The sequence below is a fragment of the Anser cygnoides genome, chromosome 3, assembly GCF_040182565.1.
Source record: "Anser cygnoides isolate HZ-2024a breed goose chromosome 3, Taihu_goose_T2T_genome, whole genome shotgun sequence".
Classification (NCBI taxonomy): Eukaryota; Metazoa; Chordata; class Aves; order Anseriformes; family Anatidae; genus Anser; species Anser cygnoides.
The window spans coordinates 25,464,555-25,697,595 of NC_089875.1; the positions used below are offsets into that span (position 1 = coordinate 25,464,555).

General features: G+C 42.1%; 2 protein-coding genes across 10 annotated transcripts; both read right to left on the reverse strand.

Annotated features, from left to right (window-relative positions):
* Window positions 1–223: 223 nt before the first annotated feature.
* Window positions 224–172,608, reverse strand: HHAT (hedgehog acyltransferase). 4 transcript variants are annotated; one of them, XM_048057603.2, is made up of 12 exons: window positions 172,452–172,608; window positions 172,040–172,188; window positions 170,365–170,432; window positions 167,840–167,953; window positions 167,478–167,672; window positions 163,462–163,674; window positions 155,199–155,370; window positions 143,266–143,416; window positions 126,650–126,685; window positions 86,960–87,161; window positions 70,369–70,513; window positions 224–2,523 (listed from the first exon to the last, which is right to left on the reverse strand). In XM_048057603.2, exons 2-12 carry the CDS (start codon window positions 172,158–172,160, stop codon window positions 2,432–2,434), a joined length of 1,509 nt encoding a protein of 502 aa, XP_047913560.1. In that variant the 5' UTR covers window positions 172,161–172,188; window positions 172,452–172,608; the 3' UTR covers window positions 224–2,431. The 4 variants fall into 4 exon arrangements, with proteins under 4 accessions (XP_047913560.1, XP_066849853.1, XP_066849855.1 ...); XM_066993753.1 differs by lacking the exon at window positions 224–2,523 and adding an exon at window positions 2,530–10,292; XM_066993752.1 differs by lacking the exon at window positions 126,650–126,685.
* Window positions 172,609–217,504: 44,896 nt separating this feature from the next.
* Window positions 217,505–228,460, reverse strand: SERTAD4 (SERTA domain containing 4). 6 transcript variants are annotated; one of them, XM_048057769.2, is made up of 4 exons: window positions 228,442–228,460; window positions 224,036–224,237; window positions 223,606–223,721; window positions 217,505–220,526 (listed from the first exon to the last, which is right to left on the reverse strand). In XM_048057769.2, the coding sequence occupies exons 2-4, from the start codon at window positions 224,220–224,222 to the stop codon at window positions 219,786–219,788; spliced, it is 1,044 nt and encodes a 347-aa protein (XP_047913726.2). In that variant the 5' UTR covers window positions 224,223–224,237; window positions 228,442–228,460; the 3' UTR covers window positions 217,505–219,785. The 6 variants fall into 6 exon arrangements, with proteins under 6 accessions (XP_047913726.2, XP_066849856.1, XP_047913721.2 ...); XM_066993755.1 differs by lacking the exon at window positions 228,442–228,460 and adding an exon at window positions 228,178–228,195; XM_048057764.2 differs by lacking the exon at window positions 228,442–228,460 and adding an exon at window positions 225,024–225,149.
* Window positions 228,461–233,041: the final 4,581 nt, after the last annotated feature.

The window sequence follows — 233,041 nt, forward strand, 5'->3', positions numbered from 1 at the left end:
ACTGAAATGTCACCATAGCTAATATACCCATGGTGTATTTGCTTTTTAAACTCACCCCATCAGGAAATGCACGTTCCATATGTGCACAAGGGGGACAAACACAACCAGTCTGTACTGCGCCCATCCTGCAGGCTTCCAGCGCATTGGAGCGTTTCTAAATGGCAGGGAAGCACTTACTTTTCTTACGCCAAACTGTAGGTTTCTAAGACACAGTTCTCAAACCAACTGTCAGTTTCAGCTTTATTTTTTGAAACAGAAAAGGATACAAAATTAGGGAAGATGTATAAAGCACTGAAAAAATACATATAAAAAACAATTTTGTTTTAGAAAGAAGCATAGTCTAGCTGACCTTCAGGGTCATTGCCATATTAGAGCAGGGCACTTTGCATGCATACAAATTGGAATCCCATCACTCAGTAGCCACTCGTGTCATGCAGTAATGGTAATCGATCAGACTGAGGAACAGACTCATGACTTTTCACTCCAATGCTAATTCCACTTAATTACAAAGTCTGAGTTAAGTTTCAGGAAGTTCTTGCCCTTAGCTCAGTGCTACTCCAAAGCTGAGGCCAATTTCAGACCTTTTTAGAAAATTTGCAGGCTGAGAGCAAAATACTTCTCTGGCTGAGAGGAACCCTGTAATCACCGTAAATCAATCCAGAGGGCCACGTCTCTGGCCGGGCAGCACGCATGGTGCGTCTTATTTTCAACAGTCCATCGTATCTCCTAGAGATAACTTCCAAGGGAAATAACTGCATTTGCACAGTGGAAAAATCCTTCCCTAAAAATAAAGGGCTGGAGGTTCTGCCCTGAAATAGTAAGGGAAAGGCTGGGTCTCTGGATGGGTAGACAGCTGAAGACTCTGCCCTTTTTTCTGCAGCAACAAATGAAGGGGAAAAAGGCGTCAGAGCAGCAGAGACATCAGAAATGCAGGCACTGAGCTGAAGCCTATCTCAGGGACTGAATTTCTTGCTGAAGGGATGATCTCGATCAGACTGTCCAAAGCTGCAGGAGTGATGGACAGCAGGACACTCATCTGTGCCTCCCGACAGGCTGGGATGGCTGCCGGGGGCACGGAACCAGTTTGGAGAGGAGCCCTGCTGCTTCGGGTGCAGGAGCTGCTCTCGGCAGAAGCAGTGCTCTTCTCCAGGGCTGGTGGCCTTTTGCTGTGCCTAAAGAAAAGCCCAGCCACATACACTAAAGGCCTTCAGGCTGATTAACAGGGAACAGACTGGGAGGTGCCCCTTGTACCAGAGGTGGGTAGGGTCTCCCTTCCCCTTGCAAAACGGCGCGTGCCAGCACTCGCAGCCTCAAGGCTCGCAACCAGACAGGCAGAACTTTGCCAGCTCTGGGCAACCCCGTGTTTCAGCAAAGATGCTGCTGTGACAGGTCTGGCTGCGGGCAAAGGACATGGAGCTCTGGCTCATTTGGTGCCACTGTAACAGACAATTTTTATTTTATTTTTTTTTTTAAAGCTCTTATAATGCTGCTCCTAGTCTGTCTCTTTAATATTGCAGGAGCTAATTGCCTGGACAGCAGAGGATGAAGCAGACCTACCATTCAGTCAGCCCTGGCTTATCTCCTTTCATAGAAAAGCACCAGAGGCAGACTAACCAGCTCCCCTGAAGGTGGGATTCACTCCATCACAGAGGTAATATTACACGCTTTAGTGCTAACCCAAGGCAGACAGCACTTAAAGCCCAAGGAGCTGTAAGGTCATATTAGATTTAAAAATAAAAGTTGACTTTTTTTTTTTTTAAGGCCTGCCTTCCTCTTTTTGAATGATCAAACACATACACTCCCAAGAATACCAAAAAAAAAGTGTTTAAATGAGAAATTAAAGAGAAAAAGCAGACTTTGCTACAGTAACTAGAAAGTCCTATAAGGCTGAAAAACTGCAAGCAGTGAGAACACCAAAAATGTTCTACCTTAAATCAGAAAGCAATCAAAATGAACTGATGAGCACCCTGCCTGTCACAAGTAATGTAAGTGCAGGGCACAGCCCTGTGTGCCCCTGGACAGAAGCTGAGAGAGATTGGAGGTTTTTTTTGAATTGTGCAATGTAGGAAAAAAGAATTTTCTTCAGTACGACAAAATAGGCAGCAAAATACTGGAAGAAATAAAAACAGTCTTTATCATATGTGAAATACATATTCTGAGGTGCACACTTTCAGCGTACAGTCACAGACTTGTTGTTTTATAAAAATAACATCATTCAAAATGCTTCATAATTTCTCCCCACCCTTCATATAGCCCATTAGTGTTTCTGCTTAAATTCCTGAATTCACCACCCAGAAGGAACTAAATGAGCTTTTAGTTTTAACACATTGACCAAATACTTGGTCTGGCACATTGTTCTGCGGATAAGACGTCCAGTGTAGAAAACCATCGACGTGTAAGCTGCCATGAAACTCGTCGCTCTGCGTCACCCTTAATTCACAGCGTAAGTGCGTTCCCATTCGATTCCCACATGAGAATAGCAGTACAGGAACCCGAGAACAGTCAGTGTTGCCCATGGCCAGCCTATAAATAGAAAGACAGACAATCCTAGTCAGAATAATTAATGACTGCTTCACACAGAAATACTCCTGGGATGACCAACTTACGATGCTTTTAATTAATTTTATTAGCAATTTGGTATTATAACTAGAGCCAACCCACAAAATTCGAAAGGGGAAACCTGGATTGACTAAAGCTTCAGTCTTTTCCATTTTCAGCGAACTGGTTCAGGGTTACTCCTGCTCCACGTCCCCAAAGGACACTTGCTGAATTATAGAGGTCTGTTTCAATCCTCTCCTTTGTGGCAGGTTTGTCTGTCAAGCAAAATCCCTGAACGCATCCCGATGCTTTACGCTGGCTACAGTGCTTCCTATGCACACAGGCATGCATAACCATAATGCAGGTTATTAAAAATCAGCACAAATCCAGCTACCTGTTCTGCAAAAAGAGTCTGAAGAAATCTCTGACTGAGGCTGGTTTGGATACCCTGCAGCTGGGTGTAAAATTGATGCATGTGCTCTGCAGCCCAGTGACAGCTAATGGGGTCAGAATAGCACCGTGCCAGTGCAGAAGAGACAGCCCCATTTGCCTGATCTGTACTTGTTAGGTTTTTATTTATTTATTTAATAAAAAAGAAATACTCCTCTAGTATATAATACTTTTGCTGGGGAAACGTCACATTTTGTCATTATTTTTAATTCTGTTTAGTGGAAGTCACCCTTTTTCACTGGAGCTTTTAGCAGCTAAGCAAGTGAGCAGCAGGAGGTCACAAGCCAAAAGGACAACCCTTTCCCAGGGCAGTTGCAGATCACTTGAAAAATCTGTATCAGTGGATTTCAGAATCAGATAAATGAAGCTGCCTTTGTTGATACTTTTCCTCCTCTGCTCATTTTCTCCATCCTCATCTTAGAATTTACAGGCTGAAAGCCCCAGCATTAGGCCCTAATGTTTTGTTGAGGGGAGGGGAAAGGGAGGAAGGTATTTGAGGTTTTTTTTTTTGTCTTTTTGTCATTGTCAACACAGGAACTCTGGTTGTGTGTTTGACTGGTTTTCTATATGCCACCCTTGAACCAACAACTGCTGCTTTCAAAAAAAGGGCTTCTGCGCTCCCATTTGGAGAAAATTCTGAGCAGAGGAGCCTGCTGGCAGAAATGAGATTCCTCAGTGGCCTGCAGAAGGGATGGAGAGAAGACATACCCTCTCCACAACAGAATACTCTTTCTGAAGCATGCTCACGAGGTATTTTGCAGGCTGGCTTTGTCCAGGCTTCAAGCCCATGCTAGACTGGGTGCTGCTGAACTGTGCTCCCGTCTTGCTGAGCCTTAACAGCCTGCCCTCAGCAGGGCTGGCTGCCTCGGGCTCTGCCCTGCACTTCTGGGGACTGTGCGTGCTGGGACCCTTCCTGGGCACACAGAGAGCCCAGGCAGTGCAATGTTTGACCCTGCAATAGAGCTAGAAAACGTTATTTTTTTCCCCCTGTGAAGAGCTGTGTGTTTCATGGATCTCTTAATTGTTCTGTCCTTGTTTCATGGTGAAATACAGTCATGGGACCGGAGTGATTTTCACCGAGACATTTACAAATGTTCATCAATTGTCTTCACAACACCCTAAAGCAAAATTATACTTTCTCATTTAATTATTTGTTTCACAAAACAAAACTGCTGAGGTATCTCCAAAGGGATTTTTAGCAACGAACTAGCTTAGTTTCTTCAGTAATATTAGGCCAGTGTAGAGTGGGTTTTACCTTCAATAGCAAGCTAAAGCCTGGATGTACTTTGTCTATGGTAACATTTAGCTTGAAAGCATGTCAACGGATGCAATAAAACCATCCCTTTCCTGGAAGCAATATTCTGGTGTCTGCTCTGTGCAGACAGAGACAGCACGTTAAAAGATGACAGGCTCTAGAGCTGCTTTTTTGGTTTGGGTTTTCAAAAAGGGTACTTTTGGAAACCTTGCCAGATAGACATCAAGCATTTTTTATAATGCTTTAAAGACCTGGCACACAGAAAATGCGCCGGCAGTGGTCCTTATGACTTGGTTGTTATCGCAAGCCAGTACATGTACATTAAATCCTAGTTATAAGAGACCTTGGCAGGATACGTAGGTACACGCTAGAAATCTTTTCTAGATGCCTCAGACTTAAGATAAAATTCCTTCTCAGTGCCCACGACATGGCTTTATGGGGCTCTCATGGCGCTATAATCAGGCCTGTGGTAATCCTCTTGGAAGGCAGGGAGTTTCTCCTGTACAGTAACAGGTGTCAGGGATTGCATCCAGCAGATTATCTCCTCCTGATCTAATTAAGCTGAAAAGGAAGGGGGGAGACAAAGTCACCCGCTATGGGACAGGGAAAAGAACTTTTTTTATTTATTCTTGCTACAGCTGCTCTAGGAGGAGCCACACAGATCCCAAAGCACTTCTTGCTGCAGGGGCAAGAGGCAGCCCTCTCAGAGCTGGGCTGGAGGAGGAGGTACCTCTGCCTTGCAGGCCCATCCTTGCCCTGCAGGAATCACGTGCACTGCTACGAGGTGTGGGGAAATGCGTACGGCACCTCCACTGTCAGTCAGCAAAACAAAGGCATCGTGTTCTGCTTCCACACGATCCTGGATTAACCAATTCACTCAGTGCAGATTTGCACAAGTGCATCCACACCTGAAAAGTGGCCCGAGGACAGCCCGAAGCAAGCAGGGGCTCTTTAAACTCTTTTCACCTCTCTGTTCCATTTCATGACTGGACACAGGATGAACCTGACGAACAGACTGAAGAACTTTGTCTCCAGAAGGTGATGTTGCAGGGAAGGACGCATCGAGCAACACTAACCCAGCAAGGACGCGTCATTTCCAATTCTGTCTGGCGTTTTTTCTGATGCAAACGGCCCACGTGTCATCCTTGTGTGTGACCTCCATAATCAGACAGCAGCACGAGCTGCCCTCTCGCAAGATACACTCACAGGAGCCTTTTCCATGCTTTAACAGTTTCTCTTCATAAACCCAAGCAACCAGAAGTTACTGATGTATTCAGGTCCATAGTTCCAAGGAGATCACACTTTTTGCCCTGGGCCAGCACTGTAATGTATTTTCTTTTCTCACGCCTTTTGCTCTCCCTCATTCTGCTCTTACCCTGACATCACAGTTCAAGGGCTCTCCTTTCTGGTGGCTCCCCAGCTTTACCTTATCACCCTAAATCACTGCATCCTCGTACAGAAAATGTCATCCACCCCATAACGTCCTTCAGACTCCATTCAGAAGTACACATGCCTGCATTCTGCACCAACATTTCTCTGCAAAATCGTATATATAAAATGCACTTCTATAAACAATATTACTAGGGTCATACTAAGTACTAACCTTAGGAAATGACTGAGGTAGGTTTGCCTATTCAAATACAAGCCACACAGCACCTTAAATCTTAAAATTTGTTGACTGTCAGCAGTAATTTGATTTTAGACTTGAAAACCAAGTTTCGTGAGATGACTCAGATTTTCATAATCTTTTTTCATGGAAAGATGAATTAGTATTCACTAACATATGCTATCTGTACATCTAAGAACAAATTCATATGCTATTACCTAATCTAGCAAATTCTGTAAGATTTACATACATATTTTTTATTTTTAGACAGCTGGACTTTTAGCAAAGGGATGCTGGGTGAGAATCATCAGTGGAATCACAACCAAATTCTCGACTTACCCAGGTGAACTGCTTCACAAAACTCCAACAGGCTTTTTTGTGAAGAGGACTGTGAAGCCTGTGTCAAGGTAACAGCAACGCTTTATCTACCATATCACCTCCTCCCAAAAAAGTCTCCAACCCCAAGTGGGCAGGAGACACTGCTCTGTCACACACAGCTTATTCAATAGTCTTGCTGGTTTAAAACTGCATTTTGACATGCTATGTACTCACCTTTCAGTGTAACGAATATGAAACTTGTTTTCATTACGTGCTCAAAAAAGAATTAACACAAACTAACTGCAGCAGGAACAGCTTTTGGAATAGTTCCTTCCCTTGAACTTCCTATCTCCTCTTCCAAAATGCTTCTAGATACTTTGTGAACATCTAGATAAGATCATGTTTCTGGCCCATTCTAGATTTTAAACTGAAGATAGTAGGGTAAAACTAAGCTTTCAATCGAAAAGTAGTTGCTTGGATCACAGCTCTCAAAAGTCTGGTTATGTCCTCATTACCTCACTTCAAATCATCTGAAAAACCATTTAATTATGTATGCATAATGAAATTCATTCACATTTCCTAATCATCTACCGTACTGCAAAAGAATCATGCTAGCAATGTGCTGGGGCCTCTTGAGCTATCACAAAATGTCCAAACGCTAGGAAACGGCGTTTTGTTTCCTCCAGCCTGTGAGAGCTAAGAGAAAGGGGCAGCAGTTGCATCTTACATTTCCCAAAAGTGCCTTACTTGCTGTGGGACCTTCATACTGTTTTTAGATGAGACTTGGCCACACAGTCCTCAAAAGTCATCAAAGCACAAGAGTAGTTATTAAATCAATTAAAAAAAAAAAAAAGGTCTCTTTGAAAAGCTTGACTTCAGGAGCGTACATGTTACTGTGACTTTGATTTGGAAGCACCTAAGTTGCTGCCAAGACTTTGCACTCAGGAAAATCTATCCTTAAACAACTCTTCACATGTGACAGGACACTGAAGCAACCACCCTGTACAGAATTAAGGAGACACGACTGTGGGGATGAGGAGGATGACCAGGCACTGATTTGTCAGGTTGAATAAAAAGCCAAAGCAAACCAGCATTTGAGGCCAAGACCTCTCTTACCTACAAGTGCTAACATCCTTATGAGATCAGTAAAACTGTCACATTTTCAGGAAAAATAACACATTCAAAACTAAAGATTAGTTGGAAGAAACCTATTATCTGGTCCAACATCTGAAATAGAGGGCAAACTCTGAATTTTTAACTTTAATTTCAGGTCTGTCCCTCGCTTCCAGGTGGACCGCTGCTGACCCTCACGGCAGGACATGCCCAACAGGATGCATGACAAGCACTGTGCAGCCTGACACCTCGTTACCACCTTTAGGGGGTTGGAAAAGTAAACCCTACCTATCTTCAGCTACCATTCAGCACACAGATACGGGACTGCTAACTTCAAAGCCCACCAGAGGTGATCCCGCTGGCTTACACAAAATCGCTCCATGGGTTGTGCATCAAATTTTCCAGCTACTGCATCTACAGAGACATGATGCATGCGGCCCTGTGTAATGCTGGGCACTGGGTAACACTGTGTTATAATGTATGCCTACTTCTCTGTTTCTCCCAGAGTTCAGTCCTACTCTGAAGGTACTAAATCAGACTATGAATGAAATGATAATTTTCAAATTTAAAAAGTTATTTCTGAAGGATACTCTGAAGCTTTACAATACGCTGTTCAAAATACAGCATTCAGATGATAAATAGCAAAGTCACCCTTTTCAGAGAGTGTTTCTACAAACCCCTTTACAGTGCCTTTAGATGCTAATTCCTTCCAGTCTGCCTCCCCTTACTCACAACTCATCCAGACAGGAACCTGGGCATTTTCAATTACCGTGCACAGAAAAAGACCCAAGCACAACTTTTGTTTGCTTGCTTAAATTATTTTAATATTCATTAAATAAAGCCAAACACTTCAGAAATACTTGCTGAACTGGAACCCATAATAGTAAACAACTGCACTCCCAGGTGCAAAGAAAAACCAGAAGCAATTATGGAAGCATTAGAACTATTTGGAATTCAGTAAAGCTAGCTTTCATGCTTTTATATATATAAATATATACACTAGAGAAGAGGAGGCTCAGGTGAAGAGGAGGTCCATAAATACCTGAAGGGCAGGTGCAAAGAGGACAGAGCCAGGCTCTTCTCAGTGGTGCCCAGCGCCAGGACAAGAGGCCACAGGCACAAAGCGGAGCACAGGCGGTGCCCTCAGCACCAGGCAGCCCTTCTGTGCTGTGCGGTGATGGGAGCACTGGCACAGGCTGCCCAGAGGCTGTGAAGCCTCCCCTTGGAGATGTTCAACATCCAACTGGACACGGCCCTGGGCAGCCTGCTCTGGGCGTCCCTGCATCAGCCTCCAGAGGTCCCTGCCAGCCTCACCAGTTCCGTGATGCTGTGATATATCCCACTTCTTCAGTTCCTAATCACATTTCGTCATTGCTTCAGATTGCTGGTTTATTAGTGGCTGGCAGCATTGTTTAAGCAGTGCTGTGTTACAGCCTATCCTAAGAACAAAATTTAGAGGTGGAAAGATGCAAGTAGACCTGGTAAGATGCCAGGAAAAGCTCCTGTATTTGTTGAATTATGACCACTCTGCAATAAAGTAAACTGCAGTATCACGTAGCAGGGCCAAAAGCAGAGAATTATCACGTAAGATATTAACTGAAGCAATGCAACTCCCCTGCTGCATGGCTGCAGCATATCCACATTAAGTTTTACTACACTGTTGGTACAGCAGCATAATTAGACTCATGGAAAATTTATTAATGTATCTTAATCACCCAGCTGTACCCTATCCCAATCACTGAGGCATCTCTTAAACCTGCCCAATCTCTGCTGACCTCTGTATGCGCTGCTTGAGCTGACCTGAGCTGGCAATGATCTAAGCCTGATTTAAAGAGTCCCCCCCACCCAGTTTGTCCTCCCATTGATTAGGAATGCAGTTTCTCAACAGCCTGTGTGTTCTTGAGCAGTGCTATTAAAAGACTTTTTCTGTGTGCATCGTGCTGTGGAAACGGCTTTGGTCAGGGAAGCGGTCTTTGCATTATTTGAGTTCTTCCTAATCTCCTGGAGTTGGGGATCAATTTTTTTTATTATTATTATTTTCATAATCCACTTTTGAGGACAGGCCCTTAAAAATACAAGGTTGTGCATAACTACTGGCTATAGCTGTTCCTCTTCAAATCCAGAAGAAATTTTAATCCTTGAAATCTTAGCCTAAGGACTAATTATGGTTCCTGGGTTTAAAATGTAAATTGAACAGTCTAGTAGTTTTTATTGCTCACATTTTTAAATGCGACTGTGGTACTTTTCTAAATTAATGGCCAACTTAAGCGTTACTGTCTGAAAACAGCCTGTATCCTTGTGTAGGAGTTCTTACTAATAAGCATTTTATTTTTGCATACTTACAGTTCAGCTACCTGTACACTCACGTCAGTTGATAATAAACAGGCCTGGAAAAAAGACCTGATGCACAGAATTTCACTTGCATTTCACTGGCTTTATGGCTGTTGTGTGGGAGCACTCAAACCAGGGATATCAAATCACCCCCCGGCACGCATTCAGGGATAACTGCAAGGATGGTGAGGTAAGGTGCAGCACACAGAGGACTGTGAATTAAGTTGAAAAAAATGCATATGGCAAACAAAGCCCTAGCATAAACCATAGCACTGTTATTTTGCTGCTGCTTTCAGCCTTCACGTTGCATGCTTTGCTCCTCCTTGGGCTGGGTGAAGAGGAAGTCTCACCTGTGCCACGATGGAGGAGCGACAACAATTCTGCCAGCACGGGCACAGCCCCAACCCCAGCTGTCCCCCACCCTGTAAAGCAGCGCCCAGATTCGCGGGGTCTCTATATTCAAGGTGCCACCTTGCCCCACTACTAGAGCCCAGCAAAGAGCTCCCACATCTTTCCCCTCCATCCACAGCAGAGCTTGGGAGCAGAGCCAAGCAGCACCAGCATGGGAGACTCCAGGCCAACTTTGCTAATTGTTACGGATTTTCAGGTGTTGATGCTTCAGCTTCAAGTGTGGGTAAGGTCCAGATATTCAGACAAATCACCACTGTACAGCAGGGGGCACTGCAAAGGAAAGCCAGGGAAGCACTGTAAGGATGACTCAGAAGCTGTCCCATACAGAATCCGTGAACAAGGCTGAAAAGCACAAAATGCTCAGCTGCCAGGTCTAGATCTGAACCTCACCTAGGTACGTTGGCAGTAACCACAAAAGCTTCGTCTTCAGCAGACATGAAGTAATTTCCAGCTAAGGACATTAACCAATGTATTACATAGTAGTCTACTTATGTGAATTTTAAATTATACCATCCTGGAGAATGCTTACATCTGTGGCTTTCTGAGGAGTACTTATCGCTGCTGAGAAAAACTGCAAATGGAGAGATAACAGTCAAAGACCATCATCTGCAGTGCAGGATGACTGCAACTCAGGATCAGCACTGCTGAGAGCAGAAAGCTGTAGTCTCTGAGCATTGGCATAACGCAAACAGGTTCCTTTTAGCAGAAACAGGAAAAACAGATACAGATCACAAAAGCTGTAACTTTTCTTTGTTCTTATTGAGAGTGGATCCACACTTCACCAATAGCTAAAATAATTTCGCTTTTATGCTTGATGGCACTAAAGAAAGCTGCCTGCTGACAAGGACTGCCTTAAACAAGAAAGCCATTCAACCTACGTCAGGGATGTAGAAAGAATGTTAAACACACTTATTCCTATCAACTAGATAAGATGCAAATAAACAATTTCATAGGTAGCTCAAAATACCGGGCTATCATTTTACAAAGCACCCCTTGACATGATTCAGTGATGATGCCAAAACCATTTGCATTGCACTAAGCATGCACCTGAAAGAGAAAAACTGCTGTCTTATTTACAAATGCTGCTAAATGCCCCATGGACGTGGGTACCCATACAGGATATGATTGCCTTTGGAGCCAAACCCCACTTACTGATACCTAACCACGATACTAGCAGCTCTCCAGATGCTGTACAATGCAGATCAGAAGCATTATTTCCCTTGTACATAACACATGAAGTGAGCAGGGGGATGCTGGTAACTTCACTCTACATTGTTTGATTTTTTGTGGTATCGCCTGACCATAATTCTGACAAGTAATTTACTTGAAATACTGTATAAAGAACAAAAGAAACACAGCAGTTACGCTTTCTGCCTCATGTTTTAAAATAAGCTTCACACACTAGTAGTTTTTCCAGTACAGCTAGTCAGTGGAAAAAAGTCTGAGATTTTAGGCTGCAATCCTGGTCTCACACGTTGACTCTGGACTAATTCAACTAAAATCAAAAGAACCACATTACTGCAACTGCTGGACCTGAATTTAGAGTAAAAAAAAGACAGCTTAAAACTGCCTGGCAGAGTCTTTCTGCCACAATTGATAATAGGAAAAGAAAAGAAATCCAAACAGCTTTAGTTTCCAGATTAAGAAGGGGTGAATCTATAAGCTAGAAGCAACTTTCCTGCTCCTCCCAGGTCTTTAGTTGGGAACCGCACCAAAATAACGTGAAATCAAAGCAAACAAAATAAGAAATTGTGCCTTTTTTCTTTTTTTTTAAACAACAGAGACAAAAGCTTCAAAAAGCAGCACTGTAAATAAAGATGTATCTTCACCCGGAAGCAAGGCAAAAGAGCTACCTCTTCGAAGTGTCATGCAACAAAAACACTTTAAAGTAATCTACCTGTCTTGCCATACATAATGAGGGCAACGCTATGCTTATCCTTAAATGTCTGCACAGGCATTCCCAGAATAACCTCCTTAAATAGAGTGTGAACAATTACGGAAAGCTAACACTTGCAAAGATTTTATGGTATTTTCTGCTTGTAATTATTTGTTGACAGCATTACGGACACCATTCAAAACATCAGAGCCACGAGAGTCCTTTTGTTACGGCTGCATGATGAAATGTGAGAATACAGAGCTAACTCCCCAGACCAGACACGTCCCAAGGGCAGAGCTGGACTGCTGCTGCCTGGCACAACCCCGAGTCGAGTATCTAGTTATCTGTTGTTACTGAGCAGAGATACCCATGACACACAAAGAAAGACAGGCTGAGCACAAGGACGAGTTAACTTCCCTTTTACTACAGCTTGAATTTCATGAAGATTTCTTTATCAATCTAATTGGGGGTCTCCCTTCTTGGATTTCGGTTTGTGTGTCAGCCTTTTTGCATATTGCTGGGGAGCTCTGGAGAAATCAAGGCTGTATCAAGGCTTTGAAAGGGTGAGAATTTAAACCGCCCATCATCAGCAAGCAAACATCTGGGTAAAATGGTGAAGTACTATAATTTAATTCCCCAACCCAATTTCTGAACAAGGTATCCTGGAATGGTCATGAAAGTAAGATGCTTAAATGATGAAAAAAATAATAAATTTTTAATTGTGAAGTATATTTACGGATCAGTTATTCTCTGTCCTCCTCCTACTTGCAGCAACCTTTAGTCTACAATTTTCTCTTCTCATCCACAAAATCAGTTATGTTCCTAGATCATTTCAGCAATTCTGTGGCATTGCCTTGTCTCTCGTGGTGTTAAGCAGAAGAAAGCAAGCAGTGCAACAAATTTAACAACTACTTACAACCAGCTACACGAGCAATACACAAACTGCAATGTCTTATCACAGAGGCCTTGTACAAGAAATTCTCTGTGTAACAAAAATTATGTTACCTGTTACAGCTCCATGCAGTAAAAGAAGGGCTGAGGACACATCAGTAATTTACAGGAACATGGCATTTGGGATAATTGCTGTATCGGTATAACACTAGTACTACAAGTGAGGACACTGAATCGAGTCCTCACTTAAGAGAAATCCAAACATCTCAAGGGATGGAAGTACATAGATAAGGGAACCAAGCAATCTTGCAATCGCTTATCAAGCCATAACAATCAATTCAGGACTAAGGTGTTTTTAATGCTGCTGCTCTCAGGCTGTATGCAGTTACTTCACTTCCACTTGTGTCTTGTTTCCACAGCATCTCCAAACAGCGAAGAAAAGGTCCAATGGTGCAGTTAACGCACACAGCTGTGGAAGGACAGTGGCACCTGAAGCTGGCAATCAGCCAGTAGAAAACATAGACAGTGAACAACCTCCACCCCACCGGTGACATATCGCATGAAATATAATTATTGCATAAAAGTTATCTGTAGAAAAAGGGCCGTATGTGGTTAACCCCTTTTTGATAGAACAGCTGTTACACTTCTCATGTGTGGAGGCTGACCTGACCCTGCTGTAGCTCATATAATCATAGCAACTAAATACTAAAATTATCATAGAAAGGCTTGGGTTGGAAGGGACCTTAAAGACCATTCAGTTCCAACCCCCTGCCATGGGCAGGGACACCTCCCACTAGATCAGGATGCCCAGCGCCTCACCCAACCTGGCCTTGAGCACCTCCAGGGATGGGGCATCCACAGCTTCTCTGGACAACCTGTCCAGTGCCTCACCACCCCCTGAGGAAAGAATAGTTCAAATACAGATACTTTGTAGGTAAGATTGAGTTCTTTTTGGTTTTTTTTTTTTTTTTTTTTGGAACAAAAGAATGCGTTAATCCACCATCAAGACCATTTGTAAGAGAGAAAAAAAAAACCCAACAACTTAAAATTACTTGAAAGATAACAATATTTAGTTGACTTTAAGGTCAAAATCAGACAATTTACTTGTATATTCTAAGAAAACACGTTCTGGATTTTATGAGTACATCTTGTGAGTTCTCGAGGCCTCATTCCCTGCTTTCTGTGTGAATTAGCAGTGTGACTCTGTGACAGAGCTCAGAGAGTATCTGAAATTACAGATTTACCTCTGTGAGCTGCACAAGCTTGAAGCATATCTGAAGCAAAATCTAGCAATCCCTTCATCACCTGTGTCAGAACACAGGAATTAGGAATACCCAGGAAGCTACCTCAACACGCAGCTTCTGTCAGCACTGCCAGCTGCAGGGAGCTTGTGTCCTGAGCCCCACTCTGCCTTCCTGGGATCTGCTCTCAGACCAGCAGGAGACCACCTGAGGGAAGGAATTTTGATCAGCATGGATCTGAGAAAGTTATGTACCAACTTGGTAACTGCGATCAAAAAGAGTCTGTCAGCCCTAGCCCCTCCATCTGTGCACTGAGGATAACAACACTTCTTTGCCTTTGTACCCTGCTCAGAGGAGCGCATATGAAAACTTCAGATGTTGTTGTTGTTGCTCTCCTTGCTTTCCTGTTTTAAGAAAGCTTCCTAAACAGCTGCTGAATGGGACCATTCACAATGTTGCTTGAACATTAGATGGCTATGCTGGTGGAGCAAAGTATACACAAGAAAAATTTGATTTCTAAAAGAACCCCCAATATGTACTTTTTTCCCAATTATGTCTTTAGCAGGATGTTGCATTTTCCAGAAGGAAAAAAAAAAGCCACAGCCATGAGCTCCTTTACATTGAAATACAACCGAGTAAAGCAGTATTACTGTGTCTTGCTAAAAAGCTGGTGCCAATATTTAAACTATCTTATTTAACAAATCAGATGTGATCTTTCCATGTGCTTTCCTGGCCCACTAGAGTCAGCCAGGATCATTACCTGATACAGGCTGTTATACCTTCTGCTCCTCTCCCACCCTTGCACCTCTACTTAATGTAATAAAAGCAGTGCTGCAAATGTTTAACAAGACTGCTGATAGCTCTAATATACACATCATGCTCAAAACCAACACACGCCTCTCCGAAGGAAACAAGTGACCCATTTATACACATCAGCTCCACGGTGTTCAACTAGCTTCTTGTCTCCTTGTCCAGGAATGCAATGAAGTGACATTTCTGCGACTCATTCGTCTCTGCCACTTCACAGCCTGGATCATGTTTGCTACTGATGCAAAGCAAGAGCAGAGAAGTTGAAATCAGCTGTACAACCCCGAGGGGTGGATCTGCTCGGCTGCCTCACCAGAAGATGTATGGGACCTACATAGATGCCAGGGCCGAGGGGGCACCAGCAGGCTCTCATTGCCCTGACCAAGCTCACCAGGGGCCTCCAGAGAGCCATCATCCTCACAACCGTATGTAACTGTATTATCCCATATTGCATACACCACACACGCTGTGCCTGACCCTGACTTGACGTCCACCTCAGCCCTGCCTTGCCACCCTCGGCCTGGCCCGGCCCCGCTCCCCTCGCCGAGGCCGCTGTGGCCATGCCGTACCATGCCGTGGGACAGGGCCTTGCTGCCCAGCCCCGGCGCAGCAGCCCAATGGCAGGCATTCGTCTTCAGTCCCGCGCGGCAGCGGGATTTCTCCCAGTCCCGATTTCACACCTCATGGGAGAGAAGTATAATGAGAACTGGCTATGAAGCAGTCATTTCCATTTGTAAAGAGGGGAGCACAAAGGAAGTAATGAGAACAAATTTCCATATGTACAGCCCCTTCTAAACAACATTTCTGTAAGCCTCTCCGCACTGTGCACGCTTCCTTTCCTCGCTGGATCAGCCACGCACCCAGAATAATGAATGAATTTAGACAACATCATATCAGCTCGGAGGATCCAGTATAACAGAGCTGGATCTGATTTGTTTTATTTCAAAGATCACGCTTCACACATGATGGTGTGACCACACAGATTAGCCATATTAAATATAATTTGGGGCTAAATAATGAATGCCGCATCTGAGGCGGGCCCAGACTCCCTTCAGACATCGTTGCTTACAATCACTACGTGCCAAAAAAACACCTTATCACATCCCTGATCTGAAACTAAAGCATGAGGTGGGGAATACCTGACGGGAGAGGTGCATGCAGTGGCCACAGAGGGCTGGCAGGGCACGCACGAAGCCCGTGTGGAGGTGGGACAGTCACCGCGTTCACGTGATGGCACACGGCTCCCTGGTGTGAGATGGAGCCCGCCCTGGGAAGAAGACCTGGGGAACAGCTGCACAGCTCAAAGGTCCCACTGGGCTGTTCACCTCACTCCCAACATCTCCGTTAGGATCAATAGATGGCCCAGAGAGGTCTCCTAATGCAGATCATATTTTCAGTGTGGCATAAGAAATAGAAGAATGATGTATCGTAAAACCTGAGGTTAAGAAAATACCTTACTAGATCTGACCCGCTTAGACAGGTGTGGTGAGATGGCAGAAGGAAACCTAGCCTTGGAAAACAAGCTACCAAAAGAGGTACCTGTGATTTTGTAATGGCTGCAGTAAAAATGTGCATGGGCTTAATTTGACTAGGAGTTGCTTCATTTTAGTTAGAATTGCCAAAGCTAGAGGTTGGCAGTCTTTGGTATGCTGGTGAAAGCCTGTTGCCAAATGAAGATGTCAAGGTGTCCATCATTTTGACTGATGAGCTGGAGAAGAACCAAAATATTGCCATTTGCTGTGGGGGGGGGGGACATGGCTCACCGCTCTGCAATAGGCGATTTTTCTTCTGAAGGCAGTATTACTCCTGCTCTTGTCAAGGAGATTGATGCTCATTTCTTTGGCAAAAATTAGGATACCTAATAGAAAGGAAAGATAGTTTCTCTTCTTCCTTTACCTCTTTATTTTCAGTTGGATTTTCTATTGGTACTAAATGAATTATTAGTAAAATTCCTCATACCAAACTACACATTCTGGATGAAGGAAACACTTCTAAAAATGTATACATGCTCACTTAAAACACTTAAGTGGATGTTTAAAGAGAAAAGTATCCTTTTAATTTATTGGTTCTTTAATGTCTAATGCACAATCTGTTTCTCCAGCCTTACTCTTCTTCCCAAAAATCTTTTGAATGGATACTGGCACACCCAATACAAATTTTTGAAAGTTCTGCTTTTTGGATCAAATTTACTGACATGAGTGTCAGCATCCTTCATGTCTACTCACACCGTGTTTATCATATGGAGTAAGGCTGCTCAGGTAATCCACTATTTCCTCTATAGAAAATCATTTTGCATTGGGATTTGGCTCAGGGTTCACTTTAATGCAGTACCCAAAGACAGCTATGGATAAAAGACCTTCCTCTGTCCTTTAGTGTTTCACTGAGTACCACACTCAAGCGAAGAACTCAGCTGCAGTCAAAGTTTGTTGTAACAAAGAAGCCTGATTAAATAAGAGAAATTTATCATTTGGCAGAGTCCTTCAGCCATTCTTAAAAGGAAAAGTCAAACACAATACTTATTACTTTGATCAGAAACTCTGCTTGTGTCTTGGACCTGCATCCCTGATGACCTTTAAATTGCATTTGAATACATTTCGATTACCAAGGCAGGAAAATTACCCTGGCAGATGGATCAAGGTCATTACCAATCTACTATCATATCTATCTTCCCTTTTGCTGAAGTCCCTATATCTTCTATGGCTTTAGAATGATAAATTATTTTTCATTCTTCAGAGAGTAATGGAGCTTAATTTGTTTTAAATCCTAACCCAAACTCTCCAACAGATGTTGTAACTGTTGGGTAGGATACCTGAGAGGCCGTGGCACATCTCCATTTTGATCTGAAGCATCAAAGTAAAATAAATAAAGAGGATGGAAGTAAAAGGGTGACTCATATGCATTGTCATTATTCTAGACAAAGACTGAAAAAATTAAGATAAAAGGGTTAAAGTGATCAAGTGAATCTCTGGAAGGGAGGAAGAAACGTCAAAGGTAGACTCAGAAGTGAACTAGCTAATTGGCAACAGAGAAAAGGTGGTCTAGGAAGCAAGAGTCAAACTCACAAATTTGAACAAATTCTCTTTTCACTACCAAGAAAGCTATCAGTGGCTTGCTCAACTCATCAGTTCTGATCTAACAGTCCAGTTAGGAAATGGGCTGTATACACTACATTTGAGAACAAATGGTCTTAATCAAGTATGTTATGAGACAGTAAAACATTAAAGTTCTCTTGTTAAACATTAATCATTTTTTAGAAAAGGAGAACAGAAAAAAGATTCAATAACAATACTTTTTTCTCCCCCCCCCCCCCCCCCCCCCCCCCCCAAATCTTAGATAGTTATTCTTAGTCTTAAGAGGGAGAACAAACAAAGCCCCCACCGCTCACATATCAACATAAAACTTCCCCTGTTGCTCATGAGCCTGCCTCTGTAGGGATCCTCCTTAGGTAGCTCAGCTTGCCTTGTGGCTTTGACGTGCACATGCATCATCTGTATATGCCGAAAGGATACCAAAGGTCATTTGGCAAAAGACCCCCCTCCAAAATGATCAGCTTATACAGGTGGTTGCTACTAACAAGGATGGACTTTACCTGGTAAAAACAAGGTCCAGTCTTTCTAGCCTTCATTCAGAGCTAATTATACTAATTCTTTTTTTCAGACTACCGTGGAGCTGTAGGCATGGTACAAGTTGACCAGTAGCTTAGCTGTAGCTGCATTTAAGTCTGACTAATGCAGAAAAAGTTTATTACCTTCCCTCTTGGAGATATAACTGGATTTAATCTTACATCTCAATCAAGCTTAACAGAACATTAAATATAAATGCTGTCAGTAGCCAACTTCTTTAATGAAGACAGCAGTACATAAAGCTGAATTGAATTATTAATGAAATTACTCTTGCGGAACTCGTGTGATACAAGAAACTCACTGCAAAAACGTTAAGTAAATTGTAACTTTTTTAACGAAATAATCACTATCTTTGATTAATGGAGATCTAATCAGACTACACATTAATTTTGAATCATCTAAAAATTTTCATGGAAGCAATTTGTGTCATCTTTCAAAACCAGTGCAAATTTGGCAAAGTACCATGCATAATACAAGGTCTTTAAGTAATTAACTTTAGTGACTAAAATGCTCATAAAGTGTGTGTCCTTGGCTATGTATGGCACTGCCGTGGTCTCAGTTTCAAGAGAACTGATGGGTCAGCACTACTATTGTAACTGAAATACAGGAAGGTTACTGTAGGCTGACCTTTACAGTTGTTTTATATGCTATGTGCCTGCACTGAAAAGAAATTATAGGTACTTCACCTAACACTGTAGATAGTGTGAAGATACAGAACGCAAAGTGTAAGCAGGACAAAAAAAATCTTTTCACAATCACAGTCAAGACTCAGCATTTTAATATGTGACGTGTATGTACAATTAGTTTTCTTCTTTCATTTTTTTTTAAAATTTGTTAGAGGCCAGTAACAATGTCTGAGCCATGCCCACAGTAGTGCCTGCCCACCATATTGTAGCAGCAGCCTCTATTGCACTTGTTGGGGCAGTAATTATATTGGACCAGATTTCTAAATAGAAACATTTATGGCCCTGGGGAATCTCTGCTGGCATTTGCCCTGGAGCTGGTCCCTGGTGCTCGGCTCAGCAAACCACCACAGATTTTCTGTATATTTGTGGCTTGTGCACTTCCCTCCTTGCTTCACACACCAGATTTTGTTTCTATCCAGTAACTACTAGAAGTAAAACAGACTTTTCAGGACAGGACAGCTTTTTCCATCTGGCAGAAACTAAACCAAATGCATCTTGCAGATGCTTCCAGCTTGTCCTTAATGTTCTCTAGGAGGCATCTAGAGCTCAGGCAGGGCTGAGGACATCCCACTACTCCATTTTACCTGGGCAGCAGGCAGTAAAGCTGAGGGCAGATTTTCAGATGAAGAAAAAAAAGCAAAGAAAGCAAGCCTAGAGCATCATAAAGCACCCTAACCTGTGCATGACAGATACGTACATTAAGACAGACAATGCTGGAGGAGAAAAGGGGGATGGGGCAGAGTGATCTCCTCTTATGTGATATATTTTGCCATTTCCTCTAGACTGTGGAAGCAGGTAAAAGCTAGCTGTCCCTCTTAGTTTCTCCTGTTATCATCTCACAGCCTTTCATCAGCAATAATGTTACTTAAAAAGATAAAGCTCGTGTCTTTGACTGTGATGCAGGAGCCAGCTTTACTGAGAGACAGCTCAGAAATGCTTACTGCAACATAAAGAAGGCACCGCTGTGTTAGTGAGCCATCATGACTTTTTAAACAAGGACTTGACCTTTCCAAACTCGGCATAGGTCGAACAAATTAAGATGTGCCTAATTCATGGAAACTCCTTTTATTTACAAGGCAGTTACTGCTGTCACTGAAGACTTTGCTGTCAGCTCAAGCAGCACAGAAACCAACTCACTGAAAGGATCTTCTGACACTGCTGGTTCTTCCTTCTGTGCGACCGAGCTCTGTTCATGAATCCCCAGAGAACTCGGCGTTTAAGCAGGACTGTGAAGAAGCACATCTTAAGGAGGAATGAATGCTGAAAAACAGACTGACAGCAGTCACGAAAGCCAAGATCTGTTCCCCGCTCTGCTACTGACTTGCCACTTCTCTTTGTGCCTTTGTTTCTCTTTGTTATTTGTTAAGTGACTGGAATCACAAAATTCTTCAAATCTTTGGGTCAATATCGGACTACAAAAGGATACATCAGTCTATTGCCATATTTTACACAGGCTGCTCAGAAGCTTTGCAACCTACTGCAACCTTAAAGTTGGCCAAAGGATGAAATGACATCAGAAGAAACCATTCGCTCTGTCTCTCCTCAGGAGTGGCAATTAGAAACAAGGCAGGTTTATAAGGAAGGGTGTTCTGGGGCATTTTTGAGCAACTCTGCCAGTGTGACGCAAGTTTTACTGCAATAAAGACAGCTGCTATTTTAGTGTTTTTCAAATAAATGGCATCATGATGTAAAATCTGCATCTTATCAAACAGGTTAGCTCATACAGCAATAAACGCAGAGCTCCATGACAGCATCACCATCAGTCAGCAGCAGGCTCTGTGGAAAGGATGCCTTGGAAACATCCGAATGATCTTGCTGCTGCTAGGAAAGGCCTTTAACCCTGGCTGCTGAGACAGGGTCTGGGACTTTGTTGTTCAGCAACAAAACTGTATCAAAATCTCTAGCAAAGCTGCATGTCCTGTACAACTAAACTGCACACATCAGTTTGAACTATAACAAGGTTCAATCCTTGCTCTACATAGTTTTGCTGGTAGAAGTTACAAGAGTGTTCCTGCAATTCCATGTCATTTCAATCCAGGGAAGAGTGTTACTGAACCAGTAAAAAGCATGGATTTATGTGAGATGTCCTGGTGGTACAGCCTGTCGGTATTCCTGCACCTGCAAAGGTGCCCTGAGCCTATGAATTGGGAATACAGAACCAAGCATCAGCCAGACAGAGTTCCCTTCACGTTTTTTCCCCACTTTGAAATGTGGTCCTCCAAAGAAATCCCAGACTAACTCCAGACATTTGTTAGTCCTTGAGAAATGAGGCATCTTCAATTTATCCTGCATCCCTCAGGGCTAACCTCCCCTCTGTGTGGAGGCCAGAGCTTAATTATGATGTTTCTCTAACTACAGATACCCTCTGTCCCTTATACCAAGAGGGAGCCATTAGCAATTTTCCCCCAGGGAAGCACAGCTCATTATAAGCTATTGTCAGGTATAAAATAGCTTTTGGCTCATTTAGATTTTTTGTTTTGCAGCATGATAAAGAATAAAAGGCAATGTGCATTGAGCTGTCTATGTGATAAAGGCACTAGTGCCACTACACAAGTTGAAGCAGCTCAATAGCTGAAAACAGATGCTTCCTGCAGTGAATTGATGTGACAAAACTTGAACTCATTTTTTGGAGTCAGGCAATAGATCTTCAGCCTAGTACAGAGCAGCAAGTGTACCGAATGCAGGCTGTGTAAAATTCAGCATGCAGCTAGCCTCCAACTAGCTTACTGTGAGGTGGCCTTGGAGAAGATCACAGAATCATAAAGGTTGGAAGAGACTTCCAAGATCATCTGGTCCAACCACCCCCCTACCACCAATGTCACCCACTAAACCATGTCCCTAAGCACCACGTCCAACCTTTCCCCAAACACCCCCAGGGACGGTGACTCCACCACCTCCCTGGGCAATGTCCCAGTGCCTGACTGCTCTTTCTGAGAAGAAATGTCTCCTCATTTCCAACCTGAACCTCCCCTGGTGCAACTTGAGGCCATTCCCTCTAGTCCTATCACTAGTTATCTGTGAGAAGAGGCCGACCCCCAGCTCCTCACAGCTTCCTTTCCAGTAGTTGTAGAGAGCAATAAGGCCTCCCCTGAGCCTCCTCTTCTCCAGACATGCCTTTCTTGAAGAAGATTTCTTAAGAACAACACACCTTGATGGTGTTTTCTAAGGCTGTGAAGGTGCAAGTGAAAGAAACAAAGATGGACTGCAGTAAATAAAAGTTTCAACATAGCTGGAATAAGCTCCTACTAATATTTTCATATGACATAATAAAGCTCAGATTTAAGTACTGTGGCCTTCACAGGTAATTGGTTTACCTGAGAAAAGATGATCCAGACATTTAAAACTGGCACTGATAAAATCAGTGGTGATTTTGCCATCAGCCTTAATGGAAATAGGACCAAGTTCCTGGGGCACAATGCTATCAGTTGCGTGGTGACCTCCACTCCCAGCAACTCAGGCAGAATTTAAAAGCACTCAGTAATTTGGGGAAATTGCTTGGAAAGCAGCTGAAATATCAGTGCCTACCACACCTTGGAAATATGCCATTTGCTTGTGACATTTGTTGGAGAATTTCACATCTATGAATAATGAAGAGCAGAAATGACTACCTAATGCACAATGATCTGGTTGGAGGACAGGACCTTCTCTGACATTCCCCTCCCAAACTCTCAAACATATTCCCCACACCTTCCAATCTAAAAAACAAACAAACAAAAACGTGCATTAAATATTTCATTAAGTAGCAATACTCGTGTATTGAATGCATCTCTAATAAAATAGTTGAAATAGAGGAAAGGAAAATAAACAGATCTTTTCCATCTGCTTCAATGAAAAAAGTAGATACTATCTGGTATAGACAAATCAGAATACTTCTGGAAAATGAAACCTGTTTAACAAATAACTGCCATACTCCTGTAAGGTTTTAGATCTTCTACTCTAACTTTCATGCAAAACATTTAGAAAACTGAAGGTGACACTTGTTTCTACTCTGAATGTGTAAATTTCCCTTCAACAAACTCTGCTACAATGCCTCCATCTATCAACTTCTTCACTGCAGCATTTGGTTACCTCTCAGCTGCCAGCTTATTTACCTACATGATCATTCTGTGCATGGAAACTGTCCTACCCGTTCATCATCCCTGTTGCTCTTCTCCAAAACCTGCCAACCTCTGATACATGCTTTCTCATATGCAGGAAGGCTGCAAAGCTCGACAGCTCCTGTGTATAAATACCAGCAGGTTTAATCACTGCCTGTGAACGTTGCAGAGTCTAACACAAGTCCCATCCAGGACTGACAAACACGGCAGGAGGAAGCCCAAAGTAACAGGCTGTAAAAGGGCCAAAATGAGGTGGGGATAGGAAACAAATGCAGGTGGAATGGTACATAGAGCAGGTATCACAAGAGGAACAACTGTCTCAAGAGCAGGACGACAGAGATAGTGAAGCCATCACGTTGAAACCAGTAACGGGATGTCCAAAAAACCACAACATTGGAGTGGGGAAAGCAGAAAGGTGAATGGCACTTTCTGTGTTGTGCAGACGAAAGTCTGCCATGCTGGCTCAGGACTATGTAAAAAAACCATGTATGCTTGAGCCATACACTTATACAACTGACAATGCTTGTGTGTGATGCCTTTATGAACTTGCGTATGGGAGGCTCAAGTACCAGAGAAACCCAACCAGAACCGGCATGTGTCAATGGTAAGGCTCTGTCCTGCAGTCCCCACACAAACTGTTTTAGCTCAGACTCCAGCCTGATTTACACCAGTGATAAGTCTCCCAATAACCTTTGTGCACCAAAAAAATATGAAGCACAACTGCCCTTGTTAACTGGAGTATGGATTTCCGAGTAGGAAAAGAGCGGTTTCTTGCTTCCTGAAAAACAAAAGGCCAAATTCCAACAGATACAGCTGTTCCTCACCTCTGGGGCACAAAGCTAAGTCCTCCCCATAATTCTCTTCCCCTTCTCCTCCACTCCTACCTAATGCCAAGTCTTGCCTCCAGCCTTTCGCAGAAAACTGCCAGTCTGGCTGTATGTGCTTCAGCCCCACATTTGGAAATGCCTGAAGTGTTTTGGCTGAGTCTTTTCTTCTAGGAATTGGCCTGAGAGACAGCAGAAGTAAAACCTCCAAAAAAACAAGAAAAACAAAAAATCAAGTACAAATTAAACATTTTTGTAGTGAGAAACCTGAGGTGCTCGTAACCTTATTTATAATACATGAATTCAATCTCTTTCAGGATTAGTATGATACAGAAACGCTAAAATTAGTCTTCAGTCTTCTAATTTCATTGTAAGAAAAAAGAGAAAAAAGCAAAAAGTCTTATTTTAGCAAGAATAAGTGCTCAGGGTGCAGATATATAGAAATATTTAGGTAGATACTAGCTCACATTCGTTCAAAATTATTTTGCCTGTCAGTTCTTGTTCAGTACCTCTTTAACCAGTTGGCAGGAAAACTGCTTATAGTTATCTTGCAGCTCATCCCATTGGAGTACATTTGAAAGCCACAGAGTTTCTAAAAGGCCCGGAAACTTTTTCAGATGGTAGAAGGGAAGGCTGTCACAGGATGCCTCATGAGAACCCACGGAGCCAGTGAGATGCGTTATGAGTGCTGGTCAGGTAGGTACCAGCTACTCTGTATGTGGGGTTTTACCTCAGTGAATGTGTTTCAGGCATCTGGGGTACTTTGAGTTAGAAAAAAAAGGAATAATTCTCTAAGAATCAAAACCTGCAGCCTGTCTGGGAGGCTTTAAAGCCTGTATAACATTATAGTCTGTATAGTCACTGATCAGGAAACAGCAGCAGAGAAGGCTGGCCAGCCTTGAAAAACACACCTATATGCAAATACAAACTATTCTGAACCCAGATTTGCCTTCAGTGTGCACACAAAACACACAACTCAGCTAAAAACAACAGAGTGACACAGATTTACTTCTCTGCCATGCTCTCAGAATTTCCATTAAGACTCTTTTTTTCCCTGATATTTCCAATCTTCTTTTCACATTAAAAGATCTCTGGAGTTGGCAGGAACAATCTCCCTTAGACTCTCCTAAATGAGCAGCTCCAGGCTTTGTAGGCGTTTGCTGAACACTGAAACGCACCAGCACAAACCAGCCCTGAACACTGACAGGACCAAGAGACAGCTCTTCAGCAAAGGAAAAGGGGGTTTTCAGGAAATAACACAGCCTACGAAATAATCACTACCCAAGATCGTTTTTAATACTTAACATTGGAATACTGCCATAGAAGTAAAAACGGAGCCTATATTTTCTTTCCCTGAGAAAAAGAGGTAACTTCTCTTAGATTTATGATTTCGGGTATGCATTGGTTCAGTCACTAGTGCTCTGGGACAGGCTTTGCAGCCTAGCACATGGCATTAGTGTGCAACGCAAGGAAGAAGAGTTCTTCCAGCTCCGTGCTGGGAGGATTTTTCCTCCAAGTGACTTCACATGGTAAATCCAGATTGTTCATCAGCCACCCATGGCTGACAGTCACCTTTCAAAAACCTCTTAAATAGTTAACTTTGCATTTTGTAATTTTAAGCCAAGTCCCTGCAGCAGGAGACCATGTGTGATGAAGATGAAATGGGAAGTTTATCAACAAACAGCCTCCCAACCTCCGTGAGATCTGTTAACCTGGAAGACTCTAAACAGCAACGCCTGGCACTTCAATACAGCTCCAACATCAAAGCACTTTGCAAGCCCCACATACGCTGCAATAAAAGACTTGGAGAACATAAAACGCTCCTCTGTCAGGATGACCGTGTCACTAATTGCAGTTTAACTACGCCATGTCAGAAGCCTTCCACCAGCTTCCCTGGGGGCTTACTCCTAATCTCATGTATTTCACTGTCCAAGTCTTTCAGACTCTGCAGTTAATTGAGCAATTGCTGTGAGTAAAACTTAGGGCCATACACAGATCGAGACTGAGCATCCAATAATGGGCATATACACCATGTACACCTGGTGGCAGAAAGCAGCCACGGGCTCTCGTTGAAGTTTGCTTCCATAGCAGAAAGAGGAAGAGCGACGTAGGCACCAGGTGCAATGCACCACGAGACTTAAATACAGCAGTGGAAGGCGACACAAAGGACCAGCAGTTCAGACTGAAGACATGGATGGAGCAAAAGCTGTGGAAATCAGCACGTGCTGGTGCAAATGGTGCAGAGCTAGACTCAGGAGCTGAGGCACAACTGGTAAGAGCAAAGACACAGTCCAACACTCTAAGAGTGTTACTCTTACTAGCTGTGTTCAGGATTGGATGGAGATTAAGGAATTTATTTCAAATGATTTTTTTAGCATGTAAATTAGATTTTAATGCATTTTACTTTTTAAACAAGTTTAAAATTTAATAAGAAACAATGATGATTTTCTTGAATATCTGGTTTTTTTTTGTAATCTACTGAAATAATTTATATAAGAAATATTGCATTACTGAGTCATTCTATGAAGTTTCATAAGTTAAAGCGTGATGATTTTATTTGACTAGGAATGGAATAAATAAGAGCTGTAGCTACGGATGTCAATTCAAGCTTTATAAATAATGCAGCAAATAATACCACGACAGAAATATCTGTCTGAGAGAACTCCTGCTCTATTTTAAATACTTTTCTACTATAAATGCAAGTGTTTTTGAATCCAAGCATGAAAATGAGCAAGTTTTGTCCTAAATTATTTTCAGTTGCAGTTTGCTTAGGAGATGCAGGGTGATGTTTTCTTTGAAGTAGCTAAAAGTCAGACAGTGATTCTAGACCCAGCATTCTTTGCTTTCCTCTCCTAACCAACAAAGAAAAACTGACAGAGTATATAAAAGCCACTGCTAAAAAAAAAAAATCAAGTATATGGGCCAGACTTTCTAAATGTCTTAGATATCCAAAGGTGCCAATGAGTTCTTGAGTGCTATTGAAAATCCCCCTAAACACAAAAGTTGGTTACTGTTGTTACATACTGCTGCCCATGGAGTATCTGCATCTTCAGAGACTAAAGCACATGCTTTTGATTATCAGTGGTAAGTTTTCCTCATCAGGATTAGTTTTCAACCTGCCTACTCACAAGATGGGTTAAAAAAAATCCCTTAAGAAATCATTTAATATGAAGCGCACTTTTCAAGACCTACTTTTTGTGTGTCCAAAGTATTTCAGGCAGCCTCATTTAGCTACTAAGCTACTAAAATACACCTAAACTGTAGTACTTTTAGTTCGGTTTTCCACTTAAAGCTTGGTATTCCTGTTCTCGTTAAAACCCACAAAAAGTTCACTACCCTCACACCTAGCAGCACTCCAGCAACATTCACATTATTCCAGCAGGGATCTCTCTCCAAACCTCCTACCCTTACCCACCCCTTCCGACACCCACTGCCCCCCCGCTGAGGTCTTCTCCTCCCCGCCTTCACCCAGCACCTGCCAGTCGCTCAGACCAAGACTGCTGCCGGGATGTGGCATTTCCTAAGGCTTTGTAGATGTTGCCCAAAGGGAGCCCCTGCTGCATCTTGCCCACATTACAGCCAACAGGCCAAATCACCACTGCTCTGGCAATGCAGAGCAACACCTAGATCCCTTTAAAAATGCAGCCTTTAGGTACCTATTCACCCCATCTTTTTTTTTTTTTTTTTTTAATGGGACCTCAGTGCTGTCCTTGCTTGGTGCTAAGGATCTTCTTCAACTTCTGTATCTTCTTGATCTTCTCGATCTCCTCTATCAAGAAGAACATAAATACACATAAACTTGCAATCTCTTTGCTTTTATCACTGTTCCTGTCCCCTGCTCTTCCACTAAATCCATTCATGATAACATGATGTACTACTCTTTCTGCTATATTTCATTAAAAAGGTAATGCAACGCAACCACTGAAAACCAAAGTCAGTATCTATGTCCACAGAAAGACAACACGTGTTTGTATTTATCCTGAGGAGCAGTGGCTGGAAAGGATTAAAGTCTCAGGAGGTGATGTGTAGAGAATATGCATGAACTACACCATCAGGAAGAAAGCTGTACACTTCGAAATTGAGAAGCTCTATGCAGCCTGCCAGCATCAGCAGCAAATTTTGCTATTGTCCTACAGCGCATTTGAAAGCAGTAACTCAATTTTACAATGTGACAGTATTCATGTTTACAGAGTTTTAAAATATTAGCTTTTCATAGAACTAACCCATACTTCCAAAACTTTCTTTTGCCAAGGATAAAACCCATAAATAAAAATATGAATTCCCTCCTGCTCCTTCCTATATTTTGAAAAGCACTTATATCAAGAATTTCCTACGTTTTGAATGTATATTTTTCCTTTCTGATTTCAAGAAAACCTCTGAGTGTTGACTCTAAGTAAAACCTTTGCGTCCCACAATATCTCATGACTTGCACAGGTGAAGTAATCTTCCTATATTCAGATCAGGAGCAATGTCCAAACATTGTTTTAACCTTGAACCTATGAAAAATCAAAAAGCTCATATCCTCTTTCCAGAGGTATGAAGCAACCCTCCTACTCCTATCAGGTTACAAGATGTTAAACAATAAAAAACACACTATTTTTACCATCTGACTTTCCATTTATCCCTACGTTAGAACTACAAGATGACTTTAACAGGTAAAGAAAATGGTCTCAAAATCCTAAAGATAAGCATACCCCCCTTTCGCGGTACAGACCTCTGGCATGAAGAGATGGTGACATTAAACTGATACAAGCAGTGTAATGAAAGAGATTAAAGTTTGTAAGAATATATATGGTGTTCAGACTTCACATTTTCCTAAGCACTACAATAATAACATAAAATGATAAAAGCTTGTGTTGATTATTAGAAAAAAATATCTCACTTTAGGGTTCTTTTCCTGCTTTTTTAGTGCAATTGCTCACATTTTCTTACAAAACAGCTGAAGCTTTTTGAGAAAATCATTCCAAATAGAAGTTTTGTTTCAGCAAGGAGGTAGCAACATGACACAAAATAATCTGCTTATTCAGCTTTTAGAAGATGTTAGATGGTGATACGTAGTACTTGTCATTTTAGTTGAGGATGAGAACTGTACTATTTAAATAACTACTGATAATTAGATAAAAACTAATAATTAGATAAACAGCCCAAGAACTGAAATGTTGCACTCAGACACTCATCATTACTTTTCAGAGCACTGCTTTTTAACATTTTTAACCAAACTTCGTAAAGCCTGTTTTCCTCAATACTGAGTGCATGTTCATTGGCGACGTTTGTTGGACCAAATTCATATAATTTAATGCAGTCTCTGCACAAAACGCTTGAAAGTAGTTTGTCAGAAGAACCCAGCTAGAAAGCTGAACCTCAGCATTTCATTTGTGAAAGCCTGAGCTCCTGTGTCAGACAGAAGGTCCTCGCTACAAGCAGATCTGGAGAATCCTGTTTATAATAAACAGAGGCAACCGATAAATATTACTGCAACTAGTCAATTGTGTGACTGGAATGTCAAACTTTATACAATACTGGTAGTTAAATTGCTTCACTGAGCAGAAATTATGTGGATTTGAAAGGATTATAAAAGGATAAATTATCCCAGCTGTTCTCATTCTTTTAAGTCACTTGTATTAAAATATTTGCTGCAGGCAGTATTCTTCTGCTTAATTTTCACAGCCACTTTACAGCCCCGTAGAACAGCAGAGCTCTTATTGACCGGATAATGTTTATGTGTGGCAGACAGACAACCAATACGATCTTTTTTTTTTCTTTTTTTTCCAGAAATCAAATCAAAGGGTTACCATTCTTAGCAAAGTTGGTTTCTTTTATATGTTGTTGAATAGGCATACAATTAATTTCTGTCCAGTTTGAAGAGCAGCATACTGTACTGACTGCTAGTTATTATGCACTTGCAATGTTAAATTTATTATCTTAGCTCATCTATTTCAACTGACAGTTTCATTGACAATTTCATTGAAATGAACTAACAAAAATGTCAGGAACAGAAGTGAGAGAGGTGACCATGTCCTGAGCTTCAATATTAGCACACACAGAAGGAAAGAAGGCAACACTTTGTGACACTGCATACACTTGTATTTCCTTCCTGACATCACTCTCTAGAAATAATTGTGCTCTGGATTTCCATCTGGTGGAACAACAGAAAAAGAAGAAGCTGGATCAAGAACTTTTTTTATTCCTCCTTCCCTTCCTTCCTTCTATGAGCTTAGGTGAAAGCTCATTACCATCTACCAACCTTTTTCACATTAAATAAGGTAGTGATGCTTTCCAGTCCTTGAAGGAAAAGCCCATCTGCTATTACTTGGTATCACTTGGGATGGGATCTCACCACAAGTAACAGCTAAAAGAACAACAACAAAAAAAGCTGCTTTCTCATTAGTAGAGGAAGCCTCTGCCAGCTAAGTTTAAAACAGGTGAGCATGTGCAAGTCTGTGCTGTTCTACATCTTGGGATGACGACCAGCTTTTCCATCTCCAAATCAGATGCGGCACTTAATTTTCCATAACACCAAATTCATTCAAGTATGCATGCATGTGTGTGCATGTGGCGGTCTCCTTTTAAGCCAGGACAGCTTGATACAGTGTGTTATATGACAGCATTTAACCATGTTTACTGATTTTACAACACGACAGCAATCCTGAGGAGTAAAACAGTCTTGTTTTTCCTTCTCTGAAAAGGTAAGACACTATATTTTAAAGTGAGACCCATGAAAACACATTTTCTGTGTTCACTATATGGTATGGTACACATCAAGAAATATATGCTCAAACATACAACAAGGTGAATTGGTAGAGGGGGAGAAGACAGGATAAAAAAACCCTCTCCTTCTGGGTTCAGATCTTTTGCTATATTAACCACATTCATTACATATTCAAGGAGATTTTAACGGATGCCAGACCAAAAGAAATAACTTCAATTACTTTAATTAGTTTTCCTTCATAACCACATATAAAAGTGACAAATAGGAATGATGAAACTGTTTTCCATATACTTGCTTCTTAGTCACCAAGGAGTCTGGATTTCTCTCTTCCCCTTCTCTGTTTCTTTTATATAATTTTAAAGCATATTTATTAAATCTACAGCATGAAACAGATTGTCCCACAAAGAACTATCACCTTTCTATGTCACTGTCAGGATATTGTATTCTGGTAAAACCAACAGATTAATTAGAGAACTGGCAATTCATTCTCCAGCTATGGATCTTTTTCACCTCCTGGGAAGTTAATGAATCAGTACACATACATTTATCAGGGAACACCTGCTTTTAACTGAGACACTTATTATGATCAAAAAACCCAGGATCAAACCAGGAAGACAATGCTGAAGGCTTTTTTTTTTTTCAAAGTTTTCCTCCCCGCAGCAGTATATTTTCAGTCTTTTCTGTGATAATTATGCTGATCTTTTTCATGTGTAAATACACTGAGTTTTGATTTCAACTCAGAGCCATGGATGTCATTATTAAATAAAAATACACCATGTGTTTTTTAAATGCCCTACTTCTAAATATCCTGTCTGGGTGCCTGGGGGAGGAACGGGTCAAGGAAGCTATTCAACATCCTTTGCCTAGACATTTAATGAGAGAGGCAGCAGTCAATGCAATGCTGTCACCTGAACACACCAGAACTGCATCAAAAAATCAGAAGTTTTCAGCCACAGTTTTCAGTGCAGTGCTTTCTGGTAAAGAAAAACTGAACTGATGTCAGTTAGCACCATGGAGCTGATGGGTTCATCGAATGGCTTGGGGGGGCAACTGTGAGCTGAAGAGAGCCAGAAGTTTGATTTTGCCCCCTGAAACACCGGTGTGAGTGATCACAGCCCCTTTGTTTAGGGGTGAAGCCTGGCCAGCTTCTCAGCAGCTCCACGCTCTGCGCTTCTTTAAAAGCCTGACTTTTGCACAAATACTTTGCTCTCCAGCAGGAACAGCTCTAGCTGCCACTGCGGGATCCTGAGCAGGCTGCAGCCGGACACGCTGCCAGCATGGGCTTACTGACCTGGTCACTGCACGGCTTCGGGCATTTTGAAGTCATTGTTAAATGGGGTTGGGAGGCAGGGACAACAGCTGCCTCTGATTGAGAAGCATTACAACTTCCTATTTTAATCAAATATTTTTATGAGGACAGCAACAAAAGAACACATCTGTCTGCCAGAAAATTAGCAAAGTGCAGATAACAGGGTATAAAAATCAGAGAAAATGCAGTGAGCTTCAGATTTGCTGAAGTCCTTCTCTATCGAAGGATCATTTAATGCCTTACGCAGGTAAGAAATCAGCCAGACACTTGAGCTGGAGCTGAAGGCACACAATAGAAACACTCACCAGCCGTATATGCAGCGTTGCAGAGTATGTCATAGTAAGAAACCAATTGCAGACAGATAAATCTATACTGCACTGTATGTCTGAAACTAGACTGATGTCTCATCTCCTGTCTTCTACAGAGCTACCAGAAATTGGCACCTTTTCATACAGATTGATTATGACCAGCTGTAAAACACTGTATTGGTTGTCAATGGTTAGAGGCAAAGATTGTTGAAGGACTTCATTTAACCTAGGACTACAAGTGACCTACTGTTTTCGTAGCCTACTTTCTCCATCCAGGACTTCTCATACTTTGTAGTCCTGCTTGAACTTCTCTCACTTTGAAGAATCTGATGCTGAAATTGCAGAAAGAAACACTCAAACTTACCATGCACAAGTATGGCACAGTAGGAGCACACTGAAACGTGCTGGATTCAACACAATGTATTTAGGTACTAGTGGCTGACTGAGAGCTTTTCTGACCTCAAACATACTGACACACTGAATCTGCAGCTCTAGGCAGGCAGAGCCTAATTTACATTAACGTGGTGCTTAGCTTCTCATAAGTAAACTGTCATGAAACAGACCCTCTTACCATTTCTTATACAAGGAAAAATATACAACCCCTGCCCCCATAATCTTGTTTTGAAATACAATCTAAGATTTTATTTTTCAATAGGAAAAAAAAAATCTAAATGAAATTTAAACCTAAGACAAACACATCTCCCTGGGCCCTATCCGACAGGTCAGCCAAAACAGCTGGTTTTTGACTTTTAATCCCCTATCATGTCCTGAATTTTTTTGGAGAGACAAATACCCCCCCAGGATGGGAAAACAATTTCCCGTCCTGCTCTGGCTTCCAAGAAAGGCTTTCCTGGATTAGGACAACGAGTCTAACAGAAAACTGGCTACGCATTGTCTATTTGAGTTGAAAGAGTGCCCACTGACTATCAGTGGGAGGAAAATTCAGAACTGTTACCTCCAGCCATATGCTATCCAGAAAGTCCAGATAACTGCTATGAAACTGGCTGTCTGTATCCTGGCAGAAAAGAAAGAGAAAAAAAAAGCAAGCAAGCTTTTGCTGTTGCTGTGAAGGTGGCTCCAAGATGCCAAACAGTCAATGCCTGCCAAAGCACAGAGAATAAAGTGTTGCAACTGTCCTACCTGATTGATCGTGCAGCTCTTTCAAAGCTGCTCCTGAGTCACTTCTACATCACAGCCCTAATAGAGAAGCTTTCCGCAGTACCCGCTTCCATCAAGCATATAAATAAACGTGACAAGGTTTTAGAAGCAACCTGTTAGCACAGTCCTTGCATTAGCAGCCTATCATGAAGAAATGGCCCAAAGCTTTTAAAGATGAACTAAGAAGTGCCCCCTTGGAAGGACTAAACTGTTCAAATGCGAGAATTTAATTCCTGCTTAGTGATGTTCACAACACAGCATGTTAAGCATGAATTTAAAATGGCCTTTGGTTTGCAACTACACCACTTCCCCTCTGTCCCCCAGCAAAAGCTGGGGATGAAGGCTTCATCACGAGGGACTGAAAACCTCTGAATTCTTTACATGGCTCTAGCAGCAAAAAGGAAAAAGAAACAAATTAAGAAGCTTAGGTGCCTAGTCTTTCAGCTTTAACAAGTCTTTTATATTTACCAGCCTTTGTGCTCTAACGCCTCATTTCAGCGGGGACAAGACTTGGGAAGACTTGCTCCCACCAGCTGCAGAGCAGTGATGAAAAGCAGAGCCAATGCCGTAACCCCCAGCTTTGCTTCACGCCCGGAAAGGGAGGCTGCCTCGCTGCGGGTGTGATTGACCATGTAGGCAATCACCTGCGTACACTCTGACCGAGCTCTGATGGACAGGGGGGTGCCAGGACGTCAGGGAGCGGCTGATACAGCCCATTATTAGAGTACAGCCCCGTGCTGCCATCCAAAAGCATGCAGGTGTGTGCATGCCACCTTAAGCTGTTTCGATTCCTACCTCGAAGACGCACTTTGATCACCTTAGTAGAAGAGCTGACCTTACAAGAAAACAAGACCAGAAGCTGCTACAAAAGACGGCCACAGGCACACAAAAGCTTCCTGCAAAGCAGCGTTACTCATAGCCGGCTGCTGCTGCTGAGCATCAGCACTCCCATCGGCTCGTGAGTCAGCAGCACCTGCTCCCCATCACCTTCCTGGAGGATGCACAACTCACTGCCACGCTCAGCAGCCCTCCTAAGCATCCAGCCGCCTGCGGTAGGACCTCGCCCACGGGACGTGGACTGCATGCCAGCCAGCAGGCACTGGTAGACAGGAGCACACCTCGTGTTAGTTGCATTCATTTTGCTTACGTGCAGGAGAAACTGAACAGCTATCTTATGAAAGCATTATTTCTAAGCAGAATCAGATTTGAGCAGAATTAGTAAAGAAAACTTTGAGAATACCTTAGGAATTTTTTTTTGGAGGGCTCAATAGGTGATACTTTAATCTCTGTGTAATCCTCAACCACTGTTTCTATTTAAGTATGCCTCTATGAAGGCACGTACACAGAAACCTCATATATACTTGTATTAAACACAGAATTTTCTCTTATTTTGACCGAAAAAAACATGCAATACTATTGTACCTGGTGATCAGTTAAAAAAAAAAAAAGGAAGGAATTTAAGATTCCTATGTAGGATTTCCATACAATAATAAATCATGTGCATACAACAATTCTTAAAGAGTGTTCTATTTAATACAGCAGCAGCTGCAATTTCCATAGATGTGAAAATTCTTGACAGGTAACAGGCTTACAATACTTTGAGTACCTCCAGTGTTAAGTAATTTACCATCCATCCAGTAAAGTTATGATTAGCCTAATGTCCCGTTGCTTATTAATTATCAGCTCTACAAGACATTTAAGCGGGAAAAAAATGCCTAACAGGCTGCTTCCTGCCATCCTGCTTATTTGCTGTAACAAATGCTTGCAGAGTTTGCAACAACACATTTGGAAAACTGGGTGGGATTCCCAAAAGCATTGTTGTTCGAAACACAGAACACATCCTAGCATTTAAGATGGGGATATTTGTTGTGGCAGTGTGAATTCCTCCTTCTCTGCAGGAAGTGGGACGGTCCAAAGAGGTGGCTTTAGGTGACTGAAGGAATCCCTCCTGCCCCCACCAAGGTAAGTCCCAGTCTACACCACACCAACCAAGCCGGAGCCCCCAGCCTCAAACAAAAGTAACTCTGCCTTTTAACATGAACTGACTCCGCTGGGCTTTGATGTATTTCACAGTGGAGATACTGATCTTGAAGTCTTTTAACTGACCTCATAGTTACCTGCTTATTTTGGAGACCGGGGTTTTAGGCAGAGTCCAGACACCACTGAAAACTGTGGGAATCTTTCCCATTCCCATCATATTCAACCTTGTAGTTTTGGGCACAGTTGCACAACGTAGGTATCTACCTCTCTGACCTGCACACAGTCAGATAGCTGTGTATCCAGTTTGACCTAGACTGCACCAACTTTAAAACTTTAAAGCCAACTTTGCGCTCAAGTAAGTACTGCCCTCTTAGCTCTATTTGTTTCAGATCTGCCCTGCACAAAGTACATGCTGCAAAGAAGGAATCCAGCATGGCTCTTGGAGCCAGGCAATCCACATCACCTTTCATCACCAAGGAGCAGAAGCCTTCGCATGCCTCATTGCTTTCTCTTCTGTGAAATTAAAAATAAAAATTATCCATTTCAGTCGATACTGTAAGAATTTCTGCACCAGCTACAAGTTTTGTGTTCTTTATGTAGAGAGTGAATGGAAACGTGACATGTAAACATCATGCTACAGTCAGTCACATACGTGTGGTCCACACACAGATCACTGTTACTGGAAGACCTCCGAAGTTACCTTTGTTCCTGCTAACTCTGACAGCTCGAATTTGATTTTTGTTCTGGATCTCTTTCTAGAGGAGAAAATGGCAATGATCACAATGTTGATAATGTGCACAATAAAAAGCAGACCTCACTATCATCCTCGTTTCGTTGGCAGTATATTGGCATTTTGATGTGCCCTGTTGACAACATCAGTTTGTAGACCAGCCCTGGATGTCTCCTTTTTCATCTAAGAGGTTCAGCATGTGGTGCTAGGCATGCGGTGGCTCCCTCATTGTTCCAGTGGGGGCTTCAAAACTTCTCATTTCTAAGGTTTACAGAACTTATTTCCTGGAGCATGCAGAACCCTTGGACATCAGCAGGAACTAGAGAAGACTAAAACTGTCTCTATGCTTTTCATGTGCCTCATTAAGTGCAGTGGGATTTGAATATTGGGAACCACACACTAAAGACAACAACAGAGATTTTCCTATTATTTAAGAAGCCATTCTTTCACAGATGCAGTCTTTATTTGACAAGCGCTCTGCTGAGCATAAGATCAAGCAAAGCAGACCGAAGTCGACTTTTGATTAAACTTAACAGCTTTTCCTGATTCATGTAGGACTTGACTCCAAGCATAAGACATCTGGCACAAACTTTGGATGCTAGGATGTCATGTTTACTTACTTCTTCCCTTTGAATACACACAGATACATGCATATGGAAGTGGCATGAGATAATTTTGTTAAAACCCCATTTATTTATTTAGTGCACTCACTTCCCGCCATTCATTATTGCTGCCTGAAGTACTTCATCTCACAGAGAACATTATTAGAACCCAACGATACAACATATGGCCACGTTCGCTGTTCTGCATACAGACTGCTTCGACAAAAGAGCAGGATCGTCACAAGATATAAAAAGCACAGGTTCAGAAAAGGACTGCTGGTGTGCAGGTACGATAATTTGTTTTCTTTTTTATATTCACCCTATGGAGAGCCTTTGGTTCAGAATGACTATGTCTACTCAATGTGTTTGCATTCTTTTCTCCTGTTAATTGTCCACTTTATGTCACAGTGGATGCTGATGTGTGTTCTTTCACATGTAGCCAACATCACTCCCATGAGCATTATTTGAGTATACTTCAGGAGTGTTCTTGTGCCATTACTGTATCATACATTTTCTTATAATATGGCTATGCAACAAAAGCCAAGGGATGAATGCAGGGTAGTCTCCATCTTACATAAAAGACAATGAGAAAAAACAACAACACGCAGGCCTAATTTTTCTTGTTCTATATGAGCCTATTTTCTGTCACTGTTGTACATAGTTCCCTATAGCTTAGAGACAGGGTCTCATGAGAGTCAACAGGTTATATGATCAGCAAAAGCTTGTGTTGTGCTATGTATATACCACTTTAACTGTAAAACTCAAAGCAGGGTAAGAGGATGGAGCTTTAGACTAGAATCAGAGAATCTGATTTCCACCTGGAGCTTTGCTACAGCCTTGATAGGCAACACGAGACAAATCAGTTCACCTCTGTGTGAAGTCTGCTGAAAGCCGGACTTCTCTGCAGGAGTGTAGAAAACAGGAAGTTTATGTAAGTAACATCTGCAAAATGCAGAAAGATAATGGGCTAAAGGCTCCCACACTTCCAAATAAACAAAGGTGATGACCAGAGCCCAACTTCATTAAATATTTTCTCTTCTCTTCACATGAAATGACCAGACTGAACACCCTGAAACATTTCTGGCAGAACAAAGCTGTTATAACAAAAAACCAACCAAACAAAAAACTCTTAAAATAGCACTAGAAATCAACTAAAAATGATGTAACTAGGAAAGAGAGAACTTAACATTGGCCCACAGAGAGCTACATTTCCCACGCAGCCTCCGCAAGTCCATCTAAGAGCTCCTCGTATGGTTACTCCCACCTTCAGAGTTCTTTTTTTTTTTTTTCTTTCTTTCTTGAGTTGGAAATCAGCTCCAAGATAGAGATGAAGTGAAATAGTAATGCTGAACTTCTAACTGGAGCTATCAGAATCAAAATTCCTACCTTGTGAAAAGTAGTTTTGTATTTAAAAAAGCTCCAGATCCTGGAGCTACATTAAAAAAATCAGCTTTTCATTCAAGCTATTGTTTGTACTCAGCCTTCATATTCATGGACAGCTACCTGAAACACAATTAGATTTCAGTCAAGAGCCAAGAAAACAAAACTATTTTAGAATATGCAAATGAAATAAAGTTTTAAAATTATTTTTAAGACTTTGTTTATTTAGTTAGTTTTGTGATCAGACTTCTGATATTTTGATATTCGCATTTGGCAATGGTGAGGAGATCCAAGTGAAACCAGTTCACAGTCTACTCTAAATCAAGAGTGTCTTTATCTGTGGCCAAGTTAGTTCTTTTGTGACATTTTCCCTTTACCATTTAATAGTGCATGCTCTCAGACAAAGAAGTGAAGGTAGATGAGGACTCCCTTGGCCCTGGAAATAAGGCCTGCAACTTTTGTCTTTATTTTGAATCACCACCCTGAAAATTCAAGGTAACTAATTTGGAAAACAAAACAACAAAAAAGGAGGGCTGCTCTGCAGGAAAACCAGACTAATACATTTAGCAGGCACAACATTTGTTCAACAACAACAAATGAGGAAGGAGAATATTATCATTTTGTTTTACATCACATCATGTTTCCAGTTGAATTTATAATTAGTTACAATTCATTCAGATTTGGCCTTTACTGGATTTAATAAACTATGATGTTCCCTACTGCCCTTTAACAAAACTGCACAGCAACAAGAAGTAATGGAGGTAGCGAGGGACATCAGGAAAATAGTACTAGACAAGCTGATAAACACATCTGTACATCACGATATGGGTACTTTTTCTCAATGCCTGATTTTGCTCAGTTAGAGAAGAACCGGGAGATGTGCTCAATGTTATTGGAAAGCCATTGCCAAGTATTATAAAAATAAGACAATGAAGTTTTGGCTCACTAATACAATTCACATCCAAAAATCAAATGCTAGCGAAGCGAGGGTTGCAGCGGGGTCGACTGCCACACCTGAGCTGGCGGAGAAGCGCTGGGACAGTGGTGGCTGCTGCCGAAGCTCCAGTCCTGCTAAGTGCTGTGGCCACCTGCCCATAGCTGCCTGCCAAATGTATGCTGCTACTAATTATAACTAGTTCAAATATGAATGAGTAAAGAGAAGCAGGGAGCCCATTATTACAGAGGAACACTACAAAGCACAGCCTTATTTTACCTACATGAAAGACAGATTTTTGTCACTTGATAGCAGCATGAGCAGAATCCTGCTAATTTCCTTGTAGCAAAAGCAGTGATTCTCAGCAACAAAACTCCCGCAGCTCCTGCTCTGTCTCAGAATGGATTTATTAGTTAGGTTCCATACTTGAAGTGTCCTATTCCTTGCTTTTTTATTGTCTGTATAACTTGGGTTCAGTACCACAGATTTGGTGTCCTTGGTCTGTTTTGCCTAGTAACTTGCAGAATTTGGCCATAAACGAGTAACTCTTTGCACCAGGAGTTTTATGGATCCAACTCTTCCCCTTAGGTGCCAGTCACTAAAACACACGTTACTGCTTCCAGGTATTCAATTTCTCCTTGTCTGTAGCTTCTGCGGTTTGAATCTCATTTGAGGATGACAGTGCCAGTCCCTGTCTAACTACAGACAGAGAAGGGAGAGACAAGAGACTCAATGTGCTGTGTGCACATTGTCAGTACATCTCTTTGTTTGCCTTTCTACAAAGAAAGAGCGATTTCTACAAGGCTCATTTCCTCCATCAGACTCAGAACAGCCCTTACAACCCTTGCAATTGTGTCTGGTAGGCAAGACACCAACACAGCAGCTCTCCCAGGAACAAAGGACTTCACAAAGAAACATTCCCGGGACGGCATCACGCACTGCAGTCCTACAATGCCACCGTTTCTCTGCTTGCTCTTGGCACCTGACTTGAGATGGCCATCGTGAGCTGGCACTGCCTGTTGTAACAGGACCTCCACTTAGCTCATTCCCCTCTCTCTTGCAACTTCTTACAGCTACTTCAGCCCCAAGAGCAAATCTACACAAGCCCAGGATGCAAAAACAATGCGTACCGCTTGTTTTCTTGCCCAGAACCCTGTCTGTACAAGCAGCCCCAGGAATACGTGCCAATGCTGATCAATACACATCAATGAAACGACCCATTTCATTAGCAGCAGAGCTCTGGAGGCAGCCTCTCTCACTGCAAGCTGGCTGGGTGCCACGATGAGCTGCTTTCAATCTCATCTTCTGCAACTTGCTGCATAACTGGCAGACAACAGATGAAAATTCAGGTAGACTGTGTTAATTCCATCATTAATTTTACTGAAAGAAAGGCAACTTGGGAAATAAAACACTTCCTCAATTTCTCCTCTTAAACATGTTGAATTCAAGTCAAAAGCTGGAAGGTTTTGTAGTATACAACACCATATAACTCCCAGCAACGATGATGAGAAACACTGACGATAGGGCTCTGGCAACTTGTGATATCACTGTATTGGCTGAACCCTAAAAGCACCAGGCTTTGGACCTGACATTGCTCAGCCCACACCGTGTCTGAGGCTACAACCAGCATAACTAGAAGCCGAGCATACTCTGCTTCTCTGCTTCCATCTGTCTAAGTCCCAGGTGCAGGAGCCAAAGCCGTAACTCATGAGGTTTACCACTGACCTGTCATTTGGATGACTGCTCCAAGCAACGAGTACCAGATAATGAAAAATTGTGGGGAGAAACAGGGATTCATAGAACCAAGTGAACGTGCAAAAACAAGCTCGAGCAATTAAGGTTTAACGAGGCTTTCACTGACCAGAATCAATCAGCAGCAGTCAGAAGAGTGAATTTGTACCAGGCTAATCGGAAGTGACAAAGAAAAGAAACTTGCTTTGGAAAGGACTCCTGGAACAGGTCACCCTTGACAGCCATGAGCAAAAGCCTACAAAGGCACCGCATTTCGCTGCATGCCAATGGCAAGCTCGGAGCTCAGCAACACAAGCCACGCAGATAATTCCTTGCTCAAAACACCTCTCCAGCTCTGCAGCCCTGCAGGACCTGCGCCCAGTTCTGGACTTGCTGCTGCTTCAATGCCAGCCTGGTGTAGGGAGGCCTGAGGTCCGTGTGATGGTTGCTGTTAACAAACAGCCATTTCAGCGAGCCGCTTTCACTCTTCTGCAGAAGCAAAATCACAGCTGTCCATGCTTGAAAACAGAGTAAGGAAGACGCATTATATGCACCACAATAACTAAGGGTACAAATGAAACTGGGCTGCTGCACAGCTAATGCCAAAGCTGGTTATAAAATAGGCAGAGAAAATGTCAGGGTAGCAAAAAAGGAAAACAAAAAAGGAAAGACCTGCAGAATAAGCGGATAAGGAAGTGTCAAAACAGAAATTCTGGGGACAGAGTATGAGAAAATAGCATATGCAAAAGGGAGAGGAAAATGAGCATGGAAGTAGAAAAGGAGACAGAAAATAAAAATGAACTAAAAAACAAAACAGCAAACATTTGGCAAGCACAGAGTGGAACGCTGAACTGTCTGTCAGCATCCTTACACTGTACCTCAGATACCAAGGATTTCAGCCTGGCTGCCTCTGCATCTCGTTTGCAGTGTTCTGTTGCATTTGTTAAGATAAAGCTAATCCTCTCTGTATTGTTCCCATTTGAAACTGGAAGCAACTTTTTAAAATGTTGAACAATACAGTAGAAGAGAGATAAGCTGCTTTATCTGCCATACTCAGCCGCAAGCCTCACCAACAGACAGCTAAACCTACATTTCACTGTTACAGCGGTTCAAGTAAATCTAAAAGCTAAACTGAAATCTGAGAAACCAAAAATCTATCACAGTACCAGCGAGCAGGAAAACAGATGAGGATGAGAAGCAAGTTGGAGATTTTCCAATCTACTGCAGACTGCTGGCTCTTCCAGGCTGTTACACAGAGAGAGGTTCTGCAACAACAGTTTTTTCACCTGTGATTCATTTTAAACAATAGATCTGATCCTGAGTAAGTGTTACTTATCTAGTTCATGCTGGATGTTCCTGACACAGTGCATTAGAGTGAGTTTAAAAAAATATAAAAAATAAAAATCACTTTCAAAAGGAGCAGATTCACTTCTGAAGTGACTCCTCTGATCGGCTCTGCTCACAGCTCTTTGATTTGCGTCACACAGCGATCATGACCTGCCTGAATTGATTCCTGTCAGCTGAAATTAAAACCTTAAAATGCTGCCCAACAAACCCCGTCTGAAGCAACCTCTTCTCTTCATGAAACGCACTTTGCGTAGACGTGTGGGCGTAGGCTGGGACTTCAGACTAATTCAGGTCAGAAGGGACCTCTGGAAGTCATCTGCTCCCATCCCCTGGCTGAAGCAGCACTGACCTAGGTTGCTCAGGGCTTTGTCCAACTGAGCTCTCCAACCTCTCTGGCCAATCTGTTCCAGTTTTTAAATATCCTCATTCTGAAACCTTTTTTTACATAATATTTAATTGGGTTTTCCTTTGTTGCAACTTTTTTGACTCTGGTCCTGTCTTTTTCATACCCTTGAGAAGCTGAAGAGAGCAAAAAGATCCCCTTCACCCTTCCCTGCTTAAAGCAGAAATTTTTAACGTGCACCTAAGCTGCAGTGCCGACTCTGAGAGGCTGTGACGCCAGGCAACATTTTCCTTTTTCTTGTCAAAAGCATTTTGCAATCAGCAGGCCCTCAGCACCGACCGTGCAGCTCTGCTCTGGCTTATGCAGATGCAGCCCGCACCTCGCCGGTCTGCGTGCGGCGAGCACAAGGACAGGCTGCCTGGGAGCACTGCAGCGCGCTCAGACAGGTAATTTTTTGGCTTGGCTACGAGCCATAAGAAGCTTAATTGCATTAGCCCAGATAAGTCATTCAGCAAAACCATTTCAACAGAGATGGCCAACAAGCAGACCCTTGGCTACGAACTCATTCCTTCAGTATTGGATCTGGATTGGAATTAAGGAGAAGAAAAAAGCTGCAGCTCTTACGGACCTCTGTGTGAAGAGGCTGTTGTTTAGGTGGCTGGGGGACTGTGCCACTGTGTCACGGTCCTCCACAACCTCAACACTAACACAAAGCTACCATGATACAGTCCTGACTCATCTCTGCTTTTTTGTATATTTAAAATCTCAGTTGCTCCCAGCAGCAACTAATTATTTATTAATCCTGCCACAGAAGATGCTGTGAGGGATTTACAGTAATTAATATAAGCTAATCTGCTTTCTGCCCTGAACGTGAAATAATGAAGCAGTGACTGACCCCAAGCTCCAGAGCTGCAAACAGAAGGCTGAGGTCTGTGCCACCTTTTCCCTGGTACTCAGGAAACGTACCAGCAATGTGCAGGACAGTACCTTAAAACAGTTGTCTCCTCTATTTTAAACCAATAGAAAGTGGACAATTGCATCCATCACCTGTACATCCGTCACCTTCCTGTCATCTTTCAATTTATTTCTGTCACTCTTTGTGGGAGGAAAGGTATGTCAATGCAGCTCATGATCACGGGCCGGGGTCACTATTTGTATTACAATCCATTCCATTGCTAATACTTTACAATCCCTATTCTGGATTTGTTTGCCTGTGCAATAAAGGTATGAGATTCACAGTGCTGACTGTATTTACAAGGTACTCTGTACTGATGAGCACCATGAGCAGAGGGAGATATGAGAAAAAATACCTGTAAATCAGGTCTGAATCAGTTCAACTTTGCATTTCAGGTATGCAGACAACATGCATCATGCCATTCATCACGTATTCCCTTTCTTAGATGCACTCATGATTAGCAAGACAGGAAACAGTAAAAAGAAACCCTTCTTTCCCTACTTGACCCAACAGACATTCCCTTGCTTAACATACCCTTGTGCTTCTCCACTGACACCAGCCCAGCATTTCCAAAGAGCGAGATGCTACACACATGCTAGGGTACCAAGTGCCCCCTTCCGAATCAGTAACCCGTTTTTCCTACACAATGAAAAGGTAGCTGCAGCAGAGCAGTTAGTCTCATTTTAATGAAGAGCAGCTGGAAATGCTGGCCTGTATAATTAGTAAAAGAATGCAGCAAATATTTAGATAATGAAATCTACAAACAACCTCTGTGATGACAAAGGTAAGAGTGATAAGCAGCCATGATTTAAAACAAACTAATTATTTCAGATAAATCTATTCTCTTTCTGGATAAAGAACATAGGAAATTTACTAAATCTGGTAATGAGTAAAACATAGTGGGATGGAGTGCAGCTGCAGAAATGTCAAACTATCCTCACAAGGTTATCCTTGACATTCCGGGAGAAATGCAAACAACAGAAACTTGGAAGAAGAATTCCTAAGTGTCCTTAAAGAAGTATAATTAGTTATTGCAGGTCAAAACTATACCAAATAGCATGATGGTGATGAGAGCAAAAAGCAAGCTGATTTTGCCTCTTGCACTTTGCCACTAAGTAAAAGAAAGAAATGATAGGCACCCCAAAATTCAGATGCTAATACGGTATTCTAGAGCAATGCTAATGTGGTAATGATTATATTGTTATGCAAAGCTGTACAATTTATTTTTGCTTCTTCTTTTAAACTATAGAATGCAAGCTCATTCTTGAATGTAAATTCTCCTTCATCTCAAATTCAATTTCATTTATGCATTTTAACTTGAATTGCCAGGAAAAAATACAGATTTTTCACATATTAACTTTTTAAAATTATGTAATAATAACCGTTGCCCTCTTTAAAAGCAGAAAACAAAAACAAAACAAAAAACCTGCAACAACAACAAAAAAATCTACAGAACATAATTTTCACTGTGAGTTTTCTGCTTTTTTTTTTTTTCAGACAGAACAGGACTGCAAATTTGAAGACACTGAAAGCACGGCTTCAGTGAATGACTTCCACATATGTGCTCAAGTGTACAGTCATTTGTTTAACATACATTTAGCATGATGACACAAAAAAAAAAAAGCATTTACCCATCTCCTAGCAAGTTTCTTTCTGCTCAACAAGGAAAGAGTACTTGAAGTTGAAACCACAGTGGGGAGTGGTTTCAATGCCTTTAGGTTCTGCTGTTGACCATCTGTATGTCTGAGAGATATTCCATATGGAAACAAAATATTAAAAAGAAAAACAAATAAACCTTTTGTAATTATTTCAATTGGAAACTCATATTCTGAAGAAAACTACTGTATGTTCGCAAGTCCAGGAAGAGAAAAAAAAGTTGCTGCATTGCCATGGACATCTATTTGTGGTATAGCTATAGGGCTTTTTCAATATTGCTCCAAAAGTCAGAAGAGATCTTTATTTTACAAGAAAAATATATTTGCCCTCTGTCCCAAGTCACAAAGGTGACGATATTTCTAATGCAATATTTGAAAATGTGTTTTGTTTAGCAGAAAGAAAACACCCAAGACAAGAGATCCCCCAAATTCAAACTCACCTGCCCCTCAATCACTAATGCCTAATATTTCAGAGCTATTTTCCACTTGCCATAATACAGGTTGTCTAAGACATATCAGTTACTTGTGTTTCTTCACTGTTATGGGAGCATCAGACTGTTAGGATAAAAAGCTCCATACCATGTCTCCAGCAAATTATTTTTCCCTCCTTTTTCAAGGGAAAAATGCCATGTCATTAGAACTAGAATTAAGAAAAAGCCAGACAAGCAGCTTACATTTATGATCTGGATGCCAAACAATATCTGTACTTCACTTGAAAAAATAAAGAATGGCAAGGCTTTCTGCTCAGAAGCACTGACCAGGAGTAGGCCATCCTGTGGTAACTGGCACTTGAAATTCAGTACTCCTTATTTTGGAATTTTGGCATTGCTTTTCTACACAGGCAAGCTGTAAAAACCACTAAAATTAAAAACACTGAAACAAAATGATTATTTTAAGAAACAGAAATCACTAGCAAGACAAATTAAGAGATAAAAGCTAATTACTGTCCTAAAGGGGAAAGATGAAATCCTGGAGCATACCCATAACATTTTACATAAGTTATGTGGAAGCACTGAGAATCACAGCAAATTCTGCCATCAGCCACTACTAATTATGAGATCTGGAGAGCACTGATAAGACAGGAGGTTAGACCTACGAAAAGAAACCAAATACAAAAATTACAAAATGCAAAAACAGTGTTAACACATCAAAGTCAAGACAAGATATTTGTAAGAAGGTTTTCTCACAACATCTCGTAAAAACATTTAGCATATTAACACCCGTTTTCTCTGTTTGAAAACTCAAGCATTAGGAAATTCGTCAGACAATATTCAAGGCAAACTTCTACCTGACTTGAGCAAACAAGTGGTCTCAGACACTTGATCAACTTTTAAAAGCTGCTGTTTATAAATTATTGTGTGATAATTACCTCACAAGTGCTCTTTACTCACTGTGAAAGAACAGTTTCTCTCTGGGTTTCCTCAATTTATGGTTAGTAAAAGGAAAAATGGCAGAGCCATTTCCCTTCAAAATTTATTGTATTTAAAGACACACATATCTATTTGGATTGCAGTTATATCAGCGTTAAAACTCAATGTCTATTTAATACTCTATATTTACCTGCAAAACTGTAACTTAATATTGATTTGATGAAAAGGAATGTTTTCAGCTCATTTTAATTACACAAACACAGTAATGACCACGTGAGCACTCCTACTCTAGGTTATTAAGACTGATGCCAACAGTAGCATAAGAAAATTTGTTTCTAATCTGCTCAGCGTAAGCTGAAATACTCTGTTAGGCACTCTTTGCAATAGCTCAGGGACTGTGATTAAAACTTCTTCAAAACCAAGCACCTGACTACACTCATAAATTACACCTGTTTTACCTGATTACCTGAAATTAGCTGAAGGTAAAATGATGCCAGGCAAGCATTTATCCTTATGCTTTAGTCAACTGGAAGACAGTTGTATTCAAACCAATTCTGTGTGGGTAGACATCCCAATGAATTTACTTGTAATTACTCCAGCATAACAGGAGGCAGACTGTATCTCCGAGGTTTTAATGAAATATAAGCACTGCATTTCCACAGCATCAGTAGGTAATAACCTGAACATGCGGGCACACCTGAAAGCACCCAGTAAGAATGGTAAGAGACCTGGAGGCAGCACAGAAGAAAGACTGATGGAAAGATATGTGGAAAAAATGATGGGGGAGCAGTCAAATCTGTAAAAGACTGCAGGGCTTATTCGAGTACCTGTCTGAAGTTACATAGCCGTAGCACGCACACGCTGCCTGGGGGCTGCAGATAGCAGGAAGTCTGCTTGAAGGCCCTGCCCAGACCTACCTACCACCTCCACCTGTGACGCACAGAGATCACATGCAGTTATAACCACCCTCTCAATGCACATTTTCAATTACATTTTCTGGTACATGATGGAGTGTCAGTATTCAGCTCAGTTCTACTTCTTGCCTGACACGTTCACATATAACAAGGAAAAAAATAACACATGTTCAATCTGAGGAGACACAGACTAATAAATCTTCTATCTGTATCCAGCAAACTAGTGAAATGATCCTATTGCTTCACTGTTTTCCACATGTTTTCAATTATTAGGGGTGCATAGTTTTCATATAGGAAATTTATTGTACCTATTACAACTACAAGACCACGAATGAAAGAAACCCAATTAGCATTCATCATACAGGCTTCCAAAAGTCTTTTAATAAGGTCATTCGCAAAGAAGGAGATGAAGAACACCCAGAAGCCCAACAGAAAAACGAAATATTTTGAAAACAGAAGAACTATCCCGAGACAGAATGCAAAGAGGGAAGATAACTCTGTTCTATAAAAACTAGCAAGCTTGGGTCTTGAAGACTTCCCATTAGTGCTGTTTGCTTTAATAAATCTGAAATTTAAGGAGGGGTGAGATAGACAGTTGCCACAAAGTTATCAGCTTCTTCATGGGACCAGCAAAGGACTCATGATGAAGAGATATTTCTTATGCAGCGGAGGAACCTACTCAAGTTCCCTACAAGAGTATGGGAAACTAATGCAAAGCACTAATGTCATCTTCACCAGATACTGTACCAATCCAGTGCTCAACAGAGTTAAAAATTTGAGTTTGCTGTTTGCAGTTCACATGAAAATCCTTCCTGTTCCTGTAATATCAGTAGACATTCAGTAACACCTTTGTGAATGCAATTTATCATACTGAAATCTCCTTTTGTGCTTCTTAAATCCCATTACTGATTTACTTCCTCCTGAATACATTATCCAAAAACTAATGCTAGTAGTGCCAAATACATCACCTCATTAATCATTTGTATGCTACCCAGTTTCCTCAGGCAGTTGTCTGTTCTTCAATGCCCTCAAACTACTCTTATTCTCCTATATAAGATATGTGCAGGGTGATCTTGGGATTACGGATGGGAAAAAGCAAAAACCCCAAACCATGATATCCTAAATGGTCACCAGTTTGTGACAGTTATTGCAGAGAGCTATTACTGTCAGTCTGTCAGCAGGCAAGAATGATAGGCCACCCATCACACATCCTGTAGCCTGGATTGAATTCTCATGTCTTTCAATGACCACCAGTAATATCTGATGTTATCAAAAGGAATGATCTCACGAAGAATTAACAGAAATAAAAGTAATCACAAAAATAGTCGAGCACTGATTTTTTTCCCTCAAAAAGACTAAGAAAAAAAGGATATAAGAGGATTAAAATATGAACAAAAGAAAAAAATAAAGTCAATGTGCCTGCTCTCATGCTTTGCAAGAACACAAAGCTTCACTAATGTCTTACAGTATTTCAGTGAAATGTTAAGTGTTGATGAAGTCAAATTCATTTATGCTTTTCCGGAGCCAGCTCTAATGATAATAATGATAATAAAGGCTCACCCCATTGTTGGTTTATTGTTTGCTTACTTGTGGTTTTCTGTTTGTTTGTTTTTGAGGGAAACAATGTATGGAAAAGGACATTGCCAGTGCATATTTGTGAAAACTTGAGATAACTGAATATAGTTTGGGTTTTATTCCACATGACACTATGGAAAAAGACATATTTTCAGATCCTTTCTAAGGTTTTATTCTTCATGATGTTTCACGCCAAAATGGTGGAAATACCAGAGAAACAAGTCACCCTATATGTGATACATGAATATTTCTTAAGATATAAAGTAAGAGAACAAACGCTCAGGGGTAGCACAGCCAGAATAGCTGGGCTTTACATCTTTGATAGATCTTAATCAGACTTCATTAAACGATAGCAGAGCCTACTGTATTCTGCAACCTCCAGTCTGCTGACATTTCTTGTAGATTATCAATTTCAGCAAAAACTGGAGAAGCTTTGAGGCTGCTCTAATCCCTACCAGTAATGACAAAGTTGCCTTCATCACTGGAGAGTCCAAAGAGTTGTTTCTCTCCTGTCTTCCCAACATCATTTGAGAGAATCAGCTTTGACATGAAAACACACAATCTATTTCCAGTTGAGAGCTCCGACTGCTGAAACAGCCTTCTCAGGCTGGGTAATTTTCTATAGGTGACATTAACAGTGATGAGAAAAGATCCAGTTCACACTGCAAATAAAAATCAACATGCAGGCAGTTCACAAAATACATTTATCCACTCTGTGCTTTGGCCTGCAAATACAGTACAAACAAGTGCTATAGTCTAACATCAAACCCTCTATTAACCCAAACTAAAGCTCTTACCACAAGAAAGTGGTCTCTTGAATGAAGTCTTCTTGGATATGTATTGGATATGTTAACTGGAATTCATGATTATGTGCATATGTATTGAAAAGGATTAAACTATGAACTGCCATGATGCACTCCCTTAACAGCGGCCCCACAGTCCTGCAGCCTTAGAATGAGCCCTTTCAGGTGACTGTAAATTATCAAGAGACAGCTACCAGCAAAGTCTGCCTCAATAGCCATGACGACTGAACGTTTTGATGGAGAAAACAAAAAGAAAAGAAAAGAAAAAGAAAAAAGAATCCTTTTAAAACTCGGAGAAGGAGAGAGGATGAACAGGAATTCACATGAAGTCAGCACAATACTTCCTTGGATATATTAGGATCCCAGATGGCAGATGCCAGTCAGAGGCTCTGACCTGTTCCCAGTGTTGGAGAAGCTGATTTGTACCTACCCTTTACACAGCATTAAAAACAACAACAACAACAATCATAATAAAAGAGAGGGAAAAATGACCTTACTGTTCATGCTGTGTTACAGTGCTGAGGTCAGCTACCTTGCTCAAGTTGTCCTTGGCAGTTGTGTCAGTGCCAACCATGCAGGCTAAAGCAGCCACCCATGAGATTTGAATCCACACTCTGCTTTATAGATTGAAAGTGTTGGTCCATATTACATTTTTAAATAGGTATAACTTATTCATTCATGGGAATGTACTCTTGCAGTGAGTTGCTGATCCCGTTGGAATCTTGCACTGCATGACACACTGCCTTGTTCTCTGTGCTATGTTGTAGTGGGACTGTCTGCTACATAAACCAGTCCAGTGAAGGAACTAGACAACAGCTTTTCTGCAAGCAAAGAAAGAGTGAGACATTATGGAAAAACAGATGGAATCTCCAAAGACAGAGTAGGATTCAATGCAGGTCTCTCTTCAAGATTTGTTTTGTATGAACTTGCACTGTTAAGAAATGCTCAAGCTAGACTTTTTCCTTTGCTGAATCTACCTTGTTTCTTTCCATTTTTTTCAGTCCTCCCTCATAGCCGTTGTCTTCCTTTCATCTCTGCTGGAGCTTAAGGAGGAGCTGAGCTTGGAAAACTGAGAATACAGCTCCATTTGTTCAAAGCAGCAGTCAAAAGAATATTAATTAGCTTTTGTCTTCTGTTGTTCTCATGCCTTAGCTGTAGTTAAACCAGAATATGACTTTTAACTGGTTTAAGCAGAAGGGTGCAGAGACCAAATACATATTTGTAAGATAAAGAAATAACAACTGCTTCCTCAGTTTCATAAGAGAAATTAAATCCCACTGTTTAAGGGAGGTGTAACATTACATACTGCCCTATGCAATTACACAATACCGCCCAGCAATTATGGACTCCCCTGTGCATGAGGGAATCCACTGCAGCCAGTGACACATCTACCAGCCAGACTTTCAATGAGGCCCAAGTAACTATTGTCCCTGCCAAGAGCTTCTTCAGTTCTGCTAAAAGGCAAGCCGAAGGAGCATGTTTACACAACCTTGCCATGGCCTCTCCTTTTGCTCAGACTAAGGAGTGTATTGGCTCTCACTGTAACAAAAGATTTTGCTGTCCTGCACTCTCCAGACCTGGAGTGTTTCTTTTGCTTTTTTCTCTGAACATCTGGGTGCTAGCTGAGACATGACAGTACTAGCTGAGACATGACAGTACTAGCAGACCTTTGAGTGTGCCAGGAGTGGCCAATGTACTAACACTCAGTCCACATGAATGCCCGTCAAAATGCTGAAGGAATATTTGCACTTTCTTGGCAAACTGAGGTTGGGTCTTTAACCACAGCTTGCTTGTAATTCTTGAATTAGTGCCTGTGGTGGTTTCAGACTGATGGACAGCTCCCTCACTCCCGCTCCTCAAAGAAAGAGTGGGAGAAAAGCCCTTTTACAATGAAAAAGGGCTCACGGTTTGAGATGAGGACAGGAAGATCACTCACCAATTACTGTCACAGGCAAAACAGACTCAGAATAGGAAGATTAATATAATTTATTGCCTATCACTAACAGACTAGAGCAGTGAAAACTAAAAGCAAACTACAAATACCTTTCCCACATCCACCCTCTTCCACCTCCTCCCCATGACTGACGCAAGGGAATGGGGGCTGTGGTCAGTCCCTGACGCTTCATCTTCGCCGCTCCTTCATGGTCACTCTCTGCCCCTGCTCCCCGTGGGGTCCCTCCCATGGGATGCCGTCCTTCCCGAACTGAGCCTGAGGGGGCTGCCCACAGGCAGCAGCTCTTGAAGAACTGCTCCCACATGGCTCCGTACCACGGGGTCCATCCCCCAGGAGCAAACTGCTCCAGCACGGGTCCCCCACGGGCGGCAGCTCCCCCCAGACCCCCTGCTCCTGCGTGGGCTCCTCTCCACGGGCTGCAGCTCCGGCCCGGGGCCTGCTCCTGCGGGGGCTCTCCATGGGCCGCAGCCTCCTCCAGGCCACATCCACCTGCTCCACCGGGGGCTCCTCCACGGGCTGCAGCGTGGAGATCTGCTCCGTGTGGGACCCATGGGCTGCAGGGGGACAGCCTGCTCCACCAGGGGAGGTCTTTTGGCATGTGGACAAAAAATAGAGGTGCTAAACAGAGTAATTTACTCTAGTAGAACTATGAGTCCAATAACATTACAAGACTCTCTATACTGTTCAGGGCTATACTGACGGTTTTCCCTTGAGGGTCTCAATGACCCTCCTTTTGCCTCTATATACCGACTCACAGTGGCACTTTGCCATATGTATCACTCTGATTGCCTGTTATTTCTAAGTGGTGACCAATCTGTCTTGAGGAGATAGATGAGTGGAACTACTTTTGCTACTGGAAGCAACATTCAAAGCTCTATGGAAGTTACTCCTCCTAGCATAGTTGGGGTGGGACAAAAACTGTATCCCTGACTTTTTTGTAGCTTAGCTGCTGTCTTGTATGGCCAGCCTATTGACAAGAGAAGGACGGAGGTTCAGTCTCCAAACTTGTTCCACTGCTAGAGCAGTCTGCAGACTGCTTCATACTGCTGAGTTCCTGCTCAAAACCAGCAACTTTACCCGAACCCTTCTTCTCAGTTTGTATACCAGAGGCAAGGAAAAAACTATCAGGTGGTATAAACTCTATGCTGCTACTGACCTGGAAAAAATTTGAACTTAAGCTAAGGTGAAAGACTGTACATGCCATTAGCAATTCTCTAGAGCTATCCAGTCATTTCATTTTCCACATTTCTAATCAGTCTACAGGTTGACTGGTCTTCAACATTTAAACATGCTATTTGGCCAGGAACAAGCAAGTTGTCTCCCGTCCCAATACTGAAGTAAGAAATAAGATATCCATATGATGGACTTGGTCTATCATGAAGGGTGCCAGTGTCTTGAAGATTATCTTGTTTCACACGCAAGCTTTAATTTCTGATTTGCTACACTAAAAACATAACTGAGACAGTCTTTAGACACAGCAATGAAGGAGTATTAAACAACACTCTCAGTTGCATGCAACAGACATGCTGGAACAAAGACCACCATTTTAAGCATTTAAAATCAAAAGTAATAGCAACTTAAGAACATTAAGATTCTCTGATATGCTGCTTCCCAATCAATTACATGCAGTTTATTTGTTAAACAGAAGATGCCTTCAATATATACATGTTATTAATAGACTGAGAAGTTGGCAAAGAATTATAGTCACAATATTCAAGTTTAAAACATTTTCAATTATTTGCAAGCTATTCTTTACCATATGATGCACATTAACCTGCAGGTAATGGAATAAAACACACATTTTTGTCAATGTTAAGATCTACTAAAGAAGATATTTTTTCCGTCTGAACAATGTAGCTACTTCAATAACTCTCTATTATTTCTAAAGAGATAAACAACCCTCCCACAACAATCCTCCAGACAAGTACCATGATTAGAGCTTTTGTCCAATCCAGATTCAAGACAAATCTTTATTCTGACATAAAAGTCCCACAATGGGGAGATTTTTGTAAGGATAATTTGTATTATAAAACACAAGAGACTCTTCTCTCAGGGACTGCTTCAAAGACTAAGTTAGAATTTGTACAAGGATTATTATATTTGATAGAAGGTTTAGCTGTGGGTCTAATAAAAAAAAATATGTGAAAGAGGGCAGAAGTAATAAAAATCAATAGTCCTGTGTTGTTATATGGTTAGAAGTATGGATGTTAATGATACAAAACCTATCATGTTATCTATTGGGAGACCTGGTTACCCAGGATATGGAGAAGGATGAGGTACTCATCCTCCTCAATGTTTTTTTTTTGCCTCAGTTTTCACAGCCCAAGTCACAGAAGTCAAAGGCAGGGATTGGGAGAATGAAGAACCACCCACTGTAGGAGAAGATCAGGTTTGAGACCAGCTAAGGAACCTAAAGGTGTACAAGTCCATGGGACCTGATGAGATACTTCCACAGATCATGAGAAAAATGGCAGATGAAGTTGCTAAGCCACTGTCCTTCGTATTTTAGAAGTCACGGCAGTCTGGTGAAGTTCCCCCTGACTGGAAGAGGGGAAATGTAACCCCCATCTTTAAAAAGGGGGAAAAGAAAGACCCGGGGAACTGCAGGCCAGATAGTCTCACCTCTCTGACTGGAAAGATCACGGAGCAGATCCTCCTGGAAACTACATTAAGGAAAGTGGAAAATAAGGAGGTGATTGGTGACAGCCGTCATGGCTTCACTAAGGGCAGATCATGCCTGACAAATCTGATGGCCTTCTATGATGGGGTTACAGCACTAGTGGATAGGGGAAGAGCAACTGACATTATCCACCTGGACTTGGGCAAAGCATTTGACACTGTCCCCCGTGATAATCTTGTCTCTAAATTGGAGGGACATGGGCTTGACAAATGGACCACTCAGTGGGTAAAGAATTGGTTGGATGATCAAACTCAAAGAGTTGCAGTCAATGGCTCAATGTTCAAGTGGAGATCAGTAACAAGTGGTGTTCCTCAGGGGTCAGTACTGGGACTGGAGCTGTTTAACATCTTTGTTGGTGACATGGATGGTGAGATTGAGTGTACCCTCAGCAAGTTTGCCGATGACACCAGGCTCGGTGGTGCAGTCGACACACTGGAGGGACGGGATGCCATCCAGAAGGACCTGGGCAGGCTTGAGAGTTGGGGCTGTACGAACCTCATGAGGTTCAACAAGGCCAAGTTCAAGGTCCTGCACCTGGGCTGGGGCAATCCCAAGCACAAATACAGGCTGGGCAGAGAATGGTTTGAGAGCAGCCCTGAGGAGAAAGACTTGGGGGTGTTGGCTGACAAAAGCTCAACATGAGCTAGCAATATGTGCTCACAGCCCAGAAAGCCAACTGTATCATGGGCTGCACCAAAAGAAGCGTGGCCAGCAGGGTGAGGGAGGTGACTCTCCCCCTCTGTCCTGCTCTTCTGAGACTCCACCTGGAGTGCTGCATGCAGCTTTGGGGCCCCCAGCACAAGAAGGACATGGAAGTATTAGAACGAGTCCAGAGGAGGGTCATGAGGATGCTCAGAGGGCTGGAGCACCTCTCCTATGAAGGTAGGCTGAAGGAGTTGGGATTGTTCGGCCTGGAGAAGAGAAGGCACCTGGGAGACCTTATAGCGGCCTTCCAGTACCTAAAGGGGCCTAGAGGAAAGCTGGGGAGGGACTCTTTGTCAGGGGGTGGAGTGATAGGACAAGTCATAATGGCTTTTAACTAAAAATGGGTAGATTTAGATTAGATATAAGTAAGAAATTATTTACTAGGAGGGTGGCTGCCCAAAGAAGCTGTGGAGGTGCTCAAGGCCAGGCTGGATGGGGCTTTGGGCAGCCTGGTCTGGTGGGAGGTGTCCCTGCACATGGCGGGGGAGGTTGGAACCACATGGTCTTTAAGGTCTCTTCCAACCCAAACCATTCTGTGATTCTATGATCTACTGTTTTTCACATGCAAATAATAAAGTACCTTAAAAATAAAAATAACTAAATCATTTATTAACATCAGAGCATATTTTCTGGTTAAGATGCTTAAATACTGCTATGTTAGTCTGTAGCTGCAAATGACTTTGGCCACTTGCCGAGGCGACCGGCTCCGGGGCAGACGCGTGCTGCAGCGGAGCGCGGGATCGGGACAGGCAGGGCTATTTTTCGGGCATCGAGCCTACGTGAGGGAGCCGGCAGGCACCGGCAGCCCTCGTGAGGGAGGCTGACGAGGCGTAGGCGGAGCCAGCAGCGTCAGCGACAGCTCCTCCCCCCGGCCGTTCAAAGGCAGCCCTTAGGGAGCGCGAGCGACCAGGAGCGCGGCGACCAGGGCCGGCAAACAGGGAGTGACGCGGGGGAGAGACGCGGCAGTTAGCGAGGCAGTGAGCGCGGGCAGGAAGGGCGGGGACCCATCGTCGCTCTGTTGCAGCTCCCTCTCCCTTCCGTGCTTGTAACCTGCTTGCGTAGAACCTGACCATGGTATCAACCAGGCAGAAAACAGTGGCCTCCGCATCTCGTGCGGCATCTCCAGCCACGGTCACCACGGTGGCTACTCAGACGGAGGGACCCGGGAAACACGCAGCCGTCCAGGTCCTGGGCTGCAGAGTGTGCCCCAGCCTTCTGTCGGTCTCCGACAGCAGTGGTGGGTATGCCTGTGGGAGGTGTGCCCAGGTTGAAGAACTGCTCAGCCAGGTAGCGGTGCTCCGGGAGGAGGTGAACAGGCTCAGGAGCATCAGGGAATCAGAGATGGAAATTGACTGGTGGAGGTGCACTCTACCCTCTCTGAGGCAGGCTCATGAGCCTGCCACAGCACAGGTGTCTCCTGTTATGCAGAAGACGGAGGTTCCCTCCTCCTGCCAGGCAGCGGGAGGAGACCTAGATCAAGGGGGGGAATGGAGGCAGGTGCCTATTCGGGGTGGTAGGCGAGCCCTCTCTCTGCCCACCTCACCTTCTCATCTACCCTTAAATAATCGATATAAAGGACTAGAACAAGACAATCCGAACGATAAAGTAGATAAAAACCCGTCCCAGCTGGAGGGGGCGCCTAAGACAAGGCGACCTACACACCGCATGGCCACATCATCCTTCAAAAAAGAAAGAAGGGCTATTGTTATGGGGGGCTCCCTTCTGAAAGGGACAGAGGGACCGATATGCCGACCGGACCCAACTCGCAGAGAAGTCTGTTGCCTCCCTGGGGCTCGGGTGAGAGACTTCGCCAAGAAAGTCCAGCGCCTGGTACGGCCCACTGACTACTACCCGCTACTGGTCTTTCAGGCTGGTAGCGATGAAGTAGCAACGAGAAGTCCGAAGGCGATCAAAAGAGACTTTAGGGATTTGGGGCGACTACTTAGAGGATCAGGGGCGCAGGTTGTGTTTGCCTCTGTCCTTCCGATAGGGGGGATTGAAGCTGAAAGGCGTGCTGTTCACATAAACTCGTGGCTTCGAGACTGGTGTGACCGGCAGAACTTTGGGTCCTTTGATCACGGGAAGGTCTATGCTACACAGGGCCTGATGGCACCGGATGGGATGGGCCTCTCTCGGAGAGGGGTAAGGATCTTTGGTCAGGAGTTGGCAGGGCTGATAGATAGGGCTTTAAACTAGAGTCGAAGGGGGAAGGGGCTAAAACCAGGCACGCCGGTGAAGACCTAAGGGAAGGTACGCTAGAATCAGAGGGGCTGGGTGCCAGTGAGGTCCTTCGGGCAGATCCACAAGGTGCTGAGTGTAAGGAGACGCACCTGAAGTGCTTCTACACAAACGCACGCAGTATGAGGAATAAAATGGATGAGCTAGAAGTCCTGGCCCAGTCCTGCAACTACGATATCATCGGCATAAGCGAAACCTGGTGGGATGAGTCCTGTGACTGGGGTGTCGCGATAGATGGTTACAGGCTCTTCAGGAGGGACAGGCAGGGTAGGCGAGGTGGTGGGGTGGCGATGTATGTGAAGCAGGGGCTGGACTGTGTGGAACTTCAGGTCGGCGATGGCAAAGTTGAGAGCCTCTGGGTAAGGATCAAGGGACGAACAAATAAAGGGGATGTCGTTGTGGGAATCTATTACAGACCGCCTGGCCAGGACGATAGCGCCGATAAATTATTCTTTACAGAACTAAGAGAGGCCTCGAGATTAACTCCCCTTGTCCTTATGGGGGACTTCAACTTGCCAGACGTTAACTGGGAGTGCCACACGGCTGACACGAGCAAGTCCAGGAGGTTCATGAAGCACCTAGATGATAACTTCTTGGTGCAGGTGCTAACGGAGCCAACTAGGAAAGGTGCCCTCCTAGACCTGTTGCTAGAAAACAGAGAGGGTCTGGTGGGAGATGTGGTGATTGGTGGCCGCCTTGGTCAAAGAGACCATGAAGTGGTTGAGTTCAAAATTTACGGTGACAGAAAGAAAAGTGCCACCAAAACCTCATCCCTAGATATGGGGAAAGCGGACTTCAGGCTGCTCAGGGAACTAGTCAGCAAGGTCCCCTGGGAAACTGCTCTTGAAGGCCTCGATGTCCACCAGTGCTGGTCATTCTTTAAACGATGCCTCCTAGAAGCACAAGATCAAGCAATTCCTAAATATCGCAAGTCAGGCAGGCGGGGCAGGAGGCCGGCGTGGCTGACCAGGAACATTCTAATGGAGATTAGGCGGAAACAGAGAGTGTTTCGCTACTGGAAGGAGGGCCAGGTGTCATGGAAAGAATACAGGGATACCGTTCGTGTTTGTAGGCAGAAAATTCGTGTGGCCAAAGCACACCTAGAGTTGAAGCTGGCTGTGTCTGTGAGAGAAAATAAAAAGGGCTTTTTCAGATATGTGAATGGAAAAAGGAGAACTAAAGAATACATAGGGCCGCTCCTTGATAGGGAAGGTCTCCTCACAGACAATGACATAGGCAAAGCAGAGACGCTTAACGCCTTCTTCGCCTCTGTCTTCAATGCCGATGATGGGCTTCGGGACCCAGGGTGCCCTGAGCTAGAGGACTGGGACGGTGGGGATGACAAACTCCCAACCGACCCTGAACGTGTGCGGGATTTGCTACTCCACCTGGATCCCTACAAGTCCATGGGTCCTGATGGGATTCATCCCCAGGTGCTGAAAGAGCTGGCGGACGTCATCGCGGAACCTCTCTCAATTATTTTTCAACGTTCCTGGGAATTTGGAGAGGTCCCGGTAGACTGGAAGCTGGCAAATGTTGTGCCGATTTACAAGAAGGGTCAGAAAGAAGACCCTAGCAATTACAGGCCTGTCAGTCTCACGTCAGTGCCTGGTAAAATCATGGAGAAGATGGTTCTCGAACTTATTGAGGCTCACCTGGGGGACAAAGCAGTCATTGGTCCCAGCCAGCATGGGTTTGTGAAGGGCAGGTCCTGCCTAACTAACCTGATTTCCTTTTATGATAAGATCACCCGTATGATGGACCAAGGGAAACCAGCTGATGTGATTTTTTTGGACTTCAGCAAGGCTTTTGACACGGTTTCCCATAGGATCCTACTGGACAAAATATCCACCATACAGCTAAATAAAAACATCATACGATGGGTGAGCAATTGGCTAACGGGCAGGGCCCAAAGGGTTATAGTAAATGGGGCTGCGTCAGGCTGGCGGGCGGTCACCATGGTGTCCCTCAAGGCTCCATTTTAGGGCCGGTACTTTTCAATATTTTTATAAACGATCTGGATGTAGGAATAGAAGGTATTTTGAGCAAGTTTGCTGATGACACCAAACTTGGAGGAGTTGTGGACTCGAATGAGGGTGGAAAGGCCTTGCAGAGGGATCTGGATAGGTTAGAGAGCTGGGCGATCACCAACCGCATGAAGTTCAATAAGAGCAAGTGCCGGGTCCTGCACCTGGGACGGGGAAACCCTGGCTGCACGTACAGACTGGGCGATGAGACGCTAGAGAGCAGCCTAGAAGAGAGGGATCTGGGGGTCGTGGTTGACAGCAAGTTGAATATGAGCCAGCAGTGTGCCCTGGCGGCCAGGAGGGCCAACCGTATCCTGGGGTGCATCAAGCACGGCATCGCTAGTAGGTCAAGGGAGGTGATTGTCCCGCTCTACTCTGCGCTGGTGCGGCCTCACCTCGAGTACTGTGTGCAGTTCTGGGCACCACAGTATAAAAAGGACATGAAACTGTTGGAGAGTGTCCAGAGGAGGGCTACAAAGATGGTGAAAGGCCTGGAGGGGAAGACGTACGAGGGACGGCTGAGGTCACTGGGCCTGTTCAGCCTGGAGAAGAGGAGGCTGAGGGGAGACCTCATCACAGTCTACAACTTCCTCGTAAGGGGGTGTCGAGAGGCAGGAGACCTTTTCTCCATTAACAGCAGTGACAGGACCCGCAGGAACGGGGTTAAGCTGAGGCAGGGGAAATTTAGGCTCGACATCAGGAGGGGGTTCTTCACAGAGAGGGTGGTTGCACACTGGAACAGGCTCCCCAGGGAAGTGGTCACTGCACCGAGCCTGTCTGAATTTAAGAAGAGATTGGACTGTGCACTTAGTCATATGGTCTGAACTTTTGGGTAGACCTGTGCGGTATCAAGAGTTGGACTTGATGATCCTTAAGGGTCCCTTCCAACTCAGGATATTCTATGATTCTATGATTCTATGACTCACTATTTACTGCTAATTAGTAAAACAGGTGAAATTACACTGGTCTGGCAGCTTCACAGGGATTTGTGGAAAAAGACTCAGGTATCTCAACAACTGTCAGAAGTAAAATGCTGGATCTTGTTAAATCATGGAGGGCAAAGACATTTGTATCATGCTTTTAAGTTAATCTATTAACCATGCAAGTTCAACACCTTCAAGATATCCACACTAACACATCACAACTGGGTTTCAGTATATGCTCTCCTTATAACAGGATTTTTTCAAATAAGTGAGAAAAGGGAAAGATAAAATGGAAAAGGAGTTGGACTCGATGATCCATATGGGTCCCTTCCAAATCAGGATATGCTATGATTCTATGAAAACATCTTGTTAAATAAAAACCACCCTAATATCAGAAGTCCATTATTTAGAATAAATGTTTCTGAGGAATTTCACTGCTCTAAAATTCATCATTATTTCACTACAGAATGAACAGCAAGCATTAGATGTAATTTGTGACAATAAGTGGGAGAGCTTATGATGATCTCTGACTTTATAACTGAATTTAATATATTAATATTTATTGCATTTATTATTATTATAGTCTAGTATCTCAGCTACATACTTTTAGTAACATGCACTAACAGAAAAAATGTAGCATTTCTAGGATTGTTAAAGTTAAGTCTAAGAACTTTATCTTATGCTCGGTTCATTCCTGTTGCTTTTCTTTCCTATGGCACAGGTGACCCATCTTTTAGAAGACAACAGCCTCCTCTGTGGCCCGTGTACCTTCACAACACAATTGTTAAGAGCATCTCTGACTTCACTGCTAGAGATGCAAGAGCCAGAATGAACACAGCTTGATTTTCTGATCTCAAGCTGATATGCAGGTCTGGCATTTGGAAAAAAAAAAAGTCTCCATTCAAACTTGTGTGGCAATTTTAATGTTACTTCCAGGGCTGAGAAAATTCGATCTAGCAGGCTCTAAGTGGCAATAATTGTGGAACCCCACAATGCTGTTTTTCACTTTCCAGAAAATAAACAACTTAGAAAGTTGCCATGAAAGTCTCAATGATTGCAAAGCTAAATACAGCTGGTGTTCCAGTTCCTGCTGTTAGATGGTTACTTTCTGTATTTGGGAACTGTTCTCTCAATGAGCATTTGAAAAAAGTGAAAGAGTCAGGACTAGTTAAAATTTGAAGACAGATGAAAAGAACTGACAGAAGGAAGAAATAGGATTCAATGATGAGAAAGAAGTAGCAGCTACAAAGCTCCTGGAAATTTCTGAGCAAGGGGAAGAAAAAGATTGCATCATTCTTTAGAGAAATTTACTCGATGGTTCCAAGACTTAGCTGAAATTATTGCTATTACAGATCAGTTAAATACATGTTACCACATCCATGAGTTCACATACGTACACATTCCTCAATAAACATAGCGACACAGTTAGCATAAAATAGCAGTTCCATGTATTTTATGTAACACTATGTTACTGGGAGACACTGTGAGACTTTTGCTGTGTGCCCATACAGAGGAATCAGAAGGCAAAAACATGAGCATCCTCTGACCTCCTAAATTTCTTGGCTGGGCTAGTTTGCCTTGCAAAAGCTAGCAAGTGCAATGGCAGGGAAGAAAAACAGTCACAGTCTGTGTGGGTCGCTAAACTTCTTCCTCTGCAAGATATGTCCAAAATTAGATCCCTCCCCTCAATACTAACTATGAACAGGGCCCGGAGTGGGAAAGAAAGCTAATGGTCTTCACAAATTAATCTTGCTGATAATGCACAACAAAAACGATCTAGCATAACCACAAGGGAACCACATTCCCATCTTCCACTGTTGCCTCTGGAAGCAACAAGTCTGCTGCTCCCTGTGGCAGTGCTCAGCCCTGTTCCTCAGTGGTTAACCTACCACTCGCTGGGAAACTAAGGAGCACTACTCCCATCTTGTTAACAATTCCCAAAGAACAGTTTCAAGAAAAAATGGTTCCGAGGATATTGCTACATGGCCTGCTGACATGTTTGTTGTACTATCTGATGTGCATAAGGAGCCATCTGAGAACAGCATTTTGGAGGTGTTACAAGATTTTTTAAAAAGCTCTTCCATAAATTTTAAAACCATTCCCACACTCCTACTTCTTCGCTGAGCTCTGCTATAGGAATTATAAGTCATGTGTTGAAGAGCAATCACAAGGACATGGCGATTTTAAGCTTTCTGAGACAAAAACTGGTTTTATTTCTTATGCTCACGCTATGTTTAATACATGAGGATTCCACACATTCAAAGTGCTTCAGTCTCTGAGAGATGTACTAAAATAGCACCTGCTGATCTGCCATACCACCATAACATGCATGTTTGGCTGTATCGTTTATTTTAGCTTCCACACTAAGCACATTGCTACCAGCACAGTTATACCTGTAAGACGGATTTGGCCAACCGAGATACACCAACTGCTCACCATAACATCCTACACCTTTACCGCCATTACCATAATGGTAAGAAAAAGGCTGTACAAAACCTGCCCAAGTAATTGAAAATCTGGGGGCATTTTGCCTGTGATAACAAAGCTCACTAGGTAGCAAACTTGTTCTCTTTCTGTAAAGAGCTACAGACTGCCAAGAACGCAACATGACGTACAAACAACCCCCATTTTCTGTGCACTGCAGTTTATTTACTTCTTTAAGTCATGTACATCATAATTCACAACAATGAACATTACTTCATTGATGTGATTTCAGGATCAGATCCTAAGAGTTTGAAGATAAATGGTAAACTATTGAGATTCGCCAGCAACTGTTAAATTTAAACATGGCAGTCCTCCAATAGTTTTCACCCAGAATGGCAGCTCAAACCAATATGATTCAACACAAAATGGCAGAAGAACATACTTTATTGTTTCAATTCTAAAAACCCTCCAAACATATGAATATCTGCTTTTATAAAGCTCTAATCCTCTGGGAGGTGAAGGAGAAAAAACACTGCCTCCTTATTTTTGCAGACCAAAATTTGGTTTTCTTGGTATTTTGCCAGCTCACTTCCCAATGAACTGCACCCACCAAGCAAGGTCACATAAATGATTGCAAAAACAAGTTTCCTTTGTGCATAAAGAGGAATGAATCATTTGGAAAAATGTGACATCTTTAGTACTATTCCTGCCACTCTGCAATATTTCTCTAAATTATGCAATCCATCAATATAGCATTCACAAATGTATTTTTGGAGAAAAAAAAAAATGACCTTAAGTAAGTTTCTGCATAACAGCAGCAAGTGGGACTTCTGAGTGAAAGTGAAAATCTGGAGGAACTAGAATGCTGGAGGACCAGACGCCAGCTACTCTACAGCAAGAGCTTCCAAACCATAACAAGGGCCACCCAAAAATGCAAGCGCCAACTCTGAACAGTCAGTCATTGTAGCAAACCTCCTTCTTCTTTCAGTTGTAAAGAAATCTGAATGAAGGCTTTGCAACAGCTGCACAGAATAGACAGCAAAGTATCACACAGACACAGGGACAGCTTAGCTGACAGGTTTGGGGGCCTCCTTTCAGGTCTTTTGCTACTTGATTTCATTCTTCCTGTAACTTAAAGCCCCTTCGTGTCTAGATAGTTATGGATATCTGCTACCAGTCTCAGAAGTTATTTAACTGCAATATGGCTCCTAATACTTATGTAGTAACACACATACACATGGCAACACCTCAGAGTTAAGAAGTCCAACAAAACACTTCTATTTAATAACAAATTCTAACTTATTTGTTCCACTTCTTTTTGTTAACTTCCTTCAGCCCTTAAAACGCGTTAAGTCTGTTAACTAAGCTAACTAGCAATATTCAGAAAGCTTCTGAAAGGAGAGATGCTGTTGTGTGAACTGCTGGTCATCCTGAGACATTTTCCCTACACTCATTACTGCAGCAAATGAGGCATATGATCAGCAACATTAGTCAGATATGGGTAGGCATGATCTTACACAAGCCAGACCACAGCATGCAATAACTGACACAGGAACTTTTTTTTTTTTTTTTAAATAGAGAAAGGACCTAATTTTACTGTCTTCAAAATCAAAGGCAAAACTTTTAAAGACAACAGTAGCCCAGGACCATATCTCGAAGGAACCTGATACCCTTTGCAACTCTCAATTCATTCACTAGATGATTTACTTAAAAAGAAACAAATATAAGTTCGGAAAATAATCTTCAATACTGTGATATAATGTAATTAAACAACATCATTTGAGTTTAACATCATAAGATAATGATGTACTATTTTTGCCAAAGCAAGCCAAAAATTCCACATTTATGCATGTTATACCAAACGCGTCACACCAAACTCTTTGGTTCACTCAAACCTTCAAATACCATTTGCCACTATCACGGAAATTCCCACTTTCAAGTCAATGGCTAAGATATCCCATGGAACACAGTATGAGATAGGGTTGCAGAGCTGAGGAGAAGAATTTCAAAGGCTCCCTACCTCCATAAAGTTGGTCAGATAATCATTTGGTAGTGACAAGAAAATCTCATTTTTTCCTATAAATTAATCAAATAATTGAATTCTAATCAACGTAAGATCTGATTTTGCTTAGAAGAAAGCCAAAAGGGAAAACTGGAGGCAAAATAAAGGCCTCCCCATCTTCAGTTAGGGAACAAATACTAGACATTTGGAAACCAGCTTTAGTTTTGTATAGTACAATTTGTTTTAAATGCTCTCAGAAATGTATCTAATGAAATATCCATATATAGCACTACACATTCCATCCTGAATGCTAGAAGAGCAAGTATGAAACAAGAAATATTTCAGACTTCTCCATGAGAGTATTTGTTGGTAGTTTAAAGTTGCACCATCACTTCCACTAAATTGTATCTTGGTCACAGTGCTAAGGGCTTTTTCCACTACCTGATTGCCAAACTTCAAAAAGAAATAGTTAGAATGTTCCTGAAACTGCAATTTTATACATTACCAAAGTCCTTAATTTGCTGAAGAAAAATATAAACCCAAACAAAAATCCTGCGATGCCACACAGAGTTGTCTGTATCACGTAAACAGCTTTATCTGCTGATAAACCACCCACAGAAAATAGGGCTTGGAATGGGTCTGGAGGCCATTTGGAGGTTCCTCCTACACCAAGATGAAATCAATATTTTCTACATTGCTTGAAAGATTTTCATCTACCTGGAGACTGTCCTCCAAAGATGGCAATCCAACAGCTTACCTTGGTAACATGTTTCAGTTATTTACCATGCCTCACATTTTGAAAGTTTCTCCTACCTCAACTAAAGCTTCCTTGCTAAATTGTACAGTTATTTTTTCTTCTCCTGACCTCACTGGAAATCGAGACCAGTTTGTGAACAGAATTCTTTGCAGAATCTTCTATTTACTTATTCCTCCCCACAATACTTTCCTTTCAGAACAAAACAATGCCATTTATTTTAGGGTCATGGCTCCCAGACTTCCCACCATTTTACTGTATTCCACTCTCCCTAATTGTCAGATGATTCTTTTCTTTTTTTTTTTTTAACTGCAGTAACCAAAATTGGACATTATTTTAACTTTAAACTTCAGAACATCAAGTATGAGAGGAGGTTATTTTACGCATTTTACACTGCTGTCAACACATCTTGGCATAAGGTCTATTTTTGTTGGAACTGGTATGACATTTTTGATTCACAAAGTCTGCAGTCTGGTAGAACGGTCAGATACCCTTCACTGCAGAACTTCTGCCTAGCCAGGCATTCTGTACTCCTGCAGTAAATCATTTCTAACTGGGGGTGAAATTCACTCTTTGCTGGATGTCTGCTAAAGGACACCTTCTCAAAGGTTAGATGTCTAATCTGATCTAGACTAGTCCCTACAAAACACCTCTGAACACAGTGAAGAGTGCCAGTGCATCTCATCTCATGCTAAGATGTATGTGGGATGAACTGCCCTCAAGAGAGGCACTCTTCTCCTCACACTTTAGTGAGGTAAATTGGATATTTAAATACTGGTTTATAGTTAAGTTTAACAATAGCTGTCCCATGTCCATGAGTAAAATACACTTCATATGCACTGTGCATTTTCCTCATTGATCTGGACTCTGTTCCTCACCAACCAGGAAAAGAACATGAATCATTTTATACACTTTATGCATTTAACAATACCCAACACACTTGTGTCCCCTCCCAGCTTAATGCCTCTGGCCACGCTTGGTAAGATAATTAAGCCTCTTAACCAAAAGCATTGCACAATGCCAGGACCAGGAGAGAGCCCTTCCAAACAAAACCCCCTAACCCTAAGTTAAGTTTTTAGAAACAAACAGTATGGATGGTCCAAAGAGTCTGAGAACAAATTTAAGAATTTAACACATACAAATAAGAAACACACACATTTGATATCATAATTGACAGTAGTGTTTTTAATGATGCACAGAAATTCATGTTTAAATCAGATAAATTAATTTTCCATAAGAAGAAAGGAGACCTTTAAAAATTGCTGCTACCTGGCATGCTCAAATATAAACTCTCTTTGTCAATGGAATGGGAGCTGCAGAAAACACTGGCAAGGCACTCCAAAACAGTTCAAATGCCAGTCAAACAAGAATTCCAGAAAAAGAAAAGGGATAAATATGGCACGGCAAGGGGTATTACAGCATCCAGAGCTTACCACATATGAAAAATATCCTCATCTAGATCCTGTTCCTTTCTAGGAAGAAAGCAACCCAAACAGTTTTGATCGCAGAGGTACCTCACTTGCATGGTTCTCAGATCTATGTCCTCTCCTCCCCATTCTCAGACAGCTATATAAACTTTTCGTAATACTCAGTCTTTGCAAAAGAACACAGTAGATCCTCTTCAAAGCCTTTTCTCCACATAACCAAACAGCAGAACTACAAGTCATTTTGTACATCTTTACCTTGACCAGAACTTCCATTTAAGAGTTGGCCACTTTAAATCTGCGTCACTGTCACACATATACTAATGAACAAGTATCTCTACTACATGCTCAACACCTATACAGACACTACTCTGTTTTTTGATAAATTCAGTGCACATGGTGGCAGTGATAGGATAGGAATAACTGGATACAGAGTCCTGGAAGTTTGAGAGGGAAGCATCCCTGGATCTTTCCATGTATTTCAGTCTGGTTAGAGAAAATGTCACCTCCTTGGAAGCCTCTCTCTAAGTGCTGTTTTTAGGTATTACACAATATAATTCAATTTCTGACTGTAATACACTGGGCATTTGAGGTTTTAAAATGCTGATGTTCTTGATGCTTGCTTCCTTGCCAGACCTGGCAATTCCATGCACACACAACACCTGAAGTTCCACCTAAAACTGGAGATCTGATTCCTGCTCTGATATGTATTTTATTGTTCAAATTTGGCATACGTGTCCTTGAATAATTTTGCTAGTGATCTACAAATGGCAGTTGTAACTGTGGAATGATTATCTGTTCTCCTTCTGTTTTCTTCCTACTTCTATATATACAAGTCTTTGTACAAATAATTCTGTGGGATTTGAACAAAGGAAGGGAACTGACTATTATTCCTGTGCAGCTGATGTGCATGCAGGTGAACAGCTTTCTTTCCACAGCTTTTCTTTTGGGCTGATCTCTATTCCTTACCTCAAAAGGATTTTATTTCACACTACTGCTGCAGAGTCCCCTGCTTTTTCAGTCAACCAACCTCAATCCCGCTGCCCATGTTGCCGAAAATGCAGAGGTGTCCTGCAAATGCAAATGACTACTCTCTAGATTTGGTTTTACAGTGGTACAAAAGATACTGCTTGGGTTTCCCGAACTAAAATGAATTTCAAACAGATTAAAAGCTTTAAATAGAGCAAGGACATTATTTTTAATATTTTCTACCAGAAATTCACTACATGCATGTTCTTCTTTCAACCCAAAGGTAACAATTAGTCACTCAATCAAATAGATACATGACCAGTATGTCTTACTAATACACTGCATAGCATAATATTGCTGTGTCTACCACATGGGAGGCCACAGGCATGTATATTATGTAGAGAAGTGGCTTGGAGGTCCCTTGCCACTCACCCACTACTACCACTCCTACTTCTCCAAGCAAGTCAAGCATATTTACGTTTAATTTCTCACAAGGTTAATAACAAAAACTCGAAGACAGAAAACTAGATCATCTCACTTGTCCCTGGGCTAAAAGGGATGACCAAACAATTCATATTGAAGTATTTAATTTGAATACAACAAAATCTTGGCTGATTTTCAATTTGTACATGTGAGTTGTAAGGATCAGTAGTAGAATATGTGCATAGTTATCTGTGTGATCTGAGGATACAGGCATATAAATCTTATCACCTAGATTCCTACTAGTAGAGTATAAGCTGCACTAAGGAAAAGCTTCAAAGTTCTAAAATAAAGTTAATTTGATAAATACATCAAGGAAATACATCAAGCATGGTGTCCCTGCTTGATCAGGGTTCTTGGACCAGATGATCAGAGGTCCCTTCCAACCTCTACCAGTCTGTGAAACCCTGTTGCAAATGACCTCATTTGCTCTTCATATCTCAGACACCTGGAACTTCATACTGAGGTAACATGTGCACATACTGAGGTAACATATGCACTCACAGCATATGACGAACAGAAGACCAAAGAATTATAAATAAAATGAAGAAAGAAAAAAACAAAAACTCTAGAAAAACGATTGATAATTGATCTGGTTTAATAAAATACTGCTCAACTTGCTAAAACATTGTCCTTCTTCAATGCAAAAATCAGCATTCTACCAACTGTTAATCCTTCTGATGAGGAAGACATACTTTCTCCACTTATAATATATAGATTGCATTTAGAAAATACTTTGCATTAAATTATAACCATGAAATGGACAATTTCAGTAGATACTTTTTTTAATCCATACAAATTGATGTCTAACTCTACTTCCAAACTTATTCTCTTAGTTTTATTTTTATACTGAAACTATTAGCCAACTGATTGGGAGGAGGGGAACAATTTAACAGAGGTTTTTAAGAAAATAGAGGATGAATCTCTTACATTTTCAGACCAAAAATCCAAACATGAATAAGTATTTCACCCCATCTTCCCTGCCTAGTATTAAAAAAGCTTCAGCTATGTGTTATGATGAAAATTTTACCTTCTCAATGTTTTTTCAACCTTTATCTCTTGAACACAGAAGAAAAATAATTCATTTTATGTACAAAACTTACTTGTTCATTGTTTCATTATTTTAGGATTCTTAAGTAAGACCCCAGAGCTGACCTCTAAACCACCACACGGAACACGTGGAGAAAAGACTGCACAAAGGAGCAACAGATAACGGCGGTCCTCATAGTGGAAATCTTCTAAGCACAGAAGACTACTAGTACTTCTCTGGCTAGGAAGAAATATTTCTCTACAAGATCTTTGTTTGACACAGTAGGGCCCTAGCAGCCATGAAAACCTAAGAAGTGAACTGGTCCCACCTGAACTGAGCTCTAGCAAAAAAAATAAAGTTGGATTTGTTCCCAATACCACCATGAGCTTATACCATCACCCAAGTTCCCGTATACTTAAACTCTAGCTTCAGTATTCAGAAGGTCCCTACCCTGATTGATCCACTGCCAAAAAACTAATTGCTCAATTATGCTGTATTATGCAGATGTTATTCAATAACCTTCTGCAGAATCTATGGGGTTAGCTTTAGCATACCTTCTCTTACTGATGTACATGAAATACAGAGCAGGAAAAAAATCTCATTTGGCTAACCTGTCACATATATATTACCAATATTCAGTGATTTCACTGACAGAGATGCCTGATAACTCCCTTTCTGTACGTTATGAGAGAAATTCAAAGTTACTTTGCAGTCACGCAGCATGCATCATTATTTAGATTTTATCAGACAGATTTTTGTTAGTTTTGAACAGGAACAGAAAAAAAAGTTACTCCCAACTAGTGCACTGAGAGAAGTACCTGGCTCAGCACATCCAAGGTAAATTCTGGAAAGTTCTATTATATAGAAAGCACATAAAAATAAACTTGCCTTCCATAAAGATCCTGTTCCAGTAGATTTTTCCAACATGATTTCCCCCAAGAAATATTAGGTTTGATAAAATCAACATCGAAGTGCAAACAGATGCTAGGACGGCATGAAGTCGACGACGAATTCTTGGCGAGAAGAAATGCTCCTGAGGGCCGAAACAAAAGGTGCAGATGAACTTAACAACCCCTACAATTTTTCAAGCAATGTTAAAAAAAGACATTGTAGTTATGACAAACAACTTTTATACCAAAGTTCAAATCCTTACGGAACAGATCCCAAAGCTTGTAACATATCTAGCAGAACTCCCACCAATGTCATTTAGGTTAGGGCCAGATTTTATGATATAAAGCAGTGTTGAATTGTAGTTCAGGGTGTCAGGGTGGAAGGGACCTCTGGAAGTCACTTAGTCCAACACCCCCGCTCACAGCAGGGTTGTTAGCTAGAACAGGTTGCCCAGAACTGTGCCAAGTTGAGTTTCTTCCCCCACACTATTAGGTACCTATACGCTTTGTAAGACACCCCCAAGCCTTCTCTTTTCCATGTTGAACAGTCCCTGTTCTCGGAGCCTGTCCTCATATGGCAGATGCTCAAGTCCCCTCTTCATCACGTTTGTTGGACTCACACCAGTATATCCATGGCTTTCTGATACCAGGGAGCCCAGAACTAGACACAGTTCTCTACACATTCTGTGTCTTAATTCTTTGCTTCTTAAACGTAGTCTTTGAAGAATTTTTGTTGATGGATGTGAACACTAACAACAAGCTGCTGGGGTGGATAAAACTATGCAATAGATTCCAGTATGGAGTAAAACACATCAGTACAAATGAAGTAGCATAAAATATTTTGGAAGTCAATAATGCTTTGGTTGATTAATAAGACTTCACTGAAAGATTCTAGAGTCAGATCAGAGTGGGTTACTGGAATGAGTCTCTTAATAAACAGATATTTCCTTATAAAAGTGACTTAAATACACATGCAATCCCAATGTTTTTTCATTGCAAGTATTACTGCTCATATTCAAAAAGTACAGATCTGTTGTAAAGCTCTTGGCTCTTAGTACTGTCCTAATGATACAAATAAAGCAAGTCTCCCTCCGTCATATACTAGCGTACCTTTTTCTACATTTGTATTTTGCATTATCACCTGAGGTGCAAGTGCAGCAGGGAAACTGCAGAAAGGCAGTGAAAGAAGAATGAGAAAGTTTTAGCTTCTTACAATTCTCAGTTGTTAAGTCATAAAAATCATTATAGCACAATATGGGGAAATAGTGCCTCATTACAGTACTGCATAAGAAAAAAATATCTTGTTCATCATGTCCCCAGGCTGAAAGCCTCTTTACATAGTGCCTGAATCTGCAAAAGACTGAATGGTTCTTGCAAAGTGATGAGCATTGCCAGTGTATGGGAACTAAGGAAAATATCACAAGGTGCTTAGCCTTCAAGTCATAAATGTTGATGTTGCAGAAAACAAACAGTCTTGTGACTGTAGTATAAAAAAAAAAAAAAACAAACAGTAATAAATCTTTAATAGCTGCAGCCAGACTAGAATTCATGCTCACATACCTGAACAACAGACATAAAAATACATTCCCAGACAATTAAATTGCTAGTTTGATATGCATCAAAACAAATGTTTCAACTTATAGATTATTAAGTCACAAAATTTCAAATAAATGAATTACAAGCATGAAAATATAACTTTAACATATTAGTGCAAAGTACATCTCTGGTATCTAGTGTATGAGTCTATCTCAGTCATCACAACAATGGGGATAGGTAAGCTTCTGTCAACCTGTATGCGCAATACTATAATAGCTGATCTTCCATATAGCACTGGGAAAAATATTCATATATGAACACAGAGATTGAGACTTTCCTCTTAAAACTCTGGATCAAAACTAGGGCATCATAGGGAAAGGGAGGAGAATTTAAGGTATGTATATTAACATTCACAGACACAGGCAGTTAGTGAAACAACTCTTTCGCTTTCTAGTACTTTGCATTCCCAAAAATGCCCATAATGTTCTCCTTCAGTCACAGACAGGTAGAGGATACCTTGTCTCCTTCTGAAATGCAGAGTATGAATGTGTATTCGCATATATAAAAACATAAGCCTTTTCAGAACACATGAATGTACACACACAGATGAAATGTTCCAAATCTTGCTAGTAAATCCATGTTAAAAATTAAGATTAAATAAGGGACAGTTGTGGTCATTTTGTGTTATGACCTTCTGTGTTCCGAGTCACCAAGCTTACCATCTTCTTACACCATGTTGGATAATTCTGACTGAGTTGTAGCTTATTTACATAGTCTACCACCAGATCTATTTTCACTCTCCTTCTCTCTGACAAACTTCTATGTCAACTCCATAGACAAACAGTTTCACTTAGGAAAAAGCGTTAGAGATGGGCAATCCATCAGACAGTTTGTGTTTGACTGCATTTTCCACCAAGGCACTGATTAGACCTGTTAAGTTTGTGAGGTCTGCCTGTTTTGCAACCCAACGCAGTAAGACTAAGACAAACAACATGTCTAGCTATAAAAGCTCTGACACTTTTTTTTTAATAAATGAATACAGTTACTAAAAAAATAAATAAAACTGTCACATATAATGTATCACCCTCTACAAAAGTGCTATATGTTAAACAGTACAAATGAACTGTAGTATGTACCATAAAAGCCTCTGGTCATTTATAAGGTATAAGGGAGCAGTTTAAGACAGGAACAGTTTAGACAAACACCAAGCCATTTCTGGGCTGTACTGTAGCTAATTTCCATTAACTTTGCAAGGCACTGATCCAAAAAGTAGTACAAATTTTCTTGAGGGTCTTTGATTTGATGTCTCTGCAGCTTCTACCCAGCTGCAACAAAGGTTAAAAAAAAAATTAAAAGTTCTTTAAAAATCTCATGTCATCTAGAAAAAGCTAACTATAGAAGTACCTGAGCAGTTATTGTGCTCAAATTATTACACTGGAAGCATTAATTTACGTATGAAAAAGGACTGAGGCTGGTCTTGATAATCCATTGTAATGTTCGTGATTTAAATATCTACTGGCGTGTAGATTTTTTCTCAATCTACAAGTCATTTTCATCAAAGCAGACAAAAAAAAAAAATCACACCCACAATTCTTCATCATCCTATTTAATGCCTTTACCAATACATTCCATTGCCACAACACAAGCAGCTGTTATGGATTTGTGGTGTTTCTCTGGAAAAGAAGAAACTGTCTCCTTGTTTTGCTGTCTCCTTCTCTCCTCTCTCTTCCTGTTAGAAATACTGCCAGGAGAGAAAGTAGTGAAAGAATACCTTGTGTTAAAATGACAATGAAGCTATAGTTGCCTGGATGATACCCTTAGATTTACATCCTTCCTTGATGCTCAGTCTTACTTAGAATCACAGAATATCCTGAGTTGGAAGGGACCCACAAAGATCATCAAGTCCAACTCCTGGGTCTCCAAAGCACCAACCAAAAAATCAGACCCTGTGTCTGAGAGTGTTGTCCAAATGCTTCTTGAGCTCCAGCCGGCTTAGCCCTATAACCACTTCCCTGAGGAGCCTGTCCCAGTGCCCGACCACCCTCTGGGTGCAGAACCTCTCCCTAACACCCAGCCTGACCCTCCCCTGTCCCAGCTCCATGCCGCTCCCTCGGGTCCTGTCGCTGTCCCCAGAGAGCAGAGCTCAGCGCCTGCCCCTCCGCTCCCCTCGTGAGGGAGCTGCAGGCCGCCATGAGGCCTCCCCTCGGCCTGCTCTGCGCTGAACGAACCAAGGGACTTCAGCCGCTCCTCATGCGTCTTCTCCTGACCATTCACCATCTTTGTAGCCTTCCTTTGGACACTCTCTAACAGTTTTATATCTTCCTTTTACTGTTGTGCCCAGAACTGCACACAGTACTTCAGGTAAGGCCGCACAATCGCAGAGCAGAGCAGGACAATCCCTTACCTCAACCGACTAGCAATGCTGTGCTTGATGCACCCCAGGATACAGTTGGCCCTCCTGGCGGCCAAAACACACTGCTGGCTCATATTCAGCTTGCTGTCAACCAAAACCCCCATATCCCTTTCTGCTGGGCTGACCTCCAGTACCTCATCCCCCAGGCTGTATGTACAGCCAGGGTTGTCCCTTCCCAGGTACAGAATTTGGTACTTGTTTTTGTTAAACTTCATATTGTTGGTGATTACCCAGCTCTCCAGCCTGTCTAGACCTCTCTGCAAGGCCTCACCACCCTCGACGGAATCAACAGCTCCACTCAATTTGTTATCGTCCACACACTTGCACAAAAAACCTTCAAGTCCTACAAACAAATACTTTATGAAAACATTGCATTGAAGATGACTGGTCCTAAAATGAATCCCTGGGGAAATCCACTAGTGACAAGTCGTCAGCCTGATGTACCCCATTTACTATAATCCTTTGGGCCCGAACCGTCAGCCAATTGTTCACCCATCTTATTTTACTGTTATCTAACTGTATTCTGGTCATTTTGTCTAGAAGAATACTGTGAGAGACAGTATCAAAAGGTTTATTGAAATCCAGAAAGATTACATCAGTGGCCTTCCTTTGGTCAACTTAGCAGGGTGATCTTGTAGTAAAACAAAATCAAGTTTGTTAAACATGACCTCCCTCTTGTGAATCCATGTTGGCTGTTACCAATGACTATATTGTCCTTCGGGTGTTTTTCAGTAACTCCCAGAATAATCTTCTCCATAATTTTACCAGGCACTGAAGTAAGACTGACAGGCCTGTAATTGACAGGATCTTCTTTCTTGCCCTTCTTGAAAACCGGGACCACATTTGCCAGCTTCCAGTCAACTGGGACCTCTCCAGATTACCATGACCATTGAAAAATAATTGAGAGAGGTCCCACAATGACATCAGGACTGTGTCCAGTCCTGGGCTCCCCGGTACAAAAAAGACAGGGATCTCCTGGAAAGAGTCCAGCGGAGGGCCACAAAGATGATATGGGGCCTGGAGCATCTTCCCTATGAAGAAAGGCTGAGACCTGGGTCTGTTCAGCCTGGAGAAAAGAAGACTGAGAGGGGATCTCATCAATGTGTACAAACACCTGACGTGTGGGAGACAGAGGGATTTGGCCAACCTCTTTTCAGTGGTTTGTGGGGATAGGACAAGGAGTAATGGCCACAAGACAGAGCACAGGAAGTACCGCACCAACATGCGAAAGAACTTCACAATGAGGGTGACGGAGCACTGGAACAAGCTGCCAAGGGAGGTTGTGGAGTCTCCTTCTCTGGAGATGTTCAAGGCCCGTCTGGACGCCTACCTGGGCAGCCTGCTCTAAGGAACCTGCTTTGGCAGGGGGATTGGACCCTGATGACCTTTCAAGGTCCCTTCCAACCCCTTCAATTCTGTGATTCTGCGATCAGCCAGCTCTCTGAGTACTCTGGGATGAATCCCATCAAGCCCCATGGACTTACATGCATCCAAGTGGAGAAGCAAATCCATCACAAGTTCGGGACTGACTGGGAGTTTATGGTTCATCATTCCCGCAGTCATGAACTCATCACTATTTGTGATAGAGTCACTATTTGTAACCTAACATGGACACTTCATAATACTTTACTTCTACTAGACACTTTTTATCTCCTAGTGCAACATAAATGGACTGTAGCCTTTAAAATACACATCGCCAGGATAATCAGTCCAGGGGCAAGCAATATAACACAGGAGGTGACTTTAAAAGGTTAGCTCAGGCCACCTTTCCTGGAACTGAATGGAGTTCAGGTTGGCATTTCAGTCCAGTTCCTGCTGTAAATAAAGATCGGCTGTGGACATCATTTTTGTCTGACGTTGGGAAAGACCTATCTCTGCATGCTGGTGGATCTAGTAAAATTGGCTACCATCAGATCTCTCTCAACTTGGTCCTCTGTTATCTTAAAAAAAATGGTACTATTGTAATGGGGTACCTTGAAAAGTAAATTTCTGTATGTGTTTGAGAGGGGTGAAAGAAGACAGGGCAGAAAGGCTTTGCACTGTCCAAACCCTCCTATTCCTAAATCCATTTCCCGTTATATATGCATCTCATATTTAACCTCTAATTGAAAACTACACCAGAAATAGGAAGTGTGTATAATAGCTGTTTCTTGAGAAAGACAGTTTATGAAAGACAATACACACCAGAACAGATTATTTAGATTAGAATTAAGAGTCAAGTTAAGGTACATGGTGGAAGTTAGAAGTCAGATAAATACTCCTATTTATCTCTTAAAATGCTTTTATTTTGCTTACTTTGCAAGGCAATTATATCACTATCAGTCAAAGTGGTTTCAGGAAGCACAGAATCATTTTAAAGAACTAAGGTGAACTAGAGCTCATCTACAAAAGATTTGCATATTCACTGATGTACATGGTACAGTGATATTACTGAATGGCATGGAGTGAAGAAATTGAGAGTCAAGAAGTGTTTTTCCTCAATATGTTTACGCCTCACAGTTAGTCAACAAAAGAGAAAATACTTTGGAGAACATTGATAAGAATACACATCCATCCTCCCACGTGGAAGTTGAGGGACACCCAAGATGGAATTCTGCACAGCAGTCAAAACCAGGCAGTCCTATACCAAATATCACACTAAAGTCTTCTTTTACTAAAATATATTCCCCAGCATTTTATCAAAGACCCAATCCTACACCTTCCCACAGCAAGCATTCTTATTCTGTACCTTTTTCTAGCAACAATGGTGGCGCCATGGTGATTTGGCATGCTCCAAATGCTCTTTATTCAGAGGGCTGCTGAATTTGTATGCAGGAGCTTGCTGCAGTAGCTTATTCTGGGAGCATGTCACATGCCATGCTGTTTTCAGGAGGGCTCAGGAACTGGGGTGCACCTTTTCCATCACTCTGCAAAATCAGCTTGATGATGGGATAACAAGCAACAAGAAGCCTCCCCTAACAGAAATTACTTGGTAAGTTCTTGGCAAGCACTCAGAAGATGGAAGAGACTTACTCGTGCTGCATTCGCAATGCAACTCATTTATATAGCTGCACTGGGACAGATTAGAGCGAACTTCTACATAAAGTCAGTGATGTTATCAAGCTTGCTCATATTGAGAATATTTAACAACTCCCATGTAAGGGAACTAAACTTGATGAAATTTAAGCAAGCATACATCTTCATGGAGCAAAACAGAGATTCGCAATGTTTATTTAATTCTGGACTACCCTTCCAAGACTTGATATTCAAAGCATAAGACAAAGTAAGATGAGCATGGTAAAACTGGAGAAGCAGTTGAGTATTTCTCATGGGAACATATGCACTGTGGAATAAGACTGTCAGATACTATGGCCAGAGTGACATGAAACATGTGCTTGATACTACAAGCTTCAACAGTACAGATGACATTATTTTATTTTCATCTGCCTTTGGTCTTCAAAGGGTAAAAATACTCTGGTACAATTTTTAGTAGAGTTGTTATTTTTTAAAACAGAATATTTCATTACTATTTGCTCTACAGATTTCATCCTCTCCCACTTAACCCTATCAGTCAACTTATCCATAAAAATTCTAAAATAGGAGAACAAAATGTGCAATATGTTGTGTTGAAGAAACCAAGCAAATCAATTATCATGTATGTAACACCTAGTCCCTCCATTATCCTTTAGTGCCTCTCCCAGTGTATGAGGGGGAAGTGAGCATGCTTCCCAAGGTTACTAAAGATCCACCCCTTCAATTTCCTGAAGGCTTTTTTTTATTCGAGAAGTAACATTCAAAATGTTCATGTGATGTTTCAGTCACTGCAGTACAGAAGGTGCACATGTAGTACCATTATGCATATCAGGAAAATCAATGGAGGAAAACCTCATGTTGCTTATTGGAGTTCCTTTTGCCATTGTAACCTAAGGACCCGAACTTTGGTTTCCATCACCCATTGCATCACAGCTAAAGAGTAAGGCCTGTACTTGCTAGTTCTCCACAGAAGCCAGAGAGAATATCCAAGTGCTTAAAAGCATTTCTAAGTGTTTTCTTTCAGAAAATATCCATAGATAAACACAGGCCAACTCTACTAAGTCCATCCCTGAGCCCTGGTGATCACCCTCATAGACACACGAGCAAATACCTCGATGCACCCCTTGAATCTGGGTCATCCGCAATGCAGCCATTTTCCAAAAATAACAGCAAAGCAGAAAAGCAAGAGCACGGGAGAAAAGCTGAAAGAGAGCGAGGAGCAGATGGGACAGTGGGAAGGGAAGCGATACATCCTGACTAACAGTTATTGGCTATTTTATCTATCTGCAGTTAGGCACACTGAAAATGGAGGGCAGGGTGTGACTGAGCAGCTGGGGGAGCAGATGGGACGGAGGAAAGGCTGAAAATTGTCACAAAGCTCTGCCAAACAGAATGTTGATTTATTTAATTTTTAAAGTGAGCAGTAGAAATGAAGATGGGCTGGGTCCGAGCAGCAGGGCAACTTCTAAAAACACTTGTTAATACAAATTGTCAATGGGTAATAGTGACAAAAGCGCATATGAGAGACTGCAGAAATGAAGGGAGGCAGTACATGTACTCATTAATAAAATGTTGGTAGAAACCAGGCTTGAGGAGCAGCAAGAGCAATGGAAAGGCAGCTGGTGAGAGGCTGACATGTCCTTGTGAGACCTACTTCTGCACTCTGAAGCTCAAGGACAGCTGTTGAATAAGTAATTGTAGAGACTTTACCGCAGAACAGAACAAAAAAAAAGCAACACAAACAAAGAATTTAGGCTGAATACCCAGACAAAACATCAATTTATGAAATAATGCAGAAGAAATTGTGGAATCCCCAGGGCTGTAAGAGTAACAAGATAAAGGAACAGGCCTGCAAGTAGAATGTGAACAAGATGCACTACCAGATCTCTCATCCATCTACGATGGCCACAGCAAATGGAAGGATAAATTTAATTTCCCACCAGCATATATTGTACTCTTCAGTAATCGTGTAATCATTCCTGTTTGCTCCATTCTGCATCTAGCTCTAACCCAGACCCAGCCCTTTACTTTTGTTTGCTTTATTTTTTTGGAATCTTGTTTTGCTTGCGGTTGTTCCCTCCCTTCTCCCCAAGTCTAACTATGGCCTGAAGCTATCTGTGCTTCCAAGGCATGTACTTTCCTTCCAAAGCAAACATAAAGATTAGCTCCTGGAAGGTTCACACAGGAAGGAGGGAACTGACGACACTTTTTCTAAAAGTCAGGATGATGCAAATGACCTGTAATTCCCTACAGACAATACATCACTCCTATAAAAAGAGGACCACACAATTAAAATCAAGCAGCTGACAGTTAAGATCTACGTTCACAAATGTAACTTGTTTCTGAATTTAGAAATAAATGCTATATATAGTATTTGAGAAGATACTCATCTTCTCTATTGATGCCTTACTAAACATTCACTCAACAAAACGTTGTCTTGCACTAGCACCAGTTCATTTTTAGATTTTTCCAAAAGATCTACATTTATAGCATCGCTCAGCAAACAGCCAAACCCCCTTCTGTTTGAAGAAAGCCTCCTACCAGCTCATATGTATGCACCACACTGACAGATGCATGTGTGAAAGTTTGACATACACAGAAGTAAATTTCTGTGCTTGCTCCTACATTTCCTCATCACCCTCAAAGAACCTGCCTAAACATTTTTTTAAAAAGTGGCAGCTTGTGAAAAGTGCAAAATGAACAGCATTGAAACGCACCATCCTCAAGGAATCTAACCAAGTAACGGCAGTGTACATATTTCTATAAATGTGCCTTACCTCTCACCAAGGAAGACAGTTTGCAAGAGTTGCGCACTCTCCTCTGTGTCCAGGCCAACATCCTTATTTTTGTTCTTCTGGTTCCCACTCTGCCTGTTCTGGCTCCCTCAGATCCCTTATCCCATGTTTTCATGTTTTTACCTTTTAAATTCTAACCAAATTGGGACAGGATCTAACTTGTCTAATCATTAGTGCAGAATTTTGCACAAGGTCCTGCTCATAATGGTCTTCCCGCATTGCCACTGTGAAACTGTTAACAAATAAATAACACACAGTAATAATCCCCACAGAGACATCTGATAAACACTCAGCAAATTCAGACCTCATTTTCCACATGGCAAGTTTCTGTAGCTCAGAGTTACGCTGTGCATTAATGCACATGGCTCTGAAAGGCACAGCAGAAAGACAAAAGTGTGCAAGCCGCTCCTTGGTACTTTAACTTGTATTTCTGTAAATGCTAACATCTATTGTCTGGATTAATTTTTAAGGTGAACAAGGCTGTATTGATGTAACAGTAACAATCATCAGCATCACTCTACCTTCTTTTCACCCCATAGCATGATGTACTTGCTTTTAAAGCCACATTATGGCCAAAGTGCCAGAAAACTGCCTGATGTCTCCAAAGCAGAACAGGAAGTAAATAATGCTGGTAGGTGGGAGAAACATTTATTTGTTACAGTAAATGGGTAGCGACAGGAGGGGCTTCCCAGCTCACATTGCTGTCTGAAGGATAGCAGCAATCATCTGGTTAAAAACAGATGGAAAATCACTACAGTTTGTCACTGCTGACATCAAAAATAATCTTTTTTTTTTGCACAGATTTGACAAAAAAGGGAAGTTTGTACTCAAAAGATAGAAACAATAGGATGTTATCTCTGAAATCTTATTGCAGCACTTTGTCATTAAAGTCTGTATCATATTGTATGTTTGTTCCTAATGCAAAACAACACTTACCAGATTTTCTTTGTTACCGAGTCTAGGGCAAGAAGTTCCCTAAGTAAGGAAACTAGAGTCAGAGTGCAAGTGTGTGTGTCTGCCTGCCTGTGTTCCTGCATTTTTACAAGGGCTCTCCAAATGTTCTGGGATCCACTTACATGAAGATAAATGAACCCTTACAATAAGAAGGCAGAGAAAGGAGAAAAAAATCAAGCAAAGCAGAAACATGGCAAGAATTTCTTGACTCAGAACTACTGTTGGCAGAGCTAAAAGTAATTGAAAAAAAATCTAGGATACATCAGCCAGCCCACGTTCACTTTTGATGGTCTTTCAGAAGCTCAGAATGAAACAGCACCTTGATGACTCAGCTTGCTGCTTCTGGGTACCACACATAACGACCAGTTGTCACAAATCTGCCCTGGCTAAGATTTACGTCTAGAGAAAGGAGTTTCCATTGATTTTGAGTCAGACCACTTCCACTTTGGACAGCAGCGATTTCTGGTTAGATGACTGATATGGCTGAATTCAAGGCTCAGAGGGAGGTATCTTCACACCAGGTAGAGAGCATTTGACCATTGGGTCATTCCTCCAGGGATGCAGGATGCCTCCTATTTGCTATTCAGAGCATAACAGCAAGCCCTATTCACTGGTTGGGCTTTTGACATTATAGGTGATACCTATATCTCAAAAAAGATTTCAGCACTACGGACAAACAGACTGATTAAGGGACTTTGTTCAATTACCTTACCTTATGTTATTATAAATTCTCAGACAGTTGAAGAGACAAACCCAGCAGAAATCTACAGCAAGTACATAAGAGGATTATGAAGAAAGGATCATCAGCACTGCCTGCCACTTAACTGAGTTACCATGTTGCAATAAAAATATGCATGAATTACACAAAACTATTAGTAAAGGAGAAAAGGTGAAACAAGCTTCTGAGATTAGTAAACCAGTGTTATAAATACTCTTTCCATCAAACGAAGCAAAATAAAGATCAAAGCCTACTACGTGCTGAAGAACAGCTGAGAAGGGTTTTTATTTATTACAAAGATCTTATTAAAGATCTGATTTTGCAAGGTGGTCTACATACATACTTTCTCCGGATGAGTTTGAAATGTTTGGTCAGATCTTGCCACTGACAGTGGCAGAAGGAAGTTTTACAGCTTTGTCATGGCGATTTTAAGTGAGTTATACTTGCAAAATGAAATTTGTCATTAAATGAGAGTTCTGTTTTCTTAATGTATATAGGATTCAGTTGTGAAATTCACAGTGTCTTTATCTTGGTTTGACTGAGTTTGGGCCCTAATAGGGGGCTAAGCAATTCCTGAAGCAGGACCTAATTGTTTTGTTTGTCCCACTCTATACAGGGAGGCTCAACTTACAACTTACTACTACGTACTGCTCAGGTATGCTTGCAAGGGAGAAATTCCAAGCGGTTAGTAAGCTCCTCCATTCCCACTTACCTTCTTTGACTTGTCTCTCAGTTTGTACTGCTTTGGGTGCTTTTTCAGAGTCCAAACCATGAGACAAATCATCTAACAATAAAATAATCAGAGGAAGTGAAGTTTTCTGCTGGGGTGAAGAGCTAAGTCAGCTCAGCAAAGATTCCAGCAGAAAGGAGTGCAGAGAAGAAAGCAGGAGGACTGCAAAGAAGTGAGGAGAAAGGGAAATTCAGCCCTTTCCCTTTCAATAGCAGTGAGTTGTTAGATCAGCTTAGTACCCTGAAGAACCACAGCACAGAGGCTGGGCTCACCAGGCAGTATCTCTCCATGTTCCACTCCAGCTGTCTGCAGGATCACCGCACCATTTGTTATGAATAACTACAGAATTTTTGATGCTCCGAGCAGAAGAAATACAGCAGACAAATTTAACAGATTAAAAAAAGGACAAAAAAAAAAAGGCAGACCAAAAGAACCCTGACCACATTCAACCTTTTGAAAGACTTCTAAAATCCTGTTCTCTTCAATGCTGAGACTGCCAATTATCATTGACCACGTCTCTAGTACCCAGAACAAAAGTGATATTTTTACTATAGACATAAATACATGGACTTCATTTTATAAGATGAAAAAATCCCCTAATGTTACACACTAACCAAAACCACAGACATTATAGAAAATATTTCCCCTTTTACAAAGAGGGGAAAAGAGGCAGTTATAGTGAACTGAAATGGACTTAGTGGCACCTCATCACAGCTAGAAATAAAAATTTAGATATCGAAGTATTTTATACTTAAAAAAATAAATAAATATAAGGATAGTAAAAAAAAATATTTTAAAATTAAGTTATACTTAAAATTAGCTGGCTTCTCAAATTGAATTACTAATGGTGTATTTAGCTCCTTAATACATAAAGCTAGAAATAAGCTCAAACTAGAAATTCATCATAGCGTGATTTTTAGAAGAGATTTTTACATCTCAATTAAAAAAAAATCTTATGAGACTGAATGACATGTGTTCACTTTACTACAAAAGAACTAAGAAAATAAATGTTACTGTTTCAATTAAGATTAAAACATTAATTTTAACAATCTGCCAACTTCACCCTCTTTGCTATGTCTTCTTCTGAACAATTTCCAAATCCATTAAAGATGTTGTCAGCTATTCTAAGGTTTAAATCATTCTAAATGTATTTTTAAACCAAGATGTCATTTCTTGTATAGATCTCTATCTTGTTTTCCTTAAGGAAAAGGAGGAGGGGGAAAAATGAAATCACTAGAAAAATGATAGCCATTAGCATTTTTGTCCAGAAATCTGATCCATTATTTATTAAAAGTCATTACAAATCTCATCACTGATTTCAAATGAGTTACTATTGGGGTCTCTGTTCATCTGTGGGAAATTAATACAGAATCAGTGAAAGAAAACACTACTTTGCTTCGTATGGTTCTAAATAGCTCATGAAAAAGTGAAAACAAAGGCCTGACAAAAAATCCTATAAAACTCTCCCACATTAATATACAGTTCCCACATACACCTTAGCTCACGATGCACAGCATTTATTGTTTTATATACAATGCTTTAATAAAAAGAATTAAAATGTTACTGGATTCAGCTCTAATTTTTTGATACCTAACAAATAATCTCTATGGAGAAAAAAAGATACACAGTTAACTTCTCAGAACAAAACTCACTGAAACACGAAGTTCAAAGCAGTGTAAATTGAAAACTACATTAAAAGGAGAATAATCTCTTTTAGAGCTGAAATCAGGAAGCTAGGTACTGTTCTGCAACCAGTACAGATTATAAATTTCAGGTCCAAATTTATGGGTTAGAAAATTTACTGTTTTCAGTAAATAATTGTTTATATACTGAATTTAATTCTCATAAATAATGCTTACTATCCCTCGGTTATTCCAGTTCAATACGCCTGAGATGACATTTAAAACCTGTCAGACTCAATTTAAAGCTATAGAAGTGTTTTTTGCCCATTCTGTGCTAGGTTTGATGTGCTGAGATTTAAACTACCATGAAATCTGCATAAATGTAGGGTCCGATTCTTTTTATACGTATTCTTAGTCAGCATAAGGATTCAGTGAAGGACAATAATCAAATGTGCTTTATTTAGATTTCTTTTGCAAGAGAATTGAGGGAATATAGTAGGGAAAAAACAGAAGCAGTTTTGCTTTAATTACTGTTGTTATTTGTGATCACTTTCATTTAAAAAACAAAGCAGAATTAAAGTTCAAGTTTTTTTCAAGGTTTTCTTTTTTTTTTCCCTTTTTTTTTTTTTTTAAAAAGTATTTTACCAAATAAGTACCTCCAGCTCAACTCAATTTTTTAAGTCAACTTTAACAACAATATTGGAGAGGTAAATAGACTGGTTAAAAACCCATAAATCCACACTTTGTGTTTATTTAGAAACTCATCTGCTATTCTGGGGCAGAAATAAACTTTCCTTTTCAAAAATAGCCTTCAAGAGCCAACACAGCAAATGAGTGAAGCACAAAGCTTACAAAGATTTCATCCGATGAACAGATGAAATTTAAGCGAAACACCTTCTCTCAGAAGGAGGTTCTCAAAGTCACTGAGACTAGGCTTGCTGAGACAGGGCTATAGGAACACTTGCAAAAGCCAGAGTGTAAGGAAACAAAGAAATTTATAAAGGACATTAGAGAACATGAAGCTCATTTTTGATGGAAGAGATATTTCTTAGAGAATATCATTCCACCTCTTGATAAGGAAGGGTCAAAGTCCAGCTACTCATCTGCCCTCCAGTCTCAGCATTTGACAAGAAAATGGGAGTTCGTTGGAAGAGTGCAGAGGGAGCAGTGAGGGGCAGTTTACAAAGACTGCAGCTCATGTTGTTGTAGAGAAACTTTCAAGGCACAAGGTAAGGTATGACTTAGCCATAACCAAACGTGGCAAGATGTGCACGATCTACTAACTCCAGGGAACATATTTTTCCTTATGGTGGGCAGTAATTCAGATGCCAAAATGATTCATAGTAAAAATGCTGGTTTCAGCAATATTTCAAGGAAAGAAGAGAAAGTACCTCCTCAGGAACATCTACAGCGATGTTTTCAAGCAGGAATGGAAAACCATGGAGTCATGGAAGACACTGAATAGGCCTTTAAAAACACTGGATGACAATGAAACGGATGAGGGGGAAAAGGCACTTGGGTTCACTGTTCATGATTTAATTATACAAAATTTGCCAGCACTGGTTAGCTATAATTAGAATTACGTGTTAGAGTCAATCCAGCATGTATAACCCAACCTTCACAATGCCATGCCCCTATCATTTTAATGGTACTTAAGCACTTAATTCCTTAAGAGTTCTTTTTAAGAATTCTAACACAATGGCATCAAGTACAAGATGCCCCTACACTTATGTCTTCCTCATATAGCTAGATGCCTGAGAAACTGTTGTTTTCCAGTCCAGAGACAAATGTATGCAGCTGGTCAGATGCTGAAGCTCAGTTTCACCCCAGAGGGCAGATTAATGGATCTGATAAACTCATTCTCTATGAACGAAAAAAGCTGCTTCCATGCTGTCTCCAAATTCACAGTGATGGACACTTGGATTGTATAAGGTAGCACTGGCTACTAAATTACTTAGCTGTATCAGCTGCCACACATGGTATGCCACAGCAGTGAAAACTGAAAACAGGGGGATGGAGAATAAACATAATTACTTGAGCATCAGGGGTTCATCAGACTGGAGACTGAGTCACCGCCATCTCGGTATTATAAAGGAGTATGAATTCTAAGCACTTATCACTACTTAGGAAGTGAGGCATAGGAATTACCCTTACAAACAGTTATTAGAAGATTTGGGATTAAATACTGAGCAAACCTGCAGACTAAAATGACCATCAAAATTAAAATAGTGCTTTTTTTGAGTATGACTGTGCATTAAAGATGGTATGAAGGTGAAAAGTATAAGCAAATGGAAATGAAATGCATAAGAAAAGTCAAAATACCAGAGGTCTTCAAAACAAAATAATACTTTCTTTATGGACTCTTCACAGTGGCATAAGATATCTTAGCATAAGCTTGTTCCCAGATGCAAGCAGCTGCCACATGTACTTTTTTCCAGGAAACACATGGTTAGAAAATTACACTCCTAATTTTAGTGAAGATGAATATTTTAAGGCCATCCTGAGTGAAATCAGAATACAAATACTAAAACTGGCTTCTGTTTAACCTTATACAATGTGACAAGCAGTTGCTTGCACTAGCATTGCAGAGAAAGCTTTTAAGACCATGCATATTTCAGTGTTGGTCTAGCTGTTTTTTGCAAAATTCTAGTTATATGGCTTACGTCAAATGGCAGAGTGGGGAAGGGAATGTTGTTTTATTTATTAACCACCACTTTTACTATAGATTAAATCAAACTAGTAACCGGGAACTTCAGATAAGCATGAAGCTAGGAAACAAGAACACAAAGTGAAGAGAGATTCAACTTACAATTAAGTCTCGAATAAGTGAAACAGAAAGTATCCTCTTGACGCCATTTTCCACAATTACTCCAAGACAATTAAGAGCTCCCCAGTACCACAGATAGCTCTGTCCTCCGTGCCAATAGCTTACAAAGGCAAAAGTGAGGGCTGTGGAAAAAAGCATTCCTGGCAGACTGGACTGAGATCCTCCCATGGGAACATAAATGTACCTGTAGGTGAAGTGATAGATAAGCAGTGTTATTATGGCTTTCACAGAAATCTCAGAAAAACATCCACTGCAGAATAAACTCATTTTGCAGCATTAAAAAAAAAGAATTTTACTAATTTTACTAATTACCTGGCATTCTGTATTTACATTGCCTGTTCCAGTTTTTGCAAAGCTGTAGACCACTTCATGAAATATGTACGCATACCATTTGGCAAAAAGACAGTTTTGTGGTCAAGGAAACTCTGCATTAGGCAAGTGTAGAGGATAAGCTATATTCTCAAAATTGCAAAAGATGTTCAGGTTTTTTAGATTGTGGTAGTAGTAAGCCAACTTGTATACACAAAAATTACAAATAATCTTCGTGAGAATTTAAATTGTAAGACTTAACAATAAAATTAAAAAAAATCTGTAAAGTCATGTATAGTCATAACCCACAAAATGTTTTCCATTTTTCAGAAATGTAGACATATGCAAACATACTCTATTTTTAAAAGCTTCTAATTTCTGCATCTTTAAATCTTTTATTAAAAATTGTATTTACTGAAAAGTATCTTCTATCCAGTTCTTGTGTTACTCGCAAGATCTCATCTGCCTAATGACATTCGCAACACATGTACCGCCGTCCCGTCCCAAAATACCTGTATGAAAAACCCTGCATGCAATTATATTTTGGATTGAAACTGAATCCAGGAGACAGAAGCTCAATCTTTAATTGATGCTTATAAGTGTCAAGAAGGCAGTACTCGTTCAACAGAAGCACCAGCAGCAATGGGACTCTGAAAGCTGACACTGTTTTCTGGGTCACTTCACTTTCCTGCCTGCCTAGAGGGCTACGTCCACTTCTGGCAGTTGCAAAATAAGGCATGGCCACTGCCCAGCCTTTATTTAAAGAGTTGCATATTTCTGTCAACACTTAGGGGAAGCTCATCAGGCAGCAGAGACACCGCTCTGCTCATGAGCACCAGTGAGGGGACGCAGTAGGTGAGAAGTGCCAGGGACAATTCCCTCTAGCTGTCACTCCTTCGACATAGCGCGCCGTAGCCTCGTGTGAGACTATTCCTACTTGGTAAGATAATTAAAGGATATTTTTTCTCCACTGAAAATCTCATCACTGGTTTTCAGTTTTTTACATTCAGAGACAAAGATCAGCTCAAAGATTTTAAAGGGAAATTAATGTAGTGCTTTATTCTTAACCTTGGAAGTAAAATACTGTATCAGGGTAAAATAAAGTGATGAGAGTAATTAAGACGTAAGTGGAAGTCATTCAAAAAAACCCTTTCAAATGCTCCAAATCCTCTCTAAATATAATATCAATACACCTTTATACTTCCACCTGCCACAGGGAACATCTGATTACATTTATAGAGATTTTCAGTGTGTTTTTTTATTAAGCATACAAACATAAAGAGAAATTAAAGTCAATAGTTTTAATGTATGTTGTATTTCTCTTCTCTCTCCCCTTCCTTTTTTTTTTTCTTTTCCCCTCAGGCCTAGCCTTTTCTCATCACACAGATAAGAACACGGTGTGGCAATAATACATACTTGCAGCTGCAATCAGTAGGTCTAACTGCAGAGAAGCATGCCATAGCAGCCTGTAAGCAAACAGATCCCCTTCAGGGCTCTCCCTGGGATCTGACATGCAGGATGATGAGAACAGAGCCCCAGACTGCGGCTGCAGACATTTCATAAATGGCCAGACAAATTCCTTCTACTCCAATGACTACAAAGGCGAAAGACCAAGGAAGCATCACCTCTTAGGACCTCCTTGCACGAAGCCTCCCTTCTCCCTTTTTAAAGGCTGGTTGATGGATTTTCCAGGTAGTAATAACTCAGTTCCTTTCGCAGGCGGTGTTCCTCACAGAACCATGACCTGGGCAGTCTCTCTCACGCCTCCACAGCACGGCACCTCCCGGTTCCAGAAAGGTTCATCCACAGGAGCCAAAACAGGATGCTGCAGATGCTGCCACCCTCAGCAAAGCTCATCATGGTCATACATTCACTGAAATGCCGTGTTTAAAAGTAACCCAGATGCCATCAGAGAGGACATCTCCCTGTGACAGACGCCTTACTCTAAGCCCCAAGGAAATCTTTCTACTGACCTCTAGAGGGCACTGAATTAAATCCACTGTACAAAATGTAGCTTTCACTGCAGAAGCAGCTCTGGGTTCTGTATGGCCCCTTTCCCTGAACTGAATGAAGGACAGAAGCTGTGGTATAGGTACTGGCCGTCTTGTGAGCACACGTAGTCTGTCACTGGCTGTCGCTGGGACTGGCACTGCCAGGAATGGGTGCAGCAGCACCAGCTTATTCATTTGCAATTGTAGTTCATTTTAGATTGGGCTGAATGGCTTTCAGAGCATTGTGCAGAGAAAAATAGGTTATTTTACAATTTTTAGTGTTTAATGACAGCAGTTAGTTAATTGAGCAGCACTAATTCAAATCTTTCTGAATCTTCAAGGTCAATGAAGTTTTAGCTTCTAGCAAGGCCCATGGCAATTGTGCAATTGAAAATTTGCTTCCACTGCCCTTGAAAAGACCTGTTTGCAGAAGAACAGAAGCCAAATGGAGCCATGAAATCTTTGCTAACCTTTCCATCCGCTAGTGTGGGGATTCTGCCTCCTTGCCTGGTGGAAAAATGCAAAGCAGAAAGCAAGGCCTCTCTCCCTCCCCTCCAGCTACCAGAAGAAAACAGAAGCAGGCTGGCAGCCACTTCTTGTCACAAGGCCACTAACTGCCTTCAGATCATGTGTTCATGCCTTTGCTTGGCAGGGCGCCCACTGGCAATTTTCAAGTAGGTATAAGAGGCTGATGGATGTTGAGTCATTTCTCTCAAGCAGTGTGAAGAGCAATTCTGTATGTCCTTATGTTATTTACACAGAAAATTAATTGTGCAAAATCCATTATTACATTACAGAACCAGCTTTGGTTTGACATCAGAGAAAAACAATGTACATGCTACCTCATCGCACACACACCTCATACCCATGTTGCATACCAGCGTTCACAGTCTTAAGTGGACAGGACTGTATACAAGCAAGTATGCAACTCAGACACGGTGCAGCCGGGGCCAAATCCTTACCCCATGCCAGCTGCTTTGTGTTCTCTGTTATAGCCAAAATTGTCTCGCTAAAGAACCACAACAAGAGCCCTCTTCATTACAAAAAACACATTTTGCTTATTTTTGAGCATCATGGTAGTTTAGAATCTAATTTCTCAATACTTCCCCTGTGATTTTGACATAGAAAAGTACTCATCTGATTACAGAAAGCTACATTTATGCTAAAGGTAAGTGTGAGAGATAATAAAACAGTGAATGGCATTATTAAGCCAGAAAATAGAAGAAATGTATTCGTTCTGTATTATCATTTATGACATAATACATGCTTTGTAAATAACAATTATGTCTCCAACAAGGAGAATAGCCCAAACTGTTTAGAAGACACTTTTTCTGCAATGGTTTCAACCTAAGATGCTTCCTGAAATTAAATGGTGTGCCCCTTCAACTCAAGAATAAGGCATTACACATGCTAGTAGCTGAAACACAAACCCCAAAGGGACGGCACAGAACCCACCTCTCCTGATGTTTCAGATGAGATTTCTGGACATGGAAGAAAGCAAGAATCAGGTCCACATTCCCTGTGTCCCTGTGTTAGCACTTCATTAACTCTTTCAGATACAAGAACCCTGCCCTAAGATCAAATTCAGCTGAGGATGCTTTGATATACAAGCATGACACTGGTATGCAATACCTTCTTTTCCCTTTGTGTCTATCCCTTCCTTCTGAAAGAGAGCATGAAGTCTTTACACTCACTGTGGCACCCAGAATCTCCAATAACTGGAGACGGATGAGATTTGAACAAGAGAAGTGGGATGGGGAAGAAAAGGAGTCTCTTACAGTGTGTTAGATAATTGGTCCTCCCGTTCACTACCAAAATCTGTGAAGAGGAAAGGACGTGCAGAGACTGAGAGAGAGAGAGAGAGAGGTCAAGGGGCAGTGGCCACTACACTTTCATGTCTTATATGTCTGTATATAAGATATGTATATAAAATATATATATAAAAGACATGAAAGTGTAGTGAGAGAGAGAGAGATGCTTCCCAGCTTCCCAGCTTTTGCCTTCTTATAAATACTACCCTATACCTTCAGTCTATTCTGTGATCCTTCTGTGATTCGAAACTGAAAGTTTACACATGCAGAGGGGTTACTGCAGAGCATACTGATCTGCTGCACCACACACAGAACAGCATTACATAAATATCTCATTTTAAGCTTCCGTGCAGTTTTTAAGACTATTTCCATCTCTAATCACAGAAAATCCACGGAGAAGCTCAAAACCCACAGTTCAGGGACTCTTAGCACATAAAAGTAATCATGGATCTTCATGTCAGACTAACCCAACTCAAAGGAACACCCTTGTAGCAGAATCTCTTAACAGCTCATAAGCAGATTACACATTTACTGCAGATGTGCAAGGAAGGCAGACTTATCTGAAAAAAACGTGATGCCGACGTGCAACAACTTTATCTTAATTCACATGCACACACAGAAAGAAAACTCAACAGTTATTTGGTGATCAATAAGCCAAAGACAGAAAAAGGAATGAAAGCACCAGAATATTTTGCAAAGACAAACGGGTATTAAAGCAAGTGGATTTGAGGATGGTAGCTTGTCATGTCCCTCCAGGTTATTTTAGTGGGACAGGTAACTGCCCCCCTCTTAAGACCCATGAAAATTACAGGTAGGAAGATTAGACCTGTCATACTTTGGATCAAAAAGATGCAGGCTAGGTGAGCATTAAAAAATAAAATGTCACTTCAGTGGAAAGTTAGTCCCTGCTGAAGCTCCAGAGGTGACATTTGTCAGCCCTATAGCACTTTTCTGTACCACTTTGACTGACTGATTCCAGGTCATCGTGTGCTTGGTGGGGTGTACAGACACAGGGACCCCCAGCTTGCCAACGCATGGCTTCTGCGGCACTGAGCCTGGCCCAGGCACCTCCCTGGCCACAGCATGGTCCTGCTGGGATCAGTGAGGTCGGGCAGACAAGGCCATCCAGGAGAGCCGAGATACTTCCCGCTGAAAGGACTGAGGAGATGTCATGGCAGGTTGTTGAGCAGAAACTCATGAATGCCACGGGCCAGGCCTTGCAGGCCGCTCCCAGGCTGGCTAGACCTTCCCTAATGACAACAGGGTACATCGGAGGGAAGGGAAGGGAGAGCAGAGAAATCAATGTAGATTACATATCTCAAAACATCTGGGGGGCATCTGAGATGCATAAATATTAATAAATACTGAAAGAATGCTATATAGTAAAAATCAGTTGCCTTCCCCCCCCAGGCCTGACACAGCTAAACATACATTCTCAGGCCTCCCCTCCCATGGCAAAGACGCCACTGATCTTCACGTATTTCCACACCCTGTTTTCATTTCAAATTAAAACTTTGTGTGGGTAAATGCCATGCTACTGTCACAAATAAAGCATAACTGTGTGGGGATCTTCTGAATAACCAAGCACCTTACTTTTAGTCCCAGTTAGAGTAGCTTAAATCAGCTTATCTACAGCCAGCAAGCTGTTCCATTTAAACAACTTATCTGAATTTTAACTCATTAAGTGAACATCAGAGAATTGGATAAAATATGTAAATGGTACCATTTAAATCCCTAAAGTAATGCAGGCATAAACACAATAGCTGAGGTATTTAAAAGTGACATTTACTTCAAGAGAGTAACTTTTAAATCCAACAACCATTTTGTTAGCTTTCTTGAAGTGGTAATTAACGGCGCAATCGTAAGAGATTTGACAGTCATTTTCTTAGAAAACACTTATTTTTTCCTCTTTTAATGGTATCTACATGATAAAGTTTTTAAGTTTGATAACTTTAGAAAACCACTAAGAGGAACATTTGCAGCCAGTTCAGAACCAGCCTGAAGGGCTTTATTCCTCAAGGCCTTACGATATCGTTTTTAATTCCATATGCCTGTAACTTCAAACATTTAAGTCTTGAAGTAAGTGCAAGTAAAGCACCTGCTTAAATGTTGTTCTGTCCAGGGCTTTTCTTCTACATGTGTGTAAACTTCCTGAACCAATGCCACATTGCAAGATGCATGCTATCCACGATTTTTCTTCCCCTCTCCTTAAGTCTTGGAATGTTATACCCAGAAAAAGGTATAATAATATACCAGAAAAGATATATACCCAGAAAAGGTATAATGTTATACACAGAAACAGAAGAAATGTAAATAATATTTTTTTTAAAAGTGAATTTGCTTGTAATACCAAACTGCTTGTAAACACAATAATTTTATGAGCCTTTTCTGGTTTACTTCTGGGAATAATGGTACTCAAAATTCCCACGCCTCTGTAAAGTTCAAAGCATTCAAGAGCTTGCCATACTATTCTGAGTTGTACAGTTACATAGCCAATAGAGTCAAAGATAAAAAGCAGTAATAAATTTTTCCATCTTACATCATGACAACAGAAATGGCTTGGAGTTCTGTACAGTGAGAGTGCCCATTTGTAAGCATGTATACAACGTTTTTTCTCCATGCAGCATTATGCCTGGAGAATCTGATCCTTTAAGAAAACAAAAAGATCTTCATCACTAGTTAAGAAATCAATACTCAAGGGAGCCTGAACAATTCTGAAAACAAATTTATATAGCCAAGCTACTGTTCGTTTTGCTTCTAAACATTTCCCAAGGATTGTCACCACAAAAGGGATGTGGATGAAATATAAAGTGTTGCAGGACACAGGGTGAGAAGTAGAGAGCAATTCCTTCTAAAGCTGGGGCTGGGCTTCCTTCATTTATCCATTTATTTTTTCACCCTATGTTTTCTTTTTGCGGCTTTAGACCATTGATTTTAAACTTTGTCTCTACAGTATATAATAAAAAGATTTCAGGCCAGTTCTGCAAATTCTTACTTCTGGGTGAGCTCTTACAATTCCTATGTTGTCAATTCAAGCTGTCACTGACTTTAATGGAGCTACATGGAGTGCATAAGTAAAGCATATCTGTAAGTCTTTGCAAGACTGTGTCCTACATTAATAAACCTGTTTTAAATCACAGAAATATTTCCTGTAAACAAGACTTTGAAGGCCGAGCCCCACATTTCCACCTGAAATCAAAAAATAACAGCATCATTTGGCAAAATTTCCATTAGGATAGGTAAGCCTTGTTCTTACTGTGAAACTCAAATTTTTACATTGTCTAATAATTTTGCTGGACTGTTGGCAAAGCTTCTTAAGCCCTCTAAGATTCTCTCACCTCACCAGCTTAATATGATGTTTAGACAGACCTTGACGAATGCAAACCCTTTAAAATAAGTAAGCTAAGGCTGGCTCCAGGCAAACCTTGCTAAATTACCACAAAAATGTTTAATGAGAAATTAAGTCCATTTAGGCTGTAAAGCATTAATGAGAATATTCATATGCAAGAAGACCCAGCTTTATAATTATGACCTGAATTTTCGTTCACTTTCCAGTTTTTAATGTGTTTCCCAACAAAGACTGAGTGTGCAGTTTCCTATTAAAAAAATGAAAGGTATTTTATGTATTTTTCTTCCCTTGGATTCAACACCAAATATGATTCAAGTCAAGTCCGTATGTCAAAGGGCAGATTACTGTGGAATATTGAATAAATCATTTTGAATTCACTCTTGTAAGGAAGCTCATGCTTTCGAAGAGATCCATTTATTTCAAATGAAATTTTAATCTTAATCATAATACGTCCTTTTAATAGAACGAGTTTCATTGCTGATAGACTGCTGTGTTTAGTTTTCTCTTAACCTCATCTAGGAATAAAAAAAAACCCTGCCTACCACCTGTTTGCAGTCAGACACAAAGCTACCAGACAGCTCTCTTTGATCGCAGTGGAAATGGGATAGGTTCCACATGACCAAAGAGCCAAAAGAGTGTTCAAATCCCCGAAGTCCAAACCAGGGTCCCATCTCCTCTGCAGATGGTAGGAGGCTACTTGTTGCTGCCGAAATCCCAAGCTCAGTGGCTGTGCGGGAGGCAGGAGCAGGCACCTCCTGCCTCATCCCACATAGAGTTTTGCAGAGCTCCCTGAGGATGTTCTGAGCTGCCCTTCCCTCAGGGGCCCAATTCATCCCTGCTGCTCACAATACACCTACCATGTGCTGGTAATATCCCAGCTCAGCACGAAGCTCAGCAATCAGGCTATATTGCTCTGACAACCTGGCTGGAGGAGGGATCTATTAATAGCACTGTCACTCTTTGCTTATAAAACAGCAGAGGTCAGGCTCTTTGCCAAGGAGAACAACAGATCTTGTCTCCCAGAGGAGTGCTCCAGCTGCCTGTTACCAGGCTGCCACCAGGCAGAAAAGAAAATGAGATTCAGAGAGTAAGTATGCAAGAAAAAACAAGTCTGTGGCTAGGGCAGGGCACTACCCTGAGACGTGCAGGGATCCCAGCCCTGGCCTCTGCACTTGCAGTTGCTCCCTGTGCACTAAAGAATCATTAGACAAAACACATAAGCAACCCCGCGAACAAAATTATTTTTTTCTCATTTTCTTTACTTCTGACTATGGCACGGGAGGGCCCACCTCAAAATTCAGATCTCTACAAATATGGACCAGAGGTTGCAGGGGCTTAACTTTCCCATACAAATAAAGCCTTTGCAGCAAGTCTCTTCCCTTGCCATCTCCCTCCTCATCTGAAGTGTGCACTCACAGCAGCATATTTTACAGTAGTTCTCAGTGACAGCTATAGTGACAGAGACAAATTGCAGTGTGTTTTTTCCTCCCATGCATGTCTGCCCATACTAAACTATTTGTGTTCAGTAAGTGAAAAACTGTTAAGTATATGCTATTTGCTGCTTTGACCTTGCCAAAAATAAAGCACTACTACTTTTCCCCTTTCTTAGAAAACCACTTGACTTCCATATATTTAAGTAAAAGCTACTTAGCCATCCTGCTAATCTTAGTGTGCCAGGTACATCAGACAAAGTGTGACATCCGGGGATTCAGACATTTAAAATACACTCATCACTGTGCACTTAAAAGCTACCATTTCCAGTATGCCGTGGCCAAAAATGTGCATGACATGCCGTCAGTATAATAGAAACTGTATTATTTCCCTTATTAAGATATTTCCACTTATAGACAGGGCGAGCAAGTTTAAGAGAACCCTGCAATTTTTTAGGTAACAGAAAAGACTGTTTAATCTTCACAATACCTTTGTGGGGAGCTTGATGGATCTTTTGCATTTAAGGGTCACTGTGTACACATGCATGCCAGTATCCACAGACCACAAGGTAATTTCACCAAACCACACAATACCTTTGCCTTACTGGGCTACATAGACAAGCAGAAGCCAAGGCTTCAGAAGACTTTCACCTGCTACTTCAGAAATACAAATCATTGTGAGACCAGAATAGTGTTTGAGACCCTAAGTCCCAAAGTCAGTGAAATGAACGCTCAGTAAGCTTTCAGACAATAACCTAGTGTCAATAAAATGTACATGAAAGACATCACTAAAAGAAAGAAAAGGCCTGTAATCAACGTAAAGCAGAAATACAGAAGAGATGCTGCTTAAATATTGCAGGAAATATGATGAATACCAATATATCTACTTAAATACCGAGCAGCATTACACATTCCTCTAAGTTACACATGCACAAAGTTCAGAGTTGTGCTTCTGACATTATTCCAAGCCAAATGTTTCACTCTCTGCTCTTGAGTTCACATTTCCTAGAATACACTGTCTACAGTTCTGGGAAATGACTATTTATAAAATACAGCCAAGGCACTGAGATGTCTAGGCAGAGCTGGGATGACTTAAAATTATATAGCACCTTTCACACTAAAGAACTCTTACACTCTTTGCAGCCTGTGTCAGAAACACTTCAAACAGCAGCAGGGTTAAATCCTTTCTGAAGTAAAGTACAATCCTGATTTATCAGTACAAATCAACACTGCCTAATTGTTATATAAATGAGAGTGGACACCAAATTTAATCAAGCAGAGTGAAATGAAATATTTACTTTTCTCAAAGTGGCACCCTTCGGTAACGCTGATCTCATTTTTTCTCATTTGTAAAGAAAGCCTAGTTAGGCTCTCTTCGTACCAGCCTGGAACATGTTTCAACCCTGATACAAACGTAAGGGGGAAATGTCAGTTCCTGTGAAGTCATGAGCTGGCAGGGGACTGGAGCTGAACAAAAAAAGAAAAATTCAACCCACAGCAACAAATTATCTCAATGTAAAGGTAATATACTTCAGTCAGAAACACTGTAGAGCTAGAGCCAGAAATTTAAATGTACTTGTAAGTAAAACCATGCCAAGGAGGGGAAAGAAACAGAAGCAAAAAGATGCATGCTTAAGGAAAAAGGAACAGTAAAAGCCTGCCAGGGAAAAACCATCAGTTAGGGTATCACAGAAAGGTAAGTAAAAAATGTCCTGTAAATCTTACCCTCCTACAACGCTTAGTCGCCTATATGTCCAGTTGTCTGAAGGAAGTCTGCTTGCTATTAAAGAGGGAACAAAGAATGACTGATAAAACTGAAATATTTAATGACTTCTCTGCATTGCTCTCCATGAAAATACCCAAGACAATGAATCAACAAAACTTCAAAACTTGCTTTTGTTTTCTGTTTTTGTTTCTTGTTGGTGATTTTTTTTTTTTTCTGGGAAGTACAGGTGTAGGTCAGAAGACGGAAAAAAACAGGTTACAGACTACTGCAACTTGTCAGCAGCATTGCAGTTGGTGCATCTTCAGGAAATTCTCTGAAAGATACTCAGGGAAGAAACTGGCTCACACACTGGGCCACCAGTAACTTTCTTTCCTGTTTTCTGCTTCTTGAATATTTCAATAGACTGCAAAAGGCAAGCATAAACTCCATTTCTTTCCTCAAAAGTGGGGGGAAGCAAGCAGGAGCAAAAAAAAAAATCCCACAAACATCCAGCTTGGGAACTGCCTAACCTAATTCTCAGGAGTGCTTGGGAGCAAACAATTAGATAGCAGCTTCTTCTCACTCCAGCTTTAGTACTCAGATGGCTTAACTGGCTAACCAGTTAAGAAATAACGCGCAGTTTTAAGGAGTTAAATAGAAACAGTAATATCAAGCTGGTACGCCTTACCTGAAAAACCTCAATCATAACCCAATCTGTCAGTTAAGGTCTGAACAATAACCTAAAGAACCTAATGGAAGGATAGAAGGCAGAAGCTCCGGTGTAGCTTTGAAACTGCTTGAAGTATTCACCAAATGTTCAGGAAAGTATGAAAGCTGATTCAGGATTCAATAGTGGTTTCACTTCCTAGTGCCCAGAAAAATGGAAATTGCATACAGAGTGTACATTACTGGACTAATTTACATCTAAGACCACTAAAATAGCAAACTAAATATAAGCCTGGAAAAATGCAATACGCATTTTTTTTTGTTATGGACCAACTCTCTTGCTTCAATTTTAGCTCATGCCCCTCAGCAACAGAGCTGTAAGCTCCACGCCTGGGAGAGCATCAGCACAAAGTAACTCCCACCCCACTGTAGCTTTGCACAATGCCAGTGAAGGTGACAAAGTAGGGAGCACACGTGAACAGACAGCTTCCCACCACACTGAATGCAACCAGGAGGGTCTGCACTGCACGCCATGGGTGACACGGGATGGTGAAGGAGCGCTCATCCTTGACTCCAGCCTCGACTGGGAGGCAGCAGGCAACCACTGCTCTCAGCCACGGATTTTCCACCATTGCGCTGCGACTGGTGTCTGACTGGGTCATTGCATCTCCCTGTCATGGTCACCACTTGCACAGGTATGACTCAGCTGGGAGAGCTACAAGCAGAACAACATCACCCAAGACTTTCTGCCTCCCAGCTGTGACAGACAGCAGCCTCCAGGAGCAGTTTTCCCTTCCACAGGTTACTTCAGAAGGAAGCAGGGGCACAGCATTTACACAGGCACAAGGTTTCAGCTCCTGGCTGAAACCAAAAGCTAAGACGTAATGAAAAGGAATGTAAATATTTCCTTTTATTGCCAACAAGATTTTTGCCATCCATTTCAGACGGATCAGGATCTGGGCTCTGTGCTCATTCTCTTTGCCAGGTTATTTTGGCACTGAGCCTTCTCTGCTCGACTCCTATAATACACCCAACTGTAATCTTTTCAAAATTTGGGGACAGAAGGATCAGAAAGATTTATTGACCCTCCCAGAGTTAGAGATGATGCTACAACTCACTGTTATTTAAAGAGAAAAAAAAATGAATAATTGTGTGTTTTATCTTTTTTTCTGCATGTATTCACACACATGCTTTGGCTGGATGCATGCATGTTTTGTGGATGCAGGGGTGGGGTTCATTAAACCGAGCATAACTTTAGTAGAGCAGCAAGACAAAAATAAATTCTTTCATCACTAACTTAGTGTGTAGATTGGATTTAGCAGAGTAACTTGACAGATATTTTTCGATTTTGAATAAATGTTATTTCAGTTTGTTCAATTTCCGGAGTGCATGCATTAAAGGATTCCATTTTAATCTAGGAAATAACGTTTCCTACATTCAAAAATCTTTATTATAGAAAAGCTGATACCACATGCAAGATACAATGATTTTCTTATACGCTGGGCAGAATGGCCATATGTAATTATGATCTGGCTGTTCAGTTTTAATCTCTTAAGCACTCCTGTAAGAGAACTCTTACTACGCTTCCATGATCTATTGATATTTTTACTTGCCTATTGATTGAGAAGCAATTATCTCCATAAGGTAGAGAAACCACCATGAAAATACAGTGCAAACTGAACTGCAGTCCATAACATAAAGCAGCAGTTAAATCCTTTTCTGAGTACATGTACAGTCCCACCTCTGCAGCTAAACTGCGAGGTGTCAGCGTTAAGCTCAAATTTTGTTTTCAAAAGGCATGTACAAACATACACTGCTCCTGTTCTCTGCCTCTCAAGCTCTCTTCTTTGCCTTCATGGGATAAGCTAGGCATGTGACAACACCAACAGAGGTAATTTCTCTCAGATAGCCATTCCCTCTCTCCCTCATCACCTCACCTCTGAGCCATAAAACACAAGCTGCTGGGGCTACTCCTGAGATCCCGACAGGTAACAACTTTCTGCTCCTGCCTGGCATGATGCGAAAGCGATAAGGCTGGAAGTTAAAGGATACGATCACAATCTCATTTAAGCGAGCTCCTATGTCCCTTTAAAGCTACAGGGGACAGCATAAAGCCAACTGTAATGGTCAAATGTTAAAACCTTTAAAGCAGCCACTGGTGGCAGAAGGAAGTTGAGGAATTTAGGGAGTACTGCTGCCAATCAGAACACGAGGTGACATCTGCCTCCTTCTGTCCCATGAGCAAAGAGTGGATGAAAGCAAGTGCAGGCAAATTTTAAATTGTAAATTGAGTTTTAGACCTAACTCTAGTTCTAAAATACACATTTCTTAACAATCATAATCCCCGTGATCAGCAGAATCTTGGCACAACATCGGATATTTTTATTTGCTAGCTATATCTGAGCAAGAAAACTTAGCTTCCATACAGCACTTTTTGAACTTGTTAGTAGAGTTCAATATTAAATATCATTACACTCTGCAAAGGAAGAATAGTTGTGATTCCTCTGGCTCTTGTTTTGCTGAAAAGGCTGAATTTAAATCAATAGCAAGGGCATTCTTCCCCACCTCCTACCTTCAGCCACCTTTGCTATGATTTTTCACTTTCTGAAGTAGAATAGCAATAGAAAACCAATCCATGCTGTTCCATTTCAACTCAGAATTTTTGAAAGGTAGGATTATCAAGAAAATGCCTTTACGACCAATCTTTGTGTATTGAATACTTTCTGTATAATTCAAAGACTAAGAAAGTACAGACCCAATCCACTTTTCAAGAAAGAAAGAAAGAAAAGAAAACAAAAGTACCAACCGCGGGTGACTGACAAACTCCAACACTACTTAAGCCATTGCAGGAAGGAGCATGCTTGGTAGTATGACACAAATACATTGCTTCTTTTATATTAGTTTACTGGAAAAGAAACAGAGAAAGCCTTACACCATGCAGGCTTGTTTCCTACTTCTTGGATTTTTTTGCACTGGGCGCAAACAAGATAAAGCAGCCAACTGCATCTCCTGTTTACCTGGGAGGTCTGTTCAAAGCAACCAACCCACGCCAACCCTGTTAGTTTGAACTGAAATACAATACTTACACCAAAATTTCAGCATTATTTCAGTACCACTTCTAGTCTACTAATCAGGATTCCTGCTAGAAAGGAAGCAAACAAAAGCTTTCTCTTTCCAAATTTATTACAATAACAAATAAAGCAGCGAAGCACCTTTTTCTCAATCCATGTATCTCGTACTTCTGTACAAAGATCCTGCAAGGATCAGTGATACCACACAGCCTTGCCAGACCTACGAAGACTGGCTGCAGGTAGCATCCAACACCAGGCAGAAGCCTGTACAGACTGCTTGATTCGTAAGACAGGCCTCCGTTCTTCCAAATTTCCTAGCTGATAATGCTACTAAGATTTAACATTTTGCCAGTTCAGACAAAATCATTATAGTACAAACACTGCTCTGCTGCAGTTACTGGCTCTGGAAGCCATTATGTGAAAGAAGAGTACAAGGCAAATTCTGTTATTATACAGCCATGACATATTTAAAATCTACTGATCCGATGTTAGGCACAGACCTGTTTTGCTTAGTTGGGACGGTATGTACATACTTAAAATCAGGCATGTTTTAAAATAACATGCAGCACCCAAACCTTTTAAAGTGATCCAAAAAGCTTTCAGTTTTTCCTCTTTTTATCCAGTTTCCATCCTCTCTAGTAACTAGCGCTCAGCAGTCCTGCTTTTCACAGACTCCTGCACTGTGCAGACACAGGATTTTTTCCAACGTTCTCCATGTTGCAAATTCATCTCTTAGTTACTGTGCCTGGAGGATTCTCTCAAAAACCAAAACCCCTTAGGATCACCTGTCACAAAATCTAAAGCACATGGACTGATTCAACAGTGCAAAGTATTTGACTACCCCATTTCTGCCCCCCCCCCCCCCAAAAGTCACAAACCAGGACAATACTGTGACTTACACAGGGCAGCTCTTTCATCCTCAGCACAATCCAGCATCTCTGGCTCAGCACTTACCGTATTTCGTGCTCTGGCAGGAAACCAAGAAGCACTGGGCAGGATTTTACATTGCTATCCTGGTCTCTTACCCAAGGAACCCTTACTAGCTCACTGACAGGTAACACCGTACTGGGATCGTTAGAGCACTAATGAGCACAGCAAGCCTCGCACCCCCACAGCTACCATTCAGCTAACTCAAGGTGGATTTTTGCACGTGTGTGAGAGAAAAAGGACAGGGAGGAAAGACAAGAATGTTTTACTGATAGCACCTGGTCAGCCCAAAGGTAGGCATGAATCAGGAGCTCTCATTTATATTTGCTGCTGGCAGGAGATGATCAAGTATACAAAACATTCAAATTCTCAAATTTGACCAAGAGCTGCATTATAATACAAAAATAATTGCTTGGCATCTTCATCTTCATATTCTAGGCTTTCTTAAGTCACCATGACTAAGACAGTAATAACACACAGAATGACCCTGAACAAAAAGAGCCAAAATATTTTACACAGACCCAAAGTTTTAACCCCTGCTGTATTGCCTCAGGGTCGGTTTCATCTAATTGCTAAGTGACTGAGCACACATGCTTCAAAGCAAGAACAGATTAGGATGTATCTAGCTAACTGTGCTGGCACCATTTGCAAGTACCTTACTGCTTGTTTTCACCAGCAGGTTTGCAAAAGTGAAAAAAATATCATTAAGTATATATGGAAGTGAACTGCAGAAGGGAAAGAAATGTGCTTTTTGTTCCTTTTCAGCTTCTTTCTTTTCCTATGCAACTAAAATACAAGACTCAATTTATGAAAATTAAAGCAGAGCTGAAGAAGGAATGAGACAGAAATTAAATGCATCTTAGAAATGACCATTTGACCGATAATGATGGAAATGGACTTACTGCCCAGATGGTAATTATGTTTTTGAATTATATCATAATTATTCAAATGCAAGTGACCTTGCCATGTATAAGTCTTAAAAACTGCTTGTACACTAGCAAGAACAGACTTTCAACTGTTTTCAAGCTGAAGGTTGATTATCCTGAACCAGTGCATGCCGAGCAGTAATGTGTTCTGACTCAGTGAGAACGCACTGACTGCAAGCAAGGTGAGACACAGTAATTACAATTTGTGCAGCATCCTGAAATTATATAGTGATTTAAGTGTGAAGTGCCATTATTATCAATGTACAAATACAAATCTCCTCATGGGTGAAAGAACACATAGGAAGCACATAGCCAGCAGTCATTGTCTAGACCCTTCAGATGACATATGAGTTCTGGACTGACATGTCCATTGATAAACATTATTTTTGATTCCTTATGACTTTTCAGAAAAGGCATTCTTTTCTTCGGCGTACTTGTGAATGGGAGTTACTTTCAAGGTAGAGAAATTACCATACTCTTTAAATGCATAGGAAAATCCCTTTAAAATATGCAATTTGATCTAATGTGGTGTGACCAGTCCACATTCTCTTACCAGGATTCAGTAAAGCTCCCCGTACATTGTCTGAGTGAAATAGATCCATACAAATCCATAATAAGGCAGATAAAAAGGTAAGCAAAAGAAGATCTGTCATAACTGTACACGTTATAAATGCAAATTCCATTCTTTCTACTTCTCTCTCAGACAAGAAAGTTATGTTGAATGTCACCATAACATAGTGCTTACTCACCATATGTCACGTGTGATCCAGGATAGTGTATCTATTCAAAACAATGCTCAAAGGATTTATGTTTATTTTGAAGTTATTTTGGGGCACTGGTGAATGTTCTGTATTTTATTTGAAACAGTCGGTGGTTGTCAAAGCACATTCTTTCTTGTTCCATAAAAACGTTTACTGCATCCCCATCACTGCAGGATCTGAAGGCCTTCTAGCACTCTATTAAAACCACCACCACCAAGACCATACTCTGTGCTTTCTTCACTCACCACAGAAGGGAAAATGTGTGTGCAATACAGCATGGCAGTTCGGCACAGAGGAAGACTGTGTACATTTTTCTGAGCTTTTTCTTTTCTTGTAAGTGAAACAAGCAAGCCTCAAGAACCCTGTTCGTCATAAAGCCTAAAAGGAAGTAACGCTATGGCCCGTGGTCTGGCTTGGTGCTCAATACAAAGCTAGGGGCTACAATGCCAGACAGAATAATGTTCTGAAAAGATCACCTTCCACTTTTAAGCAGAAGGACCCACTGCCTTTGAAGATAAGGGTCACTGACCTTAGTCCACCTTCTAGACCGTTCCAAAGAAAACTTTTGGGTCTCTGAGCCGCCCCTCAGGGCCCAAATCTTGAACTTGATTAGTACTTAACAGAGCAAGAGATAGTGAATACAGATTAGCTTTCATGTGTTAGCAGTAGTCCACAGAAGTGAAAAACTGCATAACAGTATTTAGTGCCAGCCCGACTGTTTGACGTGTATCACAACGTGGCACTCTGTCTAGGAGCAAGATAAGTTTCTCAGCAATGGAAGTCAAAAAAGACAGAGCATTCTGTGAACATGGCAATATTCTTTCAAGGGCATGCTCCGTTGTGCTGTGGAAGATAGCTATGTTAGAGACTGGCACAAATGCAATTGGGAAAAAATATATATACATATATAAAACCAAGCAGAGTTGTTCTAGATTTCAGTTCCAAATTCTGTCCTGCCTTCCCCTGACACTTAATTTGTATGAGCTGGTAGTTGACTGCACTGAAGAAGGAAACTGCTTGTTATATTAGCCATTATACTTCTGTAAATATATATACAAATAGGCACACCATCTATAAATATGAAACTGCATAATGACAGCCGACAAACATGTAAGGTCAACAGGGAAAAAAACAAAGATGATAAGGAGGTTGTAAACAGCCTAACTCAATGTGCTGGAGGGACAGTAAGAACCACCCTCAAAGACACCCTTCCAGGGGTAAAGGCAATTGTTAATAATTTGTAAATGCACCTAAGCCGCTTATCCTGGAGGAGTGGAGAGGGGGAAACAAACACGTGAAGCACCTTCAGATGATGAAACCAGCGTTATGCCACCCAAACAACCCACTGCACTAACGGTGAACATCCCTGTGAACCATATGGAGCCTACTGCACACTTACAGCATTTCCATATGCACTGGATGTGTACATATCGCTCAGCACAGGTATTTTTTGAGAAGCCCTGAAATGTTCATCAAGGCAGAGGAACGCTTCCCATGGACACCATGGAAGCACAGGGATGCAGCAAACGCTTTCAGGGCAACCACAATGCCACCGAGGCTGCCCATCAATACTACATCTCTTCCAGCTACCTACACAGGAATAACAAGACGGACTTCTGGGAAGCAAGAAAACACACTGGGTATGCAGAGCAGGGCTGAGTGACACCATAACTAGCTGGTACTATTCGCCATCCTTCCCACTCTTCATCGTTTATCATCATTATTGAAAATTATTTTGAGTCAGTAGCAAGGTAAGGGCAGCACAACTCTAAGGAGGCTATCTAAAGGGGGAAAAAAAACCACCTATGATTGGCAAAAAGGATAAAAGGCTAGAAAAAATAACAAGCTGACTGAGAATAGGAGAAAGGCTGAGATGACATGAATAGACGTTTAAAAAGACGGAATAAATTCACACATTGCCCCCCAAACTCCAAACCCTTAAATGCACTGAATGGAAAGGTTACTTCGACGAATTCAAATGCAAAAGGCAGAGTGATGAGAGAGACTGGCTAGCAGAAGGAAGAAAGCTACAGAAACAACTTCAAGAGAGATTGCACTGCAACAGAAAAGACTGCTGAGGTAGAGTGATAAAAAAAATGTAGTTTTTATCAATTTTCAGTAATATTCATAATTATTTTTCATTTTTTAACCAAGAGGCCTCAAAACCTGTGAAAAAATCTAAAGCAAAAATTGGGACTGACAGCAAGGAGGCATAAGAGAATAATTTTGGATGTCCAGGATTCTCTATCACATACCATTTAAACACTTTTTTCTTTTTTTCCCCTTACAGTCAAAATTATCACATTTCATTTTCTATAATTCTATTCTGTAGATGTAACCCTGCAAGTAAGATGTTAGAAAACAGTGTTGTACCAGAAAAATATGATTGGACAGCATTTTGTTCAACTAGTGTCAGTGAAAATAGCCTACTTATTTCAATGTTAAGGATTTCAGATTATTTATTTTAGATTGAGATCCTAATGCTAAAAATAACCAAATAATACAGGACCTACCTGTAGAAAAACTCCTAAATCAACTTATGAATCCCATGCAATTCTTTTGGAATTTCTTCCTCTGCATTTTACTTGAAATTATTTTGATCACCAAACGTATTTAAAGAACAAAAAGTCATCCACCAGCAGGTCCTAATCAAGATCTGGGAAATGTTTAAATTTCATTTGGCTTCAGGTCATTACAATTTAGTTCCTAGATCTCCTTCTAGTAATAGGAATCAAAATACGGGTTCTGATCTTTCTCTCTCTCTACCTCCCCCCATTCACGGGTACAGCCTTGAGTTTTCTTCTTAAGACTGCATGAAGCAAGGTAAAAGAACATCAGTCTCCAGAGTCTCAGGCAATGTTTAGCATATAGCTAGGTTCTCCACTTTCTTCCAATTTGGAAGCTAGCCACAGCGCTTCAGAACCTTCAAATGACACATTTGATCAGCTACTCAGCACCCTTCAGATAGATTTTAAAACCAATAAAATAAACCATTTATTTTCTTCTTTTCAGGGCACTTCTGTACAGATCTGTCTGCAGAAGTTGTAAACGAGGCAATACACTTTTTGCCCAAGTATATTTTTCATCTGTTTATTATTCATTGCTTGGGTTGTGTTAGACACATTGCTAAAAAGCATCCTGAAAGCGAGCACGCTCGTGGCACGCAGGTGGCAATCTTGGTCATTTCACATGAGCATTAGGACAGCACCACTGCACAGGTAGCAGACGGGGTATTTCAAATCCTCTTTTGCTCTTGCTAAGCTGAAGGAAAATGGTGACGATAACCGGCTTTCAAGCTGTGAGAATGCAAAGTAAGAGTGCGTGTGCACGCCACCAACCTCTAGAAGAAAAAAGAAATTAGCATCCCCACTGCCACAAAGGCATAATAGGAAGTAATGCAAAGGAAAAAAAAAACAACCCTGTAAGATTCGAACGGACTATACAGCGATGTTTCATACTTGCTAGCAACAGAGATTCAGGAAGGAGCATAAAACCCACTGCGCTGGCACCAACTGCTGGCCTTGTCCCAAACATCCCCCCAGCAGGCAGGAGTAATCACCCAAACAAATGAGGGAACAAGCAGTAGCATTAGGCTGGAATTGGTTTGCCACTGTTGCTCATTCAGCCCTGATGTGATTATTTCCAACTGCTTAAAAAAAATAAAATATAAGGAAAAGGAGTACAAAGTAGCAGAGCAGGTACAGTTCTGGACATTGGTAACTTGGACTTTTGTAAAGCTTTCAAACTCTGTATTTAAAATGTTAAAAGATATTCATTTAAAGATGCATTTCTGATATCACCACTGAGGCTGAACATCTTTGGGAAAGGAATAAAATTGTAAATAGCACAAGTCCCCTGAAGCTGAAGAACCACTAGGAACACATTCTTTCCATTATCTCCTAATACAAATAGGGAAACATTTTATTTGTTAAAAAACCAAAGACTACATAACTCATAAGCACACACTGTGTTTATCAACCATATCTATTTGGGCAGATGGTAATCTTTAAATAAACTGAAAGAGAGCAATGAAAGAAAACTCTCATCTCCTTCGATCTGCCAAACGCACAAAGAGAGACAACAACAGATAGGATGCAGAGGGGAAACCGAGACTGAACAACACAGATCATACTTGGCTGGTTGTGTCACAGATAGGAAATAAGAGCATCAGCAACCTGTGACCAAATCTGGCCACTGTCCTCCTCTCTGGAAAAAAATGATTTAAAAAATAATCATGTGGTTTACTCTGATATTTGCTTGAGTCTACTTTGTGAATGTAGAGAGCAAAGTGTTAAATTGTTGGCTTACGGACTGGCAGACAATGCAAAATCTAGCAAAAAGTTGGGTTCTTCTCAACAAAATACCAGAAAGCAGAGGAATTACCTGATGCATCTACAGTAACTGCATAGCGTTGGGACAAGGAGAATGCACTGGCCTTTTATGTTTTTGTCCAGAAGATAAGAGTTGCTCAGGCAGAACAAACTGTGATTCCAGTGAGAGAACAGTTTGGTAGATGCTTACAGAAATCCCTGATTTCCCCTATTTTCCCCTCTCAAACTGCAGCCTGGGAACATATCCTCCCCTTTGTCTCCACCTTACCTCACGCTGCCATCCTCATTACCTCCTCTCCAGATCGTCTCCCTCCCTTAAACCTTGCTTGCACCTGAATACCTGTGTGATGAGGTCAGGGCAACTATCCAAGTAGAAGCAGTGTCTTGGAGATGCTGGCAAAGGCACTTAGGCCCAAACTCACAGGGGACTAAGCCAGATGGCACAGGACAGGGCTGGAGCTGACCTACATGCATCCAGGACACCTAGAAGACACCTAGAGAATACCTAAAAAGATACTCTCGAGCCACATTAGCTGCCTAAAGATCCATTTTAACACCTAGGGTGAAATAAGCACCAGGAGGATGAAGAGAGGTTTTCTTAGCAGCCAGACTGCTGAAAACCAGCCCCCAGAGCCAAGCGTTCCCAACAGCAAACTGTCCCCTGGCACCTTTCTGAGAGGGGGAGTCACTGCCAAAGACCTGCGTTAGAATCAGACACAAAGTCGTGGCCTTTAGTGTATCGTGTTAGGAAAAAGAAATCTATAATCAATCATCTAAGGAAAGCAGCTGCTGCATCTATAGGCAGCACATTATAAAACACTTTTACCTTCACACATGGACACCTATATTACTATAATATTCGGGAGGCCCATCCGTTTGGATAACAGGTAAATAATGCATCCAGAACAACAGGCTGCTAGCCTGGGCACACGGTGCTATCTGCTCTGTTGTACGAGATAAAAACGGCACATTCCTCTATTAATGCAGAGGCTGGCCAGCACAGCGCTATGATTTACCTGGATTGCAGAATCCAGACGTTAGCAAAATACTGACAGCAGAATATATGAACACCGTTCCCAGGAGCTGGGCTTTTCATCTTTACGGACCGGGAAAATAGATGGCCCTGATAGAAGAGCAAATGGTGCCAACATGCTGGACATCAGCTGAGGAAGATTACTCTTGCCTAAGAAGATTAATGGGAACCTATTTCATCAGCTCTTGAGTAACTTGGAAAAAGATTTTCTGGAGACCTTTTCCAAGGGAGAAGGTTTCCCTTTCCTAGATCAGAAAGACAGAAAGAAAGGAAGATTCATTCATTTCTGCCTTAAATAACTGAGAGACTGTTAAGCAAAGTGGCCATGGCAGTTTCTTGCCAGGGCTGAGAGAGAGGGAGATAAGCCCAGCAGCTAATTACAGCAGCAACTAACCTAAATTCTCTTTGAATCTGTTTCATAGAAATACCGCTTTTCTGTGGAATAATTACCTCGAACATGCCCAATCCTATTCCTAACATGTGTATTTTAACGTTTTGACATTTTAATGCCATCTGTCGCCAAAAAGCCTGGTCTGCTGCACTGTCAGAACCCAGTCCAAGCGCTGACTTCCACTCCCAGTCGTTTCACTGCTGCTCTGAATTCTCTGGAATTGTTTCTCCAGTGCCCAGCATTATGATTTACCATTTGGCAGAGTGGGCAGGAGACACTACCCAAAAGCAAATGATAGTGATTTTTAGCCTATTTGAACATTTTGTGGCTACGGTTTCTGTAAAGTGAAGAGGAATCAAAGCCCGTTGCTCTTGGAAGCACCGACTGCCTTTAAATTACGTCTTCTGAGACATTTGTGTATGTACTAGAAATAACTAAGTCCTGCTTTCTCCTCCTCCTCAAGCCATGCCAATGAAGGAAAAAACGTGAAGTGTCAATTACCTCAAATCAGCGAAGGGGCAGGGAAGAAGCCATTACGAAGTGCCTTCAGTCAGATGGGATTAGTTGAGGCTCTTACCTTCACTTTCCAATATTTTAAACATCAGCAGCATTGCCTTGCATACAAAACAGCACAGAGAAACAAGCACATACACCAGAGAGAGACAAAGTCGTCTCAGACAATTTGCATAGCAGGAAGAATTATCTTTTTTTTTTTTTCCTCCTAGATAGTATGGCTTTACATTTCAGATAAAATTAATAAAGCACTAAGAGCGTTTAGGAAATAGTTACAGTCACTAAATAGTATTTTTCCATATGTTCAGGCATTTTAGCAAGCTGGGATGTGCACTGCACACTAATTGCTTATAGTAAACGTGCAAAACCAAGGAGACTAAAAATAATTCCAGCGTTCCTAACTCTGTGTGGTAATGGTTGATTTTAAAACTGATGGACCCAATCCTGCTTCCAGCTACATCAGTTATGAGATAGGTGTGCTTCTACAAAGGTGAAAAATTACAGATCGTAGAATCATGAAATCGTTTAGGTTGGAAAAGGCCTCTAAGATCATCTCGTCCAACCTTTAACCCAGCACTGCCAAGTCCACCATTAAACCATGTCCCTAAGCACCACATCTATGCGTTTTTGAAGACCTCCAGGGATGCCCCTCCTGGGCAGCCTGTTCCAATGCCTCACAACCCTTTCAGTGAAGAAATTTTTCGTAATATCCAACCTAAATCTCCGCTGGTGCAACTTGAGGCCATTTCCCCCTTGTCTTATCTCTTAGTGCTTGGGAAAAAAAAAAAGACAATCCCCACCTTGCTATAGCCTCCTCTAAGGTAATTGTAGGGCATGATAAGGTCTCCCCTCCTGAGCCTCCTTTTCTCCAGGCTAAATGACCCCAGGTCCCTCAGCCACTCCTCATATCTGCAATTTTTGAAAACTCAGAGGCCTTTTCCAAAACAACTGAATTGCTGGTACTACTTACGAGAAGACAAATAAAACCTTGCCACTTTCCTGCATTCATTCTGTTCTTGCTCCGCCATGCTGTATTCTGTACTTCCTTTTCCAAACCTAGTGACTGCCAACATGGATTATCTACTCCTATCAGGACTTCAACACCATCAGCATTGCTGTGGCACTGCTCCCCTTCTCGTAGGCTGCCACTAATAACAACTTCTCTGGCTTGAGATTTCTCAACGGAGTTGGCAGAATTGGGCACAACTGCATGGTTCCAAATTACCAGGTGTTCATATATATAAGTAGTCGATACCTTTTTGTTTAGCAGCAACAAATAAAAAAGCACAGATGGAATGAAATTAAACTCAGGAATAAATTAATTTCATATATATAGACTGACTACAAACTGTTTAATTAAAGAATACAAATAAACAAGCTCCTTCCCGAGGTCCCTTCCATTCTTCTGTATATATATTAAAAAAAAAAAAGAATAATTAGACATGTTTCCAAAAAAAAATCATGCTGCTCTTTGAAATTACAACTGAGATAAACCAACAGAACAGAGGGAGCCATTTTCATCATCCAATGTACATCTAAATGGAGTCATCTGGGAGCATTCTTCATTAGCATAATTTCCTAAGGTCTAATACTAAATTGATTACACAGAAAAAGAACCCCATGCCCCTTCGATATTAAATATAAATTAAAAACAAATAAAAACATGGGAAATGTAGACATCCAACAAAGATTACTGGCTTAAAGCAAATTTATAATCTGTTATAATTTAAATATATTATAATTTAGCAGTAGGACTACTAAAGTATATCTCTGTATACTTTACAATACATTTTGTTCAAAATACAGCAATAGAGCATGGAATGGTCTTATGGGGAAAGCTCTCAAGCCTGTTCTGGGGACTCAGCACACTCAGGTGCCTCTGAAATGCCTCTGCACTGATACAGGCAGCCTGGAGAGCAGGTGGAGGAGCTAGGAGGCTGCGTGCTGCTACATGACTGGAGTGTGGCGATGGCAGAGAGGGCAGGCTGGGAAGGCATCAACAGTTCTCAGGGCAGCATCAGGACCTAAGGTCATGTAGGGCCCAGAATAGAGATAGTATCACCTGTATTTTCATAAAACACACAGGAACAGATTGAGAAGTCTGTTCATCTCAACAGATGAACGTGAGAATGTCTTTGAAACAAATTGTACCTATTTTTAAGGTGTGAAGCTATAGGGACACAGACAATAAAGCACAAGATACAGATCTAACACCATGACATTAATAGCTTATCTTTTTCATTTAATAATGAGAAAGAAATACCATTATACTCCTGTGGAAAGGGTCCTAGCTCATTTATACACGTATATGCACTGTTTATTCACGTTACTCCACTAAAAAAAATATATATATAAGTTCTTCTTGCTATCAGCTGGCATAAAACGTCAAGTGGACTGCCAATACAAATATTTAATATCTAAATAAGTCATAGCAGTATGTTTCTTACGAGACTTCTGTAGGAGACATGGAGGAGCTAGCATGCTGTGACCACTCTGCGTAGCTTCTGGAGGTCTGTGCTACTGCACTGAAATGATCATCACCCTGTCAAGATGCATGCTGCCTTCAAGAAATGATCATAATCACCATAAAGAGAGTCAGAGAAAGACTTTGTGATTAAATGATTTGTCAGTCTGATCCTAAAAAGGATTTGTGCATCTACAGCTCCAGGGAAAGCACGCAATCCCAACACGTTTCCTTCCACAGCTGAAACATCTTAATGAAAGCAGTCATTATTTTTCTAATTTACTTCTGAACCCTTCAGAGACGCCATCAGCTGAAGCGAGACACTTCTGCCTGAATATTGCTTTCTGAGCCTTTTGTTATAAGCCATGCTTAAGGTGAAAGAAATTTGAGAAAAATACTTTCAGGCTTTCCCCGTCGATTTGGTCCGTGCACTTGACAGCACTTCATAAAAGTTTGTTTCCCTGCTTCTTCCTTGAGGTGGATCACATTTTCATCTTTCCTCAGTTTAATATAAGAAGGGGGAGAAAAATCATTCAAAACATCAAAGTTAGACAAAAATAATCTGATGAGAAACTAGGGGCATGAAGGGTACTGGAAGGTAACTTTCGGAAAGTGGCTTTTGATCAGTATGCCTCTGAGCTGCATGCTGAGCTCCGTTCCTTAAGAGATGTCCAAAAAGCAACAAAATACTTTGTAATACAGATATTTGTCTCCTAGCACAGAAATTTCTTTTAACTTAGTAACATTAAGCAAATCAGACCATGTCTACTGTAAGCAATCTCCATATCGCTATTATTCCACATCTGCAGTTTCGTTGGCACATGCCCCAACTCTTCTCCTCCTACACAGGATTCACAGATTGTGCCAGAAATTCAGCCACAGTCAATTCAATCACTACTTTGCAGTTAGTTATAGCTATGCTAACATTGTCATTACTAATTACTGAGAAGAAAAAAAAAAAAAAACTGGAGAAAGCTTGATATCATATCTGCAGGGGGGTACAAATAACAAGTCTGGTCTGCATGAGCAATTCCTGTTTATTGCATTCAACAATTTGTTCCTATTAAGGATATCGTTTTTGTTTGTTTGTTTGCTTGTTTGTTTTTACAGAAGTGTAACACTGATGGCTTCTATACAATTTCCGTGCTTGAAGCCAGGGCTTTATTCCCACCAGCTAGGACAACTCCTTTAGGCAACTGGAAACTTGCATTAGGCAGCACGCCCTGCAGTACCACAAACCAAAAACTGAGACAAAACCATGAGTAAGAAATATCAAAATGAGTCATTTGAACTTTTGTCCCTTAACCACTGCTGTCAACTCATGCAAAGCTCTGATCAGGCACTTTAAAACATCAACCTTAGTTCTGCGATCAGGAACCAGAGGTGACAGGGACAATCTTGCAAAGATAGGTGTCTCAAAGAACCAACACTGCTGCCCGTAAAAGCAGGTGAGAAACTTCCAAGGAAAGCGATGGAAATCCTGGAATCTTAAATTCTTAACACCAGACTGAGTGCAGCACAATCAGGACTGTAACAAACAACAAAACAACGCTCCAGACCACTAGGAAGTTTTACTCCAACTCTGAATTACCGAAGTCAAGGGACAATAAAAGCTTCCAGGTAATAGATGTCTCATTGCATCTAATCATTGAAGCTAGATTAATCCAGGAAATAAAATTTGGTTTTATATTACTGAAATCGATTGCTTGTTTGACAAAGAAATTAAAGACCACTAACCCTCCCAGCTGAGTTTGAGCTTAATTACTGTCATGCCAACATACACGGAATCATATTAAAATAAGTCTACAATTATAATATGAATCTGAAGCATTATCATCAAACTTTAGTACACTTTGGCATTTCTTAAAGTTTTTTTTAGATTATGTAAGATATTTATTCTTTATTCACATTTTTTTATTATTTTGTGAGGAATTAATTAGAAAGGCAAATAATACTCAATACCTGGTTTCTTTCTTACAGCACTTCTAATGCTGAAGTCTTATGATTTCTGAACATAAAACATAGTCTTTCTTTTTTTTTTTTTTCTTTCAGTTCTGCAGAATCACGGATAATCAGCTCTGAGAAACCTGCTTGTATTTAGGCAACAGGCCACGTAATCCAAAAGGTAAACAACACTCACCCCTTTAAAAACTGCTAAGTGATTATGAGTGCCAATAAAGTGTCTCCTCTACTCTGAGAGTTTAAAAAGAAGGGCGGCATGGATAGCCCCCTCCTCAGAGGGCATTTTGCCTTTACAGCACTAATTCCAATCTAAATCCAGAGTCCAAAGACTAGTTAGTACACACTACAAACCATCACACATGAAGATGCCACTACTGACTCGACACGTTCACAAAACACAAATCACCGAAGGTGTTTCAGTGACGGGGCTTGACTTGACTGTCCGCACCTCCTTCTTGCTAAGTGCTCACTGCTGACTGCTAGCAAAGAGCATCTAACTGCTTGGCCAGGGTGAGCTCTGCTCTGACCCCACATGGCTGCTCTTATAATTGTCACTAACTTCTGCTCTGACCTACCAGGTTCCTCAAAGGAATGTCTCTCAAAGTTTGAAGAACCAAACAAGAGACTTCACGTGACCTTCTTTTCTTCATAGTGGAGGCACCGTCTGCAGTTTGTCTCTGCCCAAAAGAAATGATCATTTTCTCTAATGATGTTTTGATCTTATGCAAGTTAGCACTCATATGTTTGAAGTATCAGTTAAAAATAATTAAAAAAAAAAAAAAGACTGATAACTTGTTTTCCTTATCCAGCTTCTCACAATGAAAAAATGCCAATGCAAATTTGAAGATGCCATTTTTCAGAAATGCAGAAATCTACTTCATCCTGTCACTACCTGCTTTGGGTTACATACGGTTACATACAGTTATTTGGTACCACTTACTTTATTCTTGCAGTGTTACCTGAAATAAAGGGTATGAATGCAAACTCTCTTTTTAAACTGATTATACAAATATTGGTCCATTAGTTGTAAGTAAATAACTTACCACTTATATTTCAGTTTAAAGCTCAAAATATTTTTATGGACTATTTCGTTGGTTCAGTTCAAATCGCAGTGAGGGGAAAAAAATCATAAATATGATCAAAACCCACTTCTACAGATACAGAGAGAGAGAGGACAAAGCAGGTTTCCATGGTTACTTTGTTAACCATCTCCATTTTGCTGTTTTCATAGTTTAAAAAGTACAAGACACTGTAAACATGAAGAAATTAAATATTTATTAAGATCTACATTGCAGAAAGCTTCCACCATATGCCATGTCTGTTTCACCAGCTGACTGTCAAATGAAGCTCTCAGAAATACTAACATCGACCAGTTGCTGGCGCTGTTAACTACATATATAGGACAAACCCTTTCTGAACATGCAACGAGGAAGCCCTTGGTTAAAGTTCATTTAGCATTATTTCATCAATAAAAACAATCCCTTGCCGTGAGACCTGTGATGACATTTTAGATGTCTCACTGAAAAAGCTCTCACTTGGCTGTCAGCTAAAACTTACCGACCACCAAAGGCTGCTCTCAGCTGCCATCCATTTAAGCAGCTGCTGTTTTAATCAGTTACTTCTAAGGCAAAAGAAGTTCTCTTATCTCGAGTCATAATCCTAAAAGAAACTTTAATTCTATAAAACAGCTCTTTTCAGCAAAAAAGTGTCATCCAAATCAGATGATTTTAATTCTGATCTCCTGGAAATAACTTTCCTATTGCTGGGGAGAGGCATGCAGTAGCTGTGTGATACCGCTGGCACAGGGAAAACTCCAGACCCACACTCAGAAGCTCCGTACAGAGTCCCCAGAGAGGGAAAGTCTGGAGGTATTTTGGAGTCCTTCATATTTGGATATAGATTTTGTTCAGTTACGAACAGGAACATGGTCTCCTTAACTTCTAAATGCATCACACAGCAGTGAAGCACAAATAAAGCCAAGGTAGATAACAACAATACTAACAGCAGTCTGATTTTAGTTTAAGGTGATAAGAAGGACAGTACAGTCTATTTAAGTAACATGCAGAGACTGAGACAGACTTTTTTTCTCTAAGTAGCAGCATTTTTGCTGCTGTCTCCTTAACCAAAATGTCTCCTGGAAACTGTTCTGTAGCTACAACGCTGTCAGCCTGTCTACCATCCTACAGACACACTTCTGCTTTTCATTTTTGCTGAGCGTTTGCAAAAATGTCATGAACACATTTATTATTATTTTTCTTAGACACTCTGTGAAGCCTGCAGAGGGTGGCTAATCTCTCCTCCATGGTGTGGTCAACTCTGCCTAGGTCACTATTGAACAGTATTTGCTCCTGAGTTGTGCTACACTCTGAGAGCATTCAAATGAGAAAAGTTACCTGAGCAACTCATGGCTTGCTGTTTTGGCTCACCTTTTCCATCCACCCAGAAAAGATCTTTTTAAGAATATGTATTTGAGTTTGGCAAAACTCAAAGAGAAACACTACTTAAGTTTATATTCCAATGTCAGCTCCCAACCATTGGTCAAAAAATTAAGGTCACTATTTTAAAATACCATGCCCCGCTAGCAGGTTATAAATGTCTATGTTTAATATTTTCAGAGCAATAGTCTAATCCAGATTTGAAAAGCAATTCATTGTACCAAACTACTAGATACATTTTAAAGTAATCTCTAAATCTACCAGAACTAGCACAGGCCAATACCATTATCCTTATAGCTAGATAAGATAATATTTATTATATAATATCCGCACTCACAAAGAACAGTAGAACAATACTTATCCTTATACATCCTTATATTCTTTACATCAGTCCAGGTGGAATTCTGCTTTATTTCATGCTTTTTAAGTTTGGAGTAACATCATCCAACTCAGGCAAGCAAACTCCATTTTGCTGTTCACATAGAACAACACCAGAGGCTGGCTGAAAAGTGCAGAGACTTTTCAATGTCCAGTTATGTTGCTTGCAAGAAAACACTAAACCTTCTTCAAGAGAAAGCAAACACGAACGGCATTACAGCTGATAAAAAGTATTATCCGTTGGTTTCTATGACCTTTGCTCATTCAGGACTGCACAGAGGCACTGCAGTTACATTTTGGGATATACTAGGAGGCCTACAGCATGTTTCTTTACTATTTCAGACAGTAAGATAAGAAAAAGTTTGCAGCTTTTGACCCTTTCCTTAAAAATTATGAGTTCTACCCAATTATTATTTATTCCTGAATAAATACTCACAGATAGAAATCTGCATGAGATTTTGATCCACGTGCTGTAATTTCTTCAGGAGCTTGGGAAGGAGTGTTCCCCATTAAGCTGCATATCTTAAACAATATATATGTGAAAAGAAGGCAACTGAGTTTATAAACTATTTATTGATTTTTCCTTAGTTTCTAAAAAGACTTTTTTTTATTGCAGTTCTCTACTTGCATTTATAATCAGACCAAGTAAAAGCAGTTAAGAGCACATACAGATTGCAAAGAAAAACATTTTTTTTTTTTTTTTACCGTAAATTTATATCTGTGATGGACTGTGATTCCAAATCCAATAGTTACTTCCTGTCCTGTTTTGTCATCTGTTCTTGATGTTATGTAAAGAGCTTACAATAAATAACAACGCTGAGCTCTTATATAGCATTTTTAATCCATAGATCTCAAAGCATTTTACAAAGGATGACCATCATCCTACTTCAGCTATGAAAAGAAAAAGCATAGAGAACTTCAGGGTGAAACTCTGATCTTCCTGAATTCCCACAGTCCGCAATGAAGCTAGGATTTTAGGATTTTACCATACATCACAGCAACGAAGGCCAGCCGGAACTTTTGGGGTCAGCATTTGTGTCCTCAAATAGCCACGTCCCAGAGCCTTCCAAAACACTGGGGGACTATGATCTGCACTCAGCAGCAACTCACACACCATTTAGGAATAAATCCAGAGAGAATATGGCTTTCAACACAGTATCTTATTCTGCTTGGCATTCACTAGAATATTTCCCTGTCCCACACAGGCAACACTTTTAAGCCTTTTACTCCACCTTCTCCTGTGTATCTTGCTTACAGCTCTAAACACACTAACATTGCCATCAGTGTTGTAAAAAACCGCAGTCAAGCCTTCTACCCAGGGTTTACTGCTGAAATCAATACTACTGCAGACAGAAACACAGACATCAGGATCTAATGATGCCACTCAGGTGTCTCAAAATATTTTTTACCTCCATGCTGAAACCCTAAATCCATCAGATCTGTAGGGAAGTAGGTATGAATAATTAAGCCTCCTGCCTTCATCCTTTTTGTTTCTCATGCCCACTCTTTGCATCTCTCCTTACCATAGATGTTTAAGTGCACAGACTTCCTTCGCTCTGGTACCTCTGCTGGAAAATCTGAGAACCCAGAACCAGGTGTACATGCTGGTCGTACTGGACAGACACCAAGCACCAGGGGTACATACACAGCCAGGGGCAAGGACTAAAAGGGGACTGCGTATTAACACTCACTCTGTTACTGGGGTATTGATCTGATCAACACTGCTGCATACTACTGCAGTACCATACAATGAGCAAGCAGTAATAGTATCTACTTCAGCAATACAGCTGACAACGTACTATCCAGATATGAGGATCTAACAAAAATTAGGAATTCAGATTAAAGATAAAGGGTTGTTGTTCTGTCATTCTGCATCACCAGTGGACTCAACAACACACATCTGCAAGGCCACACCTGATCATTATGCCTTAAAAAATCGCCTTAACAGGTGACTGTGTAACTGTGCACCCAGGTGAGCCCTGTGACCCCGAGCACAAGGACCAGCTGCAGAGCCGTGATCTCCAGCAGAGTGCGGAGTACATCTGTCCCCACAGCACTCCACGTGCAAGAGAAACACATGCAAGCTTTGCTGCCCAACAGGGCTGAAGGTGGTCATTGCGTATTTCACTGTTTTAGTGCACGTATGTTGTTCTGAGCAGCTGTTGCTGGAGTCCTGTACGTTACACAAACTAGCTGCTGTCGGAATTGGTACGCTCAGGGAGGGAAGGCAGGTGCACAAAGCGGAGGAGGTCACAAAACAGGCCGCACCTTCCCTGCTGCGCATTTCCTGAAGTGAGCCTGCCCTCCCAAGCCACAACAATACAGCTGAAGCCCCCGGGAAGCACTACAGACCAGCTGCAGCTCGGCTGTGCGGGCCGGCACAGCACCACAGCGGCCTCGCCCCGCTCCCCGCCGGCCGTGACCAGGCGGCTGCGGCCGGCAGCCCCACGCCAGGCCCCGGCCGCCCTCTGGCGGCGCCAGGCCGCACGCCCGGCCGAGAGGTCCGGAGAGACGAAAACGCACATAAACTCCAGCCAAATCCGCGGTTTTCAGTCAAAAACGGGGACAAAAATGTTTCTGTGACGTGACTTTACCGGCACATGCTTTCGCCTCTCACACTGACAAGCATCCTTTGATCTAGCTCCGTGAAGCTACTCGGTGAAACTATTTAAAAGTGGCCTGAACTGAATCCTACAATACTTCACGTTCCACAAACTGCGCATTTCTTGCTTATAGATAGGAACTGAAATGCCCTGCAACAAAAATAACAAACTGTTTTAATTCACAGTTGCAACACATAAACACGACGAGATCTGTACCTTGTTAATCCCGACTTCCCCACTCTAACAGTTTAAGTTAAATGTCACATTTACATAACATTTACATAAAGATTCCGTTTTGTTTATACAAAACCCAGCCTTATTTCTGCAACATGCTCAATGCTAATTTATTATGTAACAACAGATTGTTTTCTCTATTTTAAGAAAAGACTTAATTCTGAGAAGGCGTTTGAGAGACTGCAGTTGTTCTGAAGCAATTTGACGTCATTTTTCATTATTCTCTGATCAATTTTTTTTTTTGTTGTCGTTTTTTTGGGCAACCTTAAGGTTTTTGGACACTGTCCCACTCTAAGCAAAGTGCCTCAGCTGATTTTATACATTGTAGTTGTTTCTACAGTTCATACTTAGGTCTAGTACGCACACAGCAGAACCTCCAAAGAGCCTCCCACTGCAACCCACAGGAGTTTAGCTCTGGATTTTAAGGGCAGTAAGGCTAGAGCTTGTTGTTGAGCACTTTTTAGAAGCTTCCAAGCACTGCTCTTTTCTATTATTATTCTTTTTATTTTTATGTCACTTCAGCATTATCACCAATTTCACCAGCAACACAACTGGACCTTCTGAACTGCAAAACCTCCAGCATGTATGAAAGCAGAGCTCACAGGATTCTGCAATGTGGCTTGATGTAACTGCAGTATTTTACAAAAGAACTACAGCTTTCAGTTCCTCCATGCAGGGGTCTCTGAGGATAAATTGATTGCTGTTCTCTTTTGTGTTTTAGAACTTTCAAATGAGTTTTGCAGAAACCCTAAGGTCACATATCGAACGTAAATTTAAACAAGAAAAAACTCTGAAGCTAATATCACTACCTGTTCACAGTAATAAACACTTAAGCATTAAAACTATTTCTAAATTAGACACAAAGCCCTTCAATTGCATTACTCATTACTAGATAAATTGCTTTTATTATCAACAAGACTATCTTGCTGATTTTTGAATGTGCTAACTTAACTTCACAATTTCAAGCAAGTCTCTTCAAGGGCTTTCTCCAATACATCGTATCTACATCACAGGCTGCACGAATGACAACAAGAATCCCCTTTCATTCTTCTTAGCTCCCTGGCTAAGGACATATTGTTACAAAGGGGCTTCTTGTCCAAAAGGATGTTTTTCCTGTGGAAAACTTGGAAACAGCAGTTTGTGTGTTAGTCTGATCTCCTCTAGAATCTTGTTTCACAGCCAGACACCCTTGACCAAAAATGTTGCTTATGCAACTTCCACTGGCTTTATCTGCACTTCTCCAGAAGAGCACAGTGATTCAAGGCAGACAAAACTGGTGAACAGTTGTGATAACCTCATGCCCTACTAGCCCTCGCTTGGTTTAAAGGCAGAAAGGACACAGAGGAGAATGACAGCACTGCAGTTGCATTTATCTTAGGCACAGTAATCCCACCTGCATATGACAAACTACGTACCAGCATCACTGCATTGTTTCTCAGGAAACTATCAGTAGATGAAGGCAGAGTAATGCAGCATGCCACTTGCATCTTTGGCAGATTTTCCCATGAACATTAGGTTTTGTGCTGCTTTGGTGACTAAAGATTTTGTTTTCTTTCATTCACATATGGTGCTGCTTAATCACTAGAGGACCTTTGTGCCAGTACTGGTCCAAGCGAGAAGAACAAGACAGGGACATACAGGGACATACGCTGGGCAACACACACACACAAAAAAAAAAGAGTACTGCTTATTCAGAGGGCCTGTACAGACACACAGGCTACATATACAAAGCCAAAGGCATCTGCTCCAGCACCCCAGGACTCACAGGCAAAGTGGCACAAATAGATTCAGCAAAACTGGTTAGGATTAGCCTTCTCCTAAACCAGATTGGCCAAATCCAGCCGATGCAGAAATTGCCTTTTAGGGCACCACACTGTACTCTCAAGGGGCATTATAATCTGTTAGTTTTTCCTCAAGGTGTCTGAGTGAAGGTGAGGGCTGTTCTGTGGCCATTTTTAAGGCAAAAGACTAAGGCTACATGCTGACTAAAAGCATGGCCTGAAAAGACAGAAGGGAAGTGCTGATGGTGAAAGCTACTGAGGCAATATTATGGGAGTGGATAGGGATCAAGAAGACAAAGTTGTTGTGATCTTATCCGTACCACCTATTGGTAAGGGTCTGTGGAGTGAACAACCCACAGAGCCAAACTCAAGATTTTGTTCTCAAATACATAGTTTGGTTTGCTCCAGAAGACAGTTTGAGCATACACTGTCATTCACACGGTAAGTATGGCTACATGACCAGGACAGAGTGAACTGAGAAGCCAAACATTTTTGACGAAGCAGATGCACTGAAACAGAAAAGCAGAGGAAGAATGTATCTTTGTGGGACTTTACACCTAATGACTTCAAAGTCAGAGGTAGTTATCCACATGCCTCTATTGATCCTGTTTCAAGACAAGTGGAATCTCTTTAATACTGCGCTGTCTAGCCCAGCTACAGTATATTAGAACATCAATAGCATTTTATAGGCAAACACGTTCAAAGCAGCACCAGAGACTGTATAGCATCAGCATTTGTATTTGGCTCTCAGAAAAGGGCAATCTTTTAGGCTGCACCCCATGTCACACCCCAGCAGAACGTCTGCATCTAGATGATGGAGCCCAGAATCACCATGGAATGGAACTAGGGAAGGGATGCAATACAAAGCAAAAGGGACTGTTGCAATCAGATGTTGACTTTCCAAGACCTGGTTGTGTTAGAAGGGGAAAGTTAAGATTTTTATTTAATTATTATTATTTTATTTTTAAACAGACAAAATACTGACAGCAAGAACTGCCTTTTTTTTTTTTTTCTCTCTCTCTGAACAGTAGGGACACAGCTGTCTTAAGCTTGGGATAGCTTGAATATTGTTGAGGATTTCAGTGACTCTCCATGGAACCACACTACCCTTGCATGCAGGTGTCCTAGTTGAAACTAAAATCTATAGATGTGGCAAAAATTGATTAACATTTGATCCTAGAACCCAAACTATGCCTTGTTTCATCTGAGAAAACTAGGGGATGCGTTTTGAAGTTGTGAATTTGCAAAACATTTGCGGCCAGAAATAAGCAAAACCTATATAACCTGCAACTCTCAAAAAGCTAAAGTTATTGCAAAGCACAGGGGCAGCTGTGAGCACTACTAACAGATGGGCACCTCTGGGTGATGTTATAGGTATGTGGTCCTGCAGCTCTTTTCAAAGACACATCTGTATTACAATGAATGATTCACATTTTTTCAAAGTCTCAGCAGTGCTGAAAGTGGGGAGATTTTTCAAAAGGATCATGCCTCCAGGAACTGTCATTCTTCTCCACTGCCCTCATCAGCCTTGCCCTAAAGGAAGGACTGTTTGGCATTAAGACAGTAAATATTCTCATACATTCAAGATTTTATTTCATCTAATGCCCTAGTCTCAGCACTGGATGAAATGGCTTCAGTGAGGTAACAGAACCATGCAGCCTTTCTTGTTCTTTCCCCTTTAAACTGCTACTCCAAAGGCTACTTCTGTGCATTTCAAACTCTGATAAATCACCCATTGCTCCATAACAAGAATGCCTAGATTTACAAAACATAGGGCTTTGCTTTTTTTTTTTCCCTATACTGATGATGAAAAAAATATTGTCTGTACAGTGATTGTATAACACTGATTAATAATTCTGCTGAACCTAAAAGAAGAGGCAACAATTACTTTTTTTTTTTTATATCACTGTGAGAAAAGAGTATGCAAATGATCTTCGAGTATGGTAGTACAATTTAATGGGTAGTATAAAAACAGTTTTCATCATGAATGTTTTCATCATGAAATTGTTGATCTTTCCCCCGTGAATTTTCAGGATCCCTGTTTCAAACAGTACACAATTCATAGATTTTCAACACTTCTGCAATTCTGCTTTTTGTTATTATTTCACACACAGCAGCCCAAACTGTGAAAAGGACTTCTCATGACAGCTACTATATGAACGCAAGAGAAAATCTGCAAGATCTTGAGAGCAGAGACCAGTTAAATAGACAAAAATAATGAAGGCAATAACTGTCTAAAGGTCACATGGCACAATGGCAGAGATGAAAGTAATACCAAGTCTTCTGTTCCCTATTCCAAAAGTCATCTACTAAACAATGGCTTCCTTTTCTTTTCTAATAAAGGAAAACCAAGCAAAATTCATACTGCTATAACAGAAGGAAACAGTATTTCCTCCTTAGCAGTACAGTTACTGAGGAAAGTGTCTGAGGACTTCCCAGGTTAATAACAGGGGGAGGTAGCAGTCTGAGAATGAAGTATTACTAAAGCTGCCTCTAAGTGAGAGTAACACACTGCACTGGACCTACAGTGGGCTTTGAAAAAAGGACGTATTAGTCAAAAAGACGACATTCAACTCAATCAAATTCAATACTTGCTGTCCAGAGATTATATGAGCATATAACTCCAATACTTCATCTCCAGAGGATATAAAATAACACAGTATGTAAGTATTATCATCTAATATTCTGTGGCAGGAGCATTACCAGTGGCTCAAAGTTAGTACATTGATGCTTACTATGATTCCATTCTTGGTTAAGAAGTTACCTGCTTTCCCAGGAGACCTTGCTGTTCAGTGTATTCCCTGTACAACAGCAGCATACTTCTGAACGTTTCTTATACGACTTAAAAAAAATCTGATCAAAATATAGATGTGACTCTTTTTATAGAATGAATACCAGAACTTAAATACATTGAGTAGTAAAAGCTGTATCTACATACTGAAATGTAGACTTCTTCAGTGATACTGACACTACAGCTTCAGTGAAGAAAGCTGTATGAAATGCTTCTGTGTTATAAGTGAAGAAATATGTAAAATAACTTAACAAAATCTACAGCTCAAAGGTTATGTGATTTTTATTTTTTATTTTTTTTGTATTTCATTTAAACCACAAAAGCATGGTGTTCAATAGGAGACTACCCAGCATTCTTCCCATCAAGGCATGCCCTTTGTATTACTGTTTGAATGGTACCCAGACCTTGTACAGATACAGAATTACTATTTTTTCCCAGATTTTGTCATGGAGCTGATAATCTAAAGGAGAAGCTGAATCTGAAAGGGATATCTTAGATGCCATTAGAAGACTCAGTGGAAAGAACGCTCAGGAGTAATGCTGAACCTAAGGCAGAGAAAAGCTTGTAGGCACTTGTTATTCTGTCTGGAGCTGTATGCTCCTTGTATAAGCTAAAGTCAAGGGCAATTAGCAGGGTACTGAAAACATTAAAAAAAAAAACAAACACACTTTGAGTGTGTGACCAGAAGGGTGAAAAACAACCAGGAGTGACCACCCTCCTTAAGAGCTCCAGGAGTCTGTGGACCAGTGCGGCAAATCCCTGCCTTGACACTGCAAGGTCTCATACCTGTGAAGGCTTTACAGAGAGCATTTATCCAGGAAATACAACACAGGAGCCTAACAGAACGAGCTCAGTAGCAAGGCGAGATCAAGGGAAGCCTAAGTTCACCTGGTCTTTACGGAGGGACTCACAGCATGCTTTGTTTCACTGTATGTCTTACAGTGTTAGACATACAGTGGGTTAGTTCTTCCAAGGTAAAAGCCTTCACAGATGGATATTGCTCAGTTGTGTGAGGGGCAACATTTTAGTGGGATGAAATAACTGACAAAGAGTTCTCCGAGGGCCTTAAGATGATAGCAAACTATTCCATCTTTTACAATACATATTGCATTTCTTTGTAAATATAAGTAGGTAGGGATACGTATGTTATTGAGAATGAATGCAAACACATTTTTAGTGAACACCTGAGACTTTGCTCACACAAAAGAACTCCAAACAGCAAAAACAGTTCCTCAGTGTAGCATTCAAATGCATTAACCTCCCTTTTCTTCTTGAAATGCCCTGCTTTAATCATGATATTCCTCCCAATGTCAGTGAACAAAACACACAACAATTACTGCTTATTCATCTTCAGAGTATAGTCCAGCCCATGCATCCAATCTATCAAGTTTTCTATTGAGGGAAACAAAACTCTCCTCCACGGAGTCACAATTGTCTATAAAATCCAAGGCCTTATCAAAAAGTATGAAGGTGCTTGAGTTTGCGGTGGAAAAAATACTTAGAAAAATGTTTGCTTTTCTCCAGTTCCAAAAAAATAACAAGATGAAGGAAAAATATACTTCCTCAGAATGACTGGAACACCTCTGCTGAAATTTCCTGAATAAAGGATTTCCTAAATGACTCCTAAAGAGGTTCCTTAAGAGTTTTACATTGGGTAAACATCCAAGCCAAATAGTAAAAGTTTATGAAATATAAAAGGCGATCTTGCCACAGAAAGTATCAAGCAATATCAAGTTCAGACGGCTTTCTACACTAATAACAGAAATGCTTTTTGATATGGAATTGCAATTCAAAATAAACATGAGCTTACCTGACCAGAAAGCGATGGAGCCCAACATCAAAACTTCTGTAAGAAAAAAGATTAACCATATTTTAATTAAAGAACACTACTTTGTTGGGTATTATATATTGTATTTCAAAATAATTATTATCCAAAATAAATATAAAATTTTTGCTTCTGTTTTATGAATGACAAAAGCTACGTATGCAGTTTCCTGTATCTAATGACATGGCATTTACTATGTTCACCACATGGAAAGATTTAGATTCATGTTAAAAAGCTCACCAATCCATTGTTTGAGGATTTCTTCAAGAAAGCAGTAACATTCAGAGCAGCATAACATAAAGACAGCATGAATATGAATTACTGAAAAAAAGTTTACAGCGTCCTTATGACCACTGCGTCTGCTTGTTTACTCTGCAACACATACATACTACAAGGGAAAGGTAGATCCTTTCCTTTGGTCTCCTCTGTGCTGCACTAGACGGCAAGGAATTGCTTTGAATTCTCTCCATGACAGAATAATCAGAGCTCCCTTATTTCTCCGTCAGATACACAAAACATATTGAGATGTGGGCCTTGCAAGCACGTTCTCACAGCTCTGGTGAGGAAGGCAGTTCTGAGGACTTTTGTACAAGTTAAATCACCCTGAAGGACAAGAACCATGCCTGAAAACCTGGGGACTCACAACATCTGCAGGCAGTTAATGTCAGCATTTCTTTTCCTTTTCTGTGCTTCCTCCATTGCTCTGCCAGCTCAGGAGGAACGAGCTCCCCAACCACGTACTAGCAAATCCTTGACACTACAGGAATGCTAAACATCTGCTGATTTCTGAAATTTTCCTCATGTCTGAAGTATGTTCCATTTTGATGGGACTATCAATATAATCCCAGATTAACAGTGTGCATAATGGCACAACTGGAAAATGAGTCTTATTTTCAGTGCTGAACTTGCTCTGAAACAGGCTTACATCCCATACACAATCTGAAAACATTTTAGCAAATATTAAGCTGTTGAGCAGCCTGTTGCAAAAAGACAAATCGGTCATCTGAGTTCAATGTGATTTTATTTTAATACTATTGCTTGCAGTGTGCTGCCTTCTACCTGAAGCAGCAAGAGAAATCATCAGATACTGTTCTTAGTGGCATCCTGATAACAGAAGAGAGATAACGAACTGTAGAAATTATAGACGTTAACATGGAGAGAAATTCCACCGAATCAGCAGGGTGGAGAGGAGGGCAATGAATTTCTCTTGTAAAAACTGTCTCAGGATGGAAAAGGCATTCTGCCAGGGACATGAACATGGTCATCATTAAACCTTTATTTTACATTCATTTCTTAAAAGCATTCCCCATCTCATATTATTGTTATATTACTGTGTAGCTAGTTACACTGCACAAAGTGCATCCTCTTATATTTCTGTATTCCTCCTGCTTAGAGGCATGCTGTAATTTGGCTCCTACTCTTCACTAAAATATTCTGTGCTGTACAGGAGAAGTCTTGTGTATCAGAGCCGTCCACAGTCCGTCCATATTCATAACCCTGAAAGCCTTCTGTTCCCAGGACCAAACACTTCAGTATGTTTGTGCTGGGATGGGGAGAAGAGAGCTTGTACAGCTCCAGGGAAGTGTTGCATAATGAATTAACAGCTATCTTAAACATCTTCAGACAAGCTCATCTTTTCAGGTACTGCTGGCTACCTCTGCTGGCAATGACCAAATCTTCTACTGTTTCTGTGACTGAAGTTTCTGAAGGGACAGAATAACTTCTTGAGGGCAGGGATGTGGAGCATGAGAATATCACCACTTTTGACACGGAACTGAAAGTTGAAGGACTTGGCCTAGAATGGCCGTGGAGACGGAATGGTCCACCTAACCTGAGAAGTTCAGAGCTGTAGTAGGTTGGGATGGACAAAGCTGAGACAGAGTGGGTTCAGAGAGGAAAGGAGAAAGCGACAGTTGGCTGTAGACTTATGTGCCATCTTTTCACAACATAATGAACTTCCTTTTAATAAGATTTACAACAGTCCATTATTTCATAATGGCTATCACAATTAAAATATCTCCGCAAAATCTTCTGTAAGTATTAAAAATTAACACGCACAGACCCAATTTATTGCAATAAATGAAAAAGGTAGAAAAAAGATCAGAGCCTCACTTGGTAAAAATCAGTGCAGACAAACAGGCCTTGTTATTCCTCAGGTTGATACTCTACTGATAGACTTCACCTGACTACACAAGACTCTCAATTTTCCACTGTTTAAGTAGTAATTTAAAGTACAACTACGCTACAAACAACAGAGTAACAAGAATATACAGTAGTGTCAGACTGTGTGTCTACATCTTAAAGATACCTCAGGACAATATAATTGATTATTTCCAAAAGCAAAACCAACAATGCTGAACAATCTCAAACTATAAATGGGAGAACTAGTCACGTTACTAGAGATCTGTAAGGCTACGGGCATTGGGTACATACATTTTTAGGCACCTAAGTTAATGAACAGAGACATTCCAAGGCAAAAAGACTGAAAAACTAGGATTCTGGAGGCTGGTTTTGCCAAGACACTACCAACAGACACTTTCAACTGTTCTGCTTATTCATACTTAAATAAATACTGCATTTGAGTCTACAAGAAAGTGACCTGAAAATAAAATGAGACAGCAATGGCAAAAGATCTCATAGATGTAGTTAATCTTTCCACTGTCAGATAGAAAAAAAAAAATCAAACATCAAATAAGCAACTTTAATAAATCAAAAAAAAAAAAGTAGTCAAGTATTAATTATTTCATAATGATCCCTTCAAAACCACCTATCAGACATGCCAGGATGCCCCTCACAAGTAACTCAGAATTAAGTCTGCCACATAAGCATGAATACCATTCTTCTATAAAGTGAACTTACTTGATATTGCAACATAATTTATGATCAGCTTTACTCAGCTTGCTCAATGCTGAAATTCACTGCAAAACACAGGATTTACCTAGTACCACTTGCACTTCTGGATGCCCAGTTACAGAAAAAGTAGCTTCACAAATGCTTTCTGAAGTTCTCTAAGTAGCAAAATTTTCCCCACAAAGAAAAGTTTTAATTAAATTCTAAAAAGACAAAAGGACATCCAAACCAAAATGAGTAAGAAATTATTTTCCACCTAAATTCTGTAAACTGCTCAAACGTCAGTAACATAATACGCTATTTTAATTTTTGGAGATGTAACTGATAAAATCTAGTTTACCAAAGTAATAATGGTGGTCTTTGAACAGAGCATCTTTAGAATCTTGCCTAGTTTCCAGCATAGAAGGGGAAACAAGAGCGTCCAGAGGAGGGCGATGAAGATGGTGAAGGGCCTAGAGGGGAAGACATATGAGGAGCAGCTGAGGTCACTTGGCCTGTTCAGCCTGGAGAAGAGGAGGCTGAGGGGGGACCTCATCGCAGTCTACAACTTCCTCGCGAGGGGGAGTGGAGAGGCAGGTGACCTATTCTCCGCTACCACCAGTGACAGGACCCGCGGGAACGGTGTTAAGCTGAGGCAGGGGAAGTTTAGGCTGGACGTCAGGAAGAGGTTCTTCACCAAACGGGTGGTTGCACACTGGAACAGGCTCCCCAGTGAAGTAGTCACTGCACCAAGCCTGTCTGAATTTAAGAAGTGCACTTAGTCACATGGTCTAAACTTTTGGGCAGACCTGTGCGGTGCCAGGAGTTGGACTTGATGATCCTTATGGGTCCCTTCCAACTCGGGATATTCTACGATTCTATGATTCTAGTTAAAGGGGAGATTATTTCACTTCCATTTCATAATCATGTTACTCACTGCAGGCAATTTGATAGCCATTTTCTTTACAAAAACATCTCTAACTCAGTTCATCTGAAAGTTTGCATTTTGATTCACAGTTCTGTATCTGTATGCAACTTTAATGCTTTTGTTAAGTACAGAAGTTTTAGTTTTTGATACATTTGAGCAGATTACACATGTAATCCTTCACAATCAAATGTATCTTTTCCCAGCATGTTAACTAGAAATCAGTGACTAACAGTGTACGTATGCTAAACCAGCAAGGATCTTTTCCAAAATATAATCTTTGAAATCTGTCTTCAAGCATACATCTTTGCCCTCAAGATATGGTTTTAAAATGATTTCACTGATGTGCAGTTTCTGCTTGGAAAGCTAAAGGCATAGTGCAACAAGCTGCCTCCAAATTTGCATGCAGCACAAAGCTTAGAGGTTAAAAAAAAAGTCTTCTTATAGAGAGAAAAGACAGGAAAAGGCAGAAACATGCTGGTATGAACCACAGTTGGTAGGAAAAGCACATTCACTAAAAATACAATCCTGATGATTCCCAGAAAAAACGTACACAAATCCGCTTTTTGTTCCTGGGATGCAAAAAGCATATATATATATATATATACCTACATATTATTATAAAAATGAAATGGGCTAAACCATGACAAGGTCCTGTTTATAGTGCAATTAGGGTATCAGGTGAATCAGTTGTTTTCCCCTTGTGTCACGGGTATTTTGCACTCGCTCTTAAATTTCCATTTGTCCAATTTCCCTATAGCTTGTCCTTATTTTGGAATTCTGTGCCTGCCACTTAATCTAGAGCTCCCTATTGTAGGCTGGTGCTTTCTGATACAAATCAGGACCAAAGAACAGTTGGGACCTTCACATGGGAGATGGTGCATGCCTTCCTGGCTACCTACGCTAAGTGCAGCACAGGTCAGCAGCTTCGGTAGCTCCCAGCAGAGCCGGGGATTGAATCACAGAATCGCAGAAACATTAAGGTTGGAAAAGACCTCCAAGATCACCTGGTCCAACCACCCCCCTACCACCAGCATCACCCACTAAACCATGTCCCTAAGCACCACGTCCAACCTCTCCTTGAACACCCCCAGGGACGGTGACTCCACCACCTCCCTGGGCAACCTGTCCCAACGCCTGACTGCTCTTTCTGAGAAGAAATGTCTCCTCATTTCCAACCTGAACCTCCCCTGGTGCAACTTGAGGCCATTCCCTCTAGTCCTGTCACTAGTTATCTGTGAGAAGAGGCCGACCCCCAGCTCCCCACACCTTCCTTTCAGGCAGCTGTAGGAGAGCAATGGGGTCTCCCCTGAGCCTCCTCTTCTCCAGACCAAACAACCCCAGCTCCCTCAGCCGCCCCTCACAGGACTTGTGCTCCAGACCCCTCACCAGCTTCGTAGCCCTTCTCTGGGCACGCTCCAGGGCCTCGATGTCCTTCTTGTAGTGAGGGGCCCAAAGCTGCACACAGCACTTGAGGTGCGGCCTCAGCAGAGTGGAGTACAGATCACCTCCCTGTGATAACAGGCTTTTGGTTCCTGAGCACCACCATCCAAACACCTACCCCCTTCTTTATACACACATATATATGTTTTCTGATGGATTATTTATCGTCAAGCTTCCCACAGCACTGGGCCTTTACCTGAGGTCAAAACTCATGTTCCCTCCTAGCAGAGCTGTGTGACCCTTTCATATTCAGCTTTTAAATCCAGTGAAGTTATGCCACCTTAGGTTATTTAAGGATCTGACCCCACACCTACGTAGATTAGCACTGCTGCTCATTAACTGTGTTAGAGAATTGCCCTTCTCTTTGGCTCGCTCACGGACCCCATCTCACAACAAGGTTTGATTGTGAGACCTCATTCCCAACAATTCACATCATAAAAGAAAGTAAATGCCATGCACATGTCAGGATCATATTAATCAATTTAAAGCTACGCTTGTTACTGGAACCCCTTCTGTATAATCTTAATTGCATTATTTGAATTGCCAAACCTTGATCTTGTATATACGTATTTTTAAACCATGTGCTGAAGAGAAGCGAGCACAGCTTTGTTTTCCAGCAGTTCCTCCCTAGGACTGCTGGGCTACATGCTATTCCTGGAAACAAAGCCCAACAACTCATGCATCACGTAGCATAATCTGGGAAGTGTTTGGCTGGACACTCACTTCAGTGAGGATACCTGTTGTAAGCAGGGGGAACGGCTGCTTTCTGAAAAACCTTATCTGCACAGACTTACAATAGGATACCTCAAAGAAAGAAGTGGGAGGTAATTATCTTCTCATTTTCTTCAAGACAAAAAGCATAATGAAATCAAGAGTTACTACCCTGACATCACTTAGACGAGGGACAAGAAAGCAAATCCACATTGTTTAAAGAGTATAAAATAATTAACCTCAAAAAAAAAAAGTAAAAAAAAAAGCCCTAACAGATCTCTTATGTGCACCATCAGGGTACACTGGTCTGAGGCCTAAAGAAAAATCCGTCCATATTTTTCTGTTACTGGATATAACACACTGTGTGAGGAAAAGTAGCAGAAAACACCATTTCTTCCATGTCGGGAATGCAAAATGTAAGATATCAAGAACACAATATATCCATCACTCCTACTGAACAAAAAATAACTGCAAATATTAGCAACAAATACAGATAACAAATATATTTATGATAGGGGAAGGACACAAGGGGAGCTATTATGGCTAAGATGAGGTAAATTCTGCATGTTTTTGAACAAACAAAAATTCATCATACCCACAGGAGAAATCCCTCATAATTCTGGAGATCCTGGACTAGAATCAAGCACGTTACCAAAAATGTCAATAGTTTTATTTAAGAATTGGGGTCATTGGTCTGTCTGTGCCCATTCTGTCAAGGACCACGAAACTATTTTTGCAGCAGCTAATGCACAATTTGACAACAAACCGCCCTGGCAGCATGCACAGGGACAGTGGCACCATTCTACCTTTGGGCCCCACTTTTGGAGGGATGGACCTAGGGGGACTAGTTTGCCATTTGTGAAGTGTACAAAATCAGCAACATAAATGGAGACATGTAAATGAGATACTGTGTGCCCAGGTCTACATTCCCACAAAACTAGGGATTGGACTGCGGACAGAAATATCCCAGAGAGCTTAAAAACAGTCATGCTGCCTCTGGAATAGGACCACAGAAAAGAATGTTCTATGTTCTAAAAGTAGGAATTCAAGCAGCAACACTGTCCCACATTTCACTGGAGCAAGAGCAATACTGTAACTGCACTGAGATCTCTTCAAACCAGCAAGACTAGTTGCCATTTCTGGTGGTGATGAAATCCAACAAGTGGATTACTATTTATTACAGATTCAGTACTCTCTACCCTGAGGGTATTCACCTTCTCTTAGAAGTGTTGTAGTTGTTGCAATGTTTCGACAAAGCTTCACAGCCCTTCCTAGTACAAACATAGCTAAACTTAACATTAGAAAATCTAACTCATTCATATATCCTCAGAGGAACCTGTCCTATTTAACTGCAGAAAAGCATTTAGAAGACCAGCACTTCCATCAGCAGTCTTTGCAAATAAACCTTGCATTCTGCCAGCGAGCTGCTGGCTAAAGTCTCTATACACCAGAACACGTTGCACTGGAGACTGAAAGGTTATTGAATGATAGCTGCTTTCACCGACACGAGGCTCTTAATAGGTTGCTTCACTGTCCCTTGTTACTCAATGTCTTACAGCAGCAATGCCCAAAAGACGGTGTAAACAAGAGAATTCCCCTGATGGACGCCCCACCACTTGGCAGTGCTAAACTACTTTTCCTCCTTTATCTGTTTGAGCTAACTTTTCCTCCGATGTTGCCTGTGGCAACTTCCCTAGCTGGCAATCTCCAAATGATTAAAGTTTCCAAATTACAAGTAATTACAACTCTGTGACATAAGTCTGAAACATGTTTTTAAGTATTGTCCAAAGAAAAAGATTACTATAGGGAAAGCAGATACAAAACCTGCATAAAGACTTTGCTAAGGACTATTATTTAATGTCTTGATTAGAGAACTATAAAACCTTGCTAAAGCAAATCCTAGAGGGGGTATGCCTACCAAGCAGAATAAGTATTTTCTCATTAACGAGTGCTACCAATTGACTCATCACTATCTGCATTATTAAAGACCTCAGAAAGCCATCCATATTTTTTAAAATACACTTTTGTCTGTTTATAGCTTGCATAGATTCAGAGATGCTGTTTTCTGCAAGTTTACTTGAAACCTACACCTTCATAGCAAACAGCTATGTTTCAGTGACAAACAGCACACTGCTTTGTAAATAATGTAACTGTCATCATGCTAGGATATACTATTTAGAAAGCAGATGCAAAACTTAAAACAGAAAAATGACAATTAAATTGTCACAGAAGGTACTTTTCAGTACAAATATAGCAAGCAAACTGAAAACATTTAACTAAAAAGCGAGAGCTGTCTACTGCTTATAGTTCTCAAAATGAAGGTGGGAAAATGCAAGATGAGGCTGATAACACTGAAAAATGAGATCCAATCCAACAACCCTTAGCAACAATTTATCTATTATCCAAATTACAGAATATCATTTTCAACATTGAGCCTTGGAAGCCACACTGCAATGCTTTCTGGGCGCTCATGCTACACACGTTCTTGGAGCTCTCATTTTCAACTTTAGCCATTTAACTAGATAGAGCAAGATACGTGGTAAATTCCACCCATACATGGATTTTACCATTTTCCCCCTGATACGGTGCTAGGATCAGGAACAAAAACATATACACAGCTCTTCAGGCATTCCTTCAACATAAACAGTAGCAAAACCTATCTTTTCCTACTCAAAAAACGAAACATCTCAATCTTTAACATACAACATGCAATGAAACAAATCTTGGCTCAGCCCACTGAGAAAATTTTTGCTCAAGTGAACTCAATGTTCTTTTGAACATCAAGACCTTAAGAACAAGCTTAAGCCCACACCTCAAACTTCAATGGGCTGTCTTGTGTTCACGAGCTGTGATTTTAAGCTTTAACCATCTGCAATGCAGCAAACTAGTAGTAGCAGCTTTCTTTTCAGTGTAAAAAAAGCATTCAACTAAAAAGGTAAAAAAAAAAAAATCAGTGTTATTTGAAAGAAAAAATATGAAGACTGTCAAATGCTTTTACATCGTGCGTTTGACAAGCAATTTCTCGCCATAGTAATAATAAGCAGGACTTGTGTATACATAAAGATATCTTTATCATATTCTCTGACACTTGCTTAAGGACATACAGGAATCTTAACACTTCATTTTTAGATAAAACACTTCCAATTTCTGTTCTGTTTCCTCCTGCAATGATTCAGCAATATCAAGTTGTCTTTTGGTTTCCTACATTATTAGAATAACACCTCACTTCAAAAAAAGAGTACTGTGAATAAGTGGTGTTTCCAAGGCTGAACCCTAAACCTTCTACCTGCAAAGTATCTCCTGCATGGAGTTGCGGGGAGAGGATAGAGCTTCCTCCTATCCATAAGGATGGAGGGAATCCAGAATCAAACTCTGACCCTCTCAAAACCAGTAGCAAAACTCTCATTGATTTCAACAGGAGCAGAAATACCTGGACTGACTCTGGACATTCTATATACTGCAGGGTGCAGCTCAACATTGGTATACTTCCTTACAGAGACATTCACCTCTGAGAAAAAAAACAAACATCAATAAAGAGTATACCAGAGTTTCACCTATGGAGTTAAAGTTACCAGCTGGGAGCTCAGTCTGGAAACATGGATAGCAAAAATGTTTTAAAGCAGGATGGCCCCTATGAACACGAGCCGGCAGTGTGCCCAGGTGGCCCAGAAGGCCAACGGCATCCTGGCTTGTGTCAGGGACAGTGCAGCCAGCAGGAGCAGGGAGGTGATCGTCCCCCTGTACTCGGCTCTGGTGAGGCCGCACCTCGAGTGCTGTGTTCAGCTTTGGGCCCCTCACTACAAGAAGGACATCGAGGCCCTGGAGCGTGTCCAGAGAAGGGCTACGAAGCTGGTGAGGGGCCTGGAGCACAAGTCCTGTGAGGGGCGGCTGAGGGAACTGGGGTTGTTTGGTCTGGAGAAGAGGAGGCTCAGGGGAGACCCCATTGCTCTCTGCAACTGCCTGAAAGGAAGCTGTGGGGAGCTGGGGGTCGGCCTCTTCTCACAGATAACTAGTGACAGGACTGGAGGGAATGGCCTCAAGTTGCACCAGGGGAGGTTCAGGTTGGAAATGAGGAGACATTTCTTCTCACAGAGAGCAGTCAGGCATTGGGACGGGTTGCCCAGGGAGGTGGTGGAGTCACCGTCCCTGGGGGTGTTCAAGGAAAGGTTGGACGTGGTGCTTAGGGACATGGTTTAGTGGGTGACATTGGTGGTAGGGGGATGGTTGGACCAGATGATCTTGGAGGTCTTTTCCAACCTTAATGACCTATGAGAAAGCTCTTTTATGGACTGCATAAAAGATTTTATGAACTGCTAGTGGCCTCCAGCATATAAATTAGATTCCTGATTTAATTTGTTTTGTTGTTTTGTTCCAATTAAAACACTCAACTTGTATTATATCAGAAAGCCTGAGGAAAGCTTTAATGATTCTAGAAAATGACTTTTTTTTTTTAAAACAATCTCCTGTCCAGAGACACAAGCACCACTCCAAGCAGGCATCAGTCATTGCTAGTGTCCATGTAAATTTACACACAGGTCTTGGGTACACAGGAGACTTTAAGAAAGAAATTAGTTCTTGTTCCTCATGTATGCCTCACACTGGATTCGGTTGATACAATTAGGCATACACTTTCTTGAAAAGAGCAAATCTCATTTATATTCTGTTAATCTCTCCTAGAACCCTTCAGAAGAAATATTGCTTTAATTTTCTGCTTTCCACGTTTCTTCAAAAACCTGCGGTATCTCCTGGAGAGTGGATGAAGCTTAATGCCCATTACTGGCAAACTCCCGTAGGGTGAGTTTTCCTTCACTTTTCCTTGAGCAAGTCTTGCCAAGCAGAGCGACTATCCAATTACTATGAGAGTTCCCTATCCTTCCTGCAAATGGAACAATGAAGTTTATTAATAGCTATTACTCATTTTCTGTAGTGGTTGTGAGCAGACAAAGTGCTGTCGGCCAAATGTGAGCAGCAGTAACAGTTTGTATCTATGCTGAGCTCATGTCCAATACTACAAAGAATGTGCTTCGTGGGTGATAAGCAGTAGGTGGGCTTGACTTGTTCATTAAAAAAAGCCCAGGAATTTCAAATTACAGTAACAAAGCAGTCACCACGCAAATAAATTTCCAGTAATTATGCAATTTAGACCGAAGACGGATTAGGGTGCTCTGTTATTGCCTCTTTTTACACTCCAAAGAGACAAATAATAGATTTTCTCTCCACTGAAAAGATTTATAGACCCTTTTAAAGCTTTATTATAACCAGAAAATCGAGCTGTATAGTAGGTAAGAAGTGTAGCATACACTAATTTAGCTGACGTCAAAAGCAGTTAACTCTGTTGTCTCTGTGAAGCAATGACTAAGCAGTCCAGAACTGAAGCATCTTTCATGTACTCAGGTTACATATTTTCTAAAAACAATGTATCACAGATCAATGCCTGACTTTAAACATCATAACAGCTAATGAAAAAATACAACAGGTCAGTAAATCAGGAAAGATGATATTTTTCAACTTAGAAATACGTTATTTCAATACCAAAAAAAGTCTAACAATTCTGGAATTAAATACTCAGCAGCTGGGCAGGCAGCTTAACTATTCTGATATTGGCAAGCAGGTTTACTATTTGAAGGTTATGCTTATATCACACCATACATGCATGATGCAATCCAACAGTGGACATCAGAAAAAAATTGTACAAAAATATTAAGTAACATTCACATAAAGATTTGCATTAAGCTAGTCGGACTGCTAATTTAACTACAGAAACCAAGGTGTGAGCACATAGTTGGTTACAAGAAATTTTTGAGTGCTACTGAAATTTGACCTTCTAAGTAAGCAGTAAAAGTACATGTTAAGGTATAGTATATTATAATTAACAAAATATATTAAATGAACGCATAATATGAATACCATATTATCTGAGAACTTGTCTTGTATTTTCTGTATATAAAATCCTCATAATTAGAATGCTTTCATCATACAACCTGACAAAAATCTAATGTGTTACATTTACTAAAACGTGTTGTATTTGCTACAATACCTGATTCAAAACTGAGTCTTCCCAAATCTAATGATCATTTCAGTCATTTTTTGTTTTCTATTTCACACATAACTGTGGTTAAATGTTATAATGTAACCTCCCACAAATAGCCTTCCTCCCCAGAGCAAGACAGTTAAAAAAAAAAATTGTTTTCACCAATTTCAGCTAGTTAAATAAAAACTGACCACTCCAGCCACATCTAGGCTGTTTATTAAGCTTGTAGTTGAGTGTTATATACACTAATCTTCTTAATTGAACAGCCAGTTACAAATAGCTGTCTCACCACTGAACTACTTTCAGTGACAACTAGGGTATACTTGTGAGAGACCTTTATTTCTTTAGGCCTCAGTTCTTAAAAAAAAAAAAAAAAAAGGTGAAGCAAGTGCTAAGCGTCATTCTTATGAAAGGCCAGCCATCTCAAGCATTTGCTTTACACTTTGCATATTCTTATGTTCCACTGGCACTAGCAGTACTTATGGATTTGCTTAACTCAGCAAGTCCATTTCAGTCCAGTCCCACCAGAGATGTTAAAATGAAACCCTGGCATCACTAAATCCAATCACGGGTTTGACAGTGACTTCAGCAAGGTCAAAATTATACCCAGTATTTTTATCCCATCTCTATGAGGAAATAAACAAGAATGCCGATCAACACTCCACTGTCTACCTTCTTATTCAGGTACAGCTATGAGCACCATACCATCTATTCTCTAATTCCCCAATTCAGCATATGCGTCCAAAGAGGAGAAACAAAACAGATCTAACTGACTTTCTAGGGTTAAAATTGGCAAAAAGAAGGTTTAACATGGCTTACAGTCACTGAGGTATTTCTGCTTCTGCACACTTCGGTGATACCCATTTCTTCTGTTCACAGATTTCAATATAATTTCCCCTTACTCACAAGCACCAGGCCATTTCAACACTGCAGATGTAATTCTATTTAATCTAACTATCCTTTTCAAGTAATCCTCTTCCATATTTAAGAGATCACCTTTGAAAATATGGTGTGGGGAAAAATGCCTGTTGATTTTTAAACAGAAATGGTGTGACATTTACATTTTTTAAAATGAAAACCTGTGAGAAGCTAAATCATTAAGATACATTTTTGTTTTACCTCATAGAGTCTCTGAAACGCACTGGACAACTTCTTTTAAAAATCAAAGGCTGGAAATAGACCAGGAATGACATTCCTAATCTCCACAGAAAAAGGCAGAGATGCACAAGCCTATCTTTACTTTTCTTGCTTCTCAGTGTCAGCTGCTGCTTAAGTCCCATCAGAGGGCATGGAATAGAGAGCTTTCAAATAATAGCTGTCCAGAATTATAGGATAGATACAAAGCAAATCACCTCAAAATACCTGATCCTCTTGCGGCTGACTGCTATATCATTTATAGCATGTATTTTGAGATAAGGCTTTTGGGAATGTGCAAATTTTAAGGTGGACAGGCATGAGAAGAGGAGGAGCTGTGCTTCTACAAACTTCATATCAGTCTCTTACCAGAGATAACAGGATACTTGTGCCATGCTACTTCCATCCCATGGCATGTCAAAACATATCTGATCAACGTGTCCAACGTCTTTGCAGAAAAGCACTCAACACAGTCAGTAACGTAGCATGGAAAAACAAAAATGACAGCTTTTTTTTTCCTTCCTTTTGCTCTTTCTCCCCATGAATGGCATCTGGGCTAAATGCCTAAACTATGAACTGACAAGTTTCTTTGTGTAATACATTGCCAAAGTCATTCATTGATAAGTCAAAATTGACATAGGTTTTAGTTGTATGCTATTATTGCTTCTCTAGTTTCCACACCCTTACTTCTCCACTAGGATATTTTCCATATTGAACTAATTTGCAATTTTCAGCAATGCTCTAACAGTAGCACATCTTTTTTTCTGTTGCACTACACTATTGGCTACCATGGTGAGAAGCTGCATAGCAAACACTGGCCTTGATCAATTCTTCAAAAGCACTTACAAGCTTCCAACAATGGCGGTTCCTCTCATGCCCTCCAATACCTCGCTTTTACCCTTGGTAACGACAAGTTTTAATTCCTCCTGACTTAAACAGGATACAGCAGACACTAAAAACTAAGTTGGTGTGCCACTGAACTGCTGCCCTATCTGGCAATCAGGAGCTCAGAACCTCCTTTTCGCAATTATAGTCGAACTTTTGAATAGTAGTAACTTTATCATGCATTTATTAGCTATGCAACTGCATATTTACCAAGATGATGATATCCTGGTGAAATGAAACCATAGTAACACATTCTACACCTGTATTAGCCATGAGACTAGAAACAAGATTGCTAATTTTTTAATCAAGACAGCCTCCCAAGTCAAAGAAAATGCAGATTAGGCAGAATCTACTATAAAGTAGATAATTTCTTTTTAATTACAGCCTCTATTTATAAGTCTGAATGGACACAATTTGGTTAAGTGTTTAGTATCATAAATGGGGAAGCAGAGTACCCGATTTGTTTTTCTAATACCTGCTTTGCTTTTCAGCTCCAGAGAAATTTTAGACAACGAGCTGCGGTATTTTTCTTACCTTGATTGAAAGCTCTTCCACCTGCTATATTACACAGTGAAACATGTCAGCATGCACTGATTATAAGTTACACTGGTTCAGATTTGTCACATCAAAATCTTTTATTGGTACGCTCAAAGGACACCAGGTGGTGGTGCAAAACTCTTCAGTAGCATATTTGTATTCCTTACATTGTGACATTCACGTTGTCTTTCTCTTCAGGCTGTCTTATCTACTTCATAATGTGCACTGCTAATAACTTTGAGACATTTAAATAGCAATACTGGTTCTTTTGAAAGCCTACCTAGCATAATACCCTGTGTCCGAGGGTAGCCTACAGTAGCTTCTCCACTATGCCAGGTAGAAGGGTAAGAGCAAGCCAAGCAACCACAAGCAGCCACGCAGATGCCAGACGTGTGACACTGCACTCCGTCCTGTAACTTCGGTTGTTCCACTCCACTCCGTTTCCCGATCCTGGTTCTAAGAATCTTAAGGAAGCTTTACTAGGCTATCATTTTATGAAAACAGAATCTGGTACATGCAAATCTTACCATCTTTAAATTATGAATGTTTATAACATTGTGCCTATTTGAACTGCTGTATGATGAAGTTGTTAGAAATATTCATTTAAAAATCCATATATTCAGAAAATTACCAAAAAATATTTAACATTTCAAGGAAAAAACCATCACTGCTCATGAGGCTTCACAACACAAGTTATTTGCTTTCGCCATTTTTTCCTAGCTTGTATGCAAAGCTCATCACTTCAACACTTGCTGGTCTAGGCCAGTCCTGTCCAGTCACACAGTTTGGAGACAAAGGCTATTCCCATTTCTAAAAACTGATGTTCCTATACAGCACAACAAAACACAGAAAGACTGAAAGCCTCTGGGTAGTAGTGATTCATGGGTTTAACTGTAAAGACACAAAAGCATCATAATTCAGGGATTCACGGGACAAGCTATGTGAGATTTCTTAGATAATTGAGAATGCCCCATAATTCACTAGCAGCCATAGGAAATGCTACTATCCACATGGCTTTCAGAGCAAGAAATCAAATCAGCAGTACATGAACCGATTTTTCAACCTACAGAGTAAACAAACAAATCCCATCCGTGAAATCATTTTATTATTTCTGGCATCAATTGTTTGCTACTTATATGAACAAAATATCTGGGCAAGTGGTAAATAGCAGTTCAAGTTTTCTTCCTTCTGTAAAAAGATAATTAAACTTTATCTGTTTAGATACTAGTTTCAATTTTGTTATAAGAAAGTGTTATGAATATTTTGTAAAAGAACACCAGATGGTTTCACTGTTATATACCACACCCATCTTTGCAGGCAAAAATGGGTGTACAGAGTACTTTTTGCATTGCCTGTTACAATTACCTGACACAACAGCATCATTAGAATTTGTGCTAAAGTTCAGATTCATTTGACACCTCCAGAGCAATGTTCAGATTCCCTGGTATAATAACTGGGAGAGAAGGAAAAAAATGGTGCTGTTTGAAGCTCTGCTTGCAAAGGCCAGCAGGCCAAGAGATGCAACTCTCAGGAGACTGCCCAGTAAAAAACAGAGATTTCTAAATTAACTCTGTAGGTCAGAAGTTCAGTTCAAATCCTTTCTGAAAGACAATTTAAACCAAGGGATTTGTAGTAGCTCAAATAATTTTTTTAACAGTTCATCTGTTTTATCCACCCTATTTATGCTGCATTTCTTTGAATACTTGATATCAATAGTTGCAAACTATTACAAACCATAAAGCTTGCCTATTACAACTAGCTTCAAGCAGGAAACAAAATGAAAATCTCATCCAATAAAGCTCTGATAATAACAGGCCCGCTGTTTTTATGACTAAAATTAAAATTTTACTCATATCACAAAGCAGTCAGAGACCAAACAGGGAAAGCCCCATTGTGCTAGGCTCTGTGCTAACACAATGGAAGAGAGAAGCCTCTGTGCTGAAAAGCTGACAAGTCTAAGTTGTTTTAGGTAATGTTTCTAGAAGTCTGGGGTACAGCCTACAAATGGGCAGGCATGTACGTGACTGTGAAAACACACACGTACGTTCTTATACATTTACTGTCATGTATCAATAATAAATTTTCTAAAAAGCAATAATGACTAACCTCCACATTTTAGTGAAACTGTGCATCAGGCTCACACAGCAAGGAAGAGCTGGAGGTTTGAGTCCATCCATTCGAAGGAGGAGGGCAGGAACACCGTACAGAACCAGGTACTTCACATAAAAAAATAATACTTGAGCTAAAGCCAGGCCACCTAAAAAAACAAAACCACCACACCAAATTCATACCTTAAACAACTCTTGAAATACTTTTAAAGTCTGTTGATACTGATTACTTCTCAAAAGAAATTATTCAAAAAACTGAAGCAAGCACTGTTGTTTGATGGGATATACAACACCTGATTTTGTAACAGATATACGACATGGAAGCACATGCAGTTTGACTCTAGGCACACACAAAACAGTACTATTATCCTAATACAAAGGCATAAGTAAGCACCTATATTTCCACTTCCAAGATCTCTTTGGACTGTGGGCACTGACGTCTACAAAAAACAAATACGGACTTAGGCTGTACGAAAAATCAGAACTTACTGATACAAGTGATGAATGCTTACCCCAGCGACAACAAGCTTTCATCTCTGGAAAAAAAAAAAGTCAATACTGGACTTGTACGGCATCCTGACCTGCATTCTTCACTTGCTCCTCCCAAAGAGCTATGAACAACAGTCATCTTTGAAGCTCACCCTGACAGCTTCACACACAGCCTACATGCTATGTAGACTGTACCCCCTGCAACACTCCCAAGGTGATCCCTCCTGATGCAACTGAGGCACAGCAAGACTGGAACTCCATCTGGCATAATACTGAAGGGACATTTCTGTTTTAAACCCACAGGACAAAGACCTCAGCCTAGAGTGCTTTAGTTGCCTGAGTGCCAAAAGAGAAATTTTGGTGGTGTGCTGGCTCACTGCAACCCCAGGATATGGCACAAAACGCAGTAATCTTACACAGGTGAGATGAAAATCAGACTGGCTATTCTTACAGGTTTACCGTGAGTCACAGTCCTAGAGTAGGAAATATAGGATTGGCAGTAACAAATTCAGGCACCCTGAAACTCAGCCTGACAACTACCAGCACTGACAGCTCATAACTTCATGCCGAGTCTCATGATGCTTGGCCTGTTTCCTCAGAAGCATGTAAGGTTTTAACAGTGACAAGAATCACTGACCATCACCAAAAAAAAAAAAAAAGGATAGTAGTAGTAAGTTTCACAATAACGAAAGAAAACTCCCCCCCCCCCTCATTTTTTTTTTTTTAAATATACACAAGCGTACACAGAAAACCCAAAACCCAAATAAAGCCCAGATACGACTCAAGTTTTTGAATACCAGGATTTGGTGGCAGGGTGGAACACACAGGGGAGAAGATGATCTTTTAAACAACTCTGAATGCTCAGACTTGTAAATAAAACAAGATGGTTCATATCAGTATTCTAAATATTATTCTGCCGAGTAAAACAGAATTTGATCAATAACCATCAGAAGCAAAGCTTTATAAAAAGCAGAGGGCAATACCTTCATTGAAACAGACGGGAGCTCACTCCTCCAAGAAGTTGCTCTGCCTTGGGAGAAATTTCCCTCTGATCGTCAGTTGATACTAAAAAACTAGTCCCAAAGGAGGGGAAGTGAAAATTGTGTCATTTGGTAGAGTAAAAAGCTATAAAATGCCATTGTTATGTTTCCTTCCTTTCCACTGTTTTGCTTTTCCTAACTGATACTAACTACCTTGCAATTTGTTTGTGACACTTTAGATATTTAATATAATTTCAAAATCTTCACCACACTTTCCGTAGAGCCTAAATTTTCAATCTGACTCCAGCAATACAAGCCTATGAACACTTAAATCATCTGCCTTCCCCCAGCACCAGCGCCAAAGCATCCCTTTTGCATTCTGCTGACTAATGGGCACATGGCGAATGATGACCTAAAGTTCAACATTAAAAAATTCATCAAATATGTAACAACCTAGGGTAAAATTCTGGCACTAGCAATGTAAATTGCAAAACTCCTGCTGGCTTACACATGGCCAGCATTTCGTTGCTGCAATACACCATTTTTAGTTTTAATATTATCATCCACATGCATGATATGAGAAACAGTTGTGCCATACAAGATAAAAACTGATGGTAGAACAAAATACCTAGACATGAGTCTTACAGTATTTTCCTTCAGGGAAGCAGTCATCTAATATTCAGTAACATTCTTTCCCAGAGGAAAACAAACAATCAAAAGCACAATTTGGATACTAGCCAGTTAGCTACACATTAGATTACTGCTAAATCATTTATACAGCCAACTTTCTGGTTTAATTCCCATCTCATTCAATTTCTCATTTCTTTTATGACAAATTTCTTTGGAGAGCTGAATGCTAACACCCACACAAACTGATTACGAAGATCACAGCTGTCTGTGCATTGGTGAAATTCAAAATCCTTTGGCTGTGCATGATGGATAAAGATTTAGTGACCCAGACTACCACCCTCTTGGGACACAAAACAATCAATATATTTAATTTTTAAATATGACGATTAAGCGTTCAGAGTTTTCAGATATAAAGTTATAACAAACAAGTTGAAAAAAGGGAAAAAAAAGCATTTACACCATCTCTAGTACTTAATGTAAGTCTGAGTTGTTATTGTTAAGTAGCAGACAGTTCAACAGCACTGGTATCTTAAAAAAGCATAGGCAGCACATCACTGACACCACTGCCTGGCACATACTGGGTGCTTTGTGTGTGGCAGTTCTAATGCTCATAAGATCAGTGATGTGAAGGTCCCCATCAATATGTGAATGAAATTCTTGATGGTCTTCAACCCATCCCAGCTGTGCGAGAGGTCTGGGCCACACACGGAAAATCTAAGAGCAAGGTTCACAGCTGCACAACAGTTGGTCTGCACTGGCAACATGCACAGGCTTTAAACCTTTGCATACTTGAAATATTCCAGCTGCTTTGCATTTGCTCCATTATACCACAAAGCAGCCAGAAGTACACTGCTTTATCTGATACAAAACCATGAAATAAAAGAAATTTAAGATCAATGCTAAATTTCTCAAATTCATTATCAGTAACACACTTCGTTCTCTAGAGTTCTATTTAAAGCTTAAAAAGAACTCACACAAGAACATTATCTTAAATTGGAAACAAAGCTGAGAATCTATATCAAGTGTATATTAAAAACACTTAAGGGAAAAAGCATTGCAGCAATGATATCTATTCCCTGGAATAAATGATCTCAAAGGGTTCAGAGTCAAGGTGAAGTTTAAGAACTAAATACATTACGGTTTAAAAATTATTGAGCTAAAGTACCCATACAATGTGAACCCCGTGCACTTCAACAGTCAAGCTGCTTGAAATCCCAGATTAAATTAACTGACTTGTATAGAGATTGATATTTTCAATTTCTTACCTTGCAATCCTTATAAAGCATTCCAGATTTTCGTTGACTTTAAAAACACATTTCTAGACCTTCAGCAAAGTTTTACCTTCTTTAAATTTACTCCAAAACTGCATTTCATAACTTTATTAGCGCTTTGTTTTAAGAATAATTAAAATATTCACAGGGCTGGTTTTGTTTGTATAATAATTTTTGACAGAAATTATCACCTAGATCATCTCTATAAGTTAATGACAGAAAATATTCATATAGGGATTAAAAACCATTTTACCTGTCCATAAAACATCACCAAAACGTATTTATGGTCAAGAATTTTAACTGAGCTTTCAGTTTTACTGGTGATGCATGAGCCTGACAGCACAAATTTCCCTTTTTCACAGCTACACTGACCTGCAACATTAACGATTGTAGATGCTTGTTTCTGTCAATAAACAGGACAGGTACAACTAGAAAACACATATCAGACAAATATGCAGTCATTTTGAAAGGGTTACTGACACACGGCATAGGTCTAATAAGAAACAGACATTTACAATGGCTCAGAACTTGTGGCCATATCATCAAATTCAAAATATTGAGCTTTGGGAGTCATTTACCCTTTCTCATATTTTCTGCATCTCCTCTCTTACAGGAAATATATATATACACACATACATATATACGATGCATGGATTTCCTCACAAATGGATGCATTTACATATATATATATATATATATGATGCATGGATTCCTTGACAAATAAAATTCTCTTTACTCAACCAATAACAGCATGATTATTGGCAAGCTTTGTGTGCTGGGCTACAGCATCTTCTTCCTAGCATCGCTCTCCTCCCTGACAAGATCCCCACGGCAGGACCGACTCTGACCTTCTCGATTTGGTACTGCCCTGTCCCCTGGTCAGGGGAACAGCACCCTCTTGTACAAGCTGCACTAACGTGAATTACCGCACAAGTAACTGCTCAGTACAGTTACTTTGCCCCTATCCACTGCAAAAGAGGACAGTACAAGAAGCACCCTAATTTCATTAACTAACAAACAGAAACCAATGCAATTAATAATTAGGCTTGTATTGCTCAGCAGTGTCTTTCACTGCTGCTTGGCAGTGCTTTGAAAGAGGTGCTGGCTCACAAAATCAAGATGAACGATGGAAAGAAAGAAAATATTACCGGGATTCATGCAGCCTGGCTTCACAGCCCAGCCTTCAAGAGTACACGAGAATAAAAATCCAAAATGTATGGAGCGGTGACAGGAAAGTCCATCCCACAATGTTTGCCCTGAATGTTGCGTACTTCTTTTAAGACAACAAAGTTGAACAGATGCAATGATGCCAAAGTGAAGTTGCTTAAACAAGGCTGAAGGTCTGGCACAGACAGGTCTTCCAGATCACTTAAAAAAGAAAACCAGAAAACTTTTAAAGGACAGACATACCTGAAAGCTACCTACCTACCTTAAATACTCTCAAACACCTACAGTAGGCATTATGTTCTAATATTTGTGGGAAAGAACTCTCTAAATATATCGGCAGTTACCACGTGAGTAACAGACTAACCATAAAATAGGTTAACTACTAATATTATCTGAAATTTTAGTCTGCAGGGGGACTTAACAAAAATCTAGCATTTTCCCTCACTACTTTTTTAAAGTGGGGAACTAACTACCCAATGTTTCAGAGAATAAAATCTTATTAAGATTTCTGAATCATGTTTATACTCCAGTTTCCAAAGCAGACAGAAAGATGCCACATATTTTAATCAGATTTTCCTTAGCAGTATCTTGCAAGATAAAAAAAATCTCAGATTACTCTGTTAGTGGTTCATTACTATTTAGATGGATGCACAGACACCCTAATTTCAATAGCAAAACACTTAGTGCCTCTTAAGAATGAACTCAAACTCATTTCCTATTTATAGGCTTATTAGAAAAAGAACCACACATATCCGAAAGAGCACTCTGCATCTGACTTGCACAGACTGCTCTGTAGGTCTTACTTTCTCAAAGAGAAACCTACATGCACTTCTTTTAACAAATCAAAAATGAAATTCACCAACTACAAATTCAAGCAGGTGGCTCCACCTTTGAGCAGATCCTATCACTTCAGATTGTTTTTATATAAGTGGCATGACGTTCAAAGGCAATTTCCTTTCAAAGCGCTGGAACCTAATTAATAATAAAAATAATGATAGTTAACCAGCACGGTAAGTTGCACATGCTTCACTAGAAAGAACAAACAGCACATGGTTAAGACCAATACAGCAAGGCCAAAGATCACTCATCGCACATGCACGCATCTCTCCATCAAAGAAACACCTCTGACACAAAATACACATACATACAAATTCCTGCTCAAATGTATTTTTAAAAGGACATAATAGGAGATACAGAAGATGACCTGAATTTATTTATATCTAAAGGTACCCCAAAGAGTCATTTGCATATCTAAAAGCACTTCTAACCAAAGCCAGCTCTCACCTCCTCCTCCACGTAGGAGACTAATGTCTCCTTTTAGATGTTATTCTTGCTAACAACCATGAGCCACTGGTAAAACAGAACATGACTGTGAATGCAACAGGAAATTACACTTTCTTCAGACCAGTACAATGCAGATTTTTGCTAATGCATGTGGCATTTGCATTCCAGTATCTGAACTAGCGGCCCGTGTAATGCTGCAGTCAGTCAGATGAAAACATCTCAGCCACTCTGGACATGAGCAGTCAGTCTGAAAGGTGACATCAAAAACAGCAAAATCTATTCTGCTGTTATCTCTGATACCGCTCTCTCCCCATCGTTCTGCTGCACTGAAAATAATCAGAGGCACCTGAGCTCCAACCCTTTTGGTATCAAAAACAGTACCACTGCCAGCATGGCAGCTCATGAGGCCCTCCCATTTCAGAACTGAATTCTTCCTGCATTATGACCAGCCCAAGCTCAATGCTAGATAAGCACAGAAGTTTAAAGCAGCATGTGGGAAACACTAAACAAAATTTACGTGTCAGGAGCAATATGTGGTAGAAGAAATTGTGACATTTATGGGCCACGTGAGTGTTGCAGTACGGAGCAGAGGAGGAGATTGCCTGAAAAGACAAATCCGTAATAGTTTTCTTTGTATTTTTAGCCAATGGCAGAGGTGCATGCAACTTACGGTCAGTTTTTTTTCACATTTTAGCTGGCAGAAATCCAGCTAAAAATAATTTTTCAAAATGGAAAAAATTGAATCATACTATCGATTTTGTATTGCCTGAAGAACTTAAATAATGAATGTTCATTTTCTCTTTCAGTAGAAAATCTCTTCTATGTAATAACAACAACAATATGAAGAATAATTTTACAAAACTGCTGTTCTTCACAGGACCCTCCAACAAGGACTCCAACCATTTTTCATTTAAACTCCCCAAAATCCAGGAACCTTAGTTTAACAAGGCACTTACTTTTCTACTCATTAAAGACTGATGCATAGGGGATGCAACTTGCTCTGTCTCAGTGCAGGTTGTTGACTATGTACTTCCACAGCTCATTGATTCACAAGGCACGAAAGTAAGCTGCCTTTCTGATAAAAGGTATACTCCAGTGACTGCCAGGCACAAATTAGGAAACGTAGGGAAAGATGTAATCCAGGAAAACACAGATGATGGGAAGAAAATTGAAGATTTTACCTTTAGATGAACTACACATACACTGTCTTTAGTCTTCTGCTCACAGTTTCCAGTGTTATTATCACCCACATTAAGACCCAGAAGCTTGTCCACTACAAATACAAACTGCACAAAACAGCCATTGAAGAGAATTCACAAAATATTTCAACTATAGCAATTGTTCCATCTATAGTACAGTAACTACTCAAGTGAAAGGCTTCACCTACCCAATAACTGAGACAACACTTCAGTCCCTGGAAAACTTGTGTAACAAATCCTGTTAGAAGCCATTTATAAACACATCAAGGACAAGAAACTAAATGGGAACAAAGAAAGGGGTTTACCGAGGGAACATGATGCCTCACCAATGTCACTGATTTCAGTATGAAGCAAGGGGTGCTCTCAACACAGAGAAAGGAGCACAGATGTTGTGCACCTTGACTTCAGCGACAACTTTCACACATTCTGCCATAGCTTCCTTATCACCAGAGATGTGAGACATGGTTTGTATAAGTAGATAACGTGTAAGAAAATTTGGCTGGGACTACCAGGCTCAAAGCATAGCAGTGATCAGTGATGCAAAGCACAGCTGTTGGCCACCAGTAACTAGTGGCATCCCCTCAGAGACCACAGCTGAGACCAGCACCACTCACTGTCTTCATTAGCAACCTGGGTGACAAAACGGAGTGAACATTCAGCAAGTTTGCTGGTGACACCAAGCTGAGGGAGCGGGCAATACACCGAAGGGAAGGGTTGCTGTTCGGAGGGACCTGAAGGTGACAGGTCCAGAGAAGTGATCTTTTCCCTCTGTTTGGCGCTTGTGAGGCTGCAGCTGCCGTGTTGTGTCCAGCTGTGGGCTCTGCCCTCACAAGAAAACCACTGACATACTGGAGCAAGTCCAGCAGAGAGAATCACTAAGACAGTTGGGGATAGAGCACATGACATACAAACAGAAGCTGAGAAAAGTGAGTTTGTTTGGGTTTATGTAAATAAGGTTTACAGGAGCCTTATTGCTGCCTAAATCTTGAGCAGAGGTTACAAAGACGGAGCCAGTGCATAGCAATACGACAACAGGTAACAGACAAGTTGGAACATGGGAAATTTCAGTTCACTATTAGTTCACCATGTCTGAAGGACTTTCTGGTTCTGGGCAGTTTTTGTTTACCGTGACACTGGTCAAATACCAGAACAGGTGCCCAGAAAAGTTGGGAAACATCCATTCTGGCAGCTGTTCAAGACCTATCTGGACAAAGCCCTCAGCAAGTTGGCCTAACTAGACCAGCTATGAGCAGGGCACAGGCCTACCTCACCGCTGGAAGACCCTTCCAACTAATGATTTAAAGTATTCTACTGATATACCATTTTTCCATGGTCTAACCTCACTGTTTCACAATGCCATTCAGCACGAATAATTCCACACAAAGACACATTCAAACTCCTCTAAAAAAAATAATACAAAAAACACTCTCCTAACTCATTGCACCAGTCTGCACTTTACTGCACCTCGTCACTACTTCTAACACCATCACTGCCACTACCGAGGACACTACCAGAACTGCTCCAGGGGCTATGACAGACTACTCAGTTATATTTGAACTGCAGTCAAAGTTTGCTATGACACAACACAAACACCTACTATCACTTCCAAACTTTGGGGGAAATTCTTCCGAATTCTTACTATTATATAACACTGACTGCTTTCACCATTAGCCTCCATGCTGTCTTGTGGCAAAGAATTTTACAAGCCCTGTGTACATTGTGTGAATGTATTTCCTGCTTGGTGGGTACTTTTGTTGTCTTTTGCTTCCAGAGACTCTTTATCCTCACGATAAAAAAGAGCAGACAAAGAAACAAGGATGGTCACAGAAGTAAGAGAAGATAGTTTACATCAGAAGTAAAAAGACGGGAGGATATTCAAAAAATCAAGGGTGAAGTAAGGCTACAACAGCCTCTGATCCTTTAAGACACTATGACAATAAGTGTTACAAGAAACACGTAGCCCAGCTGGGTTACTTGGGACAGAAGGTGGTTTCCTCTATGACAGGAGAAACTCTCTGCTGATTTCCACACGTTCACATTCAGAAGAGTAGGAGAACACACAGAACTATGTATTTGCAAATTATTCAGAAAGTACGAGGTAATCTCATCTCTAGGCAAGACTGCTGTTACCATAACGCAGGTACTGACTTGTAAATAGCATGGAGAAAAGAACCTGAACATTTGACATAAGGGGATCTTTGGATTAACTGCAGGTATTAAAAACATACATGCACTCTTTTGTATATTGTTGCTTCCAGAAACTTTTGTCTAATTCCTTCCAAACAAGAGAAAAACATTTCTCTAATTGGACAGTCACACATTGTCCCATGTTTTTATATATATATGTATGTATGTATATATATATATAAATTGTGTATTTGGATGGCAAATAAAACGATGCACTTAGTTATGTTATTTTAGGTAACTTCAGCATTTTTCTTGCCATTTGTAGCCATGTAAGTTTAACAACAGTGAACAGCGAAGTTTTTAAACAAGCAACATAACTCAGTCAGGTTTTATTTCTTTGCTATCTCACTTCACAAGAACACTACATAAAGCGATCCAGAACACCGTGTTGCTTTGTGATTCTCTGAGGTGTATTCTGGCCAGCATCAATGCCCTTAAGATCCCTTGAGCAAAATCTCATAGCACTCTTGTCTTTACCTGAATTGCTGGTGTTTAATGCCTATAATTCAAAGATGTCCCAGAAGAAAAATGGAGGCGCAATTACAATTTCCCTAATTAGGGTTGATTACAAGACAGCCTAACGCCTTTTCCCCAAATTTAGCCTGTTATAAGGGGCAAATATGTATCACCTGATGGAAGTAGATGTTCCATGCCACCTTGAAGCTACTGTGGGTTAAATGGGAAACAAAATGAAAAATAGTAGTTGAGAAGGCTAATATACCATGCAGTTAATCCTCTTGAGTCAACAAGCTTCTTGGTCTCATGACTCCATTATACAACATAACTGGTTTTAATAACACAGAATATAAAGTAACAGAGGGGAATGCTTGGCTCTGTACAAGAACTGGTATAGAAGTATAATTAAGATCTGTAATGACCTAGGTAAGGATCAGTAGAAAAATATCAGATACCCTTATACACATCAGTGATAGAAGACAGCCTGTGTAATTACTGGGATAAAACTTGTAGAGAAAAAATTTTAAAGAGTGATAGATTTCTGCAGATAGATTCTGCCACAAAATCTTATTTGAACTATCATATGTAAGCAACTGCTTTCACTACTAAGACAAAGCTTAATAAGTGTGGGGTTGCACTCTGAACATAGTTCTTCTAAAGCAGGGTCTCCAAAGGGCACTTGCCTCGATTCAAATGATTGTATCTTGATCCAGCAGTTCTACAGTCCAAACTATTTCTACAGTCCAAACTTGCTTCAAAACAGGCTTTCATCACCTGAAATTGCCTTGAAGTACTTTCTAAACATCTGCTCGAAACCAGCTTCAATTCTTAGGATATAACACTCAACTCCATTAAATGAATATACAGCCTACTTTTTTTTTTTTTCCTCTGAAAAGTAACATGTGACTGTGCACCATTGTTTTAATCAACAGTTAGAGGTTTTCTTCAAGGCAGGGAGGAAACTGCCAGTAACACCAAACCTGGAATACCCCGTCCCTAAATCTGTAACCTTGCCTGCCCTGTCAGCTGGTCAGTATTTACCAGGTTCCATATGCTCAACACCACCACAAAGCTTTCTGTCACACATACAGACAATGCTGGGAGCTAGCTGATTCAATTCATCAGTGAATTCATATTTACAACAGAGATGCAAACTCAGAATCTGCTTCCTAAGTGGTGACTGCGTGGGGAGGAGTGAAATGAACCATGGAGACAATCCACTAAGGCTTACTGCTCTGTCTCTTTTTATATACATAGTATATATGTGTATACAAAATTATATATAATGTGTCTACATGCATACATGCAGAGAGAGAGCGCGCACGCATTGCCCTCTACCGGCCAAAGCCTGGCATGCAGAGGTCCTCCTCTTCCACCACATTGCTCTTAAGTGAACTTTAATGAATGCTTGACAGGACCGCACCAGTATGTGATACCAGTTCCTGCTACTCGCTGATATAATAAGAGGCATCCCCTTCAATTCACTAAACTTCAAGGCTTTCTCCAAACCCACTTTTAAGACTTGGCATTTTGCTGCTTCCTCTCCTCCTACGCAGTGATACATGTAGCAGGACAATGGAAAATCATACAAACCATGCACCCAAGTGGCTTACAGGCTAGCCTGTTTCTATCTACATACCCACAAGCAAAGCTTTTACCATATTATGTTACATTCATAAGCGCCCATTTTTGCCCTCACAGTTAACCATTTTAATCAAATTCCAGGCTGCTGGGAGGTGACAGAAGAGGAAGACAAGAAGGAAAAAATGAACTAAGGAGAGGCACAGACAATTACTTTCAGGCCAATTTGTTTCTAATTTCTTCCCCCTACTCTCAGTAAGTATAGTCATTTTATGTTTCAACATGAATATGAACATCAAAGACAGAAGAGATCAATAAAGGGTGTGAGATGTTTTGATTCTTAACATCTCCCTTCCTTCTTCCCTACACTAAACAAATTTTTTTGTTTTAAATGTCCACTTGTATGTTTAAAAAAAAAAAAGTAAGGACTAAAAATGCACACATACGTTAGACAAAAAAAAAGTTCTTGAATTTTGGAAGCAGTTCAATAAGTTCAACAAGTTCAACTGTAAGCTCCTTAAAGAATCTGCATGTTATCTGAATAGTCTGTAATCATCTTCCTGACAGTGAGTGGCCATAATGTACTATTCATAAGTACTAACAGATGGACATAAAAATAAAAGTAAACTAGGGTTCTTGGAAGTGGGGGGAGAAGGATGATTTCTTCGCTGTTTTTTATGTACTCACCTAAGGCCCAGTATGACACAGCTTCCAAAGGTGGAGAACTGCTGCAGATAGCATGGATATACATGAGGTGTATCATTAGCTCAGCCAAGCACCACCAAAAGAAAATACGAATTATGCCCACGATTAAGATGCCAACATTGGTCTTCAAACTGAAGGCTTCTTGTTTCCTCATCTAAATGAAGAAACCCAAAGAGGTTACATGACACACAACTGACTGTTTTACTCGAAGACTCATCTTAAGAACCCCCTCCCTTTTTTCATTTACTATTCATTTCATTTCAAAGGTTTCATTTACTATTCATTACTATCAAGGGGGCATTTGACCATCCCATTTGAGAATTCCAGGCACACCGATGGAGCCTGGTTTCTTCTTTCTCAAACTCACTAAGAAGTAGAAATCAGCAAGTAGAAAATTGAGAGGTAAGCAAAGCCAAGCAAGTTTCCAGTTCAAGACTAGCTGCAGTATTTAAAAATATTCAGTTCCATTCCCATGCAGTGAGATTCTCCCTTCCTCCAGATGACATTTCCATTCTCTCTGCATTGCAGAAACTACTGGTGTAGCTGAACCGTACGGGAATGCAATGGCATCTGCTGGTGTGGTGCAATTTCCACAATAGGCACCCTAATGCAGGGGGATCCAGACTGCTCTTCCCTCACAGTATTCAGGTGCCAAAGGGTCTCTGGATTGCTTTGCTATTATATGCTGCCCAGTGCTTTAAACATATGATCTTTCTACCTGCTTCCATTTTGCATTTATTCCAAATGGACAGTTTAAATGGCCTGATTCCACAGGCATCTCTCTGAATGTACAATGACGCAAAAGATGTCGCTCTCTTGTCCCTACACTGTCACTTCAGAAGTTACATCCCAGTCACCAGCTGCTGCCAAACAAATATACTGCCAGGAGGCCTAAGGTCCATTACCCAGAATGTCATCACTTTCAGGATGGCCTGAGGAAGGGCTGCCTTGGCAACAGCCACTTTATTTCTGGAAGGCTGTCAAACTTCAGAGGAGTTTATTAAAAGCTGACTCTGACCACACGAACAAGTTCCTAAGCATCTAATCCAGACAAAAGTATCTACCCAGGAATAAGCATACATTTATTTGCAGTTTTAAGTATGGAATATACCATAATAAATACATGAAGCACAGGACAATAAAATATGTTCTTTACTTTCTTTTTTTCTGCATGTCTTCTAATGGCACTTGGTATTCTGAGGTCTGTTCACACAGAGACACATAACAGAAGGAAAGGGACATACAAGAGCAAACTAAAAGGCTTGGAAGAAGGTACTTACAAAGAAGTACTTACAAAAAGTAGAAATATCAACCTGCCCACCTAACCTGGACAAAAGGATTAAAAGAAAACATGGAGCTTTCACAGAAGAATCTTACCATGTAACTGTGAATTATTTTTCCTTGCAAGTTTTGTGAAAATTCCCTGACATCATGAGAATTACTAAAAAAACACACGCAAAAAGTCAGTACCCCTGGCTCATTCCTATCATGTTGTTAAATTCTCAGAGAAAGCGCATCCCCTTCAAATTCTTGTAAAAATTTGCTAGAACTAAAACATCTTGAATTGACAATGCTATTCCATTTCCAGAAGTATGTCATCAGTAACAAGTCTCACACAGGAAAAAGCCCTGTCCTTCCTTCTGCAGGCAGGCACAAACATCATGGTATGCAGACACTCTGGGAGCTCAACAAAAACAACAAAAAAAGCAACACCATCTGCTACAGAGTATTAGAAGGACTACTTGGTCAAACTGTCCAAGCAGCCTACAGACCAGGCAGGTCCAATCCCAATGACCAACCATGAAAGTACCCTGCATCAAACAAATGTTTTGGTCCTGAGGTTACATTAATCATTCTCAAGTCTTACAGAACAAATCTGTTGTAGAAACAGCCAAGTGTTATTAATCTTAACAGAATCCAGAAGAGATATGCATTTCTTAATTCCTGTACTTAATATCTGTGGATAATGGAAAAAAAAAGTTTAAAGATACTACATCTGTGAAGAATAATATTTTCTAAGCAGCAATGCTACCAAATACAGAAAAAATAACTGCTTGCTCAAAAGTATCTCAAACTTCTGCCACCTGTATTGGATTGACTACCTGAGAACAGCTCTTCATTCTTCTCCTGTAGCATCACCAAGGTCAGTGAGACCTATGTGACATGCTGAGCAAATGCCAGCTAAGTGCAAGTTAAAAATCAGGTAAGACAAAGTTTTGCAGCTGACACGTTTCTCAGGATACCCCAGAAGATTCTTACCATGCTAACTATAGTAAACAAATTGGTATACTATTACTTTAACTTCTTTCCACAGTAAAAAGTGAATATGATGAAATAGCAGAAAGATAGGATTGCCTCAAAATTATTTTTTTCACCTGTCATTGCATGTATGCCAAGTCACATTCTTCAGTCTTTAAGTGGACACCAACAATGCACATACATAAGCAACCCACCCATCTGCATGGACAAAAACCTCCTCAAAATCCCAATCATCTTAATGCTATTAACGCTTAATGCTATTAAGGTACATTGTGCTACAATATACCTACCTTGCAGTTAGCTCTGTTCACTTGAAAATGAAGCAGCATACTAATTTTATAGATAAATTTGTACTAACTAGATGACATTTCGGAGACTACCATTTAATCACAGGTATTCGCACAATTCAACTTCACATCCATAACAAGAACTGGTATGTTCTGCTTCTACCCAGAAATTAAGTAAGGCCATTGGTGAAATACCATGGCTTTCATTCCTGTCTAGCAGTGGATGCAAATTACCAACATTATTATTAACCTTTTTTATTCATACAACAGTTTCTCTGCTTCCACTTTCAATACCTCTGCTTTCCAGCACACTGAGCAGGAATCCTCTTCTCAGTCTCAGCTTCAGTTAAGTGCTTCTGCAGTTCTCCATCTCCTTTTCTGATAGCAGCAATAAACACATTTTTTGTACTGTGTGCTTTGAACAAACTGCCGAGAGCTGCCATCTTCAAAACTCTTCTCTAACCTCAGCTGTCAAGTTGATGACGTGACTCTTCTAAGAATACTTTTTCATGCATTTTGACATACACCAAGAAACAAATTGTTCAATATTTTGTCTTCTTTATGGCTTTAACAGAACAGGTCTGTGCATATTTAAATGACAACGTAATGCAAATATACGCATCCCATTCTCCATGTTTGTTTTTCCCCTCACTCTGTCTCAAACCAAGAATACAGACAGGCTTCGCCCAGGTCTTTACTGAGCTGTACCAGATGAGCTAAGTTTCATTTCAAGACTCCACACACAGTTTTTGCATACAGCTAGCTCCAAGATGCCCTCTACTCACAGTCTGGATGTTCTGAAACATGACTGTTCTACATGTTCTGAAACACTCCTTGAGAAAAATCATTTCTCTCTGTTTGCAGTACAGGAATATAGGTGGAATTTAACACAATTTAAAAGCTATAAAACAATAAACAGTAAAGAAAAATTTCTGGGTATCCATATAAGTCAGTCTAGCAGAAGAACAATCTTACTCATTTGAAGGCTTTTAGTCCCCATTTCCCCCAGTTGTTGTCTTTGCCTGAAAAGGGCATTAAAGATGCACAGATGATTGGCTTGTTCTCAGTGAAGCCTGGAAGATTGCTTATTACACGCTTCTGTCAGTCTCACAGATGCTTTTGCTTATCTGACTCATCTCCCTTAATGACATCTCACTGGCAGTAAGCACTTGAAGAAACCAACTTTTCTTCAAAGTGGTGAAAGATCACTTGACTCTGCCCCTTTAATTTGTGTAACACTTCCTCCAGTCACAGCTCAGGGAGCATCTTGGCACCTCTGCTTCCTACCTGACAGCATCCAGTCTCCAGGTTCATTTAAGAACTCACGCTGAGATATTCAAACATACAGAGAGGATTTGGACACCTGCCTACTATTAAATGTAATGGAAAATAAGCATGCAAATGCATTAGTCAGCCTCAGAACTTTAGTGTCTATTTAGGGACCTACCTTGCCTCTCCTACTTCATTTGTATGATTCACAAAAGCTTAAGGGCTTTTAGTAAAGGAATCAGACATTTGTTTCCTGCTGCAGCGGAAGGCAAGTGGAGCCGATCCTTCCAGGCTGACTCAGCTACAAGGACACCTTTTCTGGAGCTCTCCCAAAAGCACAGACACGGCGCAAAAGTTCCCACCACTCCTTGGATCGCGGATCACGGTGAATTGCCACTCAATCGCATCAAACGGCTTTGGCCTCATTCAATACACCAGTATCTCCATGGTGCCTTAAGATCCCATGTGCTGCAGCAGTAACAAAAGCTATCTGATTGCTTGCCTTCACCAGCGCGACCACGTCCTTCACAACTTCACCTCTATATTATTTGCATATTAAGCAACCAATGCAAGACCTCACTTTTATCAGTGTTTCTTCACTGGCAGAAAGCAGCAACCTCAATGAACTGGGATTAATCAGACTTTTCTGAAGTGCTGACTACTGGGTATGTCTGATGTAGCAAAGAGGAGCTGCACAAGAGAATCTTTTTTGGTATTAAAGTTATACACCAACTGCCCATGATAACCAGGGTTAAACTAAGATTTGCCATGTTTTTAAAAAGGCAAATATTTTTTTAATGAAAAAAAAAAAATGTGTCGTCAGAGGAGTTCCCCTACCACGCACACAACAAAAAAAACAACACAGGAATGATAATTTGCGTCAAACTTGGGAAACAATACCGTAGCATAAATTTTATGATCAAAGTAGATATCTGACCAAAATCATCCACCTAAATGACAGGAACTCACTAGGTCACAAAAGCATGAAACCAAACATTTACTTAGGCTTCCCGTCAGTCTAGATAAACTGTGACTTCAGATAAGAAAAAAAAGTCCCGCAGACTTTTTCTACGTCTTGTCCAGGGATAACAGAATTTAGCCTTGCATTTTCCAGAGCTATTGAATACAAATGAGTATCAGACCTGCCACTTGTGCTCACTATAATCTCAGTTTTCACTTTCATAAACCCAAGTCTCTATTTGTTACAGTTTCAACAGAAACTTTCCAAAATTAAACAGAAGCAATACACAGACATCTATATACAAACCATAAAACTCCTGGAGAAAATTAGAAAGGCCAAAGCTCATCTGGAGCTCAACCTGGCTACTGCCGTTAAAGACAACAAAAAATCCTTTTACAAATATATCAACGCGAAACGGAGGACTAAGGAGAATCTCCATCCTTTACTGGATGCGAGGGGAAACCTAGTTACTAAGGATGAGGAAAAGGCTGAGGTGCTTAATGCCGCCTTTGCCTCAGTCTTTAGCGGCAATACCGGTTGTTCTCTGGATACCCAGTGCCTTGAGCTGGTGGAAGGGGATGGGGAACAGGACGTGGCCTTCGCTATCCATGAGGAAATGGTTGGCAACCTGCTACGGAGCTTGGATGTGCACAAGTCGATGGGGCCGGATGGGATGCATCCGAGGGTACTGAAAGAACTGGCGGAGGAGCTGGCTGAGCCGCTTTCCATCATTTATCGGCAGTCCTGGCTATCGGGGGAGGTCCCAGTTGACTGCCGGGTAGCCAATGTGACGCCCATCTATAAGAAGGGCCGCAGGGCAGACCCAGGGAACTATAGGCCTGTCAGTTTGACCTCAGTGCCAGGAAAGCTCATGGAGCAGATTATCTTGAGGGTCATCACGCGGCACTTGCAGGGCAAGCAGGCGATCAGGCCCAGTCAGCATGGGTTTATGAAAGGCAGGTCCTGCTTGACAAACCTGATCTCCTTCTGTGACAAAGTGACGCGCTTGGTGGATGAGGGGAAGGCTGTGGATGTGGTTTACCTTGACCTCAGTAAGGCTTTTGATACAGTTCCCCACAACATTCTCCTCAAGAAACTGGCTGCTCGGGGCTTGGACTGGCGTACGCTTCGCTGGGTTAGAAACTGGCTGGATAGCCGGGCCCAGAGAGTTGTGGTGAATGGAGTCAAATCCGGTTGGAGGCCGGTTACTAGTGGTGTCCCTCAGGGCTCGGTACTGGGGCCGGCCCTCTTTAATATCTTTATCGATGATCTGGATGAGGGCGTCCAGTGCACCCTCAGTAAGTTTGCAGATGACACCAAGCTAAGTGCGTGTGTTGATCTGCTCGAGGGCAGGAAGGCTCTGCAGGAGGATCTGGATAGGCTGGAGCGATGGGCTGAGGTCAACTGTATGAAGTTCAACAAGGCCAAGTGCCGGGTCCTGCACCTGGGGCGCAACAACCCCAAGCAGAGCTACAGGCTGGGAGATGGGTGGCTGGAAAGCTGCCTGGCAGAGAAGGACCTGGGAGTATTGGTTGATAGTCGGCTGAATATGAGCCAGCAGTGTGCCCAGGTGGCCAAGAAGGCCAACAGCATCCTGGCCTGTATAAGAAGCAGTGTGGCCAGCAGGTCTAGGGAAGTGATTGTCCCCCTGTACTCGGCTCTGGTGAGGCCGCACCTTGAGTGCTGTGTTCAGTTTTGGGCCCCTCGCTACAGGAAGGACATGGACATGCTCGAGCGAGTCCAGAGAAGGGCGACCAAGCTGGTGAGGGGTCTGGAGAACAAGTCTTACGAGGAGCGGCTGAGGGAGCTGGGCTTGTTCAGCCTGGAGAAGAGGAGGCTCAGGGGCGACCTTATCGCTCTCTACAGTTACCTGAAAGGAGGCTGTAGAGAGGTGGGGGTTGGTCTGTTCTCCCACGTGCCTGGTGACAGGACGAGGGGGAATGGGCGAAAGTTGCGACAGGGGAGTTTTAGGTTGGATGTTAGGAAGTACTTCTTTACCGAAAGGGTTATTAAGCATTGGAATGGGCTGCCCAGGGAGGTGGTGGAGTCACCATCCCTGGAGGTCTTTAAAAGACGTTTAGATGTAGAGCTTAGCGATATGGTTTAGTGGAGTACTTAGTGTTAGGTCGGAGGTTGGACTCGATGATCTTGAGGTCTCTTCCAACCTAGAAATCTGTGATACTGTGATACAGTTTCAACAGAAACTTTCCAAAATTAAACAGAAGCAATACACAGACATCTATATACAAACCATAAAACTCCTGTTTCAGTTTAAACCATCCACTCATCCACTTTACCCAAATGTTAGCTATAAACATCATTGATGGTTATTTCATTGCTTACTTAAGTGTGCAAGAAAACAAGAAAAGCAATAAAGTGTCAGACAAAAAAAAAAATATATCCTAGGGCAGAAGAATTTCAGCTTCTAAACTGGTAGGGAAGGGAGGGCTGTCTTCAAGTTGGCATGCAGGACACTATCACATTCCCAGTGATTCACTCCAAACTGTCCAGTCCTCATGTTCTCATAATATTATTCGATATTATCAAAATTATGAGGAATATTATTTTAGACGGCCAGACTATCCTAATTATCTAAAGACTACACAGAAAGTGAAATCATTTAAATAAGAAGAAAAGTATTATAGAATTAGTTATAGATACATTTTTATGGAAGCTACAACACACATGAAAACATCTTTTCTGTAGGTTTTTTTTTTGAAGTAACTAGTTGAAAGAAAAATATTTATTTCCAAAGGAAAGAGTCTAATAGAGAAGATTACTGTCAGCTTTCAGTAACTATTTCGTTTCTTTCTACCTTCTCCCTAACAGTGGAGTCCAATCAACCTCTCTCCACCCAATCACTAGATATAAAAGCTTATTTTGACATTTTTTCCATCAACCAACCAAATATATTCTCAATGTTAATTATCAGCCTCATACGAATTCACTATTATTTCATGGTTGGCATGTAAACACGAAGACTTAAGATTTGTTTCCATGCACAGCCTTCCCTTTTGCAAGCAGCTTACTTCAACACTCGCCAAGAAAGGGACAAATACATACTAATGTCCCTAATGGGACACCTTCTCTTTCGAAGTCTCATCAACACCCATTTTGTCAAAAATGTAACTAGAAAATAAACTCCGAGTCATCTGCAACCTACCGTTTGAAATACACTACAAAAAAGTATCTCAGGGTATGAAATATCTCTTCATATTATTTCAAGGGTGAAAGAATCGTCATCTACCTAAAATTTTCCTCATGATCATTATTAAAATCTCTCAAAATATGAAAAAAAATATGAAAAAACCCATCACATCTAATCTACTTTTAATAAGCTATAGGTTCTGTGTCTAGACTTGGCAGCTGAAAAGAGATCACCATTTTCTTCAATATTTCTTAGTCAAATTTGACTCAGACATGGATGCACTGGAAGTCTGTAACTGCATGGTCTTAAAAATACTCTTACCTGCTTACTAAATTCATCAAAGTTCATAATGGGTCCGTTGTGGAACAAGGGATAGTAAAACACGTATGCCAGCATCCACAGGAACGAATGTGATGATTTCTGGGCAGGTTCGTGCCAGCAGTATTCCAGGCTGAAACTTGTGTAGAAGAGGCAACGGACAGACACCGTGAAGAGAAGCAGATAATACTCATTTTCAGTGTCGTACCACTTTCTCTGTAAGACAAAACAAAGTCAGCTCATAATGGTGCAATGCTATGGTTTTAAAATTCCAAGACAATGTTACCAACCAAGGCCCTGACTTTTCAGGTCACTAGCAGCAGAAAGCAACTAAAGCTAACAGAGGCCAGAATGAATGTCTGAAGTGAACATCGCTAACATCCGAAGAGTGAGCACTGGCTGTTGAACGAGCTGCTGAGGGCAGAAAATTATAACAGCTTAATTCCAAACTGTAGTACATTTTGAAGAACTGTGAAATTAGGAGAGCTTTTCTCACAGCAGTGCCATTTTTCCCCCCCTCAGGTTTTGTCCAGTAATAGAGTATCCAAAATAGCTGGCAATCGTATTGATAACTAAAGAGCTACTAGGACTGAAGCCAAGTCTGCAATTCAGATCTCAAGAGATTGAAACACTCACTAGGAAGCCCAAGGCTAGGAAGATTTTTCTGACCCTTTGCCATGTTTATGATATTCCCTGTCACACATTTTCAACAAAAAAACCATATATTTTTATATACGTATATTGATACACACCCATCACAAAAAAAAATCAGCAAATTTGTCTGATTATATTTGTATTGCAGTGGGCTTGAGAAGCCCCTTCATCTCTCAGTGAGACAAAAATCTACCTATACCACATGAAAAGACCCTACCAGCTCATCTTCCTTCCCCCTCAAAATTAGAACAAACCTTACAACATATTCCTAGTTTTTTTCTCTTAGTCCAAATAAATGCAAGAATGACATTTCTACACAACTAAGAAGCATTTTTCCTAAAATCTGTATTGCCAAAAGCATTAGTGAAACAGGATAACTGAGTTTGCACCAAACAGTAGCGAGCAAACAACTTTTTGGTATAAATGAAAGTGTCAGAGCAACAGTCTTCATTTCCATGTAGAAGCCTGCAGACACCAGTTAAGATCCTGTTAGTCTTGACTGAGCAACTCCTGGATATGAACCCCAAAAACCAGCACTTTAAATTGGTATGATTATACCTCTAACAAAGGAGAAATATGTTTACTAGAGGACTAGCATGGTATTTATCATGCTCCATCCCCATGGGGTAATCCTTCCACATTAAGGCACATAATTTCATCTCAATGCATTGATCAGCATGACTGAGAGGAACATCCACAACTACCCATAAATTACAATTAAGTATGGTGAGGCCAAACCACATTTCTAGAAGCATCAGAAATCCAGATCTCAAATCCAAACCCCAACACTGGGGCGAAGTGGATTTTTCAAACTGAAATCCTAATGAGCAGACCAACAGGAAGACAGAAAAATATCTGTGGGTTTTCCAAATGATTAATCATGTGGATGTTATGTACAGCACTACTCTCAATGGACAGAACAGAGGATGTGTTGGTGTCTCAGTCTCACAGGCATCTGAGAAATTTAAAGAAGTCTGACAAAAGAAATTAAAGGGACACAAGCTCATCCATAGCAAAATGAAGCAGATCCCACCATACACAAGTAGTTAGCAATAGCACAAACAAAAACAGTCTTATACAAAAAGGGCATGGATCTGAGTAACAGCAATAAAAAGCAAGCAGAAACAGTCGGTAAGTATTTGGAAGACTTCCACTAACAGCCATCAGCATTTGGAGTGGAAAAGGAAGGGAAACACCTTATTTGTGTCACAACAGTCCTTCCAAATCTCCAGGATTTTACTCCAAACCACAAACCAAGTAAAAGAGAACAAGAAAAAATAGCCAGAAACAAAAATAATTCATAAGAGGGGAAAAGTAACAACATGTGGGTCACTCAGCAATATGCTTCAAAGGAAGGTGAAAGAGAGGACAATTTAAAATGCATGTCCAGTGTAGTATCCATATTGTCAAGCGAAATTTTGACCTGCTGCTGTGACTGTAGAATTCCAAACTATTCCTTCTGTCAGGATGACAAACTTACATCAAGAGCACATGGCTTAATAAAAGAACTGGGATGTAATTCTGTATTGCTTGCACAGTCTTCAGTATCCTTGTGAAGTCATTCCTTCCAAAGTCACATATCAATTCCTTCAGAGTAAGTACAAATAATTTAACATTTAGAAGATACGGTATTTCATTCCTGCAAGGTATTCGGTATTTCATTTCATGCAAGTTACCAACAAGTTTGAACTGGCTTTTGAGTAATGCCTCAGCAGCAGACTTTGCTTTTAAGGAATGCAAGTGCTGGCTTCTGCTATCCAAGATGCAACCTAACGTTCAAAATAACGAACAGAATCTTTCCAAAAACTGTATCAGCAAACAGGGACGTTGCCAATTTCTGGGCAATAGATAGAGATGTTTACAGTAGATACAAAGGCTACCCCAAATAAACAACGAAGGCTTGTTCATCAGCTTTCCTAGCGGTATCCTTAAGCCACAACCATGTGGATACCACTCTGTAGCATGGATTGCCAACTCTATAAACCAGGTGTGGGGGGGAAATCCGTATCACTTTCTAATAATATCTACAGGCTATTAATGAAAGAACATATTTGCCCCAGATCTTAACTCCAGTTTCCACTACATACTTAAATAACGAAGGATAATCTCATGTGCTGCTGGGTCTGACCAAAAGAGAGAGAAAGAAGTCTGAGAAAAATACTTCGGCAACAATATTCAGAAAAAGAAAGACCAATCAGTAGGTAAGATAGGAAGAGAGAAGTGTAAACCTGTCTCCCATTTCTTTCTCAGTTATCCTGTATTTAATAATTGATACAGAGACAGTCATTTATTTTCTGAACACAGGCTGGAAGTCACTGAGAGTGTGAAAACATGCCTCTGTGGCAGTGAAGGAAAACAAGACTCGGGAGTCAGGCCACTGACACTGAACAAATGTCTTGTCACCACTTCTTTTCAAAAGAAGAACCACCAAAAATTCAGTTAAGGTCTTTGATATATTCACACATTTTCAATTTATCAAATTCATATGCATTAGAGCAAGGCTCACGTTTTGTTTTCATCTCCAGTCGCCAACCTCACAGCAAGGTGCTAGTGTATGCTTGTGCTGTGAAAATGTATTCACAGGCACGGCTGCAACATCCCAATTCCTGCTTCTGAAAACCTCTCTTAATCTAGGTGTGTACTACAGAGTTTACGCACTGTATAATTGATGCTGTGCTTTTTTCTTATCATCAGCCAAAATTCTATGCCTGATCATAGGCTAAAGCCTTTCAAGCTACCAACATTACACTGGTAGTCCTCCTTCAGAAAAACCGCACGGGCATTTCTCAAGCATCAGACCACCGCCAATTTCACTCCTCTTGTTTGCTGTTTGAGAGTCTTGCAGGATCTGCAGCATCAATATAGAACAAAGAGAAAGGAGGGAACAAAGATGTGCCTGACAAATGCAAGAGCTAGAGATGGCAGCTTCAAAGAAGTATAGCCAAAGCTTTAGAAGATGCGTGTAAGCAGGCTAGCGTGTACAGTACACTGAATTTAACCTGATTGTGTCAGCTGTTATCTAAAAGACCAAAGAGCAGTAACTGTGACTTCAGTCACACGCACCATTATGAAGCAGGTTATGTGTTATTGTAGCGAGCTACCTTTCACTTTAGTGTGGATTTGGGTGTTTTTTCAAGGCATAGAGAGCCCACTAAAGTGAGGGCTCATCACGCTTATGAACGTATCCACATTTATAACTGTAGAAGCTCTCAAGTGATCCATATGCAGTTATACTTCCTGAAGGTTTTCAAGCCAACCTCTGCTTCTACCAACTGAAGGGACAGTAGTTGGTCTAAAAGATGGCTACCATAACAACAAATAACACTGTAATTAATTTGATGCTTAATTCATGCTTCTGAAATTACCTTAGCTTCTTCCACAGCTGGTATGTGTAAAGTGGACAACAGGACAAGAGAGCACATCCACGTCAGGAGCGATATCTGAAACTGAGCCACAGCAAACGAAATAGCTGCGTATAACAAGATGACCGCAAAGCCCTTGATTCCTAATAAAAACCAGCAGGCAGCCATTCCATACACCATCAAGCACCATGGTTTATACTGTTAGGAAAAAAAAAAAAAAAGAACAATGAACAATTTTAAAACTTTATTTCTAAAGCAAAAAAAAAAGTGTACTGTTCTATATACATAGTAGAGTGCCAGGCCTACCATTCCCATAGCTAACTAAAACACACAGAAATTCACCACTGAATTAAATACATACATACCTTCTCCACGAAGAGCCTGCACATTTGCGATACCAGCAGATGACCAGCCAGAAGCAACAGTATACGTTCCCTTCCCCATTCAACCCAGTAGCTCCACTCAAAATCCAGGGGATCCTGGGCATACAAGAGGAATGATAAACATGCCTAACCACAAAGCCATATTCTTAAAGGTCAACGAAATGTCTCAATAACATATGAGGTCCATTATCCAATACCTCCGAACTCAGTAACTGCGGATTTTTTGTTTAAGCAATCATGTCTGATTATTTACAGTGGTGAGCTCCAACAACTCCGTTTTGCCTTCAAATGCCCTAACATCCACAGAAAGAAGCGGAAGCGCAGAGGGGCACTGCCAGCACAGAACAAGAAGTGCACTAAATGGAGCTGATACCTGCCCCACCTGCACACAAAACTGACACCAGCAGGAGCCTACAGGGCCCCAGGTGCAGCATGAAAATACTGCCACTGACAAATACAAGGTTGCAGATGGCTCAGACCCCAAGTCAATTTCAAAGCACGTAAGCTCTTAAGCATACCCATGACAGGGAGCTACATATTCCACTTCTTTCTGCAGGACAGGCTCCAGATCACTGGATGAATTAATCCAAAGTTTCCTTGTGCTGCTGCAGGCTCATTAGCAGGTTATAAGGAGGAAAAATGAGTGCTAGGCACCTTCAGTATTTGCCTGAGCACTTTCTTTTGCTGAAACCTATTGAAAACAACACAACCAAGACATGCTCTAAGCCGGAGGCAAGCACATGGCCCACACACTCCTCACGGTTGCTTTTGAGATGGCCTGATTTCACAGAAAGGTAGGCAAGGCAAAGCAACTGCAAACAAAAATAAGTAGGATGGTGCCAAGGAAACCCTGCCTGGTTACAAGTGTAGGCAAATCACATGCAACCATACCGATTTATCATGCCATCCAGCCTGGACAGCATGAAGGAATATGGAGTACCAACCACTATTTCTATTCCCAGAAGTAAGAGAGGGCAATCAATAGACTTTCAGGTGAGAAAAGGTGAAAGTGAAACCAAGTCCTGACTGCCATACGTGTGTACCTACACTTTTCTGAGGGATAAGGAAATTAGCTTGGCAAACTTACAGTCTGGATGAAATGACACCTTGCTCTAAGAGAATTTTTACTCAGTGTTTCCATAAAGCCTAATTGTGACCAGGTGAAGCCAGATCAGCTTGAAACTCCTGAAACTTGCGTATGTCATTTTAAACTAGATAAAAGGGATCAGCTGGCAGCCCCCATTTCCCTGCTAAAAGTTAGGACTCACAAACACACACAGCTGCCTGCATGACTACGCCTAGTTTCAGCATCTCATATGCTTCCAATCTCCAGACTATTTTACGGCTTTCTTGAAAGCACCTGTAGAGGGGCCCATACCAATGGTAACGGTGGGCCTATATAACAAAATAATTCCACAGATATGCATTCTTGGCTTCGTTTAAATCACCTTCAAAATTAGTTGCATGGTTAGTTTTCTTCAAAAAGAAGTGGGGTGTGTTATCTGGGATTTAGTTTGCCTTAAAACAAAAACATGTTTCTTTAAACATTAATGCTTCAAAATCTGTTCTCCTCTATGGGGGACTACAGGTCAATCAACGGTGCAACTATTGTGTAACATCAGTGAACATTACCCAAACAACCAAATGATATGAAAAATGGAAAAAAGGCTGGAGAAAATGTAAAGGATGATCAAAGCTGTGAAGGCCAAGTAGCAGCACAGAAGATTATTAAGTGATATTGCTAACGAGAAACACTCAGACCAGCAACCAGAAAAAAACTGCCATTATGGTGCTTAAATCTAGATATGCCTGGCAAATCTTTTTCCTCGTTACAAATAAACAAAGGAAATTAACTATGACTGTGAAAATCTGTAAAGTTACTATGAATTTCTGAGGCTAAATTTGTACCTCTGGTGAACAAAAGGCACTTTTGGAGCTGTTTTGTTAGCATTATTTCCATGTTATTGAAAGGTAGTTCAAGGTTAGCCTAGGTCACAGAGGAAAATGTGCTGGAAACAAGAAACTAACAGTGCTTATGTTATATCACTCCACCCCTCCAAGAAAAATAAACCTGCTTGATCCCACAAAGGGTAGAACATTAGAAAAAGCAGATTAAGTACTATGGTATCTCTCATCTTGGAGGCACTTATCTGCTTATTTGTGTATAAAAAAATACACAGTGCCTATGCTTTGAGTTTTTTCTCTTGTTCTTCACAGAGCTTTGGACTCTGGAGTCTATGGGAGTTTGGCTACGGCGGGAGAAAAATGTGTCAACAAAACAGAAACAACATCAAAACACTCCGAAGTAAAGTTTCCTTACAAAGTACCATCACAGGAAAGAACAGCCCAATAAGGAGCACAGTAAATTGTTCTATGATCTCTGCCTCTCAGCAAAGCACTGCTCAACACATCAACTTACCGGAAGGAGGACTTTAAGGAACTGCAAGGATAGAAGCTTGCAGCAAATCAACAAAATAAAAAGTGCTGGTAACATTCATTAATCCTACCTTTTTAAGGCCCCAAAACAGAGTCCCTTGTTCCAGTCCAAAGTTTCTGTCAATTTCACCTTCATATTCTGCAAAGAATAATAAATCTTCACTAATGACATAATCCTAAGAAAAGCAAGGGTCAGCAACAGGGCACTCTGCTTCTAAATAGCAACAAATTCCCCTCATCTTCTTCACAGATGTGGATGCTTAGAGCTGGGGAAGGGGAGATGTCTGCAAGGAAGGAACTCTGACGTGAAGCCAGCACCATTTCCTCCTTCCCAGTAGGCACAAACAAGAGGCCCTTCTATAGCCAGCTCCTGGACTTTGACCTCTGCTCATCCTGAGCCTTTGGATAATGAATGCTGAACAGCCTCGACCACTAGACCCTGCACGTATTCACCGCAACAGGGGGAATTAACCCTAATATGCACTTAAAGAAACATTTTCTGGTTCCCTTTTCCTCATCCCCACCCATCAGGTATTTATACACTTGCCTAAGTTTCCCCAGCGCCTCTTCACCTCTAAGCTGAACAGTTATCATCTTGGATAAAAACAATATTAATTTAAAACAATAATTAGTCCAAAATAATAAGCAGGATTGATGCAACAGAAAGCTGAGCTTGAGTCATTTAACCCACGAGACCTATAATAATTATAATTCCCTATCTTTTAGGACTGTTTGATATCTCCCTCTAGTGGAAAAGGGAGACATGGGACGTGAAGGCAACTTAACAAAGAGCATGTAGTAAAGCTTTTCAGTGAACAAGCCTCAGGAGTCAGTTTCAACTAAGCATTTTGACTTCTTCACAGGTGAGGTTCTGCAAAAACGCATGCATACCCCAGTGTGCATTTATCAAGTACTTGCCCACTTTGGTGGGAGCGCGTTTCTGGCTTTACTGCCACTAACTTGCACAGTTGGAAGGCAGCAAGGTTAGTTAGCACAAAACACCTTGCTAATTAAAACCTAGCACGATGCAGTACACAATTCTCTAACTAGGTGTTATCCTGAATTATGTAATATCCACTTTGTTACCATTAACATATGAATGTGATGCACTGGGAGGCGCACAGCCCACACTGTGCATCAAAGCCACAGGAGCAAGGTCTTAAACTGTGCACCCAAGGTCAGCAGCTCCTGGATCCCAGCCACAAACGGGGCTCACTCACCTCCACCGCCCCTTCTAACAGAGGTTTTGTCCTTACCGAGCCTCCATGTGTCGTTCCCTTCTGCCACGCACACACACATCTCTGAATTTTACAGGACCACTCGCTGTCTTAAACTCCACCACATGTACTAAAATTTGCCTTAGCACGGTCTCACTGCTCTTGAGGGGAAAGCAAAGAATAAAGCCACCACCTACAAAATGAAGGGAAATGCGCCCAACAGCCCCTTTTCCTAAGAAACCCTGAGCTTCAAAGGTGTCCGTCACTTCTGTTTTGACAGCTGAGTGCCAAGGTGCCATCACCGAGGGCATTCCCAGCGCTTTAGGCACAAACTCTTCATGTGCCTCAGAACCAAACCCCTGGCAGAGCGGGCACCTCGCTAGCGGTTGCTTTCACGTTGCCAGCTTACTGCCAGAAAAAGCACTGATACTTTTTGGAGCGAGGAAGAAACTTAACAGTGCAGACAAACCACGCCGAGCCACGGGCCAGAAACACAGGAGACGTGAGGCCACCGGCACCGCAGACTTACTTTGAGAAACTCGGTGCACTTCATAGAAAGAATACAAGTGGGAGCCAACCGTAAGGAACAGGTAGGTGGCCATTTCCCAGGCCGGCAGCATCACCAGCCCCGGAGCCGCGCCGCCGTCCATCGCCCCGACGGCAGCTCCGCAGCAAGCCCTTGAAAACAGCAAGGAAAACAAAGACGGGTGCGAGGCAGCTCGGCACCCGGGACCTCCGCAGCGCTCTGCACACCCACCGGCATGCTGCGAGCGCTCCGGGCGGACAGAGCCCTCCGTGGAGCACGGCAGCACCTCCCCACGAGGGTTGGGGTTTGGGTTTGCCTCACGGCTCCCCACGCGTGCCCGCAGGCGGGGCACACGGCCGGCGGCACGCCCGCAGCCACCTCACAGAGCCCCGCGCCCCGGCAGCCGCTCCCCTACCTGCTGAGGGGCCGGGGCGGCAGCACCTCGGGGGCAGCTCCGAGGAGCCCGGCGGCCCTGCCCCTGCCCCCGTCCCGGTCCCTGTGCCCCCGCTGCCGGCCGCCGGGCGGCGGAGCGGACACCGCGGCCTGCACCGGCCCCGCCGCGTTTCCGGCTCCGGGGCTGCGGCTCCGCCCTGGGACCGGCCGCTGGAAGCACCCGGAGCGGGGCCTGGGCTCCCCGTCGCGGGCTGGAGGAGCCCAGGGAGCCCCCAGGGGGCTTTGGGAGGACGGGGGGGGTTGGGATCGGGGAGAAGAGGGGCTGTCGGTGAAATGGGGTGGTCTGAGAATGCGAGCTGAACGGCTTCGTTCTGGGGACGGTGCTTGGGAGGATGCTGCTCGTGTCTCGCCGTTTCTCTGTTCGTTAGAGCGCTACACCTCTCGTCATCACGTAACTCAGTCACTGAAACATCGTCTTCTTCGAGCATGAAATATGCAATAGATGTATGGTGAACATTGCCTGAGGCACTGCCGCAAGACCGCTTTCCTGGCCCATGGCTTTCACCTACTTTTGCTCCCCTTTCTGGCTGAGATGCCTTTAGGGATGTAAAGCGCCTATCTCCAATTTCAGGTGGCATTTTATATCCCTGTCCTACCTGTCACCTCTTAGCGGGAGTCAGCTGTTCCTGTGGAATTGTCTGTGTGGCCCACTTAGAATCACAGAATCATTAAGGTCGGAAGAGATCTCCAAGATCACCTGGTCCAACCGTCCCCCTACCACCAATGTCACCCACTAGACCATGTCCCTAAGCACCACGTCCAACCTTTCCTTGAACACCCCCAGGGACGGTGACTCCACCACCTCCCTGGGCAACCCGTCCCAATGCCTGACTGCTCTTTCTGAGAAGAAATGTCTCCTCATTTCCAACCTGAACCTCCCCTGGTGCAACCTGAGGCCATTCCCTCCAGTCCTATCACTAGTTATCTGTGAGAAGAGGCCGACCCCCAGCTCCCCACAGGTTCCTTTCAGGTAGCTGCAGAGAGCAATGGGGTCTCCCCTGAGCCTCCTCTTCTCCAGACTAAACAACCCCGGTTCCCCCCAAAAATATAACAACATTTACATAACAGCACCAGAACACCACCACTGTTAAAACTTTTTAAAAATTCCCACAGTACTGTAGCAGTTCTGGCCACTAAGGGTCAGTAAAGCTTATATTTTCCTACAGTTTTGTGGTTTCTCTTCAACAGCATGAAGTCAGTACAGAGAGAAGGCCCTCTAGATGGCTGCATAATACAAACTGTATGCGTGTAGAAGCGGTTTTTGCCACTTTAAAATGGGAAGAGGTTACATCTTGTACATCAGGTTACATTGAAAATGACATATTTTTAATTAGTTATGTGGTGACATCCAGGGGGCCATGCATATTCTGTGACCGTGTAAGCAGCTCTGCTTTCATAAAGTTCACTGCCAAGCTAATTGAGCAAGAACACCAACAAACTCTGACAATGGTCCCATCTGGAAGATTTTCCTGTCTGGACTTCTAAATTAGATGAGATTTTTTTTTTCTTTCCACATTTATTCAACGGATTTTATACAGTAAAATGTGAGAAGAATCTCAATGAATGACTTTGCAAGACTAGCTGTAAACTAAGCTGTTGAACATAGCTGGCATGAGCTACATACCGACACAGCCCTTACAGTTTTGGATGGCATGAATAAGAAGAGAATCCTGCTGTTGCGATAGTCAGTGACAGGCAGTTGATGAACTAGAAAGCCAAAACCTTAAAAAGTGATACCAGAAAGCCCCACTTACAATTTGATCAACAAGAATATGAAGTTTTTTAAAAGTCTCTTGACCTGCATCTAAGCACCTGAAAGGCCTGTCAGCCCCCCCAAGGCACGCTGCCTTTTATGAAGAAAGTGGTTTGATGCTGTGCAGGTTTCTCCAAAGTCAAAACGCAGCAATCCAGTTTGGGCAGAACGATGATGGAGGTGCTTCCCTGGGACTTGAGGAAGACAAACTCGGGGTATCATTTCTGCTGGAGGTTTTTTTACCACTCCTACTCATTGCCAGAAGGACTACAGGGTGCAGAGGTAACAACCTGCCAAAGAGATCCACGTCTCTCTTCATGACTGGGAGTCAGCAGGAAGGCAGACTGCTGTCACCTTGATGAGAGGCGTAGTGCCAACCCTCCTGCAGATCTGTCAAGGCCTCACTATAAGAGAGAGCCCATCTTTAGTACACGTCCTCGTCACCTTTTTTATTTCCGTTTCTTCTGAAGCTGATATATGCACTTGAGTTTGAAGTGTTGATTTTTAACTATTAAGTTCAAATGCTCTTTGAGTCTCCCTTTCTTATGTGATGCCACTGTAGATGTGATCATCAGAAGCTAAAACAAAAAAAAATCCAGAATTAAGAAGGAGAGAGCGCAGATCTTTTAACAGGGCCCTTACTATTGACTTTTTGTGGAGGTTTTTCAGAGGTGAGCTCCTTGTAAAACAGTTAATTACTAGGGCCTCTTCATGACCATGGTGAAGGGACAGGGTGGGGGAGTAAAAGACAATGAGGTGGAAAATTAGGCATTCTGTTCCTGAAAAAAAGTAAACCAAAGCTCCGGTTTTTGAGAAAACCCTCTTTTCAAGTTGTAATTTTTTAGAATGAAATTAAGAAGTCAGAGTGAGTGTTTATGAATTCAGCAGTAGAGTGTCCTCATGCAGGCTAAATCACTGGGGTTCTTGTTTTTCTGAATATAAATTCCACCTGAGAATTACAAGCTGTGCCCTAGAAGTTACCCTTGTAGGTTTATATATCACAGCGTTGAGCTGAGCCTCTTGTTTTCATTCATTCTCTGTAAATCATATGGTAATACCCCATGCTCCCAACATCTTAATGACGGGACACAACCAGCATCTACTGAGAGTCTGCATATTAGAAGCTCAGCAGCATACAGAAGGATTAGCCACGTATGTTCAAAAGAAATAACAAGTGTGACAAGAAATCTCCATGTAGCAAAACAGCAGTATTAAAAATGGGGAAAGTCAGAAATATAAAAGGTGTGGTATTTACAAAAAGAGCCAAGTGAGTCTTCAATAGCCAAGTTAAATACAACACAAGTGGGGTTAATGCGAACCCTCCCTCAAGAGATCTCAGGCATGAAGTTACGAATTTTAGGGAGAAAACACGTAAGTTAGCCCTTTTTTGTCTTGTTTTGCTTGGCTTTGTGAAAAGGAAACATTACACTATAGTCTTGCAGATAGTCCCCTCTTTACAGGTTTCTCTCTTCTCTGACTCCCAGCCTCCAAACTGGGAAATGCAAAGAGTGTTTTTTTTTCCATCGCTTTTAGCAACATATATGCAGACATTATTTATAAAGAGATCCTTGCAATCACAAAGTCAGTGTTTCTGTGCACACAGATAAAATCATTTTTCTGGTTTCTTTTTAATGAATCCCTTGCATCTTCAAGAACTTGTTTCATGCTTTATGGCTGGAAAATTACCATCATGCTTCTGACTGGGGATTCATAAGATTACTTATGGAAAAATACAGCAAATTAATACAGTATTGTAACTAAGCAGTTCACCATTGGATTCATGCTGAACGTCTCAGAGGCTTCCTCATAAACACACCACATGCCTTGATAAACCTAAGCCCTGAAAATCATAGCTCCTGGTCAGAGCCTTCAAGGGATTTCATTCCTCATTACCTAGTCCTGCCTCCAGCGAATGCAGAACTGTAAGCTGAGTCCTTGCTCTCACCTGGATGTAGGGTTCGCTCAGGTACAGTTACTGTGGCTGGGATGAAGTTCAGCTGTGCTACCTTGATCATGCTTGAGTCTTACTTAGCAGTCCCTGCACAGCTTGCCCCCTTTTATAGTCAGCTATTAAACACAAAGCTGTGTTTTGCCTTGGTTTGGTTTTCAGCGTAATATTCTTTAAATGCTGTCTAATTCTAAGCGCCACATTATGGGATTTATGTGGATAGTGAGTCAACTCCTACCTGCCCTAGCCATCATATTGAAACTTCCCACGATTCCTAGTGAGGAGGTGAATAACCCACTACTGGAAGAGACCCTTCAAAAAATCCCTTCTTCAGATACTTTTCTTACTGTTTTTAAAAAACAGTGGAATGAAATTCAGGGGAAAAAAAGGCCACATCACAGCAAGCTTACTCAATTATAATTTAAATTAATACAAATGAGGGCAAGATTCCCACCTGACCTCAGACAGGGCAAGTAGGTGACAAAATGTGAAGCTATCCTTAAGGTGTTTAAAATTTAGATATATTGAGGCTGCAAATCGGATGCAAATCTGTTTCTATTATACACACCTCATTATACATATCTTTTTCAGAAGCATAGGAAGTTACTCCTATCTGTGTGTATCTATATTTAATCCATAGTCATATTGCTGAAAACAATGCCTTTTTAACCATTTCAGTGAATGGAATAAATGTAGCAAAAAATCCCCAACATCTCAGATTACTATACAATTGACCAAAAATATCCAGACAGAAAGCTCTCCCTCCCTGTCTACTGAGCAAGTTGTCTAAACTCTCCATCTCTTGACACCTCTACTCTATTCAGTTGCCACAACAATCGGCAATTTACTGATTTATCCCTTACTTCCTATTGTTTGCCCTAGCTTTGTGAACAAGGAAGCATAAGTATCGTTCCAGGTTGGTTATGTTTATTTCTATTTGGCAGAGTATTTTTCTTTTGTCCTTTTAAAGTCCATGGAACTAAGAAGGCTCAGTGGAGCTGACTGTTCACAGCACCACAAATGGAGCCAGCGCAGCCCTGTGCAGTAGCCAGCTATTCAGACAGAACCAGCAGTGGGCTCAGAAACTCGATGCATGCTCCTTGGCTACCTGGTGCAGTTGTGACCTTGGCTGCTGTGGGGTCCCATTTCCTCTACACACATGTACTGTCTGCATCTGCCTCCAAATCTTAAAAAAAAAAAAAAAAAAAAAAAAGCATATTGTTTTTGTAGTTTGTTTTTTTTTTTCTATCTGAGTATATGGATGACATCTTAAGAACTACATCAACATTATATTACTGGACAGGAGGAGCCTTCCTCTAAGGATATTTCAGAAAATAAATGTTTTTGTATGCTTTATCTGAGCAGCTTTCTTGCTTTGTGCACTGATTGCCTGCTAATTTATCTCCACTTTATCTTTTACCTTTCCTGAAAGAGAGGGTAGTACTCCAGAAAGGGCTTCCAACCCATAAAAAACTGACTTTAGGAAGCAGATAGACATCTTCTATTCTGATTATATGTTTATGCAGCAGACCATAAACGTATATAAACGATAAGAAGTGCTCTGTCATACTTGAAGCATTTTTTAGATTGTTCTGGAGATTATGCCTTTCAATAGGAAAAAAATTCAAAAGCCCTCTTGGTGCTTGTGCAAAATGCCAGCAACATCTCACCCTTTGCAGATAATCTCTCCATATAATGGTGCTAAAATATTAACAAAAATTGCACTGAACTCATAAATATTTACAGCTATTTGAAATGCCAAAATTTTGCTCTGTGACTAGCACAAATCAACTGAGTAACATTGTGTACAATAAAAAAGTGGGTCACTGCCAACTGTGGCTTTTAACTGCAACGTGATTTGCAAATAAGTCGAATTGCTGCCTGAGGACCAGGTACTGCTTTCAGTACACAATGTCTTCATTGACTGCTGTAGGTTTGAAATAGGTCTGAAGCCTCACATCTACCATGGACTGCCATAAGCTTCTTACCTTCTTTAGTTTGAGAGCTTCTTAGTGGCAAACAAGAAGGGGATTCACCTCCTCTCCCATCACATTGTTTTTCGTCTGCTTGCTTCTGTGATGGAGACGGTTGGAAACTCTGAGGCTGAAGAGAATAAAGGATCTGTCACTCCTGCCTCCTGAGGTTTGCTCTGAGCTCTAGGTTGTGCCAAAGGGACATAACCATTTATATTTTAAATAGAAAGTGGTGATGGCTGCATTACGGGTGGGGAGGGTGGGACCCGCTCTGGCTGCTGGGGCAAGCGTGCTCAGCACAGCCCTTAGGGAGAGCAGGGGGACCTTTGCCAAGCTCAGAGTCTCCCTGCAAGCTTTCACAGCACTCTCTGGGACACAGGAAGCCTGCACAAGCTCCAAAGCAGAGCTCCAGGTACCTGAAAACATTTGGGGTCAAACAGCAAATTGGCATTATCAGCCAATTGGCATTAAAAGGCTGATAATGCGAATCTGCTGTTTGATATCAAGCATTGGCATTAAATGTTTGTAAGCGGCGATGTTCAGTGAGGTACCTCCAGTGTACCCAATTTGTGATTCAGGTGCTGGTCCCTCTTTGGGAGTAACCCGTCACTCCACGGGCTGTTCACAGCTGGGACCCTTTCTCCAGAAGGCAGTTTCTAGCAGAAGCATCAGACCATAGGCCTGGCTCAGCCAGCCCCATCATTCAGAAGTCACAGCTCATCCCCAGAGAACAAGGCTGAAAAATGAAGGCCTACCAGTCCACACAAGACTGAAATTACTTTCAAATTGTTTTGAAGTGTGTTGTTTGAGAAGAGTCTGCCCGCTAGTGCCACTTTTTTCCCCCTCCCCTCTCGGATGGCCTGCTTTGTTCTGCTCCAGACTTGCTGCTACTTGATCTGTGGCCGCACAAAGGACACTTGAGCTGCGCGACTGCCCCGACCTGTGCTCAGAGGCCTCGGCGTGCCCCGTACCACTCCCCACCGAGCTGTCGGTTTGTTTTCGGCTGAAGGCTCTGTGGCCATTTTGAGTGAAATATTCTGAACATATCTCTCTTTGCCATTTCGGTTGCAACATTCTTACCACAAGGCAACAGCGGGGAGCATTTTTGGTTTTCACTTTCTGTAGCATTTTCTAAGGAAACGCTAGTGTGGATTGCTCTAAAAACACAGCTGTAGGTCCTGTGGTATGACTTAAGCACTTAATCTGTCCTGATTGCTTTATAACAGAATGCAGAACACCGTTCTTATGAGCTGTTTGCATTAAAGCTCACACTTGAAATGCGCTTTTTATCGTTGAAGTGTTTTCCAAGCATTAATTTCCCAACATCCTGTCAAATTATGTGGCAAAAAAAAGTAGCCTTATCACCGTCTTACAGATAAAGAAATGGAGGGAAAGCGATGAAGTGACTGACCCGAAGCCCTGGAGAGAGTCATAGTCAGAGGTAGGACTGGGAGCTTCAGGTTTTGTCGTGCTCAGAACAATTCTTCATCCTTCCCCTCTGACGACAAACTCTTGCCAGTAACAGTCCAGCTTTATCATCCTTCAGGGCATGCTGCAAGGCACATTTGCTTTCCCGAACTGTAAGGAGCTGGGAGAATAGCTTTTTCACCAGAGCCAACGAGCCTTCAACTACTGGGTTATTAATGCCTGGGCCATATCTGCTCTTGGAGTAGTCTATTTGGATAATTGTGTTTTAAAAATGTGCCAAGGAGTGCTTTGAGAAAAGCGCTCCTTTTTAACTAATGAATGTTTACAGGGAACAAATATGTTAAAATAACACGTCAATATTCTTCGCGTCAACAGCTACTCTCATTTATGGCCATTTTCTGAAACGGGGGGAATCAACAGAAGAGGCAGATGAAACAACTGTAAGTTAGATATATACCTTCTTGAAGGGCATAAATGAAGAAATTGCTAAGTTATTATAGCTTGAAAGCAAGTAATTTCAGGGGATATTTTCTGAAGAGGGGAGAAAATAGGTAGAGAAGTATGATATTATGGTAAAGAGTGCTTCGGGAGGGCACTTATGTTCCCTTCCTGAGATGCCTGCTATCTGTGATTCCTCAAAACATTATTGTTAAGATGAAAAACATTCAGTACAGCCTCAGAAGAATTTAAAAATTTGTACAATGTTTCAAGAGAATAAATGTGACCTATTAGCGAAGAATACTTTTCAACAGTAATTTTCAACAAATTGGTTTGTTTTGCACTACTGTATAGCATCAGCATCTTTTCTTTTTCATTAAAACTAGTCATTTCTTGAGGCTGAGTGGGAAAAAAAAAAAGACAGAAGAAAATAATTGTTAAAAGCAGCTTAAGTGCACACTACAAATTTTGATAATTTTCTGCTCTGTTACCACTTCTATTCTTGGTATTGCTCTTTCTGTGGAAGAAACCAGCAAATCTTATTTACTACTAATACTTTCATCCACTGTCATCTGTAAATCCCAGATGTTCAGGCACAAACTGTGCAGGAGCAAAAGTTGTCCATTTCCAAATAACCTTTTCTGATTCCCATTCAAAAATCTGCAGTCACTTAAACCTCACCTGCTTGACAGCACACACACCCACACAAACAGGACATTGTTCTCTATTCATCATGCTTGAAAACCATGTCTGAACTTGTGTGATTAACAAAAAAAAAAAAATCATGTGGACTTAGCTGTGGGGTAGTTATTTCACTAGCATGGCCAACAGCATTTTTTTTTTCCTTCTGTTAAGAGCACGCAAAATAGGTGCAGCACAGTTTGAAAAATTAGGACTGGATAATGCCACTTTACCAGGGCAACGCAGCTGGTTTTTAACTTTGTTTCAGGAGCTGGCTGGCAACATGTATTGGCTGTGTAGCTCTTCAAGTATCTGCATCAGAGAAAGCTGAAGTGGCAGAGACTCTAACACCTTTCTTACATGAGATCATAGCTGGATTAGAAAATTAGCTTGAGAGTAAGACAGCCTGAAAAGGGATGTTGGTCAAAAGGAAAAGCAGATTCCAGTTCTGATGGACAAGAAAACACTATCTGTACACAGAAGAACCCACAAACGGAGAGGACAAGCCAACAGTCCATGGATCCCAATCTAGTATCCACAGGTTAAAACTCTGAGTCCAGGAGTAGAAGGCACTCCTGGGAAGCCCTGCAGCCAGGGGACAGCAGGTAGCAGGAGCCAGCAGCAGCAGGGCAAGGAAGCATGTTTAAAACATTGACGTGCAGGGGGCTGCAGTCAAGCTGGGTGCAAGCGCCACTCAATCATACTCACAGCTGCCCCCTCAGAGTTCGTATAAGCCTCCAAGCCCAGTACCACTGATGTGATTTTCTCTGGGATGTTTTCTGCCCTTCAGTAACGCTTCGGCAGGCAAGCAGGCCTACAGAAGTACATAGCCATTCCTGACTTGACTGTACTTCTCCAGAAGAATTACTTCCCAGCTAAGACAAGTGTTTTGTAGGTGCGAGAGGGAAGCTTTTTATCATGTGTTCGAGTAGAAACATCATACAGGTCCAAATTACACTCTCATATATACAAATAGATCTGCTAAGCGTGGATCTGCTTTTCTTCGTTTGGACAGACACTGCTTAACTAAGGAAAAGTTACCTCCACCTGGCAGCAAAGAGGTGTGTTTCATCGGGCACACTTATGTGATGGGATTCCAGGAACGAGGAAATTATTCTTTGAGAGAAAAAGTCCGGGTGCTTAACAGTCCACATGATCTTCATTTGGTCATGTCTGCTTTCTTAAGGGCGTTCACTTTGGAGCTGGCGTAGTGCCAGAACAACTTCATTTTGAAGGTGTTAAATCACTCTCTGTCCTCCTCAAGAGGTGATTCCTGTTCACCAAGCAGCCCATTCTCCCTCGGGTATCGATGTGCACTGCCCTCTCAGGGAAGTGGGAGCTGTGTGCACGTAACCACCAAGGAGAGCATTCCCATCCTGTTACACCCCAATGCACAAACCATACCCAAAGCATCTGTCCCTGCTGCAAAGAACAAGCACAAAACCTTGTGTGGCTACTAGGGACCCTTCAGGCTCCAGGTCAGAAAATGGTTCACATTAATGGAACTGAAGTGCACACTCAAGTGGTTTGCTGAATAGGACTGATTTGCTTAAATGAGACTTCTGTCTTTGAGGAGAGAGTCGTGCTACCAGCACAGCTCCCGTAGGCAGCCTTACAATAACAAAACACAGAATGTGTTCGTTAAATAAGAACATGAAAATACCACCAGGTGAGTAAGCAGATTGCAGTTTCGATAGTGTTTTCATCACAAACACTGTGATTTGTTTTTTTTAATTTTTATGAAAAGCTCTTTGACAGTGTCATTTTAAGTAAATCATTCTCCACAAAGCTTTTCTATTTATTCTTTACAATTTCCATCATCAGATATTAGCCTCTTCAAAGAAAGAGCAACTTGTCAAAAACTAAAAAAAAAAAATCCTGTCTCAGAATTTAATGAGAACATTTATTCTTTCTTTTCTCTGAAGATGATAACAATGTGATGGATGAAATATAGAGATAACTATCCCATTGGAAAGTAAACTCCAAATAATATTTTCACTTTTCACAATCCAAAATGGATAAATAGGATTTGGCTTTGGTCACCCACCAAGGAAATCATTAATGACCTCTAATTGCAAAATCTTTATCCTGGTTGATGTACAAATATTAAAACACCCATCCTGGCTTTCAGATCCCCCAAAAGAGTCTGTTTCCAAGAAATAGGTTAGAAAAATCCTCCTTTCAATTTCACGTTCTGGATATCATTGTTATTTTACAGCTACAACACTGAGCTCAAGCCAGGCGTATGTCCGGATAGGCAGGTTACTCTTCCTTATGTGAAATGCCAATTGACAAGTCTGCAGAAGGGTTTTTAGCACACTCAGTTTAGATCCACAGCTGGTATAAACCTGCACAGCACTGAAGACATGAACTAGCTAAGAGTTTTGTCCTTTAATCTCAGAATCCCTACATTAGACATAACATGGCCAAATGGACCAAAACAGACCAAGGACAGGGGGGAAAAAAAGATGTAGTTACAATAATGAAAAAAGCAGAAGACAGGCTCCTCACTCTGTTCATTTCAGTATGTTTTAATATTTCATTAAGAGCGAGTCCTTTAAAGTGCTGAGGGATTTTCTCAGGGCACAATCCATGTGAACAGATGGAGCCTTTCAGAAGAAGAGACAACACTAGGACTGAGGTTGAGGCAGTTGGGCATCACTGGCACCACTGGCTTGAGGGGAATAAGATGCTGTCAGTTGTTAGCATAAAAAGGAATTGTTCAGGGCTCGAAAACCAGCTGGTCAGCTCTGCAGGGAAACTGATCTCCATGTCAGGGTCCTCATGTTATCTCAGCTTACAGCTACATTTGGGCAAATTTTATGCCAGTCATGGAGGCCTCTGGTAATTCATCAAGTGTAAGCAAGTGGGATTTGAGATATGCTCTCACACTGTTCATCATGCTGATGGGGCTATGACACAGGCAGCACACAGACACGGATACCTGTTACACTATCCAGAGCCCTTCCACACAAGCCTTTTGGAAGCAGCTGGGGAAACTACACAGGAATTTCTGAGCCTTGTCCCGATTCACGGTCCAGGACTCCGTGCCAGACTTCCAGGCTTGTCTGGCTCCCAAAGAAGCCTCTGTCATCCTTGTTATATGTTGAAGTAATCTGTAATGAAATGTGGTAATAGTCTTTCTTTTTTGGAGTGGGTACTAATGTGGAAAGATGTCTGGGTAGGGCGTTAGTCCCCTGGGAAATTATATTCCAGACACTATATTCCTGAGATGATCCCACTTTGTAATCAGACTTCGGGCCCTTTGCCTTGAGTCAAGGCTGGTCACAATGTGAGAAAAGATGACTTTTGTCTCACACCCTCACCCCCTTGAAACCCAGAAAACAAACAACTTTCTACTCCCAGCTCTAAAGGACAGAGCTGGGAAAGTGAGCTGCTCGTTTCCCTCTGACTGGAAACTAATTGCTGCAACCACAGAATACAAAATGAAAGAGAAGCAAGACATAAAAATGCAGGCAGTAACAGTCCTGGCTGCTAAATGAACAGAATTATACTATCTGTCTGAGAGACCATGCTGAAAACTTGCTGTATTCCAAATCATACTCTTTTTTTATGGTGGGTTAAGGCAGCATCTTGCTTTAGTTTATCACCGCAAACGTCAAAAAATAAATGATTTAAACCAGACGTGTGGAATTTGTGCACATTTTAGGGCAGCTCCGATTTAGCAGATGCCTTGTATTAATAATATACAGTTGTGACAGGAAATGTGGTTTAGGTTCCTGGAAAAACATAAAAGCTAATTCCATTACTCCATTTCATGGTGCTTTTCCTCAAATGCTAAACTGGTTTTGATTATCCTGAAACCTTATAGTGCGAGAACTTTGTCAAGAGTATTAACTTATCTGTGCTTAACCTGCTTCCTACACATCTCCTCCTGTTGACCTACATTCTGAGCTACCTGTGAACAAGCCTAAAACACACAGACAGAGTTGTCCTACAAGACCTGGAAATGCTGCAGAGAGTCCTTTTTCTAGGACTATTTCAGCCATTATTTCTCCTTAGAGATGCTGTGTTCTGCTTCCTGTTCTCTTTTTATTCTGCCTGAATGAAAGCATTCCAGTTTCATCCAGTTTGATGAAATGTTTCAACAACGGCCCCCCAAAACCTCTTACCCATAGTAATGAGACAAATCATGGCAATTGATCTCTACAGGGAGTTTATTAGAGGCCTTCGTACAAACACTTTCCAGAACAGTGCTGCAACAGGCATGAACTCAAACAAACACCCCTTTTGCTATCTGCGTTTTGTCACTTGGTACTTTTTGAGCAGCCAGTCAGCTGGAAGAGGCTTTTTCCAGGAAAAGGGAAGCACGTTCTGCTGGATTAAGAAATAATACTGAAGTGAATTCACTTCAGCTAAATTTTCTTCAATACCATAGAACTTACATAGCTTATGTATCACTGCAAGTAAATAGAAGTCGTAACAGGAACATGTTACTTTCAGTGTACCTAAATACATGTGTTTTTCAGCAGTAAACCTCAATGAAGTCCTGAATTCAAGAGCATTCGTCTGATGATTAGCAAGCTATTGTATAGCCAAAAAAGGATCAGATATTTAATTCCTACCTGACAACAGAGAAGGACAATTCAGACAACAAGCAATGAAACAACCCACACACAAACACAGACAAACATCTACAGCTAATATTGTGTTTGGAGCAAAAGCAAATGTCTGGAGGTGAATTACAAAATTAGAAAAAGCTGAGTTTAATAAGAGCTTAACTCGGCTGCCCACAGTGGAAAGAAAGAACGTTGAGGTTTCACAAGGCTCAGCCCTCCCCTCCAAAAATCTCTCCATCAGGGTATCAAATGGCAGCACGCTTAACCAATGAAAAAAACTAATCAGAAGCATTACAGCAAGCTTGCATTATTTCATCACGGTACAGGGACACAATGCTGGGATCTTCTGAAAACCAGTGTGTAATATCCACCCCCACCTAGGTATCACATGCATGTGTGGATTTGTCATTAGTCCTTCTGAATTACATCATTTGTCACGGTATGACCAATTCCTGACAGTCTGTGTGTTGTTGTGGTTCGTGAAGTCTTAAAAGGTTCCCATATTGTAGGCTTGGTTTTGTCCTGCACCTTAGCCTAGGTGTTGGGTGAGTAAATAAATGTATGATACCCTCAACAAACTCAAGGTCAGCTTTGGAAATCTGGGGATGAACCTACTGTGCAGCTGACTAGTTTTCAGATGTGGCTATGGTAGTCCTCACAAGAGTAATATTTGGGAATATCATCAGCAACTATGTCTGCATACATTTAGTTTCGGTCAGATTAAGAAAAAGCACAAGAAAGATCTCCCCTTTGAGCTGGCTGAGCAGATGGGGAATGGAAAACTCAGTTCGTCATTCCAAAATGTTTTCTTTACCCTTACCATTATCGCATACATTTACCAATTTATAATAATCAGTAATTATTTGCCGGATTGTTCTGAAGACTTTCCTCTGTAAACCATACTTATTATAATACATTGTGTAGCACCTGAAAGTGCAGCAAGTGATTTCATAAGTAAACAAGAGTCATGCTTTCTGCTATGAAGCTTTCAGACTAAAAAGGAGTGTCAAATAGCTTATGAATACAATTTAACCTTGCTTACTGTGAGTAGCAGAAAATGAACTAAATGGATAATTTGTTCTGAAGAACGTACCCAGAAGTCCCTTCTGAAGCCACAGCTGTTCAGAACACTCACAAATATATATATATATTTATACTTTCTCAATAATCCTGTTCCACTGCTTCACACCAGAGCAGTAGACAGAAACAACGTCCCTTAACTTTCCTTCTGCAGGCCTCCATCAATACAGATCACAGCAGAGCCCTGGATCCCATAACCACCTTAATATCATATGGTAGGGAAAAAAAGAAAAGAAAAAATACTCTGATAACAAGAAATTAAACGAATAAAATCTACTAAAGAACATCTCAACTTCAACTGTAAACATTGCACAGGAAGATTATGTCAGATAGTGGAGAAAAAAAATGCATGAAAGTTGAAACTAAAATGTGAGTTGGAAGAGACCTCCTGAGGTGAGCTAGTCTGACCTCCTGCTCAAGGCAGTGTTTCAGGGGAGCCGTGGCTTTGCCTAGTCAAGTCTTGAAAGGTTTCAAGGAAGAAAATTCTATCATCTCTCTGCATAACCTGCTCTGGAGATACAGTACCCTCCTGACAAGTTTTTCCATAATATCTCACGAAACATTGCATTCCAAGTAGCAACAGATTTAATTAATTCACTAGTGAAAGCCTCCAAGAAAGAAGCTAGGAAAATCTAAATGAGTGTTTCATAGGGTGTGAAGATCATTTAGGGAGGCCGAACGGCTCAAAGGGCTCTACTCTGTATGTACACTTTCACATGGTTGACATATGACACACTGCGGTGACAAATTTCTGAGGATTTTCAAACTTATATCCCAGCACGTTTCAGAGTATGGTCTTCTGGGGAAAGAGATGTCAAATGGATTTCTACATTACCATTCTGAGCACTACATACGTTCATGGGTATTTTCGTATATATATACATACACTGGCCCCATGCACACATGAAGCTTTTCTGTGGCAAGAAACTGTCAAAGCCTTGGCTGTAGTTCTGTGTTGACAACAGAAAAAATTTAACAGGAATATTTTGAGTACTTCAGAAATTTTTCTATCCCTTATTACACTATATGTTTATGCAACTTGAATTAAACAAGCCTTAGTGGAAATACTGATTTGTATGTCGTTGAGTGCATGGGCGTACAGCTAAATGCAATTTTTAAGTATGGAGTGGCATTCTCAGAACTTCAGACAGTATTACCAGGAGAAAAAGGTATTCTCAAAAGGCACCATAAGCAATTTGATAGTTTGATAGGTAAGCATTCACATTAAACATACTGATGCAACTAAAGGTTTGAGTACCTGTGTTTGGTGTGACATCAGATGCTTTTCACTGATTCCCACTCCACGCTCCTCCTTATGTTGAAAGATACATGTACATAAGACTGAAACTGGATAGATTAAGATATCCTAAACATTGCAATCACAGTATTCTCATTGTTGCCTTGCTCTAATAATATAGTTGTGAAAAAAAGAGGCACCCTCATGGGCCTGACTTCATCTGCTTTTGATATGACACTGAAAGCACAGAAGAAAGGAAAGGCATATATAATGACGACCCCACTAATATTTCCACTGATGCAAGGAGCTCCCCCAGTTGGCTTACCGAATGACCATATGAGCTAAAGATCAAGCACCACTAAAGCCCTGAGGTGCGTGTCTGCACCATAGCTGTAACATACTGCAGAGATAGCTAAGCTGGCATTAAATAAGCTTGCTCAAATGCTGGACACAGTCAAACTGCAGATTAGCCTGCCAAGAAGTGGGGTAAGCCCTCTGCTCATCTCCAGGCCACTGCAATTAAATTGATCCCGGTATCCGAGCCAGCTCAGGTATTTCCACAACACTCTGAAGAGTGAGCACGTCCTTTAAAGTGAAGAACGAGTCAAGACTGAAAGAAAATGAGAACTTCATCAGCACAAACATTGAAAAGAGCTGACTTGACCAATTTAAGTACAGTTGTACTAATGAAACTCTAATTAAATCTGACTCTTTGGAAAGGTTAATAAATACTGTTGCAGTTGGTGGATTTCCATCCACGGCTACTGAGTTTTATTAAGAAGCTTAGTTTTTCCGAGAAAGGATTACCAAAGAAAGGACACTGCCAATTTTTTATGGTTTACAAAAATAGTGAGTCTAGATTGTTAGAATAGCATTACATTTCTTCTGAAATGTCTGCTCTTCTGTAAAGGACCAAATCATATTGACAACCTGAACAGTGTTTATGCTAATACAGAGGCTGAGGATTTTTAATGGAGTTTGATCACACAATCTGCTTTGAGAGGAAATCTCTGGGACTTTGGCAAGTGTACAAATTGTACAAGCACAGTGAATTCCTGTACTGTGATAAAGACAGTGAACAAGGTGTCTCCCAAGAGTCCCTTGAACCAAGAGTTTATGATCTGGGAAAGATCCATACTGGAGAGTGGAACACTTTTAGGTGCATGTAGGGTTAGCTGTTTTTATTTTTTTCTGGACACATGCAGAATTATGTATAACATAGGGCCAAATGGAAAGTTCACATAATTAAGAAAGATAAAATGTTGCTTCTTTTTGTATTTGGCTTAATGGAATTAATTGATTATTCCACCAAAATGGGTTAGAATCCATCCTTTTAGAAAGGGTAAGGGGATTAAACAGATATACTTCTGGAAAGAAGTCTTGAAGGCATGGACCATGTACACTGGGTAGTCCTGCAGTGTTGTGGATTTTGTGTCCATTGAGCCCTTGGTCAGGAGAAGTACCAGAAGCTGCCATTTAGGAAGTGATGCAAAGTGCACCTCATCCTCATTTCATATCAATTACAGGCTCCCTGTGCAATCTTCAGGGGCTTTTTCGGTTAAATTTAGTTTCAGAGGAAAAAAGGGGATAGAGGGATTAACAGGCAGAGTAATAATAGCTTCCGATTGAGAAACAGTGTAAGCTAAATCTGAAGTTTTTTCTGCGTGTACAGGCCTTGCCTATTCATCAAAGACTATCAAAACTATTCAGCATGGAAATACACGTGATGTGGATCTGTTGTATATATTGAAATGTGGATACAGTCACTGGTTGAAGAACCCCCTAGTTGCAGATTTCCAGAAACTGGAAGAGCACACTGAGAGAAGCAAGACTTTATGCTTGTCTGGTATTTAAACTTTTTATCCAGGGCTCTGCTATTAGCCCATGTCACTCGCAGAATACTGGAACAGGCAAATCTCTGGTCTGACCCATTACAGCTGTTCTTAGCCTATGGGATTTACAGCAATCATGAGAAAACATGCAATTGCCTTTCACTCTGGTTTCATTCACCATTTCAGTCCTTCACTTTCCTGCCTGTGTGAAGCTTAATTAATTATCTGTACAGAGGCAAAGTGAATGTGACATCCAAGCCACTGACCTCTAGCTCCTTGTTCGCCTGGACTTGTACTCACTATTTAGCCTCCTACAGTATAAGACAAAAGAGATGTCACAGTCTGCTTCAGCATGCAGCTCTGGAATTTAAGACACAACTTGGTACTCATGTCATTCTGTATTTTAGTTTTGTATTGCTCATTTAGTTTAACCTGTCAGAGCTAAGCAATGAGATATAAAAGACTATTCTATCCTTGGCAACAGAGAACAAAAAGGTGCAGCAAGCTCCTTGCACAGAGTTAATAGTGAAGATCTCACAGTTAAGCCCAGGCAGACTGGGCAAAACATGGGTTCTCTCTAGCCACATCTCCCATGTAGATGATGATGGATGAGTACCCCCAAGCTCTCTGCCACACAAATATATACAGTCTGTGCTTTAACATGAGGTTTCACGGTATATGTACATCCCCAAACACAGCAGTATGGAGCAAGGAGCAGGTCCCTGTTCTTCCTACAGAGCCCTTCTGCTCCCCACTACAAGAAGTACGTACATACATTCCCCTTCATTTAGCCCCATACCTTGGAGTCACTATCACTTTACAAGATTTGGCAGGCAATGTCCTATTTGGACTTCCAACCTCTCGTCTGAAATACAGCAGGCAAACATCACTCAACAAGCTGACAATGGAAGGAAAAATCTTTGATACACCAACTTAGTAAAGCCCAATGTCCTGGTTGCAAATCCACTGTAATCCTGTGTTATCAGAAGGCACTCCCACTTGTTGAGAATCAGAAAGCTTTCTACTCTGCTATTATCCTCTCTAACATCCACGCTTCCCCTGCTGCTTTTCTTTTCTTGTGCAGATACTGCAGCACGTGGAAAATGCTGAAACTGAACTGCTGATAACATCACACCTTTAACAAACTTGCAGACTGATGGATTCCTACCAGAAACTGTGTTCACAGAGCAAGCTGTAAATTTAGAAAGGCAAGCATGTAGTTTGACTGAAGGGAATGTAATCCAAGAACTGATGATACTGTTAGATAAATGCCTGAAAGGACCAGCTGTAGTAAAGAATAAGCTCTCAACATCTTCCCTAATGGAGTGTGGCTCTTTCTAAGAAAAGAAAAAAAAAAGTGTTTTTATTATTCCAGTCTTTTACCAGAATGTGCTATCATAGCCTATCATCAGGATATGCATGAATGAACAGGAAAAGCAGCATACATATATGCATGACCATGTCAATTCAAGATATGTGGGGAAAAAATACTTGTAGGATTTCAAACATGTCCATTAAGATAAAGTATCGCCCATTTGATATAAGAAAAAACTCTGCTGGAGTGAAACCATACAACTGCTGCAGATCACAAACCCTAGATGCTGTGCGTAACAATGGAAACTGTAATCCCTCGGGGAAAAACAAATGAACAAATTAACACCCCCTTAAATACTTTTAGATGTCTCTTTACCAGAAAATTTACAGTCTCCTGATATCCAGAAAAATAGAAATAGCTCTTTCTCTACACAAGATCCTTGATGCTCAGGTCTGCAGAGAAAAAAAGACCAGATCTCTGAGGAGGATCAAGGCTTGCCAGACAGACCTGGTGTGGATTTACTCTCTTTCGTCATACCTTTGTTCCAGCTGCCTGTTCGGTAAAAGTGACTCCCTCCTCTCTCATTACTCTGCCTGTTTTCATATGAGACACTCTTTTAACGTAGAATTCTGCATTTTGTACCCAATGTCTCTTTTTTGCTTCCTCCCTCGTTTCACCGCTTGACTTCAAAGCGTGTCCCCCCAGCATGGCACGGCCCCCTCGGGCAGCCTCATGCTGCCACAGGGGCCCCTCTGGGTGCTTCCAAATGCAGCCCAGCTCTCTTGTTCAATGAGAGAGGCAGCAATGCAAGAGAAAACAGCACCCAAGAGTCTGCCAGCTTCCCTCTCCCTCTCTCCCCTGCCACAACCATTGTGGCCATAATGGCGAGCAGCCTGACGTGCCCCTGCTGCCACTGCCATGGCCTTCGAGTGCCGGTGGTGGGGGACACCGCTTGCCATGTCACCCAGGCTCTACTGCGGGTTCCCCGTGGAACTACAGCTAGGGGTTGAAATGTCACCTCAAAGCCCCATCCATCTCTGTGGGCCTGGGGACAGCCCTGCTGGGACCCTCCAGCCCAGCGGCCCCTCTGGAGCAGCCGTGTGGGGTAAAGGAGGCTGCCCCACGCCACATCACCACCCCCTGCCCCCTTACCCTGCTCTCTCTGCTGGCGGTTTGCGTTTCTCTGGGAGCTGTTGGGGAGCGTATCTGCACTTAGGGAGATTCCCACTTTGCCAAGCAACCCCACAGCTTTATAAGTGCCCATTCTGAGCGGAATTAACATGAAATTCCCAAGCCCATTGTATTTCCCATTGCCTGTGGAGAGAACCCCCAAACAAGCGTATTGGAAGCACTTGTCTTGTCTGCTACTTATTTAGCTGCCAGTGACAGAGAGAAGTCTCCAGGGAAAACGGCATTTTGCAAGAACTTCAATTTTATTTTAGCCAGTTGTGACAAAATAACTGAGTAAATTTTAGCCCACTTTGGATCTCCTTTCCCCATAAAAAAAAAGTGGGCTTATTAAAACTCTCCTAAAAAAAACAGTTTTAAAGTACAGTCACATAACAATCCATGTACAAAGACCATAAAAAATTCCAGACATCCTTTAGTTGTGGTGGTTTAATTTCTGGAAAAGGTTTCTTTTTGAGTCTCCAGTTACAAGCCCAAAATCCACATTTCCACACTCAGAATATAACAAAGGCCCCTGAAATTGAAACAAAGGGACAAAAGTGACTTTCTTTTTAAGGATCTGCAAGCTGACAGGGAACTACTATGGGAAACAGATGAGAAACACAGACTCCAGCTGAGCTGTGTGAAACAGCCAGTCCCTGTTTGTTACTAGACAAAATGGCAGGCACGTAGAGAGCTCTCTTTTTTTTCCCTGCTTTTTCTCTTATGCTCTATTTTATATTTCCGTTATGAATTGCAAGGAATTCTTTGAAGGGATGGACCAGGGGCAGAACTATCCATACCTTCCAAGGTCCTCACACCCCTAGGAGAAGCAAGGCAGAGTTTATGGGTGTCTCACCCCATGCCCAGCTGAAGCGCAGGGGAGGGATGGAGCATGCAGCTCTGCTGCCGCTGCGTGCAAGAGGACACACGTGCACAGGGAAGGACAGTTGCAATGGCATTAAAAATAAATTGGCCCGTGGGGAACTTGGAGTCATTGACAACCAGCTGGTCACCATGAGCTGGGTGGGACCAGTTCTCACAGAGTTTTTGAGCAGTTTTTTTTTTTTTTTAAACAGGAAAGAAAAGTTATTATCTATTTTTGCCAAACAGTTTAATTGAAAAAGGAAGAAACATCAGTCTTAGAGACTGTTCATCCAAATATATTATTCTCTGAAAAGCACGTATTATCTGCATGCTTTAAGATGAGTCACCAGTGTCCTGCTATGCCTGGAGAGCGAACAAATTGAAGAGCCAAACCTGTTTCACAGCAGTGAGGAGCAGGCAGTTACTAAAGGGATAGTTTAGTACTGGCACAGGTTACCAAGGGATTCTGTGCCACTCCCATCCTTCTAGATTTTTAGACAAACAGCTGCCAGAAATGATAGATGGGTGTAAACCAGAAGGGAGAGCGCATCTTACAATCTCATGTGGTTCTACATAGGTCTGAAGAGATCCTTCAGGACAACACTTTGCATTTCATTACCAGTCATAAGAGAAAGTATTAAAAAAAAAACCCACACTTTCTATACATTTATCAGTCAGAGCACACAGCAATAACTCTGACTTTGAGTAATTATTTCTGTTTTTACCCAGAAATTATTTTCAGGGGACAATTTTACATCCTGGATTTGCCTATATTAGAATATGCTGCTACCTGCCTATGCAATAATTCACTCTGATGGAGGAACATAACATACATTAGCAGACCTAGCCTAATCAACCTCTACAGTTGAGCATTTGAGGGCTCTTGGCAACTACAGCAATTCAAATATGAAAAAAAAAAATTTAACACTCAAGAGCCTAATTGATAGAGGAGCTTTATTAGCTGGTAGGTATAATGCTTCATCTTCCATACAGAAAAAAGGTACTTGGTTTTGTTAATTGGTTAATGATGAAGCAAAGCCTTTGAACATTGGCCTATTTATATAGTAGCTGGACTGTTACAACATTAAGGATTTGATGAAATATTTGAAGGATAACTTGACCCTGCAGATGTTGTTAATGCTCAAGTGCTGAAAACATAAACTAACTCACATTTAAGCAATAGAATAAATTGCCACCAGTACATGTGGGATGTATGACCATATATGACTTACAATAACTATAAAGCAGCTTGAGTTATAAATGGCTTGCTTCAGGAATTGTTCTCTGGAACTTAACCCCAAATCATTTTTCTTTTCTTGGTCTTATCCTGTTTCTGCCAGGATAAGGAAATTATGTGGATAAAAAGTGATGAACTGCTAGCAAGGTGTTGCTTGGCATAGAGATTTTAGAAATAGAAGATTATTGATGTTTTAACCCTGGCTTCAGCAGAAATAAAACAGTGGGGTTTTTCTTCATAACTTAAATGTGAGTAGTGAGAGATGAAACTAGCAAAAAGCCACAAATACTATTTTGGTTTTATCTAGTCTCTGTCTAATTTGATAGTCCACATGCTGGGTCCATGGCTTCTAGCAGAGACCAACACTGCATTTTTCATGAAGGAGCTGTAAAAATAAGTGATGTTCTGTTGTAGTTCAGAACTGGGTGGCAGATATGCCTGGAAAGTGTACTTGTAGAAGCCGTCATATAAACTTGAGTTGTTCTGTTGACCTACTTACTAGTTTAGTGCGGACATACTGTGACCTGCTTCAGAATTTGCACCAGGCTTACTTAATAAATTTGTACTTTGCAAGACAGAAAAAGCCCACGCAGCACAGTATACTGTATAATAGGTAACTGATGAAATCTAACAGGAAGTCTACAGGAAGTACTGCAAACCAGATGGGAAGGAACATAGGCATCCAAGAATACAGCCAGATTGCCGAGATAACTTAGTAGCACAAAATACTAACCTTAGTTCATTTCTTCCCTCATCTCCATGAGTTTTTATGCCCACTTGGCTTTGAGAAATCTTCATTCTGAGTCTTTGAACCTGTTCGCAGTATGCAGCATATGTTTTTTTAGGCATATGTTAAACATGATCTCTGTTATGGAATGCTGTTAATTCCTGGCCACAGGACTGACAAGTTGGAGATGCACGGCACCATACTCCCCATGGGGTAAAGAAAAAAGTCAAAAGAGCTCATCCATCTCATGGCTCCTGACCTAGAAAATAGCCTCTCATCTCAAGGGAGAATCTTGAAGACCAAGACGGTCCAACCAAACTAAGCGCCGTATCGTGAGTAAAAGAGCTGAAAGAGTGGATGTGTTTGCCAGCTATTGCTGAACTAAAGATAGAAGGCTCTGCTTATGGATTGACCCAGAACATCTAAATACATGAAAAGAAAGCATTTTCCACTGTCTACAAAAGGAGAAATTCTGGAAGAAGGGATTGATGCCAAATATTTTTCTAAGCTTGATGTGTCAGAAGGGCTCTGGCAAATGCCTTTAGAAAAACAGCTCATGTTTGCACATATTCACCAACCTTTTTGGGAGACAGTTTCTTCAGACTGCCAGTTAGGTTGTGCTTGGCACCTGAAACATTCTACTGGAAAATACAACATGTTTTTTGTTGCTATAGAAGGTAGTAAGGTTTACAAAGATTATGTTTTGGTCTGGGGAAAAAGAGTAGAAGTGTATGACTGAGGACTTGAAGTAGAAAGAGCTGAAGTTTCTGGCTAAAGCTAAACAAGCAAAAGTATAAACTCTAATGGAAATAACATACTTGGGAGAAAAATTAACACAGCAAGGAATACAAACAAACCACAGTACAGCTGAGGGCATTGCAAACTTGCCTAGTCCAATAGACAAGGAAATGGAATAAAGAATTAATGGAATTATGAAGTTTGTAACAGCATTTGTACCTAATTTAGTTTTTTTTTTTTCTGATTTTCTCAGAATTACATTGCTTATAGCTTTGTTATAAGGATTTCAGATAGCTACGCAAGACTGGCCCACTGTCGTACATACAGCAAGTTTTGAAAAAGTTGGAATGTTTGCCTGTGACTATGTGAACATACGCCTACCAGCCTGCAGCTTTGCACTAGGAAAGGTGTTTTTAGAAATGAGAATCTGTACAGCAGTACTAACACCAACCTGCTTTGACTGCAGCAATGACTTCAGATATATCTTTCAGTAGCACATGTCTTTCAGTGGCCCTAAGGTCCTCACACTGTATCTTCTTAGTCCTTGCAGTGTGCCCAGTTGACTCACATATTTCCCAGGTTGTCTTAGCCCTTAAGCAAATATAGGTAAGACCTTGAGACCTTGTGTCAACTGTGCCACTAGACAAGTTTCAAGGGTTTACCTGTTGCTGTCATTTTTATGGTAGTCTGCCTAGATTTAAGGATTACTTCAGCTGATGAAGCCTGTTATGAGCTACGATGCCTTGTTATGAGACCTGCTTGGATTTGGACAGGAAGAAGGCTCAGGGCTATTGCAGTACAAAGAACAGGAGATGAAGGAAAAGTCAATAGAAGAGAAAGTTCACCACTCTTAAGATCACCATAGGGATCTATTGCCTTGTGAAACTCAGTTTAACCAAGTTGCAGATTTTTGTACGTAATGTGGCACCAGTCTTCACTGATCTCCTCATTTCCAGTTTCACTTAAAAACACATGCTGAACCAGTTTGAACTCTGAGTTGCACAGTCCCTGTGATCTGCCTGGTAGATCGCTCCTAAGAAAGCCAAGAGCCCAAGTATCAACTCTATGGCGCCTGAATCTTCCTCGTGCGCTGCCCAAGGAGAGTACTACACACAATGCCAAGGCAAATAGCTTTGGCATTCTTTGTATAGATCAGCAACAGATCTTTCAGTACAATTTGCTGCGGTCACAATTGTGACATTCCTTTTTTTAAGCAATTGTAACACAACTGATCTCTTGAGTTACAGACTGTTGAGGAGGGATCCCTGCACAAACAGCAGCGAAGGGAACTGTGCGAACACTGAATTGTACAGGAATGAGTCAGTGGTGGTTTTTCTAACAAAATAAGTAATAGTGAAAAATGGAACTGGACATCTGCTATCCGTGGTTTCTAAAAGGGATTCTTTTCCCCTAAGATGAGGGAGGGACTTTAAATGGGGGGACCAAATTTTTTTTGCAGTTACACGTTTAACAGCAGGAAGCTAATTCACATACACAAGTACATACATTCTGCATCACTGATACTGCCTAATTCTCCAAGCTGAGCCCACAAAACAATACAGTCATCAGATCTCTCAAGATCTTGGCTCCCATCCCCAAGACTAGATTGGAAAGGTACATCATTAAGAAAAAGATGTTTGTGTGTCCTGTAAACAAAAAAATGCTTACCACTAAAAGACCACCATGTATAGGAACAAGGCTGTGAAACAGGAGTAGAGTGAGGGTTGAGGTCCAGTAGCAGAAGGCTGCAGCTGTCAGCCTAAGGCTCACTCTCCAGCAGTGCTTACCCATCTGTAATGACCAGGAAGCTCCAGAGCTCTTCAGGGTTTCTCCAGTAAAGGATTTTCCTGCATAATTATCAGAAGCTGGTCATCACAGACACTATGTTAACATCAAGTTCTTAATGAGGGAATGACGGTTTAAACCAACCAAACCCTTGGGGTTTGCAATGTATGCCTGTGTTAAAACCTTGACACCAAAGGTAGGATTTCTGGCCTTCAGCTCATAGCTGGGAGTAAGACTATACTAAAAAGAATCCTGTTTTTTTTTTTTTTTTTTTTTTTGCCAAAGCTGAGGTCAGCCTGCAAAACCTGCCTCAAAACCCACTCCAAGTGCACCCATGAGACTACCGAGCACCTCTGAAACAGGCTTTTCAATGGGAAGCACGCTTGTTTGCATGCAAACGTAGCAAATTCAAATCCCAGCCTCCAAAATGTAACACACCACTGATACAGAAGCACCATATTTTCTATTTCTTAAGATTTGGAGATCCTCCTGTGTTGTTTTTTTTTTCTTCCAAACATGGCCTTTGTATTTCTGTACCTCAATATTAAAAATTTTGCAAGTGTTGCTACAACATAATAACGTCCCCTAAATTAATGTGGATTCTTGTTTGCATATTCTTCTATGCCCTATAATCCTACTCTTAATCACTTTTTTTTTTTTTTACCTTTTTTTCCTTCTTTTTTCTTATATAAGGATCTTTAGACATTAACAGATTCTACACGCTTTGAAAATCTTAGGACAAACTATGCTACGTTAGATGTTACTGTGACACATGCTCTCTGACAGATACATCTCCAGTGTCATGTCTTCCAGCAGGTTCTCCTATTCTTTTTAAAGGAATTAATCTGAAAAAAGTGCATGTAGCTCAATTCTGCAGCTTTCTGCTCCAAGTGGTAGGTAAAATATATCAACACAGACAGTAAAAGGATAGTTCTATTTTTTCCATAATATTTTCCCTTATAACGTAAGAGCAAAAACTTCACACCATTTAGGTCAGCATTTCCCATTGGGCCAAAACACAATCCTGAAAATTCTGTGAATTGCTGAGGATATTAAACGCTGAGGATAAGATTACAGAGAAACAATGCAGCCATTTTGAGCCGAGCTTTCCCACAGTGAAAGGTTCAGGGAGGCCCAGCTGGTTGTTTTGACTTCAGACACTGACTCAGGGATTGGAAAGTTGGACACCAAGGGTGGAGTAGAGAAACGATTTGGCAGGCAAAAGGAAAAAATTAACCTTTTTCAGTCCACATGCTGTGTTCTGCAGCTACCAGCCACTGTAGGGTCTAAAAACAGATTAGCTTCTGTATGTAGTGGGATTTAGTAGCATGCAAGTGATTATAATACCTTGTTTTGCACCTCTTTCATTTATGTTCTGCTTTTAGCTGGCTGCCTGGAAGCAACTTGTGTACACTGTGTATCTTAGAGGGGCCCAATCCTGTTTGAAAGTCTCAATAGTGCCATGACAAAAACTGCATGTTATATCTACAGAATAAGATTGCGGGAAGCCATCTCTATCTGAGCTTCTAAAAACTCTTCAGCTTTTTACAGAAGCTTCCTTCCCCCCCCCCCCCCCCCAAGCATTTGAAGTTTATTCTGAATATTTCTTTTTTTTGGAATAAAACCAAACATATTTTCTGATGGTACCTCAACAGTAGAGCAGCTATTTTGGTGGTTGCTTTGTTTTGTTTTCTTACATGCTATAATGTTTGTTCACTCCTGCTCCTTCCCTGGACAAAGCATGTTCAGTAACATATAGAGAGACGCCCTCAGAAGTGCACAGGCTTGCTCCTTGCAAACAATTTGAGTCTTGCTTCTGGCTTGCTCCAGAGCGAGAGACGTGGGCGCCGGGGCCACGGGGCAGGGCCACGGGGCAGGTTGGCGTGCGGTGGGGAGCCCTGGCAGGCAGCAGGAGAGCAGGGCGGCTGCCCCAGCGTGGGCTGCTGCTGAGGCAAGCCCGCCAGCTCCGCCGTGCCCTCTCGCTGGCGAGGTTGCAGCTGGGTTTTACAGCTGCACGCAGGGATGCTGTTAGGGCCGCGGCACACACCAGCGTGCAGGAGGCCAGCAGACACCTACTTGCTGATTTATAGGCATCGCTTTGTTGTGCATTCCTGCTGCCTGCGGGATCCTGCTGACTTTACACATGCTTAGCTCCCAGTAAGATCAGTGGCAACTTTGCCTTCATTGAGATCGTAATCCCGGAGCCTCCAAGAGGGAATATCGACAGACAGTGCCAAACCACTTGGTATTCTGTGTTTAGAAGGCTGTGCAGGCTACAGCAGAGAGTAATTCAGGGTGTATTTATTGCTGCAGCGTGACACTGGCAGGACGTCTAACCTCCTGGTGCATTGGCTTGCCCAGCTGGGGAATGCAGGCTACGAGGGGTGTGAATTCCCGTTTGGAAAGCGTGTTGAGATGCTTCAGAGAGGAAAAGAATTGTTTCTACAGAGCTGTTATTGTCTGAAGAGAATTATGACTTTTACAACCGAGAACTACCAGCTTTAAACAGAGATTTCTGTCTTAGCCTCTCTCTTTTTTCCAGCGAAGCATTTTTACTTTTTATACTGAGGAAGCCCCAAAGGCATTATTAGTAACATGTTTTCTTTCCTCTTTCTAAAATCCCACTTTTCAGTTTTCCTTCACTATCCGGTCCCAGGTTAGTGAGTACTGACAAATACTATCAACACATCTCGACAAAGAATAAAGTTCTGTCTAGAGCCATTTCACTCCCTCGAACATGTTGAGCTAAGAAAGCTGAAGAAGCGGGGGTGGGGGAAGAAAGACAGAAATGAGAAACATTTCCAAACATAACATAAAAGGTCTTGCTTTAAGACCATGGATTTCCTTTTTGGTACTTTCAAAGAATGCGTCTTTAGTTCTCTCTGGCTGTGTGACCAACAGTTGTGGGGTGTGTCTGTGGTTTTCTTCTCTTCACAGTAACACTATTGTTCAGAAACTGCAGCCAATTTATGGAAAGAGGTGGAATGTTTATGTAACTTACTTTGCTTTAGACAAGAAATGAAAAAAAAATGACTGGTGGAGGAAGGCCAGTCAAAACAGGATTTTTCTTCCTTTCTGGACACAGATGTTGGGGAAAAAAAGCCAGCTCTGTCTTCGCATTAAGCGAAACAGCATTTCCATTTTTAGACACTTTTTAAATTAAGTAGGTCAGAAAAACAAAATCAACCATTAGATTAGTGCTATAATTTACTTGTTTCAAAATGTGCCATGCTTGAGAGCTGCTCTGTTGACATGCTTACAACACTATAAACTGAGAAACAGATATATTAGGGTCAGATGATAGCACTTTTGCCTAGTCTGCTGTGTCCCAAACATACAGTTGGCAAGTACTGCTAGACTGCAGATGGCGAGTGTCTCTTCGTAACTAGAATGGAGTTTCCTGCCATTTCCAAATTAGCTGAGCTACAAATATGATTTGCAATTGCAGACCAAAGCAAGGTAGCCAAAAGAACAAGTCTCCTTATTTATGTGCCCCCACTGTCCATACTGGAAAAACTGAGAAACTAGAACCACTGAATTTCCACCTTACCTACCTAGTGCATTAACACCTTGTTTGACCACCCTTCTTTAACTAGAAAGCCTATCCAAAATCTTTGGGCCAAATTCAGCTTTTCTAATTGGGGGAAAAAAAAAAAAATGATTTACTTAAATTTTTTTGATTCAATGAGAATTGGAATCTTTAAAGTTTAAGGCATTCTCATGCGGACTCTCAGAGCTTGCATCAGTACAGGTTGGGCCTGATCTCAGCTAGGCAGGTGCAACTTGCCTGAGGCAGCCCCATTGCATCAAAAATACCTCAAAATGTGGTTTTGAATGTAAGAAACAATTTCCAGCCACCACTCAACACCATCACAAAACATATCCTGCTCATACTTTAGTGCCACCAGCTTGAAACCAAGCGGGCATCAAGCCAGGCTGTACAGACACCAGTTCTGGCCAGACCGGACTAGAGTGCCTAAATTCAAAATTTGCTCTTTGTCTGTTTCAGACATACACAGAAGTCACACAGAAACAACACGGAAAATATTATAAATAGAAAACAGAATAAAGTTTGGTGGATCAAAACCCCAAGTGAATGCAGCGTTCTCTTAAACCACAAAAAATACTGCGCTCAAGAGACACTGAGGAAGCTGCCCCTGCCAAAATTTTTCAGCCTTGACAGGGAGAACAATTTCTGGAGGAGGATTCTGTTTCTATAATTATCTGGTCCTTTGCCTCACTAAGACCACCAGCTTATTGCATTGGGCCAATAAAGGCTTTTCAGGTGCCAACAACATCCAAGAGCTTCCATCCTAGCCCAGTGCTCCGGTGGCAGAACACTCTTAAGCTACTACCAAGCACATAAGATTTTCAAGTTCTCTGAAAGGTGGGGCTGCACCAGCGTTAGCGAGGGCTGGAAGTTGTTCCAGCAACATTATTCAGCTTGAAACCCCTACTCAAGTGTGCAGAGAGTTTATTTGACCCAACGGGCCAGATCGAGCCGTGATTGCCTTACCTCCTTGCCAACTGCAACAGAATTGCACAAGCATGAGCTGTGCCTGGTCCAATAACAAGTAATCTGCCATATGGAAGCTACTGAGCAGACATCTGCAGGACACTGAAAGTGCTTTTCTATATACAGTGCTGAGTGCTACAGTTGTGCGTTCCACAGAGACTCGGTTTGCAAAGGGATAGAAATGAAACATTACTTAGGGTTTTGGTTTCTTGGCCTTGAAAACCGAAATCTGAAAACAATTAAAGCCCAGTGCCATACCAAATCAGTTATGCAGTCATTCCTGGATTTTCCCATGGAATTTTTACATAAGAACTAGGCTGTATCCGATGCAAACTAACATACAAAGAATTGTGCTGGTCAGAGGCAGGCCAGCTTATATATGAGTTTCAGAAGTTTTTGCAAATGCGTGTAAAAATCAGAGTGAAACACATTGCTAAAGATTACTAGAAATTTGATGACAACTCACTCATTAAAAGCTCTATCATGCCTTATATCTTGTCCCTAGCAGACTGTTTTCAGTACCCTCCCATTCAGACAGTGCTTATCTTCTCTATCAGTGCAAGCTTCCCTCCCCAGCACACCTTGTACACTCTGTCCCACAAACTGGGGCACTGGAAATACCCTTCCCATCTCCATTTGGACACCTTTCGGTTGCAACATGGCTGGGGGATGGAGCAAGCCCTGTGCTTTCTCAAGGAATGGGCAACCTTTGATGGCAGGTTGGCTGCTGTCCAGCAACACACAACGAAGAGGCTCCCTGCAGCTTTCTCAGCTCTTTGTGTATCTGTGTAGCAGCTGGGCACAATCTGGACTCACAATGGTGAGTCTGTAACAACACAACCAAATCCAGCCCTAACATGGAAGGGAAACACCGTCCCACTGGAGGTCAATTTTTGAATTATAATGGTGCCCTCCAGCCTGCAGATAACTGAATCAGCTGCTTCCCCCTCCACTCAAACCACTGTGGCTAATGTTTCTTTATCCCATTAAAAGTCCAGTTGCCTTGAAAAGAGGCAATTCTTTCAGAAGTGAAATTTTGCCCATACAAAGGAATGAAAAAGACATCATATTCATCAGGCAGGAGAATCAGGCAGTCAAGTCGTGTTGTTTTGCCTTCTTTGCAAAGGACATTGCACAAACTTCTAGAGAGCGTGACTGTGCAAGGGTAGGTCTCTGTTTTCTTGTATCTTGTTACCCATTCATGAGCACCACTGCAAAACTCACTACATTTAGTGACTGGTGTTACAACTGACCCGTAGAGTTCTGGAGGAAGCCTTACCCAGATCTGAGATGTGGACACAATGGCTTGCAGCACAGAGTCACCACGACAGACTGGCTGGAAAAAAAAAAAAAAAAAAATGCTTTCCTTGAGTTTGAACCTATTCTGAGCCTTTTATGGTTAACTCAAAGCTTTTCTTTCATTGAGCTAAATGTTGTCATAATTTTCACTGCATTAATCTCTAGAGTTCAAATCCCTTTTTTTAACATGACACTTTGGATGTGAGATGACAAGTGTTAATATTCATTATTCTACTGAGCTATAAATATCATGAGGTATAACAACTCACTGGAAAGGACACAACCAAGATGATTTCCTCAGCCCTCTGCTTACATTCAGATCTTCATAACGGATACTATTTTTCACATACTGAAATGCTTTTGTTGCACTTCTTTTGGCACTAAAGTTCACTTACGCACTTCTATTTTAATGGATACTTGTAATGTTAAATTAAAATAGTCATACTTTCCAGTTCACAGTAGGCAGCTTGCACACTCATATTCATGTTCAGTCTATACACCATTATCCTGTTGCAGTACATGAAGAAAAGCAGTCATTTCAGAAACTACTGGAGTTTCCCTACTAAATTTTTCTAATAGATTATTTTTCTAGCAAGATCTTACTTGCAAAGTGTTTTCCCACCAGAATTTTGCCAGATTTTTGGGGCAATGCTGAACAAAGGTCTCACCACCTTTGTAACACTAAACAGCATTTAGTCTCTTTCATAAACCTGATAGCCTGTAAATCTGAGATGGTCCACACCCTCTGCATTCCTATGTCGCATACTAACAGCCTCTTCTTTAATTACAAGGTGTGGCATTTCTGGACAAGAGACAGCTAATCCTCCAGACGTGAGTGTTATTTACATTTACCCTAGAATTTCTCCTTTATGCAAAGCTTTGGCTCTGAAATTGCAAAGGTTAAACCTCACAGACAAAATCTCTAGCTCATGGCCACACTTTGATGCCATTTAATATTCTGGTTTACTAACGATTAAGTGGAAGTGTTTTGAGCATATAGGATTCAGATCTAAAGGCTGGGAGCTATTTGGATCTAGGAGTTTGGTTCATGCCAGTATCTGTTACAAAACGTTAACCATCTGCAAAACTAAACTTCAATAGGACCCATATTAACACATTACTTTAAACCACCTTCAACTGCAGTTGTATTGGTGAATTCTGATTTAGAAATAAGATGAACTAAAGCTCTGGGCTTCTTACGCAAAACGCCATCAGAAGACTGTGATTTCAGCTGTCTTAAACAGTCACTACTTCAGCTCCTGCAGCCGGGTAGGCAGCACTGCCCCGGTTTGCACCCTAACCCCAGGCTGTGCAGCCTCCTGGAGCTCCCTGGCAGGAGACTGGGAGCCCCAGCTCTGTGGTTCATGCTGCAAGCCAGGGACAGGAGGCCCAGCTGCATGGGCACGACGGGACTGGCCCTGCAAAGTGGCAGAGCCGGGTGTGAGCGTGGTTGGCTCCAGCGGCTGAAGCACACCGCGTCCACCACTGCCTGGTGCAGGGGAGGACAGACACTCCTCCTGGGCCCGTTCCCGCCAAGCTTGCCAGGCCATTTCCTCACCTCTGTCCAAGTCTGTCACCCTCGGTGCTTCCCACATCCCACAGCTCAAGGAAATCCAAAAAGACTCAGCCCCACATACCTCCTCCTCTCCTTTCCCTTGAAATACTCCTCTTGTTCAAGGACTTCACTCCTTCTTCCGTCTTTTCAGCCTGGAGGGGAACATCCTCACTTCCTTCCTGAGAAACATCCCTTCAACATTACCCTTCCATGAGCCATCACAGCATGGACAACACTTGGCCACAGGGACCATGAGAGAGGGTGGCAGGCTGTGACTTCTGAAGAAAGCCACCATGGGACAGGACTCCCACTGTGGATCTGCCAAGATCCTCAGTGTAAAAAAGGACTTCCCTCCGTAACTGGGAATTTTGTTTATCACACAGCAGTGAGAACTTCCAGAGAAAGAAAAAGCTACGTAATTCTGGAGACTGCCTAAAAAAAGGAGCAGCTCTGCCTGCTTTTTTATATTGCCCATATTATAGGCAGACACCTACTAATGCTAGGATTACAACACAGCTCTTCCTTCTGTCTCTGCATCAGTCCCACTGACTTTAGAACAAAAAGCCCTCTTTCAGGTGTGCAGCAGACTGGCAAATTCACATGCACCCCAGCTGTGGCTGAGATGCCCAATTTTGCTTTCCATAAAGAGGAACCAATATCTCACTTTGGGCTTGCACATGGCCGACATGGCCCCAGGTCTAGTGACCTCAGCCATGAGCCCTGACGGGAAGCGCCTGCCCAGGCAGCAGCAGAGCCTTGACGTGCTGAGGGGCTACAGGGATCAAAATCTTGATTTCAGTGTCTCCAAAAGGGCTTTCTGACTGGAAGTCATTGCACTGGGTGTCCAGTGAGATGGAGGTAGATGGGCTGCAGGGGCCTCTGTGAGGAGAGGCCAAGGCTGCCCCGTGCCACACACAGCCAGCTCCAGTGGCCCCACCTCAGGGCACGGCCGGGCCCTGCAGCCAAGATGGTAGCACCCAGGGGAAAGTATACTTAAGAAAGGGCAAAGCACCACACAGGCAGGGAGTTAAAATGTGAGAACCAGCCCTGCAGAGCCCCATGGAGAAGGATGGGAAGAGGTGCTCCAGGTGCTAGAGCAGGGATTCCCCTGCAGCCCATGGAAAGGCCCATCCCAGAGCAGTCTGTGAAGGACTGCAGCTCATGGAGAGGACCCACACAGAGTAAAAGTGTGAGGAGGAAGGAGTGGCATGGACAAACTGTCATGGACTGACCACAAACCCCCATCCCCATCCCCCCTTAGCTGCCTGGACAGGGGGGCAGCTAGAGGAGCTGGGAATGAAGCTGAGCCTGAGGAAAAAGAAAGGAAGGTGTTGTTTCAATTAGTCTTTTTTTTTTTTTCACTTTCCAAATGTATTTCAATTTGCAATAAATTAATTTTCTGAGTCATCTGCTTTACCCATGCCAGTAACTGGTAAGCCATCTCCCTGTCTTTATCTTGAACCACGAGCTTTTTTTCCATCTTATATTTCTCCCTGTCCTGCTTAGGAGAGGGAGTGAGAGAGCAGCCGGGTGGGTGTCTGGCAGCCTGACAAGGTCAACCCACCACAGTCATAAGCTGGCGCAACCGCAGGACAGAAAGAAGAGAGGAGGTCAAGAAGAGGAAAGAGTTAGCCTGGCACTGTACACAGAGCCCCATTTCAACACGAGCTCGTCATGAGGTTGACTTTGCGGGTTTGGAAACTAATTATTTGCAAGGACAAGGCTATCCCTGCCTCCAGCCCAGAGGCAGCACTCAAATAGGATAAGATCTTGCCTGAAGCATTCCAGGGAAAGTCCACTTGCAGGAAGGATCCTGCATGAAAGGTCAGAAAAGACACAGATCAGGAATCAGCAAGACTGTGAAGAGCCCCTCTTCATGGTTACTAAGAACACTATGAAATACCAGTATGGGTTTTAGCTCATAGCCTTTGCTAACCAGTGTATGCGTTGGCAGATGCAGCACTATTACACTAATACACTCTGCCCTTTCTGCCTAGGTCTCCCTTACCCTGACATCCCACTATGCTGCTTCAGAATGCCAGGCAAGCACATAAACTGATCCTGCTCTGTGACTGAATGCAGCAGAAAATTTATTAATGGAAAAGAGAAGAAACTCAATAGGAAAATCATCTCTGAACATAGCCCAGGCAAAAGGTAACTTGCCGTAACACAGCCCTGAAAGGCACTACTAGCAAAAATACCCTGGCATGTTACAGCATCCTCCTGACTTGTACAAAAGCTGCTTTATTGCTGATCTCAGTTTACTCTATTCCCAGGCATAACTGAATTTTGTTGATTTTTTATGGGTCACCTGGATTCGCAGTAGGTGTTCTGGGCCATCATTAAAGTTGTGTAAGGCAAAGCTATTAGATTTTTCCTTCTTTTTGCAGAGCTTCTCTCTATCCTTTTTTCAGCTGATCTGCAGAAGCTGCAGAAAGATATACAGGTCCTCTCCTGAAGCAGTCCCTGAATAACCAACTGCTTTTTCTTCCTCCCAGAGCTACATGCAACAAGGGAGAGGCTGCAGAAGGTGGACAGTATCAACAACATTGCCTCAGCTCCTCCAACAGTCCTCTTTGTAGCCCAAAAGCAACACTGGGAAGAAAGTGAACTCTCATACAAAATTCACTTTCTGGGTGAAATTCAAAAAAAAAAGTTTTTGGGTGAAAAACAAAAAAAAATCCAGACTCAGAATGACAACTTTTGTAGGCAAAACTGCTTCCTTCCAGTTTCTCCAGCTTCACCTGCTTCCCATGCCTGATGCAGCAGAAAAAATCCCATAAGAAGCTCATCTATTCATACCCAGGAACTGCTCATGTTACTAATGTGCATAATCTGGATGAAAGTCATCAAAACCTTAGTGCATTCTTGAATCTGTATCCTGTCATATTCATTGTGGAAAGCACAGGGGGAAAAAAAAGTATCAACTTCTATGCAAAACCCTGACATTTATCAGTGCTGCACATAGCAAGTATAGAATAATAAGTCTGCAAGGTAAGTCAGTCACCCAATTCATCAGGACCCTCTGGTAATGCAGCAAGCAAAAGGGAACTATTAGTAAAGATGTTCAGAAAGGTGCGTTTAAGGTAAGGACTCTGCTTCTGTGGCTGAGTACTCATCAGGGAGAAGGTTAGCTTAAAGAAAACCAAAAGAAGCATGACATGAAATTGGAGGTGAAATGGAGGAGAGAAAAGGAAAATCTAATGAGAAGCTATTTGTCCATGGTAGGAGTCATAGGAAGGCAACAACAATTTTCATGGAAATATTTCATGGAAACGTGTGTCTCACTTCTCTGTGTCCTTCCAGCCTGCCCTGGCAATCCCCCTTGCCATCACCACCTTCTCCAATTTGCACACATCATCCAGCAAGAAGCCCTTAATCAGGAGGAGAGCACCTGTGGTGTTTGCTCGACTTAGCACCTGCTCCACAACTGAGGAAAAGCAACAGGCCACTGTTCATGTGATAGCTCATCAGTCCAAAACGCAGCATTATTTCAGGGTATTCTTAAAGTTTAGAACCAGCAGGGTGATGTAGAAGTAATTGCAGAAATAATTGCTGTGCAAGCCTACATAGTGCCAGGGGGTTGCTAACAGATCTATAATCATCTTTTAGAGTGACAAAAACAAGTTTCTGGATCACAGCTGCCTGTGCCACCTTGACTCTTTACAGCTCATCAACTGAAGGAAGCACTTGTGTAGCTCCAGGAAGGTGGCTTTATCATGCAGGCAGTCTGGACTCTCTCCTAGAGTCTTCATCACACCTGAGTCCCAACCACAGCACTTGTAAAGAAAAGGTGGGAGACAGAGGAGGATGTAAGGGAAGAAACAGTGTAAGGAAAAACAGCCTCCACTCACACCCTTACATTCAAGAAGTCCAATGGTATTTGTAATTGCCGATCACTGTCACTGCCCTGGAGAAAAACAAAACAAAACCAACCTGTCTCTGATACACTATCTATAGCTCTTGGCAGCAGCTTCTACAGCAGCACAAGTCAGAAACAAAGAAGCTGTACATCGGTCTTGCCACTGTAGAGATACAAACCTGGATCCAAATTTCTGCCTGCAAAAATCAAGGCTCCAAGACTAATGCTGGCTTAAGTTTGGATTAAAACTCCTAGGCTTGTCCTTTTCTAGCTAATATGAAAATTCACTAGCTAGGAGTCTTAACAAATGGTTTGAGCCAGGATTTCACAATGAATACGTGATGATTAACTGCAGGATCACAGAGACTAAAGGTGGGAAAGAGCTATTAGATCATTGCAGCCCTGTGGCAGTTGCAGAATTGTTCTCTGCAGTGTCTCTCTCCCAGCACCTTGTTCAGGCTAGTTTTAAGTGGCTCAAGCAAAGGCTCTCCCAGTTTCTTTCTGGAGGCTGTTCCACACTCAAGCAGATCTTGCTGATATTTACTTGACATTAAATTTCACCTTGCTCAACTCTGTAGCCAAGAGCCATCTTAAACAGTCCTTTTACCCGCTGCTCTCTTAATGTTGGTGTTCTCTACTCTTTGGTCACTTCGTAAATTAACATCTACTTTTCTGTTTGCCATTATTTCCTGTGATCAAGATCATCAGAGAAAAAAAAATAGCATACTTCCCTTGTATACTATACCCCTCCCAACCTCCATTAAACCAATCAAGCCTTTCTTTGGACATATGACATTGACATTTGGTAGTTTGACCCACTGTATCATTTCCTGCCCCTGCTTTTGACTCTCCATGAGGTGCCAGAGTGACAGAGAGCAGGACCCGCCAATTAATGAGATGTAAAGACGCAGGAAAGGTTTTCTCGAGGTAATTGTTTTTGACAGCTTAGCATGACAGGAGCTCGATGCGAGGCCCCATGGATGGCTTCAGGTCAGCTCCCTCTCTGAGTTGGATTTGTAGTTGTTTCCACCCCCAGCTGCATTGCATCATGAGTTCAGGCATAAAGTACTGCAGTGGGTGCTGGTGAGAGGACGTCTGAGTCGGCTGTACTGCACAGAGCAGCAGACTGCAACCAATTTCACAGGCTGAGGCCGGGAAAAATAAGTTCCTCTCTTCGAGTCGCATTAATGGAATATTCTGTGCTGGACCAGGATCAGACATTGCAAGGTAGACATTGTCTAATACCGAGAAGGATGTGGGATGAAAACATGCCAGAGTGAGCAGCCCTAATGACCGTTGCTTTAAGGAGCCCAGAGACAAGACAGAACACGGCCAGGACTCCGGGAAGCAGCCCAGCTAATGCATGCACATGTGCGTGTCCTCCAACGAGCTGTGCCCAGCCTCCCTCCGGCACACCAGACACAGCCTGCACTGCCTGCAGGCAGCTGGCTCCTCAGACGATTCAGGTTCCCATGCAGAGATAGCAGCGGCGTAGCAGTTACACGGCTACACACACGGCTTTCACTCCGATGAGGATCACGAATGCAAGTGCCTGGTGTTGATCCCAGCACTTCTGAATTTTCTGAATTCCCTGCTTACTGGAGAGTGAAATTAGACTCACGCTCGTAACTTGTGGCTTGCGGAGAGCAGCTCGGAGCAGGTAGCGGAGGGTATGGCGCAGGGAGAATGAAAAAAAGACAATTGTGGGTGCGGAGAAATGCATTCCAGCAACACATTTTGTTTTAGCAAAGTTCAGACTGGGAATTTGCAATGTGGAAATTCTTTATGAAGGTACTCAAATTAACAACTTGAATTGCACTCTTAAGAGATCAGAGCAGTTAGGGAGAGGTAAATGAGCTCTGTCAAAACAGGAACAGCTCTAAGTAATTCCCCAAAGCAGGATCAGGGCATGCACTGTGGCAGATTTCCTCCATATTCTGGCACTGGCAAGGGAAATTATGGAGGTGTTTCTCATCTGCTTCAAAGCAGAGGGTCTGGCAGCAGTTCTTGCCCAACAATGTGGAGTTCAAAAGATTTGAGTCAAAGCAATGTTGATACAAAATAAAAATTAAAAAAGAAAATGAAAACCTTTAAAAAATAAAAGTTGAGGCTGCGGTTCAGCCACCACCAAGCCTCCTCCAGTTTCCCAGGGTCAAAGGCACAGGTCATGTCCCTTCAACAGATCTGTAGAAAACGGACACTGGCAACTGTATATGGTTGATAAATTTGTATGGTAAGTAGAGGGAGGAGGGCAAACCCATCTTCTGGAGCCGTGGTGAAACAGGCTCTGAGAACAGACCTGATGGTACCTCTGCAAGCACCGTTGCAGGAAAGATTTTTCACAGAGGGTGAACTGCATTTGCTCTAGCCAGAGAAGACTGCTTCAGAATCCCTTGCTGTGCACCCTGAGGACAGGATTAAAGTGCTGGGGGCTGGCACAGCCCATTGCTCCCAAACCCACAGGGAGCTTACCTGAGAGCCTTGCTTTCGCAGCTCTCGCTTTTTAAATTCTCATCAGTGCCCTTGTGTGGTGTTTTATTCTCTGTTGTAAGAGGAAACAGTTTTAAATCACTTTCTTTTTAATGAAATGAATGAATATAAAACATCACTCCAACGACACTCCCTACTGCCGAATCCATCAGCACCCTTTGTGCTTTCACGGTCATATTTGCCTTATAAAAAACAGCTCCATCTTCTCTGCTGCTATGCAAAAGGCTCAAACGAATGTCAGAAGCCTGACTGGCAGACTGCACAGCCAAAGCGCAGAACCCGACTGCGTTCAGGGGCTGTCAAGTGCACAAAGTAAACAAAAGAACAGATCTATGTAATTTTTCCTCACAAACCTCTTTCAGCAGCAACTCTTACTTTAGACATTACTTGTAAAGGAAAGCATAACACCACATCAGTGCATTTTAACTGTAAAAAAAATCTTATTAATTTTGATAAATATGTTTCTCCGATACATTTTATTATAACTATTGGAGGCATAAAGCCTAAACAATGTTGTGTTTTTAGTAACCATTTGAAAGTGATGGCTCCCTAAATGTACTATGGCTATTTAAGAACCCATGCACAACCAGGACGGAGCAGCAGGATCTTCCAAGCTCTTTGCTCGACTTCTTACATCTCCCTGCTTGACGAGGCAGTGCTGAATGCAAACATCTGGGCGAAGCATACCCAGGTTTTGCAGAAGTAAACAGCGCAACGGATGACAGAGCATACATGGCTCCCCGCTGCAGTACAGACTGCCCGTGGGGCTGGCAGAGCCTCCCTCCTGCCCTGGGATTTACTCTTCTGCTTTGCCAGGGACTCTCGATTCACGGGAGCAAGAGGGAGAGCTGCATTTGTGGGTTTGGTTTTAAATCCCTCTTTCTGAGGGAGAGATGCGTCTGTGTGCTGCAAGCGCATCTGACAGACATCCAACCCAGGAGAGGATCAGCTGTGAAAAACCTTCCCCGGGATATTTTCGCTCCTCTTATTTTATTCTCTGTATTTCTTCTAACTCCTGGGGTGGGTAATTTTCCTCAGCCAAAAACCAGACAGAAGGGGGAAGGAGGAGGGGAGAGGTGCACGCAGCACATGGGCAGCTGGGCACTGCGCATGCAGGCGGCACAGAGCAGCTCACAGGGAAGGCAGCGCGGGTGTTACAAATGCCGCAGGCATTTGGGGCAGCTCTGTGGCAAGCAAGGAGAGAGAGGAGCGCAGCACACCAAGCAGCTTCCCACCTGGTCCATGACAACACCTCACACCACTAACGCAGTAGAAGTCACCAGTGCCCCCCCAGTGCAAATGTGCTGATCGCTAACCATGAACATGGAGCAAAACACAACGCGTTTGCACCCACTGCCTTCCCCTCAGCAGCCTAATGCCTGAGCACGCCCCTTCCACTGCTGTGCCGCGGGGCAAAAGCAGCCGATGGGGATGCCAGGCCCCAGCACATCTCTTCTGGCCCAGGCATATCAGGAAGACTCGGCCCTGCATCCCCCTGGGACCCTCCTGCCAGCCGGGGAGAGCCACGCTCCCCAACGCCACACCAGTGACCACTGGCACCCCGTTCAGGTGAATGCACCCACAGCACTGCTACACCCAAACTTTACAATATTTTAAATGAATCATATTCTTTTTGCTTTAAAGGTGGAGGGATCTTTTTTTTTTTGTTTTGTGTTTGTCAGATTATACCTGGAATTCAGATGTACGCAACACGCAAGGTATCTGAAGGCTCAAAATGCACAACGCAATACTATAATATAGCTCTTTGTTATGCTAATTATTTCTTCCCAGCTGCTCCTGCAATGAGTGCCAGCCCGACCTATCAAACAGGAACAAAACCTCTAGGCAAGCCTGCTGCTGCAAGGTCCCTTACCTCCGAGCTCGAGCGGCCAGGGGCTGCCACTGCTCTGGCACCCGCACACAAAGCAGAGAGGTGAAACAAAATTTCAGATCGCAGCTCCACTGCCACCAGGAACACAAACCAGGAATTAAAAAGTGATACCCTCCTGACAGCCAGGTTGCCATGATTTACGTCTTCCCTCAGGTCCCCTCCCCCTCCACACGCATCTTCTCAGCTCTTGAGTAAAAGGAAGAACCGAGGCAGTGGGAAAGCATCCAGGCAAACCTCAGAGGCTCAGTCGAGGTTCTCATTTTGGCACCCACCAGGGCAGCGCTACTTGATCACGAAGGATTTTCAGTGCATGGGTGTCATATTCATGGCAGTCTGAAAATGCTGTGGTTGCATTATTTAAATTAAAATTAAGTTTCCAAATAAATAAATTTAAAAAAGGCTTTATATTTCCTAAGTGAAAAGGATAAAATTATTGGTTTGGTTGCAGTTCTATTATTTATGTTGACATTCAGTTAAAAGAGTTTGCCTTGTTCCTGTGTTTCTAGGGCCTAGGAAGATATTTTATGCATAGCACATGGAAATATTCAAAGGAGAAAAGGAGCTTTGGCAGCTGGAAGGGGACTGACTACTGGGAGCTGCTGGCAACTTAAGAGGCTCCAAAGACCATTGGGAATGTGGGGCAAGCTCATTACCCAAAAGGCCTTTTTTGTAATGGTCACTGGTGAAATACCTCAAAAGCTGACATTCAATCATCATCTTTAAGCCTCAGAATTAGCAAAAGGAGCGCTTTCAATGGGTGAATAAACTCAGAGTAAAAATCCTCACCTCAGCCTGTATGCAGAATAAGGGGAATGATCTGACAGTAGCTTAAGCCTTACTCGCCGTTTAAGATTTTCCTCATGACTCTGATGACTATACGGGCTATTTTGAGGTTTCTGTAGTGGAGCAATTCTACAATGAAAGTATGTTTCACAACTGCAAACGTAATGCATCTTACTTCTCACAGCAAGCACAAAGTTTGCCACTATTACACTAATTACTCTGCTGGTAAACCAGAATCCAAGCTGTCAAGCAAAGGAAGGGGTCAAAGAAAGAACAAAGGGCATTCAGCCTCCAAAGGTACAACATAGCCTGCTCAAGATCAAAAAATTATTCAAACTATTTTCATGAAAATTATACCAGAAATTGAGAAACATAGGTCATTTTGGTCATACTTGTTGAGACTCATGAAGGATAAATTTGGGAAAAATGTAGTACTGACAGTACATTACACTTAGACGGTAGCAATACAATGTATGCATACTCTGATGATTTGTAATATAAAGGGCAATTGCATTTTGAGCCATAACTAAACTACTTCTTTCAAAGGAATAAAGGGCCCCACAACAGCCATATGACTAAGAGAACATGGCTAAAAAGTGGGGCTTAGTCACATAAATAAGTATAAAAGATCTTGTCTCAAAAAAGCAATGGATGGAGGTAAAAGATTACGTGGATTTTTAGAGTTGATGAATATAGCACAAATTGTACACACATATTAAGAGAGAAGCAACTCTGGAGTTGGGAATAAAACTGGATTTGAAAATAATCTGTTGCTCATCTCCTATTTCCAGAGACAGAGGCTTTCTATAACAAAGAGAGTGGACAGTCCTGCACCGCATGGGTGGAAGCGGGCAATTGTCATTTGAACCCTGCTTTGAGAACAAGGTGAGGAAAGACAAAACCAACAACAACAACCAGAGCTGTGGGCAGCCAGCAGATCAGACTGGGCACAACCTATCCGACAATCCATGGCGCATCATCATCTCATGCCAGCTGAGGGACTCATCACCCCTCACCCTGCTGCAACAGCCACCAGAAAGCACTGGACATCAGTCACACCCTACAGGTGAAAATGCTGCATTAGAAACAGAACGGGGTGAGCAGACGGTGGAAATGCCATTGGAAGGCCCCGTTGTGCTTGCTGGAGGATCACAGCCATGATGACTATGGGTCAGGTTTCCCTGGAGGAGGCACAGTCACCAACCCCTGCTATCCTGTCACCTCCTCCACAACTGCCAGAGCCTTTAATTATTTCAGGAGGCAGACAGCCCACAGTACAGAAAGATGAGCCTAGCAGGCTATTCCACAGGGAAAATACCACTGCAAGAGGTAGAAGCGAATGAAGTGACCTTGATCAGACAGACCATTTATCTTGTTTCTGCAGTCCCAGCATGACAGATTAGATGCTCTACGCAGTAAATTGGACAATGATGCTGTACTAATTGAGAGGAATTGCTAGCCTTGGGAAATAAGTTGTTTTTCAAATTCAGCAGCTCACTGTTTTGGGGTTTTAGTTGGGGTTGGTTCTTTTTTGTTTGTTTGTTTTTGCTAAGTAAGCGTGCTTCTGAGCACATGCAGACCACGCATCTGCGACTTCTCCTCGCACTCCCTGGGTTCATCAGAGAGAAACCTGAGCACAAAGATTAAAAGAAGTTAATGCACTTGCCTACCTGGTCTTTCAGCTGGATCTGGTGAGAAAGCTTCACATACTTCACAGTCTGCACCACTTTTGCAAAGCAGAAGAACTGAAACTCCACCTTCCCCAGGGCTGGGTTTGCTTCCTTTACTTGACTTATAGACTAGGGAGAGCAGCAGCAGCAGCAGGCCAACTACAGCCCCAGGTGCAACCATTTTTGCATGACTACAGCCCTGGAGTTGAATCCAACCTTCCACACCTGCCCACAGCCCCCCGACACAGAAAGCCACCGAGGCTCAGCGGTGAATTCAATCTGGTCGTGCAGCCGCAGCTGCTTTGCTTCACACTTTCTGTGGAGAGCCAAGTGAGGAGTGAAGGTCTCCTCCTAACACCCCTCAGCCCCAGGGGTGATTTGTGTTCGGATCACCATGCAGACCAGGCCTTTGGTGTATACCTCGCATTATCAGCCTTCAGCTGAGCAGGATTAGCTGCTGCAAAGGCACTAGGCACCCTGCCATGGCAGTGTTTACATTAGAGCAAATGGACCTCACAGAGACAGTTTGCAAACACCACAAGACGAACTATTGTAAACTCCCTCGGTTTAGTCATCTTTCCCCATCTGTCAGAGAAGTTAAAGTGAGATTGAAAAAACACAGGAAATTACTGTGTATTCCAGGCGGTTGTGACCGAGCGGCTTGGCTGTTACACGGGATGCCTTGCGGAAGGCTCGCATCTCCCGGCATCTCCACCAGGATCCTCTGCAGTGCGGCCCCAGCTGCGCTCTTCCAGCCAGCTGCATGCGCCCTGCCAGGAGAAGCCCCCCGGGGTGCTTCATGTGGCTGTCGAAAAGCTCATACCAGTGCTGAGGAGCCCCAAAAAACTCCTCCGTGAAGCCAGGGCAGCCCCTGCTTTCGAGGCTGCAAAGCAAGGGACGGGCAGTGACACAGTTTAGGTGTCTCTGGGAATGTGAGAGTCACATTCTCTGAAAAAAACGCCAGATTAAATCCTTTCCCTATCGCAGCTTAACCCTTTATCTAATGTGACCAACTCTTTTCTGATAAAACTTACAAAACATATTTTATCAAGGCTGCTTGCATTAGTAAGCAGCAATTGCATCTGTCACACCTCTGGCTGTTGCCTTTATCTCAAGAAGCCAGTGAAAGGGCATGAGACGAATGCAGGCCAGAAATCACCTTCACGCCCTGCTTCGACCGGCAACCCTCAATCACCAGGTCGCTGCCACGGCACAGTCCCAGGGCTGGCAGCTGGCAGGGCCATTCGGCTGCCCGGGCCACAACTGGCACGGGCCTCCGGAGGCACACAAAGTGGCGAGATGCCCTGCAGCCTGGCTAATTTGTTTAACGCCCCTTCAGACCACACTGCACCTCTGAACCCAGCGCGTCGCCCCAGCAGCATCACAGGTCTTCAGAGAAAGGACGGGTGGTGAGGTGAGAGATGAAAGAGGAGGATGGATGGAGGAGCACTGGAGGATGGACTGTGGAAAACACCTCTTCACCACAGCTTTGCTCCAGGGTGTAAGGCCTGTATTTTCTGGTAGAAAGCAATCCTTGATAATAAAATGACATTTTGTCCACAATGACATTAAAATAGACCTGACAACAGAAACATCTTTTTTAGTTTGTTTGTTTTCCATATATTAGGGATGTACCATTATAAGCGGGGATTAGCCTGCTGAACAGCACAGTGCTCTGTAGTATTACACTCTAGCAGCAAAGTGTCTCCTGCAGGGGGTAAAACATTCACCGTGGAGATAAGTTCTGTCCAGTTCTTCAGGCAGATAGACCAGCAACATGCTCAGGAGCATTCATTTAGTAGTTATGCATGGGAGACGCGGATGAAAGGCATTAATACAATCTTGGAAAAGAACTGTTTCTTGTAAATTTGTGGTAGTAGCAAAATACTCCTAGGACTGGCGCGTGCAATGGGGAAAAGGCCTATCTATCTGGTTTGCGCTCTACATGCCACAGATCAAAATAAAACTGAACAAGGAAACCCACTAGACTGGCCTGAAGGTCCCTGAAACCCTGGTGAGGCTGAGCTCCATCCTGGCCTCAACCTGAGGTGCAGGAGTTGACTGCTGTGTAACTTCTTCAGCACCAGAGCAGCTGGATTGAATGGTATTTCCTTGGGTGAGGGAGGGAAACATGAGGAAAGGATCCAGTAGCCATTGGAGATGTAAAATTAAAATGAATTTTGGTCATTTTAATAAATATATATCAAGGAAATCTCACTTTACTACAACAACACATTAGTATACAAGCATCTAATATTTAAGCTTAAAACATCAAGTGTTTATCAAATATTGGAAAAGAGCAGACATTACTAGACTACCTGGGTATAACACAAGAAAAATCATTTTTTTTTAATTGGTCCTTGTGGACAAATGTCTAAATGATGATCCTACTCATACACTGTATGAATGAGATCTATATTTAATATTATTATTATTAATAAAAAAGCTTCTGTCTTGGAGAAATCAGGTGGGATTTGCACTTTCTTTATCTGTCATTCTTCACAGCGATAACCCTTACACACCTGCCAGTTCCCACTCACACGACGGCGCAAAGGTTATCACTGAGTTACATCCTAGATGTTCTCCTGGGGTCACCTTGGCTGGGAGGGGGGACCACTTTCCTGCGACCACTGCACTTAACTCATAAAAGCTGCCTGGGCTGCAAACCTGACCGTGGGGTGTGCATGCTGCCCAACCTAACCATGGCCCACTAGGACCAAGGCTGAGCTGTGAAGCCCTGGTGCTCTGCGAGGCGCCCAGCTTGGCCACAACCCACAGACCTGCCAATGCTTTGGTGCCACTGGCTCCGGCACCGCACCAGGGACAGCCTGGGGACAGGACCCCTGGGTGCCTACGTGGAAGTGAATGTTCCCACTGGACATGAACTGAGGTGGGAAGGTGTCACTTGGATCTGTGATTCTGTGGGAACAGGCAGCTATTATGAGTCCACTGTGGCTTGGATGTGGCTACTTTGCCGAGCACATCCTGCAGGTTGTTATGGGGACTGTGGGAACTAATTAATTTGGTAGATCTAAGACCCACAATACTCTCTGTCCAACCCCAACAAATGCCTTCTGGGCATTTTAAACAGCACACTTTTGGAATCAATCTACCTACGGATGACTAAACGTTGTCCTTAGCCACTGAAATCTCAGCTCATTTCTCCAAAATGTTCTTTTTTAAAATTAAAACCCTTACATTCATTCAGATAAAATCATGTTTATCGCCACATTATTGATTAACTAACATTGTGCTTTTTGTTTCCTGTTGTTGTCTTTTTTAAATCAACAGCAAAAGTAATATAAAAACTCCCGCATGCTTTTGCAATCTAAAAGAGAGGAATTATGCGAAACAGAATAAAGTATAAAACATGCCACTGGTTCATGAACTTCATTATACGAAGAAGGAAATAAAAGAGCCCCAGCAACAGACAGTTGCCATAGAAACACTCAAGCATCGAATGCTTGTTTACAAGAGACATCTCTCTATTGTTTCTTAAATCCCTTCCTAAGGATGGCAAATCAAAAAGCAATTGAGCATCAAAAAGGAAGAACAGAGATGTTTGAATAGGAAGTTGAACTCAGTACTTCAAAGGTTAAAGGTTTCTAATAATATTGATCCACCCTGTGTTGTTGTGTTGTTTGTTTTTTTTGTGTTTTTTTTTTTTTTTTCCTCTGCTTAGGTTAAATCCCTGCTGTATCACTGATTTATACTTAATTTTCACGCTGGCAAAAATTAAGACAAAAAGTAAGGCACCAAAAAAAAAACCTGCCCTGTATAACAACAAGCCTCATTAGTTACTACAGCCGAGGTGAAAACGTGCAAGTACTTGAGCTGCATGTTGTGTTTCTGATTAAGATCCCATAAACAGGTTATTTCCTTATGCTATGTCCCATTTTGTCAGTTGAACGAGACGCTGAATCCAGGAATTCAGAAGTATCAATACAAAATGTAAGGATGGTTTATTCCCAGTCCACATAGCCAGTCCTTTGTCAGAACAAACACCGAGTTACAAGGAGCACATCACCCTTGCTGGTAGCATCAATTTGTTTACCAGACTTCTAATTCCTTAGTAAACAGAATGGAGGTTCTTCTTAATTAATGGCAGACTTCTTGGGGGCGGGGATGTATAAAACGATATGTTTTCCCCATCTGGCTGATTGGTATTTTCAGTAACAAAAGCTGCACCATAGCCACACAGACTACAGTGCTAAGCGGTAACGCAACTGCGTTCTTTATGATAGTCTCCATACTTATAAATAGCCCGCTGATGCAGATCATAGCGACGCTCTCTGCAATCTGCTCTCCAGTCATTTAAAACTACGTGTAATGTTTGTGGCATGATTGTATCATTTGTAGAAAACTATAAAAAATCCATTCAAAATAAAAATCTGATAGACAAACGAACATGCTGCGCATGCTTCAATGGAGCAAGAAAGATGCCTCATATTTTACTTCCTTTGCTGCAGCACATTTTATTACTTGGTAAAGATTCCTTTTTCCTTAAGCATTTTTTCCAAGATTCACTTCCGTTGCTCTTGTCATTACATCCAGTCTCAAAATAGTCATAAAATTTGCCTTTACATTCGGGAGCATGGGTGCCTCTTACAGGTTCACAGTTTAGGGGGGCACTGTCTCGCTCAGGTTCGTTACTGCCTTTCTCGTCAGCAAATTTTGCCTTTTCCTGATTACCGTGAGGCCTGCCATTGGTGACGAATATTTCGTTAGCGGGTATCTGGTCGTCGCTCCTGTAAGAAGGGGCACTGCCAATGTCATAATCCACCTGCTGGGAACAGCTGGGCAAAGAAATGGGGGAAGAGGAGGAGGAAGAGGAGGAAGTATTTTCTGTACTGGCACTGACCGAGTAGGGTAGGTTTAAATAGTGACTGCCACACTCTTGATAGAAGCAGCACGTGTGGATCTTCTCGTACTCCTCCTTGGCCATGCGGAGACGTTTTCTGTACGGACAGTCCTGAGGCACGAACCACTCCTGTGGTGAGGTGCCACCAAAGGAGCAAGCAGAGAAGCACCAGTTGTTCTGCATGATGATTTCTCCGTGGATTCGCTTCATTAAGTTGTTGATGAGGACGGATCTCCGCAGGTAGACTTCAGGGTCGTCAATGAACTTCAGCTTTTCCAAAGACATGTAAAGAATATGGGCCCGCTCCTCAAACACTGAGATTGTCTGAAAATGCAAAAGACAGAAGATACAGAACTGAAGTCAACCAGTTTTGCTCCAGGCAAGAGAAAGAAAATGAAGCATAGTATTCACTCCATGTCACTGCTTTTCTCATCCTCTTTCTCAAGCACCTAGAAGTGGCTTCCCATTTTGCACACCCGCATGACTGGGGACCTGCTTTTTCTTGTCCACAGAACACCCCGGGCTGAGGTGTAACCCCGTTATACACCCAGAGGCACAAACCCAGGGTGGGAGAGTGAAATCCCAATCTGGCTCTTTACTTGCATCTGGGGCTTAATCATAAATTTGTAGTGCAGTTTTGCTCCAGTCATGGGGGGGCTCTTTGATGTAAGCGGACCCGATCCCATCCCCTGTGGAGCTTTACAGAGCCCTGAAGCCAGGTGAAGGTCCCTCCATGTGGCCTCTCTGCAGCACGGACCGCCAGAGGTTTGTGAGACGTGGCCGGCAGCAAGTGCCGGAGCAGCTAATCCACCGCCAGCGGGAGAGGCCCTCCAACCAGGAGGCCTCCACATGCCATGCTCTCGACCACTGCTCTTGTGTACAAAAACGCAAGCAGGGAGGGAGGCAGGGAAAAACCCATCTCAAAGCATTGCAGCATCTGGAGAGCAGCTGCTGGCCCGCACACTACACCCTGCGCTCCATGGGACCGAAGGGAATGCGGGTAGGCAGGGACAAGGTCAGGAAACGAAGAGGGGATGGGGATTTGCAGAAATCCTGGCCAGGAGCCTGCAGATTCGTTCCCCCTGCCACGGTCCTTCCAGGACTCCCTTTCTCGGCACTGGCAGCGGGAGCAGGTTACTGCCCCCGGGAGGCCCTGGGATCTGCACTGTAATCGCTACCCTGGGAATCAAAATAGAGAGGGGGTAATGCACGCTACTGTAAGCAGCATTAACTAATTTTCATTTTTAGTAAGAATTTGGTTTGCGTAGGAGGAGAGAAGCACATCACAAAGAGAGGCTGCTCTAAATCCCCCCCATCTGTGGCTTGATCATTCTTCCCTTTCCCACATGGTTACAGCATTTTTGCAGAGTGGAAGTCGTAGCTATGAGGACTGAAAGCGCTTAAAGCACAGCTGCTTTTCACATCCATTCAGCTCTCCTCAGCCCTCCAGCTCTTTCCACAGCCTGGGCCTGGCTGCAGGGCTCAGAAGCAGCACAGCGCCTCGTAAAAACAAAAATTGGCCATGTTTCCAAGCAAGTTCACAGCCGAAGCTCTTCTTTGTTAGAGAGAATAATTCTCTATAATAAAAGACCCATTTTGAATTATATTAACCCTACAGGTTAACCTGCGTCCTTTACATGTGCTGTAGTAACTGACAGGGAACCCTTAAAAGCCTTGAGCACGCAAGGATCATCCTGGAGAGAGGCCCTGGAGAGCCACCAGCAGGAACCAGTCATCAGAGGCCTTCTACCACGAGTGGTCACCAGCAGCCCTGGAGATGGGCATTGGGGCCTACGGGACAAACCACCGGAGAGTGTAATGCTCTCCTTGCTGGGCAGAGGAGGCACAGAAAGCGTACAAAATTCAAAATAATCTGGGGGGAATCCTCCCTCCCCCAGATCTCTGGGTTGCAAAGTAGGGGGGATATCTGTGCTGGACAGCAGGGCCTGGTGGCCCAGGGTTTCTGGCGTGATAGGTGTCTACAACAGCCCAGGAGTCTGAGACAGGCCTCTCTCGCCAACACCTCTACAATGCTTTTAGGTGCTATTAGAAAGGGACAGGCAATGACTCCTCTGCTTTGTGAGGAAAATAATCACTAATGCAAAAAATCCACCAATCTATCCAAGGAAAAAACTGGCCGAAATCAGAGAAAGGTGTGACACGTGGGAGACACGCTTGCTGAATGTAGGCCATTTTTTGCCACCCTCGTTGCTCTCTTCATTGCTCCGGGTGCAGACCGAGCACCTTCTGTAGTTAACGGTGGGGCAGTTTTCCACCTGCCGGTCAATCACTTATTCCCAGCTGAGGCTCTTCGTAGCTGAAAATTCCTTCGGCTGCTCTAAGGTCCAGCTCAACGTTATGGCCGGCTTCTCCTCCAGGACAGCAGTCGGGGCTGACCTCCCCACCCGGCACCATGGCAGGGGAGAGGCACTACACCCTCCACTCGTCCCGGGAGGTTGACTCCACGGTGTAGGGAAAGGTCATGGAGGAGCCTCAGTGCTCTGCACCTAGTGTCCATCTCCGGGGCTCTGGCGGCACTGCCACCTTCTGCGAGCGGGGCTTCCAGCAGAGCGGGGCGCATCCTGTCCTCTCCACCTGCACCAGTGACGGGGCAGTGCTGGGACCCGGTGGGATGCTGCGAGGCAGGGGGGGTGTCCTGGGGGTGTCCCAGGGGTGTCCCAGGGCACAGGACATCCTCAAGCACGTCAGTCCCGGTGTTGGGCTCCTCACAGGGCTGCACCCCTGGCGAACAAGAGCACCATGTCTCCCAGAAAAAAAGTCAGATTTCAATTTACGTATTCACCGGCCTGGGAAACGGCTGCTCTAATCCCTCCCTTGACGGCTTTCGTTAAAAAAAAAGAAAAATTCTTTCACTTACTAATCTGTTCTTTCGGAGTTATTAGCTTTTTAATAAACAGGATTAAATACCGAAGGAGCTCGTACTCCCTTTTCGAGTCATTCTGCGTCTCCAGAGGCTCTCTAGCCCATCTGGGGCACAGGGAACCTGCTGGTATTTTCTCCCCTGCAAAAAGTTTGGAGTGAATGGGGAATTGTGGGCCCTTCTTATTTACTTTCGTTCTTCATTTCTGGTGTTCAAACCCTACAGAACTGCTTCTGTACGCATGGTATAAACTATCTAAGAACAAAAGAATCTGGAAAAAAAAAAGTTATTCTGAGCATTGACACTTAGAGTTGTTATAAATGCAGAAACGCCTTTGCTTCCTAGGCAGTTTGCTGACAATAAAACAATAAATGTGAGCAAGCGACAACTATTTGTTTCTGGGCAAACAGCTGGATCGCTCCCTAATTTCAGCAGAGTATTTCAGCCTTCTGGAAACGGGTCAATGACTGGTGCTAAGCCTCTGAAACTCGGGGTGAAAATAACGGCTATGAGAAAACATACTTTATGCGCACAGCTGCCGAGCGGTGGATGGAAATCCTCTTCTTCCACATATTTCCTTTTAAAGTATGTGATCTTGGATGTCGCTACAGGATCTGAAATTCCCCTGTAATGCGATCCTGCGGGCAATAAATCAGACAGGACAAACGACACGCGGTTTGCCGGAGGTCCTCCAACCCAAATCCTTTTTTTCCCGATGAGGGGAGCCCGCTGCCGGGGCTGCGAGTGGGGAGAGGGGACAGGACGGGATGGGGGGCCGTGGGATGGGATGGGGGGCACACGGGACAGGATGGGGCAGGGTGGGGGGCCATAGGATGAGATAGGACAGGATGAGGGGCCACGGGATGGGACGGGGGGGCACATGGGGTGGGACGGGACGGGATGGGGGGCCACGGGACGGGACGGGATGGGCACGGGACGGGACGGGACCTACCTGAGGAGGGGGTCCCGGTGGCTGGCGGTGCCGGAGCGGTGCCGGGGGCTGCGGTGGCGGTGGCGGTGCCGGTGGCGGTGCGGCCGCAGGCGGGCGGCTCCCAGAGGGCTCGGTAGGCGGCGAGGTCGGCGGCTCCCTCGGCGGCGCTGGGGCGGCCCAGCCGCTGCATGGGCAGCACCAGGGTCATGGCGGGGGCCGGATCCTGCGAGCGAAGCGGCGCCGTGAGACCCCGGCCCCAGGACCCCCGGCACCCCCTCCGGACCCCCGACACTCCGGGCACCCCTCCTGCTGGCCGGCCGCCCTCCTGCCGGGCGCCTGTCTGCACTGTTACCATCGCCATCATCATCATATTAATATTATCATTATTATTACTATTAGTACTATTATTACACTATGATTATTTTGCCTTCCCGCGGCCGGAGACGGAGCCGAGCTCTCTGCCACAAAGGGCGCGGGGGCCCCGCTCCCTCCGCCGCCCCCGGCCCCGGCCCCGGCCCCGACCCCGGCCCCATCCCGGACCCCATCCCCGTCCCGTCCCGTCCCGTCCCGTCCCGCCCCGCTCACTCGCTGCCCGGCTCGGCTCACTCGCTGCCCATTCTCCTCCTCCTCCGCAGCTGGCTCTGCCCGGCTCTGCCCCGCCGGGAGCCGCAGCCCGGCACCGGGAGGAGCGGAGGGGGGGGGGGTCGGGGCCGGCCGCCCCCCGGCGCCGGAGGGAGCAAAGTTTGAGCGAGGGGCAGGGGACGAGCCCGCAGCCACCCACTTCTTGGCAGAGAGCGCGGAACAATGCGCCCAGAGCCGGCCCCTCCCTCCCTCTCCTCCTCCTCCTCCTCCTTCTCCTCCTCCTCCTCTCCCCGAGGAAGAGGGATGCGGTTCCCCTTCGCGCAGCCCCCCCGGAGGAAGGCCCGCAGGTGGGCAGGTGGGATCCCAGCGCTGGCTTGCGGTACCGGCTAGAGGCAAAAAAAAAAAAAATGAAAATAAAACAACAAACCGCAGCAGGAGAGGGAGGAAAATAAACCATCCGCATCTGCCGCTTGGCTCCCCAAGTCCGGGAGGGAGGCACGGGGCTGCTGCTGGGCTCGGGTTTTCGGCTCCCGCACCCGCGGGGCTGCCCCCCTGCGCCCCACCGAGGCAGAAAATGGGAGAGGAAGGGAAGCAGGCTGAAATCCCCCAGCCTTCTGCCCCAGTAAAGGCCACCCTGCAGATGTACTGGAAGACGCCCAAGCCCCTTCCTCCTCATCGATGTATTATTTTGTAGCTTTAAACATGCTTACGAGCAAGGAAACCTGCCCTGTGTGAGACCCTCTGACATTTTCTCTCACGTTAATGCCCTCTTGCTTTCCCTGGGCAAAGAAAGAACGAGGCAGGGAATGACGAGCCACCAGGGAGGTAACCCGTGGCACAGCCGAGGTCCTGCATTTATTCCCCGCACCTTCTGTTTCCAGCTGAGTCCCGACGCACGGAAAGACTGCTCAAAACCACAAGTGGGTCAGGGCCAAAAGAAACAGCTGAGAAGCAGCTCAAAAGTCATGCATTTTGTGGCTGAAAAGGTTGGGCTGCTGTTAGAAAGCACCCATGGACTCTCCTCGTTAATCTGTGCCGAGGAATCGCTCCCAGGGAGACATCAATCTTCTGATGTTGGCCTGATGTCAACACTCAGTGCTCGTCCTTGGAGAGTAAGGGCTGGAAGAAACTCACCGCTGCGCTGGGAAAGTCAGGATTTCTTTGCTCCTAATGAGTTCAGCATCCCTTTGTGGAATTCTTTTATGAGAACAAAATTGGACTCGGAGCTGTCGACCATGCATTTTGTTACCATATTTCATCACAAGTAAGTCTTTCTGCGCTTAAGCAGAAACACACAGGAAGGAAGGAAGGAAGGAAGGAAGTGTTGGGATGCCTTCTGCACACTGCTGCTGATTTATCTCGAAAAAACTGACTTCTCTGGACAGCCTGTAAAGTAAATGAACTGCTTCTGCTATTTACAACATGCAAAATTAATAGAGGCAGGCCAGTTAACTTCCATAAACAGCTACTGTCCATGCACATTCGCCGTGTTTCCAAATGGAATAAAACCGAGGCATAAATAATAGAGCTTTCCGAGGAAGAAAAAAGAAAAGGAAAACCAAAACCCCAAACCAAGCTTGTGGGTCTGGGCGTGCTTTACAAAGCTGCAGAGGTGGCACTCAGCTACAAAATAAGCCCCATTTTGTAGCAGAGGAATTGTTTCAGTGCAGGGAAGCAGAGAACCAGCCTTTTTAAGAGGCTCCTGACGCTGGGCATGCTATTTGCTCTTGTTTGATTTTCAGAAGCGCTCACTGCCAGCTGCTGCAAATGAGTGGGAAGGGAGCTGCGGGTACACAGCACGTCGGCAATCAGCCTCCTGCAAGGTGACGCTGGACACCGCAGAACCGAGAGCCTGAAGCACGAGGGGATGTTTCTGAGGCAGTGTGGCTGCACCCAGCCCAGAAACAGGACCTCTGGCTTTGCTGTGGGAGCTGCCGTGCCGTTTCTCCCCGTTACGGGCAGCAAAATCCCCTCCTGAGCGTTTTGCCAGAAGTCACACAGCAAATCAGTGTCAGAGCCAGAACGAGAGCCAGATCACATCATCCCCCAGCCACAAGCCCAACCCATTTATAATACATTATCGTATGCAATGGAGGGATTTCATCAAAAATCCCATTCATTTCAATGAGACTTTGCAGAACAGCACACGCATTGTTGCATTTCCATTAACACCACTGGAAATAAAGGATGAAAGATGTACGTTTGAGCATACAATACATTTACTATACAAAATCACAGCGAAAGGTTGACACTCGGGGCTGGATTCAATTTTGAAAAAGCCATTTGGGAGCCTTGTGTGGGCTTCAGTGGCATGGAAGCCAGGCAGGGCTTTTTATTGAACCCAGCCCTCCATCCTTAGGCTACCACAATTTTTCCATTTTGCCAGCCAAATGCACGCAGTGCGAGGACACCCTGAGGCACATGCAGCAGCCCGAAGGTTAAAACGTCAAACTTTTTCCGTACGCAGCTTTACACAGCAAGACTACTACGCATTGCTGCTCTACTCCATTTGCTGGGTTTTCTCTCACTATTCCTCCAGAGCCATTATGATGTTAATGAGAGAACTGTAATGATGCCATTCACATTATAACAAGCCTGATGCTATGTCAGTGAAAAGGGCTTTTTATACACTTCCAGAATGCCTCAAAAAAAAAAACAAACTTAAATATAAAATGCTTGTTACCATAATGCTGCAGGTCTTACAAGATCAAGAAAGACAGGGGAATAGACTTAGGATGGCCATTCCTTTCCTAACCCCTGGGTTTGCACCCAAGCGCTGCGGAGTTAGCACATATTCTGGAGCATTCTCAGTGCACAGCAACGTGGCTTAAGGAGAGACTTATGTCTCCTAGCTGTACGATGCCACTCTTAACATCTGGACTGACGTGCTTAGAAAATATAATTGCCATCAGCTTGGTAGCTGTTCCCTTCCTGGCATTATCTGAAATTCACACCACAGAAGCAATGGGAGTCCCCCGTGGATGAGACCCAGGCCCTAACCAAGCAAGTGGCACCCAGAGAGGAGGAGGGAAAGCCACAATCCAGCACCCAGACCAGTGCAGGAGCACGAAAAGTGACAAAACCAGCCATGCCCTGCACGCACTGTTCCAGCCTCACCTCACTGCTAACTCCCTGCTCTCTGCCACGCAGTTTGGGGGCCCCAACTTCCCTGCCGGAGGGCGGGTGCCCCGTGGGCAGCCACGTTGTGGAGAAGGGCACAGAGGCTCCCAGAGGAAAGCAGTGGATGCATGAGGACACCAGCAGGGACAACGGTGGAATGGTGACAGCTTGGGCAGAGCTGTGACAACCTGGAGTGTGAAATTAAAACCCTGCTGCCGGAGAGGTGGGGGGTGGCTGGGGGCTGACCGCAGCGCTGGATGGAGAAGAGGATGTGGGAGCTCGTGGCTGAGCAGATCGAGCTGGCCGATAGGCCTGGAGCTCGAGGAGGAGGAAGTGAGAAACAGAGATGGGAGATTAGGAGGGCCTTGATTGAAACTGGGTGAAATCTTCTGGGTGGGTGAGCACGGAGCTGCGGTAATGTTATGGAGGAAGCAGTGGGCACACTGGGGACACCGACTCACCGTGCACTGGGGAAATCAAGCCACGGTAAACGAAAGTGAAGAGTCAAAGGTGATCCCTGCACCCAGGGCTCTGGTGGCAAGGGGAAGGGTGAGGCCGCAAGCACTGGGTAAAGAGGAACAGCCCCTAGAATTAGCATTCGGCACATCAGTTGTGCTGAAGTTAATCAGAAACTGAAGTCGGAGTTCCAAGGGGCAGCTGGCAGCAGGAGGCCGCGAGGCTGTGCGGCTCCGGGCTGCAATGGCTTTCTGCTGCCTCAGCCTCACCTGGCTTCAGGAGCACATGTAGCACCGCAAGCGCGATGTGAGGGTGCAGCAAGATGGTTACGGCTGGCCGGAGTCCCCGGGCTGGTCGGGCAGCAGGTCTGGGTGCCAACAGGGTCAGTTCCGCTCCTCAGCCTGCTGAGGTACAGATAAACCACAGGCCTGCCAAGCCCACTGCTTTTCCCTGTATTTCTTGGCCTTCACTTCAGGGAAATTCAAGGAATCCACTGTTTTTTTCTTTCTTTCTTTTTTTTTTTTTCTTCTTTTTTCCTTCAAGAAACAGACTTACTGCTCAGTTGAAAGGGAATTGACTCATAGTCTGAAATTGTGTCAAGATATATCCTTTCCATGAAAGTGTTTCAAAGGTATCTTCAGTTCCTTAACTTCTTTCCTAATTTGAATGGTACAAATCCAGATGCTCCAGTGTCTCTTCCGCAGGATGGAATTTCAAGCAAATATTTCTCTGCCTTTCCCAACTCCCACATGCTAAATATTTTTCTTTTAATTATTTTCAACTGAATTCTTCCCATAAAAACCTTCTGGAATTTCTTTGTCCCGGTTTGTCAGAGTTCCCCGGTTTTCTTAGCAAGCACACTTTCAGATTAAAAAAAAAAAATCTTTTGAATTCCTAGCAGTTGTGTTTTCTTCTGCTTCTGGTTTCTATAGGAGGTTTCTATGCTGATAGCAGAGGTTTCCTTTTTTATGTCTTTCTTTGGAGGTACGTCACCTCCCGGTGCTCTTGAGGGCCTGTATGCAATGAGCTCCTAAATGGTGGTTGTAACAGTTACAGTTTGCACCAGAACTTGTGCAAGTATAGAAAATGCAAATAAATTTGCAAATTGTTCCCCCCGCCCCCCCCCCCCCCCCCCCCCGGCAGATCTGAAAAAGGTGGCATTAAGTTTAGTGCAGCCACCTCCTGAAGCGTGCGTGTCCTGCCTGCTCCAGGAGAACAATAAAGCTCCGTCGGTATTTATTCCAATAAGCGTAAATATTTTTTTCCAGTGTTCTTCGCCAAAACGTCTCGTATGCTCTCCACCTCCGCCCCGCTGGTGGCTGCGTGGCTCTGCCAGACGAGCAGAGCTCCCCCCAGGATTCAGCTCAGTTTGCCAAGCCAGGTCAGTGTCCCGGTGGTAAGCAGTGCTTCTGCGGCAAGGTGCGAGGGGCCGTGCGCCTCCGGCGGGCTTCCCTCTGCAACAGGTCTCGGCACTGAATAGGGGCCAGGTGTTGTTGCAGTGACCGAAGTCAGAGAGAAGACGGGGTTACACCACTAGGGCTGGTCTGAGGCAGCAAAGCCCTTCTGCTACATACGGAGACTTCCCGAATCCCAAGGCAGTTCTCGTTCTTTAAGAGGTACCAAAGAAAACCGCTTCCCCAGCTCGCTTTCGCTCCCGTGCAGCAGCGTACGCATGTCACCGGCATCATAAATTAGATGTTTTATGGGGTTAATTATATCGCCTTCTTCACTTTCTGTCTGCTGAAGAAAGTAAACAAAGCAAACAGAGAAGTGTTTGGGAACAAAGAGCGAGCTGTCTGCCACTGTGCCCTGTGCTACTTTCCACGAAGAATGACTGCTATTATTATTCTTTTACAAGTTTCCTTCTAAGGGAAATAAACACCAAAGGTAGGATTCCAAGGAAATGACTCACAAATATTGGCAACAGGCTCCGAAAATTGGATCCAGTCTTCGCAAAAGCCTTAAGCAGAATGCTAACCCGTCTTATTGCAAAATAAACTTCTCCCATACGAGCCGCGCACTGGCTCTGTGTGTGTGTGCGCGCGTGCATGTCAGGAAGCAGGGACCGGAGCGGCACAAACCATTTCACATCCCCCCCCCCCGCCCCTTCCCTCTGGGGCACGGCTCCTGGTGCCATTTTTAGCTGGAAGCTGGAAATTTTTAATAACTGCCTGAGTCATCCCCGAGAGCGTGCAGGAGGAAGGGGCCGTGCCTCACCTTGCCATGCAGCGCCTGCCCTCCCCGCCTGCAGCACCCGGGGGGCCAGCGGCCGATTCACTGCAAGGTGATTTACAAGGGCTGGCAAGCACTTCCACCCTACAGCTGTAAAAACGAGGGGCAGAGCGGGGAACAGATTTTTTTAATTATTTATTTTCCCCAATCCCCTGTCATTGCATTGGATTCAGCGGGGCGGGATCAGCCTGTAATAATCTGTTCCCAGACAGCGAGCTACCCGTTCAGATGTGCAGAAGGTAACCGTGCCCCATGACTCATATTTTATTTCTTAACCGGGAACCCTGGGAACCAGGAATGCAGACATTGGAAAATCAGACAGCTGAGCAAAATCAGTGTGGCAGGATTACCATCTGCAAACAGAATAATCTGCTTTGCATATTTATTTCTCAGCTGTTAAAAATTTTGAGTCACAAATGTATTTTCTGTATCACTTGTAATGCACACGTCCGAAAGCGCTACTGCTCGCTCATGTTACTTTTGGGGGTTTGTTTGTTTTGGTTTTGAAAATGTAAATTCGGTTAGACAAGAGCAACAAAAACTGCAAATCCTGCACCAAATTCCTTTGCAGCTCGGTTCTTCTTAAATAAGGCTTTCAACTTAGAGAATCTGGTCCCCCTCTTCGTTCCCTTTGCAAAATCCTATTTAACCACTCCAAACCAAGCTGAAGTAAACAGGGACCCCTGTCTGGAGTCAGATTTTTTTTTTAGAAAGTCCCTTTACAGCACGCCTAATACTGACTGGCAGCCAAGTACCTACTTAAGACACTAAAGGCTGCACTAGTGGAAGTTTTGTGTCTGGTTCATGGTCTCTGGCACTGCCAGGTTGTTTCTCAAGCCTATAATTCATTGAGTGCCCACCAGACGCTTTTTCCAGCAGGACACTTCAGGTGGGAATGGATTAGCCACTCACTTCTGTGCTCTGGGGACATCTTCCCAAAGACAGGCTTGCTGGGCTAGCGCCACAAATTACAGTTTTAATAGGAAATACCATATTTTGATGTAGAACTTCTTATTGGACTGAATTTTTTTTTTCATCCCAAGACTTACAGCATTCAGATCAACACTTACTAACACGGCTTCATCCATTTATCTCCCAGTCTCCTTGTCTGTGCTCCGGTCTTCAGACTTCAGCATTACTGATCTTTAAAAGCAAGCAAACAAAATCAGATCTATTTCATCAAAATTTACAGGGCTTTATTTATTTTTCAATTAGCAGTGCAGAGTCAAAGTATTATTTAAAAAATAAATAAATAAAACCCTTTTGGTTCAGTGACTCCAACCTATTGATTTAACAGTTAAGTGAAAGGCCATCTCTTACAATCAGGGAAAAACAACATAAAATACTCATATGGTATAAGTTAACCTTGCAACCAAGAAAAGTGAGAAAAAAAGAAGTCTGGTGCAAATGAAATTGAGGTGAGAAAACCAGTGGAAGTAATGAGAGGGTTAATGTAAGATCAGAGACATTTACAAGAAAAGCACTCCTCTGCACAATTTGTTATTGCAAAAGCAAATGTGGCAGATTTTGACTGTCCTTGGACAGATATTCTGTTAGCATCGACGTTCAATTATTTAGATGGTGCTACAGAAAGTGATTATTCTTTTTACTTGAAAAGTAGCATAAAAAACATGAAGTTATTCTGATTTTCATTTAGCAATCCGTTCTGCAACACGTGTCCTCATCGGGGCTAGGAGCGGTAGCGCCACAACTCACAGCAGCGGTTCTTCCTCTAGGACTGAAAGGCGCCCTTCATTCATGCTGTGTTTTTTGGGAGCACTTTCATTACTGCAAGGGTGGTGCAGTCCCAGGTGGATGATGCATGGATGGTCCTGGAATACCTCAGAGCCCCAGGGCCTGGGGGGATGCCTGAGCTAAGCCCCGCAAAGCCCAGGGCAGCAGTTTTCTAGCTTGGGTGAGTTGTGGCTGGGGACTTGCGATTGCTGTCGTTTAAACAAAATTGTGCAGCAACGCCTGCGATTTCAATGGAGTACACAAGTCCTCAAATTAAAAAAAAAATAGAAAAAGGAAGATATGGGGAAAGTGCTTGTGTATTACTCTATATCTCCACTTTACCTACAGTGTTGATACAGTATTGTATTGATACTCAGTACAGTGCCTACATCCACACCTGCCGTCACCTTCAGAAGCAATAATAAAGACACCGTATATGCTGCCCTTCTCAAGCATGCACCCAGGAGCTGAACAGAGACTTTTTTTTTTTTTGCTAAAAGGAGAGATTTTTAAACTTCACTATCAGTTCATCCATCAAACCACCAAGAAAAACTGAATAATGATCAGCTTCGGCTCAGTTATTCAGTTGATTTATTTTTGTCATTGCAATCAAGCTATAACAGGAACTCTGTAATAAAATTTAGATATCATCTTAAACTTCCAAAGTTTTCTGCTTGTTTGTTTGCTTGTTTGTTTGTTTTTGAGCTCTAACTTGGCTACTGTTCCACGATAATGAGTTAAAGATTCGTTTCCTTCCTACATCTGCTTCTGCTCGACACATTCCCGTTCACCATCGCTCTCTGTCACCCAGGCTCTCTGCTTCTCACAAGGACTTTCCTCGCCCCGCTGCCACACCAGCCCCGTTCCCCAGGCGCACCTCCCTCTGTGAGCAGTGTCACTGAG

Bases quoted from the DNA above. Each gene is read 5' to 3' on its own strand.
- SERTAD4 (XM_048057764.2), bottom strand. From the start codon at position 225,059: ATGCGGATGGTTTATTTTCCTCCCTCTCCTGCTGCG. The intron at 223,722-224,035 runs GTAGGTCCCGTC...TATTGCCCGCAG, and splicing joins CACCGGGACCCCCTCCTCAG to GATCGCATTACAGGGGAATT. The intron at 220,527-223,605 runs GTATGTTTTCTC...TTGCATTTTCAG, and splicing joins TCGGCAGCTGTGCGCATAAA to ACAATCTCAGTGTTTGAGGA.
- HHAT (XM_048057603.2), bottom strand. From the start codon at position 172,160: ATGGACGGCGGCGCGGCTCCGGGGCTGGTGATGCTGCCGGCCTGGGAA. The intron at 167,954-170,364 runs GTAGGATTAATG...TTGTATGCCCAG, and splicing joins TGTTTTGGGGCCTTAAAAAG to GATCCCCTGGATTTTGAGTG. The intron at 163,675-167,477 runs GTAATTTCAGAA...TTTGTCTTACAG, and splicing joins CAGCTGTGGAAGAAGCTAAG to AGAAAGTGGTACGACACTGA.